Raw genomic sequence first — 288358 nt, 5'->3', positions numbered from 1 at the left:
ATACCCATTCTATATTTCATTTTTGCTCTCTATACTACAAGAAGTACATTAAATCAAGAGGAAAAATATCTATCTTCATCCTAATATGAGTTCATTTTTCATCAAATTCGTGATTACCACATGTTATATTGACAGCTGTTTGGAGTCATACCTAGCACAAAGGAAGATGGTTGTGGTTGTTGGAGGTCAGTCTCTCTGCCCCAGGACATCACAGCAAGAGTTTCTCAGGGTAGTGACTGAGGTCCAAACATCTTTTGCTTCTTTATCAACGACCTTCCCTCCAACATTCTCGTTTCTTCAGATACTGAAGCAGTCGGTGCTCATATGCAGCAACACCTGGAACATATTCTGGCTTGGGTTTATAAGTGACGAGTAACATTTATGCCACGGCAGGCAATGACCAACTCCAACAAGAAAGAATCCAACCATCTTCCCATGACATTCAGTGGCATTACCATCACTGAATGACCCACTATCAACATCCTGGGGATTACCATTGACCATAAACTGAGCTTGACCAGCCATATAAGCACTGTGGCTGCAAAAGCAGATCAGAGGCTGGGAATTCTGTGGAGAATAACTCGCCTCCTGACTCCCCAAAGCCTGTCCATTTTCCTCAAGTCAGGAGTGTGATAGAATAATCTCCATTTGCCTGGATAAGTGCAGCTCCAACAACATTCAAGAAGCTTAACACCATCCAGGACAAAACAGCCCGCTTGATTAGCACCCCATCCACCACCTTCAGCATCCACTCCCTTCCCCAATAATGCACAGTGGCAGCAGTGTGTACCATCTACAAAGTGCAGTGCAGGAACTCACCAAGGCTTCTCAGACAGCACCTTCCAAACCACGACCTCCACCATCTAGAAGCACAAGGGCAGTAGATGGGAACACCGCCACCTGCAACTTCCCCTCCAAACAACACACCATTCTATCTTGGAACTATACCACCATTCCTTCACTGGTCCTGGAATTTCCTTCCTCACAGCATTGAAGGTGTGTACCTATACCACATGGATTGCAATGGTTCAAGAAAACAGCTCAGCACCACCTTTTCAAGGGCAACAGGGGATGGCCAATAAAAATGTTGGCCTAGTCAGTGATGTCTTTGTCCTGTGAAAGAATTAAAATAGGAAGGCAAGAATTTTCAATGTAATGAATGTTAGGCATCAAGAAAGTGAGGAGTGACGGGAGATTCAAAATCTGATGGAAACTCATTGACCTGAAATGTTAACATTTTTTCTCTCTCTACAGGTGCCACAAGTCCTACTGAATATTTCCAGTGATTTTTGTTTATATTTGGACTCAGCATGAGCGACGGCTGAAGAGCCGTAAAGTCGGCCACAACCTAATTCATTGGGTTCTTGGCAGATTCTTCAGAGCCGTGCTTGAGCTCCAACCACCCCAAACATGGCATCTCCACATCAGAGGTAGTGTGTTGGGGTAGAGACAAGCAGTTTAGGTCTTTCCTTGTTCCCAGCCTGAAAGTCTCAGTGGTCTGGTGTTCTGTGTGTAAAGTAGTAAATTGGGGTTAGTTGGTATCCGGGTCTGGATTGTGGCCTGAATTCCATAAAACTTTAAAAAATTCTGGTAAATTTTCAACCCTCACATAAAGAGGGACCCATGTTCACACTGCTTCATGTTGGCAGCTTCTTTGCCAAGGAAATTATTTTTTAGTTCTGTGACTCATAAGGAAATACCTTATGTGGGTTTAGTTTCCATTACTCATGCGTGCAGTATCTTTGCATTACATAAAAAATTTCCAAAGGCGCAGCTTGCTTATATAATTGTCCTTTGATTCATTTATACACTATTCCATTTAACCAGAAATATAAATGACACCCACTGTAAAGTGCACTGGCAATCTTTATTGCCAATTCTGTGAAAGAAGAGAATTATTCTTGATAGCATCCAACAATCTGCTGCTTTCACACTGTAAGAACACAAAAGCATGGAATTTGATAAAAGCCCATGTAGCACATCTCAGTCATTTTCTATCAGTGTCCAATCCATTCTGTTGTGAACTCTTTTCTCCACCTATTTAATCACTGCAGAAAAGTTTCTCTATGCACCTGCAGATAAGTCACACGTTTGTGCCTGAATTGAACCTGAGTTTGTAAAGAGCGTAAGTCAATGCTCTTTGCTTCCATCACCATTGCAGTATGAAGGTCTGGCACATACAGAGTTAATGTGGGACTGATTGCACTACTGCCCCTACAGTGATATTAGAAGGCACATGACCCAGACCAAGGGTCAGTGTGGTGTTGAGCAAAGATGAATAAAGACTTAGACATGGCGATAGCTCCTTGCCTCTTCCCTTTACTGCAATGGTAGGCAGCCTGCAGCTGTGGGGACCACGTGGTCCATATGGTTCTGAGTGTGGCCCACAAGACATTTTATTGACCATTGCCCATGTGCAGGGTTGCCAAACTCCACTGATCTGTGTCCACGTATTTTTTCCTACCGGTATGACTGAGTGCACATAATATGCACATAAAGCAAAGTCAAGTGAAGTGAGGTGCAAGGTTGGTTGCACTGAGAGAGCCGTGACCTCTCTCTGTGTCCAAAGTGTTTTGTTTTTATCATTTGAAGTTGATAGCTCTATTAATATATGAATGATTAAGCATTTTCTCTAACTTGTTATGAAATATTTGGCATGTATTAAATGCATTTAATCTTATTCATGAGGTTATGGTTGTGAACAAGCCTCATTCAATCTTACCGCTCACTGAGATTAAGGAATGCCACTTCTGCGACCCACTCACTAGCGTGGGTTGCCCATCACTGCATATATCTATTTAATAAAGACTTGCTGTTAACATACAGAAGACTATGAAGACCTCTTTAACAGGTATGTTCTGTAACCAACACCATACCAATAACTCATTTTTCATTTTTGTACTCCTCTGTACACTAAATATGGGTTTGTGGCCTGTTTCCTACCATCGCACGTCTTTGGCTAGCCACAAAAAAGGTACATCCAGCTGTTAGGACAAATTTCTTGCTAATTTTCTTTCTCTTGAGGGAGGCATCTGGCCTCCTATTTGATGGTTCTCTGTGATAGTGCAGCTAAAATCTGGTCTTCCTTGTTGCATGGAGAACTGCAGATGTAACTGTATTCTGTTACTTCACTGAAAAGCAGGTTGGAACACCAGGTACCTAGACTTGAGTCACAATACCCAAGCTTAGCTGTATATTGTAGAGCTTTGGGCATAACATGAAGTTTAAAATGATATTTATAGTTTGCATATATTTCAAACTGTTGACATAGACACTAACAGGTCATAATCTGATTTGGAATTTACCTACGAATGAAACAATAACACTATGGGCAGGTCTTTAAAATTCAAATTGGGATAAAAGTGAAAATGTAACTGCGGTACCTGGGCCTGGCTTAATATGAATTATAGTTTAGGTCAGAATTATCTGACCTATATATCAGATAAATTCACATTCTACAGAAGGCTTTTAAAAATTTACTTTTTGTAACAATGTAACACCGCTAACAAACTAATTCATCCTGTTACCTTGCAGCAGAGCAGATGTGAAAATGTTTTGTAAGAAACTAATAAAGTATTTGTATTGGAAATATAAAGCTTCATAATTTATTTTCTGGTTGTGAGTACCTCTGAATGTCTTGTATTTCATCTGTCCTTGTTCTGAGTGTTACCTTACTATAATCAATCTTTCTCCATTGCTCTCACTGCCTGCCCCATAGAGAAGCCAGTCCCATGTTCTGATATTATTCATTCATGCCATCTTGGGTTTTCTTTGTGCATTTTTTCCTTTGTGTTTTGCCTTGCATTACTTCTTTTTCCGAACACTTTCCTCTTGTTCACATCACATGTCCAAAATATGTGAGCTTCCCTGATATCACTATCTCAAACAAGTTCCTCTTAATACCAACTTTCTTAAGCAGCCACTCATTTGCTTGGCCGTCCATGGCTCACGGAATATCCGTCTGAGTCCTTTCATTTCAAATGCTCTTATTCTAGCCTCGTCACTCTTCCTGATGGTTCAGATTTTTTCACTGGCCATACAAAAGCATTCTGAGGAAGAGTTTTCAATATACTTGTGGCAGCACGGTGGCTCAGTGGTTAGCACTGCTGCCTCACAGCGCCAGGGACCTGGGTTCGATTCCCAGCTTGGATCACTGTCTGTGTGGAGTTTGTACGTTGTCCCCATGTCTGCGTGGGTTTCCTCCGGGTGTTTTCTCCCACAGTCTGAAAGATGTGCTGGCTCAGTGCATTGACCCGAACAGGCGCCGGAGTGTGGCGACTAGGGGATTTTCACAGTAACTTCATTGCAGTGTTAAAGTAAGCCTTACTTGTGACTAATAAATAAATTTGGGGTGGCTCGGTGGCACAGTGGTTAACACTGCTGCCTCTCAGTGCCAGGAACCCGCGTTCAATTCCAGCCTCGGGTCACTGTCTGTGTGGAGTTTGCACCACATTCCCCCCGTGTCTGCGTGGGTTTCCTCCAGGTGCTCCGGTTTCCTCCCACAGTCCAAAAATGTGCGGGTTAGGTGGATTGGCCATGCTAAATTGCGCCTTCGTGTCAGGGGGACTAGCTAGGGTAAATACATGGGGATAGAGCCTGGGTGGGATTGTGGTCGGTGCAGAGTTGATAGGCCAAATGGCCTCCTTCTGCACTGTAGGGATTCTATGATTCTATGATAATTATCATGCCGTGGGTTACTCGCTACACTTTTTAAATGAATTTACAACACTCTGACCCTTATTAAGTCTATCCAGAATTTCTTCAGTAGAATTTATTTTCCATGGTGAGTGACCCAGATAGTGGAAGATAGCATGATGGATAATCGATTGAAAAATGATGCAGAGATTTTCAGGAATTATTTTCTGTTGGGCTACTTCTACCAGCCAATAGTATATGCTTGCCATTCTTTTCTGACTGAATAATAATTACTCAGCCCACAAATGGTAGCAAAATAAATATACCCACTAAGTACTATTTGCATTGTACTTTGAATTGACCAAGTCTGCTTTGTACCTCAGGCTAAACTAAGGGCATAATGTTTAAGAATTTAATTCTCATAGCAAATATTTTCTTTTCCTCCTTATTCCAAATTATAAATATTAACAAAAAGCAGTAAAACTCTGCAGGGATATTACTGGAAGTGTTCACTTTAATTGCACATTTAAAGTAAACTTAAAAAAGAAACATAGAAACTAGAAGCAGGGGTAAAGAAAGTATAAAAGTAAGTTTATGGCAAAGTTTGACTTGAAAATAAAATGTAAAAGTGAGCTATGGGAGAAGCATGGCATTATTAGGATTGATACTTTGTCTGAAAGTTGTTCAGTGTGACTGGAGCTCCTAAAATGAATATCAGTCCAAATCAGTAAAATTAATTCACTAAAATTCAGTACGTTTGAGTAAAATGAATTTGCAGGAGTACTACCTAATAGCCAATAGAAGGTGCTACATGACTGGAAAAAGAATAAGTTCTCCCATTTAATTACATCATTACTGCATCATGTTGGCCAAATGACTTGCTCCTTAGTAGTACCTACTTATACACTTGAATTTGCTGTGAGGAGGTTTACAAGAACAATGAGGAAAACTCTGCAATCATTTTCTTTTCAGTGTGAAAATGCATTTTTTATTATCATTTCATGTAGGTAAGCTGCTGCCCTCAGTTCCATTACCCTAATTGCAGATGAAAGCTTGTATCTTATCACTCTGGAACTCATTCTGATTAATGCTTTATAGTCTAACCCTTCTGTTCACAAACTCACCTTGTATTTCAGATGTGTAACTATTTACAGTTCCTATACTGACTGCTGCACTATCTCTGAAGTCAGATCTTTCAAGGATTGTTTGACATCTTGTTCAGAATTTGGTCAACATTTAATAATGGTTGGGTCTGCAATTTACAAACCATTTTAGCTGTATAATTCATAAAATGCCATGTAATTTGTAGCTTATTCATTGATTCAAAGGATGGTTTAATTCCTATCTTGACAAGGAAGTATCACAAGGTTGAGCTAACAAAGTCAAAATTTAAGCGCTGCATGTTAATTGAGCTAAATATTACATTATTAAATAATTCAAATAGATCTAATTCCATCCAGGTAAGTAGTGATTCTTTCATGTGTACCATAGAATCCCTACAGTGAAGGAGGCCATTTGGCCCATCAAGTTTGCACCGACTCTCCGAAAGAACATCTTTCAAAAGAGTGCCATGTAATATATTGTCTAGGATCCAGTCAGACTGTGGTTAGAGAGGATTAGGCCAACCTCGTGTCATAGGTTAGACAAATCTTCATTTTGCAAGATTTTGTATTCTTGGCATGCGCATGTTATTGGCAAAACTGGCATTTATTATCATCAACAGAAAGATTTGACTCCCTAAATGGGTAGCTTGTTTAATTTCTTCATTTCCCTATTCTCTATCATAAATTCACCTGTAATGGGCCCACATTTGTCATTGCTGATCTTTTCCTTTTCACGTACTTAAAGAAGCTTTTACAGTCCACCTTTATGTTATTCACTAGCTTGCATTCATTTCCTCTTTTCCCTTTCTTTATCAGTTTCTTGGTCCTCCTTTGCTGGATTTCAAACTACTCCCAATTCCCAGACTCATTACTTTTTCTGACAATCTTATAAGCCATTTCTTTTAATGTAATGCAGTCGTTAATGTAATGCAAACTTATTTTGTTCACTATGGTTGATTCACCTTTCCTGTTGGGTTTTTTGCACCTTAGAAGAATGACTATTTGTTTAGTTCATATAATATTTTTAAAAATACTAGCCTGTTAACCATCAAATCTTTTGATGTATTTTCAGAATCCACCAAAGCCAACATTTCCCTCATGTCTTTATAATTTCCTAGTTTCAGATTGAACTATATCGCTTTCAAACTTAATATAAAATTCTATCATATTGTGGTCATTATTTCCTAATGGTTTCTTTACAGTAAAATTATTACTTAGCCCTTTCTCCATGGATAATACTAAATCTAAAATAGTCCATTCCCTAATTGGTTCCACAACATACTGCTTCAGAAACCCATCTCATACATAATCAAGGAATTCATTCTCCACAGCCTTGGGAGGATGTCACTCGTTAATGCTGTATTAACCATGTTACATGCAGCTCTAATTTCCTGATTTATATTCTGCCCAGCATTACCACTGCAATTTGGTGGCCTCTAACTCCACCAAAGTTAGCAGCCCCTTGCAGTTTCTTAGCTCTACACAAACTGATTATACATCTTGATTCTTCAATCTAAGATCTTCTCTCACTAATGTATTGACCTTGTCCCTTATTAACAGTGCCAACCCACCTTTTCCACTCTGCCTCTTCTTCCTAAATGATGAATATCAATGTTGCCTGAGTTGACCTTTGCAGACGTCCTCTGGTGGTCGGCTCAGCGTCTCTGGACAGTTACAGGTGTACCCTCATCAGCCTCATTTACTGGGTGACTGACAGTGGAGGAGGAGCATCAATCACTCTTGGAGCACCCTCAGATGATGCCCCCAAGGCACATTGCTGGTGTTCTTCCTCCCTGTTAGTACACAATGGCATCTCCCTGACTCTAGGACAAGAAGGGATACATTGCAGTAGGTTGAGGTGCTTTGTCCTTCTGTCGCCTAGCCAAAGCTGTATAGATGGAATGCAGATCTAAGCACATATCTGGCAGCCACTGAGTCTTCTGTTGGACTTGACTGTCCATGGATGATGTCAACCTCTCCATTGAGGAGGCCTGAGCTCACATGCTGGCATGAGAATTCTATGCTTTCACCTGCAAAATATAGATTGCCTCAGCTGTAGATGCTGCTGAGACAACAGCTTCTGAAGCACTCAAGGCTGCACATAACCTCTGGCATCGCTACCAGATGTTCTCCTGCCTGTCTCTGCATCTCCAGCAGGTTTCTTGCTATTCCCAGATGCATGTGTAACAAAATTCTAGTTTTGTAATCAAGTGAGTCTCCAAAGTGTTTTAGAATAGGTAAACTTAATTTTAGAAATTAAAATTTTTAAGGTAGATAAATGGAGATACTTGATTAAGCAACTGGTCTGCATCTCAAGTGAATGCAAATCAACCAAGCATGGATTAATTACATTTCTGCCATGGGCAGAAGGTTTATACTTAGCTCAATAAAAGTTTTTAAATATTTATGTAGTTCCCAGATGAAAATAAGTTAAAGGTGGTGTAAACAAGAGAATTTCTTGACAAGGCCAACAATTTTGGAAACGGCGATCATAAACTCCATTCGACATGTAAATTATTTCTATAGGTTAACAAATCAAAGAGTTGTGTTGAAGACAAAAGTTAGTCATACTTTTTTTATTTTCCTATTTATAGTAAAGTTTGTTCTGTTTAAAAATGTGAAATCTTGTAGCATATTTCTTTCAGTTAATTACTGTGTTCAGATTTCTTTTTAAACATCAATGGATGCGTTAGTGATTATTTATCAAAACTCGTTGCATTCTGGGGTAGTGCCGGTTGATTGGAAAACGGCTAATGTTACGCCGCTGTTTAAAAAAGGAAGGAGACAAAAGGCGGGTAACTATAGGCCGGTCAGCTTAACGTCTGTAGTAGGGAAAATGCTGGAATCCATTATTAAAGAGGAGATAGCAGGGCATCTGGATAGAAATGGTTCGATCAATCAGACGCAGCATGGATTCATGAGGGGAAAGTCGTGCTTGACGAACATGTTGGATTTTTATGAAGATGTGACTAGGGCGGTTGATGGAGGAGAACCGGTGGATGCGGTGTTTTTGGATTTCCAAAAGGCATTTGATAAGGTGCCCCATAAAAGGCTGCTGAAGAAGATTAGGGCACACGGAGTTGGGGGTAGTGTGTTAAAGTGGATTGGGGACTGGCTATCCGACAGGAAGCAAAGAATCGGAATAAATGGGTGTTTTTCCGGTTGGAGGAAGGTAACTAGTGGCGTGCCGCAGGGATCGGTACTCGGGCCGCAACTGTTTACCATTTATATAGATGATCTGGAGGAGGGGACGGAGTGTAGGGTAACGAAGTTTGCAGACGACACAAAGATAAGTGGAAAAGTGAATCGTGTGGAGGACGGAGAAGATCTGCAGAGAGATTTGGACAGGCTGAGTGAGTGGGCGAGGATATGGCAAATGGAGTATAACGTTGATAAATGCGAGGTTATACACTTTGGAGGAAATAATAACAAATGGGATTACTATCTCAATGGAAACAAATTAAAACATGCTACCGTGCAAAGGGACCTGGGGGTCCTTGTGCATGAGACGCAAAAGCCCAGTCTGCAGGTACAACAGGTGATCAAGAAGGCAAATGGGATGTTGGCCTATATTGCGAGGGGGATAGAATATAAAAGCAGGGATGTCTTGATGCACCTGTACAGGGTATTGGTGAGGCCGCAGCTGGAATACTGTGTGCAGTATTGGTCCCCTTATATGAGGAAGGATATATTGGCATTGGAGGGAGTGCAGAGAAGGTTCACCAGGTTGATACCGGAGATGAGGGGTTTGGATTATGAGGAGAGGCTGAGGAGATTGGGTTTGTACTCGTTGGAGTTTAGAAGGATGAGGGGGGATCTTATGGAGACTTATAAGATAATGCGGGGGCTGGATAGGGTGGAGGCGGAGAGATTCTTTCCACTTAGTAAGGAAGTTAAAACTAGAGCCTCAAAATAAAGGGGGGTCGGTTTAAGACAGAGTTGAGGAGGAACTTCTTCTCCCAGAGGGTGGTGAATCTCTGGAATTCTCTGCCCACTGAGGTGGTGGAGGCTACCTCGCTGAATATGTTTAAGGCGCGGATGGATGGATTCCTGATCGGTAAGGGAATTAAGGGTTATGGGGATCAGGCGGGTAAGTGGTACTGATCCACGTCAGATCAGCCATGATCTTATTGAATGGCGGGGCAGGCTCGAGGGGCTAGATGGCCTACTCCTGCTCCTATTTCTTATGTTCTTATGTTCCTCCTGGAAATGTAGTATAAATCATTGGGAAGATGTGATGCAGTGACACATCACAGTGTCTCCTGCATGCTCTGCTCTCAATACCAGGTTAAAGACATCTTCACTATGTTCTCTTGACACTTCAACCTCACCATCCTCAATTGCACGTCCAGCCTGCTGTCTGACGAGGTCAACTACCTCTTCCTCTGCAAGATACATCATGCGGAGGTAGGCGACTGTCACCAGCCTTTGAGTGCTCCCTGATGTTACGCACTATTTTGTCATGTAGGAAGACAGAAAAACTGAGCATCATCTCAATGGACAGTAAATCCCTTTAAGAGCTAATGTCATCTCCCTAATAGATATTACAGTTATATACACAAACACACATGCGCACACACACCTGTTGACACTTTTGCAGCAGTGAACCCCGTCCCCAAGCACTGAGCATGCTGCCTTGATCAGCAGGGACTTCCCTCAAGATGGTCTGGAGGCATACCAGCTAAACATCACTAAACCATAGGGTAGCTTGTTTTTTGCACTGAGTCACAAACAAAAGGTAGTTGCAGCAGCATCACAGATTTCCAGGAAATGTTAGATCAGCCGATGGTTGCAGCAACAGTTGCTACTTTGAGTGGAATTAGTAGTTTGCAGCAGTGGTTAAACGTTCAAAATGTCCACTCGCATAAGACATATGGTACTGAATTGTAGGGAGTGTATACCTGTTCTGGCACCTTTTCAAATATGGCACCCAGACCTCCAACCCTGTGAGGTAACAGCAAGGTTGTCAATCTCTTGCTCGCCCCAACGTATGATTGGTTTGGACCCCTCAACTGTGAATATCTAAAATGCTGGCTGCCACGTGATTGTACGTGACCAGCTAACCTGCCTCTGAGAGGAAGTTCTACATGCTTTTGGCCCTGCCATTGGGACAGTCAACATAACTACCAAATTCCACCCTTGAAATGTAGGCATCATCATCATTTGGGAAATGACAGCAAGCATCTTTTGCACAGCAAGGTTCCACAAAGAGCAGTGAAATTCATGACCAGATATCTGATTTTTCTTTTGGTAATTTTGGCTGAATGATAAATATTAGAGAGTGGACGACCCAGCTATTTTCCAAATAGTGCCTGGAATCTTTTGCATTCATCAAGATGGTAGACATATCCTGGGTTTAAAGTTCATTATGAAAGATGCCACTTCCAACACTTTACAAAGTTGTGCCATGGTGCTCTTTTATTCCAGTTTGATGTCTTTTGTGTTTTTTTACTAACTTTATTACCCTATGCCAAGCCCAAGAGTTAGAAAAATAAGTTATTCACTGTCAGCCACATAATTGTACTCTGCAAACCATTTTAAAACCCAGTCCATCAATTCAACGTTTATTGTGCTTTGTTTCTTGATTGTATTATTCTTGTCTGGCAGTAGCACGTGCGGACTGGGTAAAAGTGAAGAATGTAGAGGTTGAAGGCTATGCCCTTAAGCTTATGCCTTTGGTTCACATTCTTTATTTTCTCAGTTATTTTCTCACACAAACATGTAGTGCAACATGGCACCATCTGGTAACTACAGCATAAGCTGTTCCAAGAAGTGTAAGCAGGATTCCAAAAATGTCTTACTCACAGAGGAGCCTCAGAGGAAATGGTGATGGAATCCAACATCCAGTCTCACCAAGGATCCCATGGCTCCTTGTATCATTCATCAGATGGGCGGGAGGTTAGTTAGTGAATTGCAGAAGGGGACATTTCATGAAATGTAGCACAAATGCTAAAAGGATCAAATACTTTTTTTTCTTCTTTCACTCTTCATCTCTCTCTCCCTGCCAAAATCCTTGGTCTGGCCCATCTCACTGCTACCTGCCGTCCTACGTTCTCCCTGTCTCATCCTTCGCCAGTACTTCTCTCTTCATCTTTTCTGTCCTCATTTCTCCAAGAATTTACATAGCACATCCAATATTTTGAATCAGTATGCTTTAAGCTTATCTTCCTCATCACAATTTTTTAAAAAACCTGTTTTCAAAGCCCTCAATGGCTTTGCCCATCCCTACCACTTACCTCCGCCATGCTCACTATTTTGCTTATATCTGTGCTCTTCTCTAATTCTGACCTATTGAACATTCCGGAACTTAATTCCAGATTTCTAACAGTAAATTTGTTTGTTAACCTATTGGTTATTCCAATTCACCACCATCACCTTTAACTGCCCTCTGAAGTGGCCTAGCAAGCCACTATGCTGTATCAAAACCCCAACAGTTCGTGATAGTTCACCACCACCACCTTTGCTGGCCTTGCCAGTGACACTTGTGTCCAAGGAATGATTTTTTGAAGATACATTATTATCATGCTTACAGCATGAGCATGGTCTCTGCATTTCTAAGAATTGCTGCTAGATGGCAGTAAAGCCATTCAGCAGTGGAACAAATTGCATTTTCATTAAATGTACAGTACATGATTTCCAGCTTGGCTTGGAGTTGATGGGAAGTCCATTTCCCTTCCTAATCAGAATCCATTTATATAAAAGTGCAATGTAACCCCATTAACTTATTTTATGTAAAATTGAGAATTTTGTAAACCTAGCACTCAAATTTTGGTCTAATTTTTGACTTCTCATAAAAATGTCCATGTATTTTGTTTCCATGAGTAAATCTAATGGTAGCAGTAAAGGCTCCGTACCTTTATTGCAGCAGTAACCAATGGAAGATTTATAACCATAGAATGAGACACATTTTATTTTTTAAAACGCTCTGTGAAATGATGTCTGATTTGAACCATGAAACCTTCATTTACTTTGCTTTGCTTGAGTCATGGATAAATTCTAAGATGAAATAACTCCTATTTTAAAGAGAAACCGAGTGCAAAATCACTGCATTCTGTAATTAACTGCAAAGGATATATTATCCTTTTAATACAATATGGAATTCTTAGTAAGATGAAGGAGATGCAGTATTGCATGCAGGTTCTTTGAAGAATTGGACTGTTTTCAATTTGTTGGATTCTACATAAGTGATTACTTGGCAGGCCATGTGTACAGTGGCTGTGGTTGAATGGAATCTATTTTCATTCATTGAAAAACATTGAGTTCTAATGAGAATGTGGTCATAATTGTGTTTTCTACAGTTTGATTATGGTAAATATCTCGTGCTAATTCCGTTAAGCTTATTCTTTCATAGAATGACACATAAATTACAAAGCAGAAATGGGCTGCTCAACCTAACCAGTTCCTGTTCATATTTATTCTCCATGCAACCACTACTTCTAATTCTGTTTGCCTACTCTATTTCCAAAATCCCTTTATTTTCTTTTTCACTGTTTACTCTTATTTTAAAACTATTCCATGGTCTTTCCATGGCAATTGTAAACTCCAGTAGTGCATTTCAAAACTTCACAATCTTCTGTGTGTAAAACAAAATAGTATCTTCTGACAATTATCCTAACTTTCATACATTTAAACGCATATTCTATACTCCTGTGTTCTAGACTCCCGGGAAAAATAATTGAGGTAATTTTTCAACTTGCTGGCCAAGTGCAAAACTGGTGCTGCAGATTGGCCACCAGTTATAGCAAACACCTAATTTTCATCTATCGATTTGCATTAGATTTACCCCATCTATTTCTACCTACTCTACCTCATTATTTCATAGTTTTAAATATCTATCACCTAGCAATCTCAACCATTCTAATAAAAGCAATCCTAGATTTTCAGTTATTTCTTTGTAATCTTTGAAGACGGAAGGGCATATTAATAGAGTGGTGAAAAAGGCATATGGGACACTTGTCTTTATCATTTGAGGCATAGATTACAGAAGCAGGGAAGTCATGTTGGAGTTGTATAGAACTTTGGTGAGGCTACAGCTAGAGTACTATGTGCAGTTCTGGTCGCCACATTATAGGAAGGATGCAATTGCACTGGAGGGGGTGCAGAGGAGATTCACCAGGATGCTGCCTGGGATGGAACATTTAAGTTATGAAGAGAGGTTGGATAGGCTTGGATTGTTTTCATTGGAGCAAAGAAGACTGAGGGGCGACCAGATTGAGGTGTGCAAGATTATGAGGAGCATGGACAGAGTGGATAGGGAGCAGCTGTTCCCCTTAGGGGAGCTAGAAGAGTTGACTAGGATCAAGGAACTAATTGATGGGGTGGAGGATGCAGGGGTAAGGGGAATTACAAAATTAATGGTAGAGGAGAGGGTGCAAGTGAATGAGGGCGGTAATTTAGATAAGGGAGTAGAGGGAGAGGGTGTTCGCGACTCATCAAAGCGGGTCCAGATAAAAGCTGGAATAAGGACACTTTGCCTGAATGCACGAAGCATTCGGAACAAGGTAAATGAGTTGATGGTGCAAATCAGCACGAGTGGGTACGATCTAGTGGCCATTACAGAAACGTGGCTGAAAGGTGACCAGGACTGGGAGATGAATATCCAGGGGTATCAGGCGTTTAGGAAGAATAGACAGGAAGGAAAAGGTGGTGGGGTTGCGCTATTAATAAGAGATAATATCAGGGTAGTACTGAGGGATGACATAGGCTCTGAGGAACAAAACGTGGAATCATTATGGGTAGAGATGAGGAATAGTAGAGGGAGAAAGACACTAGTAGGTGTGGTATATAGGCCCCCAAATAATAATGTTGAGGTAGGGAGGGCTATAAACAAGCAGATAAGGGATGCGTGTAAAAACGGAACGGCAATAATCATGGGGGACTTCAACATGCACATTGACTGGCAGACTCAAGTCGGTAAGGGTGGAATGGAGGAAGAGTTCTTAGAATGCTGTCGGGATAGTTTCCTTGAACAGCATGTTACAGAACCGACGAGGGAACGAGCTATTTTGGATCTGGTATTGTGTAACGAGGTAGGTAGAATTAAGGATCTTATTGTGAAGGACCCTCTTGGGTCTAGTGACCACAATATGGTCGAATTTCTGATTCAGATGGAAGAGGAGAAAGTTTGGTCCCAAACCAGTGTCCTCTGTTTGAACAGAGGGAAATATGATAGGATGAGGGATGAATTGGCTAAGGTAGACTGGGAGAGCAGGCTGGCAGGTAGGATAGCTGAGGAACAGTGGAGGATTTTTAAGGAGATCCTTTTCAGTTCTCAGCAAAAATATATTCCAGCAAAAAACAAGGATTGTAAGAAAAGGGAGAACCAGCCGTGGATAACGAAGGAAATAAAGGAGAGTATTAAAATAAAAACAGCTGCGTACAGAGTGGCCAAAAATAGTGGAGAAACAAGTGATTGGAAAAATTTAAGAAACAACAAAGAGAGACTAAGAAAGCGATAAAGAAAGGAAGGATAGACTATGAAGCTAGGCTAGCAATTAATATAAAAAATGATAGTAAAAGTTTTTATAAATATATAAAAAGGAATAGAGTGGCTAGAGTGAATGTTGGACCCTTGGAGGACGAGAGGGGGGAGTTAATAGTGGGAAATGAGGATATGGCTGAGTCTTTAAATAAGTTTTTTGTGTCGGTCTTCACGGTGGAGGACACAAATAGTTTGCCAAATATTAACGATAGAGGGTTGGCAGCAGGAGAAATACTTAATACAATTAATGTTACCAGAGAGGCAGTGCTGGGTAGACTAATGGGACTGAAGGTGGACAAGTCCCCGGGTCCGGATGGAATGCATCCCAGGGTATTGAAAGAAATGTCAGAGGTAATAGTGGATGCGTTAGTGATTATTTATCAAAACTCGTTGCATTCTGGGGTAGTGCCGGTTGATTGGAAAACGGCTAATGTTACGCCGCTGTTTAAAAAAGGAAGGAGACAAAAGGCGGGTAACTATAGGCCGGTCAGCTTAACGTCTGTAGTAGGGAAAATGCTGGAATCCATTATTAAAGAGGAGATAGCAGGGCATCTGGATAGAAATGGTTCGATCAATCAGACGCAGCATGGATTCATGAGGGGAAAGTCGTGCTTGACGAACATGTTGGATTTTTATGAAGATGTGACGAGGGCGGTTGATGGAGGAGAACCGGTGGATGCGGTGTTTTTGGATTTCCAAAAGGCGTTTGATAAGGTGCCCCATAAAAGGCTACTGAAGAAGATTAGGGCACACGGAGTTGGGGGTAGTGTGTTAAAGTGGATTGGGGACTGGCTATCCGACAGGAAGCAAAGAGTCGGAATAAATGGGTGTTTTTCCGGTTGGAGGAAGGTAACTAGTGGCGTGCCGCAGGGATCGGTACTCGGGCCGCAACTATTTACCATTTATATAGATGATCTGGAGGAGGGGACGGAGTGTAGGGTAACGAAGTTTGCAGACGACACAAAGATAAGTGGAAAAGTGAATCGTGTGGAGGACGGAGAAGATCTGCAGAGAGATTTGGACAGGCTGAGTGAGTGGGCGAGGATATGGCAAATGGAGTATAACGTTGAGAAATGCGAGGTTATACACTTTGGAGGAAATAATAACAAATGGGATTACTATCTCAATGGAAACAAATTAAAACATGCTACCGTGCAAAGGGACCTGGGGGTCCTTGTGCATGAGACGCAAAAGCCCAGTCTGCAGGTACAACAGGTGATCAAGAAGGCAAATGGGATGTTGGCCTATATTGCGAAGGGGATAGAATATAAAAGCAGGGATGTCTTGATGCACCTGTACAGGGTATTGGTGAGGCCGCAGCTGGAATACTGTGTGCAGTATTGGTCCCCTTATATGAGGAAGGATATATTGGCATTGGAGGGAGTGCAGAGAAGGTTCACCAGGTTGATACCGGAGATGAGGGGTTTGGATTATGAGGAGAGGCTGAGGAGATTGGGTTTATACTCGTTGGAGTTTAGAAGGATGAGGGGGGATCTTATGGAGACTTATAAGATAATGCGGGGGCTGGATAGGGTGGAGGCGGAGAGATTCTTTCCACTTAGTAAGGAAGTTAAAACTAGAGGACACAGCCTCAAAATAAAGGGGGGTCGGTTTAAGACAGAGTTGAGGAGGAACTTCTTCTCCCAGAGGGTGGTGAATCTCTGGAATTCTCTGCCCACTGAGGTGGTGGAGGCTACCTCGCTGAATATGTTTAAAGCGCGGATGGATGGATTCCTGATCGGTAAGGGAATTAAGGGTTATGGGGATCAGGCGGGTAAGTGGTACTGATCCACGTCAGATCAGCCATGATCTTATTGAATGGCGGGGCAGGCTCGAGGGGCTAGATGGCCTACTCCTGCTCCTATTTCTTATGTTCTTATGTTCTTAGTTGAAGGATCAGTCACGAGAGGTTCAAGGTGAGGGCAGATAGGGGGGATGCGAGGAAAAACATTTTTACCCAGAGGGTGATGACGGTCTGGAATGCACTGCCTGGGACGGTGGTAGAAGCGGGTTGCCTCACATTCTTTAAAAGAGATACCTGGATGAGCACTTGGCACATTATAACATTCAAGGCTACGGGCCAAGTACTGGTAAATGGGATTAGGTGGGAGTTCAGGTGTTTCTCATGTGTCAGTGCAGACTCAATGGGCTGAAGGACCTCTTCTGCACTGTATGATTCTATGCTTCTATGACTCTCTTGCACTAGGAGCCTTCTAGTAAATTGGCATGATGCTCATTCTGTTGCCTTAACATGTTCTTGTAGTTAGATCTCAAAATTGTGCACAATACCAAACTGTGCTCTATCCGACGTTTCAATAAACTCACTGTTGCCTCTCAACTTTCATAATTTATATCTCTGGCTTTGAAGCCCAGTATTCCATTAGCTTTATCAACTTCGGATGCTGCTTTTAATATCTTTTGAACCTGAGCACTTAAATCCCTGTGGTCTTCTACATCACCAAACATTTATTCCCTCCCATTTTCTTTAACCATGTATGTCTTCATGTCAATACCTCAGCAATTGCGTCTTTTGGAAATTACACTGTTAAGGCAATTGAATTGTTAATGACAGATAACAAGCATTTGATCAAGAGTATAAATAGAGAGAACTGGAACAGTTAGGAGGGTGGGAAAGTATACGAGGCTGTCACTTTACTGAGCTGTTCTAAGAATAAACTTGCTTCAGGTAAAAGACAGGCTTGAGAATCATTCCTTCACCAAATACTATTATTGGATGTAACACTTTACACTATCCATCTGCCATTTTTATATGCCCGCTGAACATCTTATCAATTTTGCTTTTGATTCTCAGAATTTAATACTGTGCCTCCTGTTTTAATATTATCTACAAATTTGTGCACTGCTTTCAAGAAAGGAGGGGGAGAGAAATGAGTGAACTATAGGCCAGTTAACCCAACATCAGTTGTTGGGAAAATGCTGGAATCTATTTTTACAAAAGTGTTAACAATGCACTTAGAAAAGGATAGTATGATTAGAACAAGTCAGTGTCATTTTATGGAAGGGAAATTTATTTGAGTTTTTTGAGGATGTAGAGTAGATAAAGGGGAACTAGTAGATGCAGTATACCTGGATTTTCAAAAGATATTCGATAAGGTGCCACAGAAAAGTATAGTAGGCAAGATAAGGGCTCATGGAGTTGGGTGTAATATATGAGCATTGATAGAGGGTTGGTTAATGGATAGAAAGCAGAAAGAGAGTGGGCATAAGCAGGACTTTTTTCAAGTTGGCAGTAAGTGAACAATAGAGTGCCGCAAGGATCCATGTGGGAACCTCGGCTATTGACAATCTATATTAATGACTTTGACAAAGAGACAGGGAGAAACTTATCAAAGTGTGCTGATGATACCAAGGTAGATGGAAAGCTATGCTATGAGGAGGACACAAAGAAACTGCAAAGAGAAATAGACAGGATAAATGAGTGGGCAATAAGATGGAAGATGGAGTATACTGTAGAAAAGTATCAAATTATTCACTTTGGTCATAAGAATAGTAAAGCAGAATATTTTTAAATGGTGTGAAACTCTCAATTATTGATGTTTAAAGAGACTTGTTTGTGCTCGTTGAAGGAATGCAGAAAGTTAGCATGTAAGTGCAACAAGCAATTTGGACAAATGGCATGTTAGCCTTTATTACAAAGGGATTAGAGTACAAGAATAATGTCTTGCTATAATTGTACAAGATTTTGGTGAGGCCACATCTGGAGTACTGTGCAGCTTTGATCTCTACATTTAAATAAGTATATACTTGCATTGCAAGTAAAAGGAAGATACACTAAATTGGTTCCTGAGATGAAAGGGTTGCCCTTGCTGTAGGTGAGATCAGCTAACTCAACAAATTGTAGATAGATACTGAACTTTTTGTTCCTCATGGCTCAGCTAATTATTGCATAAATTTATCAAGCCGTCCAGGCTTGTTTTTATTTACCATTTAGGCAGATAGTATGATGCCAATGTATTCTATGTATTAAAATTCTTAATATAAATAGAATAATAAAACTTTAAAGTCATCAGAAAGGTTAGAAGTCATGTCATAGATTATCCAGGGCTGCTCACTCTCAATTAACTTAGTTATGTCACAACCAAAAATGTGTAAATTTAAATTACCATCAAGAATTTAAAGTAACTATTATATATTTCTAGTTTTCTACTTTATCCTCTTTTTCTTTCCCCAAGTACATTAATTAAACTCTACTATTCCCAATTCTCCGTGTTGAAGTTTGGGCTCTTTCCCAACCCTTATTGTTCAGATTTACAATAAAATACAGTTTCCATAAACAGACATGTATCTCATGTGATTTGAATCTCAAAGTCTTTTACATGATGTGAATGGCGTAATGTATCATGCCACACTTTACTGTCTGCTTAAATGCAGAAAATGTTATACTCTAAATCTATATCAAATTGTTTATGCAGATTTATTTCCAAGAGTTGCACATAGCCAAACGAATACAGCAACTAATCAACAATTGAATGCTTGACTTGCGTAATATTTTAACAGAAAAATGTTGTTTTCACAATAGTTTTAACTGGGTCTTTGATGAGTGCAACATAGTTGCTTCAATTTAACAAGAATCTTTGAATGGCATAATATTGAAAGAAGCAGGTAAGTAGGAAACTTCATTCCAGGATATATTAATGATTTACTTGAAGTGGAGGCAGATTGCTTTGAAGAACGTCTAATTTAAGTGTTACTAATATTACCAAGCAAGTAGATAGGACTATAGCTCCTTAATTGTCATTAGGCTTGAAACAAAGTCCTTTGGAATTTTGTCTGACTTGATACTCTTGCATGGAGTTATCATCAAAAATCAGAGCTACTGTTTTAAAAAACTGGAACTACTTTGGTTCCAATTACAGATGGTGACACCACCAATTTCTCCTCTGAAACTAATAGCCTTGCTTAAGATTGTGTGTTGTATTTCCATCCCTATCTGTACAAATGAATGTTTTTAAGAATGGAGTTTATTACAGTTATCCTTTTAATTTCATGGCATATTGTGTTGCTATCTAATGTTTCTCATCAAAGCAGATAAGTGATTTTATGGTTCGAAGGAAGGTGGAATTGTTCATATATTATTAGAAAGAATTTGCTGAAAAACTAATAGGCTGTCTATGGATCCTTTGCCAACCAGGAGGTGTGGTTGAATTGTGGGTGAAGTTTTGTGTGGTTGCAGTTATGCTTTCCTTTGTCTTCCTTAGAAGATACAGCCAAGGTTAGCAGAATTCAATGTCCAGGGAGCTGTTGTGTAACTATTGGTCAAGTGGGAAAAACTCCAATGTCTTTTAGCTCAGAGTGTCTCAGTTTTGTAAAATCATGCTGCCAAGTGTGATGTCACAAATTATATTTTGTTAAAATTAGATATCTATTTCATTGTAATACTGGTCTAGAATAAATATAAAGCAATATTAATTGCACAAGAATGTTAATAGTTTTCAGTATTTGTGAATTGTTATTGGTTTTAACAGGTAAAATGGAATCTTTCTTTGCATTAAATATTTGAACACACACTCCATTGATGCTTCAGGAAGTTTATACAATAAGAAGCTGTGCTAGACAAGGAAGATTCCTTGCCTGTGCTGAATTAGCTGATCTCACCCTAGGTGGTGGCAGGGTTATGTGATTGCTCAAATTGCCTCCTAGTTAGACAGAGCAAATTGATGCAGATACCTCTTCCCGATCATTATCAGTTGATCTCTGCTGGGTAGAATAACATCTAGTTCATGTGGGTAGAATAACATCTAGTTCAGTTGTCATGCCTTTTATGGTAAAGTACCTTTCTGACACTTAATGAATTACGGGCACTGGGATAACATAACATGGATGCCAGTGCCTGCGGAACTGAAACCCAGCAAGGAATTGATGCCTTGGTAAATGGAGAAAATTGGCATAGATGTAAGAGGAATGCAGGAAAAATATATTGTAATCCAAATTCCTGTACAAGTTCTAGTTTATAAATATTTTCTTCTGTAGCTGTTTAAATAACTTCAAAGGCTTAAATTTTTTGCACTATTTATGTTAGCAGTTTGTATTTGAAAGTACTGCTGCCCTATTATAACTGTTGTTAGACAGCTGCTTTCGAAGGTGGCATTGAAATAATTGAAAATCATTGAAATAATTGTCAAATGAATGGATGAAACATTCTTGTCAGCCTCTCTACCTGAAGCATTTTCAGAACTGCTTCCATGTATGGATCAATGCTGCATGGGATTAGAATAACAACAAACACAGAAAATTGACAGAAATCTATAGCAGGAAGGTCAATACCTATAGAGGGAAAATGATACAGCACCTTCAACATCGAAGAACAAGCCAGGGAAAAAAGACAAAAATAAAAAGCTGAATTTTTTCAAATATCCGGAATGGCGGATAATATTGGATAAAAAATTTGAGGAACCAATTCCTTAATATAGCATAGGAAAGTTCAGGACCGGAAAGGACCATTAAGGTCCATTGTTCTTTAACTAGCATCTTTCAAGAAAGAACTTCTGGAGCTAATGGTTATATCAGTGAAAACCTGATGGATATTCATGGACCTGTTTTTCATTTCATCTTTCTAGCTGCCCTCTTTGCAACATGTCTCAATGATGATGTCGCAGATGAGCATCTCCATAGTTTCCCTCTGGATCTCTCTGGCTGCTGAAGTACATTTCAGTAGTGAAGTTGTGATAAAGATGACCATCTCTGTAATGTTACAGCCAGCATGTGCGTGAATGGAATGTTGGGCTTTCACAGTGCACCTGCTTTCATCTAAATGTGGGTGAGTGGCTCAGCTAGATCTAACTCACTCTAAGTAGACTACAAGGTAAATGCAATTTAGACTGGCTGGACTCTGCTAGATAATGAATAATGAAATATTAAACAGACCCCTGCTGATGTACAATGGACAGAGTAGCATTTCCAAAATTGGAAGTGGCATTGCTGATCTACGATTTAAATGACATAATTAATTTCCTATTAAAAAAGGATTAACTGCACAAAGAATGCAAAGGGAGAGACAGCACTAGAATAAGAAATAGTAAAGCAAGGCAGGTTGAGAAAGTGCTTAATAAGGCATATGGGATCCTGGGTTTTATAAATAGAGACAGAGAGGACAAAAACAAGGGAGTTACGGCGAAAAGAAGCAAAATACTGCAGATGCTGGAGATCTGAAATAAAAGCAGAAAGTGCTGGAAAAAGTCAGCAGGTCTGGCAACGTCTGTGGAGAGAGAAACAGTTAACATTTCAAGACACAGTTCAGAGGAAGAGTCATACTGCCATGCTCTAGAATTGTGTGTAGTTAGTTAAAATTTGCAAATGCTGTTTTTAAAACATTGATTTTGTGCCATTCATGACCTCAAGGTGTCTCAAAGTGCTTTATAGCCAATTAAATACTTTGACTGTCGTCACTCTTGTAATGTAGGAAACACAGTAGCCAATTTGCACACAGCAAGGTTTTCACAAGTAGCATTGAGATGACCAGATAATCTTTTAAGTGATGTGGTTGAGAGATAAATATTTGTTAGGTTACCAGGGAAAACTCTCCTCTTTAAATAATGCCATGGGATCTTCTACGTCCACTTGATAGGACTTCTGTTTAACGGCTTACCCAAAAGATAGTATGTTTGCATTGCAGCATTCACTCAGTACTGCACCGTCGTATTTGCCTGGATTTCATGCTTTAGTCCCTGGAGTGAGACTTGACCCCACAACCTTCTGATAGGAGATAAGATCGCCTCGACCAAGCCTGACACATTCTCTGTTGCTGTGAAGTCCCATTTCTGGCTTTACAATTCTGATTGTAGACCTACCTTGGTGTTAACACCTGCTGTGTAAAAAAAGCAGCAGTGTTAAAATGTGTAGATTGAGAACTTAAGTGCTTCTGACTAACCAGTACATAAAATAGCTTTCAGTTACAGGCTGATGCATTGCCTCCGGAGGCAGCAGTGAAATCAGTTCCTGACACAGTTGTTTCTGCCCTGAGAGGTAGGTAGGTTGCTTCATCTGTAGCACAGTGCTGCATTTAGAGATAGTGCTGTATTACAAATGGGATGGATGACATTGCATTAAATATAGTTTAAAATAAAACATATTGGAATTCGTTTTGAATTTATAAACCTGGTTTAATCTTTGGAAAGCCTGTTAAATTATGTTTTGTAATAGCACAATATCATGTAGTCTGACCACTTGGACTGATGCATCTACTTTGAAGGAAATCTTCCATAAAACAGAGATTATTTCTTACCCTTAAAATCTTCCTCAAGTTACAGTTCCTGCTCAGCTCCCACCAAAAATACAAGCAATAATTTAGTAAGACCTTGTTCCTCAAATTGTTGCTTTTGACACTGAGTTTGGTGCTTTCCTGAAGTGTACACCAAGATAGTCTTGGGTTTGATCTCTAGTATGTGCTGAGGTAGGCACTATGTGCCTATTTTTCGCTAGCTAGACAGGTAGCTCAAGTCAGGGAATTTCCCAACTCGGCAAACATGCCTCAATATAAAGGGCCTTATTAGTCCCAATTGTTTCTCCACAGAGGTGGGAGTGGAATTGATTTGCACTTATCAGCCCTGGAAGTAGATTCTAGGCTGCCACAAAGCAGGCAGGTTCCGAGGCAGTTTAGTTAGAAGGCCTGCCTCAGTTCTCTGAGACTTTGTACCCATTGTTTTAGAAGCTGTTAGGGTTAGGCCATTCAACTCTCACCCCTCATCCACCCTCCATATCAACTCATGCCCCCACACAACCCCTATGCCTCTTCATATGCTGCATGCCACCTCCATAGCTACTCACCCAGAACCCACAATGGGCAGACCTCAGGAACCATGTGGCGATGCAAAAGAAATAAACCTCTAACAATCTAATACAACTTTCTCTCATCCACATTTGATAGTGGAAAAACTCCCACTCATGAAACCCATTCAAAGCTTTTAAATTTCCCAAGTGGTTAATCTCTACAACCTCTATTCATGTCCCACATTAAAGGTAGTTAGCTAATCCTTTAATAGCCTCTTTAAACTGACAATCAAACTCTTAACTCATATTCCCTCGCTGAGATAATACTAGCTTTTGAAATTCAGCCAAGTGCTCATACTAACATGATAGTACCACTTGGGTCCAAAGACCTCTATTGACACTGCACGAATAGGTAGTAATCTTTTTTACCCTACACCAGATTATCTGCCAATCAAAGCACCCAGCAGTGGATTGTATTTAACTCTCTCTGACTCTTTAAACATGAAAATAAAAAAACTTCAGATCATGAAACTGAAGCAGACCTACCTGTCCTTCGAGAGCATTCGAATATACTCCAACAATCCATGACTCGCTCACTTTTTGGGTTAAGGCCCTCGGAACAACCAAAATTCAGTGTGTTTAAGCTCAATGGCCCTGCTGGCAAAAATAGGATCTGCCATATTTTTAGTCCTGGTACCTTTCAAAATCAATCAGTACACATGAAGGCATAGGAGGTGATTAACATTACAACTGTCATTTATTGCTTCAGTAGTCGATGGACTGTAATGCACTGGCTTACAAAGTATGGCAGGTCAGACAAGACATACAATACGTAACATATTTCTCCCCCCTTATTTCAAATGTTTGTTTAACAAAACATTTTCTGAATTACGAAAGATGGTAGACTGCCTAAAAAAAATGGGTTTACTTTAACTATACCGTAGACATTCAGGAGATCTCTCCTGATGTGGGTTACGACAGATTTCTGGTGCTTTTACAGGGTGATTGATGTTCATTGGAGACTGATGACAATTTAGGACTTGTAGCCGATTCTGAAGTTGTATCTAATGCCTGTGAAAGTGAGACTACTTCAGCTTCAGTTGAGCCAGACTGAAGAGATGAGACTGGACTGGGCATTCCTCGACTTGGAGATGGCTCACATGAAGTGGTCAAATCCGGCTCTTCCACATCCTTAGTTGGTGCTTTACTTGGCAATAGTTAGTCAACATGTCTCTGCCACATGAAGCCGTTTGACGTCTGGACTGAATACGAAACAGGTCCTGTCTGATCAGTCACAGTGGCAGGAACCCATTTAGCTCCGGTAGCATAATTATGAGCTAGAACCTCTTGCCCCAAACAAAATGTTCTCGGCTTTGATCTTTATACACTTCTCTCCACTTGCTGTTGATGCTGTTGATCTTGCACAACCTGTTGTGTTTTCGTCAATTTCAGCAGATCAAAGCAAATGCACAGCTCCCGTCTCGTTAGTAGGAATGTTGGAGATGCTTTGGTCGTAGCATGTGGCGTATTTCAGTACGTCAGCATAAATGTGTCCAGACGCTTTTGATCTCTTTCATCCGAACTACAGTGTCCTGAATGCATTTGGTCCAATACTAGTTTCCTTAACGTTGGTGAAATAATAACTCACTTGCCACAAAGCAAACATCCTGAAGTGACTGATAAGTCCATCCTCCTGGAAACATAACGATGAAGGTCAGTTGAGACTTGGAAGTCCAGGGGCAAAGTTTCCATACATCAAAAAATCCATGACTTTGAGTCCACTCTAGTGGCCATCTTGATTTGGACTGAAGTGTTAGATGTGGGCCGGAATTTTACCACCAGGGCGGGCGAGGCTCACAGAACAGAATTCTCCGTTGGCCTCGGGAGGGATTTTATGAGCCTTGCCCAAGCGAGGTAGTAAAATCCTGCCCGTGTTCTCCACATGTGGACAGAAGAAGGTGCCTTTTTGAGCAGTGTTCCAATAGCTGACTAGTAGGGGTATCCGCATTGCCTTGCAAGGTAGATTTTCAATATTTAATGACCTATGTATGAGCACTCAACATCAATGCCCAATGTTGTATCCTGTTTGCAGGTAAAGGAGGGATACCTGTGTGTGGACTGAATATTGAGGTGTGTGGTCAATGATTAGTCAGGAGCATGCATTTCCATCCAAACAGGTAGTGGTGAAATTTCTGGATTCTGAAAATGATCCACAGTACTTCACGTTCGATTTGAGCATATTGGCTCTCTGCTTAAAGTCCGTGAAGCAAATACTGTGGGCCTCTCCACATCAGAAAGCATTGTGTGTGAGACAACGGCCCTAACTTCATAAAGTGATGCATCACAATTTGTAGAGGTAAGGAGGGGTCGATGTGTGTCAGTACCCCAGAATTTGTCAGCACTGCCTCAGCCTTCTTGAATGCAACACCACAGGCTTCTGTCCATTTTTGGGCTTTTTTTCTGACACAAAGCTCATGCCGGGCATTCAGTAGGGTTGCCAGCTCTGGAATGAACCTTCTTTAATAATTCAGTAGCCCTCAGAATGAGCGAAGCTAGCTGATATTCTGAGGAGCTGGAGCATTCACAATAACCTTGACCTTGGAGGGTGCTCTGTGAAACCCAACAGCGCCAATGACATGCCCCAGATATTCCACAGAAGGCTGAAAAAACTCACATTTTTCTTTGTGAACCTGTAAGCCACACTTCTCTAGCCTTTGTAGGGTGGCATCCAAGTTCTTGAGATGATCTTCATCAGCCTTGCCCATTACCAAGATGTCATCAAGGTAGCATTGAACTCCAGGCAAGCCATTTGGGTTCTGACCCATGGCCCGCTGAAACAGGGCTGAAGCTAGTGTTATTCCAAAAGACAAACGGCAATATCTGTACAATCCCTTGCGTGTTGTGATGGTAAGGTATTCGTGTGGCTTCTCGGCAATGTGCATTTGTAAGTAGGCCTGGTATAAATCTATTTTGCTGAATTTCTGTCCACCAGCATAAAGGTCCTCAATCCAGGGAAGTGGATATCGTTCAGCGCACAACACGGGGTTAACAATAACCTTGAAGTCTCCACAGATGCGCATTTGTTGGCCCAACTCTGCAAAAATCTGGCCGTAAATTTAGTCTCAGAGACTCTTGGCTAGGGTTCCTCCTATCCGAAATTGCTGGATAAAATGTGAATTGGGTCCGACTTGGCTGAGGTTGAATAACCCATCCATACTCACTGAGGGTCTTGGATGAAGAAATTACTGGGGAGCTGTTGATAGCTCTAGAACTGGTCATAACCAAAGTTACTGCCTTCAAGAGAGAGGTTGCAAAGGGAAGAGAATTGGGGATATGTGAAGTGAAACCACCAGAATAAGGTAGTATGGTTAAATGTCAAAGACTTGCACTTAGTGTTTGAGGAGGAGGGCATGTGAGAGAGAGAGGTTTCATTTGCAGTTCTTCATACTGTGCTCATTAAGCTTGAAACAAAGAAGAAATGTGCCTTTTTGTGATAGTGCAGAATATGGACATTCCCATTTGTTGAGGAGGGAAAATTGTAGGCAATCACAGTAACTAACCTTCACACACATCTTAGTTGGCAGGCGAACAGCATTATAAGCCTGGCAGCAGGGGATGCGGTAGTGTTCCTAACTGGTGAGGGTGTGATGTGACACATCTCGCGTTTAGCAACAGGGAATAAATCCCCAAATTATTTTCAATATATATTTTTTTTAAAAGATGAGACAGAGAACTTTTAACATGCACCGCTTGTAAATAAGCATGATGCTCCCACATGGGAAACACATTCCCAAATCTGATACAGTGCACCATGTGTCTTTGGAAAATGTACAATTTTGTTCCACAAATTATTTGTGCTACAGATAATTGTAATTAAAGAAAAATATCATTAATTGCAGTGCAAGAGTTGTTTAATGATTGTCGCAAATACATAGTTGATTTTTTTTTAGTTTTGCTTTCTTGTGACTCAATGGATAAACATCTACTTTGAAAATAAACTTGTGGAATGACTAAAATGACCATTCTTTTTTTTCCCCCAGAGGGTGAAAATAAAAAAAAAACTGTTTTGTAGGATAGCCTTTTTAGGTAGACCAGTTTTCCTCTGCTATTTTGGCTTAAAGTAAGTTTAAGGTTGGCATACTGCCGCAAAACTGTGGTTTGGGGTTCCTGTACCACATGAATCTATAATCAGAGCCGCTCCTCAATGGGAAGCTCTGGGTTACTCGAGAAATATTTGAGTAGCAAGCAGCTGGAGTAAAACACTCCAATCCTTTTCCCTGAGCAATAAAAAGAAATCCTGTTTACCTGAGTAATAAAGTCTGCCACAGTGAAATCTGTATTGAGCTGTCTGGTGGTGAAACATAAAAAGATTATAAATTATGTGTTTTGTACAGATTTTAATGACAATCACATAAACTTTTATAAATGCATATCATTCATACTTGTTTCTTCTGGCTTTCCTCTCACTTCATGATTAAAGCTCAGATATATTTTTTCAGTAACTCTGTGATGGGTGTCTTCATTTAGTTAAAACCTATGGTGACCTTTGAATTATCTGATTTTGTTAGCTAATATTTGTGGCCATCTGGTTTAAATTTGGCGTTGTATGAGTCATTTTACTTTGATTTAGTCCCCCTTTTATTCTATAGAATGAGGTCTCAGGAAAACATTTTGTAATTGCAATTCATTATGTGTTTTTTTTTCAAAAGCAGCACTGAGCATTTGAACATACTGAACATAAAATAAGCTTGTGCGGAAATACCTGAAGTGCCCAAATTGTTATGTAGGCATTGGAGTAACTAGTTTGTAAAAAAATAAAAACTATACATTTCGCAGTGAGCTATTTAACTTTGCACTATCACATCCTCCCTTTGACAAAGTAAAAGTTTGGGGGAGTAGCTTCCGTTTCCAGCAGAGGAAGGATGAGTGATCTTATAGGAAATGATGCACAGCATTTTTGGCATCCAGTGTGCAAACAGGCAGATTATGCTATATTTTCACTCAGCTTTTTCTTGTTTGACCAATGTGAACTCCCACATTCAAAATAATTATAGTTACCAATTTTGAAAGTTTTTGATTTCTTACAGTACATCAACATTCCTTAGAAATAATACTCTTATATGAAACAAAATCTGATTGGGGGTTTTGTTTGAGGACTAAATGGTTATGTGGTAGTGAGTCACCTAGATCAAAGTCCCAAGTTCTGAGTCTGGACTGTGCTGAACTATCTGGCACTAGCAGAGGCAGCAATGAAACTCCACAATTACCCGTGCATGGGGAAGGGAAAAAATCAGCCACAGTTACTACTCCTTATTGCTATCCCATGCTATAAGGGATGTTCAGATGGTATTAGATGATGACGACGTTGGGTTTGGCTGTGTTATTCCCTTGGTTTTACAACCCTTGGAAATGTAATATGTAGGTGCATGTATCAATAATCACTATGTAAGGGAGCCATTTAAGGATTGCCACTGTACATGAGAGAGACTTGTCATGTAGTATTAGAACCGAACATTCCCAGATCAGAAGCATTCAGATGCTTATGCCACCTCCAGGCTGAATTTGTGTCATGCTTTCTTACCACGTCCAATTCACATAAAACACCTTTACTTTCATCCTATCCTGTGTTACGCTCCACCTGCCTATTACCTTATGTTCCCTGACCACCTCCAGCTCCCTATCCCTCAGCATATTGATTTGATCAACAGTTTTCATTTATATAGTGCTATCAATATAATGAAACATCTCAAGGTGGTTCAAAAGAGCATTATAAAACAGAATTTTATTTTGTTCCACATCAGATATTAAAGCAGATGACCAAAGTGTGGTCAAAGAACAAAATTTTAAGCATTGTGCTAAAGGTGGAAAAAGAGGTGGAGAGACTTTGAAGGGAATTCCAGAGCTTAGGACCCAGGCAGCTGAAGTCATGGACGCCAGTGGTAGAACCATATGTATTTTGAAAGTTGTAGGGCTGGAGAAATTACAGAGGGGTTTGAAAACAAGGATGAAAATTTTAAAGTGAAGGGCTGATTAACAGAGAACCAGTGTAGGTCAATGAGCACAGGGGTAATGGGTGAATGTGATTTAGTGCAAGTTAGGACATGAGCAACAGAGCTTTGGAAAATGTCAAATTTATGGAGGGTAGAACGTGGTAGGTCAGTCAGGAGTCAGTTAGAATTGTCAAGTCTAAAAGGCATCGATGAGAGTTTCAGTAGCAGATGAGCTGAGGCAGGGAAAGGTCGGTTAACATTAAGCAAGTGGAAACAAATGATCTTGGTGATGGAACAGATATCAACAGATATGATTGAAGCTTACCTGAGTCAAGATGACTTGCCCTAATACATTAATCGTGCCATAGCCTTGCTCCATCCTACTTCTAGAACCTTCTGCTTTGCTGTATCTGTGAATGCTCTCCATTACTCTAACTCTGGCTTATTGCGTATCCTTTTTCTCTACTGCTCCACCATCAAGGGCAAGCTTTCAAAGATCAAACCCCAGCATTCTGAAAATCACTTCCGAATCTATACTGACTGTATTTGTCGCACTTCCAAAAAGCACTCAAAACTTACACTCTGTTCACCCATTTAACCCTTTCTCCAGCTTCCTTTGTAAATAATGTTATGTTTCACTACATACAATGTGTCGTGTAGTGCAAATTGTTGTGCATATTCCGTCAGGAAATATTAGCCCTGATGTCAAGGTTTTTGTTTACGGATTTAAAGGAGAAAATGTTGGAAAAACACAACATCATAAAGAGAAAGATATACTTTTGATGTGGCACAACAGTCCCTGTTATCTGACTTCCCTGGCACAACCAAGGATAAAAGTTTTGATTTCTCTTTAGAATGCACATTGATCTACTGTATGTCTTTTAGTGTTTTATTTTAGTTCACTGATTTCAACGTGAAACATAACAAGTGAGAGCAGCAGTGAATCCCTTGAGCCTGCTCTGCCATCCAATAAGGTCATGACTATATTCATGACCTCAACTTTCTCACCCAATCCCCATACCGCTCCTGATTCCCTTAGAGTCCTAAAAACTATTGATCTCAGCCTTGAAAAATACTCAGCAACCCAGCATTTACAGCTCTATGGGATACAGAATTCCAAAGATTCATAACCCTCTTGAGTAAAGAAGTTTTCTCCTCATCTCATTCTTAAATAGCCAACCCTTTAATCTTAGACGATGCTTCCAAAGCATTTTTTAAAAAAATTCTACTATTTCTGTGGATTTGGTGCAGTTGAATAAGATGATTGAAGGTAAGTTTTGGGAATTGTTATACTGCTTTGGAAGCCTATACTCTATATTTCCTGGATCAGTGTTAACATGTTTATTCAGTGGAGTGATTTACGGCAACCAGCACATTAATATCAATGTTACAATAATAAATGTACTGTGGTAAACTGGGAAAATCTGAAATTCAATGCGTTGCAATGTTTTATTGATTAAACTTACTCCAACCAGAATAGTAGTGAGAGTGCCCCATATTTTGGCATCAAGGCTTTTGGTGTCGGAGAGGAGCAGATCAACCAGGGTTTCTGTTCCTATCTGGTGAACTTTGCTGAAAACTGTTACCCAAGGACAAGATTGAATTCAATTGGGGTGCTTAACATAGCTGAATAACCTTATGGGGCTCATAAATTAAGAATTTCTACTTGGGTATGACACCAGAGGCCTTGTGCCTATAAAACTGCACCTCAGCATGATTCTCTAGCTCAATGAGCAGGGGAAAGGAGCAGGAGAAATAAATTAACGTGAAAAATAAATCAGTGTATAAGCAAGTTCACTGAATGCTTATCAGGTTTTTTTACTGGAAGATTGCAATCAGTATGTTTTTTTTAAAAGGTCTGATTCTTCAAACCAACAAATTGACTGCAGAAGGGACAATAACAGTGGATTTGATTTAATCACAGTTTCATGATCTATATCCTATTGAACATTTTGTTCAGATGACTTGAGCACTAAGGGGATTATAAATGTTGCCAAGTTGGTTACTATAGACTTAGTCATAGTAATATCCGGAGATCAAAATAAAGCAAATTACTGACTAATCCATAAGTCAACTCTTGAGTTTCTCTTCAATAAACTTAATGTCTGTCACCAACTTTCTACCCAGCCCACACCCTGAAATTGCCCCACACAAATTCTCTCTCTCACAAGATCAGGCACTTGTAGACTATAGTAGTTTTACTTGGTACCAGCAGAATTTTCATACCCACTCATTCTCTCTACACCTCCACCAGCTGTTTTATGGCGTTTGTTATTGGAAATGTGTGGGAGAGTCTCAGTGAAACTAACAGCAGGACCAAACAATGGAACTTTCACTGCCTCTGTGCAGTAAAGATCCGGAACTAGATGAACTGGTTTTCATCATGAACTTGCGCTTTGTCACGTGGACTCAGATGTTTACTATTTCAAATATGTAGTTGTTCTGCAAGCAATTACATTGTTGCTTCATTTTTTTTCTCTTGGACTCATTAGTAGCAGTTATGAATGGGATTTTTTTGGGGGGGAGGGGAAATAAAATTGGAATACGTTCATTAGGAGCATTCCTGTTCTTCATTCATTAAAAGTAATTGACAAATGGACAATATATACTAAAATGGAACAAGTAAATAATCTTGCAATTCGTTGCAAGTTTGCACATTTTGTTTACATTCACTGTACATACAAAGCATGTGCTGACACAGAAGTTCAGGAACTTTAAAATGTGCTGTTGATCTTCAGGCTGATGAATACTACAAAGCTTCTGTATTCTGTAGTACCCTTCACACTCAGAACCTGCAGTTCCTTAACAGAGTTAATAACTTGCATGTGTTTTACTGTGGATCTGTATTTGGTTAAAGCTAACCTTTAATTAGAAGTCTTTGGATTTGTGCACACCAGACACTGGGATGTTATTAGTGAGAACTGAATGCTATATGTGTTACTGCATGCAGATCAAAACAAACCCAGTATACTCTGACAGCATTAAACCCCACTGAGACCTGATGCAGGATATGGTTTTCACTTCCAAAAGAAATTTATAATCCACAAGAACTTGCCAGATGTTGTAGCCTGATGCTTGAACTTCTTTACAGATTTGCAGAGTAGGTGGTCACTGGATATTTATCTGCAAAAATGTATAAAACCTTCTGACAGTAGGATGTGCACTGCTCTTCAATGTTTTTTGTTTTTTTCCCCCTTGTGACTTTTTTTTAAAAAGTGTCATCTTATTATCTGCAAGTGATGTGAATTTGAAAACTATTGCATGTGAAAAACGCAAACTCTCACCCATATCACGATGTTCCATTTGAAATAAATATTGTGAAATAAACTACAAAATAATTTTCAAGCTTCAGTTGTAACTATTGGAAATAAAATTTGAAGTTCAATTTAAACTGGATCTCACTAAAATTCTTATTGCTGTGTTCACCGTATATGAGATGACATCAATTAATCTTGTTTTGAGTTACGATGTGCACAACTGAATATAGCCAACTGGACAATGTTGTCTCCTTGGACAGGCCATCACAGCAAAATTATTAGACTGTTGCTGCAGGTAACTCCATGAAGATGTTTTTAAGTTGGGTCCAGGCTTAGTTCCCCACCATTTAATTCCTGATCCCAGCCATGCTATTGCACAGTATGAATGATCAGCCAAAGGAAAGCAAATAAAATTTGAGGGAGAGTCACTGTTGGTGACCTGCACCTCCATATGACCAGCAAAATGCAGTGCTCTGGATTACGTATGACTGCCATAACAAGCTGTTTGTTCACAGTACCAAAAATCCAATTATAATGGGTTTTCTAAATGGTGATACATTTTACTGAGACGTATATAAAAATAGCTCCAACTGAGAGGCTGTGAAATGTTTGGACTCAAATGATGGAAATTACTCTAGCTTTGCACTGCATCTACAGCAATGGCTTCTTTTCCCTCTCATGCACTGTCAATTTTAGGACTCTTAAGAGTTTATCCTTAATCCTTGCCTCATCCTTATCTACAAGGTCAGCTTTTATGTGTGCTAGAGATAGCTCATTCTACTTCTCTGCTACTTTTGACCCCATAATGAAGCTGTTAAACTGGTTGTCACAACTGAAGATCAGGGTGATCAAGTCATTATCCGAGCTCCATTCCCTTGTCTTGAACTTTCTGTCTTCCCAGGCTGATTTTCAGGCTGAACCAGGCCATTTGCAGTCTTGGAGTTCTGTACAACCCACAACTAATCCTCCTATGTATCGTTGATCTCCACCATTACAACATCACGTGTGTCTATCCTTTCCTCAACTTCTTTGCTACTGAAACTCTTATATATAGCTTTGTCACCTATAATATGACTGTTTAATGCTGTCCTTGATGGGGTTCCATTTTTCAATTTCTGAAAATTCTAACTTGTCCACAACTCCACTGCACATATCCTGTCACACAATAAATTGTGCTTGCTTGTCACTCTCTACCCAAAACATATTGGTCCACAATTTGCAGTAGCAGGACAACAAATGATTTCATATTCCCTCCCCTATTCTTGCACATTTGAGTCTGTCAATCTCATGTTATCATTTGCTCTGTTATAGATAGTGCCTTCAACTGTTATTGTTCTACTTTCAAGAACATCCTTTCTCAATCTTTCAATAACTTGGTGGAGAAGATGAGTATTGAGAAGTTTTAAGTTACCATTTTCTATACCTATTTATGAAGTGCCTAGGAAGTTACTTTAAGTTGAAGGAACTATATAAATGAATACTGATTAACCAACTATTGGAAATCTTTCATTGTTTACTCTCTTAAACCCGTTCAAAATTTGGAACTCACCTCATGGATCTCCTGTTAACCTTATCTGCCTGGAGAATACACCGTAGTTTTTAAAGTCCCTGATTATAGCTATGTCTTCACATCCCTAGTATAATCCTAATATAACTACATTCAAAGCGTACAATCAGGCCTGTTCTGTCTAAAATTAGCCCAAACTGCTCCAGTTTACATAAAAAAGGATTTAAAAATTTATAATAAATACTTAATTCTTTATACCCACGGCCACTCAATTTAAAAATAATGAGAATCTCACCCTTTCCCAGTTATGTCTGGAAAGTAAGACAAAATCTCTCAGTTGGTTGGAAAACTCCTAATTATATTTGTTTATTTATTCTAGCTACAAACTAATAACTATTCAAACTTCTAAGTAGTGACATAGAGTCAGAGCCAAAGAGTAGAACACCACATCATATTTTCAAGTGTGAATTTGTAATTCCAAGATCCAATTGTTCATTATTGTTAAATTTTCAGAAGTTTTCAACTCCACTGCAACCAATATTATTATAAGATTATTGGACTTTAGCTCTACTTTTTTCAGTTTCCATGTTATGGTCAAATTATGGGATGAACAAAGTAATACATACATGATTGATTCTGAAGGATGTGACTGTGGAAACTATCAAAAAAAAGCATTATCTGTAAGATTAATTATATGTCTAGAGTTTGTCATTCTTTATCATATTAAATTGGCTGCAAATTACTCAGTGTTGCTTTATCTTGAATAAATAAAAAATAATTTCCAATCTGATACATAGCTTTTTCTTATCCCATTTTAAAACAACCCTTTTTCAATTGCCATCCAACTCTTGTACTTTTAGCTAAAAGTATAAGATGAAGGGAACAAGCTAAGAAGTTGATTATGTACAAGTTGCTTACCTGACCTTTTCTGTTATACATGTCCAATCTCAACAGAGGTGGCTGATGCATGTCTGGTCTAATTTCCATTTCAAAAGCTGATGATCAACAAAGTCTAGTACTATCTTTCATAGGTCCAGGAGACAACGGTGGCTTCCCACATAGTCACTTAGGATAAGCCTAGTGGACCCCCAGCCAATTTGTGCTCACCCTTTGGTCAAACTAAAATTAATGTTCATGTGGTCATCAGCCTGAATAATAAATTGTTTGGTGGGAAGTAAACTTGCGCAGAATGTGCTGGTAGAAACACAAACTGTTTTACTATCCAATTAAATTAATATTGGCCAGTTCAAAGAACATTTTTTTGCACTGACTTGGAACTAATCTTGGAACTGAAGCCAACAAGATCAAATGTGATACTTCAAAATCTGGCATTAACAAGCTAATTGCGTTTAGAATTTGTAGTTCTAGCATTGTGCTAACACTTGGAGCGTAATTATATTTTGCAGAACCAGCTCGCTGTTGAAATTTTTCATATTCTTTTAACTAGTTACAAATTTGCCTGAAGTATTAAGACATTTAATGTAAAGTAATGCAGTATATTGATGCAGAAGTCACACAGCCAACATGCCACATTCTCTGGTTCCATTCTAAGTACTTGAGATCAACTGTGCTATCAAGTGTGCTTTTTTTTTAGGAGGAATGCAGAGAAAATGAGGCAGGAATCAATGGGGGGGGATTCTCTGGCATCCCTGCATCGCCTTTCTCGGGAGACGGCGATGTCAATAGAACTCCACTTGAATGCACCCCACAGGGATGGGAAACCTGTGGCAGGAGCGCGCTTTTGGCGGGACCAGAACATCCCACCAGCATGAACAGCCAGAGAATTCCAGCCAATGGAAAGAATTCTTCTAAAAAAGCTTCTAAGTGTTGTCCCCAGCGGGAAAACCGGTGAGATTCCCACTGGGTGATTTTCAGTTTGCAATTCAACTGCACTTAGAAATATTTTTGGAGATTCTCACTGCATTCACCCACACTTAGAATTTTTTTCAGGTGGGGACCTAAAGACGCCAGTAAGGCTAGCTGCTCAGAGATCGGTGCGCCATTCTTAAAGGGCTCCACAATCTCCAGACAACCCTATAAACCACCCCTACTCACTGGCATCAGGTCCCTCCCACTCACCGATACTAACAATCCCCCCTGACACCCCCACAAGTGAGTCAAAGGCTCCCCCCTTCAGATTGGCAGTTTCAGGATACAGCGCCAGGGCACAACCTATCCACTTTTCCGACCACCCAGTGGCTTGAATGGTCTCTGCGCCCCTGGCGCGGCATCAGGACTGGTCTCTCTTTGTGGAGACCAATGGTGATTTACACTGGGTTCCTGCTGCGTCCGAGAGTCGGCAATTTGCAGGAGCCAGGAAAACCTAATTCCAAAATGACCCTGCATATTTAAATGATTATTTAAATATTTCTTTTTTTATTCATTTGTGGGGCTTGGGCGTCGCTGGCTGCCCAACATTTATTGCCCATCCCTAGTTGCCCGAAGGCAGTTTCGAGTCAACCACATTGCTGTAGCTCTGGAGTCACATGTGGCCAGACCAGCTAAAGACAACAGTTGACCTTCCCTAAAGGACATTGGTGAACCAGATGGGTTTTTCCGACAATCAACAATGGTTTTATGGTCACCAGTAGGTTCTTAATGCTGGATATTTTTTATTGAATTCAACTTCCACCACTTGCCGTGGTGGAATTTGAGCCCAGGTCCCCAGAACATTAGCTGAGTTTCTGGATTAATAGTCTAGCGATAATACCACTAGGTATTACGCCCTTGCTGGGTGTTAACCAGATTATGTTGGGGTACAGGGGTTGGGAGAATCCCAAAACTGGTTCTCCTGGTGCTAAGCGCAAAATGGTCCCTCCCCTATGATTTGCCAACCTTAATGTGATTTACGCATGAGCGTGCAGCGCCAGAAAATTGAGTCCAATTTTTAGAAAGGAATCAGATGTGGCTTATGTAGGGAAGATGGGCAAAATGAGACAAAGATATTTTGGAAAACCTACATTTTCTTTACTAAAACAGCTTGGTCTTTCAGGAAATGGTGGCGCAGTGGTTAGCATTGTTGTCTCACAGCATCAGGGATCTGGGTTCACTTCCCAGCTTGGGTCACTGTCTGTGTGGAGTTTGCACGTTCTCCCCTTGTCTGCGTGGGTTTCCTCCGGGTGCTCCGGTTTCCTCCCACATTCTGAAAGATGTGCTGGTTAGGTGCATTGACCCAAATGGGCGCTGGAATGTGGCGACTAGGGGAATTTCACAGTAACTTCACTGCAGTGTTAATGTAAGCTTTACTTGTGACTAATGAATAAACTTTACTTTTTAAACATAAAGCAAGGGTTCTCTGATAAATCAGCAATTTTGTCTGGTGAATATCTAATCCGTGCAGACTAGGAAGGTTCCAAATTCATTCCGATACATGTCACATTAACTGGTCTCAGTCAGAGGGGCAGCTAGAGTTCCACAGTTGGTCTTAACAATCCAGATTTTGGATGAGAACATACTAACTGTGATTCCTTTAACTTATAACAAGAAAAACATTGAAACCCTCCATAATTATAATCACTGCTCACACAGGAATAACAGAAAGAGGCATGGGAAGATGAGCGGAATTCTTAGAATCATGCTCCATCATAAAATGAATTACAGAAAATTTATATAAAATTTACAGCAGATAAATAAGCTATTTGGTCCAACTGGTCTATGCTGCCATTTACGTTGCCCTTGAGTGGACTACTGTCCAGAAAGTTGGCATAGAAAAAGACTTTGGTTCAAAAGTCTGTCTGACTCAGCTTTGAATAGGTTCAATGACACAGCTTCCACCACTCTCTGGGATAGAGATTTCCAAAGATTTGTTGCCCTCTAAGACTAAAATTCCTCCTCATTTTCATCTTAAATGGGCAACATCTTTATTCTGAAACAATACACCCTAGTCCTAGATTCTCCCATCAGGAGAATCATCCTCTCAGCATTTACCCAGTCAAACCACCTCAGAATCTTATAGACGTTGTGCGCGTGATTGGTGGGACTGGAAACAGATGCGTTATCTACTCCTGCGATTTGAACCCGGGCACAATTTCACGCTGGCTGGAAAATTAAGAGCCGGCCAGCGTGAAACACGGTGGACAAAGGCTCAACGCTGCCGGAAGGGACAAGAGGTGTCAGGTGCCAGGTCCAGTGGGGACTATAAACAGAGCAATGGTAGCTCCCTGAAGGTGACCAAGATGTGAAAAGAAGCCCAAGGAAATAGTCCAGGAAAGAACTGAAGACTTTGCATTTGGAAGGTGTTATGGCCTCAGAACCTGCTGGACATGTCAGGTGGGAGGACAATGCTGGTGGGTACTCTGCCCCCCCACTTCTTGGACGAGTGCCTGTGCACTCGAGTAGAGGCAGTTAGTGCCAGCTGTGACATACTCCTGCAGCAGGATGGCAAGAGGAGGCCACCACACTAGGCAAAGAAAGCATGGACAGAGGTGGTAGTCCTGCGGCCATGACATGGCTTGGCGTACATGGATCCAGTGCCCCAAAATGTTCAATGACCTTCTCGCTCTCCAAGAATGAGCACCAAGTTGGCATGGAACCCTTTATAGATGTCTTGAAGGGTAGCTGTTCTTCATGGTGCTCATGGGTGGAAGATTCTGAGTACCAAATGGCAGATGTACCTGTGCCGGCCAAGACTGAGAAATCTGCCCACCTTGGGGTGCATAAAAGGGTGAGGTGTGCTAATGGCTACTGCTATGCTGTTGCAGATAGAGGATGGACTAATGAATGCACTTTTGTCTGTACAGGACAAGAGAGCCCATAATACTGTGGAGCGCACTTGAACAGGTGGTGGGGTGGCCAGCCTGCTTGTATTAAGCAATTTCGAGATGGATGCCCTGGAGTTAGAATATGAATGTGGAGCAAGGTCCACAGGTTATGGAGAGGCAAGGGTCTCATAGGAATGTAAGAGTCCAGTGGACAGGTAAGAGACTGGAGGAATGTGAAAGAAATGTAGGGTCATGTCACCTCCACTGAGATGTTCAAACCAAAAGTCCTCACTGATTGTCCAATCACAATGCCTCAGTGAGGCAGTTGTCCATGGTGTCAACAAACAGTCTTGCATGCAAAGGGCGGCACAGTGGTTAGCACTGCTGCCTCACAGCCCCAGGGATCCAGGTTTGATTCCCAGCTTGGGTCACTGTCTGTGCGGAGTCTGCCTATTCTCCCCGTGTCTGCGTGGGTTTCATCCAGGTGCTCCGGTTTCCCCTCACAGTTTGAAAGACGTGCTGGTTAGGTGCATTGGTCATTCTAAATTCTCCCTTATTGTACCCAAACAGGCGCCAGAGTGTGGTGTCTAGGGGATTTTCACAGGAACTTCATTGCAGTGTTAACATAAGCCGACTTGTGACACTAATAAATAAATAAAGTTTAATGATGGTGATATCTAGTGACATGTTGCCTTCCTTCCTCAGATGTGCCATCCTCAAGATGCGGCAGAGACCCTGAAGATCCTCCATTGACACCTGAGGGGGAGGCACAGTCAAAAGCAGCCGAGTCACACTCTCAGAACCAAGCACCAGTGCAGATACATGCATATCAGTGGGCATTAGGGGCCCAGCTCCATCTGTATTGCACGGTGGTGGAGGCACTAAGCACTCGCATGAGGAGCTTGCAGAGGCAGAGAGGGCCCAGGGCTCTGGCAGTCTGAGAACTGCTGGAAACCAGGACCGTGCTGAATCCGAGGCAGACAATGAGTCTTTGGAATTGTCCGTTAGGTCACAGATGCTGGATGTCCAGCGGGATGCATGGGAAAATCTGGTAGCGATCCCTGAGAGTCTGCATCCGTGGTCTCTGCCTTGGAGGAGTCTGTGCGGAGCGTGAGCATTGAGTTGACCAGGAGCTCATTGTGGGAGTAGTGACTCTCATGGAGAGCCTGCTCCAGGAACAGAATCTGGGGTTTCAGGGGCTGCGTTCACAATTTACCAGTCCAAACTGGCAGTGACCTCAACAGTTCACTGCCAATGTGAGAGATAGATGGAGTACAAAGTCTCTCTCTGCTAGGTGCCTGTCCATCAATAATGAGCCCGCCTGCATGTCGCATCCGCAATCTCCTTTCAGGCCAATGTGGATGATGGCAGAAACTCCTCCACCCCTCTGCCAGTGATGGCTGTATCTGATGAGGTCGCGATGACTGAGGGGTGCCCAGCCATGTGCTTGATGCTCCCTCTCAAGCAGTGCCTGCACAGGCTCTGCTGGCCAAAGGACATTCCCCATGGTCACCTGGGTTGACAGGACAACACAGTCAGCTGGCTGCCTCTGATGCTTCTGCAAACGGGATGGGAGGGGAGGGAGGTGGAAGGGATGTGCACTGAGATGCAGCACTCAAACGGAGGCTTATGGCACTTTAAACACATGAGGGGTTGTCACGGGTGATATAAATTTGGTGGATACGTGTTCAATGTTCAAATTCATAGAAATCATAGAAACCCTACAGTGCAGAAATAGGCCATTCGGCCCATCGAGTCTGCACCGACCACAATCCCACCCAGGTCCTACTCCCATATCCCTACACATTTACCCGCAAATCCCTCTGACCTACGCATCTCAGGACACTAAGGGGCAATTTTAGCATGGACAATCAACCTAACCCGCACATCTTTGGATTGTGGGAGGAAACCGGAGCACCTGGAGGAAACCCACGCAGACACGAGGAGAATGTGACCCAAGCCGGGAATCGAACCCAGCTCCCTGGAGCTGTGAAGCAGCAGTGCTAACCACTGTGCTACCGTGCCGCCATGTGTAAACATGTTTAACAATACCAACATTTAAACATGTTATGATGTTTCGAGGACTGATTGTGCTTTATGTTTCTCAATAGGTGTTGGGCATGAGAGTGGTTTGAGACAGATAGGAAGGGTTGTAAACTTTATTTCAGTGGTAGTTAGTTGACATAAGGGTCACAGGATATCCTTATCAGGAACATTCAGTAAGGAGGCATCACCCTTAGCTTCACTTTCAAGCCATACTTGGATGGCTAGATGAAAGACTGGAGAATCAAGGTCACCCTGCCTCCCACAAGACTCATCACTTCTGAAGCCATGTCCTCACTCTGGGCCTCCTCCAACTCCTTATCAGACCCATCAGTTGAGTCATCTTCTGCAGCTTGGGCAGCACGGTAGCACAGTGGTTAGCACTGCTGCTTCACAACTCCAGAGACCTGGGTTTGATTCCCGGCTTGGGTCACTGTCTGTGTGGAGTTTGCACATTCTCCTCGTGTCTGCGAAGGTTTCCTCCGGGTGCTCCGGTTTCCTCCCACAGTCCAAAGATGTGCGGGTTAGGTCGATTGGCCATGCTAAAATTGCCACTTAGTGACCTGAGATGCGTAGGTTAGAGGGATTAGTGGGTAAATATGTAGGGATATGAGGGTAGGGCCTGGGTGGGATTGTGGTCGGTGCAGACTCGATGGCCTCTTTCTGCACTGTAGGGTTTCTATGAATATCTATGAATTGGGGTGCCGCCTCGCTGTCTTCATCCTCCAGTAGGTCCCCCTTAGAGCTAGATTGTACAGAGCTCAGCACACAACACCAATAAGTGAAACACACTTTGGAGGATAGTGTGGTACTCCCTCTGATACAGGCAGTGGAACCTTAACTTGAACATGCAAGTGGTCCCTTCAATTACTGCCCTTGTAAAGACATGACTTCTATTATAACTCTCCTCCACTTCTGTCTTTGGATGTCAGAGAGGAGGCATAAGCCAACTTTTCAGGGGATATTCTTTGTCACCAGGAGCCAGCAACACAAATGAGCTGGAGCCACAAGGAGCCTTGGCCCCTTGAAGTGCTGCAGGATGTATGCTTCTTGGCAGCAGCCTGGGCACCTGGCACAGACCTGCAAAATCTGTGTCCTGTGGTTGCAAACAATCTGAATGTTGATGGAGTGGCAGCTCTTTCTGTTGACAATTGCACTTGGCTCACCAGGTGGAACCTTTATGGCCACATGAGTGCAATCAATGGGGAAATCAGCAAATTAAGTGAAATCTCTGGCTTGCTCAGCCTGGCTGACTTTGTCGATCTGGAAATGAATGAATTTCATCACCCGTCTGAACAGAGCGTCAGTGACCAGCTAGATAGAATTGTGGGCATCAGATTGGGAAACACCACACATGTCTCTTGCTGACCCTTGGAAAGAAATGGAGGTGAAAAAGTTCAGGGCCACTGTCACCTTGAGAGAGAAAGCTTGAAAGCCAAAGAGTCCTCCAGAAATCACAGCAAATGTGATTAACTGTCAGAAAAACACCTACAACCAACTCTCACCTAAGCTCCCACTTATTCACATTGCCATGGCTCTGGTCCACTTTTATCCCATCCGAATTGCTCTGGTTGACTTTTATCCTGTCCTGGATCAAGTTTCAGTGAAAAATGTGATGGCCGACAAGAGCTAAATTGCATGGGCCATGTAAAATTCAAACTAATTGCCCTTTTAATGGACATGTTTGCCTATGTAATTGTTAGCGAGTGCGTTTCTGACTCCCGGAAGCACCTGTCAACCTGTAATATGGCACAATGGCGTGTTGATGTTAGGATGTATGCCTGATGCACACAATTTCACATGAGTTTGGGTTCGCTGCACATGGATGCAGCAACGTAAAATTTTGCTTATGTAAGATCACTCCTCCCCCCCCATCCCCCTTCTTAATTATTTGCAGCACCTGCATGCTATCTTTTTTTGTGATTCAAGTATGAGGACACGCACTCCATTTATAACACAGTATTCTGTAGTTTCTCTAGCTTTTCTCTTCTAAACAAAGTGGATAACCTCACTTTTCCTACATTACAATCCATCTGTGTAAGTTATGGGCATAGTGCCCCCTGCCATCCCACCCGATTTATGTACTGCTCCCACCCCTGCCTGCCAGCCCACCCCTGGGGTGGCTGGGGTGAACGGGGTTCAATGCGCGGTGTAGATTCTGGCCTTACAACTTGGTCTCCCACTTTCCTGTGTCAGAAAATTGTCTTTAATACCTCACTTGCTAGGTCACCACCATGACCAGACCTCCAAGCTACTTCAAACATGGTCAAATTTTTCTATTACTACATGGGGTCCTTCCCACCTGTTGGAATCCTGCTTTATTTTATTTAAGTAAGGGCCTGCTGTTAAGATTAGCTGGGCTTCCACTTTCCCAGCCTTGCTGGGTTCATCACTGTTATGAAACTCTCAAGGTCTGTCCCACCTCCCTATTAATATCAAGATCACAGTGTCTAAAATATTACCACAGAATCCAAATAGGTAGGAGTTCGAACATTTTTTCTCACTCCACCTGTGGCAGTTCATGGTGTGAAACAGTCCGCATGCAATTTCCACCAATGGTCACTCGATAACCATTAGGAACAAGGACACTGTCTGATTTACCAATACCAACCCCCACACTCTATTCCATAGCCCAGGAATGTTGAAGCAAATTTGTAACGTCACCTATTGACACAGAAATGCGGTTAACTCTCAACTGCCCTCTGAAATGGCCTCGCACCACCTTCTGAAGTAGGGATGCGCAATAAATGCTGGCCAGCCAGCAACGCCCACGTTCCCAGAGTGAATTTTAAAAATCTACAAGTTCGACTCTCCAGCGCAACCCCTCAGTTTTGCCATTTGTGTATTTACCATACCATTGGTACCTGTGTCATCAACCACCTAGGCTTTATGCTGTGGAATTCTCTCCGAGTTCCTTTCCTTTTCCATCTCCCTCTTCCTTTAGGACCTGCCTTAAAACATATCCTTTTGCCAAACCTTTGACCATCCTTCAGAATATTTCCTTCGGCCTTGTATTCATTTTCTTCCTTACACTTCTGTGAAGCACCCTAGGACATTTTTATATTTCTATGCTGTAAGAATACTGTGATTAAAGGCACTATATAAATTCAATTTGTTGAATCATCTTAGATCTGAATCGCAGGTCCATAAGATCTTGATCAAACAATAGACAAAAATTTGCTGTTAGAATACAGTAAGTCTTCGATTAATGTCACCACATTTAATGTTGCTTCACTTTAATGTTGTTAAATTAATGAGGCCTTTAAACTGCCTCATTAGTGTGTCTGAGTGTTGCAAGATTTGTTTTAACTTTGTTTCCCATGTAACCAATGGGCACCATTTTGGAGCAGCCCCTCCCTGTTCCCCAAGTTACAACCTCTCCTTGACCTCAGGGTTGCAGCCTCTCTCCTCCCTGATCTCCAAGTTGTGGCCTCTTCCTTCCCTGACGCACCTTCTCTCTGAATCTCCCACTCTCCTGGTCCTGCATTCCTGTTTCAGATCCAGGTCTCAAGATCCAGAATCTGGAGCTCCACTGTAGTATAAGTGAGTTACAGTGGTGCAGAAGTGCTGAGCTGGGGCTGCTACAACCCGTGTTTTTTTTCAAATGTTCCTGCCAGTGAAGGCTTGGGAGAAGAACAATGAAACAGGGGCATTTAAAAAAAATATTAACTGTAACAGCCCCAGCCCAACACTTCTGCATCACAGGGACTCGCAATTCCACACCATTGGAACTGTAGCTTCGGATTGGATCTGGATATTCAGCAGGCAGATGCAGGAGAGGGAAGCAGTGAGAGGGTGAGTCAAGGAGTGGGATGTTTGGTGCGAGGGTTAGCCAGGGAAGAGTGTGGCCGCAACTCAGAAGTCGTGAAACTAAGGGGCCGCAACTGGAGAATGGGGAAGGACCTCGAGGATCAGGAAGTGGTATCTTCAAGGAGAAATATCCACAGCGGGCGCTGGAGGTACTATAAGTAGAAAGCCACGTTTTCCTTTCATATTTTTAAACTTTTTATTTGAAAAGTTATTTCAGTTACCAATGTAGGAATTTAGCAAAGTAAAATACTTCAACCTAGAGGGTATAATTTTTTTGTGATGGGGAAGGTCCGACATAACGTAACTACTTGTTACTGATTTCTGTTGGAATCAATATTTAAAATCATGACTTTCCAGAATGGAACCATAACTTTAAGTGAGGACTCACTGTAACACAATCATGCAAAGTGCTATGGGTCAACAGTGCCGACATAACACACCTCAGTTGAACTTATTATTCTTGGGGATTTGGGTGAGGTGTGTGGGGGGGTGTGTAAGAAAACTGTAGTGTAATATAAGCGGCATCTCATTTAAGAGCTGTAATACTCAGGTTCCTGTAGTTTCTCTTGCCCTTCCCACCACCACTCCACCCCCAGCTTTCATAATTGCTATTCTATTAATATTATCTCAATCAAAGCCTTGAGAGTGCTGACATATTTGTTTAAACTCTTCAAGAACAGTAAATGTAGTACTTTAAACATACCTGCAAGGCAAAGATAAACAATGTGACAGCTGCAAAATCTTCCTTTCTTGTTAAGTGCATGCACGCATCTTTGGAATGTGATCTGTCACTGAAATTTATAGCTTCTCTGCACTTTCATGATGGCATTTGAAAAGACGAAATGGATATAGCCTTGCTTGATAGTTGGACCTTTGTTTAACGAGGTTTTTATAAAATCCACATCTTACACACCTTATACTGACTACCCCCATCATTTATTTTTAGCCTATTTGAGGATGCCAACTGACCACAGCATAACCATTGGTGAAACCAAATAACAAGGAATCTTAGTCGCTTACGGATGTTCCGGCACTCAACACTCCAAAAAATACGCCATGAAAAGACTGCAGGACTTAATTTTGAGAAAAACTTTCGGAAACACCACCAATCAAGCACAAGTATAAAAGAACACCTACTTTCAACACATCAACAAAAGGAGAAGTGTCATGCCCAATCAAACTGCCAGCACCCCCCTTGACAGTAATCATGGCGCATCAGTCCTAGGATTTTTGCTGATTCCTGTCACAATCATAGCCATCATTGGCATTGCAGTTGTGGTGGTAACATTTAAAAAAAAATTTTAACATGTTATTTTCTGCACCAATTTATCAGTATACCATATAGCACCTTTAATATCTTTATTGCTTGTTTCTTTTGCCAGATAAGGTATGTTCGAAAGAGACGCAGGTAAGAACATTTTAAATGGAGAATTTCCTGTACTTATTTTGCTGACTTATAACAAGATTAGAACAAAAAATTGGAAATATTTGAAAGCAGACATGGCAGCAATGATGGAGGGGGGAAGGTGAGGTCCTCAGATCTTCAAAATCACTGTTTATGGTTGATGTGCTTTTCATAGAATGATAGAATCCCCCCGACAGTGCAGAAGGAGGCCATTTGGTCCATCGAGTCTGCACCAACCATAATCCCACCCAGGCCCTATTCTTGCAACCCCACATATTTACGTTGCTAATCCCCTGACACTAGGGTCAAATTTGACATGGCCAATCAACCTAACTCGCACATCTTTAGAGTGTGGGAGGAAACCAGAGCACCCGGAGGAAACCGTTTCTCTTCTGTGATTGTCTGCAAATATCATGGAAGTAATCGAGATATTAGAGCTGGAAGTGTTTTTATTTCTGCCCTGTAAGCTTCTACTTGCCTATTTTAATGTTTTTTTTTGTTGCAATACATGACCTGGCAATAGGTGAAGGAAAGGGAGGCTTTAAATAGATCAGTGTAGTACAGGCTGCCTGTGATTACCACATGTCGGAAGTAGAGGGAGTCAAGAGCCTAGTGCAGTGCTGACAGCAGCTCCTGCCAGCACTTCCTTCCTGCAGGATATGAGGAACTCTGATTTCCTGATGAAAAGTGATTGAGCTGAATGTGCAGTTGATTCATCAAAGACCAAAGTTACTTCTGTGTTAAATAAAAAATCCTTGGTATATTTTTGATAACTTTCGATTTCCCTGGAAGAATGGTAATTTTTGAAAAATTAATACAAAAGGCAAATAAATTCCATTAGTTTGAAATCAAGTAACAAACATCTTTAAGTGTGGCATCATTAGTTTATGCTTTAGTTTTCTGTTGTTAAACAATTTACCACCCTTGATAAATAGCTATATATTTTTAATGGGCTTGGTTCTGGCTTCTGTCTTTAGATATAACATGTTTTCATGTTCCTGTCTAATAATTCTATGGACATGACTTCCTCATGAATGAAACAGGAAAGATCTCATCAGCAATTTGGACACACATGAGTCATTACATTGCACAAAGGAGAAGACATGGCCTGTGATTTTCATTTGGGATGTGGAGCATCCTGTTATTAACTAAACTGTTTATACAAATGTCAAAAGATGTGAAACAGTGCACTATCTACAGCAATTTTAAATATTCGCGGTCTTTTAAGGGTCTAAATTTAGATTGCTGTCAAGTAATGCAATGTTTCTCTGATAAAGGCTTTTTCATAACTGAATTTCTTTGCTGATAATCCAATTTTGGAGTCATAAAGATTTGACGAGCTGTATGACAAATTTATAAAATTTAGCTGAAAATTGGCATTTTGAGTAAGAGGTGTTTTTGGCTCAATTTCCTTTTCATTTTCTACCTCCCTCTGCCATTTCTGCCATGGCTTTTTCAGCTGGGGAGGGGGGAGGGATAGCCTTCGCTGGGGTTCAATATTTGCTATCAGTGCTGCACTGTGGCAAACTTCTAGGAGCTGTGCTCCTTCAGGAAGGTATCTGCCACATTGTAGTCCTAACTTAACATAGATTTTCAAATAATAATAAAGAAAAATCACCTAGTGAGACTAAATCTTTTTGAATAATTGGCTGGTAGTCAAGGTCATGTTTCCAACTTGTGATGATGTAGTCCCCAGAGGGACTCTGGCATCGTGGTGGTCTGCTTTGCCCTCCACAACCTTGTGTAGCAGCAGGCCAACGATTTGGAGGAGACGGACCTCTGGGGAGGAGGCCCGACCAAGAGTAAGTGGAGGAAGAGCAAGTGGAGGATCTGAAGGATGGAGGAAAGGCAGCATCAAGAGTCCAGCGTGCCAGGAGGACCAGGGAGGCCTTAATTTCCCCCAGATGCTCCGATTAGGAGGCTTGGTGTCCAAAAGCTCCAGCAGCAACCCCCCACCACCCACGAGGAGAATCTGCAACCGCCACCCCCCCCCCACCCCAAACACACTGCTTCCAAGAAGCCTGTCCATCCTTCCAAGACCCTCCGGAATACTTGTCCACGTCTCCCAGAATAGTGCTTCCCCCTTCCCCCCTCCAAAGGTCACATTGACATTTGAGGAAAATGCTGGGGGGGGGCGGTGGTCAGGTTCGGGAAGGCCGCGGGGTGTCAGGAGTGGATTGATGTGGACATTTCAGGTGTGACAGACAGGACTGTTGTCAGGATGTGACAGATGGATACCCACCCTTGCAGCTCAAACGAAGTCGTTAATATTCTTGCGGCATTGAATGGTGGTCCTCAGTGTCAGGCTGCTGGCACTGACTACCATGGCCGCCACATCCCAGGCTGCATTTGCTTCCCTGTTTCTGGGTCCTCTACCCACTCGGTGGTACAGGGTGGCCTGCCTCTCTTCCGCTGTATCCAGAAGCCTTCCAAGATCTGCCTCCATGAAGTGTGGAGCTGCTGTCTGTGCTGCCACCCTCCTGGCTTGACTGAGAGTGCAGAGGAAGCGTTTAAATGCTGCTCCCCCTTGTTAACAGTACACAGCTGAGAGCCAGTTTGGGTGAGTCATCATCCTGAGGACTCCATTCCAACGTGTTTTAACTGGGGGTTCTTTCAGTGCACTAAGTGTGGGACGATTGTGATTAGTATGGATTGCACCGGTTTACTTGCCCAAAATAGTCATTTTTTGGGAAAATCCACCCAACGCTTATTTGAAACTGAATTCAAAGACAAGTACATTACTGAAATTATATTGTTAAGAAAATAAAGTGCCTTGAAATTATGTCGTGTATGATTCACAATGGAAACAGATATGGATAATTTTTTAAATATTGAACTTAAAACGTTAGAAATGGCACTTAGGTGATTGTTCAAGTACAATTTATAAACTCTCACTGACTCAAATCACCTTGTGTCTATAATAGAATTCACATACATGTTATGCAAGTCTTTATAAAGTCACAATTTATCCCTAGCCAATTACTACGATATGTTTATAATGCAGAGCCACTCAAAGGCATGGATGTTTGCTTCCCTGGTGGCAGAACTGATTAAGGGATTGAGTAGCACCATACAGACTAAGAAGGCCAAGTTGACTTCCTGTTCTGTGGTGAATTAGCTGATCTTAGCTGAGGTAGTGATCAGGCACTTCATTTGTTCTCAACATTGTTTGTTTGGGGAAGGAAAATTGATGAGTTGCTGTGGTTAGTAACTATGCAGTGCCTCCCATCATTGGATTTGCACTTTTATAGATGTTGAGTGAGCACCTTCTTAACTTCTTTATCGAAGTGACATCCCAAAGGCACTGCTAAAGCTAATGACATTGTGGTGTACTTAGGCTTCCAAAAGATATTTGATTAGATTCCATATGAAAGACTACTAACTAACCTTAAAGTTGTAAGCATTTAAAGTCGAATTTGGATATAGTTAATAAAAACTGGCTGCAAGTTAGTAAAATGGATATTTGGCAAAAAAAACTAATTCAAGTTGGCCAAGCATGCAAACCACGGTATGATGGGCATTGAGGAAAACTGAGAAATGATGGATTGAATCAGCCAAAACTGTGGCCAGATTACTAAATTATTTTTGTGCAAAAGAGTATGTAGTATTGGACACAGGATGGAAAATGGACACATATATGCCATGAAAGGCATTGAATGAGCTTAGGATGAAGTTGAAAGAGCCAAAGATTTTAGTAGACTCAGCACATCCCACCAATGTAAAGCAGCAATTAACAAAGCCAATAAAACGTTGAACTACTTAATAAAACAGTCGATTAAAAGTCAGAGGAAATCATGATCGGACGTTACAGTGCGTTAGACTGTATTTTTTGAACAATGCCCATTTCTAGTCATTGAGAAACAAAGGAGACATCAAAGTACTCTGGTCTGATTAATGAAGAAAAGCTGAAAGAACGTGGAGTTGCTAGCCTGAAAAGGGGGCATCTAAGAGGTGATCTTAGGAAATGAAAAAGGTAAATCTGGAATATTATTTTAATTTAAATGAAAAGACGACAGTGGACTTCAGGTGCAAATGAATAAAAGGAAAGTTTGAAATTTTATTAAGAAACTCTTTAGAAAAAGACTGTTCAACCCTCAATAGCAAAGTGGAAGCAAAACTAGGATCATTTAAGAAACAACAAATGTAGCAATGGAAGGACTGTATGATCTCGCTGGACAAATGAGCTAAGACTGGAATAATGGCTGTCCTCGTTCAAAAATGTTTTGTAATAGGGTCAAGCTTGGCTGTGATTATGTAGTTACAGCACAGAAACTGGCCATTTGGTCGATATGCCCATGCTGATATTTATGCTCTACGTGAGCCTCCATCCACCCTTATCTTAGAATCCCTACTGTGCAGAAGGAGGCCATTTGGCCCATCGTGTCTGCACCGACTTTCCGAAAGAGCGTATTACCTAGGCCCATCCTCCTCCCCTATCCCTGTAGCCCCATGCATTTGCCATGGCTAATCCACCTAACCTGCACATGTTTTGACACTAAAGGGCAATTTATCATGGCTACTCTACCTAACCTGCACATCTTTGGACTGAGAGAGCAAGACAGAGCACCCAGAGGAAACCCACGCAGACGTGGGGAAAATGTGCAAAATCCACACAGTCACCCAGGTCCCTGGTGCTATAAGGCAGCAGTGCTAACCACTGTGCCACCCTTCACCTAACTCAATCAATATATTGTCATATCCCAATATATTCTGAACTTCAAACAATGTTTTATATTTTAAAAACTGACTAGAGAAGACTGCAAAAGATGGCCGCCTGAAGATCACCTAACGGACGTGGATTGAAAACACTTTCCTGTCTCGAGGAAACCAAATGGACATTTCAGATTGATGCTGAATCAGTGCCTTTTCCTGCCTTTCAAAATGATGTTATCAGTTGAAAGGGTGAATCAAACACAAAGGCAGTGACTATCTCAAACAGGCAAGGTGTCAGATGACAACACAGGATATGTAAACAACATATCACCCTTTGTTTGGAAAAAGGACTTTGAACTTGTGGAAGTCACATGATAAAGAAATAATTTTGGTTGTCTGCTTAGAGGGATAGAATGCCACCGAAAGCCATCACATCAGCTATGATCCTTGGCCTCGGGTGGGTGTAGTACCAGCAGCAGCCATCACCTCCCCAATGATGGCGCTAAGCAATGAAGACCTGCCGGCCTATGATTGACTGGCAGTTCTCAGCCATAGTAACTTCCACCTCCAGGTCCTTGATCCTGGGGAGCTTTTCACTGCCCAATTAAATGCCTAATTGGACTTTATTTGGTTGGCCTTCTCACAAAGAAGTGACGTTGGGCTTTCGCTAACACTCCAACAGTGGGTGAAACTAAAATCTGGCCACCATTGATAGTGGATTTTTGGACTCCCTTTTACGTTGGCTGCCAGTCTCTTCTGATACTTTTTTTTCCCTCATGTTTTTACTCGCCCTCTGAACTTTCTATATTCAGCATGGTTCTCACTTGTATTACAAGTTTGATATCTGTCATGCCTTTTGTTTTTCTATTTCATTTTACTTTCTATTTTTATTGTCAATCATAGAGCCCTGGCTTTGGTTGCCCTATCTTTCCCCCTCCTGACAATGTTTCTTGTAGTTGAACCATCTCCGCTTTAAAGGCAGTCCAAATACAGTTTTCCTCCAAATCTTTGATTCCAGTTTACTTGGTATATATTCATTCTCAACCCACTGAAACTGATTCTCCTCCAATTAAGTAGTTTTATTCCAGACTTTTCATAGTTAATCTAAGCCTAATGATTCCATGATCGCTATTGCCAAAATGTTCCTCGAGAGACAGGCTACACACTTGACCCACCGCATTTGCCAGAACCAGATCCAGCCACGCTTCCTTCCTGATCAATGTACTGATCAAGAAACTTCTCCTAAACACATTTTAGAAACTCTTCCCTATCTCTGCTCTTTACACTATTACTATCCCAGTTTATATTAGAATAATTAAATTCCCCCACTATCACTGCTCTTCTTTTTCTTGCACTTCTCTGCAGTTTCCCTGTGAAATTGCTCCTCTATATTCCACTAGTTGGTGGCTTATAGAATTCACCTCATGGTAGCTCTACTCTTTCTTAACTGGAACCAGATAGGTCATTATCCCCTCGAGGACATTCCCTCTCTTGAGCACAGCAATGTTCTTAATCAACATTGCCAGTCCTCCTTTACTATTCTAGACATCCAAATGTTGAAACAGCACAATTACTACAATTATGACAAGCATTAATTCATAAAAAGCTGAAAATAAAAGTTTGAGCAGGAATTTGTTGAAGTTTATGTTGCTGAAAGAACGAATTGTTATGAGGGACTATGCACAACAGATGATCTGGTCATTAACACATTGCTGTCTGTGGAAGATAGTATAGACTATATTACAACAGTGACTACACTTCAAAAAATACTTAATTGGCTGCAAAGCACTTTGAGACATCTGGTGAGTTGAAAAGCACTATACAAATGCAAGTGTTTCTACTTGTGTTTTGGCATATATGTTGTGATGCCAAATTTGTACAGATTGTTGGAAAACTGAGATATTCAAAGTGCTACTTCACTGCTTTTGTTCCCCAATCTGATAAATTTGTTATAATTATTTTTCTCTTTTGTATCCAACTATTGTTAGAGCTCCTCCGACTGTCCACCACACGTTGTAAGGCAGGGATCCTGGCTTTGGACTCTCTGTAGTTGCACCTTCATTGATTTATTCTATGCTGCAGCTCCATCATGACTTGCAGTTTGGGGATGTCAATTAATTCAAGAACTAACTTGAAATGCTTTTTCCTTCATTAAAGGCCCCATTACCCAATTTTAGACTCTCATCTGCCTAAAGGTGTCGGTACCTTCTTGAAATGGCCAAGTTACTTAACTGCTGCAACCACTCTGCATTGAACAGTCATGGATGTGGCAGCTGCTCTCAGTACATTAGCAGGCATCAATCCTTGACCCGACTCCAAGCACTAATAACAGTTAAAGAATTATTTGCTGAATATTTCCACAGTGAGGCAGGGAAAAGAATAATTAAGAACCCTTTTATTTCCAGCATTTGTGATATCTCTTCTTCTTTCCACCCCCCCCCCCCCCCCCCCCCCCCACCACCACCACCACTACCACCACCACCCCCAATGTCATCTATTAATATTGAAAAGTGACCAAGGTAAAAGATTAAAATAAACATAATGTTGAACTCTTTCATTACACTTACCTTTTGAGAGTCACAGTTCCGTACTCTTGCCATCTGGCATATACTTCCATCATGTGTAGGAAAAATGTGCAGGATATGGTCAAAGACTTGTTCAGGAAACCTAAATTTACTTTTAGCTAATACAGGAAGATTACATATTATTATGTAAAGACATTATAATTACATTAGCCCTTTATTTTCAGGCTTGCTATGGCTGTTGCAAACTATTCACTGGTATCAATTATATTTATTGACTATTTGATTTAATGCGAATTCAGATCCTATTTTTCTGCTTGTGAAAATGTAAAACCTCAACAGTAGAATTTCCAAGTAAACACACTTATTTTGGTTTTAAAAGGGTCTCGATGCTTCCCAGAAAACTTTAAGAATTTGCATTTGTATAGCATCTTTAACATACAATAATTTCCCAAGCCATTTAGAAACATAGAAAAACTACAGCACAAAACAAGCCCTTCGGCCCCACAAGTTGTGCCGAACATATCCCTACCTTTTATAACCCTCCATCCTACTTCATAGAGCAGGAGTCTCCAAACTTTTCAGTACGAGGGCCACATCGTATATTTTACACATTTTCGGGGCCAAAGAAAAAAAATTAGTTTTATAAATGAATGAATAAAATTTAAATGAATGAATAAGTTTTATTTGGATCATCTTTGTAATCAGCATGATAGGATTCAGAACAAAAGAGAAATGTGACAATTACAAAGAAACAATGCCGTGCTTACACTGACAAATGATATATAATGAGTAAAAATGTCAAACATTAGCAAATGCTCTGACAAAATAATCAATTACTTAACTGCAGATGAGAAAAGCAGGCTATTCATTTTTTAATTAATTTTATTTACTGAAATTTTACAAATGTTTCCTTGAAATGAGAATTTGCCCAATTTTGTGGCACACAATAAGAAAAATAAACACGCCCAAGAAAGAACTTCAGTAAAACAAAGCAAAGAAATTCAAAATAAACTTGAACCATTAATAAAGGTCGAACAAAAATAAGTCCAGTCTGCACCTTTCTACACAATTCTGGCAATTGGAGCTTTCAATCGTAACCAACAAATCATGAAGTTTTGCACATGATTAATGGGAATGATGGAACTGCTTTTTTAATTTCAAAATATTGCTGAACTGAGGTTTCAAGCTTGAGGAGCCAATTATTAGAATGGACTTCAAATGCTCATCAGATAAATTTGCTTGATATTTGGACTTGACATACTTCATTTTTGAAAATGTTTGTTCACACAGGTACATTGTCCCAAAAACTGATACAAATCCACAAGCAAATCGCTTCAAATTTGGAAACTGCTCAGGCTGCAAAGATTTATAAAATTGGATCAGATTTCCTCCTTTATACTTGTCTTTCAGCATGTCATCTGATTGGAGATGACAGAGGGTGGTGGGCAAGTGGAATCGGCTGCCGTCAGTGGTGGTGGAGGCAAACTCAATAGAGTCTTTTAAGAGACTCCTGGATGAGTACATGGGACTTAATAGGATGGAGGGTTATAGGTAGGCCTAAAAGGTAGGGATATGTTCGGCACAATTTGTGGGGCCGAGGGGCCTGTTTTGTGCTGTGTTTTCTGTGTTTCTATCAATAATTTCCATTTGAAACTGACTTGGGAGTGTTTCAACATTGCAGCCAAATGGATTTTGAAACAGCTTTATTTCATCTGTGTTTCCATCAAGATCAGAAAATCGGTCCTGAAATAGTTTTTGCAAGTCCATAATGATTTCTGTTGCAAATGAAGAAGGAAATTCTGCTTCACTTTGTTCATGAAATTTTTCACAACATGGAAAATGAACCAAGTTATGAACTTTCAGCTGTCCTTGAAATAGCATCAGTTTTGCCCTGAATGCCTTGACATGCGCGAATAGATCACAAATCAAATTTGTTTCACCTTGCAACTTCAGATTCAATTGATTCATATGGCCTGTCACGTCTGCAAAAAATGCCAATTTCCAAAGCCAGTCAGTGTTTCATAAAAGTGGTTCAGGTCGATTCTTCTCTGTGAGAAAGGAATCAATTTCCTCTCTGAGCTGAAAGAACCGTGATAGAACCTTTCCACAACTAAGCCATCGAACTGCTGTATAATAAGGCAAGTCACTGAACTCAGAATCAGTTTCTTTCAGAAAATCATGAAACTGGCGATGATTAAGCCCATAAAATCGAGTGAAATTCATTGTTGAAACAACAGGTTTCAGAACGCAAGACATATCCACATATTTTCCGTACAATGCTTGTTGATGGATAATGCAATGCAGAAACATGGGCCTTGAGAATCCACCAACCTCACAAGCTTTTGTAATTTGTCCAACCAAACCTTTCTTCACCCCAGACATGTTCTTTCCTCCATCAATTGTCACGCATTGCAGTTTATTCCACTCCAGGTTATATTCTAACGCAGTTTTTTGCAATTCTTTGAAGATGTCTTCTCCAGTTACTGTGCTGTGCATGCTATGCACTGATGCTAATTCTTGTGTCACATTAAATTCACTGTCGACGCCACGGGTGAATACTAGGAGTTGTGATGTGTCACACACATCAGTCGATTCATCAAGTGCGAGAGAATACAACTGAAAATTTCTTGCTTTGTCTGCAATTCGATGAAATATATTGCTTCCTATATCCTCAATTCTACGAGCAACAGTATTTGGCGCAAGACTGATGATTTTGAACAGATTTGCTTTTTCTGGGCATATCTCTTCCACTGCTTCCATTATACACTCTTTGATGAGATCTCCATCGGTGAATGGCTTTCCTCTTTTAGCCAACACATAAGCTAGTTTGTAACTGGCCCTGGTTAAAGCTTCATTTTCAGTTATCTTCTGCGTTAAAAAAGCTTGTTGGGAAAGCAACCTGCGTTCCGTTGATTCAAATTTTTCCAAACGCTGTGTTCCTGTGAATTGGGAATAACTTGGTTCATGTTTGGTCTCATTGTGCCGAGGTACATTGTACTCCTTCAAAACTGCAACAGTTTCGTTGCATATGACACACAAGGCTTTATCACCTGCTTGTACAAAGAAGTACTTCTCACCCCATTCTTCATTAAACAGGCGGCACTCACTGTCCCCTTTTCTTTTTTCCTTCCATAAGTGAATTGGTCTGAATTGCCCCCATCATTGTCATTGTTCTCGCTCATTTCAGACAGATGGAGCTTATGGATTGGATAAAGCAGCTGTCACTCAGTCAATGCAGAGCGGCAATTAGAAAACAGATGTCTCAATTGCTGATTCGTTTAATGAACTGTCAGTCACAGGACGGCAGCTCTGATTGGACAATAGGCCGATACAGAAGGCGGGGATTCCCATGGGTCTATCAGACACCGCGCGGAGCGGCAGCAAATGTCCGGCCTGTGGCTTCCGTCCCCGCGCCGGATCCTGAGTCGGTGGCGGGGTTCCGGACGCGGGTGTGTTTTCGGCAGCGGGAATCCCGTCCCGCCCCACTGGCTGCAGGCCAGATGTTAGCCCGCTGCGGGCCGGAAGTGGCCTGCGGGCCGTAGTTTGGAGACCCCTGTCACAGAGGCACAAGGAAAACAAACAGAAGAATGACATTTTTAGGATGGATTACCAGTGGCTGGACAGAAAGTTGGATTGTGAAGAGAATTTTAAATGAGGAGAGGCAGATGGAAAAGCAGAGCTTTGTTCTTGGGAATTGCAGATTGTAGGAATTAGACATCTGAAAGCACTGCCACCAATATTGAGGTGACAGGAGGGCTGCATCAGACAAAACGGAGAGTTTCTGTTGAAGATTTACGCCTGGAAGAGATGGGGAGTTAAGCCCAAAGTTGAGGCATTAGAGGCAGTGGCAGTTAAGGTAGATCAGTGAGGATGAGAGGATGGGTAAGCCTGGATTTCCTGTCAAATTTAGAGAGGCTGGAAGATAGGAAGTGGGTCTGTAGAGCACTGAATTCATTGGTCATGATTTCTCAGTCCCGCCAGCAGTAGGCATTGTCATGGGTGAGATGGGAAAATTTAGAGCTCTCCAAATTTTCTCCAACCTGTCTGCGACGATGCCTGCCGCTGGCACCTGTTGAGCCTAGCGGTGGCAAATATATCATTGAAGGTTGCTGCAGCAGATGGGCTGAGGGGAGGAGAAATGTGTTGTCTTTGTGATGATGGTGTTTGAGAACATGGGGTTGCAAACTTGCGCTGAATCGGATCATTGGCTCCTAAGAGCAGAACTTTTTCATTTATTTTCAGAGTATCAACCCGGGCAGGGGACATGTTGTGTAGCCCACCGCTGCGTTTCCAGCTTTACCCACCAAATTTTTAAACACTCTGGCGGGGGGGAAAGAAATCCTGGAGACTGGTCCCACAACATTATGCTGGTGGGGAGGTGATGCAGCTGGGAGGCTTGTTAAGTAGGTATAAATGCATGATAAGGGGCTTCCAGACCTTTCATGGCAGGAACCCCATTAAGTAATTGGTGGGGACGGGGACAATCCAGGGACGGCAACAAGAAATCCCACCAGTGTAAAAACCATTCTGGGATTCTTGCTGGAGTCTCCGTCCCCTCTACCATTCCCGCCCACTGAAAACGGGGGCAGAAGATCCTCCCTAGGGGAGAAGTATTTATAGCGGGAGGGTTCAGAATTAAGGATTATCCAAGACTGGATGTCAGACAAGCAGTATGCTAGCAGTGGAGGAAGTTAATGGAGAATTAGAGCTGGATATATATGGAAACTGATTCTATGCCTGTGGATTAGGTAACATGTAAATGAGTACAAAATGGAGTGGGATTAAGGATGGAACATTCGGGGACTCTGCAGCTGACTGCGGGGGTGGAAAGAGGAGCCATTGCTTGAGATAACAGTCAAGGTAAAAATGGAACCAGCGAAGGTAGACTAATAAAGGAGACAACAGAGGAGGATTGGAATTTAATTGAGTGAATGATAGTGTGAAAGACTGCAGGGAAGTTGAGAAAGAGAATGTAATTTGTGATTTTAGTTAAGAAGGTTTCATAGCTGTGAAAAGAATGAGATTCAGACGTGGATTCGCAAAAGGTGTGGATACAGATCTGGGTGGTGACAACACATTCAAGGATTTTGGTGAGGAAGGGGAGGACGAAATGTAGACATTTGGAAGTTTTAACAGTAAGAACATAATGTCAGAAAGGAAGAGACCATAAGGCCCATCGAACCTGCTCCATCATTTCATAATATCATGGCATCAACTCCACTTTCCTGCTCCATCTCCACAATCTCTTCATTTCCTTAGTACCCCAATGTGCAATATTTCAATCTTGAAAGTATTCATGGATTGAGCAGCCACCTCTCTTTGGAATAGAGACAAAGATCAAGAGAAACAGCCTTTCAGAATCTAACCTGTCAAGCCATGTAAGAATTTCATATATTTCAGTGAAGTAATAACATATTTCTGAAGTACCTTTACTGTTGTGCAAACAAAATTAACAGTCAGTTTTCCCAAAGTATAGTTTCACAGACAACAATGAAATGAAAAACCAGTTACATTTGTTCCTTGTAATACTAGCTGAAGGAATCTTATTGGTCAGGATATCAGATGAATTCCTTGTTCCTCATCGAGTGGTGCCATGAGATCTTTTACATGCAAGCAGAGGCAGTTTAATCTCTCATCTGGCAGACAGCACATCTGATAGTGTAGTCTTGCCTCGGTAATGGTGTGGAGTGCCAGCCTAGATTATATACTGGAGTGGAGTTTGAACTTGCTTCTTTAGACTCGGAGGCAAGAGTGCTACTAACTAAGCCAAACTGGCATTTAGTGGGTAAATGCGTACAAATAAATTGAATCATGCAGACTGGGTTTGATTCTTGGTTTGTGCCAAGTTAACCAATCTCAGCTGGCAGCAGTCAGGGTTCTATAATTGGCTTTGCTCTGACTGGAATAAGGAGGGAAAACCTCAACCAATATGTGGCTTGTCCAATGACTCCTGTTAGATGATCAACATGTGTAGATGCTGAGTAGAGATGGGGGCAGAATTCCCCCAGCCGCCCAAAGTGGATTTGGTGGTGGGTGGGTGCAGTGAATCTGGCGGAAGCCAAAAAGTCAGAAACCCGCTGGTGTAAAATTCTGGTGCAATTTTCCTAATGGTGGGTCAGCCTTCACGCTGACAGGTGGCACAAATGATATTTGCATTAATTTGCATCTCATGAATCCTCATTAAAACTGCTGCCCACTGACATCCAGTCAGGTCTTTCAATCTTGAGTCATAGGAGCAGGAAATCTCCTATTTCCTGCTCCTATAACACAAGATCGTCAAACCCGATTGCTGGCGGGTGTTGTCCACAAGGCAGTTATCACTTCGCCAGAGACCTCAGGGTGAGTGCAATGACTTTATGCCATTGTATTGTGTTGCTTCTGATGTGCTCTTCATTGCTTTGCCAGGGCAGACCAGTTCCTACCTCCATCTCCATGCCGAGCTGGTCTTCACGGACAGCACCGTACTGCTAGATCCATGGACCCTCTGTGTCACCAGATCGGAGTTGGGGAGTATAGGGGTCTCCTTCCTCCTAGCGTCACACAGCAGTGTCCATCTGGACTGGCCTGTGCTGCGAGACTTATGCTGCCACTGCAGTGATGGACAACGGAAGGCAGGAGGGAAGCTAGACTCCAATAAGGCTGCATGAAAAGCTCACAAACAAGGGGATAGTCAAAGGGATACCATGTCATTTACTGGAAGGGGATGTGATATATAGAGGTCCAAGGAAGGCATGGCATCTCGCAGGTGATGGGCTTAGGGGGAAGATGGTTGAATCAAGGAACAGACTTTCTCTTGAGTCTGCTGGCCTTTTGTGCTGACATCCTGCATGGTATGGTGAAGACAGGTGGACTGGAGAGAGTTATGTAAGTGCATTGGACTGGTACTTAAATATAGACAGTAAGAGTTTTAATAACACTAGGTTAAAGTCCAACAGGTTTATTTGGTAGCAAATGCTATTAGCTTTCGGAGCGCTGCTCCTTCGTCAGATGGAGTGGATATCTGCTCTCAAACAGGGCATACAGAAACACAAAATCAAGTTACAGAATACTGATTAGAATGCGAATCTCTACAGCCAACCAGGTCTTAAAGTTGCAGAGTCGCTGAGCAGAAACTGATAGCCAAGTTCCGCACACATGAGGACGGCCTAAACCGGGATCTTGGGTTTATGTCACACTATCAGTAACCCCCACAGCTTGTCTCCTGGACTTGCAGAATCTCACTGGCTGTCCTGTCTGGAGACAATACACATCTCTTTAACCTGTGCTTAATGCTCCCTCCACTCACGTTGTCTGTATCTTTAAGACCTGGTTGGCTGTAGAGATTCGCCTTCTAATCAGTATTCTGTAACTTGATTTTGTGTCTCTGTATGCCCTGTTTGAGAGCAGATGTCCACTCCATCTGACGAAGGAGCAGCGCTCCGAAAGCTAATGGCATTTGCTACCAAATAAACCTGTTGGACTTTAACCTGGTGGTGTTAAAACTCTTACTGTGTTTACCCCAGTCCAACGCCGGCATCTCCACATCATGACTTAAATACAGAGCCAGGACCTTTGAACCCATCAGCTGAAGGCAGACAGATGATTCAGCTGCCGGCCCGCTAGGAGAGTCGAAGGGGAACTTTCTTGGGCATAATAATCAGCTTCTAAGGACTGTGAGGATCCTGACTTTGATTTGGTTTGATTTATTATTGTCACATATATTAGTATACAGTGAAAAGTAGTGTTTCTTGCGCGCTATACAGACAAAGCATACTGTTCATAGAGAAGGAAAGGAGAAAGTGCAGAATGTAATGCTGCAGTCACAGCTAGGTGTAGAGAAAGATCAACTTAGTGGAGGCAGGTCCATTCAGAAGTCTGATGGCAGCAGGGAAGAAGCTGTTCTTGAGTAGGTTGGTATGTGTCCTCAGACTTTTGTATCATCTACCGGATGGAAGAAGATGGAAGAGAGTATGTCTGGGGTGTGTGGCGTCCTTGATTATGCTGGCTGATTTTCCGAGGCAGCGGGAAATGTAGACAGTGTCAATGGATGGGAGACTTGTTTGTGTGATGGACTGGGCTTCATTCACGACCCTTTGTAGTTTCCTGCGGTCTTGGGCAGAGCAGGAGCCATACCAAGCTGTGATACAACCAGAAAGAATGCTTTCTATGGTGCATCTGTAGAAGTTGGTGGAAGTCGTAGCTGACATGCCAAATTTCCATAGTCTTCTGAGAAAGTAGAGGCATTGGTGGGCTTTCTTAACTACAGCGTCGGCATGGAGGGGCCAGGACAGGCTGTTGGTGATCTGGACACCTAAAAACCCAAAGCTCTCAACCCTTTCTACTTTGTCTCCATTGATGTAGACAGGGGCATGTCCTCCACTGCGCTTCCTGAGGTCGATGACTATCTCCTTCATTTTGTTGACATTGAGGGTTAGGCATTCTGGTTGACAGGACAGGCACAAAATGGGAAGATTCTGACCAGGATTGTTGTTGGCTCTGCCTCTAACAAATAAGTAACCCACTCACATGCATGTAGATATTTCACTTGTTCCTTTGAACAGTATAAATTAGTGACTTCTGGTGAGGAGGAGAAAGAAAAGGAAGTAACTTGGAAGTAACCAGTGAAAGAATGCACTGTGGGTTTGAATAATAAAATTATATAAAACCAAAAAGGATTTTAAAATTGAGTACAAAGGAATCTGGTACCTTGAGATGAAAGGCTATGCCTTTGAACTCTCAACTAGGAGTCCTAAATTATATTTTTATTTGACTTCCCCCATGATTTTGTCTAATAATTTTGATGTTATGAGCTTACTTTCCGTCCTACACAAATGCTTTTCTTAGGTAATGAAAGAGTGCATTGAGGCATAGATTGGAAGGAGAGACAAATGGGGAAGAATTTAAAACTCAGAAGTTTTATGTGAAATAAAGTGCAGACATAAGTTATCAATATTGTGAGTGGGCATGCATTTTGTATTTTTAGATGCCAAATATCCTTTGTTCTTGCATGAAAGGAGTTGAACCTATTTTGAACTGCACTTGAATCTGGAAGGTTAACAGATTTATCCCAACAAGTCTGTTGGTAGTACTATTCTCTCCCATTATCAGAACAGGCAAAGGAATAAAATGTAAATAAGAAGCTTTTGTGTAAGTCTTTCTAAATTTTCACTAATGCTTCAAAAATATGCGCCTGTTTTTGTATTATATGAATCATGCTAAGATACTGAAAAACAAAGTTGTAATTTTGTTATTATGCAAAGATTTCTCCCTATTCATACATGTAAATGAATAAAACACAAGCTAATTACAACATGTTTAATGAGAGTGTAATTGCATATTCAGAATGCGTGGGTAACGATATACCTCTGATTGTTGCACATATATAAACTGTAATGGGCACATTGGATAATTGATTTGTTAGAAGTCTACTTTGTAATTAACTTTTTATATATGGATATCAGTCCTAATCACAACTTTCTACATTTTTATTTCCAATGGATGAATTACTATATTACACTTTGCAGTCCCAATACAGTAGCAGAGAATATCTGCTCCTTTGTCATTGCTTGGCCTAGCAGTGAAATGAGATGACTGCATACTATAATATGCAACCTTATACATTAGAACTGGAAGTGCAAAAAGATCCAGGAGGGGCATTTTAGAAGACTCTTAAAGAGCTGCTCCTATGTCAGTGTAGTTCTGCAAGGGACGAGAAAGGAGAAATAACAGCAATAGGACAGAGTGATTCCACTTCAAAGCATCAAATATAGAGGAATATCAAGATGAATACCCATAAAATCTCCTTAATGGTTGAAAACAACTTGCATGAAGTTATCAGATGCAGTATTGCTAACAGAAAGAACAAACTTGCATTTTATGGTGCTTTATCACATCCTGAAGATGTCATAAAGTATTTTACACCCAGTGGATTTCTTCTGTAGTGCAATCATCATTGTTATGTAGGCAAATCTGGTAGTTCATTTGTGCACAAAGAACAAATGGATAATGATCAAATATTCTGCATTTGCTGTTACTGATGAAAGAATGTGAACTGACTGTGCCAACTGACCTTGTTAGCTCTCCCTCTTAAAAAGATTCCACAAGCACAGCCTTTCAAATTCAGCAGAGAACATTAACACTGATTATCATGTATTTTCTTTGATAAAGACACTTATGTTTAGATCTTAATATACTGCCTCATTAAATAATTACTTTAATTACAACCAGCAAAATAAGTTCCTCATAAAACTATTGGAGAATGAAAAGGTTAAAATCTGTTCCTCATTTATCATTTGAATGTGCACAGGAGCCAAATGTTTTGACTCTGACAACAAGGTGTGCCCTAGCGTGAAGGTAACATGAAAGAATTAATGATTCAAGGTTCAGTAGTCTTGCTCAAGAAGGAGTGCCTTAACTAAGAGGGCGATAATAATAGTAGGCTATATATTTATTGTATGTTTTCTTGGGTGAGTTTTGTTTTGCTTCAGTAATTGAAGATGAATCCTTCTTTAAAAAAAAACTTTTGTTTTAAAGGTTAGAAAAACTACGCAACAAACTGGTGCCAATTTACTCATACGACCCCAGTGAGGATCGTAATGATGTAGAAGAAGAATCTGTAGACACTAATGGAGGAGTAAAAGTAAGTAAAACCTGTTGGGGGTGCATATTTAACATGCAGAATCTAATACCAAGCTGAGGATGACCAAAACTGTTAGAACCAAAAAAAATTAAAATAAATTCCCGTTCCTAAAGGGCCAGCGAGCGTCGGCAATGTCAAGAGCAAGACAAAACCCAGGCTCAATTTTGAATTTCTGATATTAGCTAATCTCAGTCAAGGAACCCATATTAGTGCTAGAGTTGGACACATGCCCTGTGAACAAGGAAAGGGAAAAGTCGGTCAGCGTTCTTGCTTCTGACTGCTATCTAGCAGTTCACAGTGGAAGGTGTGCTTGTATGTACTTTTGGGCTAGGGTAGATAGGACCTAGCTTTGATCTCCTTCAAGACTGCATAGCCTAGCAGCACTTGCTATTTTCGCTCCCACATTAAGAATAACCTAATACAACATGATATGAGAGGACAGTTGTTGCATATGGAACTATCCTAGAAAGAGTTGACATTTTTGGCAGACAGGAGAATAAAAGGGAGAAGAACTGGCTAAAACAATCAAGTATCAGTAAGCATATCCCATTTTATTGTAGTTCTGCTCTTTACGACTTTCTCAAATAATACTTGTTGAAGATTTTGACATTCTATAACTTAGAATCTGAAATGTCGGAGCACAGAAAGAATCCATTTGTTTTGTAAAGTCTGCACTGATGATTTTCTCCATGAGTCACCAAATATATTCCTGCTCCTCTGCTCAATCCCAATGTTCTTTTTTATGGTTGTTCTCCTTTACAAAACCTTCTTAAAACTCTAATACCAAAACTAAATATTGCAAATGTGGAAACTTGCAATAAAAACTGAACACTTTGGAAATATTTAGCAGGCCCAGCAGCATCTGTGGAAACGGAAACAGAAACAGAGTTAATGTTTCCAGTTGCTAATCCTTCATCAGAAATGGGAAAAGTTAGAAATATACTAGGTTTTAAGAAGGCGAAAGCAAACACAAGTGAAAAACAAGAGTTAGACTGAAATATATCAGACATCAGCTGCCCCTAGTCAAATTCTTTCATTGCCTTATTTCTGTGTTTTCAGTCAGGGATCTAGAAACTCCGGTTCTGACTTGTTTTGCTTTTTCTTACCTAGAAAATGTAGATTTCACTAGCTTTGATTTTCTCCTGATTACCACCGAAACATTTTTCAATGCAACTTTTCAGCTTGACATACTTTCCCCAACGTATCTATCATAATGACACAGTGAAGTTGGATGGAAAGATTGAATATTTCACCTCGCATGCCAAAGTGCAGTATTTATGCCAGCCTATCCGAGAGAATATATGCTTTAATTATATAACCTGTGCTAGTTAACTGGAATAGGCATTAGCCTAGCAGTGAACGTCCTCCATAAGCCCCTGCCTTTTTGTGATTGAAACTCTATCGTATTATTTTCTTGTCCTTTTAACTTTGCTAGTCTCCTGGTGGTTTACACTGTTCCTGTGTCAAACAAGTGACCAGATCCTAGTCTTCTAGTAACCGTTGTAAAATGTTGTTCGGAAATGTGGTGGCTCTCCTAGTTTCCACTCTGTGGGAAACTTTCTGGTCTCAGCTTGCTGCCGCCTTATCACATCATTTGTAGATTAGAAACAACATATAAGGAATTATGCTTAAATAACCATGTCCCATCCACTCCTTGGCTCTTTGCCACTGACATGCCTTAAATTGAACTATGCCCAAATTTGTCTGTATACATAGAAGTTGCTGTTTGGCCCAACCAGTCCTTGTCAATGTTTACCCTCCATGTGAGCAAATAATTCTAATCACAGTTGCCCACCCTGTTCCCATATCCCATCACCTCTTTTCCTTCAACCAACTATTCAATCTAATCTTCAATGTTGACATAGTTTCTGCCTCAACTGCTGACCCTACAAGTCAATCCCACCAGCTCAACTTTCAGTGTCAGAAGTTTCTCCTGCCCTTTGTTCTAAATCTCTGACATTTAATCTTGGATCTGTGCCCCCCACCCCCCCCCCCCCCCCCCCCCCCCTCCATTCTTAACTCCTCAACTACTGGAAACAATTTGTCTGGCAGCATCTGTGGAGAGAGAAACAGTGTTAACATTCAGGTCTGTGACCTTTGGTCAGAACTGAATTTTTCCAAGTCTTTCTTAGTATTTTTTTGTGCAGGTCTACAATTGTAAAATAAATATTATACTCATAGTTCATTTCCATCCCATTTTAGCATGTAACAATGTAGGAATTTGTTATACCACTAAGATGTTTATGTGTTGATTAGTGTAGTGTTTCAATTTGTCTTTGCTTGTCAACAAACATCACTAAAATAGATTAACTGTTATCATATTGCTGTTTGAGTGGGAGTTTGATGTGCGTACCGTATTTCCTACATTACAACAATAGCTACACTTCAAACATATTTAATTGCCTACAAAACATTCTGGCTTGCCCTGACTTTGTGAAAGGCAATTTATAAATGCGAGTCTTTTCTTTCTTCATGTAAGCTTTCCTTTGCTTTTCATTCTGGACCTGTCATTCTATTGTGTATCATTACTGCTTGCCACACCAAGTGTCCATCCCTGCTTTCCATTATTTTCTCTTTTTGAAAAATCGATGTACATAGAGAGTAATAGATGTGAGTAAGTTATTATAAAATGACCTCGAGGTTTATTGCCATTGTACAAATTTTAAAATAAATTTACAGCTTTGAAATCTCACCCACATATCATTTATATAGCTCAACTGTTAATTACTAGCCAATATGCACTATACACTAAATGTTTTGAAACTATAAGTTTTTAATAATTTTGAAATTTTCTGCAGATACAATATTCATGTTTTGGATCCCATCTCTACCAGGACTGCTCATCTTTCAAATCATTCCTTACCAACCCATTTCATGTTAATATTATACACTGGCAATTTTGGAAAACAATTCTTCTTTCCTGTCTGTAAGTTTTATTTCATTTTTAAATCTCTATCTTTTAGGATAGTCATGAACCTTCAATGGAGAAAGCAAGCACACAGAATGGCAACCATGTCTCCACTTCTGATACTGACAATGTGCTTTGAACCAAATATTGCCAACCAAAATGCAGGTGAATCAACGTTTCCCAATTTCTACTCTAAAATAATCCACAAGGATAGAAAAAAGATTACATCAATACTAACCTGCAACGATACTGAAAAATCCTGCGCTTGTTGCTGCAATGTCTAGAGTTGTTAAATTGTTGAATATACTGTCTCTTAATGCAGGAAGTATTGACTTGCCTCTCCTAGCCAAGCTATTCCATGCATCTATGACACTGGCATCTTCCTGACAATGCGGAAAATATTCAGGTATCCACAAAAAAACAGCAATCTGACCCTTCGGATCACCAGTTGTCATCGCCTCTTAATATTAAGCATATTAATGGAACAGTCATCAACAGTGCCTTTAAGTGACACCCACTCACCAATAACTTGCTTGCCAATGTTTGGATTCTACCAGAATATCTTGGCTCCAAGCCTATTCATGGAGCTAGAGAGAAGAGATGTGAGGAAATAGGATAAAAGGGGAGATAGTGATTAGCAAAGCATTATATGGAAAGGAAGATGGTGGAATTGGAAAAATGGTGGGAGATGGGACAAGAGGATAAGGGGTCAGAAGAGCAAAGGAGAAAGAACTGAGAGAAAGAGAAGTTGTGGAAGAGGAAGGGGAAACAGAGAAAGAAAGAGCTAATGTAGGAAGGGCAGAATGTATGTAAGGACTGGGAGAGAATGGATGGGAGGGAACAAGGAAGAAAGAGGATGCTTGTTTGGGGAAGGGATGGGTGGCAGGAAGGAGAAGGATATAGAATGAGGGTGAAAGGGTGATGAGGAGAGGAAGTAGAGGATAAAAAGGGGTAGAGAAGAAGTATGGGAGGGATTTAGGGAGTAGAGGAGGGTTAGCTTTGAGTGGTAAGACAAAAGAGAAAGACCGGTATAGGAGAGAATGGGGAAATAATGGAGTGGAGGAGAGGGAAAGATAGCACAGAATGGCCATGAACTATGACCAGTGGGACAGACAGAGGGAGGCAAACTGCTTGGTCAGGAATTTGGGAAGTGAAAGGCTGATCAGGATTTAGCTGTAGTTTGGAAAGGGAACTCTCTCAATATCCTGCTAAGTTGAGTGGAGTGGTTCAAACAACCAATATTTTAAAGTTGAGTGTTGGAATGGGAAGTTGAGGAAAGGCTGATGGGATATGGAAGGCAATGCCTAGTGTAGGGTGACATAAACTTGGGAGTTCAGTTGAGATGGACCTAAAAAGACAAAAATCCTAAACTGGGGGAAAATCTAACTACTATTGTTAAAATGTTCTTCTGGTAGACTTTTGTCTAAAGTGTGGGGAAGGCATCAATGAAAGTTGTAATAGCTATTGGGCTAAGATGCCGCTAGGTTGACACACCCTTATAACGTGACTGCTGATAGTTAAATTGCAGCTGGGTTTCTGCTGGAAGTACAAAACAATGATTGGATTGCAGTTTGTGCTTTCTGTCTCAGCAAAGTATTTGAAAAGATGTGAGATGTTTGCAATTGGACATTGTGGCATGTAGGACTTTGAGTTGAAGCTGGAAGTTGTTGGGGGAGGTAAAGTTTGGCAGGGTGGGTGGGAGCAAAGTTCAACAGAACCTTTAGGTTGAAGTGCAGTGGTTTCATGAGTCAGCTATCATATGGAACACTAGTTTAAATTGGGGTTCATTTCTTATTTCTGTGGTAGGGATGGACATAAAAGTAATTTTTATCATGATGCACATCATAGTGGAGTAATTTCATTGGTGCAAAGCCACATAGCTGCAAATCTTAGGAGTGGCAGCAAAAGTTCAGTAATGTAAGTCAATTGACAGTTAGGAGTCTGATTTAATTTAATAAACCTCATTCCATTGTGACAGTGACTACACTTCAGATGTACTTCATTGGCTGTAAAGCTTTTAGAGGTCCTGAGATTCAATATAAATGTAATTTATTTTTTTGTTTCTTTCATTTGACCTTGAGAGCTACAGATATATCACTAGAATGTTGTGACCATTCAGCATTTTAGTTAGATAATCTGCAATCCATTACCGGGTAAATCTATGTACCTTCCACATGGATTACCTGTGTATTTTGTTACCACATTATAGTTGTTTTACCAGCACTTTCGTTTGTAAGCTCCAACTATGGCTTCGTTGGTGATCACAGCTAGAGAACTTCAACAGGTTTTACTGCCCCTAGTCTAGGGGGGAAGGCATTAGCCAAGCTTTCTGCTCCTGGTTGTTGTCAAATGACCTTTGATAGATAGTACACATAGATATACATCTTGAGAGAACAGGATTGGGTTCAGCAGGAATATCCCTTTTTTTTATCTTTGTCCAGGGGACGTGGGTGTCGTTGGCCAACATTTATTGCCCATCCCTAATTGCCCTTGAATTGAGTGGTTTGCTAGGCCATTTCAGAGAGCATTTAAGAGTCAACAACATTGTTGTGGGTCTGGAGTCACTTATAGGCCAGACCAGTAAGGACGGCAGATTTTCTTTTCTAAAAGACATTAGTGAACCAGATGGGTTGTTACGACAATCAACAATGATTTCATGGTCATCAGTAGACTCTTAATTCCAGATTTTTATTGAATTCAAATTTCACCATCTGCCTTGGTGGGATTCGAACCCAGGTCCCCAGAGCATTACCCTGGGTCTCTGGATTACTAGTCCAGTGACTACACCGCTACACCACCATCTCCCCAAATGGGATAATGTGTGAGGATTAATTACTTCTGCAATATTCAGATAGAACCTTTCTCCTGCATAAGCCATCCCTTTCAGGAAAAGGAAGATACACAACTTTAAAAAAAACTCTTTGTGAGATCTTTTATTGCAGGGTTGTCACAATTTAGGAAATTTTAGGGTTCATAATCCCAGATTCCAATGTTTTGGTGCTCTCCTTCATTAACAACTATGTTGTCTAATATAATCCAATATGTTGAAACATATTAAGGGAACTTGATAGAGTGGATACTGGGAAGATGTTTCCTCTTGTGGGGGAGACAAGAACTAGGGCTTACAGTTTCAAAATAAGATCCCTCTTTAAGATGGTGATGAAGCATTTTTTTTTCTCTTGAGCGTGATTAGTCTGTGAAATTCTTTTCCCCAGAAACCAGTGGAGCTGGGTCATTGAATTTATTTAGTACTGAATTAGATAGATATTTGATAGACAAAGAAGTCAATGCTTATAGAGGATACAAAAGTGGAATTGAGACCACATGCAGATCAACCATGATCTTATTGAATGGCAGAGCAGGCTCAAAGGGCCGAATGGCCTATTCCTCCGAAGTCCTATGTTTCTGCATGTGATTTGATCTATGAAGAAATGTTTTAAAGGATGTGGTTGTTTTAAGGATAAGCTCAGATGACCAAATTGGAGCTAGATCAATAACAAAAGTAAGTCAGTTCTTTTGAAAACTCTCATTGTGATGTACATCATGGGTTCAGCTTGTCATAAGAGGCTGTTATGGTGTTTGATAAGGTTATTAGATTCTATTTACACATATGTTCTACATATTGCAATATATTACATACCAGATGACATGTCCAAAGTAAAAATACTTCTAATGAAAAAATATGTGAATTATAGCTCTTTCAATGGCTCAGGAAGTGTATCGAATGAGTAACTGAACCACACATTCAAGCTGCTATCAGTAATAAATGACTTCATTTCGACTAGTGGGGAAATGGCTTCAGCATCACTGTGCTCAACATGGAAAAATCAGCTGCAGCTCCTGCTCCCTGATCATTAACTGCTGGGAGTGCTTCATGCAAGAAGCAGAGATTGTGGGGGGCGATTCTCCCAAAAATGCTGTATTGGCAATAAAACTGGTCTAGATCACGACTGTTTTTTCAGTGCAACTTCAGACCCGAATCTCCCCACTCTGTGCAATGTGGAGGTCCCGATCATGAATATTATTAAAAACCTGGGATGGCGGGACCTATTCACGCTAGAGGCTGACAGCTCCGGAAACTCTGCACATGCACAGTGGCCCCAATCTGTCAGCCTCCCATTTGCTGGCCAGCGATTGAGCTGGCCAGCCTGGGATCCCACAGTGTTGCCCCTCCCAACACAGCCCAATTGTGGCCCCCACGACAATTCCCGGGTCAGCTCCGACGCACACACACCCCCCCCGCCCCCACAGCAGACAACACCGCGCCCCCCCCCCCAACCCGACCATATTGCTGGCCTCCAGCCCACACCGATTCCCATGCAGAGTGGCAGCGGGACCCTCCACCGATCGCCCCCTAGGTCCCACCCGCTTGGTCCTTCCCCTTGGCACTGCCCGATGCCCAGTGGGCAGTGTCAAGGTGCCCTCTGGGCATGGGCACTTTGCCCCTTGGGCAGTGCCGGGGGTACAGGCTAGCACTGCCAGGGTGCACATGCCCAGGAGCATCACCCCCCCCCTCCCCCGCCACCCGACTCCCCTGGGGGGCCTCGATTGCTCCCTTTCACTCCAGCGGGGTCTCCTGCTTGTTCCCCGAACATGGGGAGCTACTCTAAACCTCACCGGAGTGAAATACTCCTGGCGGGGTGGGTGAAGCTATCAGGCCTGGCAAGTTCCGTGCCAAGCCCGATAATCACGTGTAAAATAGATTTAAAATACATTCAAAAAAGATTTAAATCTTTTAAACCTGCTTTCCCGCCGGTTTCCAGCACAGTCCTGACTGCAACTGTTCTCCAGCTCTGAGAGACGTGCATGCATCGGGAACACATGCGCGAACCCGTGAAATGGCTGGCATGCCCAAGAGAAAATTTGCGGGTCACGATGGGAGAATCGCCCCCTGTATTTTTAACTTCTCGGCCTTTTGGCTAAGATCAAGCCCAAGATGGGCTGCAATACCTTTTCTTGTCAACTTAGATCTTGTATGTCTCTCTTGTGCCAACCATGACTTGGATTGAATTTGAATTGGTTTTTAGAGCAAGCAATGAGATGGATTAAGGGCTTGCCCTGTCCACTCTGGGTGTTAGCTTTTAAAAAAGTCCTACTCCCTGATCACTATGCAGCAGCTCCTGCTGGTCCCCTCTGGATGGCTTTAAGTGTGGATGTCAGGTTAAATCGGAATTAGGCTCAGTAGTTATGCCTCTTTGTTACCAAATTGTTTGGCAACAAACATTTTCTTGAGTTGCACATGAATAACAGCCACTTTGAATGTTGACTGGCATCTATGCAACCATTTCTTTATTTAAATGGTACTTGCCTAAAATTGAAAAGCCTTTATACATTTGTGTGATATTGTAATGTATTTATCTTATTCCACAGGTGCACTAAATGATGTTTGAACATTGAGAGCATGTGGACTTTATCGATGCTATCGCTGCATGGACAAATCAAAGATTACTTGTGCCAGAACTGAACAAACTAAAAGAATAACTATTTTTGCAATGATTTTTGAATTAAAATTGTCAGGTTGTGGCACTGTATTTGTTGCAAAGCTGGATCTTTCAACTATATATTTGTGTATTGAAATTAAGTGCAAGTAAAATGAAGAAATGGAGTTTAATTATATTAGATTTTGTTTATTTTCTTTTGTTATTTGTGTTTGAATAAGTGTGCATTCTGTTTACTTCAGAAAGAGTTTGTGGCGGTGTTTGGTGAAATGTTCTCCAGATCAAGTGGAGTGTCTAGAGACATATCCTGCAGCCACGTGGGCACATTTACTTTGGATGAATGTTCCTGTTGATTTGAATTTATCTGAAACTGCCAATACCAACAAACTTTGGTGTTCAGATGAAGGATTTGTTCATCAATATGATTCTGAATCTACATGTCTCTGTAATTGAAAGATGATAAACTAATGAGCAAGAAATATGAGTGCAAATAGGAACTGAATTGTTTTGTGAGACAGATTGTCATAGCTTCTGGTCCACATGTGACCCAGTGCCATATTGCATATGTCACTTATCACCGATATGTAAATTCATTCTAAAAGTCCTTTGCCCCCTCTATCAAGGTGGATGTATTGCGAATTCCAAAAGAATATGACTGCAATATCCTTCTGTTAAATCCCTTTAATGATATTCACAAGTGCAGTAAATTCATGCCACTCCACTCTTGAATTGGTGAACTTTTGATCATGTATTCATAATCTAACTAAACTTGCCTACGTGCAGAAAAAAAGAGATTTTGCATGCCTCGGTGTGGTCTGATTTGCATGGGAATAGAAAGTGTTCTAAAGGCCACGCAAATATGATAAAGACTGAGATGAAACATGTTATTGGATCATTATTAAATGCTTTCTGAACAATTATAGTAATATAAACAAAAATACATTGGATGCAGGTTGGTGCTTGGGGTGTTCGATTACACTTGGTAGTTACTATTTGTTAAACTTAGTAATTATGCAGCTCCTGGGTTGTATCACTTATTACCACATTGAATGTAATTGAATGCATTAAACATCCCTTTTTTGAGTCACCATTTGTGGTTTTATGTTAATATGGTTTATGTTAATAACAATGGATTAAAATAGAAATAGATATTTTGGAAGTCATTTTCACCATCATTAGAATTGTATACATGTTTGAGGGATTGAATGGCCTACTTCTGTTACTATGTTCCTAGTTATTTGATCTTGATCAAGATTAGCAATAGTACTCTGATCCCGTTGTACAGCCATGGTTCATGCTTACTGTCCATTGCTTTCTACTGGAAGTACATGTGTTTGAATTTTTTTAATTCATTTTTTATTCATTCGTGGGCATCACTGGATGGCCAATATCCCTTGTTGCCCTTGGAGTTGAGTCAACCACACAGCTGTGGCTCTGGAGTCACATATAGGTCAGACCTAGACTGCAAATTTCCTTCCCTAAAGGACATTAGTGAACCAGGTGGCTTTTTCCAACATTTAAAGTTTAAAAGCTAAAGTTTATTTATCAGTGTCACAAGTAGGCTTATCTCAAGACCGCAATGAAATTACTGTGAAAATCCCCTTGTCGCCACACTCTTGCATCTGTTTGGGTATACTAAGGGTAATTTAGCATGGCCAATCTACCTAACCAACACATTTTTGGACTGTGCTAAAAAACCGAAGCACCCGGAGGAAACCCACGCAGACATGGGAAGAATGTGCAGACTCCACACAGACAGTGACCCAAGCTGGGAATCAAACCCGGGTCCCTGGAGCTGAGGCAACATGCTAACCACCGTGCCACTATGCCAACCATTTGACATGGTTTCATGGTCATCAGTAGATTCTTAATTCCAGATATTTTTTATTGAATTCAAATTCCACCATCTGCCGTGGCAAGATTCAAACCCGGGTCCCCAGAACATAGCTGAGTTTCTGGATTAATAGTCTAGCAATAATACCACTAGGCCAATGTCTTCCCATAATTGGATGCGGTACTCTCATAAAAATATTGTCTTGCTGCACTCAGCGTTAGGGACACTTTGAAAAGGTACTGGAGGTATCTAATGACCACAGAACAATCCATAAGTTGCAAAGAAATTCAACCTGACGTGCACACAAATATAGGCTGGGATTCTCCGATCCTGCTGCAATGAATGGAGTATGGAGTTAACAAGATTGGAGAATCCCACCCTAGTGTATGTTACACATGTATAAGGAATGCCATATGAATTGCAAGGCTCAGAGTGTGGTCAGCAGTAAAACATTTTAACTTTTATGCCTGCATTGGCAATAAAAATCACAATAAAAACATGACATGAGTGTGAGTCAGTGCTTTCAAGAGAAGGAGAACATTGAAGCTGTGTTGGTTATAGGGAGCACTATTATTTAATTATCAGGTGGGTGATATGTGAACAACATTTTAAAAGGTCTATCGTCATCTCGGTATTTATATTACTGCTTGCATTTCTCAGTTCCACACAGAGCTGTTTCAAAAGTATGAACTCACAAGGCAGTAATCGCTGAAAGTGGGAGGAAGAAGATCTAAGCACAAAGGTCTTGATGGATATATATATTCAGTAGGGAAGGTTTATGAGTTTGCATTTATCATTTTTGCCTCAGCGCAGAAATAGATTTTACTGCACAGAACATGCCATTTGGTCCAACCGATCTATGTTGGTATTTATGCTCAAAGAGAATCTTCTTCCACCCTATTTCTTCTAATCCAATCAATAAGACAGAAATAATGCCCGCCTCCATGATGCATTAGGGAGAGCGGAGCATTTAATTGTGGACAGGAAGGTGGCAGATGAGAATCCTGCCAACTGCCTTGTTGCTGAAGCCCTCTCCCACGACCCCCCACCATGCAATCACCCTCTCGCCATCTCTCACGTGGAGCCCCTCGGTGATCCTGGGCCAAAGTGGGTGCATTACTAGTAGCAGCCACTGCCTCCCCTGTGACATTGACAGGAAACGATGAGCTGCCAGCCTCTGGGCAGCATCTCCTGGTGGGCAGGACTTCTGCCCTCGGCGTCCTTGACCTGGAGAAGGCCTGTCGCTATCCAAGGTAAATACTTAAGGCTCTTGCCATCTCCAGATGGTGGGTTAATCACCCATTGCCCGCACTAGATTTCACCCAACATACCTTTTTATTCCTTTCCCCCTCAAATACTTATCTAGCTTTTCATTGAATGCAGTTATTCACCTAATCCGCTCCATATGATAGTTAGCTCCACGTTTTCTGACTAAAGAAATTTCTCCCAAATCCCTTATTGGTTTATTAATAATTGTTATATTTATGGACCATAGTTTTAGATTACCTCATAAGTGGAAATCCATTCATAATTTACAGACTTCTTCAGGTAATCTTTCAGTCTTCTCTCTTTGAGGGGCAATAGTTCTAGCCTGTTGGGTCTTTCCTGACAGTGGTACCCTCCCAGTTTTGGCCTAATAAATAATGAATTGGCCTTCAATTAATTTTTGTCACTATTTTATGGAAATCTCCCATTTTGAGCAGTGGGAGGAAGCCGGAGTACCCAGAGGAAACCTACGCAGACATGGGGAGAATGTGCAAACTCCACACACACAGAATTGAACCCGAGCCGCTGGCACAGTGAGGCAGCAGTGTTAACCACCCTGTCACCCGAGAAGGGCCGAGTGGCTTACTCCAGCTCCGAATTCATATGTATGTATGTCTTTGAAGCGTAGAAAAGAGTTATGAGATAGAAGGTAGTTTTTAACGCTACTGAACTAACGTGTCTCAGTAAATAACGCACATGTCGCATTGAATGTGCGTCACTGGTTTTGAATGTTAGGCAGAAGGTCTTTCTTTTTCTGGCTGTGCACAGTAAGAGGAAACCCCAGCCCCATACACAAGCAAACACTGGGATTTCTTTTGGAACTGGAAGTCTATGAAGTCTTTGTTGTGGGGGGGTTCTATTGAAGCAAATAGGTTAAAAATGCTGAAGAATAATTAGAAGTCATCTTGTTTAAATCAGGTCAAATGGCTGACTGGATGTGGGCTGGCATTGAATGATTTTTATTTTGTATCATTCTGCAAGGATAAATTGAATAAAGGCAGCGCTATATGCTCACATGCTGCAAAATAAAATAGTTCAATACAGAAACTTGGGAATAAGAATGGGCCATTTAGCTGCTTGAGCCTTTTCCACCCTTCAATGAGATTTGTTGTCAATGTTTCTGATCCGTGACCTAACTCCCTATCCCATATTTGGATAACAAAAATCTATCAATCTCAGTTTTAAAATTAACGATTAATCCAGCCATTGTGAATTTGAATATTTTAACTGAGGCTTAAGTGGTGCAGCATTTGTATGCAATCTTGTGTATCTATTTTTTATTGCCTTAATGTTGTCACAAACTTTATGATGATGTATTACTGTAGGAAAGGCCTGATGAATTAGAACTCTTTAGACCTGACTTAGTGATTAAATAGTTCCTACGTTCTGAAATGAACTGTTCCAAAAATAATGATATGGTTCTGTTAAGGTACCCTGAGGTGAAGATCTGTTCTTTCCAACTATTAAGGACCATAACTTGGTTGATATTTCCAAATTCTTAAAATAGGTTTCCTGGCAAAAGCTTGTATTTATAACCTTCTGGTTGGTCATATACCTGCACTTGTATCCTCTGCTCTTTCCAGCTCATTCAATTTAGTAGCTTCTCTGGGTTTTCGTCCTCAGCAAGATATTCCACAGTGGCCCTCCAGCTCAGTAATTCACTGGTCATGCACAGTTAAGGTTTCCTCCGGTCCTATAAATCTTTGTTGGGTCTGTGTCAGAGTGATAGTAAGAACACTCACATCAGCACATCAGCTCCCAAATTGGGAACAAATACTCAAAATCTGTCTCGGGAATCACATTTCCCTGGTGCACACCACCATATTTGAGTTTGACTGCTGATCCGTACGAAAGAAGATGGCTTGCAGCCAACTGGGTAGGAACACGGTTGAGACTACATCATGCTGAGCATTCTGAGTACTGTTTTTAAGCTGGCTGTGCTGTGATTTGTGTGGGTTTTTCATTGAATAAGCATCTTTGCTTCATGACTTGTACACTCGTGTAAACATCAGGAAAGGTAGTTACTTATTGAAGCAGCAATTCAGTGGCCTGGGATACCAAAAACGTGTTAGCAAATGTCCATATCAAATCTTCGAAGCATTATTCAAGGGTAGGGATGTGCTGTAGTGAGTTGGAGCACCAGTGTATAGAGTTAGTGAATGGGAGAGGTGTATCACTAAGTCCTCATGTGTTATTAAGCTCACCATGTTTCTTCTGTGAACATCCTGGCTGGAAGGAGAAGATGGGAGAGTACCGGGGGTTGGGGGGGGGGGGGGGGGGGGCGGGGCGGAATCTATCCCCCAAAATTTGAAGCATCGAATTTGCATAAAAACTGGAGTAAATCCTGTTGTTTTTTTCAGCAGGAGTTTCAAAATGAATCTCCCACACTCTGTCCACTTACCGTGAATCCTGTTGGAAATCAGTGGGCAGGGCCTACTCCCGCTTGAGAGCTGGCAGCATAGCGCTGAGCGGGCCACTGCGCATGCGCCGATCTGTCAGTGTTCAGATTGGCGCACGCACTGTAGCCCTGCACTGCTGGCTTCCCAATCGCTGGCCAGCTCTGTGACCCCCCTCCCCACATCGTTGGCCCTCCCACCACCCCCCCCACCTCAATTTCCCCACATACAGCACCCCCCCCACCCCCCGCGCATCAAGGTGTACAGTGGGCATTGGCAGTCTGGGCTGGCATTGCCATGCTGGCAATGCCCAGGGGACACCCCCTGGCACCCAACCTTCTGGGGGGGCCTCGATTGCCCCCCCCCCCCTTCACTCCAGCGGGGTCAGGCCACCAGCTCCCGTCAAATGGGGAGCTATAGTAAATCCCGATAGAGAGAACCACTCCTGGCGGGGAGAGGGGGGAGAAGCTAGCAGGCCTGGAGACTTCAGCTTGCTAATCATATGTTAAACATATTAAAATAAGCATTTACATAAACTATGCAGCTCTGTGCCGATTTCTGGGATGGAGCTGATGGCGCCGGAAATCTGGCTGCTGGAGACTCACGGAGGCCATGGCGCCCAGCGGGGAGCTCGTGAAACAGCCTCTGCTCAAGTCTCCTGGCCCGCTGTGCTACATAATCAGTGCAGCGGGATGGGAGAATCACCCCCCCCCCCCCCAGATCTTTGGTGACTATTATAAAATGCCTGCCAAATAAGTTAAAAATAAACTTTTAGCCCAGTGTATAGGATTTTCCTATACTTACTACTGAGGCTGTTAAGTCAGCTTGTTGAATGCAGTTACACTTATTGTTCAGTTTTGTCTGGAACGTATTAGTATAGTTGGTTACTATGCCAGCCTTTTACCTCTCTATCATCAACATCTATTCAAAACCGAGGGAACTTTAGATTTCTCTTTGACCATGACAAATGTGAATAGTTCCTATCTAACCATCCTGGTGTACACTTTGAAGTTTCTTCTTAAGTGCTTCAGAATTGTTTAGAATTGTTGAGGGGGAATTCTAGAGCCGAGGGCCCAAGTAGCTGAGGGCATGGCTGGTAAAGGGAAGCTCCAAGAGGCCAGAATTGGAGCTGCAGAGAGATCCTGCAAGGTTGTAATGCTGGAGAATGTTTGAAACCTATGGAGGGCCAAGCCTACAGGATCATTTGAAAACAAGGATGAGAGTTCTAAATCAAACTTTTTTTATTCATTCATGGGCATCGCTGGCTGGCCAGCATTTTGGGCAATAAATGTTGCCAAACTGTTGCCAAACCAGAAGCGAATGCAGGTTAGCAAGCACAGAGGGTGAACAGGACATAGCCTGAGTTCGGATATAGGCAACAGGCACAAGCCTGAATGAGTGCAGCTCCAACAATGCTCAAGAAGCTCAACACCGTCCAGAAAAAAGTAGCCCGCTTTAATGGCATTATGAAACTAGCTGTCTGAATAGATGTGCTTCCAACAACTTGTACACGAGGTCTGCTCTGCCATTCTCCGTGACGAATGGCAAGTGCTCCTTTGATCCTCATCGCCAACGTCATACTTTAGAAGGAGTGGCAACCACCAGGGGGAATAACAACAAAACTATTCATTAACTATAATAACTTCATGGAGAGTGAGAATGATGATACCGATTGCTTCAACTCCAAAGGACTGCCAGGGAGAGCCCTAGGATTAGCGCACTTTGCCTGATTGGCCAAATGGGTCACATGACCCTCTGGAAGCCTCACCCCTCAAAGGGGCTCGCTACTCCAACCTCCAATTGTCACAGGTAATTTAAAGCTATATTGTTGAAATGGTATTACATACATTAGTTTCCTTTCAAGACAAGTCATACCATAATTATATGCTTTGGGAATTTATTTTTGATCAATGCAAAGTTTAATACATCTGTTGTAGTCTGCATATACTCGTCTATTTTGAACAAGAGTGCATGGCCAGTGGAAATGCTTTTCTGAAGCATGACATTCCTGGTTATATCAAGTGAAATTAATTAGGGAATCTAATCTGGTAGCAGCAACATTTATTTAATCACAGTTTTACTTTAAGCATGTACATTAAATTCATATCATAGAATCCCTACAGTACAGAAGGAGGCCATTCAGCCCATTGAACCTGCACTGACAATAATCCCACTCAGGCCCTATCCTTGTAACCCCATGTATTTACCCAGCTAAATCCCCTGACACTAAGGGGCAATTTATCGTCCAGCATCCCTGTAATGGCTGCAATAGAATTGTGTACTCAATGTCCATGTGTGAAAGCAGAGGGACCAAAGCTTCTTATTATAGAATCCCGACAGTGCAGAATAAGGCCATTCGGCCCATCAAGTCTGCACCAACCCCACAATGCCACCCAGGCCCTATCCCCATAACCCTATGCGTTTACCCTAGCTAGTCTCCCTGACAGCAAGGGGCAATTTAGCATGGCCAATCCACCTAACCCACACATCTTAGACTGTGGGAGGAAACCCACACAGACATGGGGCGAACGTACAAACTCCACACAGACAATGGCCCAAGCTGGGAATCGAACTCGAGTCCCTTGTGCTGGGAGGCAGCAGTGCTAACCACTATGTCACCATGCCGCCCGTTATCACCACTGTGTGGTGAACCATCGTTGGTTCCCACCAGGTAGTACTGAGCCAGGGTCTGGCCAGTATTATGAGTCTGTATATATGTTGCTGTTGGGGTTAGGGTTGGGCTGTTCTACCTGTATTATAGTTATTATGGTACATCCCAGTCGGGCTCCGCCTCCTGGGAGAGGTATAAAGGTCACTGCTCTGTCTGGGACCCCTCAGTCTGGGATCGTGTACTATATATGGTAGCTTCATTGTAATAGTAAATAAAAGCCTTTATTTCCTCGAGCATCTCTAGCCTCGTGAGTTATATCGCGCATCAATTTTATTTACTATTAATTGAACTCTCGTCGTTAAAAAAAAAGGAAAACGATACAGAGACTGTGGAGCAAATGTTAAAACCCGAACGTCTTACGCTGGACCCACATGCGGCGGGCGCCTCTAACACCTTCGACCACTGGTTGAAATGTTTTCAGGACTACCTCGCAGCCTCCGCAGCGGTCACCACAGACGACGACAGACTCCGGGTCCTCCACGCGAGGGTAAGCGACGCTGTATATTTAGCGATCCGTGCGGCCACCGACTACAAAGGGGCCCTCGAGCTTCTTAAGAAGCGCTACATTAAACTGCCAAATGAGATGCATGCTCGATATCTTTTAGCCACTCGATGACGGCAGCCCGGCGAAACGACGAAACAGTACGCGTGCGAGCTCCTACAGCTAGCCAGGGGCTGTAACTGCAAAGCAGTGTCGGCAGACCAGAACATGAATGACCTCGCTCGAGATGCGTTTGTGGCAGGAATCGGATCGTCTTATATCCGACTCCGACTGTTGGAGCAAGGTAATCTCGATCTCACTAAGTCGATAGAACTAGCGGATACGCTGGAGACGGCCTCCATAAGCCTAGCGTTGTATCCCGAAGACCACGTGGAGACAACGTGGCAGGAGCAGTCACAGACCCCACTTCGTCCAGCGGGTCCGAAAAGCTGCGTGATGGCGTGCCCACACTCAGGCCTGACGATGGCAGCAGCTCCAGGCGGCCCGTGGTGTTACTTCTGTGGGGGAGTGAAGCACACTCGGCAGCGATGTCCCGCTAAAGCAGTGTTGTGCTCCGCCTGCGGCAAGAAGGGGCATTATTCGAAGGTATGTCGATCCAAACTTACTTCCAGGAACAGCAGTGCGGCCTGCGACTCCCCGGAGCCGGGTTCCTCGTCGTCGGCATCGTCAAGGGTTTCTTCCACATGCGAGGCCAGGACGTCGCCATTACAGACGATGGAGTCGCAAGAGACGCGCGACCACCAGGGGTCGCTGATTTTGGCGCCATCGCCCACGTGCGACCTATGGGAGCAGCCATTTTGGTCAGCACCGACCGCGAATGACCAGCAGGGGTCATCATCATCCATCTCAGCTGCCTGCAGTGGCGCTCACGAACCAACGGTGGCGTCGATCATCCTGGACCAGGCAAAGCCTCACAGACTCGACAAGTCCATGATGGACATACAGGTAAACAAACGCTTGATTTATTGTCTGTTTGACAGCGGGAGCACGGAGAGCTTTATTCACCCAGACACTGTGAAGCGGTGTGGCCTCCAGATCCAACCTGTCAAGCAGACGATTTCGATGGCATCAAGGTCCCGGTCTGTCACCGTGCTAGGGAGTTGCGTGGTAAATTTAACGGTGCAAGGCACGGTTTACGAGAGCTTCAAGCTCCTGGTGTTACCGCACCTTTGCGCGCCAATACTCCTCGGACTAAATTTCATGGTCCACTTGAAGAGTGTAACCCTACAGTACGGTGGGCCACTCCCTCCGCTTTCAGTGGGAGAACAGCAGCCTCCAAATTGCCCAACGCGCTCCACCTGTAGCCTCTCGACGCTTAAGATTACCACACCCTCCCTATTCCAGAATCTTGTGCCAGGCTGCAAGCCCATCGCGACTAAGAGTAGGCGTTACAGCGCTGAGGATCGGATCTTCATTAGATCTGAGGTTCAGCGGCTCCTCAAGGAAGGGATCATACAATCTAGCGCTAGTCCTTGGAGAGCGCAGGTCGTGGTGGTCAAGTGTGGGAACAAACGCCGGATGGTCATTGACTATAGTCAGACCATTAATCGATAAACGCAGCTGGATGCGTATCCCCTCCCGCGCATATCTGACATGGTCAACCAGATTGCGCAGTACCGGGTGTTCTCCACCATCGACCTAAAGTCTGCCTACCACCAGCTCCCCATTCGCCCAGAGGACCGACAATACACGGCTTTTGAGGCAGATGGTCGCTTGTACCATTTTCTAAGGGTTCCTTTTGGTGTCACCAATGGGGTCTCGGTCTTCCAGTGTGCTGTGGACCGAATGGTGGACCATAACGGACTGCGGGCTACCTTCCCGTACCTGGATAACGTCACCATCTGCGGCCATGACCAGCAGGACCACGATACCAATCTCCTTAAATTCCTACGCACTGCATCTCGCCTGAATCTGACCTACAACAGGGAGAAGTGTGTATTTCGCACGCGCCGCCTAGCTATCCTCGGATACGTGGTGGAAAACGGGGTCATCGGCCCTAATCCAGACCATATGCGTCCCCTCCTCGAACTTCCCCTGCCCACTAGCGTAAAAGCACTGAGAAGATGCTTAGGCTTCTTCTCTTACTACGCACAGTGGGTTCCCAATTACGCGGACAAAGCCCGTCCGCTCATCAAGTCTACCTCTTTTCCCCTAGCACCAGAGGCTCGTTTGGCCTTTGAAAAACTAAAAGCCGACATCGCGAAAGCCACGATGCACGCTGTCAATGAGTCCATCCCCTTTCAGGTGGAGAGCGATGCATCTGATTTCGCCCTGGCCGCCACACTTAACCAGGCGGGCAGGCCCGTCGCCTTTTTTTCTCGCACCCTCCAAGGCCCCGAAATTCGACATTCAGCGGTGGAAAAGGAGGCCCAGGCCATTGTGGAGGCCATCCGGCATTGGCGCCATTACTTGGCGGGAAAACAGTTCACCCTGATCACGGACCAGCGGTCCGTGGCGTTCATGTTCAATAACACGTTACGGGGCAAGATCAAGAACGATAGGATCTTGAGGTGGAGAATCGAACTCTCCACCTATAATTACGACATCATGTATCGTCCAGGGAAACTCAACGAGCCCTCGGATGCCCTGTCGCGTGGAACATGCGCCAGTATACAGGAGGACCGTTTGCAGGTTCTCCACAATGACCTCTGCCATTCAGGGGTCACTCGGCTCTACCACTTCGTAAAAGCCCGGAATCTACCCTACTCGGTGGAGGATGTCAGGTCCATAACTAGAAGCTGCCGGGTATGCGCGGAATGCAAACCGCACTTTTACCGACCTGACAGGGCACAACTCGTTAAGGCCACTCGTCCCTTCGAAAGACTGAGTGTGGACTTCAAGGGCCCCCTTCCCTCGACAGATCGGAATGTGTACTTCCTCAACATCATTGATGAGTACTCGAGATTCCCTTTTGTCATTCCCTGCCCTGATACAACCGCTGCCACGGTTATCAAGGCATTTCGTGATCTTTTCACCCTGTTCGGGCCCCCCTGCTACATTCACAGCGATAGGGGCTCGTCGTTCATGAGCGATGACTTGAGGCAATACCTGCTCTCATATGGGATTGCCTCTACTAGAACCACGAGCTACAACCCTAGGGGTAACGGACAGGTGGAACGTGAGAATGCTACAGTCTGGAAGGCTGTCTTACTGGCGTTGAAGTCAAAAAGCCTTCCAGTCTCCCGTTGGCAAGAGGTGCTCCCTGATGCGCTCCACTCCATACGCTCACTCCTGTGTACGGCAACCAATGCTACTCCCCATGAGAGGCTGTTTTCATTCCCTCGGAAGTCTTCCTCTGGGACCTCATTACCGTCTTGGTTGACGTACTCAGGACCTGTCCTCCTGCGGCGACATGTTAGGGCCCGCAAGTCCGACCCTTTGATTGAACAGGTCCATCTCCTCCACGCCAACGCTCAGTATGCCTATGTGGCATACCCTGACGGGCGAGAGGACACGGTCTCGATTCGAGACCTGGCGCCAGCAGGGGACCTGGAAACCCCTGTCGCTCCCATACCTCCTGTTAGAGATCCCCCAACTATTGTTTCCCCTCCTGACACGGCGCGGGCAGCATCGGGACCATCACTTAACCCTTTTACCCCCCGTGTACAGCTTGCCTGAGTCACTTCAAGGCGTGTCCGAACTCAACGGATTGTCATCACCTCGGGGTCAACCGGCCCGTGAGACAGTGGAGGAGCTGTTGGACACTGCCTTGGGGAGAACGCCACCGCGAGTGCCTACTCCGGTGTCATCGCCGGTGTTGAGGAGGTCACAACGACAGTGCGGTCCCCCTGACCGTCTGAACTTATAGACTGATGACCAATTATTCTGTGTTTTTTTTGTACCCCGCCGGCCTTTGTCTTCAAAGGAGGGGTGAATGTGGTGAACCATCGTTGGTTCCCACCAGGTAGTACTGAGCCAGGGTCTGGCCAGTACTATGAGTCTGTATATATGTTGCTGTTGGGGTTAGGGTTGGGTTGTTCTACTTGTTACTGTTGGGGTTAGGGTTGGGCTGTTCTACCTGTATTATAGTTATTATGGTACATCCCAGTCGGGCTCCGCCTCCTGGGAGAGGTATAAAGGTCGCTGCTCTGTCTGGGACCCCTCAGTCTGGGATCGTGTACTATATATGGTAGCTCCATTGTAATAGTAAATAAAAGCCTTTATTTCCTCGAGCATCTCTAGCCTCGTGAGTTATATCGCGCATCACACTGCACCTGGCCATTTTCCATTTTTGGAGCCACTAATATACAGTAAGTGAGCTTGTCTGCTTTTGCTGGGGACCTTCACGCATTTCACACCAGAAGTGACCCAGGAGCTCTGCTGCAGCAGTGGAAAAGGCGGCTTCTTAACTGCCTGCAAATATAAAATATAATCAAGGTATTCTCACCAGGCCAGACCTCTGCAGTACTTTTGTCTGAAAGTCCTTGCATATGGCTCTCTCCAAGCAATGCCTGGCCTCCTCAGCCAGCCTCTGTACACCAAGATGTGGGAAGAAGAGTAGCCATTCACCCCCTGGAGCCTGTTTGCCATTCAACTAAATCATGGGTGCTCCTAAGATCATAATAAGAGGAGTAGTAGGCCACTCTGTCCATCAAGCATTCTCCACCAATCAATGATTTAAATTGTGGCCTCAACCCCACTTTCCTGTCTGCCCCCTCTCTTGTCGATAAAAATCTGTTCGACTCGGCTTTGAATATATTCACTGACCCAGCCCCCACTGCTCTCTAGGGAATAGAATTCGAAAGAGACAAAATTCCTCCTCAGCGCTGTCTGAAATGGGAAAGCCATTATTTTTAAATGGCGCCTTCTAGTTTTAGATTTCACTACAAGAGGGAACATCCACTATCCTGTCAAGCCCCCTCAGAACCTTCTACATTTCAGTAAAAATTACTTCGCATCTGCTAAACTCCAATGTGCAACCTGCTCACCCTTTTCTCATAAGACAATCCCTCCATTCCCAGGAATCAACCTCCTGAACCTTCTCTGTACTACCTATATTTATATGTATATATTCCTTTGCAGATTCTTTGTATGCTCCTCACGACTTACTTTTCTACCTGCCAATGCAAATTTGGCTACAATACAGTCAGTCTCTTCATCCAAGTCATTAATATAGATCATAAATAGTTGAGGCACCAGCACCGATCCTTGCAGCAAGCCAAAAGTTACAGTTTGTCAACCTGGAAATTATCCTGACACTGTTTCCTGTTAATTCGCCAATCCCCCTTCCACATAAATATATCACCCTCCATACAAGGTGCTCTTGTTCTGTAACCTTTGATATGGCACTTTATTGTATACCTTTTTCAATTCTACATACACTACATCTACTGGTTCCCCTTTATCCACCCTGCTTGCTACATCCTTAAAGGACACTAATAAATCTATCAAATACAATTATCCTTTCACAAAACCATGTTGTTTCTGCATTACAATTTCCTAAATGTCCTGCTATTACTCCTTAATAATGAATTCTAGCATTTTCCCGATGGCATTATTAGACTAACTGTCAAATTGTTTCCCGCTTTCTGTCTCCCTCCTTTCTGGATCAGTGGTGTTACATTTGTGCTTTTTCAATCCGCTGGGACTTTTCCAGAATCGAGGAAATTTTGAAGATCTAACCAATGCAGCCACTATCTCTGCTGCTATTTCCTTGGAGATCCTAGGATGCTGGCCATTAGTCATTCTAGAATCACCAGCATGTTTTTCCCCAGTGATCATGATTGTTTTATATTCCTCCTTCCCATTTGGCCCCACCTTTCTCAGCCTTGCCTTAAGAGACCAACACTCACTTTTGCTATTATTTTCTTTACTGTGGAAGCTTTTACTGTCTGTTTTATATTCTGTGCTAGATCTCTCATACTTCAATTTCTCCTTTCTTATTTTAGTCATCCTTTGCTGGTTTCTAAATTTTTCCAGTCTCTGGCTTACCACTAATCTTTGCAGTATTGTACGTCTTTCCTTTCAATTTGATACCATCCTTAACTTCTTTAGTTAGCCACGGATGGTGCATCCTTCTCAGATAGTCTTTCTTTCTTAATGCATTATATCTTTATTGAAATTTATGAAATATATTTTTTAATGCCTGCCACCACTCATCTACCATCTTACTTTTTAACCCATTTCCCATTCCACTTTAGTCTTCATACTCTTGTAATTACCTTTATTTAAGTTTCTGACACTAGATTCAGTCCCAGATTTCTCACCATCAAATTGAATGCAAAGTTCTATCACATTATGATCATTTTTACCTTGAGGATCCTTTACTATCTCTAATAAATTTTGTTTCATTACACATTGCCAGATCTAAAATTGCCTGTTCCCAGGTTGGTTCCATTATGTATTGTTCTAAGAGCCTAGACTCTATGAACTCCCAGGTTACCTTTACCAATTTGATTTGTCTAATCTATATGAAGATTAAAATTTCCCATGATTATTGTAGTACCTTTCTTGCAAGCCCCCATTATGTCTTGATTTATACTCCATCCTACAGTGTAGTTACTGGTAGGGGCACTCTCTCTATTAACTTCATTCCATTGCCATTTCTTATCTTCACCCAAACTGATTCTATATTCTGATCTTCTCAACCAAGATCATTACTCACTACTGTACCCAACTCATCCTTCATTAACAGAGCCTACTCCCACCAAGTTTTTCTATTTTCCTGTCCTATATTTACACTTGGAGACAATGGCAGCAGTCTCTCGAGTGTATAATGAATAGACTCCAAGTCTCCCAAAGGCCTAGAAAGGTGTTGAAGGTACTGGGTTGTAAACAGTTGTATTGTAAACTGTCAATTTACTTCTAACATACAAGAAAGTTGGGGTCAAAGACAGCTGGACAACACTTTAGTCTGAATGTAGTGTTAATGTGTTTCACATTAATCATTGAGATTTGAAAAAGAGGCGTTTGAAGTCATGAACAGATTGGGGAAAACTGTTGCCACTGGGCGGCATAGACAAGTTGAGTCGAAGGGCCTGTTTTCATGCTGTAAACTTCTATGACTGATATTGAGAGGTCAGATTGCAGGTAATTGGCAGAAGCAGTGGAGACATGAGGAGAAACCTTTTCAATGTAGTGAGTGGTTAAGATCAGGAATGTGCCGCCTGAGAATGTGGTGCAGGCAGGTTCAAGAAGAAATTGGATTATCTGAAAAGGAAGAATGTGCAGGGTTATGGGGAGAAGGCGAGGGAATGGTGCTTGGTGCATTGCTCATTTGAGGAGCTGGCAGAGCCGTGACATTTGGGAGTTGCCCATAATAAGAAATGTTTGGTTCATCCTAATTTTAGTCATTTGTTACAGTTAAAGTGAAATTTTGCCATGTCATTCTTTCAGCCAGTAACTGAAAGTTCAAATCTCTCTTTGAAAGTTATCGGTCTCCATAAGACCATAAGACATAGGAGCGGAAGTAAGGCCATTCGGCCCATCGAGTCCACTCCACCATTCAATCATGGTTGATTTCAACTCCATTTACCCGCTCTCTCCCCATAGCCCTTGATCTCTTCGGAGATCATAACAAAAGTGACCCCCTCAAAATAAATTGCAACTAGATTAGTTAGATATAACCTTCATAAATCTACAAAGACTCTCTTTGATCAACTGAGACTTGTTCAAGTGTTCAATCAACCCGTTTCTGATGGTGATGAGACTTAGCCTCATCCCCAGTTTTCCTGCAGTGCAAACTGCCGACCTGGTCTTTCCTTCAGCAAGCGCTCATCCTTCGACAGAAACTGACCTGCGGGGGAAGCAGGAATGAAGCAAAGCGCGTATTCGAGTAACTTTACCACATTTCCCCCACACCTGACACCTACTGAGGCAGAAGATGTAGTCCAGGATCAATTGTTCCATTACAAAATATCAATTTATGACGCATTACACTGGGTAGCTGATGCACCTCAATGAGCACCCGGAAACAAGGCTTTAGAACTGAAGGCTTTAATACATTAACAATGAAACTACTAACACAAATTCACCCGTTCAGACTGAAGGGGTCCTGCCGGAGCAGGGGGTCTTATACCCTGCCACCGGAGGCGGGACCCCACTGGAGTGTGCCATGATAACACTTAGGACAGGTAAACACCCTAACCCAACAACATAGTACAACCCCCATAACAACAACACCCTAGCCCAACAGTAACACAATAACAACCCCAGTGGTGAACCAACGATGGTTCACCACATTCACCCCTCCTTTAGGAACCAAAGGTGGCGGGGTGGATGAAAACAGACAATGACAAAAAAAATAACAGGATTCACAAGTCCAGACGGTCTGGAGGACCACACCGACGCTGCGATCTTCTCAACACCGGTTGCGAAACCGGAGCAGGTGCTTGCGGTGGCTCTCTCAAAGCAACATCTGGCTGTCCCCTCAAAGACTCCCGGGCCGGCCGGCCCTGATGAGGCGATGGTGTAGGGGATCCTGGAACGTTTGGTGGTGGTGGTGGTGGTGATGACACTGGCGCCATTACTTGGCGGGGAAGCGGTTCACCCTGATCACGGATCAACGATCCGTGGCGTTTATGTTCAGTAACACGCAGAGGGGCAAGATCAAGAACGATAAGATCTTGCGGTGGAGAATTGAGCTCTCCACCTATAATTACGATATTATGTATCGTCCAGGGAAGCTCAATGAGCCCTCGGATGCCCTCTCGCGCGGAACATGCGCCATCATGCAGGAGGACCGCTTGAAGGCTCTCCACAATGATCTGTGTCATCCTGGAGTCACCAGACTCTACCACTTCATAAAAGCCCGCAACCTACCCTACTCGGTGGAGGAGGTCAGGTCAGTTACTAGAAGTTGTCGGATTTGCGCAGAATGCAAACCACACTTTTATCGACCAGACCGGGCACATTTGGTCAAGGCCACTCGCCCTTTTGAGAGGCTGAGTGTAGATTTTAAGGGCCCCCTTCCCTCAACGGATCGGAATGTCTATTTTCTTAACATAATAGACGAATTTTCCCGGTTTCCGTTTGTTTTCCCCTGTGCGGGCACGTCGACTGCCACCGTCATCAAGGCATTCAGTGAGCTTTTTACCCTGTTCGGGTACCCCTGCTATATTCATAGCGACAGGGGCTCGTCGTTCATGAGCAACGACTTGAGGCAATTCCTGCTCTCATTCGGGATTGCCTCTAGTAGAACCACGAGCTACAACCCTAGGGGTAACGGACAGGTGGAAAGGGAGAATGCTACAGTCTGGAAGGCTGTCCTACTGGCACTGAAATCCAAGGGCCTTCCAGTCTCCCGGTGGCAGGAGGTCCTTCCTACTGCGCTCCATTCTATCCGCTCCCTCCTGTGTACGGCAACCAATGCTACTCCCCACGAGAGGATGTTCTCATTCCCTCGGAAGTCGTCCTCGGGGACCTCATTGCCAGCCTGGTTGACGTACCCAGGACCCGTCCTTCTGCGGCGCCATGTGAGGGCTCGCAAGTCCGACCCCTTGGTCGAACCGGTCCAACTCCTCCACGCCAACCCTCAGTATGCCTATGTGGCATATCCTGACGGGCGAGAGGACACTGTCTCCATTAGAGACCTGGCGCCCGCAGGGGACGTAGCAACTCCTGTCGCTCCTATTCCCCCAGTCACAGATCCACTACTCCTCATTACTTCCCCAGACGTGGCGCGGTCAGCACCGGGACCAGTGCATAACACTTTTACTCCCATGTACAGCTTGCCTGAGACTCGGAGATCGGCGCCACCATCATCACCACCACCACCACCACCACCAAACGTTCCAGGATCCCCTACACCATCGCCTCATCAGGGCCGGCCGGCCCGGGAGTCTTTGAGGGGACAGCCAGATGTTGCTTTGAGAGAGCCACCGCAAGCACCTGCTCCGGTTTCGCAACCGGTGTTGAGAAGATCGCAGCGTCGGTGTGGTCCTCCAGACCGTCTGGACTTGTGAATCCTATTATTTTTTTTGTCATTGTCTGGTCGCTCCTAGTCGTCGTGGACCATGATGGCCGCCCCCATGAATCGCATGTGGCCGAGGGCTCCAAGCGCAGCGACTCCTGGTGGTCTTCCTCCTCCTCTGTCAGCCACGATGGCGCCGTCCTGGGATCGCACGTGGTCGGACCTCGTGGGTACTGCGACGTCGAAGGAGATTGTCTCCGTTCTGGAGGGTTACAAGCTGCACTGCCGTTTTTAGGTTTGGACCTGCAGACTTTGCCGTAGTGGCCTTTTTTACCGCACTGGCTGCAGATTGCCGTTCTTGCCGGACACTGTTGCCGTGGATGCTTAGCCCCACCGCAAAAATAGCATCGCTGGCCACCTGAAGCTGCCGCCGTCGCGAATCGATCTGGGAGCGCGGGTTCGCGGGGCGAGGAGGGAGCAGAGTTTGCTCCAACCACGTTGACTGCACGTGGTCCTCGGGGTACAGCGCCAAGCTCTTCGACGCCGCCTCCAACCTCACGGCCATCCCCATTGCCTGGGTCAAGTTGAGTTTCCCCTTTTCTAATAATTTAAGTCTGATATACGAGGACCCTACCCCTGCTACGAACGCGTCTCGGGCGAGGTCTTGCATGTACTGCTCGGCGGAGACATCCTTACAGTCACAACCCTTGGCAAGCTGCAGGAGTTCATTGGCGTAGTCTTCTATGGTCTCGCCCGACTGCCGACGTCGTGTAGCGAGGAGATAACGAGCGTGAATCTCGTTGGGTGGCGTAATGTACCTATTCTTTAGGAGCTCGACGGCACCCTGGTAAGTGGAAGCTGCACGAATGGCTAGGTAAATCGTGTCGCTTACCCTTGCGTGGAGGACCTGGAGTCTATCAGTGTCTGTAGTGATAGCTACCGAGGCTGCCAGGTAGTCCTCGAAGCACTTCCACCAATGTTCGAACGTGTTAGCTGCACCGACCGCACGTGGGTCCAGTGTCAGACGATCCGGTTTTAGGATCTGTTCCATATTCTCAGTTAATGTATTAAATTGATGCACCTCAATGAGCACCCGGAAACAAGGCTTTAGAACTGAAGGCTTTAATACATTAACAATGAAACTACGAACACAAATTCACCCGTTCAGACTGAAGGGGTCCTGCCGGAGCAGGGGGTCTTATACCCTGCCACCGGAGGCGGAACCCCACTGGAGTGTGCCATGATAACACTTAGGACAGGTAAACACCCTAACCCAACAACATAGTACAACCCCCATAACAACAACACCCTAGCCCAACAGTAACAAAATAACAACCCCAGTGGTGAACCAACGATGGTTCACCACAGTAGCAACTTGAAATCAATCTGGATCATGTTGTACATTGATTAAGCTCGGGGGGAATGTTAATGGTAACTTCCATGGTGGTGTTCACAGGAGGCCTGAGGAGGATAGGAGCATTGTAACATTGATTGCACAGTATAATGTCTGCTGTTAATGAGCTGTATGTCACCTCCTATTGCTTTAAAGCTCCCTGGTTAAATTGTTGTAAATAGGCATATCCTGTGGTTGATTAGATGCTAATTGCAAGCGCAATTTATCCCTAAATCGGCAGCCACTGGTAAGACCCATTCACATCCTCAAAGTCAGAAGCAGCAGAAAATGACAGCCTTGCTTTCTCTTTCACACACATTTTTAAAACGAAACACAAACTCTCATGCATACCAATCTCTCATCTTGCTATTAAAAGACCCAAGCATGAGATAGTTCTTACAAGTGGTGAGATGTGACATTGATCTTTTAATGTGTGATAAAGCACAATAAACTGTTACTTAGAGTCATAGGGGTTTACTGCATGGAAACAGGCCCTTTGGCCCAACTTGTCCATGCTGCCCCTTTTTTAAAACCCCTACACTAGTCTCAATTGTCTGCATTTGGCCCATATCCCTCTATACCGATCTTACCCATGAAACTGAACGCTTTTTAAAAGACAAAATAGTATCTGCCTCTACTACTATTTCTGGCAGCTTGTTCCAGATACTCACCACCCTCTGTGAAAGAATTGCCCCTCTGGACCCTTTTGTATCTCTCCCCTTTCACCTTAAACCTATGCCCTCTAGTTTTAGACTCCCCTACCTTTGGGAAAAGATATTGACTATCTAGCTGATCTATGCACCTCATTATTTTATAGACTGCTATAAGATCACCCCTAAGTTTCCTACACTCCAGAGAAAAAAGTCCCAGTCTATCCAATCTCTCCTTATAACTCAAACCATCAAGTACCAGTAGCATCCTAGTAATTCTTTTTGGCATTCTTTCTAGTTTAATAATATCCTTTCTATAATAGGGTGACCAGAACTGTACACATTATTCCAAGTGTGGCCTTACCAATGTCTTGTACAACTTCAAGACGTCCCGGCTCCTGTATTCAATGTTTTGACCAATGAAACCAAGCATGCCGAATGCCTTCTTCACCACTCTGTCCACCTGTGACTCCACTTTCAAGAATCTATGAACCTGTACACCTAGATCTCTCTGTTCTGTAACTCTCCCCAACACCCTACCATTAACTGAGTAAGTCCTGCCCTGGTTCGATCGACCAAAATGCATCACCTCACATTTATCTAAATTAAACTCCATCAGCCATTCGTCAGCCCACTAGCCCAATTGATCAAGATCCCGTTGCAATCCTAAATAACCTTCTTCACTCTCCACTATGCCACCAATCTTGGTGTCATCTGCAAACTTACTAACCATGCTACTAAATTCTCATCTAAATCATTAATACAAATGACAAATAACAATGGACCCAGCACCGATCCCTGAGGCACACCACTGGTCACAGGCCTCCAGTTTGAAAAACAGTCCTCTACAACCACCCTCTGTCTTCTGACATCAAGCCAATTTTGTATCCATTTGGCTACCTCACCCTGGATCCCATGAGATTTAACCTTATGCAACAAGCTACAATGTGCTACCTTGTCAAAGGCCTTGCTAAAGTCCTTGTAGACAACATCAACTGCACTGCCCTCATCTACCTTCTTGGTTACCCCTTCAAAAAACCATTTGTGAGACATGATTTTCCACTCACAAAGCTATGCTGACTGTCCCTAATCAGTCCTTGCATCTCTAAATGCCTGGAGATCCTGTCTCTCAAAATACCTTCCAACAACTTATCCACTACAAATGTGAGGCTCAGTGGCCTGTAGTTCCCAGGCTTTTCCCTGCAGCCCTTCTTAAACAAAGGCACATTTGCCACCTTCCAATCTTCAGGCACCTCACCTGTGACTATCAATGATTCAAATATCTCTGCTAGGGGACCCGCAATTTCCTCCCTAGCCTCCCAGTGTCCTGGGATACACTTCATTCGGTCCTGAGGATTTATCTTCCTTGATGCGTTTTAAGACTTCCAGCGCCTCCTTCTCTGTTATATGTACACTCCTCAAGACATTACTATTTATTTCCCCAAATTCCCTGACATCCATGGTTTTCTCAACAGTGTATACTGATGAGAAATATTCACTTAGGATCTCACCCATCTCTTGTGGATCCACACATAGATGACCTTGTTGATCCTTAAGAGGCTCTACTCTCTCCCTTGTTACTTGTTTATGTATTTGTAGAAGCTCGTTGGATTCTCCTTTGCCTTATCTGCCAAAACAATCTCGTGTTCCCTTTTTGCCCTCCTGATTTCTCTCAACTCTATTCCTACACCCCCTATTCTCTTCAAGGGATTCACTTGATCGCAGCTGCCTATACATGTCATGTGCCTCCTTCTTCTTGACCAGGGCCTCAATATCCCGAGTCATCCAGGGTTCCCAACTTCTACCAGCCTTGCCCTTCACTCTAAGAGGAATGTGCTTACCCTGAACCCTGGTTAACACACTTTTGAAAGCCTCCCACTTACCAGACGTCCCTTTTCCTTCCCACAGACTCCCCCAATTAACTATTGAAAGTTCCTGCCTGATACCATCAAAATTGGCCTTGCCCCAATTTAGAATTTTAACTTTTGCACCAGACCTATCTTTCTCCATAGCTATCTTAAAACTAATGGAATTATGGTCACTGGTCCCAAAGTGATCCTTCACTAACACTTCTGTCACCTGCCCTTCCTTATTTCCCAAGAGGAGGTCAAGTTTTTCCCCCTCTTTGGTCGGGCCATCCACATACTGAATGAGAAATTCCTCCTGAATACACTCAACAAATTTCTCTCCATCCAACCCTCTAATACTATGGCTGGCCCAGTTAATGTTGAGAAAGTTAAAATCTTCTACTATTTTTCTTGGAGTTATCTGTAATCTCCTGACATATTTGTTCCTCAATTTCCTGCCGACTATTTGGGGGCCTATAGTACAACCCTATCAAAGTGATTTCCCCTTCTTATTTCTCAGTTCAACCCTCGGAAATATCCCCTCAGTACTGCCGTGTTTTCCTTAATCAAAAGTGCAACTCCCCCTCCTCTTTTACCTCCGGTTCTATCTTTCCTATAGCATCAGTACCCTGGAACATTGAGCTGCCAGTCCTGTCCTTCCCTTAGCCATATTTCAGTAATTGCTATAATATCCCAGTCCCACGTACCCATCCATGCTCTGAGTTCATCTGCCTTGCCCGTCAGGCCTCTTGCATTGAAATGAATGCAGTTTAATTTGGACTTCCCTTGCGCTCTGTCTTGCTTTTGCCTGATTGTTTGGTACTAGGATTACTGACACTGCCGTTACTATTTAATGTGCTCTCTTTAACTTTTGTGCTGTCCTTAACCTTCTCTTCTGTCTCCCTACTGCTTTGGGTCCCATCCCCCCCCCCCCCCCCCCCCACCCTCCGCCAAACTAGTTTAAACCCTCCCGAGTGGCTCTAACAAATCTCCCCGCCAGCATTTTATTTACTTGGAATACAATTTCAAATTTTGAATAGCTGCAAGCGTTTAACACTAAAGCTAAATAATGTGCCAGGTTGCCTTTTGGCGATCAGATCAAAAGTGCCACTACATGGATTTTCAACATCGTCCCCTTATCACAGGGCTGAGTGCACCCTGTCTGACATGGCACAAGGTCAAACTAATGGAAAACCTGTCATAAAGTCTCCCAATTTGGGTAGCTCAATCTTTTCATTTCACTGTGACGAATTGCAGCTGACTTTAGAATCCAAAATAAGTTTAAGTTTATTTATTAGTGTCACAAGTTGGCTTACATTAACAACGCAATGAAGTTACTGTGAAAATCCCCGAGTCGCCACACTCCGGCATCAGGTCAGGTACACTGAGGGAGAATTTAGCATAGCCAACGCACCTAACCAGCACATTTTTCGGACTGTGGGAGAATCATAGAATCCCTACAATGCAGGAGGCCACTCGGCCCATCGAGCCTGCACCGACCACAATCTCACCCAGGTCATATCCCCATAACCCCATGCATTTACCCTAGCTAGTCCCCCTGGCATCAAGGGGCAATTTAGCATGGCCAATCCACCTACCTCGCGCATCTTTGGAGTGTGGAAGGAAAACGGTGCACCCAGGGGAAAGCCACGCAGACACAGGGAGAATGTGCAGACCCCACACAGCCACCTGAGGCCAGAATTGAACGTGGGTGCCTGGTGTTGGGAGGCAGCAGTGCTAACCACAGCGTGTTTCAAATTCCCAAATAACGAAGAACATGGCGGACTATTCGGATTTGATAATTCAGCCTGGCGTTTCAACCTGATGGATTCCTCACTACGTCACCAACAAGAAGAACGAAGCTTTTACTGGTGACAAAGAGACAGAAACATGCACAAGTTCCCCTGAGCTACTGGCATACACTAACAGTAAGAAAACTGGCCCTGGTGGAACGGAGAGTGAGAGTTATCTACAAGCCTCCTCGGCCAAGCAATGGTCAATGGCATTAAACCAGAATGAAGGGAAGCTCAAATAGGCTGAATTTTCATCCTCTGAGGTGGAGATGGCCAGACCGACAATTTCCTAGCAGCCAATGTGCTGCTCTGCCAGTATATTCCTACCTCTACCACACTGTAGGATGATGGTATGCTGGCTGCCACCAGTTGGTGTGGAGAGAGTGAAGGGGCTGCATCAGTTGGATCCACTGGGCTGCAAGGGTCGTGGCAGCAGCACAGGCCATCCTACTGGAGACGCGCCACCTCCACTAGGATGAACCTGACAAGTGTGGCCAAGTTTGCTCCAAGTATGAGTCTTCAGTCGCAGCCTCCATTTTGAGGCACACTCACGGTCCCCCAACCACAGCAGCAGTGCCCACCTCCTCTGGTGGGGGCTGCGGGCCTTCCACAGTCTCAGACAACCCCACTAGCCCTTGGCTGCAAAGCCCACGCACCAACCTTTATTGGACGGACTCCTGGAGATGGCCTCTTTCTTAGTCACCTCCTTGAAAATGTCCAGGATGCTGTCACGGCCACTTCCAGGTTGGATCCCAGAACTATAATTCAACTCAATGAGCCTTCTTCAAATCGTTTGTGTGGGTGTATTTTGTTTTAAACTTCTCTCCTTCTCTCTGTGTTGTTTGACTCCACATTAGGATAACAGCTACCTTCAGAAGTAGTTATTCTTCATGTTATAGAAACTCAACAGTGAATGTGGACTGAGAATGTGACTGGCAGAGTACTGCAGCTTGTCCTGATGTCTACACTTCTGGCATTGACCAAGTGTGCTAAGAAGGTCTTATTTTCCCATCTCTTCTCCAGGGAATATTCCATTTAATATGGCTGCTTCCCTGCGAGAGGTCTCCGAATCAGATACTGATGTTTTCAAATATGAAGAAAAGTTTGAGCTCTTTAATAATCAAATAACATAGCATATATTTACATTGTATAGTGCATCCCTGTAATTTCCTCCCACCCTTGTGAAAGAGACTGATAGTTCCTACTTATAAATCAGCCTCAATAAACTGAAACACAGATTGAGTTTGAGTTTCTAACTGGGGAGATCATTCAAATGCTATAGAAACTAGAAGCAGGAGTAGGCCATTCAGCCCTTCAAGCCTGTTCCACCATTCATTACGATAATGGCTGATCATCAAATTCAATATCCTGATTCCCCCCCTTCCCCCATATCCCTTGATCCCTTTAGCCCCAAGAGCTATATCTAATTTCATAGAATCCTACAGTGCAGAAGGTCATTTGGCCCATCAAGTCTGCACCAACCACAATCCCACCCAGGCCCTATCCCCATAACCCCATACATTTACCCTAGCTAGTCCCCCTGACATTAAGGGGCAATTTAGCATGGCCAATCCACCTTACCTGCACATCTTTGGACTGTGGGAGGAAACCGGAGGTAACCCACGCAGACACGGGGCGAATGTGCAAACTCCACACAGACAGTGACCCAAGCCGGGAATCGAACCTGGGTCCCTGGCGCTGAGGCAGCAGCGCTAAGCACTGTGCCACCGTGCCACCTGAATTTCTTCTTGAAATCAACGTTTTGGCCTCAACTATTTTCCGTGGTAGTGAATTCCACACATTCATCACCCTCTGGGTGAAGAAATTTCTCCTCACCTCAGTTCTGAAAGGTTTACCCCTTATCCTGGAATCGTGACCCCTAGTTCTGGACTCCCCCACCATCGAGAACATTCTTTGAAAACTACAGGAATCACTTTTAGTCCCAAATATTGTAAGTTCTACTTTCATTGGTTTAAAAAAAAATCTCTCAGGGATGCGTTTGCCAGTATTAAAATGACTAAAAGTCTAAGAATCAACATGGGGATCACAGAGGTTCTTAGATTTATTTGTGCTGAACAGACAGTGATAATCCGAACCTTTTCAGCAAGCAAGCATTTCCAAGTACAATCAGACAGCTTCTCTAAGTGAATAGCAAAGCAATAAAGTTAGACATTCAAGGTACAGGGAGAGTAGGATTTGCAGTCTAACATTATCAGACTTCCCCCTGCAAACCAAGACTACTATTTTGTAAAATAGCGAAAAGTTAAACGTCCAGTCTTATTTTGAGGCGACCAGTCAGGAGAGAACAGTCATATAAAATTTATCTCCCAAAAAAATAAACTATGTATAAAAAATTTATGATGCTCTCTCTGGTCCACTGGCCATACACAGTTGAGTAGATTTTCAGCTTGGAATTGAGGTAACAGTAGGCCCCAAGAGGTAGTAGTGTGTAATTGATTGTACAACATAGAGAGAAATACATGATAAACATCAAGCGTTTGAGAGGCTTCCCAGAGCTAAATGTCCAACAAGTGACCAAAGGCTTCCTTAGTATGCATTAGACCAAAACCAAGGTCAGAGTTCTCTTAAATCAAAATAGGTGAAGTGACGTCTCAAACAAATCACAAGAAGCGTGCGTGTGTTTTTCTTACAGAAAACACAAGGCAGTCATTTGTTTGGTGGGGGTGGGGGTGGGGGTGGGGGGGGGGGGGAGGGGGGATACAATTATTGAACAATTTGGTGGAAACGCAGCTCGATAATACCTCAGCCTTCGACGTACAGGCCGGGCATGCACCACACTGCGTGCCAAGGGTTTTACAAATTCAGATGGAAGCCCGACGGGGTCAGCTTTGGTCGTACTTTGGCTCAACACTGAAGCCTTCCTGTCACAGATTCTCCTGAGAAACTACACCCTCCCTTTCTCGCCGGCCTATTCAATGTTCAAAAGTAGCGATATCGACAAGCAGAAAGCGAGATAAAACTCTAAGAAGCATTTTAAAAACACATCTGGTCGAGACATTACAAAAATGAGAAAAAAAGAGAAAAAAAAATCACATTTGTGTAAAATACATGAAAATATGAATCAAGTACGTTTCTTACAATCTACTAATTTAAACACATATTCTTGATTGAATTATACAAAAGAACTGAGTTTGTTGCTTCCCACCTACAAAGCTTCAAGTTTCCTCAGAAGGTTTCGGAATCGAAGGTAATTTAAAATGCTTTTGTATCCAAGGTTATTTTTTCTTATTTTTTTTACAAAAATACTTTGATTAGGGATTAGTTGCAGTCCTAAAATTTTAATAACATTTTAAAACTGATGTTTGATAGTAACAAGTTCATTCTTTTTTTAAAATGTCTGGAGGTAGGTTTGGTCAATTGATTAGTCCACTTGCCTTGAATTCATTTGAGGTACAAACGGGAGTTATATTTAAAACATTACCCATAAAAATGAAAAATAAAAGCAATAGAGATATTTTCACGTTATTAATTGTAACATAAGCAAAAAAAAGTTCTATTAAAAATCATTGAGTAATTCTGTAAAAAAAAATTGTATTCAAGTTAAAAGTTCAAACGGAAAATGAGTCGCACAAACTGGGAATCGGTAACCTGGTAAAGATTCGGCAATTAAATTGCAATACAAAAAAAATGCTTTCAGGTATTCTTGTTTCCTCTTTTCATATTTAGACTGCAAAACGTAAAATGAATTTAAAATTTTTTAAAAATCAGCTATCAGCGTTTAACCATCCATTCAACCGAAAAAAAAATCTCCTGCATTGTATGTGTATAGCAGCATGTACCCAAGAGACTGTCAAACTAATTGAATCAATCAGAGGTAGTTACAGATAATAGGGTAATATTGCAACTGTCACTAAAAGTGCTGGTTTAACTGAGTATTCTTGTGGATTGGCTGGATGGAGGAGGAATAACTTGAAGATCAATGTCACGGCATGTGTTTGCTGAATCGAGAAATGTGTTTGCTGGATCCATCCACATAGCAGTGCATCAGAGGTAAAGCCACCTATACAATATATATAGATATATATAATATATGTGGTTCTTGTTGACTGGCTGAAGAAGAATAATTAGTTCCCTTTCCAAGTTTCAGTGACTTACACTGAAGTGGAATTTCTTGATTTGTTTGTTAACCCTACCGACTTGTAAAAAAAAGTGTGTCGATTTTTCATCCTTCCCTTCAGTTACTGAATATAATTTTTTAGGTGTTAACAGCAGAATTAAATATATGTTAAAAAAAAAAATCAGCCCCAGGATCTTCCTGAAATTAGAGTAAGTGAAAATCAATTTTTTAAAAAAGTCTACTAAAAAGTTCCTATAAGAGCAGTGCCTATCCCTCATCTTTGGTGTTCTATACAGGGTGTACACTAAGTCAAGGGGTGGGTGTCGGTGCTATTAAAGCCCATCCATTTTAAAACAGAAAAGCATGTTCTCTCAAAATGCCCATATTATGTGCTAGGTAAATGACGTTTTCTTGCATTATTTTGTGCATTTCAGTGAAAAATATAACTTTTTTTTTGACCCACTCACCCTTACTCAGCAGCTCAATAAACTATAAGTATGTTAAGAATTTAAAAAAAAGAAAACAGTAATTAAATGTTGCATCATTAATCTGTGTCCCCTGTGTTTACAGCAGTGTTTTAATCACTAAACCTGGGACTGTGAAGGGATTACAAAAACAAAAAGGTGGATAGCAAAAGTCTTTCAGAGGATGTGTTTCTCCGCAGGATAAAGTGGACAGACCAATGTTAACTGGGAATAAAAAAAAAAATAAGTGGTCAAGGTAGTGTCTTCTCCCTTCAAAAGACCCAACTGCTGAATGAGGTAGAAGTAAAATAGGGTGGTTTCTTAATCTTCCTCTGTGGATGTTCCTTCACCCTCTTCCTGCGGACAAAAACAAATTTGCATATTGTCAGACAGATTCCTTTTGAATAATATAAAGTTTATTTATCAATCACAAGTAGCTTACATTAACACTGCAATGAAGTTACTGGGAAAAACCCCTAGCCGCCACACTCCGGCGCCTGTTTGGGTACACCGAGAGAGAATTTAGCATGCCCAATGCACTTAACCAGCACGTCTTTCGGACTGTGGGAGGGCACCGGAACAACCGGAGGAAACCCATGCAGACACAGGGGAATGTGCAGTCTCCACACAGACAGTCACCCAAGCCAGGAATCGAACCCAGGTCCTTGGTGCTGTGAGACAGCAGTGCTAACCACCGTGCCACTGTGATATGTCCTTGCCCTTCCCTTTCTACACTGACTAGCTCGACAAGCAAGGCTGCTATTTTTTTAATTGCTGAGTATTTCGGACATGCTTAACCCCAGATTTGCGAGAAAGTACATTGATTAAATACCAGCCAAACCGCCATAAATCTCCTCCAGCTGATATCATTGCCATGTTTGCGAACTTAAAGGCCTTAAAAAAGTTTTACTGAAAATAGGACTCTCATACCTGGACATGGTAAATTATTTAATCGAGTTATCAAATATTTACACCCGTCAAATCTAGTCGGCGTTCAACTCCTAACAAGCCGCCATCCCCCCACTAAAATAACCAGGTCCAAAAATGGCAAAATATTTTAACTTTTATTTGCCTGACAAAAAAAAGTAAAGCAAAAGACTGCATTATGTGGTTTAACATTTGTCACCTCATAAACTGAGAACTGCCAAAGATGACCACCTTAAAATGGCTTGCAACAGTTTCATAGTTAAATAGATTTGATTTTCCACATGGCTTCATTTTGTCTGGGCTGCTAGCTGACACAATTTATAACTCTCTTCCTTTCCCAGGCCACTACAGTACACCATTCAGTAAAGCATGCCTTAAAGCTTGTCTGCATTATATGACCAAGCTTCCATTCATTAGTGTTTGAAACACTTCAGCTGTGAAGGGGCTCCTAAATGCTACCATGTGTGACACTGCAGCACAAGAGCAGCACGGAGAAAAAACACTAGGTTTTAATCACAGGCCACTGCTCTGCAATCCCTTTTTCAAAGGTTTCCATGATCCCAAAGACCGAAAAGGGTGTAAATCCAGGATACAAACACACAGTATTAAATGAATGGAGGACAGTTTCAACATATTACTTTAACTGCACCCAGCCATCGGATTTCACACCAACTTTTGTTTAGTCTGCTTTAGGTTATGTGGGAAATGTGGAGTGCATGAAGTGAAGGCCCCCCTGCTAACCTGAGGGCCTCAAATATTTAAGCCAGTAGGCTAATGCCTCTTGACTAGGCTGCAGGCCATGACCCTAGGAGACTCTCTGGGGGACAAGCAACAGAGAAAGATGTAGCCTGATCAAAGCCGCAGATGGACTAAAGAGGACAAAGTCAAGTGTCGGCTGCCCTCTGCCCCAGCCTCTTCAATTAACATTTACATTCTAAAAAGACATGGTGATCCAGTGGATATACATATTCCTTGCCCAGTACAAACAAGTCAACATAGTTTCCAGGCAAGACATTGGCTAGTTCACCCAACATTCATTTTGTATATGTGGGTTTGCCCTTGACAGCCAGACTCTGGTTTATCCACTACAGTGTCCCAATAGCGCAGGATCTAACAACCTACTAACCTCACGGGGCACTGACTTTAACAGACTCAACTATCTTCTAGAATGTTTCTCAAATGAAATTCATTCATTCAGCCTGCCTCAAAACATTACCGTTAACATAGTTGGATAACACACCAGTGCTTTGAAATCTCATCCAATTGGCAGGCAAATAAGTACCAGCACACCATCTGATACCTGAAATGGCTGTTCGCAAAGTTGAGGCATGCTTATTGGCACTAGGATTATAGATACAAATTATATGTGCTGTAGATTAGAAAATGACCTTTAATGATGAAGAGGAAACTAAACTGTGGGAGATTTGGTAAATCTGCCAATGTGACTGGGGGTAAGTTATATTTAGTCAAATTTGAACCTGCGCACTTCCAAGGTTCCTTGAATGGAAAATAGACTTGGAATGGTCTAAATTTCAATAAAAGAATTAGTTGTCTTTCACTGAATAGGTTTCAACACATTAATGTTTGACAGTTGTACAGTTTTATTCAGATTTATCTGAAGTGACGAGCTGAAATGAGCAAAAGAGCAAGAATGTAATTCAATTGGAAGCATGGATAGGCATTATTCATATCCCCAAATCGAAAGCAAAAGAAAATAATTCATCCACTTTAAATTCCATGTAGAACTGTACCTTTTGAATCACGATTACATTGCTGTCTATTTAAGACCATAAGACATAGGAGCAGAGGTAGGCCACTCGGCCCATCAAGTCTGCTCTGCCATTCGATCTTGGCTGATATTTTTCTCATCCCCATTCTCCTGCCTTTTCCCCATAACCCCTGATCCCCTTATTAATCAAAAACCTATCTATCTCTGTCTGAAAGACACTCAATGACCTGGCCTCCACAGCCTTCTGCGGCAAAGATTTCCACAGATTCACCACTCTCTGACTGAAGAAATTCCTCCTCATCTCTGCTTTAAAGGATCGCCCCTTTAGCCTGAGGTTGTGCCCTCTGGTTCGTTTTTCCTACTAGTGGAAACATCCTCTCCACGTCCACTCTATCCAGGCCTCCATGATGACCCATTTAAAACAAAAAGCAAAATTCCCCGAGTCTACAAAATTCACAATCACCATGGCTGATGGATATTCACATTTAGAAATTTAACTGACCTTCAAAGCACAGATTTTTAATGTAAAGTGAATCTCCGTAATTTGTGAATATGCCAAATGCATTTTAATACTGTTGTGATGGAGAATATAGAGGGGGTCTGGAAAAGGTTCAGAGGAAGGTCACTAGGTTACGTCTTTTAGCAGAATTGACAGAGCTGGGGCTAGATACTTCAGAAAGATGTAGACTTTGAAGAGATATGATTGGAGCCTTTTAAATAATAACAGGATTAGACCCGCTCCAAGTGAATAGGCTAATTGAGTTTGATAGATTAGGGTGAAGCAAAGGACATAATTAGAAGTTATGAAAGCATGGAACTGGGTTAGATTCTAGGGGGTATTTATCTTTGCAGAGTTGTTGATCTCTACAATAAGTTACAGGGAGTGTGAACTCGTTGCAAATTCGACACGTTCCTGTCAGTGCCAAATGCATCTACCTCTCGAAGATGGGCAGGGTACATTACCCAGTCATGGTAATTTCCTGGAATTTGCCTGATAAGCATTAGGAGTCAAAGACTTGCCATAATTTGACATATTTTTTAAAAATCTCTCTCAGGAGATTACATGGCCATGTGGGAATGGATAATGGTGTCCAGAGAGGTTACACCATGCCAGAATGGGGCAAACCCAATGGATCAGTCAGTCTCATCTTGTCCCGGAGTAAGCATTTTGGGTCAGGAACAGGGGTCACCCTGGTTACAAAAGCTACTTGGATTTGGTTCAATTCTAATAGTTTTGTTTTATTTCAGGATATTTCTCTCTTTCCCGAATTATCTTTCTCTCTAGGCTGTATCCGAGTGCAGGGATGAGGAAGGGGTTGATCTACTTTTGTGTGCTTATCAGTAACACCCTAAACAGAAGCTGGGAGAGTGCGAGACTGGCCTCATGATGGCTACTTCACTGATGAAAACCTCTCATTTTGGTTCAGAAATGACAAGCCAGTGCTTGGCCAAAAAAAACTGTCAAGGTTCCTATGCCTGATGGCCAGTGATCTGGACTGGGAACTGCTCTTGTGTGGAACTCACGGGAGGATAGGATCAAGCCTGGTTAGTTTTAAAATGCGCTTTGGTTTTTCTCACCATTTTCCACGCTCACATTGGCACAATAAACCGCATGGCACACTACCACTCCTGGCTTACAAGAATTACTAATCATTCATAAAACTCAAAGAAATATTTCCTTAAAAGCAGCAAAAAAAGAGAAAACTTATCATGTGCACAATGAGGCCAGATCAAACAACTGCAATGTTACTTCAGAGTAACAAAGGTTACCTGGCCTGTGTAGCTAAAAATCTCCTCAATACCAATCAGTACGGAGAGGCATCATCCCCGATACGCCATTGCGAAGCTCTTTGATGATGTGGCATGTGGTACAGCTGAAACTGCTTTGGTAACATTCCATTACAAAACGCAATTAGTAATTTAGAACATACTGTATATCCTTCAGGCAAATATTCCAAAAATAAAGGTTTATATGTCTGAACAGATGAGGGAGGAAAAGTCCCTGGGAACTGGTGGGGAGAGGTTTGTTGTCGCAGGCACCTGCTGAAATCTGGAATTTAATTGGTGAAAATTAAATAAAAAGCAGACTATTATTGATTCGTATTTATTCCGCAAGTATGGTCCTTGGACATTTTCTTTCTCAATTTTCTTCCCTCTGCTCCTGACTCTTGTGGTATGGATCTGTGTGCATCGGAAGCCATCCAATGCTACACCCAAATAGTCATACAACATGTGCAATTCTAGATAGTGAGTGAGTGTGGGCTCTTCGAGGTTCACAACCAAGTCTGATCATGTTTGCAACTAACACCCTTGTTTGCTTTCCAACAAAGGTCTGAAACCCCAATCGCCAAAGGCAACTGTAGCCTCTAGATTACTAGCCCAGTTGACATCAAATACCCGAGCAGTGATCTTCTAGCTAATCTATTATGATTAACAGGACACTGACCTTCTGGAGACACCTAAAAACAAGTGCAGCCAAGGTCAAGCCCAGAAACAGCTTGCTACCAAACTAGTCGGTTCAATGTGAGGTGCTGCTGCCACCAGTCTCTGAACCTCAGCACTGGCACACTCATACTCAGTAGCAGAATACTGCGCACCTATCTGGTCAAGATCAACCACCCACATGCTCATGGACCCACCCTCACACACCTCCACAGAGCTGACACCCAGCTGAATGCTATCACGTGTATCATTACTGGAATACAACACTCAACATCAGCTTCTTGGCTCCCTGTCCTGGCAAACATCACTCCTCCATATATCCGCTGACTTGCAACAACCCGGAAAATGATAGAAAAAGTTCACCATGGACCCCCCCCCCCCCAACCCCCGGTCACCTGTCACTTCATGCTAATCTATTCAGTACATTCAAGCTACGACTCCCATCAAGAAAGCCCATCTAGATAAAACCTCCCACACAGGACTTCAACACAAATTCCACCTGGACAAATGAATAGGAATCATTGGATACAAAGTACCTGGTCTCAAACCCAACCCAACAGCTGCCTGGCTTCAATCTTCCAAGAAAAGAGTGATCCACCCGTAACAGGTTCAGGACTGTCCATGATCCCTGCTTGGCCAACCTCCACAGATGGGGCATTAGTGCTAGTCCCCCGTGTCCCTGTGGGAGAGAGCAAACTCTGCAGCACATTGTAGAAGAGTGTCCAGTCCACAGAATCAGCGGAGGCCTATCCACACTCAACACAGCAGGACTGGAAGAAGCTGTTTGGCTGAGGGACTTATTCACAAAATAAATAAATAAATTATAACTAAGTGCCTGTAGCCAGCAGGCAGAGAATTCAGATACTTCCAGGCTCCCAACAGGTGAAAAGGTTTTTCCTCACATCTCCTTTAAACCTCCTGCCCCTTACCTTAAATCTATGACCTTTGGTCATTGATCCCTCCACCAAGGGGAAAAGTTTCTTCCTGTCTACTCTATGCCCCTCACAATTTTACACATCTCAATCATATCTCAGTATCCTCTGTTCCAAGGAAAATAACCCCAGTCTATCCAATCTCTCTTCATAACTAAAAGTCTCCAGCCCAAGCAACATCCTGGTAAATCTCCTCTGCAGCCTTTCCAGTGCGATCACATTCCTCCTATAATGCGGATTCCAGAAATGCACACTGTACTCTCGCTGTGGCCAATCCAACTTTTTATATAGTTCCAGCACAACCTCCCTGCTCTTAAAACTCTATGCCTCGGCTAATAAAAGCAAGTATACCATATGCTTTCTTAACCACTTTATCCACCTGCTCTGCTACCTTAAGGAACCCTCTGATCTTCGGTGCTTTCTGGTTCCTGCCATTCATCACGTATTCCTTTGCCTTGTTTGTCCTGCCCAAGTGCATCACCTCACACTTATCCGGATTGAATTCTAAAAGCAAATGCTCCATATGAGGCGCAAACTCAGGACCTTCAGATTAGGAATCTGATGCGTTGCTTACGGTGCTAACAAGGCTCTCACCTTGATCAGATGAAGCCCCCAAACCCACAGGAGCCCCTGAGCCTTACCAGTCTCATCTGACTTCACTGCCTCCAGTCCTGCCCTTGGTGTTCCTCCCCCCGGACAGTAACTAATAGCATGGGACCATTGGCTTGGGCCAGGCTCCCACCCTCTATTGTTCGCTGTCCTCACATCATTTTGCCAAATACAGATGGAACGCAGGGGTTCACTGCCCAGACTTCAGCTGTGAACTCTCAATAGGGCTACTCCTCACATGCAGAATGTACCAAAATATCAACAACATTATGTGATCGAGGTAAATCCACCACAGGGCAGCTTGAATGTCATGGGCTGGACTCACCAGCATACTTGGGTGTGGGGGGTGGGGAGGGGGTGCTTACGGGTAAAATAAAGCAGATGGCCTTCCCAATGCCTTTCTGCCATCCCCAACCTCTCTCCATAGTGTGGAGGGTACGGAAGGGGGCAGGTGTCAGGCAGCCTACCCACCCTCGGCCTACTGACCGCCATTTTACCTGTGGCAGAGAAAGGCAGGTAACCCACAGCTTTCTCTGCACACGCTGCTGTCAGACAAGGAGGGGGGGGGGGGGGGACTACTTTGCAGGATCCCCTGTGCCAATCAGAAGCACCCCCCTTAATACTATTCCCCCCCCCCCCACTATCCGAGGTTTGACAGCCTGGCCTGGACGCGTCTGGGCTTGTTTACTGCCTGTAGTCCCGTAGTCCCAGCTGTGGCTATCACTTGGCCCTGGTGATGCTGGGATGACAGAGTTGCCGTCCAACCTGACTGGCCAAGCTGCCAGAGGTAGTAGTAGAGGCGGATACAATTTTGTCTTTTAAAAAGTATTTGGACAGTTACATGGGTAAGATGGATATAGAGGGATATGGGCCAAATGCGGGCAATTGGGATTAGTTTAGGGGTTTAGAAAAAAAAAGGGCGGCATGGACAAGTTGGGCCAAAGGGCCTGTTTCCATGCTGTAAACCTCTATGACACCTGGTTTTTGGGTGGGTGGGCTGATGACTGCCTTTTCAGTCAAGGGGGTGGGGTGGGGACAGTGGGTGCGGGGAATATGGTGCTCTGAAAAATCCAACCCCTTGGGCTTCTTTAGGGTTATTTTGGAAAACAGGTCCAAGAATTGTCAAATACTGAAGCGCCATCAATGCAGCAACATTTTTCACGAATGGGTTTCTTTAAATTTATGTGGTCTACAGGGGTGTATAAATATGTCCAATGGCACATTTACAGTGACCTCCTTTAATACTGTGGCAGATGGATACTACATTTGCAGCCTTTCAGGTTGAATGTCATTCTCCTCTTATCTAAAGGCCTCTGGAGATTTCACAGCAAAGTTTGGATAATCAAATTAGAAGTCCGTGTGTCCAAGTCAAAGAATGAGTATTAATGCCCAATGGCTCAGCCAGCTTCACAGGCGAGTTGATGAGACATACAGATCTCGGACATTGCCAGTTTGATGTCCAGTCTGCACCAGGGTCAGCTGATCTCCTACACAGAATCATAGAATCCCTACAGTGCAGAAGGAGGCCATTCGGCCCACTGAGCCTGCACCGACCACAATCTCACCCATGCCCTATCCCCATAACCCAATGTATTTACCCTGCTCATCCCTCTGACACAAAGGGGCAATTTAGCATGGCCAATCCACCTAACTCACACATCTTTGGAGTGTGGGAGGAAACCCACACAGATACGGGGAGAACGTGCAAACTCCATACAGACAGTCACCCGAGGCTGGAATTGAACCTGGCTCCCTGGCACTGCGCAGCAGCAGTGCTAACCATTGTGCCAACGCAACTTTCCCTGAGTTTCCTGGACTTCCAAATCCCTGGGAAAACTCCCCACCATGACTGTATGTGAAATTATTCATTGTATTTGGCTGCTCTGGGAAATGCAATGGGGCGCTATATAAATGCAAATTGCTACAGATGGAAAATGTCAGAAGTAACTTCAGCAACCTCACTGTACTCTTGTTTTCTTTACTGCATAGAGGGGAACAGGGAAAGCAGGGTGTGGGATGGGCGGAGGGCATGACTGTCTATGTGGAGATTGCATGTTATTCCCGTGTCTGCGTGGGTTTCCTCCCACAGTCTAAAGACGTGCGGGTTAGGTTAACTGGCCATGCTAAATTGCCCGTTAGCAGGGTAAACACATAGGGTTATCAGGATAGGGTGAGATTGTTGTTGGTGCAGGGTCGATGGGCTGAATGGCCTTCTTCTGCATTGTAAGGATTCTATTAATATATACATATAATACCAATTAGCCTTTCAATGCTTTCTGGGGCAATTAAAGAAAAAGATTTGCAGTTTTATGGTGTCCTTCACAACCTCAAAGCACTTTAAAACCAATGAAATACTCTAGAAGCGTGATCACTATTTTAATTCATAGAACACAGCAGCCAATTTGTGCACAGCAAGCTCCCACAATGACAACAATCAGCAGCAGATAATCTGTGCGCGTGGTGTTTACTAAGGACATAGTTGGCCTCGACACTGGAGAAAACTCCACCGCACTTGCTTCTGAGAATGTTACCATGGGAACGTTTACATGATCCCGAGGAGGCAGGTGGGCCCTCGGTCTAACATCATTCTCCGGCTCTCTGCACTGACGTGTCAGCCTGTGAACGGAGGCACTGGCTGAATGAGACACTGTCCAGTTAAGCAGCAGTCCTTTAAGCTGCTCAAAGTGTACTTAGATGGCAACATTAAATGCAGCACCAAGGCGGGTTCCACTTCACCATGATGCCATGGCTGGAGTGTAAACAGAGCCACATTAGTCTTCGGACTTCACGTTACACTGGAAGCTGGGGAGACCCAAACTGCTGATCCGACACAATGAGGTCTTAACCTCATTGCAGCTGTGATTTCCAAACTAACCCAGCTAGGAACATCACAATACTGTGACATTGGTTGGAATTCTCTGACATCAATCACCCCACCACCGCTGGCAGCGAGAACGGAGAACTTGAGGCTCGGCCAAAATTCTGTCCACTGCAGCAGGACTGGAGAATCCCAGCTGTGAGCGACGTCGTGGAATTCTGACCATCGTCTTGATCGGGGGCGGCATGGTGGCACAGTGGTTAGCACGGCTGCCTCACAGCGCCAGAGACCCGGGTTCGATTCCCAGCTTGGGTCACTGTCTGTGCGGAGTTTGCACGTTCTCCCCGTGTCTGCGTGGGTTTCCTCCGGGTGCTCTGGTTTCCTCCCACAGTCCAAAGGTGTGCAGGTTAGGTGCATTGGCTGTGCTAAATTGCCCTTCAGTGTCAGGGGGACTAACTAGAGTAAATGCATGGAGGTTTTGGGGATAGGGCCTGGGTGGGATTGTGGTCAGTGCAGCCTCGATGGGCCAAATGGCCTCATTCTGCACTCTATGATCCTAAGTGGTTCTCCAAGTCCCTCAAAAAAGATCAAAGTTACCCCTCTGTAGCCTGTGTGAAGGATGGAAGTTTACATATTGTATCATCCAACTGTTTCCAATCTAACATGGTTATCTGGGTCCTCGAGATACCACGTGTCTTTTGAAATGGCCCCAGAAACAGGCAGGTCCTTTGGACATTGAGCGATCGACCCTCCCCCTTTCAAAATAGTGTCAGCCGATTACAGGCTGCTGAGGCTCCTGACACGGGTTTGAAGCTGTTAGCACCAAGCAAAACAGGTTATAATCGGCCACATCATTTTTCACTACCATTCCACTCATTAGTATCTTGGTTCAATCCCAGTTCTTCTGACAGGTTGATTCCTAACAGCTGGGTATGGTGCTGAAAACTGTTGGAATCCACTGCCTTAATTAGAGTAATTCAAACGACAGATCAAAATCACCAGTTCTATGGAGCAAACTGGAGCAATTCTTTATAAAAACAGAATAAATCTGCGGAGTGTGAGAACTACTTGGGGCTCCACAGTTTCTCAGCCACTCCAATAAGGTTATGTAGCTCTGTTGCGGTTATCCTGCGTGCGAGAGTGGGCACTGTCACACCACGTTAGGTGTCTATGGCCTTATTCTGGTGTTCCTTTTTCTCTCTCTGGGATATCCTTTCATTATCTGGATGTTTGGCAGTGCCGAGTTAGGCCCCGCTTTGCTGTGTTTAATCCTACAGCGTTTTCCATTTGCGGTGTAGCTCTGTCTCGGTTATCCTGTCGGCAAGAGTGTGCACCGCTGTGCCATGTGCCCATGGCTATATCCGGTTATCCTGATATCGCCCACTCTTTGAAATATCCTTTCATTATCCGTGTAAAAGGAGGTGCCAATGACAATAAGTAATCTGAACTAACTTTCGATTTTTGAGAGTCTCTTTTTGTACGTACTTGTGAAAGATGATTATTCGGTGCTGTACGGGATTTTTGGGGTTTGTTGCATTGTGTGTTAAAAATGGAAACATTTTCAATCGGGGAGGTGAGGGCCTAGTGGTATTATCGCTCGACTATTAATCCAGAAAGCCAGATAATGTTCTGGGGACCTGGGTTTGAATCCCTCCACGGCAGATGGTGGAATTTGAATTCAATAAAAAATATCTGGAATTAAGAATCTACTGATGACCATGAAACCATTGCCGATTGTCGGAAAAGCCCATCTGGTTCACTGATGTCCGTTAGGGAAGGAAATCTGCTGTCCTTACCAGGTCTGGCCTACGTGTGACTACAAAGCCACAAAAATGTGGTTGATTCTCAACTACCCTCTGAAATGGCCTAGCAAGCCACTCAGTTAGCTCACCACCACCTTCTCAAGGGCAACTAGGGGCGGGCGATAAATGCTGGACAGCCAGCGACACCCATGTCCCACGAATGAATAAAAAAAAGTTTAAAAAAAGAACAGAGCAGCAAATAACTAATGAAAGGTGAAGGTTCAGGATCAGTTACATAGTCTGTGTAAGCCACAAACATCCCTTTTGAGATTGGTTATTTTTTGACTATCATAGAACATAGAACAGTACAGCACAGAACAGGCCCTTCGGCCCATGATGTTGTGCCGAGCTTTATCTGAAACCAAGATCAAGCTATCCCACTCCCTATCATCCTGGTGTGCTCCATGTGCCTATCCAATAACCGCTTAAATTTTCCTAAAGTGTCTGACTCCACTATCACTGCAGGCAGTCCATTCCACACCCCAACCACTCTCTGCGTAAAGAACCTACCTCTGATATCCTTCCTGTATCTCCCACCACGAACCCTATAGTTATGCCCCCTTGTATTAGCTCCATCCACCCGAGGAAATAGTCTTTGAACGTTCACTCTATCTATCCCCTTCATCATTTTATAAACCTCTATTAAGTCTCCCCTCAGCCTCCTCCGCTCCAGAGAGAACAGCCCTAGCTCCCTCAACCTTTCCTCATAAGACCTCCCCTCCAAACCAGGCAGCATCCTGGTAAATCTCCTCTGCACTCTTTCCAGCGCTTCCACATCCTTCTTATAGTGAGGTGACCAGAACTGCACACAATATTCCAAATGTGGTCTCACCAAGGTCCTGTACAGTTGCAGCATAACCCCACGGCTCTTAAACTCCAACCAATAGAGGAATTAATTAATTATATTCCCTCTGAATGAATTTTTAAAATTCATTTGCGGGATGTGGGTGTCACTGTGTGGGCCCACCATTTATTGCCCATCCCTAATTGCCCTCCATTTCAGAATCAAGTGCGCTGTTTTGGCTCTGTAGTCTCATGTAGGCCAGACTGGGCAAGGACGGCAGATTTCCTTCCCTAAAGGATAGAGTGAACTAGATGTGTGTTTTTAACGGCAATAAACAACAGTTTCATGGTCATCAGTTGACTCTTAATTTCAGATTTTTTATTGAATTCAAATATCACCATCTGCTGTGGCGGGATTCGAACCCGGGTCCCCAGATCTTACTCAGCGTCTGATTACTAATCCAGTGGCCATACCATTACGCCATTGCCTCCCCCTGAACAAATACCGCATCATATTTATTGCTCAAGAAGCACATAAAACTCTTCTATGTGCCACCAAAATGTAACTTATATCAAAAGCAATTCTGAATCGAGTTAATGCTGACATTGAGATGAGAATGTGCTAATATAAGAATCTCAGCTTCCAGACCCAGCTCTTCTCAGTCCACTGGAAAAGGAGGGAGAAAGTGTTGAAGAGCCCCAGGTTATTTACCCGCCAGAAAGCTCCCAAATCCTTTCAACTGTGATTTTTACTCAGGCTTCTGGAGGGGTAGCTAAGATGCCTGCCCAAAATCAGCAAGCCTTTCTTGAAGTGTGCAGATCCAGGATGATTCTAACTCGGGCCCAAGTGGGAAAGTTGCTGCAGCTTCCTCAGCAGGCTGAAGTCAGGATTGAAATGTGCTGGGAAGGTGAACAAGGCCAAAACTTTCCTTTTTGGGGCCTTGATGTCGTTCCTCTCCATCGTCTCTTCTCTGGGGTATTGTTCCAAGGGAACTGGAACTCTTCATAGAATCCCTACAATGCAGAAGGAGGCCATTCAGCCCACCGACAACAATCCTACCCAGGCCCCATTCCTGGAACCCCACATATTTACCCTGCTAACCCCCCTGACCAAGGCTCAATTGAGCATGGCCAATCAACCTAACCTGCACATCTTTGGACTGTGGCAGGAAACCGAAGCAATGGAGGAAACCCACGCGGACACGGGGAGAATGTGCAAACTCTGCACAGACAGTGACCTGAGGCCGGAATTGAACTCAGGTCCCTGGTGCTGTGAGGCAGCGGTGCGAACCACTGCCACCGTGTCGCCCGCCTTGTTTCTCCTCAGGAAATCTATGGGCTCCTCTGCCTGGATGTTGTTGTAACCCCCACCCCACCCTTGAGAGGAAGGCAGACTGATTTGATTTACTGTCACATGTATTGGGATACAGTGAAAAGTATTGTTTCTTGCATGCTATACAAAGCATATCGTTCATAGAGTACATAGGGGAGAAGGAAAGGAGTGGCTGCAGAATGTAGTGTTATACTCATAGCTAGGGGGTAGAGATTGAAATAGATAGAGTTTATAAGAGTAAGAGTTTTAAAAGCATAGAAAGAGTAAAAGATAGAATTAGAGGATATGCTGGGGGCAGCTCGCAAGAAGTCACCACGCGCTGGCACCATCTTGAATTATGTACCTTCCCCACCTCTGCCTATGTGGTGACAGGTGGCCAAGACCACCTATTTTGACACCGGCAGAGTGCTAGTGAGGCACACAAGTTAGCATAGCTCAGATCTCAAATTTTCCCAGAACATACAATCTAAATTCCTCATGTCCGTCACACCCTGCCTCCACAGAACCCTATCCCTCGACAGAAAGTCTCCCAGGTTTAAAACTGCCCCCCAGCATTTAATAAGTTACAGGAAAAATGTTTATTTTGGAGAGTTAAAGGGTGGGGCAGGTGCTACAAGCATTAGTCTCCAAACTGGGAATAGTTTACATTTTAAAAACAAGCGTCTCTGGCCAGGATTCTTCACATATAAATCATGGAAAGTTTCAAAGAATTCTGATTCACTTCCTTCCCTGTTTCTTTTCTGGTTATATTGCGACAGGGAGCATGAGTGACAGATTTGGGTGAAACTGGTTTGGAGCAGTTACCCAAGCAGGCAGTGAGAGGGAGCCAGATAAATGTGCACAGTTGGACGGACGCATGTAGGGAAACCCCGGGGTTATTTCACTGCATCTACAGATGTTAATGCAGCTCCCTCACCGCAGGGCTCGATGGTGTCTCTCACAAGACTCTCCAAATGATAGCAGCAGCAGCCGCCACAGGGGAAACAAAACTATCAACACAAAAAGAGAGGGGAAAACACAAATGGAAGACAATTTCCTGCCTGCAGCCTTCCCGCCCCCAACCCTGAACTGAGGTGAGGAGAAATTTCTTTACCCACAAAGGCTTACCCATCAAATGTTGCCTGATTTCAAGAAGATATAGCTCTCGGGGCTAAAGGGATCAAGGTATATGGGAGGAGGGGGGGGGAGATCAGGATATTGAATTAGATGATCAACCATGATCAAGATGAATGGTGGAGCAGGCTCGAAGGGCCGAATGGTCTATTCCTGCTTCTAGTTTCTATGACCCCTTCCCCAAAAAAAGATGGTCTCTGCTTCCTCCACCCCTCCTCCCAAAATAAGATGGCCTCTGTATCCTTACATGGCTGTGACCTTTCTTAAAAATAACTACTACCTAATCTTTTGCTTTGACACGTTTGTCATCAGTCAAACCTGTCCAATAGCAAGTTAACTGCACCTCAACCGATGCATGAAAACTGAACAAATCACTAAGTCTGCAGCCTCAACTGCCCCCATGAGTGGTACTTATCTAGACTAGACTGACCACCTTATCAACTTCTAAAATCTCAAGCATGAATCCTTACAGTGCAGCAAGAGGCCATTCAGCCCATCAAGACTACACTGACTCTTCAAAAAAGCATTCCACCCCCTCCACCCTATCCCTGTTACCCAGTATAGTAACTATGGCTAATTCATCTCACCTAGACATCTTTGGACACTAGGGGCAATTTAGCATGGCCAATCCACCTAAGCTGCACATCTTTGGACTGTTGGACGAAACCGGAGCACCTGGAGGAAACCCACGGAGACACGGGGAGAATGTGCAGACTCCGCACAGTCTGACAGTCGCCCAAGGCTGGAATCGAACCTGGGTACCCGGAGCTGTGAGGCAGCAGTGCTAACCACTGTGCCACCCCAACCTCATTGAAGAATTAAAAATTGCATTTTGTGGTGTACATTTTGTAGACTCATCTGTTGGGCCCGAATGACAGCATCATGTTTACTGGGAGGACAAAACGGCAGTGAACTTCATGTTTGGAGGCAGAGATGGCCCCCCAAAAACGCAAGTATAACTTCCTCTTTAAAATATCCTTGTGGGGCCACGAGCAGCAAATGTGCTCCTCTGGGCCCCAGAACAAAACTCTTAGACCTCCCCCTTCCAACACATTGCACCTCCATTCACAGGGAACACATGGGACATTTTGACAGCTGATCCCACGCACCGTAACTGTGTGGCCTTGGGGGCCATGTGAATGTTGCTTTTTAGTATGGTTCCCATGTACTTCGAATTTCAACTAAGTCTAACCTTTTAGCTCCAATCAAGGCTTTCGATTGAAGGAGAATTGGGATTAGTTAAAAAATTGCTACATCGTACAGGTCACCAGTTTCAAACGAAATGGGTTAAATTTGTTGCAATGAAAATGGAAGGTCAATAATTATTCATTTGTTCCATTAATAAAAGCATTTCTTAGCCAACCCTTCCTTCTCATTGCCAATTTCAATGAGTGTTAACTGCTTTGGGACTGTTAGCAGCACATGGTCTGCCTCTCTGATTGCAAAAAAACCGTAAACTATATAGAAATTCAGCTTGGTCCTAAATACATGCATTGGACAGCAGGCATGGAGAAGCTGGAACAATGTTTTTTACATACATGTACAGGCTTCACATGTATGCAAGTAAATTTTATTCATGTGGTAACATGCGGCAACCAATTATTCTTTGTCAAAAGTAACATCTTCTGCACATTCTCAAGGTCCCACCCCTGCAAAACAAAAACAATTTAAAAAACTACAAAAAGACTTACAATCCCTGCAGTGCAGAAGGAAGCCGTCAAGCCTGTACCGACAACAATCCCACCTAGCCCCTATTCCCGCAACCCCACGGATTTACTGACACTAAGGCGCAATTTAGCATGGCCTGTCAAAATAACCTGCACACCTTTTGGATGTGCAAAGTACTGTTCCCATTGCTAGAAGGGTCGCAAATGACAAGGGATAGAATCCCTACAGTGCAGGAGGAGGCCATTCGGCTCATCAAGCCTGCACCGACAACCATCCCACCCAGGCCCTATCCCTGTAACCGCACACATTTATCCTGCTAGTCCTCCTGATACTAAGGGAAAATTTAGCATGGCCAATCAACCTAACCCGCACATCTTTGGACTGTGGGAGGAAACCGGAGCACCCGAAGAAAACCCACACAGACACGGGGAGAATGTGCAACCTCCACACAGACAGTGACCCAAGGTTGGGATTGAACCTGGGTCCCTGGCCCTGCGAGGCAGCAGTGCTAACCACTGTGCCACCGTGCTGCCCAAATAAGACTTGAGGTGCTTTCCAAAAGAGCTAAAGGTAACACGACCAGACATGTTTTGTCGTCGCTGGCTCTGACCTGGAATGCATCGTCTGGTGGAGGCAGATTCAACTGAAGCTTTCAAAAGGAAATTGGGCAAGTGTAAAAGAGGGAAAAAAAGATTGCAGGGGCAGAGGGAAAGAGCAGGAAAGTGGAACTACCTGGACTGGCCTTGCAGAGAGCTGACATGGACACAATGGGCCGAATGGCTCCCTGCTGTGTTGTCAGTAATTACCATTAAAAACTTCAACTTTAAGTAATTTTTATCCATGCAAGTGTAAACATTGACGGAAATGGTTTACTTGTTCATATATCAGTTTCTAGTTTATTTGTGCACGTAATGAAGGAAAACAGAAAAAAATCACAGGGACGGGTGGCACGATGGCACAGTGGTTAGCACTGCTGCCTCACAGTGCCAGGGACCCAGGTTCGATTCCCGGCTTGGGTCACTGTCTGTGTAGAGCTTGCACATTCTCCCCGTGCCTGCATGGGTTTCCTCCGGGTGCTCCGGTTTCCTCCCACGGTCCAAAGATGTGTGGGTTAGGTGGATTGGCCGTGCTAAATTGCCCCTTAGTGTCAGGGGGACTAGCTAGGGTAAATGCATGGGGTTATGGGGATTGGGCCGAGGTGGGATTGTAGTCAGTGCAGCCTCGTTGGGCCAAATGGCCTCCTTCTGCACTGTAAGGGTTCTATGATTCTCAAGTGCCATCTAAATGTAGAGGACTTGGGACCATGAGGTATCTGCATAATCTCTTTAGACATTTTGGTTAAATGAGAAGGAAAATCACTTTTCCAGTGGGAAAACCCAGTACATACATTACTGAACTCGGACAGGTATGATAAAAGTAATCCTGGTTAGGGTCTTTCCACAACCTGAAGATAGATGTCCTATAATTGATAAAAAAACCAAAAACAGAACCGATATGATACTTAATCCATTTAAGCTATGTGGGGAGTCTCAAGATTGTTTAGTCTGGAGGAGATTTAGTGGAGATACCATTCACAATTCTTTAAGAGAGCAAATAAATCAAGCCCCAATCTGTTTAGGATTTCCACTAACTCCAGAGTCAGGGCCATAGAAACATAGGAAATCTATGACATTACCGGAGGCCATTCGGCCCATCATTTTGGTGCTGGTCCAAAAAAAAATGTTCAACACTGATCCCACCATCCAGCTCTTAGACTGGTAGCCCTGTAGATTACAGCACTTCCAGGCTCATATCCAAGTTTTTTTTAAAAAATGCAATGAGGGATCCTCCCTCCCCCATCCTTTCAGGCAGTGACTTTGAGGCACCCCCAACCCTGTGACAATATTTCCCCTCAGTTCCACTTTTGGGCGGCGCGGTGACACAGTGGTTAGCACTGCTGCCCCACATCGCCAGGGTCCCGGGTTCAATTCTGGCCTTGGATCACTGCATGTTCTCCCCGTGTCTGCGTGGCTTCCCTCCGGGTGCTCCGGTTTCCTCCCACAGTCCAAAGATGTGCGGGTTAGGTTGATTGGCCATGCTAAATTGACCCTAGTGTCAGGGTAAATATGAGGGGTTATGGGATCAGGGTCTGGGTGGGATTGTGTTGGGTGCAGACCCGATGGGCACTGTAGGGATCCTATTCTATGATTCATCCATCTGCCAATTACTTTAAATCTCTCTGCTAAAGGAAACAGGTCCTTCCAAAGCACTGCATCCTGGCCCCGTATAATTTTATATGGTCTTAAGCTCAACCTGCTTCCAACAGGTTAGATTTCAAAGATGCCAAAGTGTGGAATGGACTGTGCAAGGAACCAGATGTGGGAAAATTAGATAAATTTTTGCGAGGGACCGAAAGATATTAGCATTCAGGGCTTCTCCGATAGACTACAAAGTCTTTTTTGACCTTGTGTACGAATAAATACATTTCTGGTGCATTTTTGATATTTGTCCAGCCACTCTGACTCACTAATGGACCCTGGAGAGCGGTAGATCTGCCACTGGGGGCTTATAACTCTTCCCATTTAATCCAGATATTTCTGCAAGCCAGTGCCCAAGTGAGTAGAGTGATCTCTGCTCGTCAAGCAGGGGAAAGATCACAAGTGCTCCCGCTAGTTGTGTTCCTACACGGAGCGGACACGCACGCTGTACTGCACAAACAGAAAACCTATTCTGCGGAGACTTGGGATGGAGACTCTTGGAGGAGGTGATGGGATTTCCATGTGTCAAGTTGACTAAACAAAATTCACAAGGATTGTGAATCAGTGTGGAAGATGCACCCCTAACTGTTCGGTTGGTGAAATCAGATACTTACTGCAGTGCCAGGTGGGAGGGAGAGGCCAGGATCTCTGCTATTGAATATTGTCCCCAGCTAGAAAGCGCATGCGTGGCTCCCACTTATGAACGAGATCAGGAATGTCTGCGAGGGACTCAGTAATTGAACGGTTTGTCAGTATAACAGGAACAGGACCCCTTTGGAGCGTGGGTGGGGGAGGAAGGTAAAGGAAACAATAATATTTCACCAAATGTATTAAATAACTCCTATAAAACAAATGTGCACATGTTTCCTGATGTCACTAATAGTTAATGCTGGGAAATAAAATGTCCCATTTAAAAAGAGACGTCCTCAATATGGAAGACAAATGTTGGAAGTCTATGGAGGGTTAACCAGAATTGCTGGTACTATAATATCTCCCATAGCTTATAGCCAAGGAATTGTAGTAATGCTGATGCTTTGAAATGAATGCAGACATTATGCTGTTCGAGTCCTGTGTGTTTTTGACATTGATTCTCAACTGAGCAGTGCGTTTCTTTAGGATCGGGACATGTTAGCTTCAGTCTCCTGACTTTCCCGCCACTTGGTTTATCCTCACTGCACCAACGAGAAGGTGAACCAACTGTGGAATCAGCCTCTCCCTTTCCAGTTACCAAACTCTTCCGATGTAAGAAAAGGTTAGCTGAAGTAAAAAGGCCATGTGTATGTAACCTCCAGAAACCCCAAAGTCTACAACAAGATCAGAAGTTTTTTAAACTGATCCAGACTACCACATGGTAAAGACATCTGTTAGGATACAGTAAAGGAAACAGATGGAAAAGGAAGAGATTCCTCAGAATGTAGTGTAAGATTTACATTATCCTCCATGAACTTCCATGTAGTCCCCATGTTTATACAATTTATCACTATTTCCTCAGACAGCTGAGATTAGGAAGCCCACATGAGCTCATGTCCTTCTTATTAACTCCAACTTAGAAAGCAGTCCAGGCTCTCCAACTCCTTATTCCAGATATCTGTTCGCCTAAACCTTATTCTAAAGCGCTCCGATTACAATAAAAAGTCCACACTACCTGAGCAGGCTTCTTCTGGACCTCTTGCTGTGGCTGAGGGGGGGGGAAAGAAACAAAGTACAGTTAGATTCCATCAAGCATTCATGCTGTTTTTCACTTTCCTTAATTGTAAGCATAGCAGCACGTCAAGTACAACATAATGCGGAACAACCTTGGCTTAATATTCACAGTCAAATACATCCTTCCAGAACACTCCCACCCGTCCCGCAAACCTCTCATTTCTTGCTAACCTGTAAACAAGCACCTGTATATCCCTGAATCCCCTCAAATCAGAAATGTTATACTAAAGGGGGGAGGAAAAAAAGGGCTTTGGTTGCGCAGTCTGAATTCATTTGACTTCTGCATGCCGTGGCTAAGAGAAATGCTCTGAGGGAGCTGCCAGTTCACTGACTTTATTTTCCATGAATTAGGTCCTGACAGTTCAATGAGGGGAAAGACAATGTCTGAATCAAGGCCAGCGCTGGCTCTGAGCCCAGTATGTGTCAAAGTAATTTTACCAGCTGCCCTCCAAAAAGCACTCAATCCTCCCCTAATCTCAACAAATGGACCATCCATGACTGCAGAGACAGAACAGGGCGGGGGCAGGGAGCTCGCTATTGCTTATCCCCCCCCACCCACCCTCCTCACCCCAGCATGGAGTAAACTCCCGGCCAGGCCCCGCCATCTGATTTTTATGAATGGTTTCAGGAAAACAGATTGAGTGCGATATATTTCTAATTGTCATTCACGAAAAAAAAAAGGCAGGATTTACACATTGCTTCGAAACCTGGTAACAATTGAAGTCGCAGACCTTATTAACAAGTGCCTCAGGTTGTAGCCAGAGTTATTGGCTTTCTGGGTCCTTCCGAAAGATTTAACCCTTTAAATACTCGGTTCCCTCGCATCAAAAGGAACAGGATTTGCGAGGACAACACCCTCTGGCCATTTTGCATTGTTGAAATATATTGTTTAATACTGTGCGAGACCAAGTATCAAATTGCACACTGTACTAATTTATACCAAAAACAAAGAAATGCTATGCCCGAAACGGTTTGAATAGTGCAGCGAGGGTGAAATCCAACACCGCACAGTGATAGTCGTATTGTTGCTTCAATGAAATTGAGGTAAAGTCTTGGAAGCTCTTCAAATCATACTTAACAGAAAAGGAATTTTCTGCCAGTGCAAAATGACCTCGAGGCCAAAGCCCTGTGCAGTTAGGATTTCTTTAAAATGCCGCACGTTTTGTTCTCGACACACTCCAACTTTATTATTCTAACAAATCTGCAAGAAAACCTCCCATGTCCCCAGACCTGGAAGCAACAACAGTGCAACAAGTGGTGGGTATACAGCCCCGGGCTGCTTTTTGTTAGCTGCTTGGTATCCCACTGGAGCAGCCACTGGGCGCACTCGTTTTCCAGTCTGTTGTAAGAATGAGCTTCACCATATCCTAGACTGGAAATGAGACATCTTTTCAACTCAATGGAATTCTGAATTAAAATGTTCAATCTAATTAAGGACAGTAAGAAGTCTCTCAACATCAGGTTAAAGTCCAACAGGCTTATTTGGTAGCACGAGCTTTTGGAGCATCGCTCCTTCATCAGGTGAGTGCCTGATGCGCTCCGAAAGCTCGTGCTACCAAATAAACCTGTTGGACTTTAACCTGGTGTTGTGAGGCTACTTACTGTGCCTACCCCAGTCCAACGCCGGCAACTCCACATCAATTTAATTAAGGGAAGAGAAAAAATACTTCAGAAAAAAAAATATAAGAAGCGAGAAATCCATTATGTTGCTAAAGACAAAAGCATTGCCCGTTAAGCCATTCCAAGCTTTTGAGTACAAAAACCGAAAATGCTGGAAAATCTCAGCAGGTCTAACAGCATCTGTGGAGAGAGAGTAGAGCCAATGTTTCAAGTCTAGAGGTTGCCCCTATGTAGTACAGTACTTTTACCAAATGATTGGAAATTATAATAGAGCCAATACAAACATTGCCTCGTTATTCCCTCTACATAAATGTTTTTGTAGGTGCTGGTTTTTGGAGGGTTAAGACAGTGGCAGGATTTCTTGCTCCTTGTGCAAATAGTGCCATAGGGTCAGTAACACAACGTCTCATCTGGAGGATGTCACATCCATAATGCAGCACTACCTTCGAATTGTGCTGAAATGCCAACCCACATGAAGCGCTGAAGTCCCTGTGTGAGTAAAGAAAGACTCTTTCAAGACCACATGATGTCGCAAAGCGCTTTAGAGCTAATGAACTCTTGATGCAATGTCACTGTTGTACTGTAGGGCACCGGCAGCCAAGTTGCACGCAGCAAACTCCTCCTGCGACCAGATAATCCATTAGTGATCTTGGCTAGGTTTCCCGGCTCCCCCCCTGCGCGGCAGGTTTTCCTGTGGTTGACGTGTGAGTTTTTGGCCGCTGGTGGGATATTCTGGTCCTGCCAAAGTCTACGGGCATTTGTGTGGCTCACCCTGTCCTGCCGCGGGGGCAGGGGGGGGGGTTTGACTTTGGCGGGACCAGAATATCCTGCCAGCAGGAAGGGCTGGAAGATCCCGTCCATCAATTAAGGGTTAAGTATTGACCAGGATACCATGAAGCCATGCCCTGGTCTTCTTCAAAATCGTGCTGTAAGGTCCTTGACATCGGCCCGAGGAGGCAGATGTCTCATCTGTCAGCACCCTTCGACAGGGCAGTGGTCCCTCAGCACTGAACTGGAGTGTCTGCTTAGATTTTAGGGCCCAGGTCTCCAGTGTGGGACTTGAACCCACAGCACTCTGACTCGGAAGCAAGAGTACTACCCAACTGAGCCACAGCTCCCACATGGGTGAAACCCATAGCTTTTCCAGCCCTGAGGCAAGCTGCTGCCAACTGAGCAATGAAGATATTTTTTCCCTGTAGATAACCCTATTTGGAAAGTTTTAAAATAAATAAACAATTCACAAATAACACAAGTGCACACTCTTTCCAAACAGTTCACCTTGATGCACATTCCTTCCAATCTTCGCTCACCAATGCTGCACCCCACTGTAGCCATTAGACACTCTTCTGTCTGATTGTTATCTCTGACAAGGAAACAAAGACAAAACCTTCACTCGACACCTCGCTGTCCGGTGTGGCTCAGATTAGGTGCGTGGAGATTTTAAACATGCATTCATTCTGACTCTTTGGCACTGGGTATTAGTCTACGTAATCACGATGTGGAGATGCCGGTGTTGGACTGGAGTGGGCACAGTGAGAAGTCTCACAACACCAGGTTAAAATCCAACAGGTTTATTTGGAATCACGAGCTTTCAGAGTGCTGCCCCATTAGCAGGTGAGTGCTACTGATGAAGGAGCAGCGCGCCGAAAGCTCACGATTCCAAATAAACTTGTTGGACTTTAACCTGGTGTTGGTGAGACTTCTTACTAAGTAATCACTGCCACCAATGCTGCTCCTCATCTCTTTAGGCCCAGGCATTCCTTTGTGCTTTGTTGTATCACAAATATGCTGTCGGTAAACATGCCAGCATTGACGCCAACAGCGGTACTGTTTGCTCGGAACGCATTTTTGTGCAGCCAACCCTCCCCACCTGCCTGCTTCCTCCTAAAATGATCAATGTATTGGCGCTGCTATCCTGTGCCACTTGCGCGGTAGTGTTTGAATGTTGCATACTTTACACGTCCGAACATCAGAGAGTTCCTGTTATAAAGTTTAAAACTCCCCTGGCCACGAAAGATGAAAAGGAACACTTCAACAGCTGTGTGCAAATCAAAATATTGTGGCAATTTTCATCCTGACTCCAACCAAGTCAAAACCACTGTCTAAATTACAAAGGAGAATTCTATCAATGCAAAACTTGCAAAATTATGCCTTCCTTCATCTTTGGAATTAGGTTTAGGTCAGTTGCTTTAGAATGTATTACAACGACAAGGCGGCGTATGGCATGCTGGCCTTCATCGGTCGGGGCGTTGAGTACAGCAATTGAAAAATTATGTTGCATCGGTATAAGACTTTGGTTCGGCCGCATTTGGAATTTTGTGTACAATTCTGGTCGCCACACTACTGGAAGGATGTTGATGCGTTGGAAAGGGTGCAGAAGAGATTTACCAGGATGTTGCCTGGTTTGGAAATGATCAATGTATTGGCGCTGCTATCCTGTGCCACTTGCGCAGTAGTGTTTGAATGTTGCATACTTTACAAGTCCGAACATCAGAAAGAGAGTTCCTGTTATAAGGTTGAACAAACTTGGATTTTTTTCATTGGTGCGTCAGAGGATGAGGGGAGAGGTTTGCAAAATTATGACAGGCTTAGATAGAGTGGGTAGTCAGTCTTTTTCCCAGGGTTGAAGTGTCAATTACTCGGGGGCATTAGTTGAAGGTGAGAGGGGGAAAGTTTAAAAGAGATATAAGGGGCAAGTTTTCCACACAGAGGGTGGTGAATGCCTGGAACGCGATGCTAGAGGAGGTGGTAGCAGCAGATTCTATAACAACATTCAAGGGGCATCTGGATAGATACATGAATGGGCAGGCAACAGAGTTATATGGACTATATAGAGGCAAGAAAATATTAGATTAGAGAGGCATCTGTGTCAGCACAGACACGGTGGGCTGAAGGGCCTGTTCCTGTGCTGTACTGTTCTTTGTTCTAAACATCATATCCAGAAGCTGGAAAGCATCTCCACAACTTACACTCAATTCAATTCTGCACAGGCAGAGTGATAAATAGATGTTATTCGTCATTCACTAGTGATTTGTGCAGTGATAAGAAGGTGCCGCCTAAATCAGACTGATTTTAAACTGATCAGCTTCCTCAGAATGGATCGGAAAAATTATGCATCAGGAACCTTGGGCAGCATTTTCACCCCACCCCCACGGAACCGGCAGTGGTGGTGGTGGTTCGTCATTGGCCGCCATTGGCGGAATCTTCCGGCCCTGCTGATCTCTACTGCGTTGTGTGTGGCTGGCCTGCCCTGTCGCCGGGGAAGTTTTGACGGGAGTCACCTTTGGCGGGACTGGAAGTTTCCACCAGTGGGAAGGGCTGGAAAATCCCACCCTTTGTGAATTCTTCTGAGGTACTCTTCCCCATTCGGGGGACTTTTAAACTGAATTGTATTTAAACACACGTCAGGTGGGATTTTACGGCTTTGAGACACCAGAAATTCCCACCCGAGGTGAATGGACATTCCCATTGTTCCCCCCCCCCCTTCGCCCGCTCCGATTCTGTGGCGGGCGGGGTGGCAGCATTCCAGTAGCCATCCCTAACAGAATGGAAACTAAAATATAAAAACAGATACTGGTCAAAAGTACCATTTTTCTCTTTCCTATGTTACTAATGCACAGCAACAGCTCCAAGTCAATGTCAAAAAATGGCCCTGATTTTACCGGCACAGCCACCTGAGGCTGGTAAGATCACGCCCAAGGCCAACAGGGAATGCCGTTCAGTGAGCCTCGCCCGCCCCGATTTCGGAGTGGCTGTGCCAAAAAAATCAGGGTCAATGTCTTTTACAAAATTGATGAAATATTTGTATAGACCTGAACAAATAAGTGATTTGGTATAAAAACAGCCTTGTTCATAAAATGTTTAAATCCAATTCTCATCCTGTGCTATTTTACACTCACAATCTCTAACAAATGTAAATGAGATTGAAACCAATTTAGTTGAACTGACACAGTTGAGGCAACATTTCATACAAATTAATTTGTATGAGATTTTTACACTCATGTGAAATGTCAACCCATTCTATAAATATTATTTCATGTGGTGCTCCTGCCCACTGTAATCACTTCCGCCATGCATTCCCACTTTGTTATCTTTTATTTATGCATTTTGCAAACAAATAGAATCACAGTGCAGAAGAGGCCCTTCGGCCCATCGAGTCTGCACCGACACTCAAGAAACACTTGATCTCCCACCTAATCCCGTTTACCAACTCTTGGCCCACAGCCTTGAATGTTATAATGTGCCAAATGCTCATCCAGGTAATTTTTAAAAGGATGTGAGGCAACCCGCTTCTACCACCCTCCCAGGTAGCACATTCCAAACCGTCACCACCCTCTGGGTAAAAAGTTTTTCCTCACATTCCCCTAAATCTCCTGTCCCTGACCTTGAACCTATGTCCCCTCGTGACTGACCTTTCAGCTAACTGGGACAGCTGCTCCTTATCTACTCTGTCCATGTCCCACATAATCTTATACACCTCAAAGAACAAAGAACAATACAGCACAGGAACAGGCCCTTCGGCCCTCCAAGCCCGCACCGCTCCCCGGTCCAGGATTGAATCCTGAATCCAGGATCCCCGCCCAATTTTCCAGCCTATCTACATACCAATATCCTATCCACCGAGCTGTCCCTCACAGCTACGATGCTTTGTTCATTACAACCTATTAACTCACCCCCACCCCCCCATTCCTGACCATGTGATCTCCAGGGAGAGGCGAAAACCCAGAGTGAAAAACCCCAGGGCCAATATGGGGAAAAAAAAATCTGGGAAATTCCTCTCCGACCCCCTGAGGCGATCGAAACGAGTCCAGGAGATCACAATGGCCCTGATCGGAAAATGCTTCCCAACCCTAGTCATTTCCACTTCCACGAACACCATATGAATTCCCTGCCCCCGAGACAGGTTCCCAACTATCCGCAGTACTATCCTCGATCAGATCACAGCTCTGTCTTTTCTGCTCCAGTGTAAATAACCATAGCCTATCTAATCTCTCTTCATAACTTAAATGTTCCGTCCCAGGCAGCATCCTGGTGAATCTCCTCTGCACCCCCTCCAGTGCAATCACATCCTTCCTATAATGTGGTGACCAGAACTGTGCACAGTGCTCTAGCCATGGCCTTGCCAAACTTCTATAAAACTCCAACATTTTTAAAAATTCATTCGTGGGACGTGGGTGTCGCTGGCTGGCCTGCATTTATTGCCATCCCTAGTTGCCCTTGCTATGAGCTGCAGTCAATGTTCTGTGGGTTGACCCACAATGTCATTAGGGAGGAAATTCCAGGATTTTGACCCAACAACTGTGAAGGAATGGTGATATATTCCGAAGTCAGGATGGTGGGTGACTTGGAGGGGAACTTGCCAGGTGGTGGTCTTCCCATTTATCTGCTGCCCTTGTCCATCAAGTGGAAGAGTCGTGGATTTGGAAGGTGCTGTCTAAAGATCTTTGGTGAATTGATGCAGTGCATCTTGTAGATAATACACACTGCTGCTACTGACCGTAGGTAGTGGAGGGATTGAATGTTCGTAGATGTGGTGCCAATCAAGCGGGCAGCTTTGTCCTGAATGGTGTCATGCTTCTTGAGTGTTGTTGGAGCTGCACCCATCCAGGCAAGTGGGGAATATTCCATCACACTCCTGACTTGTGTCGTGTAGATGGTGGACAGGCTTTGGGGAGTCAGGAGGTGAGTTACTCGCCACAGTATTACTAGCCTCTGACCTGCTCCTGTAGCCACTGTGTTAATGTGGTGAGTCCAGTTAACTTGCTTGTCAATGGTAACTCCAAGGATGTTGACAGTTGGGGGGGTTCAGTGATGGTAACACCATTGAATGTCAAGGGGCAGTGGTTAGTGTCTCTTATTGGTGATGGTCATTGCCTGCCATTTGTGCGGCGTGAATGTTACTTGCCACTTGTCAGCCCAAGCCTGAATATTGTTCAGATCTTGTTGCATTTGAACATGGACTGCTTCAGTATCTGAGGAGACACGAATGGTGCTGAACATTGTGCAATCATCGGCGAACATCCCCACTTGAACATAACTGGAAAAAGAAACACCAGGGCCATACTGAATCGACAGACAAGTGGAAGATAAATCGAGGATCAATTGAATCAAAGTGAGGTGGGGATTGTTGTTAGGGCACCAGGAAAGCAGCTCGTATTCCCAGCTATTCAGAGAAATGCATGATTTCTCCATCGGCAGACTGGAGTCAGTTGCTTGTCGCTTAGGGAGCAATTCCCTGAAGATGGATCAACGAAGGAAATTAATGAGAAAAATAGCAGAGGGTCGGGGACTGAAAAAGTCAAGTTATTTAATTTACCAATATAAGAATTTAGCAATGTAAAATATTTCCGCTTACAGGGTGATTTTATTTCTGATGAGATGGTCTTTCAGAACCTAACTCCATCTTTTACATTGGCTGCAAGGGTGGCACAGTGGTTAACACTGATGCCACACAGCACCAGGACCCGGGTTCGATTCCCGACTTGGGTCACTGTCTGTGTGGAATCTGCACGTTCTCCCTGTGTCTGCGTGGGTTTCCTCCGGGTGCTCCGGTTTCCACCCACAGTCCAAAAGACGTGCTGGTTAGGTGCATTGGCCATGCTAAATTTTCCCTCAGTGTACCCGAACAGGCGTTGGAGTGTGGCGACTAGAGGATTTTCACAGTAACTTCATTGCAGTGTTAATGTAAGCCTGCTTATGACACTGATAAAGAAATAAATAAAATAAAACCTGATTCGCTTAATGGTGTTTCATTTAACGTTGCACTTTTCAGGAATACAACTACAGTATTAAGCAAGGAGTTACTAACTAGTCATAAATCCAGTGGTGGTGATTCTCCTTAATCAGCTAGCGTGTGATACTCTGCTCCATTGCAAAGGTTCCCAACCGGTGTGTCATGACATATAAAAGGTCGGGAACTACTGCTGTATTGGAATGCTCTACAACGTGTGGGGGTGAAAGGTGACGCGTTCATGGGGGCTTTCTCCCTAACCCATTGACAAATGGGTTAATGGTTTAATGTAAGCCTACTTGTGACTAATAAATAAATAAATCAGAGTGACAGCCAGGGAGCCAGACAAAAGGGTGTTTTAGTGACTGGAAGCCAGGGTCTAGTGGTGTACACAGTAAGAAGTCTCACTTTACCAGGTTAAAGTCCAACAGGTTTATTTGGTAGCACAAGCCACTAGCTTTCGGAGCGCTGCCCCTTCATCAGGTAAGTGGGAGTTCTGTTCACAAACAGGGCATATAAAGACACAAACTCAATTTACAAAATATAACGTAAAAATAATGTAAATTGAGTTTAGTGTCTTTATATGCCCTGTTTGTGAACAGAACTCCCACTCCAGCTGACGAAGGGGCAGCGCTTCGAAAGCTAGTGGCTTGTGCTACCAAATAAACCTGTCGGACTTTAACCTGGTGTTGTGAGACTTCTTACTGTGTTTACCCCAGTCCAACGCCGGCATCTCCACACTAGTGGTGTACCACAGGGATCTGTGCTGTGTCCCCTATTATTCTTCATTTATGAAAACAGCATAGATGAATGTGTGGGGGATAGGATTAGTAAGTGTGCACACAGATTTGACCGGGTGGTTGACAGTGAGGCTGAATATCTTGGGCTACAAGATATATTTAAGATAGTCAAATAGGAAGATAAGCAGCAGATGGAATTTAACGCTGAAAAGTGAGAGGTGATATACTTTGGAAGGAGCAATTTGACAAGGGAGTATTCAATGAATGGCAGGACACTAGGAAGTTCGGTGGAACCAAAGGACCGTGGCGTGTTTGTCCACAGATCTCTGAAGGCAGGAGGGCATGTTAGTAGGGTGATGAAGAATGCATATGGGAAACTTGCCTTTATCATTCGAGGTATAGATTACAAAAGCATGGAAGTCTATAGTTTTGGGGTTGGTGGGAAGTGAGGATGAAAGAATGAACATAGAACAGTACAGCACAGAACAGGCCCTTCGGCCCACGATGTTGTGCCGAGCTTTATCTGAAACCAAGATCAAGCTATCCCACTCCCTATCATCCTGGTGTGCTCCATGTGCCTATCCAATAACTGCTTAAATGTTCCTAAAGTGTCTGACTCCACTATCACTGCAGGCAGTCCATTCCACACCCCAACCACTCTCTGCGTAAAGAACCTACTTCTGATATCCTTCCTGTATCTTCCACCACGAACCCTATAGTTATGCCCCCTCGTAATAATGAGATGGAGACTGATGAATGGGGGCAAAGATGGAGAAATTGGTTCCCCTCTTCATGTGCTCACAGGTGGTTTTGAGGTTCTCGAGAGATCTGCTGCTAACACAAAACCATGGATAAAGATTCTGAACTGCTGGGGACCTCACTGTTATAAAGGTCAGTAAAGTCACAAGGACTGACACCTAGCGGCCAGGTGAAATGCAGTCAAGGTCATCACATGACAAGTCCCCTAGAATACCTTCAACCAGAGTTTGCAACCCTGGTTTCCAGTCGTTAAGACACTAACAGTTTAGATTTCAAAATAAATAAATATATAAAGTGCTCAAAGGTAAATATAATTGCTAATTTATACTGACTGTAATCAACCACGGTTTAACAAAAAGTGATCAAGACACAGCCCTGATTCCTTCAACATGCATGTCAATGTTCATCAATGTCGACCACATAGGGTGCCACAGTGGTTAGCACTGCTGCCTCACTGCACCAGGGACCCAGGTTCAATTCCAGACTTGGTTGACTATCTGTGCAGAGTCTGCACATTCTCCATGTCTGCGTGGGTTTGCTCCGGGTGCTCCGGCTTCCTCCCACAGTCCGAAAGATGTGCAGGTTAGGTGCATTGACCATGCTAAATTCTCCCTCAGTGTACCCAAACAGGTGCTGCTGGAGTGTGGCGAGTAGGGGATTTTTACAGTAATTTCATTGCAGTGTTAATGTAAGTCTACTTGTGACACTAATATATAAACTAAATTAAAACACTGGGATGGCAGCCACCATACAGGCAAATACACCAGTATATACACTAAATATAATGGATAACCTGGAGCAACTTCTGTTCCTGGTTTAAATATCATAAAAGTACCTTAATGAGGTTAGTGTCCGTGCAGAGATAGTGGATATCTGGCAATGGTCACAGCATTTTTGCTCCAGTCTACCAAATTCCGAGCAGCAACATACCTCCATTTTAGGCCTACCCTCTTCAGTTCCTTCCTCTAACAGCCTGGTTCAAACGCGTTCTACACTGGCCCTTGATGAGAGCATTCAAGTTGCTGAACAGTAGCAAATACTCTGACAGTACATGATAAATGAAAGCGCATTACAAAACCGTGCTAAGTTGTTTAGCTGACATCATAAACCAAGATAGCAGAGATTTTGTGGTTGCAGAGAGACAAAAACCACCAAGTCTGTTAAAGCATTGAATGCAATCCAAAGATCATCAAATACAATTCAGCTAAAAGACTAACCACAGTCTGTATCACATTACCACCGCAGCAGCTTTTGTTCAAGCTGCCATCAACTTTGCCAAACTGATTGCTATCAGAGCCCTGTTTCCCATCAGATAACGTGTTCAAAGTAAGGGTATTTTACGCAGTAGGTTCTGAGAAGCTTTCGTGGTTTGATCATTGAGGTGCGCACACCAGGATCCGTGTGGCAACACCAGAGATCGTGTAATGAACTGCGGGATAGGTCAGCCAATATCCCTTTATAGGACAAGTTCACACGGGAAGACTGTAAAATAAAACCTGTCAAGTCACACCTGCAGTCTGAAGTGTACTTTGAAATCTGGACTCACGCCAAAACTGTGCATATATTAACTTAGCTCAGCCCTTCATTGAAACTGCACCTGTATGAACCGACTGCCGATAAATGAGCAATTTCATCTCCGCTTCATCACTGAACTGGGGAACCACAGGTTCCAGCAAAAGCTGGAGATTCTGTAACATTTCGAAGACAGTGTTAAAATTGGGTTATCTGATGGATCGAGAGGAAAGGATAGAAGTGAGAGAGAGAGAAAAAAAGAGAAATAAAACAAATAATTTTTGAGAAATGGGTTAGATAGACTTGCAGAACGTGTAATAAAAGTATACTAAAATGCAAGTTTAACATAATTCAATGTTTCTCCTTCTTTGATGTTACTATATTAAAAGGAAGTTGAAAGACCAGGTTGAATGCACTTGGAGGAAGAGCGGAGGGCACAGAATGTACTCTGGGACATGCAACGTCAGTGTCCATCACTGAAAGTGGTTCAGGAGTATCACAACTGAACGAGTCCTGAATGACGCAGCTTCTAGTCTGGATGGCTGGAGAAACAAAGCAAGGGAGTAACCAACCTGGCATCAACCCCACCAATCTGCCTGTCACAGATGCATCTATGAATGACCGTCATGGCAGCAGTGATACAGTCCCTGTGGAGATAAATTCCTGATTTTATCTCAAGGACAACATCCTTTAAAGTTTATTTATTAGTGTCACAAGCAGGCTTACATTAACACTGCAATTAAATTACTGTGAAAATCCCCTAGTTGCCACACTCCGGCGCCTGTTCGGGAGAATTTAGCATGGCCAATGCACCCAATCTATGCGTCTTTCGGACTGTGGGAGGAAACCGGAGCACCCGGAAGAAACCCACGCAGACACGGGGAGAACGTGCAGATTGCGCACAGGCAGTGACCCAAGCTGGAAGTCAAACCCGGGTCCCTGGCACTGTGAGGCAGCAGTGCTAACCACCGTGCCGCCATCCATCATGTTGTGTGGCACTAACTTGCTAAGCGAAAGATTAAGAACAGGGCTAGCAGAGGAAAACTGGGCACCCATTAGCTGCTGTGAACCATTAGCAAATGGGATTGTAGACCACTAACAACTTGTAAACTCATGGTTCAGCTTACTTCTCTATCAAACCAAGTGTAGAGTATACCAAAAGTACCATCAGATACCATGTGGCAGCCTGGTGAAGCTAAAACACAGGATTACATGCACGCTAAACTGAAAAGGCAGCATAACACAGACAGAGCCAAGCAACCCCAAACCAACTGATCAAATCAAAGCACTGCAACCTTGCCACATCTAATCACGAACGGTGGTGGAAAATTAAGCAACTGATGAGTAGGAACCTCCATAAACAGTCCCTTTGTCAATGGTGACAGGACCCAGAACAGTGCAAAAGACAAGGCTTAGGCTCACAGCATTTTCTGAGATCCTCACCATCACACACACCAGTCTTAAGCCAATTTCATTCACTCTGCGTCAAAAAAATGGCCGAGTGTACAAGACACAGCAAAAGCAATGAGTCCTGACAATACCCTGGTTGTGATGCTGAAGACCTATGCTGCAGAATTATTGCTAACCCAGTCTAAACAGCTCCAATGCAACTACAGCACTGGCATTTACCCGACAACTTGGAACAAGTCAAATGCTTCCCTGACCAGACTGTCAAAAGTAATTTGGCTGCTTGCCTCATCATCACAACTTTCAAATAAGCACCAAGATGTAACGTGGCTGATGGTGAGAAAGGGCCCCCCATTAGATCTTAAACGCAAAGCACAGATTTCAACCCTGTACACATTCCCCCACAACAGCCACCCTGAGGGCTGCTGTCCACGTCCTTCCCGAATTTACAAAGAAGGGCCAGAGAAAGATGCAGTGATTTTTGTCGAGGTTCATTCCGAGCAGCTCCGAGAAGCAGGATCGTGTGTTCTACGGGCTGCTCCCAGAAACGCACACTGAGATAAATATCAACTGGTGCTGGAGGACCATTTAAATCCGTGAAAGATCCTCTTTGGTCTGGCCGAAAACTGCTGGTCTTCCAGTGGATGGAGTTGTCCACATCTGGCACATTCCACGATCCAGGACGACGTGTTAAGGGAGGCACTAATGCTTCGGGGAAACTACTGCAGAAGCAAAATGTGGAAAGACCATTGTCAAAGGCCATACAGCCATAGTGGACTGAAAGGCTGGAAACCAAGTAGAGTCCCTTAGACTGCATGTTTGACATTGACGGTAGCACAGTGGTTAGCACTGCTGCTTCACAGCCCCAGGGTCCTGGGTTCGATTCCCGGCTCGGGTCACTGTCTGTGTTGAGTTTGCACATTCTCCTCGTGTCTGCGTGGGTTTCCTCCGGGTGCTCCGGTTTCCTCCCACAGTCCAAAGATGTGCGGGTTAGGTTGATTGACCATGCTAAAATTGCCCTTGGTGTCCTGAGATGCGTAGTTTAGAGGGATTAGCGGGTAAATATGTAGGGATAAAGGAGTAGGGCCTGGGTGGGATTGTGGTCGGTGCAGACTCGATGGGCCAAATGGCCTCTTTCTGCACTGTAGGGTTTCTATGATTTCTATGAATGTATGTCAATATCAAGAATATCGCAACCGTATTGAAGCTCCTCTGAGGGCAATATGCCGGATGGGGAAAAGATGAATTTTATTGCACCTTCTGTAATTTCCAATTTGAAATGTACTTTTACAAGTTCTCTGAATAAAATATATTTTTGGAATAAAAAAAATCAATGTGGAAATTTCCTGGGAATATCCAGTCTACACAAAAGTAGGACAATTCCTACCAGATCAGTTACTTCTCCATCAGCCTACACCCAATCATCAAAGTGATTGGAGTTGGCAACGATATGATAAAGGCAAAAATACTGCGTATACTGGAAATCTGAAATAAAAACAGAAAATGCTGGAAAAACTCAGCAGGTCTGGCAGCATCTATGGAGAAAAAAAACAGAGTTAAAGTTTCGAGTCCGTATGACTCTACTTCAGGTTTGAAGATCTATTATGATAGATTTTAGAATCATAGAATCCCCATGGTGCAAAGAGGCCATGTTATCATGTACTCAATGATAACATTGGAATCTGTTATAATGTAACCAATGGTGATATGCTGTGAGGGTCAGCTGACTAGGTATAAATAGAAAGGAGATGGGGATTGTGGGGAGCTTGTGTGGCTCAGGGCGTGGCCTGAGTGTTGGTGTAATGACGTTTCTTGATTAAACCTTTATCTTTGATTTACTTTCTGAAGTTAGTTCTTTTATTGCTCGCAACTGAAGATGCTTACTGCTGGATGAATAGGCCATTCGGCCTATGAGTCTGCACTGATTCTCTGACAGAGTATTTTAACCAGGTCCTCCTGCCCCACTCTATCCCTGTAACCCCACACATTTACCATGGCTAATCCATCTAACCTACGTGCAAACTCCACACAGATAGTCACCCAAGGCTGGAAATGAACCCAGGTCCCTGGAACTGTGAGGCAACAGTGCTAACCACTGTGCTGCCCTGTTTTGTATTGTTTAAGAGTGGGCAGAGCATAATTGCCATAAAATAGTAGGTCTGGGATATGCGTGAGCAAGGAGAAATTGGAAAAAAATATTTAGGACACAAGACAAAGGAAGGAAGTGTTGAGGACTGGAGGTGGTGTTAATAGAGACATAAAGGAAGATAGCAGAATGTATTAACAACAGAACAAGGTTAACAAGCTGTTCTTACCCACGAATAATCAGTTTTGTTGTGTGCGAACCACTTAGCTGTTGACACCGTGTTCAGTAATGGACATGGGAGCTGAATACCAGCAGTGAGGTAAAAGGTATCGAGGCAACATTGAGTCAATTCTGCATCAAGAATCTTAAATCAATGAAGTTCGGGGCATGTCCTCTCCAGGAACCTCACGGTGGCAGAGTAGTTAGCACTGCTGCCTCACAGCGCCAGGGACCCGGGTATGATTCTGATCCTGGGTGACTGTGGAGTCTTGCAAATTCTCCCAGTGTTTGCATGGGTTTCCTCTGGGTGCTCCACTTTCCTCCCAATATCCAAAGTTGTGTAGATTAGGTGTATTATTAAATGCATGGGGTCACAGGGTTTAGGGGGCTGGGTACAATGCTCTATTGGAGATTCGGTGCAGACTCGATGGGCTGAATGGCTTCCTTCTGCGCTGTCGTGATTTTATGATAAAGTCACACTAAATAAAAGAGGACGGTTGTGGTCGGAGACCAATAATTGGAACCTCAAGACATTACTACAGGAGGTCACAGTTATCTCCAGCAGCTTCATTAATGACCTTCCTGCTATCAGAATGTCAGTAGCGAGCTGTTCACTGATCACTGCAGTTTCGATTCCATTTCCATTTGTAATGGCGGAGGCCAGATCCTCAGTCCGCACAGCGTATGCATCATCCCAGTTTGACTGACACATTACAAGCTACATTTGTGCCTCGAGTGACAGAAAATGACCATCACCTCATGACAATCACTGGCCTTATTTAGCATCGACTTCAACATCCTGAGGCTCACCGTTGAGAGAAACCTCACTGATCCTGGAACATAAATGCTGTGGCTACCTGAACAAGTTAGGGGCTGGGTTTTCTACGGCAAGTGGCTCATGTCCTGATTTCACAGAACCTTTCCACCACCCAAGAAGCACAATGTCAGAAGTGTCATGAAATACTCACCAGCTGCCTGGATGGGTGAAGCTGCAACAAAACAGTTCCACATCATCCAGGACAAAGCATTCTGTTTGACGGGCACTTCAGCTGATATGTCCACCCACTTTATCACCAGTTGCCATTTATATGGTCTATAGTACGCACTGCAACAAATCAGCATTGCGTCTTCAGCAACACCTCCCAAACACTTGGCATCCACTACCCTGAAGGACAAAGGAATAACATCACCGCTACTTTCCCCCTAAGCCACACACCATGTGGTATGCCTGTAACATCTCCCCCCCATCACTAGGGTCCCTAATGCCCCCCATGCCAAGGTATGCCCCCACCCACCCACTATGGTCCTTCAAACCCTCCCCCATTTAAAGTTATGGCACTTCCATGCTCATTCACCAATTATACACTGTATAGAACCAATGAACCCATTGTGACAATAGAATGTGTTCATAACATCATGGATAACTTTCCACTTTTTGAAAAAAGTAAGTATTTACGACAGTCTAATAAGTCTCATCAATTTACACTCTATCTTGCGTTAAAAACTGTGACATTGACAAAAGAGACTTGACAGCCAGAGCCGTCAAGGAAGCAATGTTTTCTCTGGGGGTTAGGTGTTTCGATAGAGTAATGGATTATGTACTCTTGGCTGAGTGTCCATACATCCTTTAGAGTACTAAAACAACAGAGCTGTTGAGGAAAATATTGCTTGATTGATAGCTCTGGCTCTCTGATCTTTGCTGTCAATTGCACAATACACAAGGTTAAGAGTTGTGGGTACTTGCAGTTTCTGCTAGAAATAGGGTCTGGGTGATGGAGTTTTTTAAAGAAGTTTTTTATATCCAACCTATTATCACTATAGGTTGTACTCAGTGTCTTGTGGATCAGTGGGCATGGTAGTACTTGACATGACTGCATTGTGGGCATAAGGGGCAGGTGGCGGAGTATAGCTTAGCATAGTAGACATGAAGGGCCATAGGGAGATGGGGCGGGGGGGGGGGGGGGGCGGGGGGGAATACCTGATATGGGGGACATGAGAAGGACATAGTTCAACACCATGAATATCGCGAAGGGCTTGACCTCCCCCCACCATGGAGCCGGCCAAGTCAGGGTTTACCCGAACCAGTCCACACCCTTAAAAGGTACTCCTGAAAAACGGAGGCCCCAGGAATGGGGTTGGGAAACCCAGAAACACGTCCCAGCTGTCATTTTTAATGGACTCCCGGACCACCCCAACTTGGCGAAAATCCAGGCCTATACTTCAGGATTTTCATGATAGTGCATCTCATTGAAAGCCACAGCACACCGAGGAAAGATCCTTGGAAGGAACTGCCCCCTTTCTCAAACAGGTAACAAAAGTCCCAGTCCACCTTTTGTGATTTTATTTATTATTGCCACATGTATTGGGTATACAGTGAAAGGTATTGTTTCTTGTGCGCTATACAAAGCATACTGTTCAAAGAGAAGGAAAGGAGAGAGTACAGAATGTAGTGTTACAGTCATAGCTAGGGTGTAGAGAAAGATCAACTTAATGTAAGGTAGGTCCATTCAAACGTCTGATGGCAGCAGGGAAGGAGCTGTTCTTGTGTTGGCTGGTGTGTGACCTCAGACCTTGTATCTTTTTCCCGACGGAAGAAGGTGGAAGAAAGAATGTCCTCCCTTGGTCTGTAACAATTACATTTAGATGAAGTAGTCCAAACTGACAGGTACTAAACAGAGAGTTTCAGACCACGACTTCATTACACTGGCCTCCCATAAACATATTGCTTGGCCACATTGTGTCATTAGCAAAAAGCTTTAAGGGTTCAATTCCACTACACATTAGATTAAATAATAACTATTCAGAGCCAGGTTGTTACAGTATTTACAAATGCCTTAACAAGCTCGAGATTACAAGCTCTGTCCGAAATGCAGAAGCTATTTTCAGTAAGTTAGCTGACCTCTTTTTTGTTTCTGTACTTTGTTACGCCAACGTTAACTTAATAACTTTCTATTGCTGTCCATAACAAAATATGCATAATAGGACAGAAGAGATGGAGCAAGGGAGCAGAGGAAAAAATAATTTTTAAAGTGAACGGAAGATAGAGCGGTGATGACATGTATGCCGAGATGGGCTTTTTTAAAAAAAGACTTTCAAAGGCTGGAAGTAAAACGGCAAAATAGTGATTTTTGGAGGGAATTTCAAAGCACTGGGACACAGTGGTCAAAAGCCCCGATGAAGGCAGGGTAAGAGTGGGGAATGAGTAGCAATCCCGTTTCAGAGGAGTCGAGAAGATGTACAGCTGGAGAGGATCGGTCACGGAGGGTGAAGCAAGGCCCTGAAGGGGTTTGGAAACTAGGCCTTTGAAGTCAATTCACTCGAGTCCAAAGAGCCATGGGCCAGGGAGCGCCGAATTAGCCGGAGTTTGTGATGGGTGGAATGGGGAGGGGGGTAAAGAGAACCAGATGTCCGGCAAAAAAAAAACACCGTGGAGAAGTCAATTCTGGAGGTGAAGAAAGTGTGGATTAGCGTTTAGCTGCTGGTGAGAAAGTGGGATGGCCACAGACAGGCAACATTCCAGAGATCCTGGCAGCAGTCCATCGCAGTGTAGGAAGTCCAGTTCTCATTGAACAGAACATCAAGTTTAAATAGATGGAAAACTGGGGCTTTCCCTTATGGCAATGTGATCCTCTCAAATCTGATTTTCCTGTGTGTAATCCAATATACACACCCAGGTGCAGGAAGAGAGAAAAAAAAATCACCCAAATATGTTTTTGGAAGTGTTCGTTGAGGGAATAATTTTGGGCTAGGAATGAGGAGAACTCCCAGCTTTTCTTTTAATGGAATGTGTTCTTTTAAAACCACCTGAGCAGGCAGACAGAGTTTATCCCCCAGTCTCTGCAAGCCCCACCAAAATCACCTCTTAAAAAACAAACCCAGCAACTCTGTTAAATCAACACTGAAGAGTTAGCTTCGAGTATTTCCTTTTGCAGAACTGCAGCCCTACAGACCACCAAAGCTCGAGGTGGGCATGGATTCGCTATTGTCCTATAAAAAGCAGCTAGGCAGGTGCCTGAATGAGCCACTTTCCCAGTTATAGTGAGAAGTCTCATAACACCAGGTTAAAGTCCAACAGATTTATTTGGAATCACAAGCTTTCGGAGTGCTGCTCCTTCATCAGAGGAAGGAGCAACATTCCGAAAGCCCGTGACTCCAAATAAACCTGTTGGACTTTAACCTGGTGTTGTGAGACTTCTTACTGTGCCCACCCCAGTCCAACGCCGGCATCTCCACATCATGATTTCCAATTATAGAGTTGAGTTGTCAGTTAACTGCAACGAATAATAATAAGAATGAACTATTGCGGTTTTATACACCTATTCCAGATTGGCTTAAAGGGGTCAAGTAAATGTTTACCCGAGTTTTCCCAAAATTGGCCTTAGCTCTTCCAGGAGGCGGCACAAAGTTTGGTTAAATGGTGTACATTGTTACACTATTTCTGTACGCAGTACATGTAATGGAAAAGATTACCAATTCCCAGCCTTTCATCTCCTTTAACATCAGAGATCTCGCTAGGTTTCTACGATGTAGAAGCCATCTTGCTGTTGCATTGTGGGAGTTAACAGCAATGGTCTTCAGGTGAAACAGGGCTAGAGGTCAGAGGTTAACGGGACTCATGCATTAAAATGTAAATCAGTACATGCTTTTAGTTCTCACTTTGATATTTCCATTATATTGAAAATGAACACTCGTGCTATAACCACACACTCCCATTAGTGTCAACGTTACAGCACCTTCACAAACACAAGTTTATAATTAACAATAATCATCATTTAGTTATCACCTTTAATGTAGTAAGACCGTCCTGAAGCAGCTCACAAGAGGGGATTATCAAATAAACTCTTACACTGAACTATATAAGGAGATAGTTCAGTTTATGTATTAGTGTCACAAGTAGGCTTTCATTAACATGGCAATGAAGTTACTGTGAAAATCCCCTAGTCGCCACACTGCGGCACCTGTTCAGGTACACTGAGGGAGAATTTAGCATGGCCAATCCACCTAACCAGCTCGTCTTTTGGAATGAGGGGGGAAACCGGAGCACCCGGAGGAAACGCACACAGACACGGAGAGACCATGAAAGCTCCACACAGTCACCCGAGGCCGAATTGAACCCAGGTGCCTGACGTTGTGAGACAGCAGCGCTAACCATTGTGCCATCATGCATCAGTAAAACAGGTGGCCAAAATCTTGCTCAAAAAGCTGGATTTGAAGGTATGTCCTTTCATAGGCAGACTCCATTGTAAATGTGTTAATGAGCTTGTTAGAAATAGTTAAGAAGTTACTGCTCAATGTTATGTGGATTGCAAAGTCAGAGAATATGATTGCTCATTTGAGGTCTTCAGCATGCTGTTTCCCTGTTTCCACTCCCATCTCCCTCGCTCTCTCCCTCCTTCTCTTCTGCTTCTTCTTTCTTTTACTTTGTTTATGGGTGGTAAGGAGTAACGCGTTGTGGTGAAGGGAGGCTCCAATGGCCACAGGTTATAGTTGAGATGGGGGGGGGGGGGGGGGGGGGGGGGGGGGGAGTGACCTGGAAAATTGAGGTCTTCAGTGTCTCCCCCGCCCAAATCATTCATTCTTCCACATACCCCACGCACTCCTATCACACCCTTGGTCTCACCTTCCCAGCCCTCTAACCTTATCCTCTCCTTCATCACAACCCAACATCTTCCCCTTTAAGCGACCCATTCAAGTCCTTAGCTTCATGGCAACCAAAACCCTTCGTTCACTCGCACTCAGTCCCCACAAAGGAGGGTGGCGAGAGGCTCACCCTCAACCAGTTTCCAAAATTCATCTCCCATCCGACATTCCAATCCTTTTCCCTCAAAATATGCCCCGTTTGTTTTCAACTTGTGCAGCCTTTTTAAAATTAGAATGAGGAAGGAAACTGTCCAGTTGCCTTTCTTTATATTTTTCCCTCTTCCTTTGTTACCCTCTGCTTTACAGCTGTAAGAAATCCAAATCTCTCAGTTACGCACACGTTAAACATCGATATTTTAAGTCAATGATAAATCAAGATGCAGATAATCCTGTTGCTTCAAAATCTGAGAGTTAAGTTCATTTCGTGAAGGACAATTTTTCTCCCTCTTTCTCTTCCCAGCCTCGCTTTTCTAAACAGGCATGCTATGTCATATTTATTGGAACACACACGTGCAGGAACATTGGCACACATACATTAGTCAGAAATTTGCTCAGTCCTGATCTCAGAAATAGACTAGTGGGTGGGGGTGGGGGTGGGGTATAAAATAGGATGGGGGAGATGGGGGGGGGGGGGGGGGGGGAAAGCTGTGCCAGACAACTGCCTGCCTCCACCGGTATTTTACCAATTGCTGGCAATCTGCCTGCTATTAGGAAAATTGAGGCTTGGAGAGGCCTATTGTACCGAGGTAAGGACCTCCGCCCACTGCTGCTATTTTACTAAGAGCAGAAGGGTGGCCAGACCATGTGGCAAGGCTGCCAGGGCTTGCAGATTTAGCCTGGGATCATTCCCATTGGGGTTCGGGTGGGGTCACTCCCATTGGGGCTCAGGGTGGGGTCACTCCCATTGGGGCTCAGGGTGGGGTCACTCCCATTGGGGCTCAGGGTGGGGTCACTCCCATTGGGGCTCAGGGTGGGGTCACTCCCATTGGGGCTCAGGGTGGGGTCACTCCCATTGGGGCTCAGGGTGGGGTCACTCCCATTGGGGCTCAGGGTGGGGTCACTCCCATTGGGGCTCAGGGTGGGGTCACTCCCATTGGGGCTCAGGGTGGGGTCACTCCCATTGGGGCTCAGGGTGGGGTCACTCCCATTGGGGCTCAGGGTGGGGTCACTCCCATTGGGGCTCAGGGTGGGGTCACTCCCATTGGGGCTCAGGGTGGGGTCACTCCCATTGGGGCTCAGGGTGGGGTCACTCCCATTGGGGCTCAGGGTGGGGTCACTCCCATTGGGGCTCAGGGTGGGGTCACTCCCATTGGGGCTCAGGGTGGGGTCACTCCCATTGGGGCTCAGGGTGGGGTCACTCCCATTGGGGCTCAGGGTGGGGTCACTCCCATTGGGGCTCAGGGTGGGGTCACTCCCATTGGGGCTCAGGGTGGGGTCACTCCCATTGGGGCTCAGGGTGGGGTCACTCCCATTGGGGCTCAGGGTGGGGTCACTCCCATTGGGGCTCGGGGCGAGGTCACTCCCATTGGGGCTCGGGGTGGAATCCCTCCTTATGGGGCAGTGTCCTGAGCTCCATCCTTCACTGACACTCCTGATTGTAGACTGACTGCATCTTAACAGTGGGAGCACTCTTGGTGGAGCTTCTGAGACTGGGGAGATACTGGCCATCTGACTGGCTAACAGCTCTTGAGAGCTGGGACATCCTGCTTGATGGAGACAGAAGCCACAACCTTGGGCAGCTAATTGTAAAATCTGGTCGTGGTATCCCAAGCTGACGGAGGCGAGCTTTCTCCACCTGATTTCCAGCTACTGGGCATGGCCACTGCCTCCGTCTAAAATTCAGCCCCGAGTCCCAATTTCATTCAATGTCAATTTCACCTCAATAAAAGTTGGATATTTGACCCCAGATTTTCTTCTATTAATTTTGATTTTCTTTTGTTAGAAACTGCTCGAAGCTAAAGAAATAAAGCTGGCTGAATGGGATGGATACATCTTGTGAAATTAGATACATTACACATGATCAGACTGCACAATTCAAATTCAGATCACAACATTACAGCTCTGGACTAAAAGTAACCTTTCAAATCCCATGGTTTTGTTAGAGACAGTCCCTCAAATAAAAACCAGGAATAGAAGTAGGCCATTCGGCCCATCGAGTCTGCTCTGCCATTCAATGGGATCATGACTGATCTGATATGATAATCCTCAACTCCACTTTCCCGCCTTATCCCCATACTCCTTGATTCCCTTACTGAGTAGAAATCTGTCTATCTCAGCCTCGAGCGTAGTTAACAACCCAGCCCTCTGTGGTAAAGAATTCCACGGATTCACTACTCTCAGAGAAGAAATTCCTCCTCATCGCCGTCTGAAACAACTCAATGGATGCATTTATTTTGGCTAGTCCCTTATTTTGGCCATTAAGAATTTCAGTTTGAAAAATAATAGCAAATGAGAAACAATTTCAAATAGTATCTTGAGCAGGAATTCTAGAGCCAGATTACTTCGACATTTTCCATTATAAATGTGGATATAGCAATTTGTAACAGAAAAATTAACATAAATTGTGACAACAGGAATACATGCGACAGATAGCAATTCTGCATGGAGCCAAGAATGAAATATTAGAAATTTTAATCATTTACCAAAAACTTTCTAAAAAAACTCGAAATCATTTCAAAGAATTAAGAACAGTACAGCACAGGAACAGGCCCGCTGGCCCTCCAAGCCTGCGCCGATCATGATGCCTGCCTAAAATAAAACCGCTTCATGGACACGTTCCATCTGGTAAGATAATGGGTTACACCATGGTGGTCAACTTGCATTAAGCATTGCGTGATGTGGCTCAGGATCCCTGCTCTGGCATGACAGTCTCTGTAAGAAGTTTAACAACACCAGGTTAAAGTCCAACAGGTTTATTTGGTAGCAAAAGCCACACAAGCTTTCAATGTGTGGCTTTTGCTACCAAATAAACCTGTTGGACTTTAACCTGGTGTTGTTAAACTTCTTACTGTGTTTACCCCAGTCCAACGCCGGCATCTCCACATCAGGACAGTCTCTGCCAATGTACTACAGGTGCACAATTCACTCGCTTTCTCCTCTTGGCCAGCGGAGCTGACCTCTTCCAATTACCTTTCCAAACTGTCAGCCTCCAGAGATCATGACAGTCACTGATTGTTTCCCAGTTGTCAGGGTCTATAACTGCCATCTTCATATATTTTGCTTTTTAAAAATTCACTCATTTATGGCATGAGGGCGTCGCTGGGCTAGGCCAGCATTGACTGTCCATCCCTAATTGCCGTCGAGAAGGTGGTGGTGAGCTGCCTTCTTGAACCGCTGTAATCCATGCGGCAGTGATGTTAGGAAGGAAGTTCCAGGATTGTGACCCAGAAATAGTGAAGGAACGGTGACATATTTCCCAGTGAGCATGGTGAGTGACTTGGAGGGGAACTTGCTGGGTGGTGATGTTCCCAGATATCTGCTGCCCTTATCCTTCTAGATGATAGCAGTCGTGGGTTTGGAACACGGTGGTCTCCTTGCAGCAAATGTATGGACACCCAGGAGGTCGCGACCCAGTGGCCAATTCACTCTTCAGGATTTTGGGTAGATGGCCGTCATCCTTCTGGTGAATGTGACCATGCCAGCACAGATATACTTGGAGTGGCTTCGAATTAAAAATAAGCATAGCTAACAGTGCAAAATGTGTTTGAATGTTTATTCGACCAAGGAGTGATAATTCTATATTTAACATCTAAATGTTGCACATCCTCAGTTTCCACCATGGTCTCTCCAAATGTTGATAAATGGATGTGATAAATGGATTCTTCCAATGAATGAACAAGATTGAAGATCGCTGCAAAGTGGTTTCAATGATGGATCAGTAGTGGTGGATTGCATTTATCATCTTCATAAATCTTCATCAAGTTTATTTTCACAGAATATCTCCAGTCTTGTAAGATATTAATAAGAGGCACTGAGCTCCATTTTTGAAGCTTCACTCTGGCTCCAAATCTTCAAGAAATAGGATGGGTGGCACAGTGGGTAGCGCTGTTGCCTCACAGCGACAGGGACCCGGGTTCAATTCTGGCCCTGCGTGACTGTCTGACAGAGTTTGCATGTTCTCCCTGTGTCCGCATGAGTTTCCTCCGGGTGCTCCGGTTTCCTCATGCCGTCCAAAGATGTGCGGGTTAGGTTGGCTGGATAGGCTAAATTGCCCTTTAGTGTCCCAAGATGTGTAGGGGGAATTAGTGGGATAAATACGTTGGGTTACAGGGATATGGCCCAGGTAAGATGCTCTGTCGGACAGTCAGTGCAGACTTAGTGGGCTGAATGGCCTCCTTTTGCACTGTAGGGATTCTATGTTTTTTTTTATTGGTGCTTTCACTTTATAAGACTGCAGCCAATCGCAATCCTCCGGTTCTCCCTTTATCAGGCACATCCGAACATAACTGACTGGATCTACCTGGCATCGCAAATCTTTCTGAATGAGAAAAATGTGTGTCTGAAAATCTGTGTCAAGATAAGACCACTCTGTCAGGAGGTCGTGAGGAGCTGACCTTCATTTGTGCTCTGGTTATAACCAGGTATCTACGATTTGATTTGATTTATTATTGCCACATGTATTGGTATACAGCAAGTATTGTTTCTTGCTAGCTGCACAAACAAAAACATACTGTTCATAGAGTACACAGGGAGAAGGAGAGAGTGCAGAATGGAGTGTTACAGTCACAGCTAGGGTGTAGAGAAAGATCAACTTAACGCAAGGTAGGCCCATTCAAAACTCTGATGGCAGCAGGGAAGAAGCTGCTCTTGAGTCGGCTGGCACGTGACCTCAGACTTTTGCATCTTTTTCCGAAGGAAGAAGGTGGAAGAGAGAATGTCCGGGGCGCATGGAGTCCTTGATTGTGCCGGCTGCTTTCCCGAGGCAGTGGGAAGTGTAGACAGAGTCAATGGAACAGCAAAGTCCAGCGCTCGCTACACAACATCAGCAAAACCAGGGAGTGGGAAAGCACCTAAATAAATCTTTCCAAGATGGCGCTGGAGCGAGGCAACTTCTTGCAAGCTGTGCCCAGCATACCTTCTAAGTCTATCTTTTACTCTCGTTCTATGCTTCTGAAACTTCATTCTAACCCTTTTAAACTCTCTAATAATGCTTTAATTCAATTTCTTACAGATTTGGCTCACCTTCCATCGGGAAAAAGATACAAAAGTCTGAGATCATGTACCAACCGACTCGAGAACAGTTTCTTCCCTGTTGCTGTCAAAGACTTTTGAATGGACTTACCTTGCATTAAGTTGATTTTTCTCTACACCCTAACTATGACTGTAACACTACATTCTGCACTCTCTTGTTTCCTTCTCTATGAACGGTATGCTTTGTCTGTATAGTGCGCAAGAAACAATACTTTTCATTGTATGTTAATACATGTGACAATAATAAATCAAATCAAAAAATAAATTCTATTCTTAAATGTACATATTGGGTGAGAGCTGTTCGCTGTATGGACTCCATCTCCTTGATGTCTGTGCTATGACCATTCCTGGGGTGAAGTCACCCTCAATATGTTACTATCCAGCTGGGATATCACCAAATTGTTATGCTCCGGGTGAGGGGGGAATGAATTGGCTCCCTTGTTTTATTCAACGCCCTCCTTGCTGGTCACAACACTTATCTAACAAAAAAAATCACTCCCTCTCCCCACTCCCAATTTTTATGTTTTAAGAGGAGCCAATCGCACCAGACTTTGAGTTAATGATAGCTTATTAACTCCTACAGGCAAGAAAACGATGCATTTCCATTCATGCAGATTAGAGGTGAGAATTGATTCCAAAGTTAGTGAGTAAAAAAAAGTATACGAAACAGTCCTTGGTTCATGAGGAGTAGATGATTGAGCTTTGCAGCCATTAAGATTCAAGATTTCAGTAGGTGAATAGTCGATTCACCTGCAGTAGGTGAATAGTCGATTCGGAGATTCCGGTGTTGTGCAGTTTCACAGAGAAGTTTGCCCGTTTTCATTTCAGCCATGGTCTTTGCTGACTCGGGTTACTTCAACCATGAGAGGTGCAGACAGCGATAGGTCAGCGAAAAGCTTTTGCAGGGGTGCTGTTGCTGGTTGGCATTGCTTTGTTAATGTCACATATATTCTGACATGCATACACATGCGTTATCCCAAAAGCCAGTCTTTGTATATTCCTGGAAGACGGAATCCACAAATCACATTACTCATGAGATATTTACTGATGAGAAGTCACTCATCTCCCATTATGTCCCATTGTCTCCACAGGAGATGGCCATTCGTTTCTGTATGTTTTAGAAGCAACGTTGTCTGGAAACAGGGTGGACTTCCACTGTCTGAGTGTCACCCTCCAGCAATTCAGCCAGTGACTGACTTTACACACTTGGCCATCTGTGGCTTGTGTGTCCATTTTTTTAAAAACCTCTCAGTTCTTAGTTAAAGATCAATATTTCTTGATGTAATTCAGTGGTTTTTCCTTCATTATTATGACATAAAAACCCATTTACTGCATTTGCATTCCTTCAACTAAATAAAGCTTTTTTACAAACATTTCATTCAAGTGCACAATCCCTTATAACATGCATTGGAATTCCTCCCACGTCAAGGGTCTACTATCATTTGTAGCTGTCAATCAAATTGCAAAATGGCTCTCCTGTAATAATGAATGGTTGTGAACTCAGTCATGCAGCATTAATGCAGTAATGGAAACTCTCGGCTTATATCAACAGAGTGAAATAGCAAGCAACTAAAACATACACTCCAGATATTTTTTTCCAAATATATAAAGGGTAGAACTTTTAAATGCCTTTACAGTGTAATAGTCCCCTTTGATAGAAACATAGAAGATAGGAGCCATTTGGCCCTTCAAGCCTGCTCCGCCATTCATTACGAGCATGGCTGATCATCCAACTCAATAGCCTAATCCTGCTTTCTCCCCATAACCTTTGATCCCGTTCACTCCAAGTGCTATATCTAGCTGCCTCTTGGATACATTCAATGTTTTGGCATCAACTACTTCCTGTGGTAATGAATTCCACAGGCTCACCACTCTTTGGGTGAAGAAATGTCTTCTCATCTCCGTCCTTAATGGTCTACCTTGAATCCTCAGGCTGTGACCCCTGGTTCTGGACTTCCCCCCCCAAATCGGGAACATCCTCTCCCTGCATAGGCGCCTTTGATATCTGCTTCTGACGATTTTGATAACTGATTTTGACAGGTTTGTTGACAGTTTCAATGATTCGGACATTAATGTGTTCATGCATTTTTTACATGCCATTTACACCTACTTTAACAATTCCAAGGGCATCTTATACCTTCTCTAAAGGGCACCTAAGCACCCCTCCCAGGGCACCTTATTTACCTAATATCTCTCCAAAGGGTTTCCCAGGACAATATCTAAAGGGGTACCTTACCTCTCCAAACGAATCCACAAAGTTCACAATTGCATCTTACCAGAGTTGATCTGCACGTTCGCGGTTTCACACACCAGGGTTGCCCCTAGTCCCACTTGAGTGGAGGCAGATGATGACTTAAATGGACAAGTGCCTCCATAATATATGCAGGCAGGAAATGCACCCCATTCCCACTCCGCAAAAATGAGAATTGCCATGTTTGGGGATGGAGTTTAGGATTTTCAGCAACTTCCACTGTTTTTGCCATGGGGAAGAAGCCCTCAGTCATGGTGAAAACCGGGGCCTTAGATTCTAGCGTGTAGGGGTATCAAGGGATATAGGGCGCAAACAAGGTTCGAGGTGGTCAGCCATGATCTAACTGAATAGTAGAGTGGATTCGATGGGCTGAATGCCCAACTCTTCGTATGTCCCCATCTCATGTATTTACCAAGCCCTGGCAGTAGTTCCACTTGCGACTGTAGAAACCACAAGACCAGCAGCATCTACAGAAAGCTTTTAGAACAGAATCTCGAGGGTAACCTTGCTCCGAAATGACAAACCTTTATTTTATCAACTGCGCAACGTTCATGACAAAAAATCCACGAAACACAAGCAGCAACAAAACCTCAGTGGACAGACTGATCACCTTCAGACAAGCGATTTAACCAATGTAATATTAAATAATTCAAACACCGGTCAAAGAAAATCTGGATCTAAATCTGGTAAAGTGGCTCAAGCATAGAATCCTACAGAGCAGAAGGAGGCCATTTGGCCCATCGAGTCTTCACCGTCCACAATCTCACCCAGGCCCTATCCCCATAACACTATACATTTACCCTCGCTAGTCCCCCTGACACTAAGGGGCAATTTAGAATGGCCAATCCACCTGACCTGCACATCTTTGGCAGATCCACAATGTGAGTGATAGTTCAGAGTGGGCATGTAGCACTGGCAGGTCAAGCATGGGGCGAATGTCCATGCCAGCAAGCTTCATCGTATCATACATAATATATTGTCACAATTTCCCCCACTTCCCACTCCTCAAGATCATTAAAACATAAACCATCGCAGAGCCATTTCACTGGAGATTACTACATATCCAAATGATAGCAGAAATAGGGTGCAAATATTTGAACTGCTACCTCGGATTTCCAGATTGTGGAGATCAAACAGCAGGTGCCAACTGCAACAATTTGCAGAGGCCACTAAAGAGGTTCAGTATTCCCTTTCCAAAGTGTATTCAAAAATAACCACTGTATACACGTCAACAACACACAAGTGAATCTGAATTGTCGACGACATGGGAGAATTCATACTGCCCCATCTTACATCAGGATTTATCTTGGGAACATGGAACGGCACGGTGGCACAGTGGTTAGCACTGCTGCCTCACAGGGCCAGGGGTTCGGGATCGATTCCTGGCTTGGGTCACAGTCTGTGCGGAGTCTGCACATTCTCCTGTGTCTGCGTGGGTTTCCTCCGGGTGCTCCGGTTTCCTCCCAGAGTCTGATTAGGTGTATTGGCCATGCTAAGTTCTCCCTCAGTATATCTGAACAGGTGCCGGAGTGTGACGACTAGGGGATTTTCACAGTAGCTTCATTGCAGTGTAAATGTAAGCCTACTTGTGACACTAATAAATAAACTTGAAAACCAGGAAGTGATTAGCGTGAAAACAGTCTTAAATTGGGCCAACTCTAAAAAACACAGGATGAGCGAAGCCTATCTAGGTGGTTTCTAATCCTGAGGGGGATTTTCCCCATCTCTCCTGTCAGATCAGGTGGAGTCAGAAAGATAGTTCACTAAATTAATAAACAGAGGTTGATTTGGTTTGATTTATTATTGTCACATGTATTAACATACAGTGAAAAGTATTGTTTCTTGCGCGCTATACAGACAAAACATACCGTTCATAGAGAAGGAAACGAGAGAGTGCAGAATGTAGTGTTACAGTCATACCTAGGGTGTAGAGAAAGATCAACTTAATGCAAGGTAAGTCCATTCAAAAGTCTGACAGCAGCAGGGAAGAAGCTGTTCTTGAGTCATTGGTACGTGACCTCAGACTTTTATATCTTTTTCCAGAAGGAAGAAGGTGGAAGAGAGAATGTCCGGGGTGCATGGGGTCCTTAATTATGCTGGCTGCTTTGCCGAGGCAGCGGGAAGTGTAGACAGAGTCAATGGATGGGAGGCTGGTTTGCGTGATGGATTGGGCTACATTCACGACCTTTTGTATGTATGTGTTCGAGGTCACTCTTTCACACCTGGAGGTCCACTGCAAGAAAATACTAAAACCACATCGCGAGATGTTGTGGAGGATAAAGTGGCTGTTCCACTGTAAACTTCCCCTCGTGGCTGAGGCAAAGCTTGAGCAAGTTTGTTTCATGTTGCTTTGCTGCAGACTGCTTCAAAAACGCTTCAACGGCACTGAACCCTGGAATGTTCTTGATGGGAATGACACCATTTTTAAATAATCATTTGCCCCATGGGTGCAGGGCATTTTAGAAAATCTAATGGAGAGAAGACAGGTTATAAATTTGCCTGCACTCCCAATGTGAAGCTTTATTTTAACCGCTTGTTGCAATCTCTTGGGCAAAGCCATCGGTGACAAGCATATAGCTTAAATGTTTGGGTTATTTAAAAAGGGAAATGGGAAAAATCAGGTTGAAATTTGAGTCTAGAATTTTTACTGTTGCAATTCTATTGCAGAAGTGCTTCAAGCAATGCGAATGTAGTGGCCACAACTGCTGGGGCTGAGAATCCATACAATTTATATGAGAAAGTGGATTCCACATCAAGCAGTTCAAAACTTCAATTTTCTTGACTACAGGACCTTTCCCAATGCTTTGGAACGCTCTCCTCAAGCTCAGTATAGTACACCAATGGAGCATTTGGAAAGGCTGAGTGTTCAGCACCTTGGAGCCAGAGAAGATGGCCGACTATGCTGCTGGAGAGCATATTCCAAATGCTGCTGCTGCAACACTGCTTCCTCTGCAATTAAAAACCAAACACCACTTCAACTCAGAGGCCAATGTTCTGAGGACCTGGGTTCCAATCCCGCCACGGCAAATAATGGAATTTGAATTTAATTTTTTAAAAATCTGTAATTAAGAATCTACTGATGACCATGAAATAATTGTGGGAAAGCCCATCTGGTTCACTAATGTCCTTTAGAGAAGGAAATCTGCTATGCTTAGCTGGTCTGGCCTACATGTGACTCCAGAGCCACAGCAATGTGGTTGACTCTTAACTGCCCTCAGGCAACTAGAGATGGGCATTAAATGCTGGCCAGCCAGCGATGCCCATGTCCCACAAATGAATAATAAACATTAGGGATGGGCAATAAATGTTGACCCAGCCAGCAATGTGCGCGGCCCATGCATGAATAATAAAAAGGTGGGTCTCACACCAGTATCTCTTCCTTTCCCTTGATGCTCTACCATAAATCACGGAAGTGTTATTGGGCAGAAGGCAGTCATTCGTCCCATCATGCCTGCAATGGCTCTATAAATGTCAGCACTGTTGTCCTTGGTAGAGTTGTAAAGCAAGAACACCAATTGAGAGCCATTTATTTTCCTTTTGTTTGGTGCACGCTCGATGGGCTGAATGACCTCCTTCTGCACTGTAGGGATTCTATGATTCTGTCACTCAAAAGCTTTAAGGTCCGGTAACAGCAACATTAGCCAATGCAATAACTGCCAGCTGTAGGATTAGTTAAAAGAAAGCATGATGATATTTCATCCTCTCTTTAGGTGACTGATTTATTGCCATGGAGAAAGATGAACAAGTAAGGTGCGCAAATAGTGCTGCTTTTTGTTTAAAAAAAAGGACATGACATAAACTCTCACACCATAACTTTATTCCGGCAGTTTTTCAGTTGCTCATGGTCATTAGTACACAAAAGGTACATTTTTCCAACTGTTCCCTGGGACTGCTGTCTGCTACTATTCTAGAAAGTTACCATCCGCCAATCCACTGAAGTGGCATTACATACACACACAGGGCAGCAAGGTGGCACTGTGATTAGCACTGCTGCCTCACAGTGCCAGGGATCCGAGTTCAATTCCAGCCCCGGGTGACTGTCTCTGTGGAGTTTGTACATTCTCCCAGTGCCTGCATGAGTTTCCTCCCACTCTCCAAAGATGTGCGGGTTAGGTGGATTGGCCATGTTAAATTGCCCGAGTGTTAGGGGGATTAGCAGGGTAAATACATGGGGATATGGGGATGGGGCCTGTGTGGGATTGTTGTCGGTGCAGGCTCGTTGGGCCGAACGACCTGTAGGGATTCTATCACACATTCAAAAACTATATTTGAATATTGAATTTTTGAAAAAGGCAATAATGGGCAACGTAGCAAAGATTTCTTTGGTTCCCGTAAAGAAGGCAAATTTTTCTTTTTGGTACCTTTGTAGCCATTCAAAAGGTTATTTGAATTGAGTCTTGGATTACCAAGATGGAGCTATTATGAAAATCTATTCAGTTGCAATCTTCCTGGGAGAGCTCCGAATATCTCCACGCAGAATCATAAAGGCTGTATTTTGTTCTCAACAGGTAGAAACAAGAGTCCTGTGCAAGCAGCTACCAACAGCACCACGTTAACAACAAATACTCCAGCAGACATGCACAAACAAGACCAGTAAATATCTAATGGAAAAGAGTCTCATTGAGAAAATGTCACGTTGCCACGTGTGCCTCTCCTTGCGATGTGCAACTTGTAGTCGCACGTCAGCTATTCTCTGTACAAATTCTCTTCAGTTCTCCAGGCATTTGAATAGCTATTCTGGCTTCCTTACTCACTGACCCACGAACATCAGCATTTTCGCTTTATTATATTAAATCGCAGAGGCGACATTTTGACTTTCTTCAGATCCTAACACTCCTTTCACTTCCTCCCCACCCCCCTAAAGACAAGTTCATACGTGTCCTTTTATTCATACAAAACGGCTGCCCTTGCAGCTCCTTTAACATCCAATTTTGTGCAACTTACAGAAAAATAAATTGGTGCAAAGATGGAGCATGTAGTCAGTTGTGCTGACCTCCAGCTTGACCTCTTTTGGTGTCCTGTTGGAAACTGGTGCACAACCACCAAGAGAAACCCACCTTCAATCATCATTAAACTTGACCTCACGACTATTCACCTACATGCTTTTAACTGCGGGGTTACGGTCGATAGTTTAACCACAAAGCAAGCTGATTAGACACAATCAAGAAGTGAGCCTAAAAGGCTTTGCCGGTGTCTGCTTATATTACCATATTTGATGGAAAATGAGGCATAATTGACTGCAGGATCTATCACCTTACTTAGAAGGCCAACCTCACACAAGAGCTGCAGGACAATGCATTATTCTGTGCTTTTGACAGGGTGAAACCTTATAAGGTAAAAGGGAGACACCTTACAAGGATTATAACAAAAATCCTTTGCACTAAAAACTAAAGGAATATGATTCAACAAGTAAAAATGCCTTTCTGCGGAGTTTCAGACGAAATTCAAGGCTTTGAAAGGGAAGGCACTTAGCGTGTGTTTTGTGAAAGGAAGAATCTCATCCCACACATGCACATTGTGTTCGAGTTTCAGCTTACTAAATGAAAGTAAAACTTTGTTCTTTACCCTTTTTCCAAATTTCGAATCTTTGAAGGTTGTCAAAAAACAGTTTTATGATCAAACAGAATTTTTAGCACCAACTACCATTCTTGCAAACCTGCATTTTTTCCCCTTAGAAACATGCTAGCTACACTAGCCTAGAACAGAAGGAAAATAAAACATTCTGAATTGAATGGCTCAATAAAGTTAAAGTTTATTTATTAGTCACAAGTAGGCTGACATTCACACAGCAATGAAGTTACTGTGTAAACCCCGAGTCGCCACACTCCAGCGCCTGTTCGGGTACACTGAGGGAGAATTTAGCATGGCCAATTCATCTAACCTGCACATCTTTGGACTGTGGGACGAAACCGGAGCACCCATGTAAACACAGGAAGAATGTGTAAACTCCTCATAGACAGTGACGCAAGCCAGGAATCGAACCTGGGTCCCTGACGCTGTGAGGCAGCAGTGCTAACCACTGTGCCATTCAATATACTGATCAATTAATACTGATGAATTCAACGCCTTATACTTTGGAATCAATGTTTTTGAGTACATGAGTGAGGCGGTGGGAGTGAGCGCTAACATCAGCAATTGCTATCATTTAACCATTTCACAATAGTATACCACTCTAACCTAACCTGGAGAAGGTAAGTTGGTGGGTACAACCAACATCCCATTGTACACCTGGCCCGATTTTACTATTTACTTCATTTGAGTGTAAAACTAAGCAAGGTATAAAAGGACTGCTGACTCAAACCCACCATCTTTTTACTACATAGGGTGATTAAAGTGGAACTTTTATAAATCAACAAAAAAAAAACAACCTGCATTTACATCAAGTCTTCAATGTAGGAAATATTCCCACGGTGCTTCACATGAGTGGAATCAGATAGAAATTGAACGCAAACTAACGAAGAAGATATTAAGTGGGTGAGTAAAGTCCTAAGGGCAGCATGGTTTCACAGTGGTTAGCACTGCTGCCTCACAGTGCCTAGCACTGCTGCCTCACAGTGCCAGGGACCCAGGTTAAATTCCGGCCTTGGGTCACTGTCTGTGCGGAATCTAGACGTTCTCCCCGTGTCAGCAAGGGTTTCCTCTGGGTGCTCCGGTTTCCTCCCACAATCTGAAAGATGTACTGGTTAGGTGCATCGGCCATGCTAAATTCTCCCTCAATGTACCCGAACAGGCGCTGGAGTGTGGTGACTAGGGAATTTTCACAGTAACTTCATTGCAATGTTAATGTAAACCTACTTGTGACACGAACAGCAAGTAGTGAAATTGTTAAGGATGGTTGTAAAGGAAGGTAGAATAGAGAGCTAATGAGGCTGAGGGAAGAAATATCACAGCTTATGGCCTTGATAGTTGAAAGCACAGCCGCCAATGGTGGGTCAAAGGAGGTCCACGAAGCACAACACCCGGAGGAATGCGCGGAGGATTTTAGGCCGGAGGGCATCACAGAGTTAGGGAAAGGGGTGGTCATGAAGGGATTTGAATAAAAGGATGAGAATTTTAAATCTGAGCTGGTTATGCACTGGGAGTCAACGTGGATCAGAGTGAGGGATTGATAGGACTTGGCGTATCTTACAACATGGGAGAAAGATCTGCATTATATAGTGTCTTTGTATGACTACTGGATGCCCCAAAGTGCTCTACAGCCAATGAAGTACATTTGAAATGTAGTCACTGCTGTAATGTAGGAAGCGCAGGCAATTTGCACATAACACACTCTCACAAATGACAGTGTGATAATGTAATGACTTTAAACAGGCAATTGAGGTTGGCCCGCTTGAATATGAACTCCCTGATTAAGGGCCGATGTTTTAAGTTTCCTTTCCGCTTTGTCTTTAGTTTCGGGCGGTTCCCCTCCTTTTAGGGAGCTGCCCCTTTTTGAGTTGTCCTTAAATGAGTTTGATTTTGTTTATTTGGTTCAACAGGAAAAGATATCCCTGATTAAGGGCCAAATTGATGGTCTAATCCAGGAGCCCCATGCTCTGTACTTAAACAGGTGCGTCAGTTCCTCCGCACTCCGGACGTAGACTGCATTCCGAGAGCACTTTGTATAGTGTTGTTGGATCTTGTAAAGAAAGGAATGTTGGTGGAGGGACCTCCACCTCCGAGGACATATTACAGATAACAACCAGATAACTTGTTTACGGTTTTTTGTGCTGCTACTTGAGCAACAAACGTTAGCTAGGACATGGGAGTAATTCCCCCCTTCTTTTCTATGAAATAGGCTATTTTACCTCAGACAACAACCAGTGTCTCGGTTTAATGTCTTGGCCAAAAGGGCACCTTCAACCATGTCGCACTCCCTCGGCACTGGAATATCAGCCTAGACTTTAGTGCTCAAGTCTCTGGAGGGGGTCTTGAATTCAGCAGCTGAAATTTGGATGAGTTCAAGTTTATTATCGCGTTTATTTTTAGCCACGCCGTCACAATAAAAGCTTGGACTATTCGATTTCTGTATTATTCAAAGTAGAGCTGATAAAATGAAAAGGACGATACAATAACTTAAGGGTTACATAGAGCAGGCCACTAACTTGAAAGCTAGAAGTTCAGACTCTAGCAGCCCATCATTCTATCTGATTTGCCTGGTTTGGGTAAAATTCCACCAGATGGCCTGTACAATCAAAATGCCACTTGGTGAATCGCCGTGTCATTTCCACTCAAGAGGAAGCAGCAGTGGACATCCTGGATGATTCCATCTCTCAACTTAAATTCACAATATGCAGCAGAGGAGGAAAATATTTTTATAAATGGAAGACAAATGTCCAAATCTATCTTGAAATGATAAATTCCTGTTTATCCCAACACAGGTAACCAAAACTAAAAATAAGTTATTTGTATTTCCTTTTAAGAAAAGGAGCTCCTCTTACTCTCTCCCAGCCTTTTCCACATTTAGCTGGAATTGATGTTCTATCATTTAAGATAAGATTTAAAGTGGTGGAAGCAGGGTGGATTAGCCCATAGGCTAATTTTAACTTGAAGTTTGGGGCGAGGGAAGAAAAGAACATTGATCGCTTCCAAGCATTTGAAGAACATCTACACAAGTATAGTATTAAACAGTAGCTATCCAGTTCAACGCTCACTCAGTTTATTGAAACAAGACAACTTTTTCAATAAAGAAAACCACATAGGCTTAACAATCGCAGTTATAATCAATTTTTTAAATTCTCAAAGTTACACTGAACGCTGCGTATATATAAATTTTTAAAGAAAATCTTTTGGAAGAGAATCTTCTGTTCCCTTACGAGCAGTCTGGCATCAACCAGAATTTGAAATAAACATATTTCCCCTGAATAAGCCCTCATGTTTTGAAGAAGTAGAAGTAGGTAAGAAGAAATGTGTATCCAGAGAGCAGCAGTGGTCAAACCCACAACAGCTTTGTGATCTTCACAGGAATGTTCCTCGAGCTTTGTTTGCCATGAAAAGATCCATTAATACTCCTACCCCTGCAAAATGGCAGACCATAGCCATGAATGGCAGCTACCCGAGCCAAGAGTAAATCCAGTGATTAGCGAGAATTTGCCAAAGAGCCTTTGTAGCCGAGAAAAATGCCTACTCCAGAGAGGAATGTGGAGAATTCCTGGGAGCACAGGCTCCCTTTTGTTGCCACCCCGGGCGTCTTCTGGAGCAGATAACAGCACAGACAAATTAGATCTCCCCTCTTACACCAGCCACAAAAAGTGCTTGGGAAAAAAAAATGGTCCATCTCCTGCTTTCTTTAAAATAATTTTTTTTAAAAAAAACAACAGATCTCAGCGATCACAGTGTGGGTCGTTAGGTATTTCAATGTGACTATAAATTCCACTTTATTCTGCTGAGCAGAAAATATACCATATTCAGAAAACCCAACGGGCTGGAGGTCCTCGGGAAACAAGAGAGGGGGAAAGTTTGTCAGTACGCACACGAGAGACAAGACAGAATGGCTATTTGTCTGTCTAGAAGATAACAACTAAGTGGTAGTGTGATACGGCATTTGACTTCATGAGTGAGACAGACTGCAGATCCTTTCTGCCTTCACGATAAACACAAAGCACTTCAAACCATTCCCTATTTAAACAAATATTTATACCACACAGGTGCGAAGACTTACAACTTTAAAAAAATTACACGCTCCTACGATCTTTCTCCACTGTTGTGGCTTTATTTCCATAATGGAATACATTTGCTATAATTTAAACCCATTTCCAGAACTCCTGCAACTGAGAAAACTTGACTGGTAAATTTTCAGCCTGGTCGATACCAAAGTTCCTCATTGAGCTCCGCAAACTCTACAGTGAAGTGACACTGAATGGTTCACTGATTCAGTCTGGAGACATTTGCAGGACTCGACGCTCCTTAAAGGACATTAGCCCTAATTTTGCCATCTTTCCTCCCTTTTCTTGACTTCCCACCACAACTTGCATTTACGTAGCACCATTTAACGCAGTGAAATATCCCCAAGACACTTCACAGGATCACGATCAGACAGGAAAAATTCTCCGCCTCCCCATCTTTAACCTTTCTTTGACCTCAGATTTCAGTCATCCCTCCTCACTTTTGTTCCACTGCTCACTGCTTCTTTCTACTTTAGCGTGCCTAGGGACCTCGACTATGTTTATAACTGCAAATTGTTGTCACCTTCCTTCCTTCTCCTCTCGGGCAGTTAAAATTCCTTACCACTATTATTTTAAATGTTACAACTCCCAGCAGTATCATTTCTTTCCCTGAAAGAAATCACGGTAATGTTACATTAAGGTTTGTTTTTCAATCAGAGCTATTTGAATGTAGTTGGCTCTTATCCTGGCATTCAGGCAATGTATTTCTGGGGAGCATTCCAAGACATTAGATGACTAGAATTCGGTTAAATTGTAAGTGATGCAAGGCAATATGTTACGTTGAAGTGAATGAGACCACACACATTGTTCTGCAAAAGGACAATGTTCTAGCGAATATATTTCAAACCTCTCCCATTCTCCAGGGTTCCAGGCCTAGTCAGTGGTTAATACACTGACTATCCAACTATTATCCACTTTCATCCAATGCTGCGTGCATTTTAAGCAACTTAAAAACAGGATCGTTCACATATTAGGTGGAATCTTTCGCCTAAAGTCTAAGTTGGGCGGTGGGCACGGAAATCGGAGTGATTTACGTCGGGGGATGAGACAGCTGGTTACACGCGATCTGGTGCTGGTCAGATCATTATCTATGCCTCCGTCTGGAATGCGGAGAATCACGTGGCAGGGCGGGCAGTCAGCGTCCTCACCGTTACCTCAGGGGCTCAAAGGTCCAGCCGCCATATTTAAAGGGACAGCCATTCACTCACTGAACGCTCTGAATTCAGCCGAGATCAGGGTGTCCTTGACCCACCCAATGTCATACACAGAATCATATATAGAAAATAGAGGCAAGAGAAGGCCATTTGGCCCTTTGAGCCTGCTCCGCCATTCAGTTTGATCATGGCTGATCATTAAATTCAATACCCTGATCCCGCCTTCCCTCCATATCCTTCGATTCCTTTCACCCCACAACTATGTCTAATTTCTTCTTGAAATCACAATGTTTTGGCCTCAACTACATTCTGTGGTAGTAAATTCCACACATTCACACCCTCTGGGTGAAGAAATTTCTCCTCACTTCAGTTCTAAAAGGTTTGCCCCTTATCCTCAAACTATGACTCCTAGTTCTGGACTTCCCCACCATTGGGAACATTCTTTCTGAATCTACCCTGCCGAATCCTGTTGGCATTTTATAAGTTTCTATGAAATCCCCTCTCACTCTTCTGAACTCCAGTGAATATAATCCTAACCGACTTAATCGCTCCTCATATGACAGACCTGCCATCCCAGGAATCATTCTGATAAACTTTCAATGCACTCCCTGTATAGCGAGGACATCCTTCCTCACATAAGGACACCAAAACTGCACACAATACTCCAGGTATGGACTCACCAACATCCTATTTAATTGCAGTTAAATTCCTCCTTTCTCTCCCCTCTGGTCACCCTGGAACCTCATTCCATTTTGGACTCTATCACCATCCACCTCCACATGTCACCCCCCCATCCCCCACCGAGCCTTCAGCAGTTACCATTCCCATTCGGAGCCCTACTGTTATATGAGTCACCTGTGTAGTCCGCTTCCATGTCCTCATGCTAAATTAAGTTCCTCCGCTCTCCACACTTCCTGTTGCGGGCAGGACTGGAGGATTCTGCCCATGGCGTGTACTACCAGTTTTCATTCTCTGCCCTGACTCGCCCAGTCGTACCTCTGGCAGGTTAGGCTGAGAATTAGGCCCATGTTCATAGAAGTGGAGTTCACACAAGACCTTTACAGTAAGAAGAAAACCATCCTAAAATTTGACAGATTGTTATTTTATTATTTATTTATTAGTGTCACAAATAGGCCTACATCAACACTGCAATGAAGCCACTGTGAAAATCCCCTAGTCACCACACTCTGGTGCCTGTTCGGGGTACACTGAGGGAGAATTTAGCATGGCCAATGCACCTAACCAGCATGTCTTCCGGACTGTGGCAAGAAACCGGAGCACCCGGAGGAAACCCATGCAGACACGGGGAGAACGTGCAGACTCCGCACAGACAGTGGCCCAAGGCTGGAATTGAACCCGGGTCTCTGGCGCTGTCAGGCAGCAGTGATAACCACTGTGCCACCATGCCGCAAGTTACCACAAGGTATTAGGGAAAGTTAATTATTAGTCATAACTGAAAATGAGCATAGAAATCATGATACAAACTTCTTTTAACATGCCGCATGTTTTGTACGAGTACAGCAGTTTACCTTGTTGAGGGGTGTTGTGAATGGCAGCAATGTTTTCTGCTTTCTTCTGGTGATTGTATCCTACACTTCCTGTTGACTCTGGGGCATGAGGGGCTTATTCAGGGGATTAGTCACAAGGAGGCTTACGTTAACACTGATGAAGTTACTGTGAAAGCCCCACTAGTCGGCGCACTCCAGCGCCTGTTCAGGTACACTGAGGGAGAATTTAGCATGGTCAACGCACCTAACCAGCATGTCTTTCAGACTGTGAGGGGAAATCGAAGGAAACCCACTCAAACACAGGAAGAACGCGCAGACTCCACACAGACAGTGGTCCAAGTTGGGAATCGAACCCGGGTTACGGAGTGGTTTCATTCTTTCTGAACATCATCTTCATTTGCACAAACTCATTACATCCAGGGTTGTACTGACTGCAAGAGATAGACAATAATATGGAAGAATCTGCGGTGGAAAAATGTCTCCAGTCAAGTGTAATGCGGGCTGTGGTGGGTCAAAACTAATACTTTAATGAGCTTAGTGACAACTATGTCGTGGCAGATGGTGATCAAGATGATCCAAATTCCTGGCACGATATAAATAAATACTGGCAAGGGGCCTGTTCCCTCAAAGGTGTCGAGACTATTTAACTCCAACAACTCGCTGCAAAGGATAATAAACGCATGGAATGGATTGCTGTGGGAGCAATGAGCATGGGAAAATTTAAGGGAGAAATTAACACGACGACACATAGAGCAATCGGTCGACGAGCCTTAACTAGGGCGGCACAGTGGTTAGCACTGCTGCCTCACAGCTCTAGGGACCTGGGTTCAATTCCCGGCTTGGGTCACTGTTTGTGTGGAATTTGCACATTCTCCCTGTGTCTGTGTGGGTTTCCTCCGGGTGCTCCGGTTTCCTCCCACAGTCCAAAGATGTGTGGGTTAGGTGCAATAGCCATGCTAAATTGTCCCTTAGTGTCCAGGGATGCGTAGGTTAGAGGGATTAGCGGGGTAAATATGTGGGGTTATGGGGATAGGGCCTAGGTGGGATTGTTGTCGGTGCAGACTCGATGGGCCGAATGGCCTCCTTCTACACTATAGGGTTTCTATGATTCTAAACCTTTGCGACTTGCCAGATAGGCTGCACTTCATTTTCATGTCCCATACTTTTCTATTTTCCAAAAGACACTGTTCTGGATTTAGAACGATCCATTGATCAAAAGAACTTTGCCTTGTCAACAATTTCATCAGATTCTTTGGTATTTTCTATCTCCGGTAACGTCTGTTAGTTTCAGAATATGGCATTCGTGTTTCTGGAAGGACTCCCGAGAGTTGGATAATAATCTGGGACGCGAGGACACCCAGTCAAAATACAGTCTCGGGCTCATTTGAAACAAGTAACAAAGAAGGTGCTTTAAGTGACAAATATTAAGTTTCAAATAATGGAATCAACTTCATGGGTTGCAAGAGTTGGAAATGGAGCCAGAAATGATTGGCTTAGTTTTTCAACAGATAACATTGGAAAAGCGGTACAGAAGCAGGCCATTTGGCCCAACCGGTCCATGCTAGTATTTATGCTCCATTTGAGCCTGCTTTTCTCATCTAAATCTGCCAGCGTAATCAGCTACTCCCTTCATCCGCAAATACTTCCCCTTAAATTCCCTGTGGCGGCGAGGTCCACATTCTCACAACTCTTTGGCTAGAGATGTTTCTGCTGAATTCCCGATTGGATTTCTTGGTGACTACATTATATTGCTGGCCCCTAGTTACATTTTTCCCAGACAGGGAAACATTACCTTCGTATCTACTGCGTTGATTCTAGAAATATCGTCCATAATTGGTTACCCCCAGCCTTTTTTTTTGAGAGAAAAGCCTGTCAACCCTTTCCTGATATTATTCTTGCAAATCTTGCACCGTGGCAGCATGGTGGTTAGCACTGCTGTCTCACAGCACCAGGGACCCAGGTTCGATTCCTGGCTTGGGTCACTGCTTGTGTGGAGTTTGCATGTTCTCCCCGTGTCTGCGTGGGTTTCCTCCGGGTGCACCGGTTTACATAAGAACATAAGAACTAGGAGCAGGAGTAGGCCATCTGGCCCCTTGAGTCTGCTCCGCCATTCAATAAGATCATGGCTGACCTTTTCGTGGACTCAGCTCCACTTACCCGCCCTCCCACCATAACCCTTAATTCCTTTACTGTTCAAAAATTTAAGTATCCTTGGCTTAATAACGTTCAGTGAGGTAGCCTCAACTGCTTCACTGGGCAGGGAATTCCACAGATTCACAACCCTTTGTGTGAAGAAGTTCCTCCTCAACTCAGTTCTAAATCTGCTTCCCCTTATTTTGAGGCTATGCCCCCCAGTTCTAGTTTCACCCGCCAGTGGAAACAACTTCCCTGCTTCTATCTTATCTATTCCCTTCATAATTTTATATCTTTCTATAAGATCGCCCCTCATTCTTCGGAATTCCAATGAGTATAGCCCCAGTCTACTCAGTCTCTCCTCATAAGCCAACTCTCTCAACTCCGGAATCAACCTAGTGAATCTCCTCTGCACTCCCGCCAGTGCCAGGATATCCTTTCTCAAGGAAGGAGACCAAAATTGTACACAGTACTCCAGGTGTGGCCTCACCAGCACCTCATACCGCTGCAACGTAACTTCGCTGTCTTTAAACTCCATCCCTCTAGCAATAAAGGACAAAATTCCATTTGCCTTCTTAATTACCTGCTGCATCTGCAAACCAACTCCTTGAGATTCCTGCACAAGGACACCCAGGTCCCACTGCACAGCAGCATACTGCAATTTTTTACCATTTAAATAATAGTCCATTTTGCTGTTATTCCTACCAAAATGGATGACCTCACATTTACCAACATTGTACTCCATCTGCCAGACCCTCGCCCACTCACTTAGACTATCTATATCCCTTTACAGACTTTCAGTGTCCTTAAAAACACTTTGCTCTTCCACTCATCTTAGTGTCATCCGTGAATTTTGACACACTACACTTGGTCCGCAACTCCAAATCATCTATATAAATCGTAAACAATTGCAGTCCCAACACTGATCCCTGAGGCACACCACTAGTCACTGATCACCAACCAGAAAAACACCCATTTACCCCCACTTTTTGCTTTCTGTTAGTTAACCAATCCTCTATCCATGCTAATACATTACCCGTAACACCGTGCACCTTTATCTTATGTAGCAGTCTTTGGTGCGGCACCTCGTCAAATGCCTTCTGGAAATCCAGATACACCATATCAACAGGTTCCCCATTGTCCACTGTACATGTAATGTTCTCAAAGAATTCCACCAAATTAGTCAAACATGACCTTCCCCTTATGAACCCGTGCTGCATCTTACCAATGGGACAATTTATATCCAGGTGTCTTGCCATTTCTTCCTTGATGATAGATTCAAGCATTTCCCCTACTACAGAAGTTAAGCTAACCGGCCTATAGTTACCTGCCTTTTGTCTACCTCCTTTTTTAAACAGTGGCTTCACATTTGCTGTTTTACACTCTGCGGGAATCACCCTAGAATCCAGCGACTTTTGGTAAATTACCACTAGTGCATTTGCTATTTCTCCCGCCATCTCTTTTAGTACCCTGGGATGCATTCCATCAGGACCAGGAAACTTGTCTACCTTTAGCCCCATTAACTTGCCCAACACTACCTCTTTCGTGATAATGATAGTTTCTCGGTCCTCACCTGCCATAGCCTTCCTGTCATCAATTTTTGGCATGTTATTTGTGTCTTCCACTGTGAAGACTGACACAAAATACCTGTTCAATGCCTCAGCCATTTTCTCATTTCCAGTTATTACATCCCCCTTCTCATCCTCTGAAGGACCAATGTTTACTTTAGCCACTCTCACACTCCAAAGATGTGCGGGTTAGATTGATTGGCCATGCTAATTTGACCCTAGTGTCAGGGGGACTGGCAGGGTAAATATGTGGGGCTACGGGAATAGGGTCTGTGTGGGATTGTGGTCGGTGCAGACTGGATGGGCCGAATGGCCTCCTTCTGCACTGTAGGGATTCTATGATTTTCACTGCACCCATTCCAGTGTATCCTTTTTATAGTATGGCAATCCCAGAACTGCATGCAGCATTCCAAGTGTCGTCTATCCAACGTTTGGTACAGGTTAGCATAGCTTCAGATGCCTTCACAGACAAACAGCAATGTTCTTTCAGTTAGACATGTTTGATCCATCTTTGCCCGATCTCATAAACAAAAACAAAATGTTCATGCGGAACTGTAACTAGAAGAAAATATTGGAAGAAACAAAAGGTGGAATGATATTGGTGAAGAGGCAGGTGACACAAACAGCTTGGAAACCAGGTCAGCATCGGGTGAGGAGAATTGGACTGCACACTCCCACATGCCCACCAATGCCATGGTGTGGGCAACGTATTATCAGGGTCAATTGGCTTAACAACAAGCCCAATTGACAATTATTCATTTAAACATGGCTGGCAGGCTACCAATTTCAGTGACCATCCCTCCCCCCCCCCAAAAAAAAAACTCTAAATTTTAGTTCCATCTGCTCTGCCAGATGAGGCAGAAGGCTGGAAGAGACCAATTCATACTGAAAGGAGGTAGAGATACCTGACGGCACAAAGATAAAATAGATCTTCTCTTAGTATCAGAAATCCACACCCATCAGCCATGTGGTGTTGGAACATTGACATTAGATAATAGATTGCAAGAACGCAGTGCAAGAATATGCCATGCTTTAGAAAAGAGTATGGTTTTATCAACTTTACAAGTAACAAGCAATGATTGCTGGGAAGCGGAGAGGGTGTGAGGTGGGGACGGAGAATGAGTTAACTACAAAAGGATCGACAGAAGAAAATTCCATACATAGCTCACAATGCTTCATGGTAGGTATGCCACAGCATCAATCAATGTCATTAAACATGAAGCAGCACAAAGAAGCACACCTTTCTTGAGCATGTGAGAATGGTTGTAAATACCTTCCTCAAAAATCTGCCAATAATGAGAAGAATTGCCACAGGAAAATCATTGAGAGCGGTCTTCCCAAATGCTGGCTGCAAGTCTCACCTTTCAATGAGACATTTAAACAAGGAAAGCGAAGACGAGTTCTGCTATCTGTGAGACATTAGCCTAAGAGATCGTTGTCAAATTTGATTGATGGTGGCCAAGTTTGGATGACACACAAAATAGGAGAAATGGGTCCTTTGGCCCCTTGAGCCTGCTTTGCTATTCAATAAGATCGTTCGTGTTTCGAATTCCACATTCCATTCTATCCCTGAAAACCTTTGATTCCCTTGAATAACAAGAACCACATTCAAAAATATTCAATGACCTTGCCTCCACCATCTCCTGATGCAGAGAGTTCCAAAGGTGAGGAGGGAATGACTGCTCTTGACATCAAGGCAGCATTTGACCGAGTATGGCACCAGGGAGCCCTAACAAAACTGGAGTCAATAGGAATCAGGCGGAAACTCTCCACGAGTTGGAGTCATACCTAGCCCAAAAGAAAGATGGTTGCGACGTTGGAAGTCAATTATCTCAGTTCAAGGACATCAAGGGGTTCCTGAAGGTAGTGTCCTAGACCCAACCATCTTCAGCTGCTTCACCAAGGACCTTCCTTCTATCATATTTCAGAAGTGGGGATGTTCACCGATGATTGCACAATGTTCAGCACCATTCGTGACTCCCCAGATACAGAAGCAGTCCATGTCTAAATGCAACAAGACTTGGACAATATCCAGGATTGGGCTGACAAATGGCAAGTAACATTCACACCACACAAGTGCGAAGCAATGGTCATCTCCGACAAGAGAGAATCTAACCATGACCCCATGACATTAAATGGCATTCCCATTGTTTAATCCCTCACTATCACAAATCCTGAGGGGTTCCTACTGACCAGAAATTGAACAAGCTATATAAATACTGTGGCTACAAGAACAGGTCCAAGAAAAAATCCTGCAGCAAATAACTCACCTCCTGACTCCCCAAAGTTTGTCTACCATCTACAAGGAACAAGTCAGCAGTGATGGAACACTCTTCACTTATCTGAATGAATGCAGTTCCAACAACGCTCAAAGAGCTTGACACCATTGAGGACAAAGTACCCCATCCCCAAAGATTCACTCACTCCACCACTGATGCACAGTGGCAGCAGTGTGTATCACCTACAAGATATACTGCAGAAACTCACCTAGGCAGCACCTTCAAAATTCATGACCGCTACCATCTAAAAGGACAAGGGCAGCAGACACATGGAAGTACCACACCTGGAAGTTCCCCTCCAAGCCACTCACCATCCTAACTTGGAAATATATCGCCATTCTTTCTCCTTGTCTCTGTCCTTAACATGTGACCCCCCCCCAATTATAAAAGTGTTCCCTAGTTCTGGACTCACTGCAAGAAGAAACATTCTTACCATGTCCACCTTGTCGAGACCGATGCTAATCAAGTCATCTCTTCCAGACTCCAGTGGAAACAAGCCTATCTGTTCAACCTTTCCTCACAAGACAATCTGCTCATTCCAAGTATCAATCTAATAAACCTCCTCTGAACTGCCGCCAATGCATTTGCATCCTTCCTTAAATAAGGGACAAAAGCTGCATACAGTAATCGAGATGTGATCTCACCAATGCCGTGTATAGCGGAGGCATTACAACCTTACTTTTATGTTCAATTCCTCTCATAATGAAGATAGCATTCCTTTAGCTTCTTAATTATTTGCCGCACCTGTATACTCACTTTTTTGCTTGTAACAGATCCAAAGACCAGGGAAGAGTACAACGAGAACACATCAGTCGTACGTTAGCTAGACACAAAATGGTTTCAAAAAAAAAAAGGGACAAGTCACAACCATGACTTGTAGACACAACCAGAGAATCTTAGCCTGGCACTTCAGAGAATATATCAAACAAGGTGGGGGAGAAAAATCACTCAGACTGCAATACCTCTAACTTCAGGATCTTTTGAGTACCGGATTCAAATAACTCTTTCCATGTCCAAAATAACTGTACTTGCCATTTTTTTGCAATATTTCTTCGAAAGGGAGATGCTATCAGTTATGTGTTATGCGATCAGTTTAGCCCAGGATTTCCATAGAAGTTGCCGAGATTTGCAGCCCAGAGAGGATACTGTAGTTTGCTGAACTCAGAACGGTCTACCAAAAATTGTCTCACAAGACAGGTGGCTGCCATTTACTGAGACCATTTATGATACATGGGCAGAGATCAGGACAGGCACTGTTGAGTGAGTGTAACTAGAGGGGGACCATAACAGACATATAATGGGGGAAACACACAAGGTTGATAGCTGTAGACTAATAGAAGCAGTTTAGAATAAAGTACTTTAACTATTAGTTATCTGAATCTAATGTTATAGAAACTTAATACAATATCTGCAATGAATCATAGAAAATCCTGGAAAAGTATACATTAAATGCAAACTACAGGTATGAGCTTTCCATTTTTCTTTCAAATAACAGCCCTTGAAAGTTTAAATATATTTCTGGCCATTTAAATATATCAAGTCCAATTAAAAAAAAATCTCAAACTATTATACTGTAAAAATCCACATGACATGGAAAATTGGCTGGGGATGTTGCCAAGGCACACAGTACAAACGCTCCTCTCTTGCGGCCATCCCCGTCACTCAGCACACGCATCCCACAATTCAGAAGTCAAATAGCTGTAATGGGCGGCACGGTGGCACAGTGGTTAGCACTACTGCCCCACAGTGGCAGGGACCCAGGTTCGATTCTAGCCTCGGGTCACTGTTTGTCTGGTGTTCGCATGTTCTCCCTGTGTCTGCGTGGGTTTCAATTCAATTCTGTCGTTGTAAATTGCACAAATACAAATACAATGAAAAGTAAGCTTGCAGGCTCCCAAGATACAAAAGGGAAAAAAAGAAAATGCAGTAAGTCATTATAAAATAGTGCCAATAGTCATTAAGTTTCCTCCGGGTGTTCTGGTTTCCTACCACAGTCCAAAGATATGTGGATTATGTTGAATGGCCATGCTAAATTGCACCATAGCGTCAGGGGGATTAGCAGGGTAAATATGTGGGGGTATGGGATTGGACCCTGGTGGGATTGTTGTCAGTGCAGGCTCGATGGGCTAAATGGCCTCCTCCTGCACTGTAGGGATTCTATGATAACCTCCAAACTTTTTGCACACTCATTTTACAATTTGGAACTAAAATAACTCTTACTGATAATCCTCTGAACTTTTAACCAAAAATAGACCAGGATTACTGATAAGAATTCATTCTTCTGAAATGAAAGTCAGCAATGGCTTCCTATTTATATAGTTGAAAAAAATCACATTTTTTTCTTCAGAGGTAGAGGTAATTAGAACGCTCGGATGTAATTTCATCTTCATCTGTGCAAGACCCCGTCTTACTTTTAGCAGGAAATAGGGGCCATGTCATTGGGGCTGGAATATAATGGAAGCTTGTATTGTGGGACATGAAACCATCAATAAAGTTTGCCACAGGCAGTCTAAGTACAGTAAAGACAGCTATGTTACTGGGGCTTTTATTCAGAATATTACATTTCATTGTCATTTTCATGGTAAGTGTAAGGAATTTTCTTTCATATTTCTTAGTCATAGCTTAAGACCCCATGAATAGGAGGTCTTTTTTGGAGAGAGAAAAAAAAATGAACAAGTGCAGCTGTGTCCTGCACACATTCATCATCATAGTGATATTACCCATTTTACAAATGTACGATTCTGATGTGAACTCTTCCTTTACATTTTTTGGGAATATTTGTAAGGGGCAAGGTGTGCACTGTATAGTTTAGATTTTAATCTATTGTTATTCACATTTTTATTATTAAGTTTAAGTTTATTTATTCGTGTCACAAATAGGCTTACATTAACACTGCAATGAAGTTACTGTGAAAATCCTCTAGTTGCCAAACTCTGGCGCCTGTTTGTGTACACTGAGGGAGAATTTAGCATGGCCAATGCACCTAACCAGTACGTCTTTCAGACTTTGGGAGGAAACCGGAGCACCCGGAGGAAACCCACGCAGACACGGGGAGCACGTGCAGACTCTGCACAGACAGTGATCCAAGCTGGGAATTGAGCACAGGTCCCTGGCGCTGTGAGGCAGCAGTGCTAACCACTGTGCCACCATGCGATCATGCATACTCTCTTCCACCGGGAAAAAAATACAAAAGTCTGAGGTCACGTACCCACCGACTCAAAAACAGTTTCTTCCCTGCTGCCATCAGACCTTTGAATGGACTTACCTTATATCAAACTGATCTTTCTCTACACCCGAGCTGTAACACCATATTCTGGACCCTCTCCTTTCCTTCTTTGCTATGTACGCTATGAATGGTATGTTTTGTCTGCGTACTGCGCAAGCAACAATACTTTTCACTGTATCCCAATACATGTGACAATAATAAATCAAATCAAAGGGAAATCTACTTATTTTTAGAAATGAACCTCAATGCAATTTGTATACAGATTCAACAGTCTGATCCCAATCATACAATGCTGTCATTTTAGTGATGGTACAGCTGAAGGACTTCTTGTAACTTCACTTCAGACTTTGCAGACAAATTTGCTCAAGTGACTCATTTCCTCATCGGGGAATGCTGACTGGGAGGAGGTCTGCATTCTCCGAATGCCCCGTCTAGTTTCCAGTTTGTATCTAGAAATCGCACACGACATAAATCAGCTATTGTGCAGGCTGGCAGTGACCCTGGTGATCCTGGCACATCCAGCAAGACATCCCCTGCAGTGTGAACGAACGACACTGCCTTTCAGGGCTTTCAATAGCAGCGCAATTAACACTTTAGTCGTAAATTTCTACAACTCATCCTTCACCTCTGTTGCTGCTCATTCTGAATGATCCAAGATATTCTGTTTGCTATGAGCAGATGATTTGTACTCTGGTAGCAGAGATCGCAGATTTAAGGTAATTGGCAAAAAGAAGCAATGGCGACGGGGGTGGGAAAAGATTCTTTTTCACGCAATGAGTGGTTAGGGACTTAGGAATGCATCGGCTGAGAGTGTGGTGGGGGCGGATTGAATCGAAGCATTCAAGAGTGAATTGCATTGGCATCTGAAAAAGGAAGAATGTGCAGGGCAATGGGGAGAAGACGAGGGAGCAGCACTGGGTAAAGTGCTCCGATAGGGAGCCAGCAGCGAGGTGACGAGCCAAATGGCCTCCTCCTGTGTTGTATCAATTCTGTGAGGGGAGGCGATGGCCTTGTGGAATTATCACTAGAGTATTAATCCAGAAACTCAGCTAATGTTCTGGAGACCTGGATTCAGATCCCCCCACGATAGATGGTGGAAGTTGAATTCAATAAAAAATATCTGGAATTAAGATTCTTCTGATGACCATGAAACCATTGTCGAATATCGGAAAAACCCATCTGGTTCACTAATGTCCTTTAGGGAAGGAAATCTGCCATCCTTACCTGGTCTGGCCTATACGTGACTCCAGAGCCACAGCAATGTGGTTGACTCTCAACTGTCCTCGGGCAACTAGGGATGGGCTAGCCAGCGAGACCCTTGTCCCACGAATGAATTAAAAAAGATTCAAAGACTCTTTCCAGAAACTATTTAGTCAATATTTATAAAGGGAATGGATGTAACCACCATATCTGTACTGTCCACCAGATAGATAGTGATGGGTGTGAGCCATTGGTGACCAGTCCCATCAGCCCAGAATGGTGCCTCCATCATATGCCACCATCTCCATCCACTCAACTGCACAACCCACATTCGCAGTGGATCTACCAGCCTCACTCGAGGCTCTCTGCCCATGTCCTGAGGCATTGGCAAAATTCAGCCCACAGTGACAGAATATTTATCAAAACAGAACAATCCCACATTGTACATAATAAGAAATCTTTGCATTTCTAAATTTTCAATGTTTCTTGATCCAGCAATTACAGATTTATTCAGACTTAGAATAGAATCCCTACAGTACAGAAGGAGGCCATTCGGCCCATATTGAGTCTGCACCGACCACAATCCCACGCAGGCCCCAATTCCCGCAACCCCATATATTTACCCTGCTAATTCCCTGACACTAGGGTCAATTTAGTATGGCCAATCAACCTAACCCGCACATCTTTGGACTGTGGGAGTAAACTGGAGCACCCGGAGGAAATCCATGCAGATACGGGGAGAACGTGCAAACTCCGCACAGACAGTGACCCAAGCCAGGAATCGAACCAGAGTCCCTGGCGCTGTGAGGCAGCTGTGCTAACCACTGTGCCGCCCGAAAGGCACCAAAAAAAATCACAAGCAAACAATTAAAAAAAGGCACCAGTGTTCTGTGATAGAGAATTTAGGCCACTGGGCCGAAGGGTCGAATTCTTTGATCAGATGATTGAGACTCCATTCCCTAGTCCAGAAACTGATTTACCATCTGCAAGAAACACTAACATTACAGAGAAAATTGGTTTTGCTTTTAAATTGGTGGGAGATGGGTTTTGCGGAGAGCCCTTTCCTAATGTTTGGTGTCAGACTTGATGTTCCAACTTAGCCTGACTGATGGGGAGAGAAAATCAATTGGAACGAAGCAGCTACTTGAGGGGATTGACTCAGATCTGGTCACATGCTGAAGTAACTCAGCAATTTACTCAATCAAGGTGGACATGTGCAGCCAATCAAGATTGAGTGCTTTCAAACATTCACTGAACACTCTGTTAAGTGATATTGGGATGGCTGACTCTGCCAGCTCTCGTGGTCAGGAGAAAAATTCTGTGCCTCTAACACAGTAATAATATTACTTTTGACAAAATATAACCTAACATTACTCAAAATATAACCTACCTTCTATAGGGAACTGTTGCTTGTTTTAGCAGAGGGGACAGACTTGCTTGTGTAACATTTTGTTAAAATAAATATTATGCAAAGAGATCTTATGCCACATTTTCCGATATGTGTGAGGGGCTATGACGTACACGTGCCCATCCGTGCACGTCAATATAGGATTGGGAATTGGGGTATGAACACAGGATCTGGGCAATGTTAGTGCAGGCAGCTACAGTATAGCCATATTACTCAGGGCTCAGAAAATAAACGCTGAGATGTTGCTAGGTTTCAACCCATTTTTAGGGCAGAAGAATTTGAACAGGTCAGCTAAGACCCCTCTCTATGGAAACATAGTGTCATATAGTCATAGAGGTTTACAGTATGGAAACAGGCCCTTTGGCCCAACCTGTCCATGCTGCCCTTTTTTAAAACCCCGAAGCTAGTCCCAATTGCCTGCATTTGGCCCATATCCCTCTATACCCATCTTACCCATGTAACTGTCTAAATGCTTTTTAAAAGACAAAATTGTACCCACCTCTACTACTACCTCTGGCAGCTTGTTCCAGACACTCACCACCCTCTGTGTGAGAAAATTGCCCATCTGGACCCTTTTGTATCTCTCCCCTCTCACCGTAAACCTATGCCCTCTAGTTTTAGACTCCCCTACTTTTGGGAAAAGATATTGACTATCTACCTCATCTATGCCCCTCATTGTTTTATAGACCTCTGTAAGATCACCCCTCAGCCTTCTACGCTCCAGAGAAAAAAGCCCCGGTCTATCCAGCCTCTCCTTATAACTCAAACCATCACGTCCTGGTAGCATTCTAGTAGATCTTTTCTGCACTCTTTCTAGTTTAATAATATCCTTTCTATAGGGTGACCAGAACTGTACACAGTATTCCAAGTATGGCCTTACCAATGTCTTGTACAACTTCAATAAGACGTCCCAACTCCTGCATTCAGTGTTCTGACCAATGAAACCAAGCATGCTGAATGCCTTCTTCACCACTCTGTCCAAACTTAACAGTGCTTAACAACTTGCATTGCAATAGCACCTTTAATGAAGAAAAACATTCCACAGCAATTCCCAGATGAAACACATCTCTTTGAAATGTACATCAATGTCAATTATTTTCAATTTTCAATAAAAGATCATGAAGACGCAGCTAAACCTAAAACTAATTCAAGTGGTAACAAAACTGACTCAAGTTTTTTTTAAATTCATTCGTGGGCATCATTGGCCGACCAGCATTTATTGCCCATCCCTAGTTGCCCTTGTGAGTCAACCACATTGATGTGGCTCTGGAGTCACATGTAGGCCAGACCAGGCAAGGATGGCAGATTTCCTTCCTTAAAGGACATTAGCGAACCAGGTGGGTTTTTCCCGACAATCAACAATAGTCATCAGTAGATTCTTAATTCCAAATATTTTTTATTGAATTCAAATTCCACCATTTGCTGGCAGGATTCGACCCTGGGTCTTCAGAACATTAGCTGAGTTTCTGGGTTGGCAGTCTACCGATAATACCACTAGGCCATTGCCTCCCCCTTTTAAAAAAAAGTACTGCATAAGCAAAACCATGGACTGATAGCAAGAAAATTCAAGATTCTGAAGGCCATTTTTTCGGACACTTAAGTCGTGTCTGAAACACATAAGCATCTCGGTGTCAGCTTGACTCAGCTGAGCCAGATAGCAGTCGCTTCATGTCTTTCCAGGAGTTCAACACCAAAATCTAAGACCGACAGACAAGTGAAACACTGAGCGAGTGCTGCACTATTGGTGGTGCCATCTTTCAGGCGAGGGGTTCAACTGGATTCCCTGTCGGCCCGTTCTGGTGGGTGAATTGGACAAAGATTGCAGAAAACCATTCAATGAGGAGCAGCAGTTTCCAAATTCGTCCTGGTCAATCTCTCTCTCTCCCTTTGAACAGCACCCCCCCTCCCGAAAAAAAACAATTCATTCATCGGGGCGGCATGGTGGCACAGTGATTAGCACTGCTGCCTCACAGTGCCAGGGGACCCAGGTTCAATTCCGGTCGTGGGTGACTGTCTGTGTGGGGTTTGCACATTCCCCCTGTGTCTGCGTGGGTTTCCTCCGGATGCTCCGATTTCCTCCCACAGTCCAAAGATGTGCGGGTTAGGTGGATTGGCCATGCTAAATTGACCCTAGTGTCAGAGAGATTAGCAGGATAAATATGTGGGGTTATGGGAATAGAGCCTGGGTGGGATTGTGGTTGGTGCAGACTTGATGGGCCGAATGGCCTCCTTCTGCACTGTAGGGATTCTATGATTCCTCTGTGTTACTTGTGGACTGTTAATGTAAGCAAGTGGTCACTGCATTTGCCAACCTTATAACCGTGACTAGATTTCAAAATATAATCTAATGGTCATAAGAATGCTTTGGGACATTCTGAGTTACCAATAAATGAGAGCCCGGTCAAATATCTCCCTGCAAAGTCTGAGGATTACTTCTTAATAACTCCCTCATTTTAAAAAGTGTTAGAAGAACAAAATTAGCGTGGGAGTATTGAGATAAGCGCTGGCAAAGTATACCAGAAGTGGGTCAGATCATGCTGCTACCCATCAAGACTCAGTTCAACTTGTTTTGGCGTCAGGGTGACATCAGCTATAGCCGGCGTTCTTCAAGTTACTGAATTACAGCAATGCTGCCAATCTGCCAGCTGGCCAGGCTACAGAATAAGGGGAATGCCTCAACGCTATGAAATATGGCACCCAGCCCTGACCACCACAGAGCTAAGCTGTGTATTTTCCTTTCAACATCCAAGCCTGCAGACAGGAGCCCCGTTTAACTGGAGTGCCAGAAAAAAAGCCTTCCAGGCTCTGAAGCGAAAGAGTGAAGCATTCGAATCAGCTTTCAGTTTCACTGCGGGTTCGAAACTTTCCCAGGTCGCCATCACTTTCAATATTTGCACAAATTCTAGCCGGAAATGCAAAGCTGACTGCTTCCAAGTGTGCAACTTGAGAAAGCAAGGGTAGCGAAAACTTTTTAAACAAATTGTTTGTTCAGGCTCAGGGAGGAGAGGTGAGGAGCTCTTTCAGGAATGCTACTCGATTCGAGGAAGCAGCCAAAACTTCATCCCACCCATTTAAGCGTCACTTTAATCTGACTGATACAGCTGAAAGTTTTGTCTTTTCCCTTCTGGGAAAAGTAAACGCAACTGCTGAGGACTGCTTTGATGTTCTCTCCTAAAACCAATCTTGTAGTCCAATCCAGACAAACTGCTATCAATAGCTCAGTTTGCCAATATTGGGTGTTTGCAGATTACCACATTAAACATAACCAGGTTAATAATCAGCCGTGCTGTCAAACTAAAATATCTTAACGTTGTCCTTTTGATGTCCCTCTTCACGGAGAACTTACCCCCATGATCCCCGGTCTTGACTGGGTGCGAGTTATAAGTTTAAGTTTGTTTATTGGTGTCACAAGTAGGCTTATATTAACAACGCAATGAAGTTACTGTGAAAATCCTCTCGTCGCCACGCTCTGGCACCTGTTCGGGTAGACTGAGGGAGAATTTAGCATGGCCAATGCACCTAACCAACACATCTTCTGGGAGGAAACCGGAGCACCCGGAGGAAATCCCCGCACACATAGGGTGAATGCGCAGTCTCCGCAGACAGTCACCCAAGCCGGGAATTGAACCCGGGTTCCTGGCGCTGTGAGGCAGGGATGAGGGCAAGCTTGGTGGGCTGGGAGGAATAACTCTTGTTCCTCTTGGCCCACACTTGCAATGGTGTACGCTGTTTTAACTTTGCCAAAGCAGTTCCCATCTCCCTTTAGCTGTCAGCTTAAACCTGGCAAGTTAATTTATGACACACGTAGCCTCATTAGAAGATTTCAATCAGCAAGCCCTCTCCTTGGAGCGTGTACTTTGCCCCCTCACCCTTCCCATCTTGCAAACGAGTGGTTGGTGCCAGGCGTGAGATTTTTAAAATCTCCCTCAACCCCAACCTTTTGTGATTCTAGAATTGTTTTTAGAATCCCTACAGTGCAGAAGGAGGCCATTTAGCCCATCGAGTCTGCACCAACAACAATCCCACCCAACCCTTATCCCCGTAACCCCACATATTTACACTGCTAATCCCCCTGACACGGAGAGTCAATTTAGCTTGGCTAGTCAACCTAACTCGCACGTCTTTGGACTGTGGGAGGAAATTGGAGCACCCAGAGGAAACCCACGCAGACATGGGGAGAACATGCAAACTCCACACAGACAGACAGTCACCTGAGGCTGGAATTGAACCCAGGTCCCTGGTGCTGCGTGGCAGCAGTGCTAGCCACTGTGCTACCTAAAATGATTCCTTACATTCCTCTGTCTGGAGACCATTAAAAAAAAAGGTAAACAACAACCCGCTCACCCACTTCTAAAGGTCAGCTGTCAATTCTACTGGCATCAAAACCAAAGTTTTTGATATGTTAACGTTGTATTCATGGTGCAATGTACAAAGTAACTACATTTCAGAATAATGCTGCAGTCCAAATAGCATGGGGCGGCACGGTAGCACAGTGGTTAGCACTGCTGCTTCACAGCTCCAGGGTCCCGGGTTCGATTCCCGGCTCGGGTCACTGTCTGTGTGGAGTTTGCACATTCTCCTCGTGTCTGCGTGGGTTTCCTCCGGGTGCTCCGGTTTCCTCCCACAGTCCAAAGATGTGCGGGTTAGGTTGATTGGCCAGGTTAAAAATTGCCCCTTAGAGTCCTGAGATGCGTAGGTTAGCGGGATTAGCGGGTAAATATGTGGGGGTAGGGCCTGGGTGGGATTGTGGTCGGTGCAGACTCGATGGGCCGAATGGCCTCCTCCTGCACTGTAGGATTTCTATGATAAGAAGTATTCATTCTTTCCCCAGCTCACGTGACACTGCAACTTTAGAAATTCATCATTAAGTACATTGAGAGATTGAAGAATTTCAACTGAAATGGTTCTGCATATCAATGGGCTCACAACAGTTTCACGTAACCTCCAGGTGCCTCCTGAAGCCCCTGCAGCAAGTCACTGGCTGAGATCATTCAAATGCACAAAGCCCAGATTACCAACGAAGATCTTTCACAACCTGATCCACAAAGATCTCAATTATTGTTTGTGTGAATGCGTTTTAGTTGATATCTCTGTGAACTATGAGGATAATTTCTGGTTGTTTGAATCAGGGTGGCACGGTGGCATAGTGGTTAGCACTGTTGCCTCACAGTGCCAGGGACCCAGGTTCAATTCCGGTCTCGGGTGACGGTCTGTGTGGAGTTTGCACGTTCTTCCCGTGTCTGCGTGTGTTTCCTCTGGGTGCTCCGGTTTCCTCCCACAGTCCAAAGATGTGCAGGTTAGGTACATTAGCCATGCTAAATTGACCCTAGTGGCAGGGGGATTAGTAGGGTAAATGGGTGGGGTTACGGAAATAGGGCCTGGGTGGGATTGTGGTCAGTGCACACGGTGGGCCGAATGGCCTCCTTCTGCACTGTAGGGACTCAATGAATAGTTTTCTTTTGTCAGTGCTCAGTGGTACATCCCATGTCGCAAACACATTCAAAGAATCATTAAGAGTTCAACAGGTTCTAAAAGAAAATCCTCAGCCATTTCAAAAACTCATTGTTGCTTCAATAGCTATATGGTCTAATAAGCGCACCGGCATTGCAAGGGTTAATAGAGCAACATGACTGGCGTGGGGGTGGGGGGTGGGGAGAGGGGAAGAGAGATAGAGAGAGAGGTGGGGGGTGGGAGGAGAGAGAGAGAGAAGCAGCAGCAGAGGCAAGGTTGGCAAAGGTTAACGTCAGGATAAAGGTCAGTTGCCAAAACAGATCAGTTCATTACTCTTTCCACCCAAATTAATGGCCTGGATTTTGCAGCCAGTGGGGAAGCGACAGTGCTCATGTCTGACCTTGAAGAAAGCTGCCGTCAAAGAACTAGTGATCACTGTGATTGCAGACCTCTTAAAAGCAGTTTAAGTCTGGCACCAAGTTAAGGGGTGCAGAGGCAGTCCTTCCATCGATGAGTGTAAATCATAGAACGATTCAATCCCTACAGTGCAGAAGGCGGCCATTCGGCCCATCGAGTCTGCACCAACAACAATCCCACCCAGGCCTTATCCCCGTAACCCCACGTATTTACCCTGCTGATCTCCCCAAGAGGCAATTTAGGATGGCCAATCCACCTAACCCACACATCTCCGGAGAGTAGGAGGAAACCCACGCAGAGTCACCCCGAGACGGGAATTGCTTTGTGCCAAAGTTAAGCACCATTACCATTGGGAGAATGTGCAAACGCCCCACAGTCACCCAAGGCCGGAATCGAACCCAGGTCCCTGGTGCTACGAAGCAGCAATGCTAACCACAAATAGCCAATCACACGGAATTATTTTCATAGACAGCAAATCAGTAAGTTAAATACATTTTATCCTTAATTTTTACTATTGTGCAATGAATGAAGATATTGTTTAGATAGAAGCCAAGACATCAATATAAACAAGCATTTACAAGTTATTTAAAGGTGTATAAGACAACTTCATTTTGGGCAGCATAATATATACAAAATAAGGTTTACCAGGCTGATTCTGGGGACGGCGGGACTGATGTATGAGGAGATTGACTAGGTTAGGATTGTTTTCGCTGGAGTTCAGACGAATGAGGGGGGGGATCTCATAGAGACTTATAAAATTCTAACAGGACTCGACAGGGTAGATGCAGGGAAGATATTCCTGATGGTGGGGGAGTTCAGAACCAGGGGTCACAGTCTGAGGATTCAGGGTAGACCATTTAGGACGCAGGTGAGGAGACATTTCTTCACCCAGAGTGGTGAGCCTGTGGAATTCATTACCACAGGAAGTAGTTGATGCCAAAACATTGAATGTATTCAAGAGGCGGCTGGATATAGCACTTGGGGTGAATGGTATCAAAGGTTATGGGGGGAAAAGCAGGATTAGGCAATTGAGTTGGACGATCAGCCATGATCGTGATGAATGACGGAGCAGGCTCCAAGGGCCAAATGGCCTCCTCCTGCTTCTATCTTTCTATCTTGAGGTTAGGCTCAGTGTATATATCAGCACACTATTTTTCAGCTGATAGATGCACGTTTAGGGCTATACCTGCACCAGGGGCAATTTTCTTTCTAAGTGCAGTGGCAGGTGGTTTCAGTGGCACCGTTCCCCCTGGACAGAATGGCCTGAACTCGCGCCCAGTTCCACGCTTGTAGCCTAATTAATTATGCATAAAGCAAACATCTCCGAGTCGCCTACGAGCTGATTTGTCTGGCCACTGTCAGCTGGTGGGGTCGAGCTCTGCGAAGGGTCATCCTGATTCGAAGCGTTGGCTCTATTCTCTCTCCACAGGTACTGTCAGACCTGCTGAGTTTCTCTGGCATTTTCTGATTTTGTTTCAGATTCCAGCATCGGCAGTAATTTGCCTTTAGTCTGCCAACCACCCTAAAGGAGCTGCCCAGGACCCAAATGTGCCACGAGAACTGGTCTGACCTTGAGAAGTTGGCAGCAGGAAGGATCCTTGATAATCCTCAGGATGGTAACAGAATGCAGTGTGTAGATATGTATATAAATAGGTCTAATCAAACATTGAGCCCCGCAAAGATTTCACTGCAACTGTTAGTTGGTGTGGCTATTTCATAGAACTGGGATTGAATATTGCCTCAACAAGCTACTCAAGGATTAGAGGGGAGGTGATGGTCTAGCGGTATTATCGCTAGACTATTAATCTAGAAACTCAGCTAATACTGTGGGGGCCCGGGTCCGAATCCCATCACGGCAGATGGTGGTATTTGAATTCAATAAAAATATCTGGAATTAAGAATCTACTGATGGCCATGAAACCATTGTCGATTGTCGGAAAAAAAACATCTGATTCACTAATGTCCTTTAGGGAAGGAAATCTGCCATCCTTACCTGATCTGGCCTACATGTGACTCCAGAGCCACAGCAATGTGGTCAACTCTCAACTGCCTTCCAAGGGCAACTAGGGATGGGCAATAAATGCTGGCTTGCCAACATGAATGAGTGAATAAATAAATAAATCAGGATGTATGACAGAGAAAGAAAACCCTTCACAAGAGTGGAAATGCACCTGATGCCCCATTTGATGTCTCGAGTGGTTTTGTAATCAAATCATGGGATGTTATTGATGCACACAACATCGATTGTTAAAGAATGTGGAATATCCAATTGAATAGATGGAAGGGAAGATGGTTTATTGTAAAGAGATGATCGGAAACCTAAAGTACCACAAGTGATCCTGAGTGGGATCCTTACATTGACGCTATACCCAAAATGACACCGAGTCAATTTGGTGAACATTGTGTCAGAGGCTGAAGACAAAGAATTTAATGGTTTTTAAAACATTAAGAATGTGGTTCAAACCATCTTCGTAGAATTATTTCATTAAATGCGACACACTGATTCGATTTAAATTATTGCTACTGGTAGGTCATTTGATCTCTCGATCCTGCTCCACTATTCAACAAGATTACGACTCATCGGATTGTGGGCGGAACACCGCTTGCCTGCTTGCCCCTCACTACAGCCGACTCCTTTGTAGATCACAAAAGCTGCCTCAGCTTCAGACGGCTGCCATTTTACACCATGACCGCTCCCTGTTTTTCACTTTCCAATGGCCCACAAAAATGGTCTGTTTGCCTTTATTTCAAAAGGATTGAAGTTGCAGGAAGCATTATAGCCCATCCAATCCTGCCCCCAGACAGGAATGCACAATTCCAAAGGGGGAGACAATAAATAGCAGGAAGCTTCTCCGATTTGCCCTAAAATAAGCCAGGTTGCTGATGCGATCAAAACCTCCTTGCCTTGGATGAGCTCAACTAACAGCAGTGTCTTGTGGGATTATCGGGATGCCATGGTCTACATGGTTCAGCTATTCATTGACTGAAATAGCTAAACCATTGGGGAAGCTCTAATAACACATTCAAACTCAGTCTGTTGGTAATTGCTCCAGAGTTTCCCCAATTGGTAACTCGGATGTGTGTTTTAAAATAGCATTGCTTTACTGAACATCTTAGATTTCAGCAGTGCAGGGATCACAATGCTGTTTAAGCAGCAGCATGCCTCGCAAACAGGAATTTCCTAAGGGGAGTGTGGATTTCCAGGTCAGTATGGTTCAGTGATACCAGTGACCGAGATTTGAATGACTCCTGATTTTCAGGCTGTTCCGTATAGTGGAAACATCTTGCGCAACACTTGGCAAATCCCAAAGCAAGGCTCTTGGGATTATACCAGTGGCGGGGGGTTACAAAATGCCAGTGCCTTCAAACGTGATGCCATTGTTCATAGAATCCCTACAGCGCAGGAGTTGGCCATTCGGCCAATCAAGTCTGCACCAACTCTCTGACAATGCCCTATCCCTGTAACCCCACACATTTCCCATGGCTAATTCATCTAACCTACACATCCTCATAGAATCCCTACAGTGCAGAAGGAGGCCATTTGGCCCATCGAGTCTGCACCAACCACAATCCCACCCAGGCCCTATTCCCGTAACCCCACATATTTATTATGCTAATCCCCTGACACCACGGGTCAATTTAGCATGGCCAATCAACCTGACCCGCTCATCTTTGGACTGAGAGAGGAAACCAGAGCACCCGGAGGAAACCCACGCAGACATGCGGAGAACATGCAAACACCACACAAAAAAAGTGACCCGAGGCCAGAATTGAACCCGGGTCACTGGCACTGTGAGGCAGCAGTGCTAACCACTGTGCCACCATGCCTGGGACACTAAGGATCAATTTATCATGGCCAATCCACCTCGCCTGCACATCTTTGGACTGTGGGAGGAAACCGGAGGAAACTCACGCAGACACAGGGAGAACATGCAAACTCCACACAGACAGTCACCCAAGGCCGGAAGCGAACCCAGGTCCCTGGCTCTAACCACTGTGCCACCATGCCGCCCTGTTGTCAGGACAACGTGTACCAATCTGCAGTTCTCACTGATTCTGCGCACAACTCACACAATGTACACTTGAACCAGGGATCCACAGTTCAGCTGACGTGACGGTGCCAGATCATGTCTCCAGGTAAGGATGGAAAAACAGGGAAGTGGGACTAATTGGATAGCCAACATGATGGGATGAATGGCGTCCCCCGCTGCACTGTATGATTCTGCAGCCTACCATAATAATCTCTCTCAGCTAGCATTGCTAGCTGAACTAAGCCTCAGGCACCCCTATAAAATGTTTATTTTATTCCCACAATAATTGTTACAATTTAGGATATAATGATTCAAAAACTCAGACTAACATGAAGCAATACCACAGGGAAAGGAAGAGCTTGGAAAAAAAATGAGGCATTGCATTATAGAAGTATTTCATTTTTAATCTACATAATTGCCCCATAATGCTTTAACTTATACTCAATTGCTTTCTTTATGTTTAAAAGAAATTACCCACAAACATTTGAAGGAATTTGAGTTCAAGTTCACAGTATACCAGATATGTTGACAAGTTCCTGAATAAAACCCCCAACATTCCAGTGATTTTTCTTGGCGTACCTCATTATTATGCTACTACATTTGACTGAAGGACTGTAGTCTGCCAGGGATTTTAGCACTGAAGTAGATTTTATTAGCTACCTCTGCCTACTTTGTCCATTTGTAACTTTCACAACTCAGAAACACATTTTATCAAGTGATTCTACCAAGACCATTAAACTGCTGAGCAAGTAGGAATTCCAAGCAGGACGCAAAATCGATCCATTAAATGCCCTCCATTTCTCTCCCTGGAAAATATCCCAAATACTCTCCAAGGCGGTGGGCAGGTAATGTGCACTTACAGCTTCTGCCAAAGCCTCTTTGCTCGCTGCAGGGACCAAGCAATGATAGCTTTGGATCAGACTCTCACCCTGGGTGGCACATTGGCTCAGTGGTTAGCAACTGCTGCCTCGCAGCATCAGAGGACCAGGTTCGATTCCTGGCTTGAGTCATTGTCTGTGTGCAGACTGCACATTCTCCCCGTGTCTGCGTGGGTTTTCTCTGGATGCTCCAGTTTCCTCCTACAATCCAAAAGACATGCTGGTTTAGGTGCATTGTCCATGCTAAATTTTCCCTCAGTGTACCCGAACAGGCGCCGGAGTGTGGCGACTAGGGGATTTTCACAGTAACTTCATTACAGTGTTAATGTCAGTCTACTTGTGGCACTAATAAATAAACTTTAACTTTTGTACCAGGTTTGTATGCGGTAGCGAGCCAGTGATAAGAACTGGGATTGGGAACCAAACCTGTGTCCCACCATATGTTTGAAATCACAGCATCTCAGCCACTTAAGGGCTTGTTAGCGTGTGATTTAACAGATGCCACATGTGCCCTCCAGTGCCCTGTCCAAAAGGCCATTTAAGATCAGCAGGTTATCCACCCCCAGATGAGGAAGGTTGGTGAGCATTAAGGTCAATTGCAGTGACAAACTGCTGCCCCACCTGAGATTAGTTAACTCACCACAGACTGCAAATGGAACTTCCTGGTCGCATGGCTCAGTTAATCCCTGCCTTAATTAGCTGAACGGTCCTAACGCAGGGAGGGGAAAAAACTGAGAAAGGCCTCGTTACAGAATTCACTTCAAAATTAAAACAAACTGGGCTGAGAACATACTGAACTTGTAAATTCCATGTTCTTTAATCTCTACTGCAACTTGCATGTGGAATGGGTACAGCTCTGCATATTAGTGCGAAAATAAATTAATGGTTTGTGCCACAATTTTGATTAACCAGTACTGCTATTACACGAGGCATGTAGATAGAGCCCACTGCATCTCCACACAATAGACACAGGACTGCTCAATTGGGATAATGTAAATACCAATTCCCTCAGTGGAAACGTTCTTAATTCTTTCATGGGATGCAAGCAACGCTGACATGGCCAGCATTTTGTTGCTCATCCTTAATTATCCTCAGGAGGATGGTGGTGAGCTGCTTTCTTGAATCACTGTTGGTCTATCCAGTGTAGGTACACCCACAGCGATGTAAGCAGGCTGGTTCCAGGATTTTGACCCGGCAACAGTGAAGGAACTACAAAATTGTTACAAATCAGGACTGCGTGAGGCTCGGAGGGGGACGTGCATTTGCTGGCATTCCCATGTGTCTGCCGCCCTCGTCCTTCTAGGTAGTAGTGGTCATGGGTTTGGAAGGTGCTATCGAAGGAGCCTTGATGCGAGGCTGCAATGCATCTTATATGTGTGTGTACAGGTGGCACAGTGGTTAGCACTGCTGCCTCACGGCGCCAGGGACCCAGGTTCAATTCTGGCCTCGGGTCACTGTCTGTGTGGAGTTTGTACATTCTCCCCGCGTCTGCGTGGGTTTCCTCCGGGTGCTCTGGTTTCCTCCCACAGTCCAAAGATGTGTGGGTACGGTTGATTAGCCATGCTAAATTGATCCGAGTGTCAGGGAGATTAGCAGGGTAAATATTGGGGTTATGGGAATAGGGCCTGGGTGGGATTGTAGTTGGTGCAGACTTGATGGGCCGAATGGCCTCCTTCTGCACTGTAGGGATTTTAAGAATAAAGCAAATAGACATTGGGGATTTTCACAGTAGCTTCATTGCAGTGTTAATGTAAATGACACCAATAAACTTAAATTTAGAACATTTGTCCTTCAGGTGGGCATGCAAGACACTACATGGAGAACAGTTGGCTTTTCCAACTGACCTACCAACACCACTAAAACTATTATTTTTTTATTGCTGTGTGTAGGGCCATATCATGTACAAATTTGGTTGCTGCACTTGTCCTCATGTCAATAGTGACTGCATCATAAACGTATACAACATTGTGTACAAAGCTTTGGAGTGTCCTGAGGGACAGACACTCTACAAATACAAATTCATTTGTATTTGCCTGCGCTGCTTTAGGACAGCTACAGGAGGCTGGGTGATAGCAGAGTAGTATGTACTCCAAATAAAGATACTTGTACAAATATGATACATAACTATCATCTGGTCAACTGCTTTGTGTAGATCTTAAACCAAACTTTGCTCCATATTGATCTCATAGAAACAAATCTCATTGTATAAAATTGGCAGTAATTAAGGCAAACTACAAAGTTATTTTCCAGAGGATTATTTCAATTTGAAGATGGTGGGATAAACTCCCTTCAATTTATATTTAAAAGACTCTAACATTTGGGTGAGAGGATATTATTGGACACTCGTGTGAAAGTCAACATTTCTTCTCTCCTCCTCTGAAAGATTTATTCAGTGCATTCCACAAGTGCCATCTGCCCCGTATCATGCCCCAAGGGAACTGTGGGAATTAGGTGTCGGCAAGGTATTTGGGTTGGTGTTGCAGGAAATAATGGTTTCATCACAGCCGACCCCAAACTGATCCTTAACCACTGTTAACACAACCAAATTATCAAGATACGAATAGGAAACCAGGCTAATTATCCCTTCTCCCTAACGAGGGATGAATGAATCTCAATAAGTCCATGCTGCTGTCTTTGCTGAGGTTTAGCATAGACCAGCGATCTGTGGGGCGGCACGGTGGAACAGTGGTTAGCACTGTTGCCTCACAGCACTAGGGACCTGGGTTCAGTTCCGACCTTGGGTGACTGTCTGCGTGGAGTTTGCATGTTCTCCCCATGTCAGCATGGGCTTCCTCCCACAGTCCAAAAATGTGCAGGTTAGGCTGTGCTAAATTGCCCTTTAGTATCAGGGATTAGCAGGGTAATCCATGGGGATAGGGCCTGGGTAGGATTGTTGTCGTTACTGTCTCGATGGGCCAAATGACCTCCTTCAATACTGTAGGGATTCTATGATTCTACCTGGACTATCATGGTTTTGTGCCTCAGTTCTATAATAGGCAGAAGGTTTCTCATTCTCATTAGGGGCAATTGAAATTTAATAGAGCCATTCGGTTAAAAGGCTCTAATTCTATTTTCCTACCAACCTAGTTAGTCGTCAGTGTCAAATCCGGCTCACGTATAAGGTAACTCTTGGCAGATTTAGATGCATCACCTTCAATAAACAGATTCCTGGAAACCACATTGCATAAATAATCAGGAGTAAATCATTTGGTGAGCCATAGGGAACAACGCACTTCTATTGTGTGACCAAACTTAACAGTGGCCTATTAAAAACACAGGAAAGGGGATACTACAACTTTAAATTTTAAAAGTCACATCAAAAGGTAATATATCCATTTCAAGTATGCATTGCTAATGCAAGGCTTCCGTTCTGCACCAAGTCACTGATTAAACTAATGACTCATGCCAGGTATAAAATCACAGCTGGATGTGCAGACTCTGGGCCTGAAAGCCAAGTTCAATATTTTGCCTATGATGCATGGTTGTGCTATAAAAAGGATTTGATATTTGACTCTAAACATCTTCCTTCAGTTAGTTCTCAATTGGAGCTTTTCTTACTCCTCCTGCCACATTTGAGGAGTGCAGAATGAATCACAATCACCTCCCTGCCAAATTATTTCCTCCTGCTGCTGTCAAGCTCCCCAAGTCCCCTGCCAACAGTTTCTGTCCTGCAGCCAAGGATTAGCCGTGTGAGCGGCGAGCTGAGAGTGTGTGCGCTTTCCAAAGGTGTCACAGGGTAGACAGATGCTGCGTGGGCAAACAGGTAGGAAGGGCACCCAGAAATTTAAAAGAAGAAGCCAGCGAGCGGGTGAAAAATGTCCAGAGAGGGCAAGTGTGCAGTTGCACGTGCTTTTTAAGAATACATTTGACTCATACTTGGAGAGTGGATGATAGCAGATAGGCCAGCTCTCTTCCTCCACAATTAGCATTACAATGACCAGCAAGACATGTGCTACATACCAGAATCTAAAAGCCTGGCGGCTGACAATTCAGAGACGCGGGACACAAGAAGCTTCTATTCTCTGTAGTGTTCCTGACTGGTTAAGCATGAACAGATAGATGAACAACTGTCAGCAGGAAGAGTGAAAGCATTTACAGAATCATTCCAACGCAAGAGGGGAAAGACTGCACAGAGAGTCTCTCTCTCTCACACACAAACAGGTTGCTCTTGGCACATGTGTGGAACTGCATGAACTTCCATACTTATTCCAAGCATAGACAGTATTAATTACATACAAAGAGAGGGAATACAGTTCAATACACACTCTGGCACAGGCAGCTATGCGCTTGGGAGGTAAGAGAGTAAGAAGTCTCAACACCAGGTTAAAGTCCAACAGCTCCGAAAGCTCGTGCTACCGAATAAACCTGTTGGACTTTAACCTGGTGTTGTGAAACTTCTTACTGTGCCCCACCCCAGTCCAATGCCGGCATCTCCACAATCAGAGGTGAGAGAGGCCAGACAGCCAGATCAGTTGTTGGACTATTCACATACTCATCCACTTTGCTTTTTATCTCCACAGAAATGTGTTTAGACGGCAATTTGCAAAAAAGCCCAAGAGGAAATAGCTCGGCTGATAAAAAGATTAAATAGGGAAGACGCACAAACAAAAAGCATAAAAAGTAACTTGCTTGCTGCTATCACTTTCTGAATGTCTTTAAAAACGAGTAAACATTGCAGTCCATTGTTGTTGAAAATGTATTTCTTGCAAGCTATTAAAGGAGTTTTCCTCTCATGAGTTTTACCAGTGAATTGTATGAAAATCCTGGCCTTCAACTTTACCATAGACTGTAGTGTTTCATTCAATCTAACAAATGGGGCGGCTCCATTTCCAGCACCAAATATCATGTTTAGGTTTACATATAATTCAATTCCCTCTTTTCCTGCAGAGAAACTTCACACTTACGAGTCGGCCCCAATTTGTCACTGCAAAAATGCATGTTTTACTCACTTTACAAGTCAGCGCATGGGGTTCAGCAGGCGATATGAGCCATGTTCCCAAGAAGATGCATGGCAGTTTAAAACACTTCCACCCAGATGCATGGTATTGGATGTGTCATGATCAATTAACAGGATGGCATCTTCTGGCAACAGGAATGAAGTACAAAGCTAGCTACACGCTAGAAGTCGTAACATTTGCTAATTCATCAATTAACTGTACTGTAGTGAGAGAATTGGGCATTAGCCAAAACTGATGCGAGAATGGAAGGAGGAGGAATCCACCAGGATGATGATGATCAGGTCTGAATACATCATTAGAACAGGGACCAGCCGCTGTCCTAAATCTTGACAATATGTAGCAGAATGATTCCTCAGAATGGTTTGATACGAATATAAAGCTTAAAGAGCTCTTATGTTTCGACCGTCTCAACTCTTCTAGAATTCTGGAATTGAAGTGCGACACATGACTTGCTCTGAAATCTGCCAAGTAACAAATCTGGATGGCTTGGTTGCTACGGGGACATCGGGGTCAAAGTTGACTTACTGGGAAGGTGGTTCTGGGCGTTCACACCTGTAGACAATGGTAAGAGTAGTTCTGTCGACTGTAAGTTTCCAAATCTCATAGGGAGCTGTGAGGAATGTCAGGTTTTAGAAATCATTATACTTCGAATCGCGTAATTAATTCCAAGATTGAGAGGATAGCTAATTAGCTACCTAGATCAAGCCCATCTGCTTCATGTTGCCACAGAGCTGAGCTTTGGGAAGGGAAAAGTCAGTAGCAAGCCATTTTACTATTGTGTTCCTATAACATCCCTGAGACTCACGAACACAAGTCAGTCTACAACAATCTGAGAGGCAGACCTCATGAGATATAGACAACCAGTCCTGTACTGGAAGCAGAGAAAATACTGACCATATTATTCATCACACAGAACATTGATGGGAGCTCATTTTTATATTGAAGAGACCAAGATCATGAGGTGTTAAAGGAGGCTGAAAAATTTGCCAAGCTTGGGCTGGCGGGAAGGAATCTCCATTGGAAGCCTCACAGTGCAAGTCAGTTCTGGATTAGAAGTTACTCCGCTGGGAAACAAAAAAGGAAGCAAATCCTTGGGAACTGAAAATAAATGAGAAATAAAGAGAATAAAGTGTCCATTTAAGGAACAGCATGAAGCATAAACTTAGCGGGAGATTTTGGGTCTTCTTTAAAGCAATGTAGAGATTTCTTGCACGTAGTTCAGAGTACAAATTGCCTACTAAATAGTGTTTAGATAATGTTGCTTTTAGTTCGTTTGTTACAGTAAAAGTGTTGAAACTTGAAATCTGTCATGTGATTCAGTCAGTCACAGGAAGTCCAAAATATATTTTTTAAAGTTATCGATCCCTATAGGGATCATTACAGAAATGCAATATGTATATCTGCACTTAAGCGGACAAAATCAAACCAAATCCAGCAAGGATTTCAGTGCAACAATTAGTTGGTGTCGTCACTTTGAACAAAGAGCAAAAACAAAGAACAATACAGCACAGGACCAGGCCCTTCGGCCCTCCAAGCCTGCGCTGATCACGTTGTCCTATCTAGACCAACCGCTTGTATTCCTCTATTCCCCATCTGTTCATGTGTCTATCCAGATAAGTCTTAAATATCGCTAACGTGTCTGCCTCAACCACCTCACTTGACAGTGCATTCCAGGCCACCACCACCCTGTGTAAAACAACCTCCCCCGCACATCTCCACCGAACCTTTCTCCCCTTACCTTGAACTTGTGCCCCCTTGTAATTGTCATTTCTGCTCTGGGAAAAAGCTTCCAACTGTTCATCCTATCTATACCCCTCATAATTTTATAAACTTCTATCAGGTCGCCCCCTCAGCCGCTGTCTTTCCCAGGGAGAACAATCCCAGTTTATTCAACCTCTCTTCATAGCTAATACCCTCCATACCAGGAAATATTCTGGTAAACCTTTTCTGTACTCTCTCCAAAGCCTCCATGTCTTTCTGGTAGTGATGGAAAGTGGCATTCTTAAATCAAGGAGGGAGTTTTATTAAATGCATGGTTTCTGTACCTTATTTTAATGAGAATTAATATGATGCATTCTATTAGGTTTTGCGTCATTACACTCATTTAAAGTTGTACTCTTAAGCCTACTTTCTTTATACTAATGAATCACACACTATGTACTATATTACTATATGGTAAAACTATAACAACTTAAGGATTGAGCAGTCAATGTCATTTGTTGCTGAACCAGTAGGTTTGGCTACAGCCGTGCATCAACACCATCAGCTTGTCTATGTGCATTAAGATCTTAAAGGCACGACCTCAAATATTGCTACATTGTAGAACATCTTATGCACTATGAAAAAAAATTGTAAGCAACACAGGGTACTGAAAGAAATGTCAGAGGTAATAGCGGATGCGTTAGTGGTTATTTATCAAAATTCGTTGGATTCTGGGGTAGTGCCGGCGGATTGGGAAACGGCTAATGTTACGCCGCTGTTTAAAAAAGGAAATAGACAAAAGGCGGGTAACCTCAGGCCGGTGAGCTTAACGTCTGTAGTTGGGAAAATGCTGGAATCCATCATTAAAGAAGAAATAGCAGGCCATCTGGATAAGAATGGTTCGATTAAGCAGACGCAGCATGGATTCATGAGGGGAAAGTCGTGCTTGACGAACTTGTTGGATTTTTATGAAGATGTGACTAGTGCGGTTGACGGAGGGGAACCGGTGGATGCGGTGTTTTTGGATTTCCAAAAGGCGTTTGATAAGGTGCCTCACAAAAGGTTGCTGAAGAAGATTGGGTCACACGGAGTTGGGGGTAGGGTGTTAGCGTGGATTGGGGATTGGCTATCCGACAGGAAGCAGAGAGTCGGAATAAATGGGTGCTTTTCTGGTTGGCACATGGTAACTAGTGGCGTGCCGCAGGGATCGGTACTGGGGCCTCAACTATTTACCATTTATATAGACGATCTGGAGGAGGGGACTGAGTGTAGGGTAACAAAGTTTGCAGACAACACAAAGATAAGTAGAAAAGTGAATCGTGTGGAGGGCGTAGAAGGTCTGCAGAGAGATTTGGACAGGCTGAGTGAGTGGGCGAGGATCTGGCAGATGGAGTATAACGTTAACAAATGCGAGGTTATTCACTTTGGAAGAAATAATAGCAAATTGGATTAGTATCTAAAGGAAAGAAATTACAACATGCTGCTGTGCAGAGGGACCTGGGGGTCCTTGTGCATGAGACGCAAAAACCCAGTCTGCAGGTGCAACAGGTGATCAAGAAGGCAAATGGGATGTTGGCCTATATCGCAAGGGGAATAGAATATAAAAGCAGAGATGTCTTGCTGCATCTGTACAGGGCATTGGTGAGGCCGCAGCTGGAATACTGTGTGCAGTATTGGTCCCCCTTATTTGCGGAAGGATATATTGGCCTTGGAGGGAGTGCAGAGAAGGTTCACCAGGTTGATACCAGAGATGAGGGGTGTTGATTATGAGGAGAGACTGAGCAGATTGGGTTTGTATTCGTTGGAATTTAGAAGGCTGCGAGGGGATCTTATAGAGACCTATAAGATAATGAAGGGGCTGGATAGGGTAGAGATGGAGAGATTCTTTCCACTTAGAAAGGAAACTAGAACTAGAGGGCACAGCCTCAAAATAAAGGGGGGTCAGTTTAGGACAGAGTTGAGGAGGAACTTCTTCTCTCAGAGGGTGGTGAATCTCTGGAATTCTCTGCCCACTGAAGTGGTGGAGGCTACCTCGTTGAATATGTTTAAATCATGGATAGATGGATTCCTGATCAGTGAGGGAATTCAGGGTTATAGGGATCAGGCGGGTAAGTGGAACTGATCCACTTCAGATCAGCCATGATCTTATTGAATGGCGGGGCAGGCTCGAGGGGCTAGATGGCCTACTCCTGCTCCTATTTCTTATGTTCTTACTAAATGAACTTTTGCTGATATTTCTCAGAAGGAATAAGCCAAATGTCCCAGACAGTTGTCCAGTGCTAGCCATGAAGACCAGAACAAATTAGGTCCATAGTCAATGGCTTGAAACTCCTAAAGTGACCATATTATTAAAAGTATGTTTTTATATTTATATCAATGTATTAGGAAAACATGAACACCTTTCTAATGAGGAAACATCGCAGAAAAAAATCATGATTATTGGAAGACTTATTTCCACTCATCATAATAATATCCTTGTATTAACCCTCTTCTCCCTGCGCGTTTTACCCACTTTGCATCGGCTCTGGTCTCTCCTGGGGCTGATTGAGCTCTGTTGCCCATCTCAAGCCCACTGACCGATGCAAGGAACTCTATTCTTTGATGCCCTCCTGCCTTTCCGCAAATCCAGCAATCTGCTTGCTAACTTTTTCGGGTCAGTTAATTTGCGTCAGATCCCCGCTGCACAGTGCATTGTTCGCAGTCGAGCACTCAACTTTGCTTCCTTACCTTTTTCTATTCTTACATTGAACACAAATACGGTGTGGTCACTATTTCCCAAATGTTCTCTGACTCTCATCAGCTATTTGCATCTTCGCAGAACCAGAATCAAGTAATTTTTCTTTTCTGGTTGGAACTATTTAGAAAGCAGCCCTGAACATATTTTCAAAAGCATTTGCCATTATGACCACATATATTACTTTTGTTCCGGTCTTTTTTTAGGATAGTTAAAAGCATCCCCCATTGTCTGTCATTCTTATAGATCCATATGGATCTTATCTCAACACAACCTTGCAACCTTATGTTGCAAGGAGCGATAGATTCCTTGACTAATCCCGTCAATCTCTTCCCCAACCTCCGCAACAGTTTTCTATCTCTCCTGAAAATGTTGTGAGCAGGAATAGTAAAGTGCCTGGTCCTTCCGAATGTAAGCTGCATTAGTTATTGCTATCGTGTCACATCTCTCTATATATATCGCTGCATGCATTCGATTACATACCACACAATCCAGATGGGAAATTTCTGAAACATTGACTCATTGTTTTTCCCAGTTTTCTCATTTATCCTTCTCTTCCTCTACCAGCATTCTTACGAGATTATTCACTTTGATCACAATAGAAAAACAGATTATTCTTTAAAAGACGTGAAACTTTGAAGACCATAGGATGCAGGAGTATCCATTCAGCCCATCGAGTCTGCTTCACCATTCAATGAGATTATGACAAATGTAATGTGATAATTCTCAACTCCACCTTCTCACCTAATTCCCATAATCCTTGATTCCCTTACTGATTAGAAATCCATCTATGATCCTTGAACATATTTAATGACCCAGTCTCTACAGCCCTCTGTGATGAAGAATTCCACAGTTTCACTACCCTCAGAGATGAAATTCCTCCTTGTCTGTTGTAAATGGGCGACCCCTTACTTTATGATTATGCCCTCTGGTCCTGGCCTCTCCCAGAAGGGGAAAGAACCTCTCAGCATCTACCCGGTCAGGACCTCTGAAAATCCTATCTGTCTCATTCTTCTAAACTTCATTGAGTACAGGCCCAACCTAATCAACCCCCCTCATAACAAATGCCCTCCGTACCTGGATCAATCTATTGAACCTTCTCTGGACTGCCTCCCAATGCCAGTACATCTTTCCTTCGGCCAAAACTGTTCAGCATTCCAGGTGTGGTCTAACCAGTGCCTTGTATAGTTTTAGCAAGAATTCATTTTTTTAATACTCCGTTCCTTTGAAATAAGGCCAACATTCCATTTGTCTTCCTCATTATCCGCTGAACTTGCATGCAGGCTTTTATGTGATTTATGCACCAGGATCCCCAAATCCCTCTGAGCTGCAGTTTTTCTCCAATTAAATAACACTTAACTCATTTATTCTTCCTACTAAATTGTATAACTTCACATTTTCCTGCATTATATTCCATCTGCCAAGTTTTGGCCCACTCACTTAACATTCCTCTGTGGACTCTGTCATCGTCACCACCTGCGTTTGCGTCATCTGCAAACTCCGCATTAGTGCATTCTCTTCCCTCATCCATGTCATTTATATATATATTGTAAATAATTGTGACCTCAACCAGACTAGAAATGTTGGTGCTCTCTCTCGCCACAGATGCTGAGATTTTCCAGCATTTTCTGCTTTTGTTTCAGATTCCAGCACCCGCAGTATTTGGCCTTTATCATTTCTCTTTTTCTACTGAGTGACCCAAAATGTTGAGCACTGCCAATTAGTTGACCGCAATCTTCAGACCCAGAAACCTCTAATCCAAGTACAGGGTTGTACCCTTGTGTACAGAGACACTCTACTTTGAAGAGTCAGTCTTCACACTTAATATATTCAGGGGTAAATTTGCACTGAGGATCTGTGTTGAGGACCCAGATTTCTGCCTTGTGACAATTTTTGAAATGTAGATAGTAGCAGACTAAAAAAAGTCAAAAATCAAACTCCACTTCCTCACTTCACACAAGTCTTAATTATAGTGGGGGGATACCTCCTGTCCAACCACACCCGAAGGCCAAATCTCTCCTGGTCTTTCACACTCCATTGATCTCCCACAGCCTGAGACTAATCTCAGCTCAAATTTAGGCAGTTTTCAACTTGCACAATAGGCCAACAGCCACAGGGGTAAAAAAAACTGCTAATCACACCTCCTTTGTGACCAATTAATTACTTATTACCAGTTCAAACTAGCCCACAGTTATGGCATCAAGTAAATGACTCCTTTTCTTGTTCAGGTCCCAGTCCCCGGTTGACCAAAAAGATTGGCCACAGCGCTCAACATTCAGGTGCCACAACAACAAGCATTTTAATGTAGCAACATATCCCAAGGTACTTGAAATACCTCCTACATGGTCCAGATTTAAAGTTTTAAAGTTTATTTATTAGTGTCACAAGCAGGCTTACATCAACACTGCAATGAAGTTACTGTGAAAATCTCCTAGTTGCTACACTCCGGCATCTGTTCGGGTACACTGTGGGGCAATTCAGCATGGCCAATGCACCTAACCAGCATGTCTTTTAGACTGTGGGAGAAAACCGGAGCATCCGGAAGAAACCCACATAGACACAGGGAGAACATGCAGACTCCAGACAGACAGTGACCCAAGTCGGGAATCGAACTCAGGTTCCTGGCGCTGAGAGGCAGCAGTGCTAACCACTGTGCCACCATGACACCCTAACCTCCAACTCTAATCTGCTATATTTTTGCTCTCAATCTTGCTGCATGTCATATCTTTTCTTCAAAATGTTAAAAATACAAAATCAATAAGAAAATATATGAAATAAATAGACACTGGGAAACAGACAGCAAAGATGGTGAATGAGGAAAGAAAAGACCTGCATTATATAGAATGCTGGAAAAACTCAGCAGGTCTGGCAGCATCTGTGGAGAGAGAAACAGAGTTAATGTTTCGAGATCATGCGACTCTTTTTCAAAGCTCAGATGAAGCGCCCTGAAGAAGTCATACAGACTCAAAATGTTAAGTCTTTTTCTCACTCTGCAGATGTTCCCAGCCCTGCTGAGTTTTTTTCCCAGCCTTTTCCGTATTTATTTCAGATACCCAGCATCTGCAGTATTTTATTTTTACTTGCATTTATATAGCACCTTTCACACCCATTGGACCGCTTGAGCTTTACAGCCAAAAAAGTACTTCTGAAAGGGTATGGTGTCATACAGGTAGTGTTGTAATTTTTTGTATTCTTTCCTGGGATTTGAACATCGCTGGCAAAGCCAATGTTTACTTAAAATCTCTAATTGCCTCCTTATTGAAATGCGGTAGCTCATGTTGCGTAGGCACACCCACAGTGCTGGTAGGATCAGTTTCAAGATTTTGACCCACTGACAGCGAAGAAACAATGATATCATTCCAAGTCAGGATGGTGTGAGATTTGGAGGGGAACTTACAGATGGTGATGTTCACGAATGTCTATGCCCTTATACTTCTAGGTGGTAGAGGCCACGGATTTGGAAGGTGTTGTTGAAGAAGCCTTGGTGAGTTGCTACACTGCATCTTGGTACACACTGCTGCCACTGTGCATGGGTCATGGAGAGAGTAAATGTTTAAGATGTGGATGGTATGCCGATCAAGCAAGCAGCTTTGTTCTGGACACTGTCGATCTTCTCGAGTGTGGTTGGAGTTGCACTCATCCAGGCAGGTGGGCAGTATTCCATCACGCTCTGGACTTGATCCTTGCAGTTGGGAAACAGGCTGTGTGAGGAGTCAGGTGATGAGTTACTTGCTTCAGAAATATATTTTATTATTCTTTCACAAGATGGGGGTGCTGCTGGCTAGACCAGAATTTCTTGCCCGTTCCTAATTTCCTTTGAAAAAGTGGTGGTGATTTTGACCCAGCAACAGTGAAGGGTCAGTCATTTAGTTCCAAGTCAGAATGGTGTGTGGCTTGGAGGAGAACTTGCAGCTGATGTTCCCATGCATCTACTGCTCTTGTCCTTCTAGGCGATGGTGGGTTTGAAAGGTGCTGTCGAAGGAACCTTGATGAGTTGCTGCAATGGATCTTGTAGGTGGTACACACGGCTGCCACTATGCATCGGTCATGGGGGCAGTGAATATTTAAAAGGTGCTGGATGGGGTGCCAATGGAGTGGGCTGGCTTTGTCCTGGATGAATTCCAGGTCTCTGAGTTGCTCTTGTAGCTATTGTATTGATACTGCTGATCCAGTTAAGCTTCTGGTCAATGGTGACCCCCCAGAGTGTTGATGGTGGGAATTCAGCAATGGTAATGCCATTGAACATCAAGACGAGATAGTTGGACTCTCTCGTGCTTCATATGGTCATTTGTGGCATGACAGTTTTCATCCAGACCCCCAGGTCTTGCTGCATGAGGCACAGGCTGCTTCAGTATCTGGGAAGGCATGAATGGTATTGAAAGTTGTGCAATCATTCATGCATATCTCCACTTCTGGCATTATGTTGGAGTTGAAACAGCTGGAAGATGCTTGGGCTCTCGGAACTTGGTCCTCAGACACTATCCTGTGGGACTCCTGCAGCCATATCCTTGGCCTGAGATGATTGGTCTCCAACAACCACAACAATCTTCCCTTAATTTAGCAACGGCTCCAAGCAGTGAACAGAGGAAAGGCACTCTCAACTATCTGAGGAATTCAGCATTTTTGTTCACGTTTGGACCAAGGCAATAATGGAGCTGAGTGACTCTGGCAGAACCCAACTGAACATTGATAATTGGGTTATTACGAATGTAAGAGTATCTTCACGTACACCTTTCCCTTTGGGAAATAGTGGGAAATTGGTGGAAATATTCTCACAGTTTGGTATGGCTCCTGCTCTAATCAAGAACACAAGAAACTACAAAAGGTTGTGATCGTAGCCCAGTCCATCAGACGAAACACCACTGACTCTGTCTACATTTCCCACTGCCTCAGGAAGGCAGCCAGCATAATCAAGGACCCTACGCACCCCGGATATACTCTCTTCCACCTTCTTCCATCGGGAAAATGATACAAAAGTCTGAGGTCACGTACCAACCGACTCGAGAAGACCTTCTTCCCTCCAATTGCTGTTAAGTAAATAATGCAGTAAGAAGTTTAACAACACCAGGTTAAAGTCCAACAGGTTTATTTGGTAGCAAAAGCCACACAAGCTTTCGGAGCTCTAAGCCCCTTCTTCAGGTGAGCCCACTCACCTGAAGAAGGGGCTTAGAGCTCCAAAAGCTTGTGTGGCTTTTGCTACCAAATAAACCTGTTGGACTTTAACCTGGTGTTGTTAAACTTCTTACTGTGTTTACCCCAGTCCAACGCCGGCATCTCCATATCAAGTAAATAATGAGCAGGTACATGGATAAGAGACACTGAGGTTTCAGTATTGGATCTTGTTGCGGTTGGTCAGTACAATTCAATTGATGTCGCCTTTGCTTCCTTATAGTCCCTCTGCACCCACCACGTTTGACAGACGTTTTCCTCAGTTATTGAACTCTAAAGCAAGAAGGATATGACCTGTGCATATACCCAAGTTTTATGACAGATATTTTATTATTTCACTGAGCCTAGGTCCCTGGTGCTGTCATTTGGTTTAAAGTGATGAAAAAAAATGTAAGTGACTGGCTGTATCGCCATTCTATTTTCCTGCATTACCTCTTCGCATTTACACCAAGATCAGTTAACCAATAGTTAGCGAGTTACAAGTTAGTTCTCGTATACAAGATGGGCCTTTGCCTCTGTTCATCTTTACAGCCATGTGCATGAATGAAGACATTCTAGTTCTTTCAGCTATAAACTCGAGCATACAGTTTTAATATTCAAACCTCTATATTTGTGCTTACTGAAGTAATACTAAGGGTTATTTTCTTTTAAGTTCGTAATTCTGCAATCTACATTACAATCTTTTAAAGCAGCTCGTGCTCTGACCAAGACCGCAAGAAAGGGTCATGAATGTAGCCCAGTCCATCACACAAAACAGCCTCCCATCCATCGACTCCATCTACATTTCCCGCTGCCTCAGAAAAGTAGCCAGCATAATCAAGGATCCCATGCACTCCAGACATACTCTCTTCCACCAGGAAAAGTCTGAGATCACCTACCAACCGACTGAAGAACAGCTTCTTCTCTGCTGCCATCAGACTTTTGAATGGACCTACCATATATTAAGCTGATCTTTCTCTTCACTCCATCTGCAACACTATATTCAACACCTTCTCCTTTCCTTCGCATCTATGTATTCAATGAACGGTAAATTTTGACTGTATAGCGCGCAAGAAACAATACTTTCTACTGTATTCTGATACATGCAACAAATAATAAATCAAATTCACTCATTCTCATCTTTGACCATAGCTTTTTAAATCTAATTTGCTGAACAGGTCATTTAAAAATCTAATTGTTCAGCAGCTGCGTACATCTCTCTCTTCTATGTGTGTGCTGGTTGGGTACATTGCCATGCTAAATTCTCCCTCAGTGTACCCAAACAGGCACCGGAGTGATTTTCACAGTAACTTCATTGCAGTGTTAATGTATGCCTACTTGTGACACTAAGAAATAAATTTTAAACTTTAATGGTTGAGTAAAAGTTAGTGTCTCGAAAAAGAAACATTTTTGCCCACAACGTGTCACACTGTGGGCATCTTTCTCTGTCACAATAAACACGATTGCGATAACAAGGATTACTACAAATAACTTGGGAATTGAGCAGGACTAGAGACACTTTTGGTCATGGAGTGAAACCGTGCCTACCGGAGTACACGGTAATGCTGATTTGAAGATTATTTTGAGCTGAAAACACAAAGCTTTTTCTGCATTATTTAAACTTCAGATTCTAATTCCAAAAGTTCAACTGTGTGAAATCACTTACCCGTCGGATGGAATATCTCTTTTGCCCAAGGGGTAACATTGCATACAAACTGCGAAAAAGATTTGCTTAATACGCCCTGTGAGCATTTGCACGTTCAAAGGAATGCCTTAAAGCAAAGGAAGTCTCATATGTACATGAACACCTGCATTATTCGCAACTGGAGCAAGGGAAGGATGGCAAATCCTCCCACTTTCAAGTAAATCAAAAAACCAAGTAATTAGAACAGAGTCCCTTTTCAAAAAAAAAATGAGGCTACTTGTATGAAATAACTATTCAACTGAAGCAAGTATTCAAAATCATAGAATCCTACAGTGCAGAAGGAGGCCATTCGGCCCATCAAGTCTGCACTGACCACAGTCCCACCCAGGCCCTATTCCCGTAACCCCACATATTTACCCTACTAACCCCCTTCGCACCAGGGTCAATTTAGCATGGCCAATCAACCTAACCCGCACATCTATGGACTGTGGGAGGAAACCAGAGCATCCGGAGGAAACCCATGCAGACACGGGGAGAATGTGCAAACTCCACACAGACAGTGACCCGAGGCCAGAATTGAACCTGGGTCCCTGGTGCTGTGAGGCAGCAGTGCGAACCATTGTGCCACTGTGTCGCCCCAAATACTTTAAACATTCTTGGGATTTAATTCCCTCTCTATATTTAGCTGTAGTGCACCACTTAACGTGTTTTCCTAACTGCCCACCTGCACTTTTTAAGAAAATAGTTGCAAACTCATTTAAAGTAAAGTGCGTTAAGTAAAAATAATAAGGGTTAACAACAGCATTAAAATAGCAAAGACAGGAAATTAAACCATTTGAGTCTTAATCATTTCAACTTCAAAATGCATTTCGTAATGGATGAAAGCTTGCAACAATTAGAGTAATGTCAAAAGGCTGTTGTGCTTCCCAAATAAGCTAAAGAAAAATCCTGTGGGCTTTTGATTTTTCTGTGCTTATTTGTTTTCCGTTTGTTAAAAAACAATTGTAATTAGTTGCAGTGGAATGGACAGAAGGAACAGGAAACTGATACGAGAATGCTGGATATTTTTTGAAATGTTGTGTGCCAGGTACAATGGCAAAGTTGGAGAACTGGGTGGCACGGAGGCACAGTGGTTAGCACTCACAGCGCCAGAGACCTGGGTTCGATTCCCAGCCTGGGTCGCTGTCTGTGCGGAGTTTGCACGTTCTCCTCGTGTCTGCTTGGGTTTCCTCTGGGTGCTCCGGTTTCCTCCCACAGTCCAAAAGACGCGCTGGTTAGGTGCATTGACCCGAACAGGCGCCAAAGTGTGGCGACTAGGGGAATTTCACAGTAACTTCATTGCAGTGTTAATGTAAGCCTTACTTGTGACTAATAAATAAACTTTAAAAAAAGAATTGGAGAGCTCAAAATTTAACTTCAAAATGACGTATATTTATTGACTGCTCACCTTTGAACGAAAAATTGCAGATGCAGTGTGTTACCAAAGATAAAATAGAAACGGGAACCAAACCAGAATAAGCAACTGAATTAAATTTTCTCTTTGCAAACTTTAATTCTTTTTTTTCCCATCCAAGAAACCTGACCGTCATTCATGCTCCCTAACTCACTCTTTCCGCTTTTAAAATTAATCCCATTGAGAAGTCACCTTTATCTTCCACCCGGGGTTAGGGTTGCTGTCTTGTTCACGACCTCCAGGGTTTTTTTTTCCTAACTGTTGCAATCTGCAGTAAAAATCTGTCTGCATTCCTGTTCATTTCCTCTCTGAATAGCTGACAAATATTACTGTCCATCAACCTATCTCAATTACCAGTCAATAGACAGCCACTTCTTCACAATCCAATGGTTTAGAGATTGAAAGCACTGGGCTGTGTAAAGAGATGGGGTGAACAGTATGGTGCATTTTTGACACTCCATGCTGCATCTACCTTAAAGAAATTAATTTGCATTATAGTGGGATTTCAAGATACATTTCAATTTGTATGCATCTCATGTACCTCGAAACAGAATTCTATGCAAGCACTAGTCTGCTGGTCCAGGACTCCTGTTCAGTTTCACTTATTTGGAGTAAAGCTCACACACTGGGGTTTAACTATTTCAATCTTGAATTTAAATACAGCTTCATGAGGAGGTCTTGTGGTGCAGTGGGAGCGATCCTGCATCTGAGCCAGGCGCTCCGAGTTCAAGTCTCACTCCAGGATTTGATGACCAAGGAAAGTGCGTACAGACCAGGGGCAAACAGATTGAGAATCAACCTTTAAATGGCAGGCTGTAACCAGGTCCCCATTGGTCTGGATCTGTTGTAATCCCCTACAGGAGGGGATAATACAGTGGGGAAGCCACTAATGACATGGGCGTCAAGTAGTAGAGTGGTTAGCTGCCTCGCAGCGCCAGGATCCGAGGTTTAATTCTGGCCTCGGGTCACTGTTTGTGTGGAGTTTGCACATTCTCCCCGTGTCTGCGTGGGTTTCTTCCGGGCACTCCGGTTTCCTCCCACAGTCCAAAGATGTGTGGGTTAGGTTGATTGGTCATGCTAAGTTGACCCTAGTGTCAGGGGGATTAGCAAGGTAAATGTGTGGAATTGTGGTCAGTACAGACTCAATGGACCAAATGGCCTCCTTCTGTAGTGTAGGGATTCTGTGACTTAAATGCATGGTAATGGGGTTCCGAAACTTTCATGGCAAGAACCCATTACGTCATGAGGGGGGTGGAGAGGATAATGTCGACAGGAAACCCGCCGGTGTAAAAGTTGTTTAGGGACTTCCCCCTCGATTCTCTGCCCCAAATGGCTTCTCACCTGCTGAAAACAGGGGCAGAAAATTCCCCCTTGGCATCCAGAATACCATAGTCAATTTTAAAACACTGGGAAAATTCAATTATACTGCTAGAATCTAAATGTCACACGTGCTGTGATTGGTAGAGGTAAGTTCACAACAGCACACAATTCTGGCGTTACCAATGTAAATGCAGCTTCCAGCATAAATAACCAACTCTACACTAAGGTGTGCCCCCCACCCCCGAACTAAATTACATTAGCACTGCGCATAGTACAGAGGCATTCCAATCATGAGATTGAATCTGGGATCAATACAAAGTTAACTGATCTCAGCTATGGCAACAACTAAGAATACTGCAATTGGCTTCATGCTCTGGTTTCCTCCCACAGTCCGAAAGACGTGCTGGTTAGGTATATTGACCATGCTAAATTCTCCCTCAGTTTATCTGACCAAACGCCAGAGTGTGGCGACTAGGGGATTTTCACAGTAACTTCATTGCGTGTTAATAAAGCCTACTTGTGACACTAATAAATAAACCTTAAAATTCAACTAGTTGAATTCCCCTAGTTGAATAAAATTGTTGAATAAAATTCAACTAGGGGAATTTCACAATAACTTCATTGCAGTTATAATGTAAGCCTTACTTTTGACTAACAAATAAACTTTAAAAATTTTTAAACTATAACTTTAAAACTTCCAATACCTCCTGGGCCCAGTAATCAAATCAGGGGTAGACTTGGCACAGAGGGTTTGGATTCTCCAACTGTACGGCAGTGCCTGGACAGATAGGGTAGCCACCTCCGTAGGAAAAGTGGGAGAAAGGTTACTAGTACGTGTTGATCAGCTGAAACCTCTGCAGCCAGTTAAACTCCAGCAATACCCACTCAATGTACCTGGGCAGAGGTCCCCAAGCCTCAGTTCTGTCTGGCTGTTCTTTAAAGTCAGACAGTGGGGGTGTTTTCCTCCGGGGACAGATTTTGCACTGTGTATAAAGAGCAAACAGAAACTCTATCTATGTGTATTTCTTTGTACCTTGGGCTCTGACTGGTTTCTGCATGTGCCAGACACACTGCCTGCCGTCAATGAAAATATCGGACTAAGGAGAGAGGGAAAGAAAAGAGAGTCTTGTGCTCTAACTCATTCATTTCCAAGATCTCAAAATTGTAACATTCTTTACCTCCCTCAGTCTTTCCCACTACAATCTTCAGGTTTTAAACCACCCACACCTGCGATTAGAATCACTTAATCATAGTTTACCTCGTTTCCTTTCCTCCTTTCAGTTTCAGTAACGTCCTGCACTCTGGGCCTCCACCCCTCACCTTGCTCTCTCCGATAAAAGTTCATCCTAAGGCTTAGGCATGAGACAACTACCCACTGGGGCACTGCTTCAATGGAGCACACACAAAAGGAAACTGGTGTCTGTTATGACTTTAAAGGAAGCATTGTTGTGAAGAATTCCTGCCCTGCAACCAGGAAATTCCTGACTTAAACAAACCACCCACTCTGCAGCGGACAACATTGTGATGCAATGTGAATTCAGCAGCAGCTCCGCTTGCGAGATGAGACCGTCATTGAACACGACCGTGTCTCATCTTCTCAGCAAGAGTTTCAAGGCCCTGAACTCCAAATCAAATTGTATAATGCAGCAGCCGCTGGTGTGCTGGTTTACCACTGGTAAACACAGTAAGAGTTTTAACAACACCAGGTTAAAGTCCAACAGGTTTATTTGGTAGCAAATGCCATTAGCTTTCAGAGCGCTGCTCCTTCGTCAGATGGAGTGGATATCTGCTCATAAGCAGGAAGGAGCGGCGCTCCGAAAGCTAATGGCATTTGCTACCAAATAAACCTGTTGGACTTTAACCTGGTGTTGTTAAAACTCTTACTGTGTTTACCCCAGTCCAACTCCGGCATCTCCACATCATTACCACTGGTAAACCAGGAGTAACATATTAATCTGCAGCACTACCACCTCCACTTCCCCAGCCCCCCACCACCATCCATTTGAGGGGGGGGATTTTTTTCCGATCCACCTAGAATCAACAATCGGGATACCGCTCCAACATGTTGAAGGTAGCACCTTCTCGGGCTATGAACAGGCAGAGTGGGTTAAATGCTGGCAGCCATTGGATTTTGTTTGTTAGTTGCTTGCATTGCACCACAATGGAAAATTCAACAGCTAGAAATAAAGGGTGGAGACCCCCCCCCCCCCTTCCACCCCTCTCCCCCTCACCACATTCCCCCTCTTGACATGTTTTCTGGTGACGAAAGCAGCTCGCTATTGGCCGGCGACGGAATCTTCCGGTCCCGCTGATGTTTAAAGTTTATTTATTTATTGTCACAAGGCGACTTATGCTAACACTGCAATGAAGTTAGTCGCCACAGTCTGGTGCCTGTTTGGGTACACGGAGGGAGAGTTTAGCACGGCGTCAGTGGCATTTTGCATGGTTCGTGCCCCTCCTGCCACTGGACAATCCACCATGGTGGTGGGGGATATTGCCTTTCCGCGGGGCTGGAAGATCCTACCAGTGGGAAGGGATGGAAAATCTGGTCTGCAGCTTCCACACATCCCCCCAGATTGCGCCAACGTGGATTTGTTTGTCGCTCTGTGGAATCTATTCTGCATTGTAATAAACAAAGCAGTTTTCTCAGGATTGGGATCATGAGGTAATGCCACAGAATCTGCTTTTCATTGTTACCATAAGTGCTTACTTACCTCCCCAAAGGAGGATGGCAATACTGCTTTAAGTGATTTGGAAAATTATGTAATAAAATAAATCAAAAGCAACTTCAATGGAACTCCCCCAGCAACCGATTCAAGTCAAAGAGAAGCACATTCTTTCTAGCACAATGTGTATCAAATCCAGATAGTTCAAAGTCCCTGCATTTCCTATTCTCAACTCTGGTTAAAAGGGAAGGTAACAGTACATGTGTTATGGCTTGCAAAATCTTTCCACTGGCTTTGCTCACTCAGTACCATTTAATCTTCATTTCAAAAAATGAAGATACACTGGAGTAGAATCAAAATTAATCACCTTTATAACTTGAGCCTCTGGATCTCCAAGCAGTTCGCGCATATCAACACAGACATCAAGTTTCTACAAAGATGCAAGAAAGCAGACAAGATCTCGAAAGGATTACAGATCACGAACCCACTCAGGTCAACCTATAACACAAACTACGCTGAGAGACTTTGCCGTCGCACCTCTCTCTCACTCCTCAACCACCTCATACACCAGCTCTACAGCAGACGCCGCAACCTGGAAACCAAGATAGAGTCCATCTTCTCAACTTGTGCTCAGGACACAGCAGACCAGCTGCGCAACACTGCCAAGCAGACGAGACAAAGGAACTATGCCAGCTACATGCACACCAAGAACAGGAAACTTGAGAAACTCGGCATCATCACCAGCAGCAATCAAGTCTCCCCTGGTACCCCAGTAGAAAACAGTACCACTGCAGGGAAGTCCATTATCAACTTGTTGGACTACACACTTCAACCAGATGAAATCGAAGTTCTCAGCCGAGGGCTCAATTTCTGCCCCACCACCAAAATAGACTCCATCAGTCTTGCAGCGGACACAGAGGAATTCATCAGGCGAATGAGGCTGCGGGAGTTTTTCCACAAACACCAAGAGGCCAACAGTGAACTCAATGAGACAACCAATGAAGCAGAATAGCCGACAGAGAGATCCACGGTGCAGCAACCGAAGAGGAAAGATTTGAATTGGACCCCTGGAAGACCGCTGCCCTCGACTCAACATGAATGCTCAAGCCATCAGGAGATGCGTCAATGCCAGGTTCATCAGCCGCACTCAAGACAGTCCCGAACGTCACCCACGCACAACGCAACGCCATCCGTGCTCTCAAGATCAACTGCAACATTATCAAACCAGCAGACAAGGAAGGGGTTACTGTTATACTGAACAGAACGGATTACTGCAAAGAAGTGTACCAACAACTGAACAACCAGGAACACTACAGACAGTTACCCGCAGATCCGACCAAAGAACACACCCGTCAACTCAACAGACACATCAAGACCCTTGATCCGGATCTTCAGAACACCCTCCGTGCTCTCATCCCACATACTCCCCGCGTTGGAGATCTCTACTGCCTCCCGAAGATAACACAAGGCCAACACACCCGGCCATCCGATCATATCAGGCAATGGGACCCAGTGTGAGAACCTCTCCGGCTTTGTCGAGGGCATCCTGAAACCCATTGTACAAAGAATCCCCAGCTTCTGTCGCGACACTACGGACTTCTTACAGAAACTCAGCACTCATGGAGCAGTTGAATCAGGAACACTCCTCGTCACAATGGATGTCTCGGCACTCTACACCAGCATCCCCCACAATGATGGCATTGCTGCAACTGCCTCAGTACTCAACGCTGACAACTGCCAATCTCCAGACGCAATTTTACAACTAATTTGCTTCATCCTGGACCACAATGTCTTCAGCTTCAACCAGTTCTTCATCCAGACACACGGAACAGCCATAGGGACCAAATTCGCACCTCAATATGCCAACATCTTCATGCACAGGCTCGAACAAGACCTCTTCACCGCACAGGACCTTTAACCAGCACTATACACTAGATACATCGATGACATTTTCTCCCTTTGGATTGATGGCAAACAATCACTGAAACAACTATATGATGACATCAACAAGTTCCATCCCACCATCAGACTCACCATGGACTACTCTCCAGAATCGGTTGCATTCTTGGACACACGCATCTCCATTAAGGACGGTCACCTCAGCACTTCATTGTACTGCAAGCCCACGGATAAACTCACAATGCTCCACTTTTCTGGCTTCCACCCTAAACACATTAAAGAAGCCATCCCCTATGGACAAGCCCTCCGTATATACACAGGATCTGCTCAGATGAGGAGGATCGCAACAGACACCTACAGATGCTGAAAGACGCCCTCGTAAGAACAGGATATGGCGCTCGACTCATCGATCGACAGTTCCAAAGCGCCACAGCGAAAAACCACACCGACCTCCTCAGAAGACAAACACGGGACACGACGGACAGAGTACCCTTTGTCGTCCAGTACTTCCCCAGAGCGGAGAAGCTACGACATCCGCTCCGGATCCTTCACCATGCCATCCCCACACCCCCACTACTTGCCTTCAAACAACCACGCAACCTCAAACAGACCATTGTACGCAGCGAACTACCCAGCCTTCAGGAGAATAGTGACACCACACAACCCTGCCACAGCAACCTCTGCAAAACGTGCCGGATCATTGACACGGATGCCATCATCTCACATGAGAACACCATCCACCAGGTACACGGTACATACTCATGCAACTCGGCCAACGTTGTCTATCTGATATGCACAGTAAGAGTTTTAACAACACCAGGTTAAAGTCCAACAGGTTTATTTGGTAGCAGGTTTATCTGATACGCTGCAGGAAAGGATGTCCAGAGGCATGGTACATTGGCGAGACTATGCAGATGCTACGACAACGGATGAATGGACACTGCTCGACAATCACCAGGCAGGAGTGTTCCTTTCCTGTCAGGGAACACTTCAGCAGTCACGGGCATTCAGCCTCTGATCTTTGGATAAGCATTCTCCAAGGCGGCCTTCAAGACACACGACAACGTAGAATCGCTGATCAGAAACTGATAGCCAAGTTCCACACACATGAGGACGGCCTCAACCGGGATCTTGGGTTCATGTCACACTATCTGTAACCCCCACGACTTGCCTGGGCTTGCAAAATCTCACTAACTGTCCTGGCTTGAGACAATTCACACCTCTTTAACCTGTGCTTAACCCTCTCTCCACTCACATTGTCTGTACCTTTAAGACTTGATTACCTGTAAAAACTCGCATTCCAACTATTATCTTGTAATTGAGTTTGTGTCTTTATATGCCCTGTTTGTGAAACAAATCCTGCACTCATCTGATGAAGGAGCCGCGCTCCGAAAGCTCGTGTTACCAAATAAATCTGTTGGACTTTAACCTGGTGTTGTGAGACTACTTATTGAGCCTCACTGGTTTGTTTTCAGTCAATTGACAAGTGTTCCAATAACGCTAATGGCCAGATTCTTGCCTTTGTGGTGGGAATCAGGAATTGGGAATTTTCCTGACTCCATGATCCTACCTCTATCTTGGCAGTGCTGCTCAGCATTTTTTCATCCTTAGCGGGTAGGCCCGGGTTGAATGTGGGCCCACCACCACCACAAGCACTTCCAAGTTGGCAACAAAGGTGAGTAAATGCCGATGCAAGCAGGTTGGAAGGCATGACTCTGTCTGCTGGGGTGTCGGCCCAATTCTCAACATGGTTGTTAAGCTTCCTCACTCTCTCTTCCCATGCCCCATGACCCCCCCATACCCACCATGCATCCGCCATACAACCCAAGACTCCCCTCCCCTCATCACCCATGCCCTCTCTGTACTAGCCTTGTTCCTCTCACACCACTCATGCCTCTTCCCAATTCATTTCCATATACACTTTTCCAGTATCTAGTTCTATACTATGTACAGAACTAATGGTCCCTTTAATAAAATTGGCAGGTCTTTGAAATGTTCATAAAACTATCAAAAACTCCATCAAAAAGAAACATAATTCTCTTAGTCATTCGTAAAAATATCAAACACAGACACTCATATCCCCATTGAAAAAGCTTTAATCCTCTTAACACAAAAAAATTGAAAAACCACTTCAAAGATAAACTTATTACAAGCCAATAAAACTGTCAATCAAACAAAGCTAAAAGTTCCCTTCGTAGCTGTGTAAAGAACTCACACAAAGCAAATCCATTAATGGGTCAGGAGCTCAACCAGGGTTTCAGAATGAGATTCCATTGTGCCAACAAAGGCTTCAATGCTGAATATATTGAAACCTCCAAAGATTTGTAGCTTTGTTTAATTGACAGTTTTGACCTTGTAATCGGTTTATTCTTCTCCGAAATAGATTTTCAATGCCTCTGTGCTTATTTGGACAAGCTTAATATGTGTTATGAGAATTTAAACTTTTTTCAAAGAGAGTATGAATGTTTGTTTCGCAACATTATGAGCTCCTGAGAGAATTGGTTTTGATGTCGTTTTTCAATGAATGTTCGTCTATTTTGACAGATTTATGAGAATTTCAATGACTCATCAGGGTTATTATAGAGATCAATAGTTCTCCCCATAGTAGATACAGGAAGTGTGCTTCAAAGGCTCAACAGATCTCCAGACTTGAATTTAACGTGACGATGGAAGCACAATGTCCAGATGACATATTAGAGTCATATTCTTAATAATGTTTATTGCAGAAGAGCTCTTTTCCCACCGGATGAAGTACTCTAAAGCATGTGAATACCTATTCAATGCTGGTTAATTTAATGGTAACTTACTCTTTAAGGACAAAGCCCTATCAACAATCATTACATTAAAACATAATCAATTAACATACACCATGCGAGTTTGGCAACACCTTCTAAAGTCACCTGTCAAAAAAGCTCTCAACTTCAGATCAGGCATTCCCCCATGGTTCCTGATTTCTTTTGAGGAGCCAGGAATTCCACCTCCTAAAAAAGCCTGCCTGACTGCATGAAAATTGAGAGGGGTCTCAAATGGCTCCCTCTGCAATAAAGTATGCAAACGACCGTAGAGTCTGGGCATGCGGCCAGCACCCTTATCCCAGGGCCATAAAAATCCCACAAGATGGGAATCCAATGGAAATTCCAGAATCGGATCTATTACCATTTTTAAATACCACCCGCCCTCCCCCCATTAATCCTGGCATAGACAGAGGCATGAAACTGGGGCCTTATTGTCTGTTAACATATAGCTAAAAATATTTCAAACCGCATCCAGAAAAAAATAATCTGCACTGCAACTATTCTGAAACAATCTACTCAGTAATTTCCCAATTGTGATATTTATTGGCTTATTAGGGACACTGCGAGGCCAAGCAAAATATTCCCATCATCCAGTTGTTCCAATTAAAGTTTCATATAATAATCCCAATGATCAATCATTAAACGTTACTGTCAAAAAAAGATCTCTAGGGGGAAGAGTTTCGACTAGGAATCACTGGTTCCCAAGGCAATTTGCCCCAAATCGGCCAAAGTAGTCTTAAAAGAAATTGAGGAATTTTAAGAGCAAGTCATACCCAGTGCAAATCCAAGTTTCAGGATGGTTTAAATAAATATCTCACTGGAAACCATGCAAAAAAAAACACTGACCACACTTCCCAGATCAAATTAGTACCATAGAGAGTTTATGCCAACCACATTCATTTGTAACTTTTGGGGAGGCTCAGCAAATTAAGTGTGTGTCTTTGACACAAAGGGATTAGTGGGCAGCATTTCAAATATTAAATACTTAATTTACTAAGAAACTGACAAATTATTGAATGCAGCTCAGCCTTCAACACCATTATTCTTACAAAACTCATCTCCAAATGCCGTGGTCTGGGCCTCGGGTCCTCCCTCTGCGACTGGATTCTGAACTTTCAGCCCACAATCAGTAAGGATAGGCAACAATGCCTCCTCCACAATCATCCTCAAGGCTGTTCTCAGTCCCTTACTATACTCCTTATACACCGATGACTGTATGGCCAAATTCCCCTCCAACTCGATTTTCAAGTCTGCTGATGACACCACCGTGGTGGGTCGGATATCAAACAATGACGAGACAGAGTACAGGAATGAGATAGAGATTCTGGTGAACTGGTGCGGCAACAATAATCTCTCCCTCAATGTCAACAAAATGAAGAAGCTAGTCTGCATTTAACAGGGACGAAGTGGATATGGTCGAGAGCTTCAGGTTTCTAGGTGTCCAGATCACCAACAACCTGTCCTGGTCCATCCATAGTAAGAGTTTTAACAACACCAGGTTAAAGTCCAACAGGTTTATTTGGTAGCAAATGCCATTAGCTTTCGGAGCGCTGCTCCTTCGTCAGATGGAGTGGAAATCTGCTCTCAAACAGGGCACAGAGACACTGTGTCTCTGTGCCCTGTTTGAGAGCAGATTTCCACTCCATCTGACGAAGGAGCAGCGCTCCGAAAGCTAATGGCATTTGCTACCAAATAAACCTGTTGGACTTTAACCTGGTGTTGTTAAAACTCTTACTGTGTTTACCCCAGTCCAACGCCGGCATCTCCACATCATGACTGGTCCCTCCATGCCAATGCTATAGTTAAGAAAGCCCACCAGCAACTCTACTTTCTCAGGAGCCAAGGAAATTTGGCATGTCTGCTACAACTCTCACCAACTTTTAGAGATGCACCATAGAAAGCATTGGTCATACCACAGCTTGGTATGGCTCCTGCTCTGTCCAAGACCGCAAAAAACTACGAAGGGTCATGAACAAAGCCCAGTCCATCACGCACACCAGTCTCCCATCCGTTGACTCTGTCTACACTTCCCACTGCCTCAGAAAAGTAGCCAGCATAATCAAGGACCCCACGCATCCTGGACATACTCTCTTCCACCTTCTTCCATCGGGAAAAAGGATACAAAAGTCTGAAGTCACACACCAACCAACTCAAGAACAGCTTCTATCCTGCTGCTATCTGACTTCTGAATGGACCTACCTTCTATTAAGTTGCTCTTTCTCTACACCCGAGCTATGGCTGTAACACTACATTCTGCACTCTCTCCTTTCCTTCTCTATGTACATTATGCTTTTTCTGTACAGTGCGCAAGAAACAATATCTTTCACTGTAAACTAGTACACGTGACAATAATAAATCAAATGTGCACACCAATGAAAGTAGTAAGTAACAACAGCTTATATTTATATAGCACCTTTAATATAGCAAAATGCCTTGAGCATTATCAGACAGCATCACACACGAGGGTATATGAAGGACCAGTTGCTCGGTCAAGGAGGTAGGTTTCAAGGAGCATCTTTAAAGGAAGAAAGAGAGGTCTAAGGAGAAAATTCCAGAGCTTAGAGCCAAGCGATTAGAAAGAAATAAGAGAGGAAAGGCCTTGGAGAGATTTGAAAACAAGGATAAATATTTTAAAATTAAGAACCTAAACTGCTCCTGGACTACTGTGAACAGTCCTGGTCATCAGATTATGAAAAGGAAATGGAGACACTGAATATTGTGCAACAAGGATTTACTAGGATGATAACAGAACTGAGAGGCTCTATCTGTCACCGAAGATTGAATGGGTTTGTGCTCCTTTCTCTAGGAAAAAGAGGGAGGTGGGGGGGGTAATTAAACTGATCGAGATGTTCGAGGTTATGGAAAGGGTTTAACAGGGGAGATGTTTCCACTTGCAGGTGAAACCAGAATTCAGGGCTATAAATATAAGATAGTTGCAAATCACATAATAAGAATTCAGGATGTTAGAAAGTGGAGCTCATTACCACCATTTTGTTGGGGAGAATAATATAAATATATTTACGGGGAAGCTCAATAAGCACATTGAGAAAGGAATAGAAGGAAATGTTGATGTGTTGAGATGAAGGAGGGCAGAAGGTGGCTCACTTAGAGCATAAATCTAGCTTTAACCCATGGGGCTAAATGGCCTGCTTTTGTGCTGCATTACATAGAGACTTCTAAAAATAAATTCAGAGTCGTAGTCATTAATATAGTGCAGGCATTCGGCTCATCAATTCTATCCTACTCTCTGTAGAACAATCCACTTCGTTTTATTCCCACACTTTATTCCATATTCCTGCAAGTTTACTTCATATGTGCTCCTCCAATTTCCGCTTGAAGTCATCAGACATCTCTGCTTCCATCACCCTCATCGGCAGCGAGTTCCAAGTCATTACCACTCACTGCGTAATGAAGTTCTTCCTCACATTACCCCACCCCTCTATATCTTGCTAACCTTAAAATCTGTGATCCCTATCCCTTCTACGATCAGAATCATAGAATCCTACAGTGCAGAAGAGACCATTCGGCCCATCGAGTCTGCACCAACCACAATCCCACCCAGGCCCTATCCCCATAACCTCGTGCATTTACCCTAACTAGTCTCCCTGACAATAAGGGGCAATTTATCATGCCCAATCAACCTAACCCACACATCTTTGGGTCACACATCTTATAATCACAGCTAATGGGAAATTTTTCTTTGTCGATCTTATCTACACTTGTCATAATCTTGTATACCTCCATCAAATCTCCCTTCAATCTCCTTTACTGCAATAACCACAGCTTCTAACCTAACCTTGTAGCTAAAATCTCTCATCACTGGGACCATTTGGGCAAATCGCCTCTGCGCCCTCTCAGGGACCGTCAATTTCTTCCTGAAGTGTGGTAACTTGAACTGGATGCAATTGTGGCCAAAAAGGAACTTTTTGCAGGTTCAACATACCTTTCCTGCTTTTTTTAGTCAGTGCCACTATATAACAAGCTCAAGATCCCATATGCTTTACTAACTGCTGTCTCAGGATTTGATTTGATTTATTATTGTCACATGTACTGGGATACAGTGAAAAGTATTGCTTCTTGCGCGCTATACAGACAAAGTATACCATTCATACAATACATAGGGGAGAAGGAAAGGAGAAGGTGAAGAATATAGCGTGGCGGTTACAAATAAGATGTAGCGAAAGATCAACTTAATAGAGGGTAGGTCTATTCCAAAGTCTGATGGCAGCAGGGAAGAAGCTGTTCTTAAGTTGGTTAGGACGTGTTCTCAGACCTCTGTATCGTTTTCCCGCTGGAAGAAGGTGGAAGAGAGTATGTCTGGGTGCATGGGGTCCTTTATTATGCTGGCTGCTTTTCCGAGGCAGCAGGTAGTGTAGGCAGAGTCAATGGATAAAAAATGTCAATCAAACACTGAAGGGCACACACGGATTTGAACCGGGAACCTCGATCTGCAGTCGAATGCTCTACAGTTGGGCTATCCCCCCTCAATATGTCCTGTCACATTCAAAGATCTATGGACATGAACTTCCAGGTCCTTCTGTCCTTGTACACTTTATAGCACTGTGCCCATCGTCAAAGTTTTTCTTAAAATCCATATGAACAATGTCCTCTGCATTGGTTCCAATCCTGCTGAGATGCAACCTGTCCCTTTTGAACAAATGCCCCCTGCTCTAGAAGCTATCTTAATGCAACAAGAGCCTATGGCCCATCCTCTTGCACTGTACTTCAAACCATGCACTGATTGTTCATATCATTCTATTTTCACTGTCACTAATGCATGGCACCTGGAATAATCCAGAGATTACCATCCTACTTTTTAAAACTTTCTCCCTAGCTGCTGAATATCTGTTTATGGCAGCTCAATATCTCTGTGCTGTGTGTCATTGATACCAACATGTACCAAAATTTCTGGCTCACTTTCTTCATTTTCTGCACCCTCTCAGTCATAATCTTTCCCCAACACCAAGGAGGCAATACACCATGCGCGACTTGCAATGATAGTTACACAAATGTCTGTCTGTTCCCCGTAATTATGAAGTCTCCAATAAGAATTTAATTTCTAATGGTGCCAGATTTTATACTGTAGTACAACTGTTCCAGTTGACATATCACTATTAACAATTTGGCATGTGGCTTGTGAGGTATCAATTTATCAGACAGTGGCAATGAAATTCAGACATTAGTTAAGGTTGGGGATCACAATTCTATTTTGGATAAATGCAAAGTGTTCAATTCATAGAATAAACAAAATTGACTTCAGGTCCTCAGGATTGTAAAACAGGATTTCTAAAGCTCCAGTCCTGGGATGAGTGTCACTAACTTTGATTTGATTTATTATTGTCACATGTATTGGTATACAGTGAAAAGTATTGTTTCTCACGCACTATACAGACAAAGCATACCGTACATAGTGAAGGAAATGAGAGAGTGCAGAATGTAGTGTTACAATCATAGCTAGGGTGTAGAGAAAGATCAACTTAATGCAAGGTAAGTCCATTCAAAAGTCTGACAGCAGCAGGGACAAAGCTGTTCTCGAGTCGGTTGGTACTTGTCCTCAGACTTTTGTATCTTTTTCCTGATGGAAGAGGCTGGAAGAGAGTATGTCCAGGGTGCATGGGGGTCCTTAATTATGCTGGCTGCTTTTCTGAACTTCTTAAGTGTTGCTTTACTCCAGTGGTTAGCACTGCTGCCTCACAGCGCCAGGGACCCAGGTTCAATTCTGGCCTTGGGTGACTGTCTATGACTGGAGTTTGCACACTCTCCCTGTATCTGCTTGGTCTTCTTTTGTGTGCTCCAGTTTCCTCCCACAGTTCAAAGATGTGCAGGTTAGGTGGACTGGCCAAGCTAAACTGACCCTTAGTGCCCCAAAATGTGTAGGTTAGGGGGATTTGTGGGGGTAAATACGTGGGGTTAAGGGGATAGGGCCTGGGTGGGATGTTTTGTTGGAGAGTCAGTGCAGACACGATGGGCTGAATGGCCTCCCTCTGCGCTATAGGGATCTACGATTCCACTCCTAGCACACCTGAACCAAAACCTTCCCATAACAGTGATCAAACCAAAAGCTTGGGAAAGTACAGCCCTATCACTCCTTGTCAACACTCCACCTCCAAAACCCTCTGCCCACATTTCCCAAGCAGAAAATCCTTTTTTTGTTCTTATCAGTTCAAACTTTTTGTTCACAAATTCCTCAGGCCTGCAAGAATGTGACAAGGTGCCAACAAAGCTGACAGGCAAGGTGATATATGGCCAGATAAATCCTTTCACAAAGAAGTGCTGCGAGGAATGGAACTTGGGCAAACAGAAATTCATTTTTGGCTGGGTAGCGGAGATTTGCATGTTCTAGTCCCCAATGGAAGATGGCATTTAAAGTTAGTCAGGACGCTGCATGTTCTAAGTCTGTACTATGGTACAACGAAGCTTCTTATGGCTTTTGACTGCAATTAATCAGTTTGATGTCTTGCAGTGACAATGCCCTTCATTGATTGATACAAGACTTTCCAATAATTATTCGATTGTAAAGTGCTTGCGGTACCATCTTTGGCAGCCCTGTCGTGTTTGAAGTGGGTACTATTTTAAACAGTTCTAACTGAGGGTTGAAGTGCCGCTTCAACTGCCATTCTGCAACATTTTAGCCATACTTTCTGTGGAAAAAGCTTAAAGAATTTTAGGCAGTCCTGAATGAGAAGACACAAATAAACAGAAGACGGGGCAATTGTGTTGCACGGGATGATTTTTCCAAGGGCACCGTGAAAGGTGTTTGAAGATTAAGGTGTGGAAGTGGTGTAAAACAGACTCTCTTGGCCACCCATTACACAGTCGACCTGAGTTAACTTGATGTTAAAGTCAATGAAAAAGAAATTCCATTGACATGTATATAATGAGCAACTCATCAAATATTACCCACTTTACGGGCAGACGTGACGGGATTTCTTGCCCCCGCTGCCTGGAGAGTGGGTGGGGAATTGAATTCCTGCCAATCACGGCAGCTCTGCAGCCACTCTGAGGAGTGAGACTCCCGCCCTTTCAGTCAGGACAAAGACCCACCTTTGCGAGCTGTTACTCAACCTGTAGTGCCAGCAGCAGCAGCAATGGTCAGGGCAGAGACTACAAGCAGTTCCTAGGTTCCACGTCCTTGAATCCAGGACCAGGCAAGTGCAGGAGGTCCAAAGCGGGGAGGGGAGGTGAGGCCAGGAGAACGTGCAGACTCTGCACAGACAGTGACCCAAGCTGGGAAGAGAACCTGGTTCCCTGTCGCTGTGAGGCAGCAGTGCTAACCACTGTGCCATCCAGTGGCGAGCAGGAGGGTGGAGGCAAGGTCAAGTGGGAAAGTGGCTAGTGCCAGTCATGCCACTAACTATAAAATCCTTCCCTATGCTAGTACTTGAAAGTTAGGTTATCTGAGTCGTCAGGTGAAAAGCCTGTTAAGAGGATGGGAGGTAACTGGCCTCAGACAGCGGATGTAATGTAGCCTCGATGTTAAAGCCATACATTCTGTCCTCACTTTATAACTATTTTCCAAAACATGCAGCAATTCGAAAAGCAGAGAAAGAGGTTGCTGGAACGTAGGAGATTCTCCGCAGTCCAAACTGGAAGATAAAAAACTGAGGCACTATATTGCCGCCACGGGCAGAAGACTGGAATTACGCTGTGACAAGTTTACCTGGAGACAGTTTCCATCATAAATGCAGACATTGGAATGTGAAAGTTAACACAGGAAATGTGCACAGACATAACAGTTTTAACATATTGTAGAAAGACGTACAGGTATCAGAAGGTATGTCGGCCTCCATCTATGAAGTGCATTCCACATTATAAAAAGTGACTTGGAACATTGACAGCTTTAAACATGGGCCCATTTTTGTTACGGTTGTGGTAGCCAACTTCAGATAAGTAAATACAAGGAAGCAATCCAATTTTTCCACTGATGAAGCAATTGGATTTCTATTCGGTATCTAAGATAAGTACAACTTGCCCCATCTTTGTCACGCCGACATGGCTTTCCGAGGTCAAGGGGCAAACTGCTGAGTAACAAAACAACATTTTAAACTTACAATATTCAGTTCTTATAATGAAACAATGGATAGAAAAAGCCACTGTACCCCATACAGCACCTTCGGATTTTCCACACCTTCCGCTAACCCCCATCTTCCCTTCTGGTGAACTTGATAGAAACCTCTGGCAGTGGACACAGAGAGGCGCCACTTACAGAATCATAGAATCCCTACAGTACAGAAGGAGGCCATTCGGCCCATCAAGTCTGTAACCGACCACAATCCCACCCAGATCCTATTCCCATAACCCCATACATTTACCCTGCCAACCCCCCCGGCACTAGGGTCAATTTAGCATGACCAATCAACCTAACCCATACATCTTTGGACTGTTGGAGGAAACTGGAGCACCCAGAGGAAACCCACGCAGACACGGGGAGAACGTGCAAACTCCACACCGACAGTGACCCAAGGCCGGAATTGAACCCGGGTCCCTGCCGCTGTGAGGCAGCAGTGCTAGCCACTGTGCCACCATGCCGTCCTTCTAAAGCAAGCAATATGTTTTACAAATCAAAACTCTGTCATCCTGTGCAAACCATCAAGACAAACTTAATTTAACATCCTCCTATACACTGGAGCTCTCTGAGCAACACCTTGTAACTGTACGGCCAATAAATGTTATAAAAATACTCAAGTCTGTGAGCTAGGTGTTAAGTGTCATAATGATTGTAATAATACTGGATGCATTTAAATATACATTTAATGCGCAAACATAAACCTATATAGAAATGTGCCAGTCGCCTTTGCAAATGCGTGAGAAAGAGGAAATAAACATAATCAATCATTTGCAACAGAGAGAGAAATTTCCCCACACAGAAATTACCATCTAATTGACTTCAGTCATATTTACAAGTAGGCAGGGGAAAACTATCATTTAATTGATCCAGGAAGGGACAGCAATTACACTTTGTGACACAAAAGTAAGAGACACAGCTACACTTTAGAAGACTTCTATGTTGGATATTCTATGGTATAATACTCTCTGCTTTTAAAACCAAATACCCTCAAGCCTTGGTCAATGCCATGGAGAATATGGGAACAAATAAATCAGTTAATACAATAATTTTGCGCCAAAAGCTTACAGTTTATGTAACAAACGTCCCGAAACAGCAACAAACAACCGCGAGTTAAAACCTATATAGTGCCATTCATGCAATCAAGTGTCCCAAGGTGCTTCACAGTAACGTAGCAAAGCAAAGTAGGGCACCAAACTGCCTAAGGAGATATTTGGTCAGATGGCCAAAAGCTTGGTCAAAGAGACAGGTTCTAAGAAGTGTCCTGAAGGAGGAAAGTGAGGTAGAGAGGCAGAGGGGGGCGATTCCAGAGATTGGTGTCTAGGCAACTGAAGGCACCCTCTTCTGAATTTAAACGCAAGTGTTGCCTTTCCCCACTTTCGAAATTGATTCTCTTGTCCCCTTTTGCCCTAACTTTCTCCTTTCCTAAAAATGGTTGCTGTTGGTGCTGCAAAGAGTTACGTACGATCGTAAGAAACAGGAGCAGCAGTAGGACATTTGACCCATCTAGCCTGATCTACCAATTCAATAAAATCGGGGCTAACCTGGTTGCGGCTCTAGCTCCACTTTTCTACCTGTCCCCCAGAGCACTTCATTCCCTTGTCAATCTAAAAATCTGTCCAATTCAGGCTTGAATATATTCAACCCAGCCTCCACTGCTCTCTGTGGAAGCATTCTTTCTGGTTGTATCACAGCTTGGTATGGCTCCTGCTCTGTCCAAGACCACAAGGAAATACAAAAGGTCGTGAATGTAGCCCAATCCATCACACAAACCAGCCTCCCATCCATTGACTCTGCACTTTCCGCTGTCCCGGTAAAGCAACCAGCATAATTAAGGACCCCACACACCCAGGACATTCTCTCTTCCACCTTCTTCTGTCGGGAAAAAGATACAAAAGTCTGACGTCACGTACCAACCGGCTCAAGAACAGCTTCTTCCCTGCTGTCGTCAGACTTTTGAATGGACCTACCTCGCATTAAGTTGATCTTTCTCTACACCTTAGCTATAGCTATAACACTACATTCTGCACGCTCTCGTTTCCTTCTCTATGAATGGTATGCTTTGTCTGTATAGTGCACAAGAAACAATACTTTTCACTATATACTAATATGTGTGACAATGATAAATCAAATTAAATCAAAAGAATTTCAAAGACTAACAACTCTCAAGAGAAGAAATTCCTCCTCATCTCAGTCATCAAATGGGAAACCCCCACATTTTTAAACCGTGCCTCTGGTTCAGATTCCCGACATGATGAAACATCCTCCCAGTCTCCACCCTGTCAAGCTCTTTCAGAAGGTTATGCTTCAATAAGATTATTTCTCATTCTTCTGAACTCCATTAAGTATTGACCCAACATGCTCAAGTTTTCCTCTTAAGGCAACCGCTTCATCCCTGGAATCAGCCTGGCGAATCAGATCCGATTCCAATGCAAGTATATCCCTCCTTAAATAAGGAGACTAAAACTGTACAGTGCTCCAGGTGCAGTCTCACCAATACCCCGTTCAGCTGTAGCCATTTTTATGCTCGATCCTTCTTGCAATAAAGGCCAAAATTCCATTTACTTTCCTAATTGCTTAATTACTTAATAAATTGCCACAAAAATTCCTGACCTTTGTATGAGCAAAAGGGGCAGAACCAAATTGTCAAGCACTGAAAACGATGGATTGGAGAGTATGGATACTGATCGGGTCCTAAAAGGATATAACTGCTACACTGGGTCTGCTGCAGGTGGTGAAGGAACTACCAAGAGGGAAAAACATACTTGACCTCATCCTTACCAATCTGCCGGCTGCAGATGCATCTGCCCATGACCGTATCAGTAAGAGTGACCATCGCACAGTCCTTGTGGAGACGAAGTCCCACCTTCACATTGAGAATAACCTCTCATCATGTTGTTACCATTACCATGTTAATTGGGACAGACTTCGAACAGATCTAGCAACTTAAGACAGGGCATCCATGAGGCGCTGTGGGCCATCAACAGCAGCGGAACTATACTCCAGCACAATCTGCAAACTCATGGCCCGGCATATCCCCCACTCAGCCATTCCCATCAAGCCAAGGGATCAACCCTGGTTCAATGGAGAGTGCAGGAGGACACGCCAGGAACAGCACCAGACATAGCTAAAAATGAGGTGTCAACCTGGTGAAGCTACCAATAGGACTACTTGCATGCCAAACGGCATAAACAGAAAGTGATTGTTGGGTGGGGAGCTGGTTAGATTCTCTCATGTTGGGGCTGGTCATTGCCTGGCATTTGTATGGCATGAAATGTTTCTGCGCTATTCCTCATGCCAATATTCACCTCCTATGTGAAGAATAGCCACAAGGCAAGATGCTGAAGGCTGAGTGGCCCTTGCTGAACTGGACCCATAGCAGACAATTTCAGGAGAGAAGTGGAGAAAATAAAATTATATATTCTTTTGCCCAATTGAAACAGAAATCTTGTTTACAGTGGTTCCCTGCCCAAGGGCAGCAAACAGACACAACATGCAACAGGAGACCAAATAGATACAATAAGTCAACCTGCTAGCATCTTAGCATTGCAGATTCCTTCACTTGTTGCTGCCCTCATTTCATATCACATGGTTGTTCCAAAGGAGTTGAACACACACCAGTGATTCAGCATTTAGATGTCAGCAATGAATCTCTGGCACTATTTGCCCAAATATGTCCCAGGTGGTAAAGATGAGCTGGAGTGAGCAGAGTATTCTCTTTTCCTATTCATTGCTGTTAAACCAACACTGTTGAATATGGGCGGCACAGTGGACAATGGTTAGCACTGCTGCCTCACAGTTCCAGGGACCCGGGTTCAATTCCGGCCACGAGTCACTGCCTGTATGGAGTTTGCACATTCTCCCCGTGTCTGCGTGGGTTTCCTCCGGTTTCGTCCGACAGTCCAATGATGTGCGGGTTAGGTTGATTGGCCATGCTAAATTGATCCTAGTGTCAGGGGGATTAGCAGGGTAAATATGTGGGGTTACAGGAATGGGACCTGGGTGGGATTGTGATCGGTGCAGACTCAATGGGCCAAATGGCCTCCTTTGGCACTGTAGGGACTCTATGATTCTATGGCAAGATGGGTGAGTCAGCTCCTGGGTAAATATTGCTTTCAAATTCGATGCACTCATTAACAGTGCAACTATTAATTAGTGTGTGTGTGTGTGTGTGTGTGTGTGGGGGGGGGGGTGGAGTGTATGTGTGCGGGGAGTGTGTCTGTATGTGTGGGGAGTGTATGTGTATGTGTGTGTGTGTGATGTACAATCAACCTGAAACTATTTGAGTAGAACTTCCCACCCACCTCATACCAGAACACCCTGTAAAGAATATCATTCTACCCACACCGAAACTTGGCTTTCCAGCAACGTTCCTCGAAGTTTTGTGGCTTCAGATACCTGAGACCTCTGAGGAGTATTTGTTGCTGCAAGTTTCGATTTGCACATTATTGCAGCAGCACAAAAGAACAGACATTGACCTGTGCAGCAGATGAGGCCGACTACAAACTCTAAATGGCAACAATTTCTCAACCCAAATAAATGAAAGATGGCAAGAGTTTCTGCTGCAACTAATTACAACTTTATTAGTCCAACCTGAGATTTAATAGGTATATCTAATTGATTTGCTGTCAGTGTAGAGGTTTCAGATGTTGAATAGCACAATAATCACACATCAGGAGAGGACAACACTTGCATAGGGAAATATAGAACAATCCATCAGCTTCTTGATGCTGTATTACTATCTCTCTGCAATCCAGGAGGCAAGATTCCCATCAACTAAAACAAAGACAAACTTGTGCAGCACAGTGGTTAGCACTGCTGCCTCAAAGCGCCAGGGACCCAGGTTCAATACCGGCCTTGTGTCACTCTCTGTGTGGAGTTTGCACTTTCAGCCCATGTCTGCGTGGGTTTCCTCTGGGTGCTCCGGTTTCCTCCCAAAGATGTGCAGGTTAGGTTGATTGGCCATGCTAAAGTGACCCTAGTGCCAGGGGGATTAGCAGGGTAAACGTGTGGGGTTACGGGAATAGGGCCTGGGTGGGATGTGGTCGGTACAGACTTGATGGGCCAAATGGCCTCCTGCACTGTAGGGATTCTATGAAATTCTATTCTATGAAATTCCTGACTTTATTTCCCTTCCAATATCTGGCGTAAAGAGCCAAATTGTAGCACTCCTAAGTGAGAAAGATCTGCCTTCCAGGGCTTGAGCAGAATCCAGGCATTCACTTTGATTATTTTTGCGGGAATGCTGCATTGTTGAAAATCCCATCTTTCAGGATGAGATATTAAACAGAAAGCCTGTCTGCTTGTTCAGGGGGACATGAAAGACCCCTGGGACTACTCAGAGAAGAGAAAGGAATTTCTACTTGTTTCCTAGGTTGCTGGAGATAGTGATACAGCATTAAGGAGCTGAAGGATTGTTCTATAGTCCTCTGTGCATCACTTCTCCTGATTTGTGATTATTGTGCTATTGAACATCCAAAACCTCTACGCCGACTGTAGATGTCCAATCTAATAGTTATCTCTCAAGCAACGCCACAAAATAGGGATTAGCTGGCCATTTACCCTACTGCTGTTTGTGGGACCTGTATGCAAATTAGACATTTATTTTTACAAAGCAACAGCAACTACATTTTAAGAGCATTTCAGTGCCTCAATTTGCCCCTCAGTGTCCACAGATGTGTAGGTTAGATGGATTGGCCATGGTAAATGCACGGGGTTGCGGGGATAGGGCGGAGGAGAGGGACTGGGTGGGATGCTCTTTCAGAGAGTCGGAGTAGACTCAATGGGCCAAATGGCCTCTTTCTGCATTGTAGGGATTCGATGAAATCCCACTTTTATCATGTCCTAAGTTCATATAACGTGTTAATTACTTTCTTGCCATTCAACTCAGTTACTATATGGAACATCAAATTATTTTTTAAATTCATTTGTGGGACATGGCCGTCGCTGGCTGGCCAGCATTTATTGTCCATCTCTAGTGGCCCTTGTTCAGAGGGCAGTCGAGAGTCAACCACATTGCTGTGGATCTGGAGTCACATGTAGGCCAGACCAGGTAAGGACGGCAGATTTCCTTCTCTAAAGGACATTAGTGAACCAGATGGGCTTCCAACAATCGACACTGATTTCATGGTCATCAGTGGATTCTTAATTCCAGATTCTTTTAAAATTTAATTCAAATTCCACCATCTGCCACGGCAGGATTTGAACCCGGGTCCCCAGAACATTAGCTGAGTTTCTGGATTAATTGTCTAGCGATAATAGCACCAGGCCATCACCTCCCCTTGATTAATTTGAAAAGACTATTCAAAAACTAAACCATTGGAGCAAAATTAGCCAACTATTATTTTAAATGAAAGAAATGGTATTTTGAACCCGGGGACATTGCATTCACAGCTGTAATTCTGTCACTTCCTGTTGACGCATAGCCCAAATCAGATGTGACCATTCCTGCGCTCGACCCATGTTTGTACAAAAGCAATATTTTAACTTGGGATAGCACTTCAATATCAAGGCTCGATTTACGGAGCCTCTCTCAATTGAACAGCCATAGTGGTTAGCACTGCTGCCTCACAGCACCAGGGACAGGGGTTCGATTCCTGGCTTGGGTCACTGACTGCGCGGAGTCTGCATATTCTCCCCGTGTCTGTGTGGGTTTCCATTGGGTGCTCCGGTTTTCTCCCACAGTCCGAAAGATGTGCCGGTGAGGTGCATGGGCCATGCTAAATTATCCCTCAGTGTACCCGGACAGGCTCCAGAGAGTGGTGACTAGGGGATTTTCACAGTAACTTCATTGCAGTGTTAATGTAAGCCTACTCGTGACACTAATAAATAAACTTCAACTTAAAAGAAATTGAAACTAAATCATGACTGTGCATAAACCATTTAAAAGCCTGACCAGCAGGTTTGATTTGGAACAACAGGAGAATAAATATAATTATGGACAGATATGCCATCCGTGTTGTGGGTCTACTTTTGCCCGTTGCTCTCTTCGGAGCCTGACTTAAATGTATATGTGCTTCAAAAAGTTAGTTCCATTAATTAAAAGTGAACAATTATAAACCAGAGTGGGAAGCCTAAGGTTACTCTACAAGTCCATCCTGCCCAGAGCTATTGAGTGAAACTGGCAGTAAGGTTGCACCCAAACAATGAAAAGTTCACTTTGCCGCAGAGGATTTAAGGGTACAGTAAGAGCTGGACAAATCGAATGAACGACAACAAAGACCCAGATACAGTGAATGACAGTTCCCCGTATTGTGGGGAAAGAAATTATATTCTTGTCAGCAGTCTGTGACATGGCAAAATAACTCAGAGCAGTCAAAGAAAAGGAGATTCTCTGATGTAAAGGTACACAATGAAAACTACCATCAAGGTGAATAGATTTAGTTGTACATCCTTGGCCACAGGGCTATTTTAAGGGGGAGGTGATGGCCTAGTGTTATTTTCGCTAGGCAATCAATCCAGAAACTCAGCTAATGTTCTGGGGACCCGGGTGCGAATCCCGTCACGGCAGATGGTAGAATTTGAATTCAATTTTTAAAATCTGGAATTAAGAATCTACTGATAACCATGAAACCATTGTCGATTGTCGGAAAAACCCATCAGCTTCACTAATGTCTTTTAGGGAAGAAATTCTGCCGTCCTTACCTGGTCTGGCCTACATGTGACTCCAGAGCCACAATAAAGGGGTTGACTCTCAACTTCCCTCTGAACAAGGGCAACTAGGGATGGGCAATAAATGCTGTAAGAAGTCTCACAACACCAGGTTAAAGTGCAACAGGTTTATTTGGTAGCAAAAGCCACTACAGGACCTATAAAGACTCGCATTCCAACCATTATTTTGTAAATTGAGTTTGTGTCTTTATATGCCCTGTTTGTGAACAGAACTTCCACTTACCTGACGAAGGGGCAGCGCTCCGAAAGCTTGTGGCTTTTGCTACCAAATAAACCTGTTGGACTTTAACCTGGTGTCGTGAGACTTCTTACTGTGTTTACCCCAGTCCAACGCCGGCATCTCCACATCAATAAATTCTGATCGTGCCTTTTTCCTTCTGGAGGTTTGCAAATACATTTTTGATGCTATTGGAAAGGCCTTACTGGATTTGACTTTCCACTTCAGACTTTTTCTCTTCAAAAAAATTACATCAATCTGTTGGTCAACAATAGCCAAAAGCCGAGATTCAACTAAAATAACCAATAGCTCGTAAACTGCAAACTCAAGTCAAATCTTATTAGCAGATGCTAATCAGTTTAAGGCAGCATGGTGGCACAGCGGTTAGCACTGCTGCCTCACAGTGCCAGGAACCCGGGTTCAATTCTGGCCTGCATGACTGTGTAGAATTTGCATTTTCTACCAGTGTCTGCGTGGGTTTCCTCCGGGTGCTCTAGTTTCCTCCCACAGTCCAAAGATGAACAGATTAGATGGATTGGCCATGTTAAATTGACCCTTAGTATCAGGGGAATAGTATGATAAATGCATGGGGTTCTGGGAACTGGGCCTGAGTGGGATTGTTGTGAGCGCAGGCTTGATGGGCCGAATGGCCTCCTTCTACATTGTAGGGATTCAATGGTACATAATTTGTCGCAATGCAGAATCGCTTAGATATAAAATAAGTGAAATGTTGTCACCCAGCTAAATGGGATAGATTCAGAACAGATCCAGTCGCTCAGAGCTGGACACAATCTGAAACCTCGTGCCCTGGCCTCTCTCCCACTCTATTATTACTATCAAGCAGGGGATTAACAGTAGTTCAATGAGGAGTGGAGGACAGCACGTGAGAGGTAGCACTAAGCACATCTAAAAGTGAGGTACAGACTTGGCAGAACGACAACACAGGACTACATGCATGCAAAACAATGGAGGTAGCATTCAATGGACAAGAGTGAAGTGATCCAATGACCAATGGATCAGATCAAAGCTACGCAGTTGCAAATGGTGCCGGAGAATTAAACAGCGAATCAGGGGAGCAAGCTCTACAAATAACCTCATTCCCAGTGATTGATGAGTCCAATACATCAATGCAAAAGATCAAGGTATTTACAACCATCTTCAACCAGCAGTTCCCACTGCCTTGGAAAAGCAGCCAGCATGATCAAGGACCCCACGCACCCTGGACATACTTTCTTCCACCTTCTTCCATCGGGAAAATGATACAAAAGTCTGAGGTCACGTACCAAGCGACTCAAGAACAGCTTCTTTCTTGCTGCCATCAGACTTTGAGTGGACCTACCTCATATTAAGTTGATCTTTCTCTACACCCTAGCCATGAGTGTAACGCTGCATTCTGCACTCTCTCCTTCCCTTCTCTATGTACGGAATGCTTTGTCTGTATAGCACGCAAGGAACAATACTTTTCACTGTATACTAATACATGTGACAATAATAAAATCAAATCAAATCAAAACCTTGGCCTCTTCCCACGGAACCCACACAGACACGGGAAAAATGTGCAAACTCCACACAGTCACCCAATGCCAGAATTGAACCCAGGTCCCTGGAGACAGCAGTGCTAACCACTGAGCTGCCATAGCTATTCTTTCGATTTGAAATATCACAAAGCATTAATTGCAATGAACTACTTTTAAGATATTTACTTATGAGAATGGGCGTAAAATATAATTCAGGAGGTCTGAAATCTACTTGAAATTGGGCCTTGGTTTCATTTGCTTAATGTGGGTCCACTGCTGTTTCCATCATGTCTCCGGAGGCAGCCCAATGCTGTACCCAATTTCAGGTTACCTGCTTCATTGCCAGTGGTCCTCAGTTAAGTCTTTGAGGATGCAAGAGAGAGAAGGCTCATGAAGATAGTACAACTCAGACTTCCAAAGGCTCTGATAAAAGATCACGTTACAGACGTATTTGAAAATAGAAGCACTTGGGATTAAAGGGATGGTGATAACTCGGATAGGTGAACAGCTAAGAGATGCGAGGTAGTGAATACTGGGGCTGCACGGTGGCACAGTGGGTTAATACTGCTGCCTCACAGCACCAGGGACCCGGGTTCAATTCCGGCCTCGGGTCACTGTCCGTGTGGAGTTTGCACATTCTCCCCATATCTGCGTGGGTTTCCTCCAGGTGCTCCAGTTTCCTCCTACAGTCCAATGATATGCGGGTTAAGTGGATTGGCTATGCTAAATTGCCCCTTAGTGACAGGGGTACTAGCTAGGGTAAATCCATGGGGTTATGGGGATAGGGCCTGGGTGGGATGGTGGTTGGTGCAGACTCGATGGGCCAAATGGCTTTCTTCTACACTGTATGATTCTATGGTGAATGTATAATTTCTGAAGAGAGGAAGGCAAGCAGTGAGGTCCCCCCACAGTATGATATTAGGAACTTGGTTTTTCTGATTGCATATATGTTAGGTTTATTGGCCGTGCTAAATTGCCCCTCAGTGTCAGGGGGATTAGCAGTGTAAATACGTGGGGTTACAGGGATAGGGTGGGATTGTTGTCAGTGCAGGTTTGATGGGCCAAATGGCCTCCTTCTGTACTGTAGGGATTCTATGATAAAAAGGACCCAGGCTTGGCTATTGGGAGCACAAGTTTGCAGATGACACCAAACTTGGCAATATAGTAAATGGAGAATTGCAACAGCTCTTGGAGGACTTGGATAACCTGATGAACTATGGACAGGCACATGGCACATGTAATTTCATGCAGAGAAGTGTGATGCAGTGTACTTTGGGGAGAACATGGACAGGTTGTATAATCAAGATAGTACAATTTTAAGAGAGGTAGTAGAGGAACCAGAAGTGCATATTCACAATCTTTAAAAGTGACAGCTTGATAAGAGGGTTAAGAAAATGCACAGGGTCCTTGGCTTTGTCAATAGGGGCACTAAATACAAAAGCAAACAAACGACCCTAAAACTTTGCAGTCTGATTAGGCCCCACCTGCAGTATTGTGTACCATTCAGAATACCACACTTTAGGAAGGATATCAAAAGTTCTGGAAAGGGTATGAAGGATGTTTACCAGGAATGACGGACTTCAGTTACGTGGAAGGATTGGAGAAGCTGGGATTGTTGTTTTTAGAGGGGAAAAGGTTCAAGGGAGATTTAATGGAGATGTTCTGCCAAGGTAAATGCATTAGTAATCAAAGGTCACTGATTTGAGGATGGCACAGCGGTTAGCACTGCTGCCTCACAGCGTCAGGGACATGGGTTTGATTCCCGGCTTGGGTCACCGTCTGTGCGGAGTCTGCACATTCTCCCTCTGTCGGCATGGGTTTCCTTCGGATGCTCCGGTTTCCTCCCACAGTCCAAAAGACATGCTGGTTAGGTGCTAAATTTTCCCTCCGTGTACCCGAACAGGCGCTGGAGAGTGGTGATTGGGGGATTTTCACAGTAACTTCACTGCAGTGTTAATGTAAGCCTACTTGTGACGCAAATAAATAAACTTAAAATAATTGGCAAAAGATTTAGCGGAGAAATTAGGAGACGTTTATTTTCCACATAAAAGATTAAGAGTTGGAACTTACTCCCAGAAAATGTGGTGGAAACAGATTCCATTGGAAGTTGCAGAAAACCTCTGGATTTGTACTTGTTGAGGACCCATTTGCAGGGTTACAGAGAAAGGGCTGTGGTGTGGGACTAAATTGGACAACCCTTCCAAAGAGCCATTTTGGGCTGAATGGCCTCCTGCTGTGCTTTAGGATTTTCCACCCAAAAAGGATAGTGGGAAGGAGAATGGGATGTGAATGGATCACAGGCCAGAAGCTACGCCCAGGTGGACTGTGCATCTGGGGAGAGACATTCCTCTTCCTCCTGGGACCAGCGGAAGGTTTTTAAAAACAAAATAAAAGAAATCATGCCTTGCCGATGACAGTCACTGATTAGGCATCGAAGTATCCTGAGGCCGCAGGCCTCCAAAAACTGCTCGGCTCATTACAATCCAATTTAGGAGAGGGACCATGACACAGATGTAAGCATCCCAGCAGCTATGGGTAGGTAACCACCTGAGGAAATGGCTCAGGTTGTCTTTCAGGAATCTTTAGGCAGTGGACATTGGTCCATGAAACTGACCCTCGCAGAGTCTGTTCAATACCTAATTCAGAGTTTCCACGTTAATCAAACAATTAGGTAACTGGGACTCTGCAATTTACATTTGCCGGTATAAGTAAAAAGTTGGAATAGTACAATGTAGCAACACATGTGGAATTCGAAACAAACAGATCAGCCATGATCTTATTGAATGATGAAGTGGACTAAAGGGGCCAAATGGCCTACTTCTGCTCCTAACTTGTATGTCCTTGATTAAAATGTGGTGGACTCGAGATCATTATGATGGCATTAAAGAAAGGGATAATGATGGCTTCTGCACATCTCTGTTTTGTTACAGCACTCCGGAAGATCAGTTAGCTACAGCTACCCAAAACAAAATAGCAGCTCAATTCTTTTTTCTGCCCATCAAGGTGAAGAACACAAATGAACACTCACTTTCCTATTGTTTGCTACCCAAAGTCTATATCAAACACTCCCAGGTCAAAATGTAGCCACAGTGGTGTAACATGCTCCCCTAACCAAGCATCCGCCTCAACTCCCAAAGGTCTTCTCCCGTTACTCACTCACACAAATGCACATACTTCAATTTGTGTTTCATTTTGAATTTCTATACATTCAAAATGCTACGGATCAAATTCTTGCATATTTAGGCAAATTGTCCTTTGTTCATTAATTACTTTGCATATGAATCAATCCAGATTTGAAGTGATTATTTGTTAAGAACCACATTTGTACTTTAAAACAAAGCCCACTGAAAATGACAGTCGCTGCTGTTCCTGAGACTTTATTTCAGACAGTGGGAATGAGGAAGGATGCAATCTGAGTCCGAAGTAAAGATTTGATAAGAACTGTCTTTAGGAGGAGTAATGTGCTCTTGACCAACTGAACTCCCAAAATCCTCATATATTCATTTCCTTTATAGCCAAATGCAACAGCATTTTCAAATACGGTTAGGAGACAAATCACCAGTTACTCTTTTCAGAGGTTTTATATGGGGGAAGAATATTGGACAGATGGATATCAGGAAAATGCTTTGGACTTGACACACTGAATGAGGGTGACACGGTGGCAGGACTGCTGTCTCTCAGTGCCAGGGACCCAAGTTGAATTCCAGCCTAGGTCTCTGTCTGGGTGGAATTTGCACTTTCTCCCCGTGTTTGCGTGTGTTTCCTCTGGCCCCACAGTCCAAAGATGTACGGATTAAGTTGATTGGCCATGCTAAATTGACCTTAGTGTCAGGGGGATTAGCACAGTAAATATGTGGGGTTTTGGGAATAGGGCCTGGGTGGGATTTTGGTCGGTGCAGATCTGATGGGCCGAATGGCCTCCTTCTGCACTGTAGGGATTCTATGATTCTATGAATGAGAAGATTCGGTCAATAATTTCCTTGGAGATACGCCTTCAGGAGTGCAGCAGAAACTGAAGTTTATGCCCATAAACAGGACATCCAACACATTTCTGACAAAGTTATAGCAGTGGAGGGATAGTGGCTCCGGGGACATCTAAATGGAAGGTGATAAGTCCAAAGGCTCCTTTGGCCAAGGAGTTGAAAGCAGCATAATTGGTGGTGAGGGCAACCTTTGCTATCTGCTGTTACTGACTTTTAATTCCCTTTGAAATCCTTCACCAGCAGTCACGTCAAGACAGCAGTACCAACTCCTCGCTGGCTGATGCCCAGGTTACTAAAATGGAACAAGCTTTCAGTCAGATCTCATTTCTAAACCGCTTTTGTCTTTTGATTGCAGTCATGGAATTGTTTCTGGTGCGACTACAGATCCTTCCAGTCATTTTATGTTCTAGAATGTGGGAATCTTGCCGGTAATAGTACCATGCTATATTCACCAGTAATCAATTAAAAATCTCAGGAGCAGTCTCCTCACATTTACAGATGAGTGTCTGGTCAATGGAGGTGAAACTCAGCTCTGACATGGCACTGAAGTGGATTTGCTGTTCATTACATATGCTAACCATGTTTCTGTTATTGACTTCAAATGAAGCAGGCTTCAGAAAGCCTCTTTCACACCCTGCCACAGTTCAAAATTCCAACCAAAAAGGGAAAAAAAAAAATCGGATTGTGTGGACAAAAAGCAGCCAGTTTGATACCACCTGCTTCACATCCTTTGGAAGTTAAGTTGCACCCTTATTTTTCCTGCCCAGTTGAGAAAAAACACATTGCAGGAGGATTGATACAGAGTTTCAGAGCCTGAAACAGCTGTAGGCAACTATTCTCCATATGGATGTTGGCAAAAAAACATTTAAGAAATAGCTCATTTCTGGAGTTGGGTTTGAACACATGATTTTCTAACTCCAAGGCAAGTGAGATATTACAGAGCCACAACTGAGAATGGGGAATTTCCTTTATTGGATTTATTCAACATTAAAGACATTTACAATATCGTTATCAATCATTTGCATTCATTCATTCCTCATTAGATTTTAGCCACAGGAATTTAAATCCTCAATGAAGACATTAAAAACACTCTGTATGCTGTTATAATCTTACCGTTACCAAATATTAGCTTAGAAATTAAAGTTCAAATTGCTGCCCATTGAATTTCAAAATTCAACTCAAAACATTTAAACACCTCTCTCTCCACAGATGCTGCCAGAGCTGCTGAGTATTTCCATCACTTTCTGCTTTTATTATATTGAACTTTATAAAAACTGATCAAGTTTATTTATTAGTGTCACAAGTAGGCTTACATTAACACTGCAATGAAGTTACTGTGAAAATCCCCGAGTCGCCACATTCCAGTGCCTGATCCGGTACACTGAGGGAGAATTTAGCATGGCCGACGCACCTAACCAGCACGACTTTCAGACTGTGGGAGGAAACCAGAGCACCCGGAGGAAACCCATGCAGACAGAGGGAGAACGTGCAGGCAGGCAGTGACCCAAGTCGGGAATCGAACCCAGGTCCTTGGTGCTATGAGGCAGCAGTGCTAACCACTGTGCCATAAAAAAAAACTGCCGTTCGTTTTTTTCCATTTTGACCATAAAACCCAGTGTCTTTCATCTTTCTGTTAACTGAACAAATCCACAACAAAGATTTCTAATGTCAAAGAAAGTATTTCACGGAACAGCAGGCAAGAGATACTGAAAATTGTTACAGATCAAATATAGAATGAATTCTCTTAATTATTTTGTGGGCCATGTTCTCTGGACTCAAGAAAACGTGACTCAGTAATTATGTAATTAGGTTTTGAAAGAAGAAGATTAGAATGATTCATTATTTCAGGGTGCTACATCTCAATGGCACTTATCATCCAAACGGTTCTATTAAAATAGGACATGCACATGTGGAAATTACAGCATCGCAACTTGCCATCTGTGGGCTCTGCTTGGTTTGCTTGCCAATGGCTAACTCCATTCACAAAAGAGGCAGGCTACAAGCAAGTTCTTGGGCCTGAGAAGTAATGTTCAAAGAAAACAAGCACAGCAAAATGTACCCTGATGCAGCTTAGTTCACGTCACAGCAATGAACTGGGTGCGCTAGTCCTACGAAAACAATTTTTGAGCAGTTGAGATGCAAAATTGTATTCCCAATACAGCTGTGGGCTACAGTAATTAAAAAATCACATTCTAGGTCATGGAGTTTTACAGTAACATTTGCCTAAAGGCTTGGGGAAAATAAAAGATATCAGTATAAATGGGGAGCTCGAATTGTAGGTTCAGGGATCAATCTTGAAACAGTACGACTGATCTGGGCTGCTGTTGTATCATGCTCAGTGCAATTATATTTCTGCAACAGACTCATTGAAATCATCTGTCCACAAATGCTAAAATCGTGGGAATGGCCAGTAAGACATAGAACAGTGCTCTTCATCAGAAACTGCGGACAAGCAATGGAGTGGCCATGGAGACATCATGTTGCCATAGTCAGTAGTTTTAGTAGAAAATGCCTTGCGAGAGTCTACTTAACAAACACATTACCATTCATTCTGGAAATAAAGCACTCAATGAACAAGAATACACTCTACTTTGCATTTTACCAACACTCAGAAATGTGAACACGCAAACATCATGTGGATGAGCATTAAAATCACTATCCCCAAATGCGCTGTCCATTAATTATTCTTTTTAATTTAACTAATCAGAAATGCAATTAACCATAACTGGATTTCAATTTAGCTGCACATGGCTTTTGCATTGGATGACACTGCCCTGTAACAATAACTGCTTGACAATACAATGCATTTACGTTTAGGTTTATTTAGTGCCACAAGTTAGCTTACCTAACACTGCAATGAAGTTACTGTGAAAATCCCCTTGTCACCATACTCCGGCGCCTGTTCGGGCACACTGAGGGAGAATTTAGCATGGCCCATGCACCTAGCCAACGCGTCTGTTGGACTGCGGGAAGAAACCAGAGCACTCGGAGGAAACTCACGCAGACAACGTGCAGACTCTGCACAGTGACCCAAGCCGGGAATCAAACCCAGGCCCCTGGTGCTGTGAGGCAGCAGTGTTAACCACTGTGCCACTGTGCCGCCCACATTTATGTCAGCATCATAATCACTGTATGTTGAAGAAAATGTTCTCTTTCTTGGAGCACATTTTCTCTTCAAGTTTTAGGTTTTTAAAAGGATCTGCACAGCTAACAAGTATTGCACTACAAGTTGTGTTTGAATTTACTTATTTGTAACACACAAGTCAGAATCACTTATCACATTGATATTGTTGCTTTTTTCAGTGGTACAATTGTTTTGTCTTCACTCCTATCTCTTTTACATATTTTGAATTCAAACTCAGGATATGGTAACAATGTTGTTTAATTTGTTTGATAAGCACCCATCCAGAGCAGTACTTATTTCCTTATGATTGGATGGGTGCTCCAACATGTACAATGGCGCTTTCAAGACCAGGCTCGAGGGGCTAAATGGCCTAACCCTAATCTTGTGTTCCTAAATTACATAATTGTAAGCACACAAGTGAAGTCAACATCTAGTTACTGGAAATGGCCAAATCAATTAATTAAGAAAAAATGTCAAACTTGAAAGCTAAGTACAGATGTAAGATATAAAACCTAATAATGCTCTACATAGCATGTTAGATTTGGCTAAACAGTGAATGCCTACTTAAAAGTTAATAATGCACAGGATCTACACTCGGTCCCATAGCAATCATTCATATTTTATGAGAACTATATTGCCGTGACTGTTACACACTGCTAGAGTCGTAACAAGTGTGATTAGAAGGACATTTCAAATAAGCAAATGTTATGTTGTTCCAGCACATTCTTCATTCACATAATTATTATTTATGTTTCGAAAGGCCCACTGGAACAGCAAAAATTTGTGCGAAACAGGCAATTATGTACAAAAAAAGTCTGAAGGAACAAATAGTTTGATTTATTATTTCTTTTCTGACTTTTTTTCCCGCTCCTAACTTAATTAAGCTGCACAGTGGTCAGCACTGCTGCCTCACAGCGCCAGGGACCCGAGTTCAATTCCGGCCTCCGGGCTGTGTGGAGTTTGTACATTCTCCCCAAGTTTGTGCGGGTTTCCTCCGGGTGCTCGGTTTCCTCCCACAGTCCAAAGATGTGCAGGTTAGGTGGATTGGCCATGCCAAATTTCCCCTTAGCATCAGGGGGATTAACAGGGTAAATACATGGGGTTACGGGGATAGGGCCTGGGTGGGATTGTTGTTGGTGCAGGCTCAATGGGCCGAATGGCCTCCTTCTGTACTGTAGGGTTTCTACGATTCATCCTTCTCTGAACCAGAAATTCCTGACAAGAGTGCGGCTCCACGGAAAAAAACGGAACCCTCTGATCTGTTATCAAGTGGCTATTCTTCAGGCATTAACAGGGACAATGTAACTGCAAGGACATCACAACTGAGCCCATCCCAGTCTTCACCTATAACTTTATGCCCACTTTGAGTAGATTCAGTAGATATCAGGAATGGAAACCTTCGCCAGTTCTTCTTTCCTGAATGGCTCAGACCCTCTTATCTCAGTGCCAAGTTATCTGCAGAGCTCTGATCGACCAATTCAGTTTTCAGTTCCCCTGTCTCATAGTGGTCAAAACTGAAAACTTGTCATTATGCACTACACTCGAAACTCCTGCTTAATTTTTGCTTCCTTGAACTTGAAGCTGAGCTCCCGATAATTCACACGTGCTGCAAAATCGTTGACATCTTGGAAAATGCATAGTGGTACAGTTTAGGTGTTAAAGGGGTGTTGAGTCACACTGGGAACCTGCTACACTTGCACAAATAATATGAAGCTGTCGCTAAATTAAGCTTTATTTTTATATGGAATTGTAATTCTGACAAATGAACTGACAGCACTTTAAACTGCGTGCTGAGATTCTTTTAAACAATCAAGACTGACAGAAGATATACAAAATGCAACTGTTGGAGCTTTTCTTTTGAGTTTAGAAAGCATATTGCGAGAAGATAATGGGAAAAGTGTAGCAAGAAATGAATGCAGGAACAAACAGTGAGAGGTTACTTTATCTCACAACTACCAAGGATTAAATGAATGAAATCAATTTCTTACAAATCATTTAGAATTTGTTAATATCGACAACTTTACTAGCTGATCCGAAAAACATGGAGAATCTTTCATGTTCAGTTCCTTTCAATTCCCAATATAGTAATGTTTTTAAAATTACTGTAGCGCTGAATTAAAATTCAATTTAAGTATAAGAATTAGCCTCTCAGCCGTGGGCATAGAATCCTACAGTGCAGAAGGAGGCCAATTGGTCCATCGAGTCAGCACCGACCACAATCCCACCCAGGCCCAATCCCCATAACCCCGTACATTCACCCTAGCTAGTGCCCCGACACTAAGGAGCAATTTAGCGTGGCCAATCCACCTAACCCGCACATCTTTGGACTGTGGGAGGAAACCGGAGCACCCGGAGGAAACCCATGCAGACACAGGGAGAATGTGCAAACTCCACACAGACAGTGACCCAAGCTGGAATCGAACCCAGGTCCCTGGCGCTGTGAGGCAGCCAATGCTAACCACTGTGCCACTGTGTCGCATCAAAATGGACAGATGATTACCAAATCTGTGTGGCAGTATTCTCAATGGAAGCAGAGGGTCTAATTTTCAATTGGAATTGTGATGCTCAGTTTGCAGTCACAAAAGTTCGAAGATAACACAATTAAAACAACCGAGTGTCTTGACTTTTATTTGGAGATTGTGGCATAGTGGTAATGTCACTGGACAGGTAATTCAAAGGCCTGTAATGCTCTGGAGACACAGGTTCAAATCCCAACACAGCAGTGGTGGTAATTCAATTAGTAAAAGAATTCTGGGATTGAAGCTAGAAAACCATAAAACTATCATTGATTGTCATTTTTAAAAAACAAATCTGGCTCACTAAGCCCCTCATAGAAGGAAATCTGCCGTCCTTACCTGATCTGGCCCACACGCGACGCCAGATCCACAGCAATGTGGTTGACTCTTAAATGCTGTCAAGGGCAATTAGGGGTGGGCAGCAAATGCTGATCTTGCCAGCGATGTCCACATCCCACGAATGAGTAATTTTAAAAAGTCTGGCCTCAGCTTTCATTGAAACTTAAATACCTTCAAGATCCAACTGACTAGCATTCAGTTAGGGTATCTTAGGAGGAGGTCAATCTTGGTAAAGAAACTATGCCAACTTGATTGGCAAGTATAGAGCAACATTAATGGTTGGCATGGAGTCCGTGGTCCACACTTTATTGATCGAAGGCAAGGTGGAACTAACAATGTGATGGATTGAAGATGTCAAAAAATGAATTCAGCAAAAAAGACCAAATGCACTCAGTATGACAAACGGAACAGAATTCCCGACTGAAATACAATCAGTTGCTGGTTCTGGTCTTCACGTTGCGAAAAGGATATTGAGACAGTGGAGTGTTTTCAAAAGAAGATTTACAATAATGACACAGGAATAATACCTCTCAGGAAAGACTGAACAGGCTGGGCTCTTGACTGGGAGGTGACTTGTTGGAGGTCTTGTGAAAGGGTTTGAACAGCTAGGCACAGAGGAACTGGCTTCCCTTGTGGGAGCGCTTCAAAAACTAAAGGCCATAAATATAATATAATCATCAATAAATCTGAAACGGAATTCAAGAGGAAATTCTTTAGCCAGAGAGTACTGAGAATGTGCAACAAGGAGCTCACTACCACGAGGAGCAGTTTAGTTGAATCACATCGATGTGTTTCAGGAAAAGCTAGATAAACACACAAGGGAGAAAGGAAATAGGAGATTATGCTGATCAGTGTAGATGAAAAGGGGTGGAGGATTCTTGTGACAGAGGATAGACATCAGCATGGACCAGCTGGATCAAATGGCCTGTTTGTGTGTTGTAAACTGGACATCATTTGAACTCTTTAAATGCAACCATTACACACAATACAATCTTCCATATTAGTGACAGTGGGTGCCTGAATTAAAGGAATAAATTACTTCAACAACCACATGGTGGAACCATTGAATCCCGAGAGTACAGAAGGTGACCATTCGGCCCATCAAGCCTGCAGCAACAGCAATCCTACCCAGGCTCTATCCCCGTAATTCCACACATTTACACTGCTCGCCCCCCCTGACACTAAGAGGCAATTTAGCATAGCCAATCAACCTAACCCACACATCTTTGGAGCTTGGGAGGAAACCGGAGCACCCGGAGGAAACCCACGCAGACACGAGGAGAACGTGCAGACGCCGCACACAGTGACCGGAATTGAACCCGAGTCCCTGGTGCTATGAGGCAGCAGTGCTAACCACTGTGCTATCATGCCGCCATAATAATAGAATGATATGATAGAAACTGTTAGTACTTCTGCAGTGATTTCTTTCAATAGCAAATTTTTATCCACCATAATAGAGTTCAAAATTAATATTTTTTTGCTGCTGGAGTTGCAAACCCTTTCCACACACAAGTTGGTTACAGTTAAACACAAACATGAATGAAAGAATTTATCAGCTATTCTTGAATGGCTAATTATTCAAACCTAGCAAACCTCAGCTTCAACACCGATTGTCCCAAACTCATTTCCTCTCGCGAGGAAGAGTTCCTCCACTCCACCCCTCCTCCCCTCATGGGGAAGAGTTCCTCCACTCCACCCCTCCTCCCCTCATGGGTAAGGCTTCCTCCACTCCACTCCCATCCCCCTCATGAGGAAGGGTTCCTTCACTCCCCATCACCCCTCGGAAAGCTGAAGATTAGCTGTGTAATCTTGTATGCCATTTTGTTTATCTCTGTTTCGTTGCTTTCTACAAATGAAACTTTGGCCAACCCTGCAGCACAGGAACTGTCGTCATGTCTCAGTGTATGTCTCTTATTTATCCATATATCTTCAACCCCTTTCGTGACCAAGTAATTATCCAGCTTTTTGTTGAAGGAATTGCCCAACACAGTGTCAACAACATTACCTATTAGCTCCGAGAATACTAAAAAACAAACTCTGGTTTTCTTTTAGAACTGTACCTACGCAGAAATGGAGGTTACATTATTTTGACTTCCCAAATTAATATGGCCTTAAATCTTCTTCCTCCAAAGGAAACATTTTTGGTCTTGATTTTTGAAACTTAAGACCGGAGGTAGGTGAACCATGCAAACCAAGTAGGTGGCAGCCTCAGCCCCGACCCTGTATCAGGTCAACTGATCTTAACTGGACCATCAATACGGGCGCTGCCCTTATCCTCATTTTCCCCTTCCCTAATCCAGAACAAACACCCACGGTCCCCACTCCTGATTAATATTCCGCCATCTCAGCTGAAAATACACATGTGGCGACGTTTCGCAAGGACATGACTGAGCTCAGTTGTGATGCATCTCCAGGGAAAATGTCTGTCCAACCCACATATAGACTCATACATGAAAAATGGACAGTTGAGCTGGGAACACATAGGGGGCCACACATGCAGCAAGAAATCAATGCCTGCATAACCGGGTGGGACAGGGAGTGGAATAAGATTGAAAATAATACGAACGCAAGAAAAAAATGGCACTTACCCATTTTCTAGGTCTACCCCTGGGTCGCTTCTCGCCAGTGGGCTCAGCTTTCTAACAAAGGAATTGGGGAAAAAGAAATGTTAGTGTCACATTTTAAGTACTGCATTAAAGAAGACCTCTTACAACTTTAATACACACGTCCACATGCCTTAATTATAAGCATAAAATAGATTATTTTGTTACTCTTATGGTGTGCTCACAATTCAAGCTCATGATTCTCAACAAGTGACCTTATTAATTGATCAGGCCACTGAATCATTTCAGACCCCGGCGAAAGGAAGAGAAACTGCATGACAACTTCATTCCCTAAATTAACTATGCTTTAATCTAGTTTTGGGCTATTCTGAGATAGCGGCAACTATGTGACCCCCCCACCCCCCCCCCCCCCCCCCACCCCCACCCGTACAAGGAGCACTTGGTCCTTTATTCACATACACTAATTATCTGTTGTATTGTCGATCACAGAGGACCAGGAGGTAGGAGAAATTACAATCCACATATTTTACTATGCAACGGAGTAAATTGCTCAGAAGTAATTTTACGTTTTAAATTAAAAGGGCAAAGGTCACTGGCCCCAAATTGCCATTTGGACAGGCAGTAGATTAATCTGATAAAATTCAGCAGAGTGATTAATTTTCACAGTCCAGCCGACGATGTCCAAAACTAAATGGATCTTCTAAGGAAGTCTCAACTCTAACAGTTAACAATTAACATGTGGATTTGCAAGTCACCTGAACTCCAGGGTTATTAAAGTACTTGAAACAAGGAGACAATTGATATGGGATCCGAACCAAGAAAGGTGGAGCTTTGAGCTGTACCTTTGTACATTGCTATGCTGGGCACAAAGGAAATTAAACCTGTGCAGTTGAAGGCAATTAACAAGACAAGGCCTGTTTAAATAATTTAATGGATATTAGGTGTTCCTTAGGAATCTAGCTTTTGTTAAGTAATAATTTAAATGTAACAATATATAAACCCTGGAAAAGGTATCTGCCTTTCAAATTGATCCAGTTAGACATCAAGATAGACAGTGTCAAAGGTTCAGGTTGGGGGAGTAATTGGTGGTGTACAGGACAGTTAGCTTTTGCCACAGATTATGTAACATTACCACAGCGGTAACATGCATTTACATTTTACCAACGTGGCCAGAATAATACGTTACTTTACAAATCACAGAACTGTATGTACTAAATGTGGTGTTATAGAAATTAAATGGACTCAAAGCACCATGGGACAAAATCTTCCCTATTTCAGTTCTAAGTGCTGCATTAAAGAAGGCGGCACGGTAACACAGTAGTTAGCATTGCTGCCTCACAGCGCCAGGGACCCGGGTTCGATTTCTGGCTTGGGTCACTCTTTGTGCGGAGTCTGTACGTTCTCCCCGTGGGTTTCCTCCGGGTGCTCCGGTTTCCTCCCACAGTCCGAAAAGCATGCTGGTTAGGTGCATTGGCTTTGCTAAATTCTCCCTCAGTGTACCCGAACAGGCGCCTGAGTGTGGCGACCAGGGGATTTTCACAGTAACTTCATTGCAGTGTTAATATAAGCCTACTTGTGACACTAATAAATAAACTTAAACTTGGAAGCACTGAACTCTGTTGTTTATTTTATTGGTACTAAAAGTTATTGTAGTATCATTTTTAAAAGTCATTGTCTAACCAAAATACTTGTGTCTGACTAGATTTAATTCTGAAAAAAGCACAGGTTCTAAACCTTTAATCCAAGGTTTAAAATCAATCACAATTTCTTCCAGGCATTGGAAATTTCCACCTCATGGCTACCATCAATTTCTTCCAGGACAAGAATTGAACTCAATTATTCAATTTTTGCTTTAACTATTAAGCTGATCACTAAAGTAACCTTGCGTCTACAAAGGTGACGTGAGAATGACTTATTTCTGAAAAATAAATCAGTGTGGTGGTTGGTGTATTCATAAGTCTGCAGAAACTACTCTAACATTGAGTTCAATTAAGGAACTATTCTTATTGTGTTTTGTATTAGCGATTGCCAAATAAGTGCAGATTTCTTACGTATGCCTGATGGACACAACAGCGTCAAAAATTAGATTTCTGAAAGTTTTTCCTTCGGCTTCCATTTTAGTGGGGGTTGGGAAATGTATAAAAGTGAGCACTAAGCTACCATCTTTTCCTTTCCAATTAAAATTATAGGTCAACACCATATTTTGGTTGCTCTCTATCCATTTCAGTTACAAACAAGGTTTTTAAGAGTAGGTTCAATTAGAAGAACAGATCCTCATTTCTAGGAACATTGAGATCAAGATAAACATCGCATGACCTTGCATTAAGTTGATCTTTCTCTACACCCTAGCTATGACTGTAAAACTGCATTCTGCACTCTCTCGTTTCCTTCTTCATGTACAGTATGCTTTGTCAGTATAGCCCGCAAGAAACAATACTTTTCACTGTAACTAATGCACGTGACAATAATAAATCAAATCAAAACATCAATGGAAACAATATCAGGAAGAATTAGCCGAACAGCAAGTACAGTTGAGAGAGATTTAGCGAATTAAGAGATTCGCACATTATTTTCAAGCAAAAAAACATACACGTCTCAACCTTTGTTAGTTTCTTCATGCTAATATTTAATGAGATGATATCCATGTCCTTATAATTGCCTCAACAAAACCTATTTTGGAAAAGCATGTGTTTAATTTTAGTACCTCTGCTCAAATCCCTTCTATAAATTGCACTTAATTGTAGCATTTTTGTTACTTCAAAAACTAACATTGGTTAAGAACCAGGTGCAATAGAACCATTATAGTCAATATGAACCATATGGATTTTTAGAACTTATTTTAAATGGATAAAAACAGAATTACACTTTTTTTAAAAACGCATTCTTGAATATTAACAATCGTTCACAGTTTCCTTACCTAGTAATGCCCACTATCTAAAGTATTGCCAAATGTAAATGCGCGGAAACCATAAAATATTACTTATTGGCATTTGATATTTCAGCAACTCAACATACTATTGAATTTATAATAGACAAGAGCACAGGTCAAGCTAATTCTTGCAGCCATGAATCAGACATTTCTTCAGAAGGAATAAACGATGTTATCATGAAACACTGAAATTCTGTGCAGCACACTGGACAGGTCTGAATGGTAAGGTATAACAAAAGAAATGTTTCCCCTTTTCCAGGGTACTCCACTTCCTCAAAGCTGAAACAGAAAACGATCCTTCCTATGGGAAGCGGTCACGGTCTCTCTTACTTTAAACTTGGACTCCACTCTGACACAGCAAACTGCAGGAAATGTGATTCAGGCAGCACAAATTACCAAAATGGTGTAAATCCTCTGATAATCGGGATGAATGATGGGACTCATTTGTAAACTGGATTCTGATGAATGATTGAACTCATTTGTAAACTAGTCTTCTAAGTGTGGTTAATGTTCAGAAAATGTTTCCAAGTTAATCTCACCTTTTGAGCTGCTTTAGAGGGACCCTTGTTTTTGCTTCCTTTAGGTCTTCCCCGAGGTCGTTTAGGCGTAGGTGGTCCAGTCGGTTCCTATAATTTAATACGGAACAGTGGCCAGTTAAACACAGACCCAAGAAACTCTAGGCTTCAAGACATTAATTTTAAGCTCAACATAGAAAACTGGTGTTTGGTAGCAATCTACTGTTTGCTGGGATTTGTTTACCCATAACGTTTTAATTGTGGAAAATACCAAATTAAATATTATATTATTGGGTTACACTTAGCGGAAACCCATGTTTTAAGTTTTATATATATTTGTATTCCCAAAACATTATTCACCTTCTTAAATCACTGTTGTATGAATCTTCACAATAACAATTGTTATTTAACAGAAAAGTAGTCTGAATGTTTTATTGGCAAAATAGATGTGACCTGCATAGAATATGTAACTGGACTTAACCAAACAGGGCAAAACTGATGTTTTAAAGATTTGCAAGAGAAAAATAACTGATTTTAGTTTACATTGCATCATATTCCAAATAATCTGATGCTGCAAGTTACTTAGCAAAAAAAGCAATGATGTGAAGTGACCATGTACCAAACCAACAGTGTTGAAGAAGTTCTGGAAACTCTCCAGTCAATAGGTAACCCAGGGATATCCAAATTTCCCACTAATGGCTCCAATGAAAAACTTTAATATAGTTGGGGCGGGGGGGGGGGGGGGGGGGTCAGATCTTTACTGTCTATACCTTGAAGCAGCTTGATTCCTCATAACACTGAGCATAGAGAGTAACGTTGCACACTTGTTGGGCTTACTTAGCAAAAGCAACTTTATTTTCCCCCACCAACAGCTCGGAGACATTTAATAAAAGGAGAACGTGTCAAATCCAAACGGAAGGAAAAGTCTGTGCAGGCATTTGTTTGCTCCTTAAATAAACCACAGCCTTCACAGCTTCATGATCCGGGCACACAGCATATTATAAAGCAGCCGATCCTTACAGGACGTCCTGCTTACTATATAAAGCAACCAACACTGGAAATAAGGGCCAAAATGTGGTGGTGGGGAGGGAGTGGGGGGTCACATTTAGGCAATTCGGAACGAGCACAAAAGCTGTTACTTCACTTTGTAGAGTGGTGTATAAGTAAATAGTAGAGACTGTACCCAATGATTTAAAAAAATAAATGCCCCTCTCTTGTTATGGGCAATCTGGAAATAATGCATTTGCATTAAATAAGGTCCATTAAGTAGGGTCCTGAAAGTGCTTGGAATGGGGACAGACGGTAATCTTGTACAATTTCCACCGCGGAAGCAGTGCGGCAACGTTAAAATTAGGAAATACTTGCTGCAAAAGCATGGGAAAAGAAACCTTTGTGGCGGCCACGTAGAGGGCGAGTGTGTGTGTGTCCCACAAGACATCAAATTAGGCGGGATTTTCGGATTCCTTTTTTTTAAATGGGTGAAGTACAACAAAAAAACCTCTAAACAGCCGCCAATACAGAGAGTTCCAAATGAAGACACGAGTGTGCAACAGGTAACCACGGTAAACCAAGCCTCATTCAGGGTGTTATATTATTATTGGCGCTTTGGCTTTTTTTTATTATTGATATCGCTGGCAGACAGATTTAACGTTACAGTCAGCCAGAGGTCATTGTTTGAGAGCGTTTCCTAACCCCACATTAAACACATCCACTTAAAGTGCTGGTAGATAACAACAGCACTTTCAGCATGTGTTAAAAACTGAACTAAAGCCAGGGGGGAGAGGGAGAGAATACCAAGAGAGGATGGCAGCTTCCAAGAGCTCGCCAACACATTCCTTCTCCCCATCCTGCATTCCCCATTCAGTATTCCTTTTTTTTTATAAAGACAACTTTTCTTCAGCCACCTCCCTCCACCCCCGCCCCCCCCCCTTCCCCAATTATACTGACTTGCTGCTGTTTCTTGGGTCTTCCCCGACCTCTCTTCTGCGGTGTCTCTGCAGGTTGTTCTGGGGGAGTCGAGGACTGACTCGGTCCTTCGCCTCTTGTGCTCATTGTGGCTTCTGACACTCTGGCTCTCTCTCTCTCCCCGACAGGTTAACACAAGAAGCAGAAACACCGGACGTCCTGGTGTTGGATATGATGAGGAGGAGGCAAGAGGAGGAGGGGGGGTGGAAGAGAAATGGAGGAGGGAATGAGATGGTGAGGAGGGGGGCTGGTGGTGGAGTTTGGGGGGGGGGGGGGGTGTAAGAAACTAGGGCAACAAATTTGCAGGATGCTGCAAAAAGGTACAAATCCTTGCAGAGGGCAACGTTCTTTTTGTTGTTTAAATACCCTTCTGTTGTTGTAATTTTAAAAGAATTAAGATGTGGACAGAGTCAAATTCTAATCTGCCAGGACTGCAACCGGGGCACTGCAGCTTACAGCCAAGGTTTAAAAAATAATGACCGTGCTTCATGTAAACCAAGAGACGGGAGGGAGGACAGAGCAAGCAAGCAGGGTACAGAGGAGTTTCAGTGAACGAGACAGTTTATTGGGGCTGTTATTCCTCTCCAGCCCACTGATATGAGAATGGGTTAACCCCCTCCAAAAAAAAATAAAACACGTTTCCCCGTGGCTGGGTAAAGGAGGGTGGTGGAGAGGGGAAGGGGGAAGGTGGGATTGAAAAAGAGAAAAAAAAGGGGGGGAGGAGGAGAAGGAAGGGGGGGGAGAGGCAGGACGAAGAGAACTAGCGATCAGTTCGGACGAGAGCCAGATAAAACATTACGAATTCACCAACACTGGGGGAAAGTAAGCCACAGCCAAGAGAGCTCACGTGTCCCCCAGGCTGGGGCACTCCGTAACAAAGCCTCCTCTGAATGGCTGAACTCCAGCAGGTTATTTAAATACACACCGTCAGATCAACACACATGTCCCAGGGGCGAGAGTGCCTTCACTAAGTTTAACATTCACACACAGATAGTTTGAAATGCAGCACCGCTGGGAGCAGAATGAACCGTATAGGTGGCCGAATTGCAGTTTAGGTGCCTTTTCCCCCTTCTCTCTCTGTCTCTCCCCATTGCAAGCTGCTGCTATTATGCAGAGCCAGCTCCCAGAGCTGCTAGTCGCTGTACAAAGGGCACGGGGTATCTCCTTATTCTTTCAACCCAGATCAGATCGAAAATAGGCACACACACACATATATACACAAACACTGCTCCAAATTTTGTACATGCAATTTGTTGATTTCACTCCCAAACACCCCAAAATCCACTTTCAGATCAATCTTGCAGGGTTAGTTAGAACCGTATTGCGGAATCATTTAAACGATTAAACGCACAGGCACAGTCTGCGATTGTGTGCAGAGCAGGCGGCATCATCTCCCTCGCTAGATTATAGTTCAGTGTGCGCCTCACTACAAGCTGCATGTGCTTTCTCGACCTCCAACAGCCTAGCGCCGCTTTGATCTGAGCCGCTCAACGAGATGAAGTGAGATCGATTACAGAGGAACAACAGTGACAAAGAATTCGCTGCTTTACGTGGAGGCAGTTTCCCACGATCGCCGAGTCAGTTCAGAACAAGCAATTTGGATTTCTCCCCGTCCTTTCTGTCTGTCACACAATAGGGGAGGAAAGTTCTTGAAGTTGGGGAGGGAGGAGGGGGTTGGGGAGGGAGGAGGGGGTTGGGGGTGAGAGAGAGAGAAAGACATTAATTTCTGTGCCTGGCCCGAGAGAAGGGAAGGAGACACATACAAACAAACACGTTTACAGTATGTGAACTTTATGCTTTGATTGTTGCGAAAAAAAATAAACAAGAAAAAAAAGTAAAAGCGTTTCACAATCATTGGGCTGAAAGAGGGAAGTGTGTAGGGGGGGGGGGTTGTAGGAGTTACAGGGAAAACTTAATTTTTAAAAATCCAACTGCTTCCCCCCAAAAAAATATGTTTCTGTCATTGGCAGATCAGTTCATTCACAAAAAAGGCAGCACTGGACCCCCAAGTCGCTGGACGGGCAGGTTTGCCCGCCCGTCGGCTCCGAGCTCCTCCCACTGCAGACTGCATGGCGTCAGTGTTTGGAACGAATGAAATGATCATGGTTTGGGGGGGAAAAAAACTAATCAATAGCCATTGCCATAAATTACTGCAGGAAGTGCTAAAGAAAACATTAACTCCTGAAAGAAGGCCGACCCTACTCCTGGCATGTATCGTTTTGGTGGGTGGGTGGGACAATAGGTAATCATGTCCTCAAGGTCTGCTTGGTTTTTTTTAACCCACACCAGAAATTAAAATGTTTGTTTGGGGGGATTAATTGCAACATTTACAAAGCTTCTCTATGAATCGCAGTTGTTAATTGCCCGCCCTGACAACATCAAATCTTGGTTACAAAAGGAACTTCCCATCCCCAGTTTGATTGCTCCCAATTACCTCAATCCAAAGTGCATGGGTGTGGAAATTTAAACTTTTTTTTACAAGCGGCATCTATTTCCTGAGACCGGCCCTGGTTCAATTCGTAGTGGAGTGCTTTATATTGACTTATTTGCCATGAAACAGTCGGAATTGTGTATGTGGGGGGTGCAGTTGGCTATAGTTTTAAAACATTTACTCGCGATTGTTAACAAGCATCGTGATGGTCGCTGCTTCTATTTATGACAGCAATGGTGGAATGTGCTGTCACATTAAATATGTTTATTTCCTGTCTTTTTCGCTCTGCAGGGCCGCCGAGGAAATGTCAGCACAGGCTATGCAGCAGGGGAAAGGATTATTTGGAAGCATGGTGTGCCACACGCATTGACACTGAAAGGTGGGGCCACACCAAGGGAAAGCAAATCCCCCACCCTAAACCCACCCAAAAGAATGTTTGGCGTTACATGTCATTCCCCGTTAACATTATATTTGTAAAGTTCCAACTGCTATGTGCATATATATATATATATGTGTGTGTGTAATTTCCTTTGCAAACCATCCAATTGCTGTTTAATATAAAAAGCCACTTTTTTTTCTCAATCAAATCTCCTTCATTCACAAAGTCTTTGCTTCTCAGCTGGTACTGTAATGGGAGCCTCCCCGCCTCCTCCTCCCCCCCACTCCCCAGTGTTCAAAAGACTGGTGACCTGGAGCAAGTTTTACCTAATGGTAGAAACAAAGAAAAGGGCACAGCTTAGCTCCTGGCTTTATCCTACGAATTCATCTGTAAACACACAAACATGATTCTATCTATCTGCTGATAGTGGAGGGAGGGGGAAGGTGGGTGGACGGGCCAGAAGACCCGTCTTCTCCACCCACCTCCCGCCCCCCTTCCAGTGTGCTTGTTTTTATTTCAGTGAATGGGGAGTCTCGAACCTTTTTTTGTTTTATCCCGGTGGCGAAGCGAACCGAGGGACGGACAAAAAAGGAACGTCTCAACGCCATCACACATGGATTTACAATGGGACCGTCTAGAAACAGAAGACAAGAGCCGACGCATTAAAGAAAATTGTCGCTCCGATAGAACTTCTAACCCTGAACTTTTCGTTTGCACATGTCAACCAACTTTGTTTGTTCGTAAACAAACTCAACGCTGAAAGCTCTCTCTCTCCCCTTGTGCAACACTCAGTCCCACTTCCCACAATCAACCCTCTTCGTTATGGGGACAAGAACTGTGTTATATACATCAGCCTTTCCTTTTTGTTTAACGAACACATTCGTTTTACTGAGTCTCTCTCTCTCTCATTGCCCATCCACGCCCTTTTTGGAAAGCTTTCTTTAAAATGGCACTGTTAATTTTGCAGTATTGCATCGCAGTATGGTGTGAAATTGATAGCAATGCGGACAACTCCAGAATTTTAAAAAAGTATTCCAAAGGTTCCCAATGTCATTTTGCTGATGTGTGCCACTGAAAAAAAATACACGTAACGCATTTGAAAAACGAATTAAAACGCATAATCGCAATTAGTAACAAATAATAATTGTTCCTTAGCAGAATATTCATGTTAAAACCATCAGCAACCATAAATACGCCATTCCTTCTATACGCCTCGGCTTCCTTTCCAGAAAAAAAGTCTCCACGTGGTATGTTTTTAAAATCATAATGTATTGCTACAAAGACATTTTTTCAGAGTCCCAGGAGAGAAGGCAGTGGACAAAAAAACCTTAGTATGTCTAATAATGCTCTTGTTGTTTTGAGAGTTTCAGTTTCTTACAGATCTATTCGGGACTTTGTAGAGAGGGAGGAAAAGGGCTCCAGCAGAGATGGGTTTTTTTGAGGGGGGGGGGGTGTAATGAGAGTTTTGAAATTGGTTTGAAAAACACGCCAAAAGAATTGTTTCCCCTTTAAAATGGCCAAAGACTGCCTATAATTGGATATGCACCCAGACAGATTTTCGGTTTAATTTGTAGGGTGCCATTTAAAAATATCTTTACCTATATCAATCAATCTATAGATAGCTTTGCCTGTAGGTACAGCTTATTGTGCCTGCATACGTATCATCATGAGCTGCAACTGCTGCCCTTTATAATTAACCATAGTAGTAGGGTCAGTTCCATTTAAGTGAATATTTATGTTAACTGAATAGAAATTGGGGAAGCTCATTTTCTGCCTAAGTCTGTTTTCTTTAAAAAAAAAGTTAAATGAATTCCTTTATTTCAAACAGGGTTTGCATTGTGAGCAGAAGAAAAAATAAAAGCAGCGTAAACGTTTCCTATTTTATAAATCTATTGCTGTCAAACATGTAGCAGGATTATTGCATTTGAACATGGGTTTTAATGTGAATTTCTGCTATGTAAATAAATTGCCCTGTGTAAACCAGGTCCAGAGACTGGTTCTCTGTCCACTGTATACGCTGTAGTTTTGCACTTGGGTTTGTTGTCAACTTCCATGTAACTCAAAAGTTTAATTACTGGTGTAAGTGGGGCAAACATCTTTCTTAATTTGTTTGGAGTGCACGCTCCCTTTGGCTAGTGGTGTCTGTGGTATAATGTAAGTGATTTGAACAGGTACAATATTAAAACAGTAATACTCATAAAAGGTTGGTGCAACCAATGGTTTGCAACCTCCAGTCATGCTTTGACTTGAGGAAATCCGAGTCTGTGATGGAGTAGTAATTTGATACGACCTAAATGGAAGCACTGAATCCGGGTAGACATACATCTGAATCCAGCACGATTTCCATTTTGATCAAATTGACAGTAACTGAAAGTGATTTTGTATTATAAATGCAGGTATTACATTGTTTCCTGGAGTAACTTAGTTACCCTCAATTCCACAGCGCTTGTGTTGTTCACCTTCCTATTAGACAGCAAATGGATAACCCATACATCTTTCCATCATTACACCAACAATATCCAGTCACTCTGCTCAGGTCCCTCCAGAAACTATGGCTGCAATTCCAGTCACCCATCTCAGCTGCTGCTTCAGGTTGGACTTACTTTATTTATCTTTATTGCCACACAGTGCATAGACACAGTATTAACAACAAGAACATCAACAACATCAGACAATAGAAATCACAGTTCTGACAAGTCTTCTAAAAGTCACTACATGGGACATACCAGTGATCTCTTTAACTCACTACACAGTTTCAAATCCCACATTTTACCCATCACCAAGACAGGGCTGTTTTCATCTTTGCAATACAACATGCTCTCCTTACTCCTATTGGAATTCTCATCTATGCCATCATCACCTCCAGGTTCAACTTTTTTTATGGCTTCCCAATTTCCATTTTATATGGATTCAAATTCCTCCAAAATTATGCCATCTTTGTTCTACACAAAGTTTACTCACTTTTTGCTATGTCCCAATAACCTATCGTTCCCATCCCCTCGCACTTTGATTGGAACACTTTCCTTATTTACAAACTCTTTTATAACCTCATCCTATCCTGCCTTTGAGATCTCGTGCCATATGTCCCAGGCTGTACCTTTTGCTCTTCTACCCCTAGTCTTCAATGCATATCTTCTGCTCCATCATGGTCATTTTGCTATTGCATCCTTGCATTCTCTTCTCAAAAAAAGTCTTGCTATATCTCTCCTAATTTTAAAAACTTTGTAAAATCCTCTCTGGTAATGCATTTGCCTACCTCCCTTAACTCTTCTTCAACTAATGCTTGGTATGTGTTCTCTTCTCCATACTCACAGTATGAAGCATCTTAGGATTGAAGGTGCAATGTTAAAGGTGTTATATAAATGCAAATGGTACTTAAGTTTCCCCCACACCTTGTACGTCGGTTGAGAGTGAGGCTTGATCAATAAAATGACCCTTTCATGCTCCCATGCCTTTATATTATTGAAAACACAAACAGTATTAATCAGAACACTCAAAAGACACTCACAAAAAGATATTTGGGCTTATTTATAGTGCTTTCTGTCTAATTTATCAAAACATTTTTTCAGAATTGTTTGATAATTATTTCTGCTCTTCTGAAACAAATGAAAGGTGATAAGGAGTAAAAGACAATCAGAAGAAACATTATTACATTTCTATTTAAATTAAGAAAGAAAATGTGAAACTACAATTACTTCATCTTCTCCTCTACTGGTTTTTGGTTTATCAAACAATTTGGAAACCTTTTACTTCTCAGGTATCCAGTGCATTACAGTTTTCCGATTCACTCACATGGTTATTTTAAGTGACTGTGCTTCAGAAGACACTTATTCCAAAGCTTGGTCAGAGCACAGTTTTAATCAAGAAATGAAAAAAAGCAATATTAAAGTTAAAATTAATTTATTAGTGTCACAAGTAAGTTTACATTTGCATTGAAACGAAGTTACAGTGAAAGTCCCTTAGTCGCCACATTCCGGCACCTGTTCAGGTAATACTACATTCTGCACTCTCTTGTTTCCTTCTCTATGAATGGTACGTTTTGTCTGTATAGCGCGCAAGAAACAATACTTTTCACTGTATGTTAATGCATGTGACAATAATAAATCAAATCAAATCAAAAAGGTACATTGAGGGAGAATTTATCATGGCCAATGTACCTAACTTGCACATCTTTGGACTGTGGGAGGAAACCGGAGCACCCGGAAGTAACCCAAGCAGACACTGGGAGAATGTGCAAACTCTACACAGACAATGACCCAAGCCGGGAATCGAACCCAGGTCCCTGGCGCTGTGAGGCAGCAGTGCTAACCACTGTGCCACCATGTGAAAATCTGCACAAAGTTAGTTGATGCCAATGCCACTAAACATATCAGAAATGAATACAGAGCTCTACTCACTAAGTAATACCATTATCCAAACTGCTAAGATCTAAATGTCCAACTTAAACAATTGCATAGGTTACTGCATCTAAGCCTGATTATAACAATTATGGAGCGAAAAGTATGATTCAGAAAGAATGTTCCTGATGGTGGGGCAGTCCAGAACTAGGGTCATAGTTTGAGGATAAGGGGTAAACCTTTTAGAACTGAGCTGAGGAGAAATTTCTTCACCCAGAGGGTGGTGAATGTGTGGAATTCACTACCACAGAAAGTAGTTGAGGCCAAAACGTTGTCTGACTTCAAGAAGAAATTAGATATAGCTCTTGGGGTTAAAAGCTTCAAGGGATATGGGGGGAGGGGGGATCAGGATATTGAATTTGATTATAAAAATGAATGGCGGAGCAGGCTTGAAGGGCCGAATGGCCTACTCCTGCTTCTTGTTTCTATGAAAAATAAATGACATTTTGAAGACACATAATTTGGGGTTGGTAGTAATTAGAAAGAAAGTTCAACAATAAAAGTGCACTATTTCTAATTGACTATTTTTAAATATAGAAACACTATTCGTTTCCTAGGGTTGCATAGCAAAACACAATAAATTGGGAAGGGGTTATAGCATTCACAAATATTAAATACATTGCAATATCCTTTGGAAATATAATAGTTTGAGCAGAATTCAATTTGTAACGTCACAAAAAAGATAAGAGAAATTCATTGTTTTAATAAAAGCAAATTACTGCGGATGCTGGAATCTGAAACCGAAAGAGAAAATGCTGGAAAATCCCAGCAGGTCTGGCAACATCTGTAAGGAGAGAAAAGAGCTGACGTTTCGAGTCCAAACGACCCTTTGTCATAGCTGACAAATTCATTGTTTTGCCTCCCTTAACACTGAGTTTGACTTTTTGTTAGTTAGACACAACTAGCTATGGTGAGAATGGCGATGGACTGGTTGGTTGTCATTCATGCTAATCAAGGCACGCAAAACCAATTATAATTTTCTGCCTCCTTAGCCCTCAGTATCTTTGATTGCAAGTGATCATCTGACTTTACAACTGTTTATTGTAAACTAAACATAAGGAAATGTGTTTTGCAGTGTGCACCACGCACTGTAAAAGTACAATATAAATTATAGATATCTGATGTTACCTAGAATGATGCTGGATATGTGGGGAGATTATCTATTTTGTCAACAATGAATGTTGATTGGTAGGAATCTATTAAACAATTTGTATTTGAGACAGTTGAGTCATTATAGCTGAGATAGCAGACTTTGTCTGATAACCCACAATCCATTAGGCTGATACCCACAGCTTATCTGTAGACTGGTGGGAATTATGTAACTTGTGCATCTTCCTATTTCCTGTCAGCAGCTGATAAGTGACAGAAGGCTGACAATTATCGTTTAGACACAAATAAATTAAAGACATGAGTTGATGATTAAATGGGCAAACACCTTCCTTTAACGCCACCCGCTTGATGCTTTGAGAGCAATATAATATTTGAAAACTATTTATTGTCATCATTTAATAACATTTTAAAACAAATATTTAAAGATAAGTCAGTGCATTAGCACATTTTGTCATTAAATTTCGACTGTAAACTATTGAAAACTGCCAAATATTTATTGTATCCAATTGAGTTGGGGTGTACTAATACTGTAACTTCCTACAATATAAAGTAATTTTAGGTGCACAACTGCACAAAAATGTTAGTTTCTAATGTCAGTTGGTGTGAGATCCCTGTTGGGAGCTGGCTACAATATAATGTAGGTTACGGCAATCTCATAAATGCAGCAATATAGGGTGGCATAGTGGTTAGCACTGCTGCCTCACAGCACCAGGGACCTGGGTTCAATTCTGGCCTCAGGTGATTGTGTGGAGTTTGTACATTCTCCCCCAATCTGTGTGGGTTTCCTCCAGGTACTCCGGTTTCCTCCCACAGTCCATAGATGTGCGGGTTAGATTGATTGCCTATGATAAATTGCCCCTTAGTGTCAGGGGATTAGCAGGGTAAATATGTGGGGTGATGGGAATAGGGCCAGGGTGGGATTGTTATCGGTGCAGGCTCGAAGAGCTGAATGGCCTTTTTCTGCACTATAGGGATTCTATGATTCTATGAATGTGAAATCATTAACATTTTATTGGCAGTTGAAAAATAGGATATGCAACAAACCAGTTCATCATACTATCTCATCCACTTACCTCAATTATATATAGTTTATAGTACATTACTCAATAATCTGCTGTGGAAAATCATATTATATTAAAGAGTCAGACTTAGGTATCTATTACTATTTGGACATGATTATCCTTGCAACCATTTAATCTACATTAAAATGAATATAATTTTAAAGCATACATTAAAATATGTCACATGAAGAATGTTCTGACACTGAAAGTAAGTTCAAGTTAGTAATTTATGCTTTCAGTTCTTTTAATGTTTATACAGCAATTAATTTTCGTATCATAGGTTTATGATGTCACCAAATTTATTTGATTTAAGTTAGTTTTGTAATGTCTGTAATACATTTTATACACATCTATTAAAAACCTACTCTGCTGTCGCATTTTGGGATCAATTTTTTTCCAATATAAATTCCTATGTCTACATTTATAATGAAAAAGGCCAATTCAAACCTGTCACACTGTAATTACATCCTCCCACCTGCACTGGTGCTGTAATGTATTAGTTTTGAACCTCTTGGCTCCCCAGCCTCTACTGCAAAGGAATGCCACTGCTTCAATCCTGGAGTATTGTGTGCAGCTTTGATTTCTTATCTGAGGAAGGATGTCCTTGCTATAGAAAGAGGTTTACTGGGATGGCAGGTCTGTCATTTGAGGAGAGACTAAGTTGGTTAGGATTATATTCACTGGAGTTAAGAAGAGTGAGAGAGGATCTCATAGAAACCTATAAAATTTAACAGGGTTAGACAGGGTAGATTCAGAAAGAATGTTCCCAAAGGTGGGGCATTCCAGAACTAGGGGTCATAGTTTGAGGATAAGAGGTAAACCTTTTAGAACTGAGGTGAGAAATTTCTTCACCCAGAGGGTGTTGAATGTGTGGAATTCACTACCACGGAAGGTAGTTGAGGCCAAAATGTTTTCTGATTTCAAGGAGAAATTAGATAAAACGCTTGGGACAAAAGGGATCAAGGGATATGGGGGGAAGGTGGGATCAGGATATTGAATTCGATGATCAGCCATGATCAAAATGAATGGTGATGCAGCCTCCAGGGGCTGATTCCTGCTTCTAGTTTCTATGTCTCCATGTAATCCATTTTGCTGGAATAATTTTTTTAGCTTCTTCCACAGGTCTTTTTTCTTAAAATTGTTTGCAGAAAATCTAAAAGATAAGTTGCAAAAGTTTTAATTCGGTAAAATTCAAATGAAGCTCTTTTTATATATAGAATTTATGTCTGCAAGCATATGGGAAATAATATCATCATGATTTCATACTAGTAGGTTTTGTTTCATATTCTATAAGTAGAGAAGGCATATTATTTTGCCAACATTTAGCAATAATAGAATAATTACTGACAACTAAGAATAAGACAATTAGAAATGTAAACATCCCATTTCTGGTGTCTGCGAGACAGAGAAACAGTCACAGACAGGCAGATTGTCTTTTCATTCAACTTTAGGGTTCTTTTCTCACAAATAGGGTAGTTCAACTTTGAAAGCAGCCAATGCCTCATGAAATGAAATAAGGTATGGTTGGAGGGAAGCAGGCTGTGGTTAAGAACAAAGAGGCCTCTCACTACCCATCCTTGGATGAAAGTGATGGGGATCTGGCTGGAGAATTGAGGTGAATGGAGTGATTAAGGGGAATGGAGATCTGATAGCCATTCCCAAGACATGGTTTAATGTGGACCAATGTTGGTAACTAACTATTCTAGGGCATTTTGCGTTTTCAAAAGACAATCAAAATGTTAAAGAAAGTGGGGTTGTCCAGATAATAAAGAATGACAAAAGGACAGAATTGGGGAAGAATCTAGGTTGAAAGAGCAGGAAGTAAAGTCAGTATGGTTGGAAATGAGAAATAGCATGGGTCAAAAAATGCAGAGGGAAGTAGTTTGTCAGCTCGCTAACAGCAGCAATTTTGTTGGACAGTGTATGCAATGCCATTGAGGTTGGCCTATTGGAATATGAGCTCCCTGATTAAGGAGTCGACACAAAAAGATGTCCCTGATAAAGGAGTCAATTGTTGGGCCAATTAGGGAGTCTTTTCCTTGTATTTAACCGGGAGTGTCAGTTCCTCTGGCACTCCCGAAGGTAGACTGCTGACTGATAGCACTCTGTGTATTGCTGTTGGAATTATAAATAAAGGGATTTTGATGAAGGGACTTCTGCCTCCGAAGACTTATTTTGGTATAGTAATCAAAGAAGAGCTTGTAATAAAGACAGTGCAATACTTCTATGGAACTTTAATATTCATGTAAACTGGACAAATCAAAAGTATGTTTGAAGAATTAGTTTTTGGGACAGTTTCCGAGAACAATATGTTGTGAAACCAACCAGGGAAGAAGAGGTCATTATAGACCTTGTTTGGTGTAATAAGATGGGGTTATTAATAATTGTTTAGGCAGGGATCTTCTCCCATTCAATTAGATCCCAGTTGATCATCTACCTCAGTGCCACTTTCCTGCATTATCTCCTTAATGTCATTAGTTTCCAGAAATCTGTCGATTTTGGTTTTGAACATGCTCAATGATTGGGCTTCCACAGCTCTCCAGGATAGAAAATTCCAAAGATTCACCACCTTCTGAGTGAAGAAACTCCTCCTTATCTCAGCCTTAAATGGCCTGTCCCTCATCCTGAGATTGTTTCCCTTTCTTTTATACTCACCAGTCAGGGGGAATATCTACATCTGGCATGTCAATGAGGTCATCTCTCATTCTTTGAAACTCCGGGGAATATAGACCCAGTCTCCTTAATTTCTCCTCATAAGAAAATGCTGTCATCCCAAGGATTAATCTGGCAAACATCCGCTGCATTCCCTCTATGACCAGTATATCATTCCTTAGATAAGGGGACCAAAACAGTACACAATACTCCAGGTGAGGTCTCACCAAGGCTCTATACAACTGCAGCAAGTCATGTTTATTCCTGTACTCAAATCCCTCGTGAAGAAGGCAAACATATCATTCGCCTTCCTAATTGCTTACTGCACCTGTATGCTGGAAGGCACAAGAAACATACCAATAATAGTGGGAATCAAGAGTATAATGAGGTAGAGGAATATAGAGTAATTAATATTAGTAAAGAAAAAGTACTGAAGGAATAAATGGGATCGAAAGTCAACACATTCCTGGACCTGAGGATGTACATTCTAGAGTTCTGAAAGCGATGACTGCAAAAATAGCGGGTTGACCGGACGTGATCTTCAAAAATTGCCTAGGATTTGGAATGATGGGTAGGATTTTCCAGCCTCGCCCACCAGTGGGAGTTTTTGGCCCCGCAGAAGTCAATGATCTTTTCACTGACTTGCCGCCTCCACTGCAGCAGGACCTGCTGTGCACGGAGCGGAAAATCCCAGCCTATGTCTGTGGATTGGAAGGTAGTAAGTGTAATACTGCTATTCTAGAAAGGATGGGGAAAGGAAACAGGGCTAACATCACTCGGCAAGAACATTCTGGAATCTGTTATTGAGGAAGTGATCACAGATTACACAGCATGAAAAGGAAATAATCTTTGACCAATCTATTAGGATTTTTTGTGGATTTTATATATAGAATCCCTACAGTACAGAAGGAGGCCATTCAGTCCATCGAGTTTGTACCAACTGCAATCCAACCCAGACACTAGGGTAAATTTAGCATGACCAATCAACCTAACCTGCACATCTTTGGACTGTGGGAGAAAACCGGAGCACCTGGAGAAACCTACGCAGACACGGGGAGAAAGTGCAAACTCCACACAAACAGTGACCCGAGGCCGGAATTGAACTTGGGTTCCTGGCGCTGTGAGACAGCAGTGCTCTATATATATATATATAAAAATAATATATTTTTCTTTATTCTTTCATGAAATGTGAACGGCACTGACAAGGCCAGCATTTGTTGCCCATCCTTATTTGCCCTCGAACTGTGTGGTTTGCTGGACCATTTCAGAGGGCAGTTAAGAGTCAACCACATTGCTGTGGGTCTGGAGTCACACGTAGGCCAGACCCGGTTGGACTGGCAGCTTTCCTTCCCTTAAGTGCCTCAGTGAACCGTATGGTTTTTACAATTCATGATAGTTGTCATGATCACCATTATTGAGACTAGCTTTACAATCCAGGTTTATGAATTGAATTTAAATTCTACCAGCTCCTCTTCTAGGATTTAGTGGGGTCCAATCCCCAATCAATAGCAACGCACTGCCAACCCGGGTTCCATGGGCAAATTATTCACCAGAACTGGCATGTGTCTGCATAACCTCCTCAACCCTGCTTACGACATTTGAACCTATTCCACCCAGAGCATTGTGCATCTGGATTATTAGTCTAGTGACATTACGATGACACCATCCTCTCCCCAAATACATATAATAATAATGTGAAATATATTGTATGGAGTTACATTGAAAAGATAGCGCAGTGGTTAGCACTGCTGCTTCACAGCTCCAGGGTCCTGGGTTCGATTCCTGGCTCGGGTCACTGTCTGTGTGGAGTTTGCACGTTCTCCTCGTGTCTGCGTGGGTTTCCTCCGGGTGCTCCGGTTTCCTCCCACAGTCCAAAGATGTGCGGGTTAGGTTGATTGGCCAGGTTAAAAATTGCCCCTTAGAATCCTAAAATGCGTAGGTTAGAGGGATTAGCGGGTAAATATGTGGGGGTAGGGCCTGGGTGGGATTGTGGTCGGTGCAGACTCGATGGGCCGAATGGCCTCCTTCTGCACTGTAGGGTTTCTATGATTTCATTTCTATGATTTCATATTTGGAACAGTGTTTTTGGAATCAGCATTTCTCCGTATCGCAGATGGTTGATTAAATATAAAGATACAAAAATTGAAAAACTATTTATTTTAACATTGTTAGAAATATTTTTGAGATAAACTTGGTTTTGAACACACTATCTGTGGAAGATTCAAATTCTCCTCCTTCTCAGCCGAAAATACAGTTGCATTCATCACATTGACAGAAGGTCCATGGTGTTCTGTAAAATCTTCACTTTGAGCCAGAGACAGAGACATCTGGGCATGATCCTCCCCCCCCTCCCACCCCCCACCCCATGCTGGTGGGGCATGGTCTGAATGAGCAAGAGACAGTGCCTGGGCATGATCCTCTCCACCACCACCCCCGCCCCTCCCCCCGGATTGATGCATTCACCCTGAACTTGTCTGGGAGGTCTATTCACCAAGTGCGCACCTTGGGAAACCAGTCATTATTCACGCCGGTTTACCCTCATACCGATATGAATGGACTTTCTTACATAGAGGCCTGATAATGATTTATTAATGTATGGAATTGAGCGTGTTATGTCATTGGCAGGAGAGGGGACAACCACACCACATTTTACATTGAGCAGCACGGTAGCACAGTGGTTAGCACTGCTGCCTCACAGCGCCAGAGAGACCTGGGTTGGATTCCCGGCTTGGGTCACTGTCTATGTGGAGTTTGCACGTTCTCCCCATGTCTGCGTGGGTTTCCTTCGGGTCCTCCGGTTTCCTCCCACAGTCCAAAGATATGCAAGTTAGGTGGATCGACCATGATAAATTGCCTATTAGTACTAGGGGGATTAGCAGGGTAAATATATGGGGTTACAGAGATAGGACATGGTGGGATCATTGTAGGCTCGATGGGCCGAATGGCCTCCTTCTGCACCGAAGGGATTCTATGATTCTAAAACTTGATTTGGACATCTCGTGAGATTTTCAGCTCCTGTCACTGAACCCGCCCACCGAAAAAGGGAACAGAAAATCTCAGTAATTTTTTCCCCCTTTGTACAATGTTAAGATCTCAGTTAAAACCAATAATTTATTTATGAAATGGAGAAATCTGAAATTTCAGTTATTTACTGAAAGAATCAAGCCGTGTTTTAAAACAAGATTCCATGTTTTAAAACAAAATAATTTTTTACGATACAAGAGTCAAACAAAGCAAACACTAAACATTATCTGAGGCAACCATGTATTCTAAAACCCAGAATCAATGTAAGTTAAACATTAATTAACAGACAAATTCTGTTCAATTAAAAACTATAAATTACACATTAAATGCAGCCACTCCTAAGGCAGATCTTACAAATTGACTCAACAGTCCATTCAGCATATATGTCATCAAGCTCAGTGACAAAGGCCTTCAAATTTCTGTCTTCCTCGTGAAAAATTTCAACTCGTCTTCTAGTCGTTAACCCAATCCCCAGCCAACATTAGTGTACGGTCTGCAGAACCTCCTCAACTTTGCTTACAATGGGTGGCCACCAATGTTATCTTCAAGTAATAGAAACATTTGCAGCAACTGTATATTTGTCTATTCTCAGCTCTTGGATTTAGCCTCCATCTTCTCCAGCCTGCCTGTACTGCACCACTGGAATCATCATCTGAGCAGGAATGTTCCCACCATTTTTTTTCAGATTCCCTTCACCTGCAGTATTTTGCTTTTGGTGTTATATTTGGCTTAATCTGCATCTATCCTGCACATTCTTGATACTTTTTTGTGAACACAGTGGAACAACTGGGACAAATGGCAGACATTAGAGTGGTGTTGTTAGTTTGATTATCCATCAACAGACCGTTCTCAATTTCTGAGCTTTTTCTACAACTAATAGCTACAATTGCTTGGCTATTATGCTAGTATATATAAACTAATAGAGTAAATAAATGATGGATTTTAAATTGTACTTTAATTGTTGCTATAATCAGAATTATCTAACGCTATGAATACTTGTATTTGCATTAATGTTTCAATTAAATATAATGAATATATATGTGTACAAGTAACTTGGACAGACAAATATGCATCCACTAAGAATTGAAAGGGGCACTTTTAGATTTCAGTAAAGTATTTCATCCCTTCATAGAATCCCTACAGTGCAGAAGGAGGGGCCATTCGGCCCATCGAGTCTGCACCGACCACAATCCCACCCAGGCCCTATCCGATAACCCGACTCATTGACCCTACTAACCCCCTGACACCAAGGGACAATTCAGCATGGCCAATCAACCTAACCCGCACATCTTTGGAATGTGGGGGGAAACCGGAGCACCCGGAGGAAACCCACGCAGACACGGGGAGAATGTCGCAGACACGAGGAGAATGTCACAGACACAGGGAGAATGTATCCCTTGATTCTCTATTGCCCATTGTTAAGTACACATGCATCAAAAGAGAAGTCAAGGACGCTTCAGTGGCATATTTTGAAAACCCTTAGATGTGTAAAGGTGAGTTATGGCAGCTGTAGATGAGCCTACAAGTAAAAAAAACATTTGAATTCGTAGTGGTGCCGATAGCGCTATGAATAACTCACTCTCTCAGTACAGAAAAGTTCAGCTGTATCATTCACACGACCAGCATTTAGTTCCTCCTGCTTGTATCACAAAATAAGTCTTGTTCACGAAAGGCACTTCAGAATGATCTGAGGCAGAACTCAATGTCAGGAATTTACAACTCCCATAAATAAAGTCAACAGTACAATCCTGAGGTTCAGATATAACAGAGATAAACTGCGTAAGCTTTGATCTCCTGTTTTTTATTACTTCATCACAACCATCAAAAGTGTAATTGCCTTGTAACTCTCTCCTACCTGTGCATTGTTCTGTTTATAAACTTGCTTTTAGAAACTGAATGGTGAAACAGCTGCAAACAAGACCTGAGAGAGAAAAAAAACACATTTCCTGCTACGTACTTCATTTGCACTGGGGTTCAGAGTCAGTTTGAATCATTAACACAGCCCAAATTGAGTTTGCATATTCTTTATGTACATTATAAATCTAATAAACATTTTTGTATTTAAGCAGAATGTGTTACGGATGATAGATTGGGTTAAATTCGAGTCGGATACTGTGGGCCAAGGAGCAAGATTGGAAGATTCAAATCAAGCTGTTTATACCACAGTGATGTCATAGAATGGTTAGAGTGAAAGGAATGAGTCCATTCGGCCCAGCATATCTATGCCAGCTCTCTGCCGGAGCAACTCAGCTAATCCTGCTCCCTTGCCTTTAGCCCGTAGGCCTGCAAATCTTTTCTCTTTAGGTGCTTATCCAATTTCCTGGCCACAGTGGAATCTGTGTCCACCACATTCAAGGACAGTGCATTCCAGATCCTAACCACTCACTGTGTAAGCAAGTTCTTCCCTCAGGTCGCTGTTGATTCTTTTGTCAATCGCATTGAATCAGTGTCCTCTGGTTCTCGATCACTTCGCCAATGGGAACAGTTTCTCTCCATCTACCCCTAATGATTTTGAACATTTCTATTAATGTCCCCTTATCCTTATTTTCTGAAACAGAACTGCTCAGCTTCTCCAGTCTGACCCAGTAACTGAAGTTCCTCAGCCCTGGAACAATTCTCGTAATTCATAAATCTCTTCCGCAGCTTCCTCAAACATTTGAGATGGGGCACATGTTGTTGAAGGTGCTGGGATTAACTCACAGGTAATCTCTGCCACTGACCCCATTGGATCTACTGGACTGGGTGCAGCAGCTTTCCAGATTTACATCCATCGGGAAATATCCGAAAGACGTGCTGGTTAGGTGCATTGGCCATGCTAAATTCTCCCTCAGTGTACCCGAACAGGCACCGGAGTGTGGTGACTAGGGGATTTTCACAGTAACCTCATTGCAGTGTTAATGTAAGCCTACTTGTGACATTAATAAATAAACTTAAAACTTATCTGCATCTGAGGTTGCTATAAGAGAAGTTTGTATGAAAATTTCTTGTTGGGGAGCACTTCAGCGGTCACGGGCATTCGGCCTCTGATATTCGGGTAAGCGTTCTCCAAGGCGGCCTTCATGACACACGACGGCGCAGAGTCGCTGAGCAGAAACTGGTAGCCAAGTTCCGCACACACGAGGACGGCCTCAACCGGGATATTGGGTTCATGTCACACTATTTGTAACCCCCACAGCTTGCCTGGACCTGCATAGTTTCACTGGCTGTCTTGTCTGGAGACAATACACATCTTTTTAGCCTGTCTTGATGCTCTCTCCACTCACGTTGTTTGTATCTTAAAGACTTGATTAGTTGTAAGTATTCGCATTCCAACCATTATTCATGTAAATTGAGTCTGTGTCTTTATATGCCCTGTTTGTGAACAGAATTCCCACTCACCTGAAGAAGGGGCTTGGAGCTCCGAAAGCTTGTGTGGCTTTTGCTACCAAATAAACCTGTTGGACTTTAACCTGGTGTTGTTAAACTTCTTACTGTGTTTACCCCAGTCCAACACCGGCATCTCCACATCATGAAAATTTCTTGGCCAGGATGGAGAGTTCCAGGTCCCCATCACTCAAATCAAAAGTGATGTTTGAGAGGTGTCCAATTTTACTATCTTTATACAAAGTTGGCACTTTTCTTCAGGGTTCCAGGCTGAGGTCAGACCTGGACCTCAGATCAATAGTTCCCAACCAGTGTGCCAGAGGAGCCTGCACAGTTCTCCCTGTGTCTGCATGGGTTTCCTCCGGTGTTCTGGTTTCCTCCCACAGTCCGAAAGATGTGCTGGTTAGGTTTTTGATTTGATCTGATTTGATTTATTATTGTCACATGTACTAACATACAGTGAAAAGTATTGTTTCTTGCGCGCTATACAGACAAAACATACCGTTTATAGAGAAGGAAAAGAGGGAGTGCAGAACGTAGTGTTACAGTTATAGCTAGGGTGTAGAGAAAGGTCAACTTAATGTGAGGTAGGTCCATTCAAAAATCTGACGGCAGCAGGGAAGAAGCTGTTCTTGAGTCGATTGGTAGGTGACCTCAGACTTTTGTATCTTTTTTTCCGACGGAAGAAGGTGGAAGGGGTCCATTGGCCATGCTAAATTCTCCCTCAGTGTACCTGAACAGGTGCCGGAGTGTGGCAACTAGGGGATTTTCACAGTAACTTCACTGCAGTGTTAATGTAAGCCTACTTGTGACACGAATGAATAAACTTTAAACTTAAAACTAACCTCCGTCTTTAGCTCTGCGGTTGGCGTCTCCAAAACCCAATGAATCTTGGGCCTCCTGCGCATGCGCGGCTGGGAAAGAGCCGCACATGCATTCTTTAGGTTTTCTATGTTGGTCAGGCCCATGGGACTTGGAGCTGAAGGCAAAAGCCCCCCGTGCGCCCGCACATAAAGCAGAAACTCAAAAAGGTGCAAAAACTCTGGGAGAAGCAAGAGAGATTGAGAGAGGTTAAAAAAAACAGACGAGAAGATAGGGAGAAGTTACAAACAAAGTAAGGGAAGAAGACAAAAAATAGGAGGTGTGCCTCGAATGTAACACTACATTCTGCACTCTCTCCTTTCCTTCCCTATGAACGGTATGCTTTGTCTGTATAGCACGCAACAAACAATACTTTTCACTGCATACTCATACATGTGACAATAATAAATCAAATCAAAATCAAATCAAAAATGTTTTATTAGTACAGGGGTGTGGCATCACCTGTACAAGGTTGGGAATCACTGCCCCAGATAATGCTGATAATCATTAGGTGTCAAGAAGCTATACTTATCCTTGCAAGACAGGCTCATCTATATCTTTGTTACCTACCTCTCCCAATTCCTCTGACCTGAATAGGGTTGGATGTGAAGCCTAATATGAACTTTTTCTGGGTGACTCTCCCAATGGACCCTGACTTGTTGTAGACCTCATAAAGTGAGCTGGAGGTGCTGTGGCAGATTCTAACTCATTGTCATCTGTTTTCAATGCTGTTACTTCCCCCAGGTCGAAGCATTCTTCTTTCCTTCTGAAGTCTGCAGGAAGCGACCATGCGCTGTAAAAAGTAGAAAAAAATAGCATTTCAGGAGCGGAGGGAAAAATATTGAAATAAAAGCAAAATACTGTTTTTATTTCAGATCCCCAGCCTTCGCACATCTCACTTTGCACATCTGGCAGTAACTGTGGAGAGAGAAGCAGGGCTAACTTTGACTCCAATATGACTTTTCTTTGGAAAGGAAGAGAGGTAGAAGTGTGATGGGTTTCAAGCTGTTGTTAGCAGGTGATGGCCTAGTGGTATTATCACTAGACTATTAATCCAGAAACACAGCTAATGTTCTGGGGACATGGGTTTGAATCCTGCCACGGAGCTAGTGGAATTTGAATGCAATAAAAAAAATCTGGAATTAAGAATCTACTGATGACCATGAAACAATTGTCGGTTGTTGGAAAACCCATCTGGTTCACTAATATCCTTTAGGGAAGGATTTGGCCTTTGGCCTACATGCCCTCCAGAGCCACAGTAATGTGGTTGACTCTCAGCTGCCCTCTGAAAGCCACTCAGTTCAAGGGCGACTAGGGATGGGTAATAAATGCTGGCCAGCTAGTGACGCCCATGTCCCACGAATCAATAAAAAAAAGGGGGCGGTAAATTGGACAAAGGAGATCAGGAATAAGTTAGAGAGTGGAGGAGCTAAAATGATAAAGATGTGATGAAACACAGGCAAAGGGCATGATATTGATAGTATTAAAGACACCAAGCGTGGGCAGTGTAGGTCTTAATAGCAGAGTAAAGGTGCTAACAATATATAACGTATTGAACTGTGTGATGGAGAAGCTGATAAGAATGAGAGTGAGCACCTTGTACATGGAAATAATATGATTTAATTAAATTATTCCATAGAAAATCAGATTTTTTTTAACTTCTTCATGGGATGTAGACATTGCTGAGCCAGCATTTATTGTCCATCTCTAATTGCCCTTCAGAGGCAACCACTTTCTGTGGATCAGGAGTCACATTCAGGCCAGATCAGATAAGGATGGCAAATTTCCTTCCCTAAAGGATATTAGTGATCCTGATGGATTTTTATGACAATGATTTCACGGTCGTCATTGGACTTCTAATTCCGATTTTTATTGAATTCAGATTTCAGTATCTTTGTGGGATTCGAACCCGGATCCCCAGAGCATTCACCTGGGTCTTTGGATTACTAGTCCGTTGACAATACCACTACGCCACTGCCTCCCCAGGTGGCTCATCTGGGGCCCTATTTACATAAAATCCTAACTCTTGAGTAGGGGTATGGTAGGGAAAGTGTCTAATTTTGCAATCCTAGCAAGAAACATCGCTTTTGGGAGTGATAATTAGAAAGTCACACATAATCACACAGAACATGCTTCCAAACTTAAAATTCTTGGCAGATCCAGGATCTGAATTTGAGTGCACAACTCAAACCCTGGAGTTTTACATCCTTGCAAATCCATAGATTATTGTGATTTGGTAACAAACTGTTAGTATGTCTCAAAATCTCATACTTGACATAAAAAAGGTACATGCACGGGTGAATAGGCTATTCTTCATCACAAGCTCTCACCAACTTTTACAGATGCACCATAGAAAGCATTCTTTCTGGTTGTATCACAGCTTGGTATGGCTCCTGCTCTGACCAAGAATGCAAGGAACTATAAAAGGTCGTGAATGTGGCCCAATCCATCATGCAAACCAGCCTCCCATCCATTGACTCTGTCCATACTTCCTGCTGCCTCAGAAAAACAGCCAGCATAATTAAGGACCCTAAGCACCCCGGACATTCTCTCTTCCACCTTCTTCCTTTGGGAAAAAGGTAGAAAGGTCTGAGGTCACTTACAACTGACTCAAGAACAGCTTCTTTCCTGCTGCTGTCAGACTTTTGAATGGACCTACCTTGCATTAAGTTGATCTTTCTCTACATCCTAGCTATGACTAGCTATGGGCGGCACGGTAGCACAGTGGTTAGCACTGCTGCTTCACAGCTCCAGGGACCTGGGGTCGATTCCTGGCTTGGGTCACTGTCTGTGTGGAGTTTGCACATTCTCTTTGTGTCTGCGTGGGTTTCCTCTGGGTGCTCCGGTTTCCTCCCACTGTCCAAAGATGTGCGGGTTAGGTTGATTGGCCATGCTAAAGATTGCCCCTCAGAGTCCTGAGATGCGTAGGTTAGAGGGATTAGCGGGTAAATATGTTGGGATAAGGCGGTAGGGCCTGGGTGGGATTGTGGTCAGTGCAGACTCGATGGGCCAAATGGCCTCTTTCTGCACTGTAGGGTTTCTATGATTCTATGACTGTAACATTACATTCTGCACTCTCTCATTTCCTTCGCTATGAGTAGTATGCTTTGTCTGTATAGCGTGCAAGAAACAATATTTTTCACTGTATGTTAATACATGTGACAATAATAAATCAAATCACAAGGACGCAGGACAATTTACACATTAATCCCAGTGAGCACCATTGAATTTATCAGGCAGAATTTTACAGCCTCACTTGTCCCAGATCTGTAAAAGCCCACCCGAGGTCAACAGACCTTCCCGTTATCCGTCCCTCACCTGCTAGATTCCCATGGCGGGCAGGGCGGCAAAATTCAGGCCACCATTTTGTTTAACGGCAAATCCTGACCCATTTGTTTTTCTCCCTTCCTCGACTTGACGTTGTAAAATGTAGCTTTATCACTAAGAGTAATGAAGTTTTAAATCATTCAGCAACAGCACAATAAAAATGAAGTGCTTTACATAATGCTGCAATATCCGAGGGAATTCCTTGCTATTGATAGATCAATGATAACAGCATCCCTAATTGGTAAGTGACTACCGAGTGCTAAAATGAACAACGCAGATTAGCTTGAATCTATGTTAAGTTTTTCCCTATGCCAAGTTAGTTGATCTTTGCCAAGATGGCAGTAGTAGGCTTTGCTTAATCCTTCAATAAGTAAAGGTACTTCCTGCTGTAACCAGAGGCCATGAACATCACTATTTCTTAGGGCTAAATTTAACCCATGTTGCTCCATTTTTGACCCCACCCCAGCCTCTCACTGTAATTATGGTCACTGCCAATTTTTTTGCTCAATGTGTTTAAGCGGCTAAGGGACTTGTTGGTGGCTGAGGTAACCCACCCACCCTCAGACCAATTGAGGCCCTTTAATGACCAATTATCAGGCAGTTAAGGGCTCAGTCCACTCCACTGCTATTTAATGTGTGGTTACCCTGCCGGTTAGTCTAACAGCTTTCACTGTACAGGCTACTGTTGGGCAGAAAAGGGGGTTCCTCCTTTGGGCGTCCCCTGTTTACATGCAAAGATCGTGCCTGCACTTTAATCCCTCCCTCCTGGCCTCTCAAACCTGGCCTGCCACCCCACCCTCAACTTTCTGGGGTCTTCCAGCTAGGCCCATCCTTTAAGCCCAGGTTCCACCAATCTTCTTCTTTGGGGACTGGTTGTAGTCCCAACTGTGACCATCATTCATTCCCGTCCCTGTCGGGGCTGCAGAGCTCTCGGGGTCATAGCTCCCTCCCAGATGGGGTGGGGTTTTCACCCTAAAACAATTAAAACCTCCCCCAGTGTAATAGGCAGCAGGGTTTCCGGCGGGCAGCCTGATGACTCAGCTTTGGTTTGGGAGGGTAGGGAATCCAGGCTGTGGAGTTCCCTGAAAGATGGGCACCGTTTTGGGAAGTGACTTTGGGAAGGACTTTGGAGTGGAAATGGCGGTTTGAGATGGGTGGTCATTTACAAGGACCCAGGGGTCAAGCATTGATTTTTTTTAGGAGATGGGTGGTGACAGCAGATTTCAAGAAGAGGGGCTCGTTATCAATTGTATAAATTAAGGTTAAATACCTACCGGTGGAGGTGGAGGACAGGCATTGTATAATTATTTGTGCACTTAAAGGACACTTGCCGGAGTGTATTATCACTCCCCATAATATTTTAATTTAAGTTCCCTTTGATATTTTGGTTTTGATGACAGTGCCCCTTTAAGAGGTGGTTAATTAGTTAATTTTATTTATTAGTTGAAGTGTATAAAGGGACAATTATAAACAGGTTCAGGCTGCGGGCATTTGAGGGGGTTTGTTCGACCCAGCTGCCTCTCTTCCATGCTACGCTCTTGGCCAGGGAGAACATAGAAACCAGAAGCAGGAGTAGGCCATTCGGCCCTTCGAGCCTACTCTGCCATTCATTTTGATTATGGCTGATCATCGAATTCAATATCCTGATCGCGCCTTCCCTCCATATCCTTTGATCCCTTTAGCCCCTCAAGCTATATCTATAGAAACATAGAAATGTCTATGGAAACATAGAACATGGTGTCTTCTGGTACGCATGAGATATTCTGCCAGCAGTGGGAGTAATTATCAGCCTCCAAAATGACATTTTAATTTAAATTTGACAACTTTCCTATGTAGTTTATTTTGCAAAGTGTGGCACGGTGGCACAGTGGTTAGCACTGCTGCCTCACAGCGCCAGGGACCTGGGTTCGATTCCTGGTTTGGGTCACTGTCTGTGCGAAATCTGCATGTTCTCCCTGTGACTGTGCGGGTTTTCTCCGGGTGTTCCGGTTTCCTCCCACAGTCCGAAAGACGCGCTGATTAGGTCATTGGCCATGCTAAATTCTCCCTCAATGTACCTGAACAGATGCCAGAGTGTGGCGAGTAGGGGATTTTCACAGTAACTTCATTGCAGTGTTAGTGTAATCCTAATTGTGACACTAATAAATAAACTTAAACTTAAAACTTTAAGGGGTGGTTAATTAATTAATTTTTAGCTAATTTAGTTATTAGATGATTGATGCTCAACAGAATAAAGAGACACTTATGGACGCGGGTGGTGCACTGTTGTGAGGTTAGGTGCTACATGTTTGTAACATCTCACTTCATGAATAAATCTAAACTGAGTACAGACTGACTTCTGGTCTCCTTCACCAATTGGCTGAAAGACGTACAACACTATCCGAGAAGGGAGAATCATTAACATTATCAGCTAATATTGGGTCACAAGGGGAAGTTGGGTGGTCTGGAGTTTTGTAGGAATAGGAAGTGGTGCGGGGGAGTGTCTCACAGACAAGATGAACTTGGTAAGAGCATGAACAATACAGCATAGAGATAGCATAGCGGGTACAGAAGAGGTTTACCAGGATGTTGCCTGGTTTGCGTGGTATTAGCTATGAGGGGAGGTTGGATAAACTCAGTTTGTTCTCACTGGAACAATGGAGGTTGAGGGGTGATTAATAGAGGTTTACAAGATTATGGACAGAGTGGATAGTCAGATGCTCTTTCCTAGGCTGAAAAAGTCAAGTGCAAGGGGACAAAGGTTTAAGGTGTGTGGGAAAAAGTTTAGAGGGGATGTGCGAGGCAGGTTTTTTACACAGAGGGTGGTGAATGTCTGGAACGCGCTGCCCGGGGAGGTGGTGGGAGCAGGTACGATAGCAGCATTTAAGGGGCAACTAGACGAACACGTGAATAGGATGGGAATGGAAGGATACGGACTCTGTAAGTGCATACGGTTTTAGTTTAGGCAGGCATCATGATCAGCGCAGGCTTGGAGGGCTGAAGGACTTTTCTTTGTTCTTTGTTTGTTCTTTGTTGTAGAGAAAGACACAAATTCCGAGTGAAGGTGGTGTGGGGGTATCTTTAGAGTAGGTTTGGCTTGGTGGATGTTGGGAAGGGAGGGAAATGGCAGAGGAGGCTGATCGCATGGTCTCCATTTTTGTGACAATATGTCACTTGTGTTTGTTGGGAGGTGAGAGTGGGGGAAGAAGGGAAGAGAGGTTCATGAAGATGGCTTTCAGTAAAGAAGCCAAGAGCTTTGCATTCCAGGATGCTTTATTTGGTACAATCAGATCTGGAAGTTAATGGCTAGACCAGTTGTCTGCCAAATATATTTAAGTCTGCATCTCTTGAGATCATAAAGCAGTAGAGATGAAGGTCATATCAGGGTCTGGAGGCTGGAGAGGCCCAGGTTTGGTGTTGTAAATGGCATCCAGACTGAGCTGCAGATCTCAAAGACTGACTGTTCCAATTTATTTAAAGCCGGTCTTTCAGGTTGCTCTGAGTATGAACTGCTGCTGCTTCTGACCTTCAAGCAGCTTTGTAATTCCAATTTTACTTGTAAATGTCCACCATGTTTAAATAACAGTTTAAATTTTCATAATACCCTAAAGTGGACATAATTCCGATAACATGTTGCATTGATGTACCAGCGGCTTGAGAATCTTGGGCCCCATAAAAATAAGTTTCCGAAACGAAAAAGTGGGGTTGATGCAAAATAGGGTGTTGACTCGCTATTGCCAGTTTTATCACTCTCGCAAAGTTTGGGAATCAAATCCCTATTCATCTCTAAGAGATTGCTTATAAAAAGCTTTACAAATATCTACTCCTAGCTCATCCCAGATAGGTTGTAAATTCACAGCATGCAGCATAATTTGTATGATTGTTTCTGGGGGAAGGGGAAACAATTCAGTTCTTGAGTTAAGGTTGTACTTAGCTCATGTACCATGTATCATGCTTCTCCGAAAATTCATCTTAACCATTCAATCTTATGTTTCTGGTAGATGTCTGATTGCTGGGGATGGTGTCATTAGTGTAAAAGGGGCAGATGCCATTTATAATATATTGTGGGTTGGTGCCAGAGAGGTCAGAATGGTAAGGTTGTATTAGCTACAGAGTTGATCATTTTGTAAATGTAGTGATTGCTTTGTACAACTTTCTGAATATCAGTTGCTGGCCCTGTGATTAATTATCCTGAGAGAATCAGCATTTGGCCTCCAATTTCACCATTGCTATAGTCACTCTACTTACTACATGGAGGTGTAATGAAAGAAAGACAACATCTACATTTATACAGTGACTTTCATGTTGTCCCAGCACAGGTATAATTACAGCGAAGGAAACATCAGGAACAACATTGAACTGCGCTATTGAAGCAACGTTTCAGGTACCCAATAGGTGTGGGATGTCCGACAATATGCTGCAACATAAATGTGATACACCGCTGTAGTACTACATGGTGAACAATGTGCCCATAGAGTGAGACATGGGGGAGGTGAAGTGGTGGGGGGAGAGAAACAGAAGAAGGAAGGTCAAACACCGCTAGCAGCTAGAAAGGCAAGAGACCATTTGTCCATTTAACATATCCCTTCCACTGAAAATGTACACAATGCCCCATTGCATCAACAGTTTTTGTTCCACCTTTCACTACTCCCTTAATCTTACATTAAAGAATCCTGAAACCATTCAATCAACCTTTTTATCAATGGCATACCAACAACGTATACTCAGAAGCTGCAATGAGAAGACACCACAGACCAAGCTACCAAATGTGAAAGTGGTGATTAAATTAATGCCAATCAGTATAATTTCTTTGATTTCATCCCTCAACCACATGACAACCCTTAATGCTTTTCCTATAAGATGTCTCACTGAGACCACTACACCTAGAAGATGCTCCCACAGTGGTTGTAATAAAGCTGGTGGAAGGCTGCTGTTCCATTTCCATCTATCTCTGAAAACCTTTGATTCCCTTGCCTCAGTGTGTATCTACCTCTGCCTTAAAAATATTTAATGACCCTACCTCCCCCGCCTTCCGAGGCAGAGTTCCAAGTCACACAATCCTTCGAGACAAAAAAAATTCTCCTCATCATAGAATCCATACAGTGCAGAAGAAAGCCATTTGGTCCATCGAGTTTCCGCCGACCACAATCCAGTAACCCCACATATTTACCCCGCTAATCCCCTGACAATTATGCATGGCCAATCAACCTAACCCATATATCTTTAAACTGTGGGAGGAAACCGGAGCACTCGGAGGAAACTCATGCAGACATGGGGAGAATGTGCAAACTCCAGGACAGTGACCTAAGCTGGGAATTCAACCTGGGTCCATGGCGCTGTGAGGCAGCGGTGCTAACCACTGGGCCACCATGCCACCCCCATCCCTGTCCTAAAAGCGCAACTCAAAATTTTAAAACGTTAAAGCAACAGTGCCCCCTGGTTCTAGGCTCACCTTTCTTTATCGAATCACCCCCCTCCCTCACCATCTTTGAAGAGAATTGGATACCATAGTCACAGTAGAGAAAACTGTTTTATATGGGTGTAGCAAAACTTTTTGGCTCTTGTACTCTGTGCCTGTTTCTATAAAACCATTCGGAAGCTCAGGTTTTAGAATGATACACGTTACAACCACAGCACTGTCAGAGAATCACACACAACTTTGTCATTTAAACATAGAACATAGAACAGTACAGCACAGAACAGGCCTTTCGGCCCATGATGTTGTGCCGAGCTTTATCTGAAACCAAGATCAAGCTATCCCACTCCCTATCATCCTGGTGTGCTCCATGTGCCTATCCAATAACCACTTAAATGTTCCTAAAGTGTCTGACTCCACTACCACTGCAGGGAGTCCATTCCACACCCCAACCACTCTCTGCGTAAAGAACCTACCTCTGATATTCTTCCTATATCTCCCACCACGAACCCTATAGTTGTGCCCCCTTGTAATAGCTCCATCCACCCGAGGGAATAATCTTTGAACGTTCACTCTATCTATCCCCTTCATCATTTTACAAACCTCTATTAAGTCTCCCCTCAGCCTCCTCCGCTCCAGAGAGAACAGCCCCAGCTCCCTCAACCTTTCCTCATAAGACCTACCCTCCAAACCAGGCAGCATCCTGGTAAATCTCCTCTGCACTCTTTCCAGCGCTTCCACATCCTTCTTATAGTGAGGTGACCAGAACTGCACACAATATTCCAAATGTGGCCTCACCAAGGTCCTGTACAGTTGCAGCATAACCCCACGGCTCTTAAACTCCAACCCCCTGTTAATAAAAGCTAACACACTATAGGCCTTCTTCACAGCTCTATCCACTTGAGTGGCAACCTTTAGAGATCTGTGGTTATGGACCCCAAGATCTCTCTGTTCCTCCACAGTCTTCAGAACCCTATCTTTGACCCTGTAATCCACATTTAAATTAGTCCTACCAAAATGAATCACCTCACATTTATCAGGGTTAAACTCCATTTGCCATTTTTCAGCCCAGCTTTGCATCCTATCTGTAAGAACATAAGAACATAAGAAATAGGAGCAGGAGTAGGCCATCTGGCCCTTCGAGCCTGCCCCGCCATTCAACAAGATCATGGCTGATCTGAAGCGAATCAATTCCACTTACCCGCCTGCTCCCCATAACCCCTAATTCCCTTATCGATCAGAAAACTATCTACCCGTGATTTAAACATATTCAACGAGGAAGCCTCCACCACTTCAATGGGCAGAGAATTCCAGAGATTCACTACCCTCTGAGAGAAGAAGTTCCCTCTCAACTCTGTTCTGAACCGGCCCCCCCTTATTTTGAGGCTGTGCCCTCTAGTTCTGGTTTCCCTTCTAAGTGGAAAGAATCTCTCCACCTCTACCCTATCCAGCCCCTTCATTATCTTATATGTCTCTATAAGATCACCCCTCATCCTTCTAAACTCCATGTCTCTATGTCTATGTCTCTTTGCAGCCTACAACAGCCCTCCACCTCATCCACTACTCCACCAATCTTGGTGCCATCAGCAAATTTACTGATCCACCCTTCAGCCCCCTCCTCTAAGTCATTAATAAAAATCACAAAGAGCAGAGGACCAAGCACTGGTCCCTGTGGCACTCCGCTAGCAACCTGCCTCCAATCCGAAAATTTTCCATCCACCACCACCACCCTCTGTCTTCGATCAGACAGCCAGTTACCTATCCAATCGGCCAACTTTCCCTCTATCCCACACCTCCTCACTTTCATCATAAGCCGACCATGGGGGACCTTATCAAACGCCTTACTAAAATCCATGTATATGACATCAACTGCCCTACCTTCATCAACACACTTAATTACCTCCTCAAAAAATTCAATCAAATTTGTGAGGCACGACTTGCCCTTCACGAATCCGTGCTGACTATCCCGGATTAATCCGCATCTTTCTAAATGGTTGTAAATCCCATCCCTAAGGACCTTTTCCATCAATTTACCAACCACCGAAGTAAGACTAACCGGTCTATAATTACCAGGGTCATTTCTATTCCCTTTCTTAAACAGAGGAACAACATTCGCCACTCTCCAGTCCTCTGGCACCATCCCTGTGGACAGTGAGGACCCAAAGATCAAAGCCAAAGGCTCTGCAATCTCATCCCTTGCCTCCCAAAGAATCCTAGGATATATTTCATCAGGCCCAGGGGACTTATCGACCTTCAGTTTATGCAAAACTGCCAGGACATCCTCCCTCCGAACATCTATTTCCTCCAGCTTATTAGCCTGTAACACCTTCTCTTCCTCAAAAACATGGCCCCGCTCCTTGGTGAACACTGAAGAAAAGTATTCATTCATCACCTCGCCTATCTCTACTGACTCCATACACAAGTTCCCACTACTGTCCTTGACCGGCCCTAACCTCACCCTGGTCATTCTTTTATTCCTCACATAAGAGTAAAAAGACTTGGGGTTTTCCTTGATCCGACCCGCCAAGGACTTCTCATATCCCCTCCTAGCTCTCCTAAGCCCCTTTTCCAGCTCGTTCCTTGCTAACTTGTAACCCTCAATTGAGCCATCTGAACCTTGTTTCCTCATCCCGACATAAGCTTCCCTCTTCCTTTTCACAAGACATTCCACCTCTTTCGTGAACCATGGTTCCCTCACTCGGCCATTTCCTCCCTGCCTGACAGGGACATACCTATCAAGGACACCCAGTATTTGTTCCTTGAAAAAGTTCCACTTTTCATTATTCTGTCAGCTGCACATCTTTGAATCTGGCCTTTGTGATGTCTGAACAGCCACATCCAGAAGACTTGAATCTCACCAGCATTGCAAAGAACAATCATGTACACAAAGGAGAATATCTTGAACTAGCAAGTTCATGGTTCCTGTCTTCACTTAAGTGTAAAAATGGCAAAATAAAACTTTCAGTAAACTAACACCAATCAATTCACCTGCAATAGCAAAATATTTCTATCCACACAAGTGGGCTTTATTAACAGAAAAATTACACTTTGCATTGAGTGAGTGCTAAATATTTTTTCGTTTTAAAGGGAAATTAGTTACACTGGCAATGATCAACTTGGAGCATATAATAGGAGAGCAAAGTACTGCATATGCTGGGCACCTGAAATCATAACAGCAAATGCTGGCAATACTCAGCAGGTCAGGCAGCATCTGTGGAGAGAAAAACAAAGTCAATGCTTCAGCTCCACAATGTGCACTAGTTCTGGTGAAGGGTCACTGACCTCTTGTTTCTCTCTGCGCGGATGTCACCAGATGTGCTGAGCATTTCCAACACTTCCTGTTTTTATTGAAGCAAAAATAAGTCCTTTTGCCAACCCTTTAAAAAGTGATCAGTCTTTTCGTGAACCTTTTATTCTCCTTCAGCAAGAAACCCAGTGGCAGCCGCCTGAGGTCTGGTTTGGCACCACGTTATACATGAATTGCAAATAAAAGTTGAGGCGTGAACAGAGCATAAACAGATTGCCAAACAAAATAATCAAAGTCAGAGCAATAAATTAATAACTTTTTAAAAAATGAGTATGATGCGCGACAATCAAGCACGAGGTACAAGGCTTCAGCTATTGAAGGCTTTTATTAACAAACAATGGAACTAACTAACACGAGTACACCAATTCAGACTGGAGGGGTCCCGCCTGAGCAGAGGGTCTTATACCTCTCCCCAGGAGGCGGGGCCCGACCGGGATGTGCCATAACAACATCTACCACAGGTAAACACCCTAACCCAACAACATTATAACAACCCCCACAGTGGCAACACCCTAACCCAACAGTAACATTGGAATAACCCCACAGTGGTAACCAACGATGGTTCACCACATTCACCCCTCCTTTAAAAACAAAGGCCGGCGGGGTGCGAAAACAGGTCACATATATACAAAATTCACAAGTCCAGACGGTCTGGAGGACCGCACCGTCGCTGTGATCTCCTCAACACCGGTTGCGACACCGGAGCAGGTGCTTGCGGTGGCGTTCTCTCCAAAACAGCGTCCGGCTGTCCCCTCGAGGACTCCCGGGCCGGTTGACCCTGGTGAGGCGATGGTGCAGGGGATCCTGGAACCTTCTGTGGTGGCGCCGATCTCCGAGTCTCAGGCAAGCTGTACATGGGAGTATAACTGTTATGCACTGGTCCCGGTGCTGACCGCGCCACGTCTGGGGAAGAAATAAGTGATAGGGGATTCGTGACAGGGGGTATGGGAGCGACAGGAGTTGCTACGTCCCCTGCGGGCGCCAGGTCTCGAATCGAGACTGTGTCCTCTCGCCCGTCAGGATATGCCACATAGGCATACTGAGGGTTGGCGTGGAGGAGTTGGACCGGTTCGACCAAGGGGTCGGACTTGCGGGCCCTCACATGTCGCCGCAGAAGGACGGGTCCTGGGTACGTCAACCAGGCTGGTAAGGAGATCCCCAAGGACGACTTCCGAGGGAATGAGAACATCCTCTCGTGGGGAGTAGCATTGGTTGCCATACACAGGAGGGAGCGAATGGAATGAAGCGCATTTGGAAGGACCTCCTGCCAACGGGAGACAGGAAGGCCCCTGGATTTCAGCGCCAGTAGGACAGCCTTCCAGACTGTAGCATTCTCCCTCTCCACCTGTCCGTTACCCCTAGGGTTGTAGCTCGTGGTTCTACTAGAGGCCTTGACCAATTGTGCCCGGTCCGGTCGATAAAAGTGCGGTTTGCATTCCGCGCAAATCCGACAGCTTCTTGTTACTGACCTGACATCCTCCACCGAGTAGGGCAGGTTGCGGGCTTTTACGAAGTGGTAGAGTCGGGTGACTCCAGGATGGAACAGGTCATTGTGGAGGGCCTTCAAGCGGTCCTCCTGCATGATGGCGCATGTTCTGCGCGAGAGGGCATCCGAGGGCTCATTGAGCTTCCCTGGACGATACATAATATCGTAATTATAGGTGGAGAGCTCAATTCTCCACCGCAAGATCTTATCATTCTTGATCTTGCCCCTCTGCGTATTACTGAACATAAACGCCACGGATCGTTGATCCGTGATCAGGGTGAACCGCTTCCCCGCCAGGTAATGGCGCCAGTGTCTGATGGCCTCCACAATGGCCTGAGCCTCCTTCTCCACCGCTGAGTGCCGAATTTCGGGACCTTGAAGGGTGCGGGAAAAAAACGCGACGGGCCTGCCTGCCTGGTTTAGTGTGGCGGCCAGGGCGAAATCCGATGCATCACTTTCCACCTGAAAAGGGATGGATTCATCCACCGCGTGCATCGTGGCTTTCGCAATGTTGCTTTTCAAAGCCTTGAAGGCCAATTGGGCCTCCGGCGTGAGTGGGAAGGTCGTGGACTTGATGAGCGGACAGGCTTTGTCCGCGTAGTTGGGGACCCACTGCGCATAATACGAAAAGAAGCCGAGGCATCTCCTCAGTGCTTTTGTGCTAGCGGGCAAGGGAAGTTCAGTAAGGGGGCGCATACGGTCTGGATCAGGGCCGATGACCCCGTTTTCCACCACGTATCCAAGGATAGCTAACCTGCGCGTACGGAATACGCACTTCTCCCTGTTATGGGTCAGATTCAGGCGAGATGCAGTGCGCAGAAAGTTTTGGAGATTCGTGTCATGGTCCTACTGGTCATGGCCGCAGATGGTGACGTTATCCAGGTACGGGAAGGTAGCCCGCAACCCGTTCTGGTCCACCATTCGGTCCATAGCACGCTGGAAGACCGAGACCCCATTGGTGACACCAAATGGAACCCTAAGAAACTGGTATAGACGACCATCCGCCTCAAAAGCCGTGTATTGTCGGTCCTCTGGGCGGATGGGGAGTTGATGGTAGGCGGACTTAAGGTCTATGGTGGAGAACACCCGGTACTGCGCAATCTGATTGACCATATCAGATACGCGCGGGAGAGGATACGCATCCAGCTGCGTATAACGGTTAATGGTCTGACTGTAGTCGATGACCATCCGAGGTTTGTTCCCGCTTTTAACCACCACGACCTGCGCTCTCCACGGACTAGCACTGGCCTGTATGATCCCTTCTTTGAGGAGCCGCTGAACCTCAGATCTGATAAAGATCCGGTCTTCAGCGCTGTAACGCCTACTCTTAGTAGCGATGGGCTTGCAGCCTGGTACCAGATTCTTAAATAAAGAAGGTGTGGTGATCTTTAGTGTGGAAAGATTGCATGCGGGGCGCTTTGGGCAATTTGGAGGCTGCGGCTGATTCCCTACTGCCAGTGAAGGGAGTGGCCCACCGTACTGTAGGATCACACTCTTCATGTGGACCATAAAGTTTAGTCCGAGGAGAATTGGCGCACAAAGGTGCGGTAACACAAGGAGCCTGTATCGCTCGTAAATTGTGCCCTGCACCTCTAGGGTTACCATACAACGTCCTTGGGTCGGTACAGACCGGGACCGTGATGCCATGGAAATTGTCTGTTTGGCAGGTAGAACCCGGAGTCCACACCTTTTTGCAGTGTCAGGGTGAATAAAACTCTCGGTGCTCCCACTGTCAAACAGACAATACACAGTACGACCATTTACCTTGATGTTCATCATCGAACTGTCAAGCCTGTGATGCTTTGTCTGGTCCAGAGAGATCGACGCCACCATTGGCCCCCGGGCGTCACTGCATGCAGCCGAGGTTGATACTGAGGACCCCTGCTGGTCGCTCCTGGTCGTCGTCGACCATGATGGCCGCCCCCATGAATCGCACGTGGGCGAGGGCGCCAAGCTTAGCGACTCCTGGTGGTCATCCTCCTCCTCCGTCAGCCAGGATGGCGCCGTCCTGGATTCGCACGTGGTCGGGCCTCGCGGGTACTGTGACGTCGAAGGAGCTTGTCTCCGCTCTGGAGGGTCACAGGCTGCACTGCCATTCTTGGGCTTTGACCTGCAAACTTTAGCATAGTGCCCCTTTTTACCGCACTGACTGCAGATCGCCGTTTTTGCAGGACACTGTTGCCGTGGATGCTTGGCTCCACCGCAAAAATAGCATCGCTGGCCGCCTGGAGCTGCCGCCGTCGTCGGATCGATATGGGAGTGCGAGCCCGTGGGGCGAGGAGGGATTTGTGCTTGCTCCTGCCACGTTGTCTCCACGTGGTCTTCGGGGTACAGAGCCAAGCTTTTCGACGCTGCCTCCAGCATCTCAGCCATCTCCATCGCTTGGGTCAAGTTGAGGTTCCCTTTCTCTAATAGCTTAAGCCGGATGTACGAGGACCCTACCCCTGCTACGAACGCATCTCGGGCGAGGTCGTACATATATTGCTCAGCCGACACATCTTTGCAGTCGCAGCCCCTGGCAAGCTGCAAGAGCTCATTGGCGTAGTCCTCCATGGTTTCGCCCGACTGCCGACGTCGTGTAGCGAGGAGGTAACGAGCGTGGATCTCGTTGGGTGGTCTCGTGTATCGTTTCTTCAAGAGCTCGATGGCCCTCGGGTAAGTGGTGGCCGCACGAATCGCAAGATAGACCGTGTCGCTTACCCTCGCGTGGAGGACCTGGAGTTTGTCGTCGTCCGTAGTAACAGCTGCAGAGGCTGCCAGGTAGTCCTCGAAACACTTCCACCAGTGGTCGAAGGTGTTAGCGGCACCGACCGCACGTGGGTCCAGCGTCAGACGCTCTGGTTTTAGTATTTGTTCCATACTCCCTTTACTGTCGAGAGTTTTATGTTTGCTAATAAAATTGATGCGCGACAATCAAGCACGAGGTACAAGGCTTCAGCTATTGAAGGCTTTTATTAGCAAACAATGGAACTAACTAACACGAGTACACCAATTCAGACTGGAGGGGTCCCGCCTGAGCAGAGGGTCTTATACCTCTCCCCAGGAGGCGGGGCCCGACCGGGATGTGCCATAACAACATCTACCACAGGTAAACACCCTAACCCAACAACATTATAACAACCCCCACAGTGGCAACACCCTAACCCAACAGTAACATTGGAATAACCCCACAGTGGTAACCAACGATGGTTCACCACATTCACCCCTCCTTTAAAAACAAAGGCCGGCGGGGTGCGAAAACAGGTCACATATATACAAAATTCACAAGTCCAGACGGTCTGGAGGACCGCACCGTCGCTGTGATCTCCTCAACACCGGTTGCGACACCGGAGCAGGTGCTTGCGGTGGCGTTCTCTCCAAAACAGCGTCCGGCTGTCCCCTCGAGGACTCCCGGGCCGGTTGACCCTGGTGAGGCGATGTTGCAGGGGATCCTGGAACCTTCTGTGGTGGCGCCGATCTCCGAGTCTCAGGCAAGCTGTACATGGGAGTATAACTGTTATGCACTGGTCCCGGTGCTGACCGCGCCACGTCTGGGGAAGAAATAAGTGATAGGGGATTCGTGACAGGGGGTATGGGAGCGACAGGAGTTGCTACGTCCCCTGCGGGCGCCAGGTCTCGAATCGAGACTGTGTCCTCTCGCCCGTCAGGATATGCCACATAGGCATACTGAGGGTTGGCGTGGAGGAGTTGGACCGGTTCGACCAAGGGGTCGGACTTGCGGGCCCTCACATGTCGCCGCAGAAGGACGGGTCCTGGGTACGTCAACCAGGCTGGTAAGGAGATCCCCAAGGACGACTTCCGAGGGAATGAGAACATCCTCTCGTGGGGAGTAGCATTGGTTGCCATACACAGGAGGGAGCGAATGGAATGAAGCGCATTTGGAAGGACCTCCTGCCAACGGGAGACAGGAAGGCCCCTGGATTTCAGCGCCAGTAGGACAGCCTTCCAGACTGTAGCATTCTCCCTCTCCACCTGTCCGTTACCCCTAGGGTTGTAGCTCGTGGTTCTACTAGAGGCCTTGACCAATTGTGCCCGGTCCGGTCGATAAAAGTGCGGTTTGCATTCCGCGCAAATCCGACAGCTTCTTGTTACTGACCTGACATCCTCCACCGAGTAGGGCAGGTTGCGGGCTTTTACGAAGTGGTAGAGTCGGGTGACTCCAGGATGGAACAGGTCATTGTGGAGGGCCTTCAAGCGGTCCTCCTGCATGATGGCGCATGTTCTGCGCGAGAGGGCATCCGAGGGCTCATTGAGCTTCCCTGGACGATACATAATATCGTAATTATAGGTGGAGAGCTCAATTCTCCACCGCAAGATCTTATCATTCTTGATCTTGCCCCTCTGCGTATTACTGAACATAAACGCCACGGATCGTTGATCCGTGATCAGGGTGAACCGCTTCCCCGCCAGGTAATGGCGCCAGTGTCTGATGGCCTCCACAATGGCCTGAGCCTCCTTCTCCACCGCTGAGTGCCGAATTTCGGGACCTTGAAGGGTGCGGGAAAAAAACGCGACGGGCCTGCCTGCCTGGTTTAGTGTGGCGGCCAGGGCGAAATCCGATGCATCACTTTCCACCTGAAAAGGGATGGATTCATTCACCGCGTGCATCGTGGCTTTCGCAATGTTGCTTTTCAAAGCCTTGAAGGCCAATTGGGCCTCCGGCGTGAGTGGGAAGGTCGTGGACTTGATGAGCGGACAGGCTTTGTCCGCGTAGTTGGGGACCCACTGCGCATAATACGAAAAGAAGCCGAGGCATCTCCTCAGTGCTTTTGTGCTAGCGGGCAAGGGAAGTTCAGTAAGGGGGCGCATACGGTCTGGATCAGGGCCGATGACCCCGTTTTCCACCACGTATCCAAGGATAGCTAACCTGCGCGTACGGAATACGCACTTCTCCCTGTTATGGGTCAGATTCAGGCGAGATGCAGTGCGCAGAAAGTTTTGGAGATTCGTGTCATGGTCCTACTGGTCATGGCCGCAGATGGTGACGTTATCCAGGTACGGGAAGGTAGCCCGCAACCCGTTCTGGTCCACCATTCGGTCCATAGCACGCTGGAAGACCGAGACCCCATTGGTGACACCAAATGGAACCCTAAGAAACTGGTATAGACGACCATCCGCCTCAAAAGCCGTGTATTGTCGGTCCTCTGGGCGGATGGGGAGTTGATGGTAGGCGGACTTAAGGTCTATGGTGGAGAACACCCGGTACTGCGCAATCTGATTGACCATATCAGATACGCGCGGGAGAGGATACGCATCCAGCTGCGTATAACGGTTAATGGTCTGACTGTAGTCGATGACCATCCGAGGTTTGTTCCCGCTTTTAACCACCACGACCTGCGCTCTCCACGGACTAGCACTGGCCTGTATGATCCCTTCTTTGAGGAGCCGCTGAACCTCAGATCTGATAAAGATCCGGTCTTCAGCGCTGTAACGCCTACTCTTAGTAGCGATGGGCTTGCAGCCTGGTACCAGATTCTTAAATAAAGAAGGTGTGGTGATCTTTAGTGTGGAAAGATTGCATGCGGGGCGCTTTGGGCAATTTGGAGGCTGCGGCTGATTCCCTACTGCCAGTGAAGGGAGTGGCCCACCGTACTGTAGGATCACACTCTTCATGTGGACCATAAAGTTTAGTCCGAGGAGAATTGGCGCACAAAGGTGCGGTAACACAAGGAGCCTGTATCGCTCGTAAATTGTGCCCTGCACCTCTAGGGTTACCATACAACGTCCTTGGGTCGGTACAGACCGGGACCGTGATGCCATGGAAATTGTCTGTTTGGCAGGTAGAACCCGGAGTCCACACCTTTTTGCAGTGTCAGGGTGAATAAAACTCTCGGTGCTCCCACTGTCAAACAGACAATACACAGTACGACCATTTACCTTGATGTTCATCATCGAACTGTCAAGCCTGTGATGCTTTGTCTGGTCCAGAGAGATCGACGCCACCATTGGCCCCCGGGCGTCACTGCATGCAGCCGAGGTTGATACTGAGGACCCCTGCTGGTCGCTCCTGGTCGTCGTCGACCATGATGGCCGCCCCCATGAATCGCACGTGGGCGAGGGCGCCAAGCTTAGCGACTCCTGGTGGTCATCCTCCTCCTCCGTCAGCCAGGATGGCGCCGTCCTGGATTCGCACGTGGTCGGGCCTCGCGGGTACTGTGACGTCGAAGGAGCTTGTCTCCGCTCTGGAGGGTCACAGGCTGCACTGCCATTCTTGGGCTTTGACCTGCAAACTTTAGCATAGTGCCCCTTTTTACCGCACTGACTGCAGATCGCCGTTTTTGCAGGACACTGTTGCCGTGGATGCTTGGCTCCACCGCAAAAATAGCATCGCTGGCCGCCTGGAGCTGCCGCCGTCGTCGGATCGATATGGGAGTGCGAGCCCGTGGGGCGAGGAGGGATTTGTGCTTGCTCCTGCCACGTTGTCTCCACGTGGTCTTCGGGGTACAGAGCCAAGCTTTTCGACGCTGCCTCCAGCATCTCAGCCATCTCCATCGCTTGGGTCAAGTTGAGGTTCCCTTTCTCTAATAGCTTAAGCCGGATGTACGAGGACCCTACCCCTGCTACGAACGCATCTCGGGCGAGGTCGTACATATATTGCTCAGCCGACACATCTTTGCAGTCGCAGCCCCTGGCAAGCTGCAAGAGCTCATTGGCGTAGTCCTCCATGGTTTCGCCCGACTGCCGACGTCGTGTAGCGAGGAGGTAACGAGCGTGGATCTCGTTGGGTGGTCTCGTGTATCGTTTCTTCAAGAGCTCGATGGCCCTCGGGTAAGTGGTGGCCGCACGAATCGCAAGATAGACCGTGTCGCTTACCCTCGCGTGGAGGACCTGGAGTTTGTCGTCGTCCGTAGTAACAGCTGCAGAGGCTGCCAGGTAGTCCTCGAAACACTTCCACCAGTGGTCGAAGGTGTTAGCGGCACCGACCGCACGTGGGTCCAGCGTCAGACGCTCTGGTTTTAGTATTTGTTCCATACTCCCTTTACTGTCGAGAGTTTTATGTTTGCTAATAAAATTGATGCGCGACAATCAAGCACGAGGTACAAGGCTTCAGCTATTGAAGGCTTTTATTAGCAAACAATGGAACTAACTAACACGAGTACACCAATTCAGACTGGAGGGGTCCCGCCTGAGCAGAGGGTCTTATACCTCTCCCCAGGAGGCGGGGCCCGACCGGGATGTGCCATAACAACATCTACCACAGGTAAACACCCTAACCCAACAACATTATAACAACCCCCACAGTGGCAACACCCTAACCCAACAGTAACATTGGAATAACCCCACAGTGGTAACCAACGATGGTTCACCACATTCACCCCTCCTTTAAAAACAAAGGCCGGCGGGGTGCGAAAACAGGTCACATATATACAAAATTCACAAGTCCAGACGGTCTGGAGGACCGCACCGTCGCTGTGATCTCCTCAACACCGGTTGCGACACCGGAGCAGGTGCTTGCGGTGGCGTTCTCTCCAAAACAGCGTCCGGCTGTCCCCTCGAGGACTCCCGGGCCGGTTGACCCTGGTGAGGCGATGTTGCAGGGGATCCTGGAACCTTCTGTGGTGGCGCCGATCTCCGAGTCTCAGGCAAGCTGTACATGGGAGTATAACTGTTATGCACTGGTCCCGGTGCTGACCGCGCCACGTCTGGGGAAGAAATAAGTGATAGGGGATTCGTGACAGGGGGTATGGGAGCGACAGGAGTTGCTACGTCCCCTGCGGGCGCCAGGTCTCGAATCGAGACTGTGTCCTCTCGCCCGTCAGGATATGCCACATAGGCATACTGAGGGTTGGCGTGGAGGAGTTGGACCGGTTCGACCAAGGGGTCGGACTTGCGGGCCCTCACATGTCGCCGCAGAAGGACGGGTCCTGGGTACGTCAACCAGGCTGGTAAGGAGATCCCCAAGGACGACTTCCGAGGGAATGAGAACATCCTCTCGTGGGGAGTAGCATTGGTTGCCATACACAGGAGGGAGCGAATGGAATGAAGCGCATTTGGAAGGACCTCCTGCCAACGGGAGACAGGAAGGCCCCTGGATTTCAGCGCCAGTAGGACAGCCTTCCAGACTGTAGCATTCTCCCTCTCCACCTGTCCGTTACCCCTAGGGTTGTAGCTCGTGGTTCTACTAGAGGCCTTGACCAATTGTGCCCGGTCCGGTCGATAAAAGTGCGGTTTGCATTCCGCGCAAATCCGACAGCTTCTTGTTACTGACCTGACATCCTCCACCGAGTAGGGCAGGTTGCGGGCTTTTACGAAGTGGTAGAGTCGGGTGACTCCAGGATGGAACAGGTCATTGTGGAGGGCCTTCAAGCGGTCCTCCTGCATGATGGCGCATGTTCTGCGCGAGAGGGCATCCGAGGGCTCATTGAGCTTCCCTGGACGATACATAATATCGTAATTATAGGTGGAGAGCTCAATTCTCCACCGCAAGATCTTATCATTCTTGATCTTGCCCCTCTGCGTATTACTGAACATAAACGCCACGGATCGTTGATCCGTGATCAGGGTGAACCGCTTCCCCGCCAGGTAATGGCGCCAGTGTCTGATGGCCTCCACAATGGCCTGAGCCTCCTTCTCCACCGCTGAGTGCCGAATTTCGGGACCTTGAAGGGTGCGGGAAAAAAACGCGACGGGCCTGCCTGCCTGGTTTAGTGTGGCGGCCAGGGCGAAATCCGATGCATCACTTTCCACCTGAAAAGGGATGGATTCATTCACCGCGTGCATCGTGGCTTTCGCAATGTTGCTTTTCAAAGCCTTGAAGGCCAATTGGGCCTCCGGCGTGAGTGGGAAGGTCGTGGACTTGATGAGCGGACAGGCTTTGTCCGCGTAGTTGGGGACCCACTGCGCATAATACGAAAAGAAGCCGAGGCATCTCCTCAGTGCTTTTGTGCTAGCGGGCAAGGGAAGTTCAGTAAGGGGGCGCATACGGTCTGGATCAGGGCCGATGACCCCGTTTTCCACCACGTATCCAAGGATAGCTAACCTGCGCGTACGGAATACGCACTTCTCCCTGTTATGGGTCAGATTCAGGCGAGATGCAGTGCGCAGAAAGTTTTGGAGATTCGTGTCATGGTCCTACTGGTCATGGCCGCAGATGGTGACGTTATCCAGGTACGGGAAGGTAGCCCGCAACCCGTTCTGGTCCACCATTC

The 288358-nt window shown here is 43.8% G+C and overlaps 2 protein-coding genes across 11 annotated transcripts in view; one reads left to right on the top strand and one right to left on the bottom strand.

Annotated features, from left to right (window-relative positions):
* The window catches only part of LOC144498544 (small integral membrane protein 29-like), an 86411-nt gene extending 12523 nt beyond the window's left edge, over positions 1-73888 (top strand). For 4 of the 10 annotated variants that reach the window (XM_078219811.1, XM_078219816.1, XM_078219817.1 and 1 more), the window contains exons 2-6: positions 46200-46534; positions 46636-46661; positions 64349-64454; positions 67418-67527; positions 72733-73888. In XM_078219811.1, the coding sequence (XP_078075937.1) occupies positions 46421-46534; positions 46636-46661; positions 64349-64454; positions 67418-67501 (330 nt within the window). In that variant the 5' untranslated portion in view covers positions 46200-46420 and the 3' untranslated portion in view covers positions 67502-67527; positions 72733-73888. Of the gene's footprint in view, positions 1-1254; positions 1431-21797; positions 21998-39439; positions 39616-46199; positions 46535-46635; positions 46662-64348; positions 64455-67417; positions 67528-72732 lie in introns of those variants that run through there. The other 6 variants (XM_078219812.1, XM_078219814.1, XM_078219813.1 and 3 more) reach the window with 4 other exon arrangements.
* Positions 73889-101865: 27977 nt separating this feature from the next.
* On the bottom strand, positions 101866-246503 carry hmga2 (high mobility group AT-hook 2). Its single transcript, XM_078221106.1, has 5 exons — positions 246399-246503; positions 244476-244562; positions 241032-241082; positions 121583-121615; positions 101866-101901 (listed from the first exon to the last, which is right to left on the bottom strand). Exons 1-5 carry the CDS (start codon positions 246501-246503, stop codon positions 101866-101868), a joined length of 312 nt encoding a protein of 103 aa, XP_078077232.1.
* Positions 246504-288358: the final 41855 nt, after the last annotated feature.

The sequence above is a fragment of the Mustelus asterias genome, chromosome 9 (genome assembly GCF_964213995.1).
Source record: "Mustelus asterias chromosome 9, sMusAst1.hap1.1, whole genome shotgun sequence".
NCBI lineage: Eukaryota > Metazoa > Chordata > Chondrichthyes > Carcharhiniformes > Triakidae > Mustelus > Mustelus asterias.
This window is presented reverse-complemented; position numbering and strand designations above follow the sequence as displayed.

Bases quoted from the DNA above. Each gene is read 5' to 3' on its own strand.
- hmga2 (XM_078221106.1), bottom strand. From the start codon at position 246,503: ATGAGCACAAGAGGCGAAGGACCGAGTCAGTCCTCGACTCCCCCAGAA. The intron at 244,563-246,398 runs GTCAGTATAATT...ATTAAATTATAG, and splicing joins GACCCAAGAAACAGCAGCAA to GAACCGACTGGACCACCTAC. The intron at 101,902-121,582 runs GTAGTGTGGACT...TTTTGTCCGCAG, and splicing joins TCCAGAAGAAGCCTGCTCAG to GAAGAGGGTGAAGGAACATC.